Genomic DNA, 243,793 nt, shown 5'->3' with positions numbered 1-243,793 from the left:
TTCTCCCCTTAGTCCCTCGATGCAGTGAGCCTGTTGCCAGCAGGTCTCACTGTAAAATAAAAAAACCTAAAATACACTTTCTTTCTAGGAGCTCAGGAGAGCCCCTAGTGTGCATCCAGCTCGGCCGGGCACAAAAATCTGAGGTCTGGAGGAGGGTCATAGTGGGAGGAGCCAGTGCACACCAGATAGTACCTAATCTTTCTTTTAGAGTGCCCAGTCTCCTGCGGAGCCCGTCTATTCCCCATGGTCCTTACGGAGTTCCCAGCATCCACTAGGACGTCAGAGAAAATGTGTTTGTCATCCTTAGGGTCAGTTATGTGGTGAGGTATGTCCCCATATTTTATGATTGGCAGCCACAAGCACTGGTTTTCTCTTTTACACTCACCATAGGTAATTTAAATTGGTCCTGGACCACCAACCCAAGGCACCCCTGCAAGTGCCCCGAGGCACCCCAGGGTGTCAAGGCACACAGTTTGAGAACCACTGGTCTAGTGTATTGATTAAGGACAATGATATAATACGCACATATATAAAGATTAAAAAAGCTATAATAAAGATCACACGTTTTTGTCTAAAGAAGGATACAACTCACTTTTACAGTTACTGTACATTACAAAGTCTCATTAACTAGCATGCAGATTGCCAAAGGTTGTCTATGGACAGCACTCCCAGTGACTCTAAATGATATTACATATGAATTGGGAAAACCATACACAGGGTATAAAAAATCCAATGTTTCAGCTGCAGGAATACCTAATTCCTTTTATTTGAATAATGTAGCAAGGACCAACCACCATATCTTAAAGGAAGCTGCCAGAATAGGTACAAAAAGGACTGTAAAACAGGAAGAGCGGAATGTGTATAAAAGTACTGTATTGACCATTGTAGGTCAGGACCTAGTTACTACTGGATGCAGAGACCCAAAAATCTGAACAGCAGCCTTACAGGGCCATGGTGGTTTACTAAAGATGGCACCCCAAATGACACTACTGCCCAATTGCAATAGGAAAGATGTATTCTGGACAATAGTTCACAGTTCAGAAGTAGCAGGAATAACCATACATTTCTTATGTGTAACACCCCTTTACCCAAACCTTCTGGGTATGGAGTGTATTTAAAGCTCTCTCTGTCCCAATGCTTCTGACCTTTCAACTCTTTATCTCTGCCTCCACCTGAATATTGGCATGATGTGCTCTTCTTGGGGAGTTTTCGGGAACACAAGAGGGAGATTGGGGGACCCTCTGCCCAACACAAGCTTAGACCACAAACACCACAGGAATGTATCACACAGATTTGTTGAAAAAGCCACCCTGGTACATTTATTAAAAGGGTCCTGGATAGCTACTGCTTTTACACATTTTATATAAAAGTAACAGTGAGATAAATAAAAGAAAACATATGCAAGATACAGTAGGCACAGGGAGATAACTCATACACTCTGTAATTTGCATAAACATGTAATGGTCATATAATGCAGTAATCAGCCACTTGTCAGAGCAGTACAAGTAAACCCAACAACAAGATATCCATACAAAACAAACTTCTGTATGGTAGAAGGAGTCTCCCCCTTTTCCATCCTATCGAACCAAGGGATACCTCTGGCTCACTTACCACAATTTTCATCACCTACACACTGGTTGTTACTACAAAACCAGACAGTACTCTAATTACATAGACAGTGTTCTATTACCATAAGCTGCTAACACACTCAAACGTGCTTGCACACTGCAATATAACGGTAAGGCAGTCACAAATGTCCAAATCTTTGATATTCTGTAATATCCAAGATGCAAGTCCTTATTATATGCAATTCAGATGGGTAATGATCACATATCAAACATTTCTTCTCCCGTGACACTTCACAAAATGGGGGTAGGGCTGTTCACACCAATTATTTTTACCGATGAAACTTCACTGCTTAACTTCTTTAGCATTCGTTACCCTTTCCACTGCAGGCTTCTTTTGTGCATTTAACACATTAGTCCCAAAAACTGAAACTAAACACAGTCCTGCAAAAGGGTTGTAAAGCAAATATATTCAGGTCTACCCACAAATTCCCTATCTAACTGTAGCCACAAATCTTAGTCTATCAGCAAATATCACAGCAAACGGTTGCAACACAGGTACTTAGGCCCTCATTCAGCATCAGTAGCAGTTTTTGCTAAATCGCAAAAACTGCTACTGAAAAAATCTCATGCTGGTTACTGTCCAGCATGAGAAGCGCAGCCCAGTGCTGTGATCGCATTTAAAAATGAGATTACAATGCAGGCAGCATTAGCCACCCTGTATGCAGACGCACCGGTGCTGTTTTTCCCTGCACTGGCCACGTGATGTCACATGGCTGCTTCTAAAACGGTCTGGGCACGCCTGTGTTGTCCGGACTACCGCGCTGCCCCCGACAACCATCCCTGTCAATCAAATGCACGCACAAGCTGTGCAACCACAGCACATGCGCCCCCAAACCGCCCATTTGCTATTTTTGTCCGTCTGCGTTTGACACTGAACGAGGGCCTTATCTCACGTGTAACCCGAGCATGTGTCCCTCTTCAGACTCTCCTCTCAGTGGGTCAAAAATAAAGTGTAGAAAAGCTTTATCCCTTCAGCAGAGTTCTTTTCCACATGGATCCAGAAATTCTGTTCCCAATACTATCCATCCAGCACATGACTGCTTCTTCTTTCTCCACCCATTGCTGCAGCTTATCCCACTCCCTTCCCCTTGCTCTGGACAAAAACATTCCATCCTCTGCTCCCCCCACTCCACGCCAGTGTCGCTGCCCCTGACAGCCTATGCATGACATTGTGGATAATCACACCCCAAAGCTCTCACCCCAAAGCTCTCTCAACCTTGCGTTTCATTTCACATGTGCTGTCTGTCACAGCGCCTGCTGTATTTAATTTTATTCAGCATAAGCTGCTTGTGCGTCCTATTTGCACTGTTTTACGAATAAGATGCATTTTAATGGAAAAAGTTGCACATAAAGATGCTCACTGCTACAGAGTCATGTCACAGCATGGCGTGACTAGGGGGGCTCTTTAACGTGCAAGGAGGCTGGATGTAAGTGGACACAACTGTGTTCATGCTCTCTTGCCTCTAGGCACTTCAAATACACTTGAAGAAATGCCACAAAGTGCAACTGGGATGTATAGGAAGAGGCCTAATCTATACCATCTTAAAACTGGAGCAAAATCTAATTGTTTTTGTATAAAGCAAGGACTGTTCACCACCTTTTCATCTCATTTTTAATACGCTCAATGCAGAAGGATCATGCTTCACATCCAATTTCTACCACTGGACACTACAAACTCCAGCTCCCCCACCAACCAATGCAATGTGGCATCTGACATCACCAAACAGGAAAGGTCACTACACCTCAACCATTTTGTGCTTCTCATATGAGACCTATTGTGCTACTCAACATTTGTCTGCAGACACTTAATGTGGGTACACACTAGATGATTTGCTCCATGAGCATTATCGTCTAGACCCTTGACTCAAGGCCAGCCGATATAGAGCATACACACTGGACGATATTGCTACCCATATCGTTCGGTGACGTCACGCCGCGGCCACCCCGAACATGCAGTTTTGGTCAGTATAGTCCAACTTCAGCTGCATGCAGAGGCGACGCCTGTATCATTAATGACCCGCGGGAGCGCGCATCGTTAACGATATTGTGCATACACACTGCCCAATATTACAAATGATATCGCTCAGAAGGGTGAAAATAAGCGTTATTGTCTAAAATATCACCTAGTGTGTATGCACCTTTGAATCCGTAGTGATTTTTTCTCTAGATTTAGCTAATGTATAATTTTCGAACAATGAATGACTGTTAGGGGAGGGGGGTGGGGGGGGACATTTAATATATTTGCAGTTAATTAAATATTTGTATATAAAAAGATAAAATACACCTATATATGCAAGCCAGTCCATTTAGTAAGACGTATATTTCTCCCAATGAAATAGGACAATGCAGTTCTGATAAGGGGGCATACGTAATAGGGACAGATTTTGCCGGAGGTGCAGAATGCAGGCCGATCTCGGACGTTTTTTTTGAAAAGTGGCAATCATTTACAAGGCATGGTTTTGCCATGTAAATGATTGCCGCTTTAAAAAAAAAACCTCCAAGATCCCGCACCTCCGGCAAACTCGGATCCTATTACATATGCCCAAGATATCATAGCAAATATAAATCTCTTAATAGGGCAGTAATTGTCAAGAACTGAACTTTCATATATCTGTAATAGTCTACAAAGTTCTACATGTGGAATTTACATGGATTGTAGTCTTTATCTGTATTTTGAAAATACTGAAATACTGTCCATTGAATCTACTGTAAACATTTATGGAACCTCAACCTTGAAAATGTATAGAATACTGACATTTCCTTTCCTGTGTATTTATTTTTGTATTGCCCATTATAATATTGAATAATCTGAAATAAAATACCTATAACAAAGTTGCTTGTAAAAATAAACTTTCTAAAAGAAACTCTTTTCTATAAAAAAACACACACTAAATTTTTTTATATTTTATTTGGCTTTTTTACGGAAATTATTTATTACAGTATATGTTCCAAAGACAATATCCACTTATATAAAAGACTAAAGGGAGAATTAAGTTACCACAGGTGAAAACGGGAGGTAGCCTTGGGCTTTAATGCCTAGGACCATTCAAGTGCACTACCAATTTCTGCCAATATCATTGTTAACACCTGTTAACTTAACTTGTTAATGGCCGTAAACACACAAGATCTGTAAAAAGCTCACAAATGTGTGTGTTAACAGGATTGTGGCACCTGTTAATCCCCGAGATTGAGGACTTTTTTGTTCGACCTGCTGATAACTCCTGGCTTTAAGGCTAATTGTATAGAACCAGGGAATTAATTAGCCCGTGGTAATCTACCATTGCTAATTGAATTCCGCTGACAAGCCTAACTAAAAACAATTATCTTTTTATAGCTAGTATTGCATCTAGTAAATTTCCTGTTTTCTTGATTTCCACACTATTAAATCCATGACTTCCTAGAAGTTTCTTGTATTCTGTTCCACTTCTCTGCTTCCCGTCACTCATGCTGAGGGCTTGTAACAGTGCTCGTGGTTCCTTTTTGTCTTCATCGAGAACAATTTCTGCAATAAGCAAGGCTTTCCTGCCTACAAGAAGTAATAGCATATTTATCATAATAATAATAAAAAATATAAATAATTATATGAAGATGTAACCGCTATGTTGTATATTTGTTACCTATGTATTTTTACCTGGACAACAAGCTACCGATAACTTCTTCAAAATGTGGTTTAATTTTGCATCTGGCAAATCATGCAAGACCCTTGATAGGATGTACAGATCAGCCTCAGGAAGAGCATCTTCTAAGAAGTTACCTATTACAACAGGCAAAACAGCAGCCGATAGGGTTAAAATAGGAATTTAATACCTACAGGTAATTCCTTTTCTCGTAGTCCATAGGGGATACTGGGATGGTATTAGTACCATGGGGTATAGATTGGATCCATTGGAGCTTGGCACTTTAAGAAATCTTCAGTGTGTGCTGGTTCCTCCCCTCTCTGGAGTCCTGCAGACTCAGTCTAGGAAAACTGTGCCAGAGGAGACGGACATACTTTGAGAGAAGGAAAATAGTCAAGAATAGCGGTTAGGCAACGAACCAACACACAACAATAACCAAGGATAGCAAAGCTACCCAGAACAGGAACAGCAAACAGCAGACCCAACCAAGAAACTTACAACTATGTAAGCAGGAACACGAAGCACTGAGTCGGGCGCAGAGCCAGCCCTAGGCATAGGTAAACTAAGTAAATGCCTAGGACATTTGGTATGGGCATCAGCAGCTTCTGCTGATTAAAATGATATGCGGCATGCCTATATTCTGCCTATATATGCGGCATGCCTATATTTCATATGCAGATACAGCCACAGTCTCACACAGTTTATAGACATGCTGCATATCATTTTAATCAGCAGAAGCTGCTTGTGTATCCTAGCCACATAGCAATGCAAATAAGATGCATTTTCTTTAAAAAAAAAAAAAAAAAGGCTCCCAACATTAGTATTGAGGCAAGATTTATGAGGACACATCTGTATCCAAGTAGAAGAAGATGTCACAGTGTTAGCGGCCGTGTGAATGCAGTGTGTGAGTGGGTTGATTATGCAGTAGTGTTTGGCATACTGTATGTGTAAGGAGCATTATGTGTGTCGTGTAAAAATGCATTAATAATGTACAGCAAATGTGTAAGGGGCACTATGTCTCATTACGTGTATAAGGGCATTAATAATGTCCCTTACACATATGACGCACATTATATGTGTCTTTATGTGTATAAGGGCCTTAATAATGTGCAGCATATGTGTAGGGGACATTATGTGTATAAGGCATTAATAAAGGTTGTCATAATGTGTAATGTTTATAAGGACATTAATAACGTGTGTCATATGTGCAAGGGGCATTACTGTGTGGTATTATGCGTATAAAGGCATTGCAAGGTGCTCTGAGTGGTGTAATTTATAGAAAGGGCACTACTGTGTGGTATAATGTGAGTACGGGGCAATTTAGTGTGATGTAATGTGAATAAGGGGCACTACTGTGAGAAGTAATGTATATAAGGTATAGTGGTACTACTGTGTGATATAACGTGAATTAGGGACACTATCGCATGATATAATGTGAATAAAGTTGCAGTACTGTGTGGTGCAATTTGAATTGGGGGTACTATTGTGTGGCCATGCCCCTTGCCAGTAAAAACACGCCCCTTTTTGGGCTGTGCGCTGAATGTCCACACTGTTACGATTTAAAATATAGGGGGTAGGAAATCTTAACATAAGGACTGCTATGAGTGAGGGGTGATGGTTCTGGGAAAGGGGTGCACTGTCAGAGACGGAACTAGCGGTGGTGCTAGGAGGCACCAGCCAAAATCTTGCCTAGGGCATCATATACGTTAGGGCCGGCTCTGGCCCAGTATTCCCTACGGACTACGAGAAAAGGAATTACCAGTAGGTATTAAATTCCTATTTTCTCTAACGTCTTAGGGGATACTGGGATGGTCTTAGTACCATGGGGAACTTCAGACCGGGTGGGAGAGTGCTGAGAACCCTGCAAAACCGATTGACCAAACTGAAGGTCGTCACAGACCAAGGTATCGAACTTCACAAACGTTTTCGAACCAGACCAAATAGCTGATCGGCACAACTGAAAGGCTGAGACACCACGGGCAGCCGCCCAGGAAGAATCCACCGACCTAGGGGAGTGGGCCTGAATAGAACTCGGCAGTGGCAACGCTGCCGAAGAATAAGCCTGTTGGATAGTCATCCTGATCCAATGAGCAATGGACTGCTTGGAAGCAGGACATCCAATCTTGGTAGCGTCGTAAAAGGACAAAGAGTGAGTCAGTCTTTCTGTGGCGAGCTGTCCTCTTGATGTAAATCCTCAAAGCCCGAACCTTGTCCAGGGACTTTGGAGCAACCAACGTGTCAGATATCACCGGACCCACTAACGGTTGATTTATGTGAAAAGCTGACACCACTTTCGGGCAAAAAGTGCGGGTGAGTCCTAAGCTCCACCCTATCCTCATGGAATAGCAAATTAGGGCTCTTACAGGATAAAACCCCAAATTCCAACACACGCCTCACAGAGGCCAATGCCAGCAACATGGCAGTCATCCAAGTAAGATATTTCAAGTCCATCCTGTGTAAAAGTGCAAACCAGTACGACTGGATAAAAGTCAGGACCACGTTGAGATCCCATGGAGCTGTGGGAGGGACAAAGGGTGGTTGAATGCGAATGACACCTTTTAAGAACATCTGTACCTCCGGAATCACAGGCAACTGTTTCTGGAAGAATATGGACAAGGCAGATATCTGAACTTTGATGGAGCCTAACCGTAGGCCCATATCCATGCCTGCCTGCAAGAACAGCAGGAAACGGCCAAGTTGAAATTCCAAAGTAGAATATTTTCTACCCTCACACCAAGAAAAATATTTCCTCCAAATTCGGTGGTAATGCTTTGACGTGACCACCTTTTGGGCCTGAACCATAGTCAAGACCACCCTGGAGGGAAGTCCTTTTCTAGCAAGAATCCCCCTCTCAACTACCATGCCGTTAAACGTAGCCGCAGTAAGTCTGGATAGACGAACGGCCCTAGCTGGAGAAGATCTTTTCGAAGCGGCAGAAGCTAGGGCTCGTTGAGGGACAAGGTTAGGAGGTCAGCATACCAGGCTCGACGAGGCCAATCCGGGGCAATCAGAATTGCTTGAATGCATTCCTTTTTGAGTCTTTTCAGAACCCAGGGAATGAGAGGAATTGGGAGGGAGGAGATATATGAACTGGTGAGTCCACGGTGCCGTCAGGGCATCCACGCTGCAGCTTGCGGATCCCTCGTTCGGGAACTGTAGCGACAGCTTCTTGTTGAGCAGAGAAGCAATCATGTCTATCAGCGGGCAACCCCACCGATGAACCAGCTGTTGTAAAACCCGAGGGTGAAGGCCACATTCCCCTGGGTGGAGATCGTGTCTGCTGAGGAAGTCTGCTTCCCCGTTGTCCACTCCCGAAATTAACACGGTTGACATGGCCCATGCGTTGGTTTCTGCCCAAAGGAGTATCCTGAACACCTCTCGCATTGCGGCTCTGCTTTTTGTTCCTCTCTGTTGATTTATGTACACCATCGCCATGGTGTTGTCCAACTGGCCTGATATTGGAGCAGAGAGGCGGCCTGTAGAAGGTCATCGTAAATCGCCCTGAGTTCAAGAATGTTTATCGGAAGGGAGGACTCCTGACGCGACCATCTTCCTTGGAACTGAGCCCCTTGGGTTACAGCACCCCACCCGCAGAGGCTCGCATCGGTTGTCAACAGAATACAAGACTGGATCCCGGACCATCAACCTTCCACCAGGTGAGAGACCTGCAACCACCATAACAGGGAAATCCTAGCTTTTGCTGAGAGGGAAATCCTCTGGTGCATATGAAGATGCGATCCAGACCATTTGTCCAGCAGATCTAGTTGAAATGGATGGGCATAAAACTTTCTGTACTGGATTGCCTCGTAGGAGGCCACCATCTTGCCTAGAAGGTGGATGCAAAGGTGCATTGAAATCCTGTGGGGCTTGAGTACGGAGCGGACCATAGTTTGAATTGTCAAGGCTTTGTCCATAGGGAGGAAAACTTTCTGAGACACCGTGTCCAGTATAATTCCCAGGAACTGAAGTCTTTTGTGATGGTTCCAGGTGTGACCTCTGTAGATTCAGGATCCACACGTGGTCTGTAAGAAGTCACGTAGTCAGGTTGATGCCTTGCAACAGTCGCTCTCTGGACACCGCCTTTATGAGGAGATCGTCCAAGTAAGGGACGATGTTCACTCCCATCACGTGGAGCTGCAGCATAATTTCCGCCATAACCTTTGTGAACGCCCTCGGTGCCGTGGATAGGCCAAAGGGCAAGGCCCGAAACTGGAAGTGGCGGTCCTGCAACGCAAACCTGAGATAAGCCTGATGAGGGAGCCATATCGGGATATGTAAGTATGCATCCTTGATATCCAGGCATACCAGGAATTCCCCTTCCTCCAGGCCGGAGACCACCGCCCTTAGAGACTCCATCTTGAACTTGAATACACGTAGGTACGGGTTCAGAGATTTGAGGTTCATGATCGGCCGTACCGAACCGTCAGGTTTCGGTACCACGAATAGGCTTGAATAAAATCCCGTTTTGGAACAGAGGAGGGACTGGAACAATAACCTGTGTTTGTAGCAGTTTTTGAATTGCGTCCTGCAAGGTAACTCTTGCTACAGGTGAAGCTGGTAAGCCCGACCTGAAGAATCTGCGAGATGGGGGTGCTTGAAATTCCAACCAGTAACCCTGGGATATTAGGTCTATTACCCAAGGGTCCCAGTAGGATTCTGCCCAAACCGAGGCAAAATATTGTAGTCGAGCACCCACCTGATAGCTGGGGCCAACCATCACACGGGCTTAGTGGAGGAGGAACCGGATGCCTGGTCCAGGGATCCAGCGGCCTCTGGTCTACGAGATTTTCCACGTGTTCCTCTAGCTGCATTTGAGGCACCGCTGGCCCTACCTCGAAACCTGGCCACACGAAAGGACTGTAAAGAGGGGCCGGGTAAGGTTTTCTAGCCAGAGGAGCTGCAAACAGCATATAGGTGGAATTGCCTGCCGAAATCTGCTTGTTTAGTTCCTCACCAAACAAGGCATCTCCCGTGAAGGAAAGATTCTCAGCGCCTTTTTTGGAATCAGCATCCGCTGTCCATTGTCACAGCCACAGTGCCCTGCGAGCCGATACTGCCATGGCCATGGAGCGGGCTTTAATGAGGCCTATCTCCTCGATTGCCTCACTCATGAAGAATTAGGATCTCATCCTGAGGCACAGTGTTAAACCATTCAATTATATTGCCAGACCATTTGACCATGGTCCTAGTGATCCAACCACAAGCAATGGTGGGTCTCTATGCTACTCCCACCCCAGTTTAAATGGATTTAAGCGTAGTTTCAATTTTACGATCCGCAGGATCTTTCAGGCAGATAGCCCCAGGTACAGGCAGTACAAACTTTCGTGACAGCCTGGAGACTGAAGTATCCACAGTAGGTGGATTTTCCCACACTTTTCTATCCTTAGGAGGAAAAGGGAAAGAGGTTAGTAACTGCTTAGGGGTTTTAAACTTTTTGTCAGGTTGAACCCATGTCTCCTTAAAAAGAGTGTTTAATTCCTTTGAGACAGGAATTGTGGCAGTAGATTTAGGCTTCACAATATAAAACGACTCTTCATCAGGTTTTGCCTCTTTATCTAGGATATTGAAGACCTCCCTGATAGAATATATTAGGGCTTCTACACCCTGAGACAGAGTAATGTCACCTTTGTCCCCATCTACTTCTCCATCTTCCAAATCTGGCATGTCAGTTTCCGAGTCAGATTGGAGGACCTGTGGGAGTGTGCATTTCTGTGAAACCAAAAGGGGAACACAGAAGACGGTCTGTGGTCAGAAGTATGAACTAAAAAAATCATCCACAGATTTTTTTAAGCCGTTGTCTTTCCTGCCTCGCAGTAGCCAATTCAGCATTAATATTAGATATCATTCCTTTAAAAGAATCCAGCCATGCGGGTTCCTGGGTGCTACTCCCCTGAGAGGGTGGAGGGCACTGAGTACACAGCAGAGATCCATCAGGAGAAGTGGAAAACGTTGTGCTATATGAGGGACATACAGCCTTTTTGCATGACATTTATACAGCAGAACACATACACAATAGCAGTGAAATAACACGGTACCAGTGATATAACACAAAACCCCAAACAGCCTGTATGGAGTGACACAGAGAGGGATAGAACCAGCACACTATGCCTCAACAGCTAAAGCAATGCTTTGCCGGGCATAAACTAGAGCCTTAGATAAGGAAACTAGTTTCACTTTCAATATATATTGCTCCCCCCTTTCTACAACCCTTTTGGTACCAGTACAAGGTGTTTTCAGAGTGTCCTTGGAGCAGTGCTTCCCTGCATGCAGCCTGGAGTCTGATGCAGCTAGAAATGGTGCCTTCTAAACTGCTGGTCCCGCTCTCCTGAAAGCCCCGCCCCCTCAATGGCGCATGGTCCCTGCAAGATATTAATACTGGCTTTCATTATTCATGCATCGAAAACGGGATTAAAACCCCTTTACTGCACCTGTGCGTCTGTGGATATGCAGCAGGCACCACAGCCTGCAGCGCCGCGTGACCGCCGCACCCTTATGCCGCCATAATAACTGGGACCTGCTATCCGCGACCCCGGTTTCTGTACTCATCGTACCAGTGTCTTCAGCACTGTTAGGGGTGTCCGGCATTCTGTTGGGAGTGCGCGCACACCCTGGGGGTAATGCGAAACAACACCTCAGGATCTTAACCCTGTAAGAGGTTGGTTTGGTCCCCCCCTAAGTCCCACGACGCAGGCAGACTGGTGCCAGCCAGTGCTGCTTGAAAATAACAAACTAAAGTTTTGAAGAAAACTCTCTGGAGCTCCAGAGAATGCACCTGGCTCCTTGGGCACATTTTTCTAAACAGAGTCTGCAGGAGGAGCATAGAGGGGAGGAACCAGCACACATTTTTTAAAGTGCTAGGCTCCAATGGATCCAATCTATACACCCCATGGTACTAATACCATCCCAGTATCCCCTAGGATGTTAGAGAAATAATGATTACCTGAAAGCATGTGAAATACATAAATTATGATAGCCATTGCCATTATTTTATTAGGAAATTGAGAAGCCAAACAAATGTACAGACTTATGCAACTTCCTTTTTCTGAATAATTGATAATTCCTCATTTTTTTTCTCTGGAACATAAAACACAGATGCAACATCAATTCACTTCTTCCCATTCACACCCAGAGAAACCGATACTCTGTACGCAACATGGTAAACTTTTATAAAGGAAGTGGCAGGTGAAGAGAGAACCTTTTACACCTTTAGAAGTTACATTTGTTCTGATGTAGAATTTGAATACAAACTGTCTCATGACAGTCGCATAAGAAAAAAAGGACAGTTAGTCATTTTAACTTGAGCTTAGTGCTGATATGCTGTGTAACCCTGCCTGGCCGGCTTTAAGTTCTAATTCAGCATGGAATGCTGCTGTGACAGCGTTCGCATGCTGAAGCCCAGTGCAGTGTGTGCATGCGCAGAAGCCACACTGTACATGCGCACACTGTGTGATGCAACGAGATCTCACATCTGCAAACGTCTCTGCCTGATTGACAGGCAGAGGCATACGCGGGGTGGGAGGGGAGGCGCGGTTCGGACAACACAGGAGTGTCTGGACCGTTTGTGGGGCGGGTCGCGGTGGCTGCGTGATGTCACACACAGCTGGTGCGACCCGAAACATGGCGGGTAGCTGCCTGCCTTTGCAGCTAGGCTGCATAGGCAGAGGGTTATCCTAAACATGTGAAAGCATTGCCACCGTGCAATGCTTTTGCATGTTTGCGGGGGGTGGGGGGTCAGGACCCAGAATGCGGGGCGGACTTGCCCTGTGCTGGGCGGGCGTCCCTCCGCATGTCAGTGAGATGGTTCATAGATTTGTGATTTTTCGCACAACTACGATCCATGCTGAATGGCCCTTTGTGCGCATGGGCAAGATCTCACATGCAACCCAGAGCCGGCAGCCGCCACAGCCAGGTACAGCGATGTCTCTGCTGTGGAGATAGGGCAACGACACCTACAGCTGTCGAAAAAGATAGCTGCAGGTATCTGTGCCACCGACAGTTCTTACATTGCCCTGCACATCGGCATGCTATCTTTTAGATAGTAGCGTCGATAAGGACAAGGGTGCCCCTTTCATGTACTGCACACATTCGCTGTAATACATGGGGGAGGGGAGGGGGGGGGGGGGAAGTGGTATCAGCGCGCCTCTCCCTCCCCCAAATACCGACCCTTCATACATTTACGCCAATATGTGGCTGTGCACATCACAGATAATGACAGTATCCCAGTATCTGTGTGCACACCTATATGGGGTGAAAGGAAAAATGTGCAATTTAGGTGGTCCGAGGTGCCGGATAGCTGGTCAGTACAAACAGATTTATGGCAGATCTTAAGTATTTATAGCAGGATTGGGTTTGTTTAAATCAAATCATTTATTTACATACAGTAGGAACCACACAACACCTGGTCACCAAAACAAGGCATTTCAAATAAAACATTTAATAACATTTTTACATAGCTGTTAAATATTATGCAGTGTTTTATAGATAATGGCCCTCATTCCGACTTGTTCGCTCGCTAGCTGCTTTTAGCAGCATTGCAAACGCTAGGCCGCCGCCCTCTGGGAGTGTATCTTAGCTTAGCAGAATAGCGAACGAAAGAGTAGCAGAACTGTTACTAAATAATTCCTTGCAGTTTCTGAGTAGCTCCAAACTTACTCCTAGATTGCGATCACCTAAGTCCGTTTAGTTCCTGGTTTGAAGTCACAAACACGCCCTGCGTTCGGCCAGCCACTCCCCCATTTCTCCAGCCACTCCTGCGTTTTTACCTGGCACGCCAGCGTTTTTTTAGCACACTCCCTGAAAACGTCCAGTTTCCGCCCAGAAACTTCCTGTCAATCACACTACGATCACTCGAGCGATCAAAAAACGTTGCTCGAGCTTGTGTAAATCTCCAAAGTTTTGTGTTAAATTACTTAGCGCATGCGCGCTGCGTACCATGCGCATGCACATTTTCCACCTAATCGCTGCATTGCGAAAAATGGCAACGAGCGAACAACTCGGAATGACCACCAATATTCAAGTATCCGCATCAGTCTCAGCCCCAACATAGCTTACAACCTACATACCTATACATCTTAGGATAAGCAACAGTGTTGGACATGTATACTGATTGTCTGTATTCCAAAAAAAACAGCCTTACCTGAAGTAAATGTCACATGACTGGACAATTTTGCAGGCTGGAAAGGAGAAATATTTTTAATAACTTCAGGTAGATCAAATACATTGACTCTCATTTCTGGGTATATCTGAACCAATTCATGAGCAAGGGCACCGGTGCAGCCTATAAAAAAATGAACAGTTCAAATAGTTATCCAATTTATTTTTAAATATATTAGTTTCTTCTTAAGAGAGGTGTACAATGAATTAGCAAAGTGAGCTTATAGTTACTAAAGGCAGTATTTTTTCTCTCTTACAACCAGCGAATGTACTTCATTTACTTGTACCATCCATAATTTATTAGCATTTAAAAACTACTACCTCTGTTTTTTTTTTACAGCCCTTGCTAATAAGGCCCACATTCTCCTATGTACCCTTTTCAGCATGGGTGCCCACCTTGCAACCTTCTACTGTTGGCAGATTGCAGCTGCTTACAGCTGATAAAGCGGTCAACAAGAATGATGTGGGAAATTCAAAGTCCTGCTCAATATTTAAACAGTACACAGGTATCCTGCAGCCTAGATAACAGTCTTCTGTCCAAGGGGCAATTTAATTGAATGTTATGTTGAATAGCGCCGCAAACCAGGGACTAGATGATTTCTGCTTGCACCCTCCTGAGGTGCAAGAATAAATCCGATGAAACTAGTTGCAGGCTTACCGCATGTGCCAACAGCATCGTACCCAGGACTTAAGCTGTGAAATGCTGTTTACTGCTACTAAAAGCCGGGCATTAAATGCGGTAAACTGACAAGAGCTGCGTGCTATGCAGACAAATGAATAGCTCTGGGCACTCATTACCCGGTGGTATTTCGCATAGCATTCAACTAAATTTCATTACTTGTGTTAGAGCTGCAGGGCCTGTAGCCTCATCCCAGAAGAGATTTGGAGGAGGGGACTCCGCTAAAGGTGTACATTGTGTGTGATGGATATTTTTACATTTATTTACAGTTTCTTATATACAGTAGCGCAGCATATTCCACTGCAATAATTTCCAAAGACTGTGCAAAACTGAACATTTCATTCACAAAATATCTCATCATACTCTTTCTTGGCCTTTGGTTTGTGACTATGGAGGTCATTCCGAGTTGATCGTAGCTGTGCTAAATTTAGCACAGCTACGATCAGGCACAGACATGCGGGGGGACGCCCAGCACAGGGTTAGTCCGCCCCGCATGTCAGTGCCACCCCCACCCCCTGCAGAAATGCAAAAGCATCGCACAGCGGCGATGCTTTTGCATCTCAGGAGTTACTCCCAGCCAGCGCAGCTCCTGCGGCTGGCCGGGAGAACATCTTCGCTGCCCCGGGTCGCAGCGGCTGCATGTGATGTCATGCAGCCGCCGCAGCCAGCCCCCCCAACGGTCCGTCCACGATTGCGTTGGCCGGACCGCGCCCCCTAAACGGCAGCTTGACGCCGCCGCCCAGCCCCCTCCCGCGTAGCCCCCTCCCGCCCGGCGACCGCTTCTGCCTTAGAGGCGAATGCTAGGCAACGACGGCTGGCATGCGCCGGTGCACTTCAGCGCCGGCGCATGCGCAGTTCCGACCAGATCGCTGCTCTGCTATAAACTGCAGCGAGCGATTGGGTCGGAATGACCCCCTGTATACATTATTATGCAAAAGTTTTAGGTAGGCATGGAAAAAATCCTCCAATGTATGAATGTTTTCAAAAAAAGAAGTCTTAATAGTTTATTTTTTTATCAATTAACAAAGTGCAAAGTAAATGAACAGAAAAGAAATCTAAATCAAATAAATATTTAGTGTGACCACCCTTTGCCTTCAAACCAGTACCAGTTTCTCTAGGTACACTTGCACGCTGTTTTTGAAGGAACTCGGCAGGGAGGTTGTTCCAAAAATCTTTAAGAACTAACCACAGATCTTCTGTGGATGTAGGCTCGCTCAAATGCTTCTGTCTCTTCATGTAATCCCAGACAGACTTGAAGATGGTGAGATCAGGGCACTGTGGGGGCCATATCATCACTTCCATGACTCCTTGTTCTATTGACGATACAGTAGTTCTTAATGACATTGGCTGTATGTTTGGGATCGTTGTCCTGCAGCAGACTAAATTTGGAGCCAGATGACTCCCTGATAGTATTGCATGATGAATAAGTACCTGCCTGTACTTCTCATTGAAGCACAAAGAAACAGGTACCGCTGAGGACTGTAGACACGGCGGTTGGCCATAGAAACTTAATGCAACAGATAAAAGACACATCACTCTTACTTTCCTTCAAAATCAAAAGATGTCCAGCAGTGCCATCCACTCAGAACTGGTAAAAACCAGTAGGACCCAGGTACACCCATCTACTGCAAAGTCTGGCCAGAAGTGGTCTTCATGGAAGAATTATGGCCAAAAAACAATACCTTTAACGTGGAAACAAGGCCAAATGACTCAACTATGCATGAAAATAAAGGACCTGAAGTGCAGAAAAATGATAGCAGGTGCTCTGGACAGATAAGTCAAAATCTGAAATGTGTGGATGTAACAGAAGGCAGTTTGTTTGCCGAAGGGCTAGAGAGCGGTACAATAATGAGTGTCTGCAGGCAACAGTGAAGCATGGTGGAAGTTCCTTGCAAGTTTGGTGCTGCATTTTAGCAAATGGAGTTAAGGATTTTGTCATGATGGTGTCCTCAATGCTAAGAAATACAAGCAGGTACTTATCCATCATGCAATACCATCAGGGAGGCATCTGATTGGCTCCAAATGTATTCTGCAGCAGGGCAACATCCCCAAATATACAGCCAACATCATTAAGAAATATTTTCAGCATAAAGAAGAACAAGGAGTCCTGGACGTGATGATATGGACCCCACAGAACCCTGATCTCAACATCAACAAGTCTGTCTGGTGTTACATGAAGAGACAGAATGATTTGAGCAAGCCTACATCCTTAGAAGATCTGTGGTTAGTTCTCCAAGAGAACAACCTCCCTGCCGAGTTCCTTCAAAAACCGTGTGCAAGTGTACCTAGAAGAATTGATGCTGTTTTGAAGGGAAAGGGTGGTCACACCAAATATTGATTTGGTTTAATTTCTCTTTTCATTCACTTTGCATTTTGTTAATTGATAAAAATAAATTATTTACACTTATATTTTTAAAAGCATTGTTACTTAGTAGCATGTTTTCCACATCTGTCTAAAATATTTGCACAGTACTGTATGTCCCGCACAAAACACAAGAACATAAACCATACCTCCTAGGTCGCACACGGAAGGGTACTTGGAAAGGTCAAATGCTGTTGCTATATCTCTTGCGGTGATTTTAAGCATGCAGTGCATCGCCCTCATGAAGCGCTCCTTGACTTCAGATCCCTTGTAATAAACAAATAAAATATTGGCTTTTTTCATAAAAACACTAATGGCAGAGTAAAAATAAATCAAGCAACAAGTAAAAAAAGGCTACGTACTCTTTTAGGTCTTTATACATTTGCCTCATGAAAGTGTTTCTCAAGGATGACTGCACCAAAGCCAGGCTGTAAATAGTGCTTATTATAACATTTGTTTTTCGCAAACATGGTATAGTTATAAACAAATAAGTAAACCAAGAATGGCTATTTCACTTTAAATGGAATTATGTTTATTTTTTTTATTTGGGGGGGGGGGACACAAAACTTTACTATGGCAGGTCAGCATTAAAACAAAAGGGTCGACTAGAAAAGTTATAGGTCCAAAACTTACACTGACAGAGGCAGATTTATAGTAATGTGTTACTGCATTATTCTGGCACATTTTTGGAACAGTTCGATACTAGGGCCTAAATCAGACCGGATCGTAGATGTGCAAGAAAACACATCTATGATCAATTTCTCTGACATGCGGGGGGACGTCCAGCACAGGGCAAGTCCGCCCCGCATGCTGGATCCTGCCTCCCCCGCACACATGCAAAAGCATTGCGCTTTTGCGCGTTTCGAGTAGCCCTCTGTCTGTGCAGCCTAGCTGTGAAGGCAGATGGCTACCCACCATTTTAAGAGTCGCAGCGGCTGCATGTAAGGTCACGCAGCCGCCATGTCCCGCCCCACAAATGGTCCAGGCATGACTGCGTTGTCCGGACTGCGCACCCAAAATGGAACATTTAAGGCCACAAAACACGGCGTTGATACCCCATTCCCGCCCCCTTCCAGGTCTTAAATTGCGTTCTGAAGAGAACGCAGTTTAGGACCTTGCACATGCGCGTACCGGAATATGCGCAGAAATCGCGTCATAGCGATTTTAGCACATCTGCGACAGGGTCTGACTCGGCCCCCAAGTCTAGAAGGCTATAATAGATACTGGCCTCCCAGTATTTACTATTTGTTACCCATGTGACTGCTTCAAGATGTTATCTGTTCAAATATCTCCTTATGTACTGTTATAAATCCACAATGACATAATCTATGTAGTTTTTTTTTTCCATTTATGCCCCATTAGAAAAAATAAAAAACACAACAATTAACTGCTCTAACCATAACTAATCAACTACAAAAATCTCAAAAAGAATCTCTAGCGATCTCTAGTGGCACAAATCATGCTATGACAGAAACAAATACTGTGCATAGAGCTGTGATGGGGAACCTCTGGCACTCCAACTACACATCCCAGCATGCCCTGCTACAGTTTTAGCATGGCCAAATAGCAAAACTGTAGCAGGGCATGCTGGTATGTGTAGTTCAACAATAGGTGGAGTGCCAAAGGTTCCCCATCACTGGCATAGAGCAAGAAAAATCTGAAAAACTGTAAAACAAACAAAATCTGTCTGACAGTCAAACTGCTCATTATAAAATAGCAAAGAGGTGTGCGAATACACACCAAAACGTGTAAAGGCTAATGGGTATATGCAATTGCGGTCGAATTCCCGAAATTGTCGAATTTCGGGAATTTTTCGCCAAAAAAAAAAATTCGACAGTGCAATTCAGTACTTTCCGACAAAAAAACGGACTTTCAAAATTCGACTTTTTGAAATTCGACTTTTTGCAAATTCGATTTTTCTGCAATGATACAAGTGCTGCAATTCGACCAAAGTGTATTCAATTCAAGTTTGGAAATTCGACAACAGTGCTTTTAGACAGCAAATTCGTCATTTTCAATCCGCCACACTTTGGAGGGTGAAACCAATAAAAAAAAATTAAAACATGTTTTTTTTGTGTTTTTTTTTCTTGGTAATATCAGATCTATTTATATTAGAAGGGATTAGGTACTTGGTTTGTCTTTTTTGGAGGCACAAGTATTATTTATATATCTTTAAAAATAATATAATTTTTTTTTTTTTTTAATAGATGGAATGGTAAAATCCCGGGAAAAAATGGCGTGGGGTCCCCCCTCCAAAGCATAACCAGCCTCGGGCTCTTCGAGCTGGTCCTGGTTCTAAAAATGCGGGGGGAAATTTGACAGAGGATCCCCCGTATTTTTAAAACCAGCACCGGGCTCTGCGCCTGGTGCTGGTGCAAAAAATACGGGGGACAAAACGAGTAGGGGTCCCCCGTATTTTTCACACCAGCATCAGGCTCCACTAGCTGGACAGATAATGCCACAGCCGGGGGTCACTTTTATACAGTGCCCTGTGGCCGTGGCATTAAATATCCAACTAGTCACCCCTGGCCGGGGTACCCTGGGGGAGTGGGGACCCCTTCAATCAAGGGGTCGTCGTCCCCCCCAGCCACCCAAGGGCCAGGGGTGAAGCCCGAGGCTGTCCCCCCCATCCAATGGCTGCGGATGGGAGGCTGATAGCCTTGAGAAAAATGACAAGAATATTGTTTTTTCCAGTAGTACTACAAGTCCCAGCAAGCCTCCCCCGCAAGCTGGTACTTGGAGAACCACAAGTACCAGCATGCGGGAGAAAAACGGGCCCGCTGGTACCTGTAGTACTACTGAAAAAAAAATACCCAAATAAAAAAACAGGACACACACACCGTGACTTGTACAACTTTATTACATACTGCCGACACACACAAACTTACCTATGTTGACACGAAGCAGTCGGTCCTCTTCTCCAAGTAGAATCCACGGATACCTGAAAATAAAAGATAATTATACTCACCTTCCAGCGTCCAGAGATACATCCACGTCCAGAAAATAATCCAGGTACTTGGCTAAAAAACAAAACGCAAATACCCGTGCCAGCGGACTGAAAGGGGTCCCATATTCACACATGAGACCCCTTTCCCCGAATGCAGAGACCTATATGTGACAGCTGTCACAGAAAGGTCTCTTCAGCCAATCAGCGAGTGCAACGTCCTTGCACTCTGCTGATTGGCTCTGTGCGCGTCTGAGCTGACAGCGCATCGCAAAGCCTCTCCATTACTTCCAATGGTGGGAACTTTGCGGCTAGCGGTGGGGTCACCCGCCGGTCAGCGGCTGACCGCGGGTAACCCCCCCGCTGACGGCAAAGTTCCCACCATTGAATATAATGGAGAGGCTTTGCGATGCGCTGTCACAGCACAGACAGCGCACAGCCAACCAGGTGAGCGCCACGTAGTAGCGCTTCCTGATTGGCTGAAGGGACCTCAGTGACAGGAGTCACGTGGTGTCCCGGCACATTCGGGGAAAGGGGTCTCATGTGTGAATATGTGACCCCTTTCAGTCCGCAGGATCGGGTCATTGCGTTTTGTTTTTTTGCCAAGTACCTGGATTATTTTCTGGACGTGGATGTATCTCTGGACGCTGGAAGGTGAGTATAATTATCTTTTATTTTCAGGTATCCGTGGATTCTACTTGGAGAAGAGGACTGACTGCTTCGTGTCAACATAGGTAAGTATGTGTGTGTCGGCAGTATGTAATAAAGTTGTACAAGTCACGGTGTGTGTGTCCTGTTTTTATTTGGGTATTTTTTTCCCAGTAGTACTACTACAGGTACCAGCGACCAGCGGCCCGTTTTTCTCCCGCATGCTGGTACTTGTGGTTCTCCAAGTACCAGCTTGCGGGGGAGGCTTGCTGGGACTTGTAGTACTACTGGAAAAAAACAATATTCTTGTCATTTTTCTCAAGGCTATCAGCCTCCCATCCGCAGCCATTGGATGGGGGGGGGACAGCCTCGGGCTTCACCCCTGGCCCTTGGGTGGCTGGGGGGGGGGACCCCTTGATTGAAGGGGTCCCCACTCCCCCAGGGTACCCCGGCCAGGGGTGACTAGTTGGATATTTAATGCCACGGCCGCAGGGCACTGTATAAAAGTGACCCCCGGCTGTGGCATTATCTGTCCAGCTAGTGGAGCCCGATGCTGGTGTGAAAAATACGGGGGACCCCTACTCTTTTTGTCCCCCGTATTTTTTGCACCAGCACCAGGCGCAGAGCCCGGTGCTGGTTTTAAAAATACGGGGGATCATCTGTCAAATTTTTCCCCACATTTTTAGAACCAGGACCAGCTCGAAGAGCCCGAGGCTGGTTATGCTTTGGAGGGGGGACCCCACGCCATTTTTTCCCGTTTTTTAAAATCGCGGCAAAATCCGGCAAATCTGCCTTTTTTCGCCCGCGGGAATGTCGAATCCGTTTTTCATTGAATATGGTGAATTCCGGCAGCCACCTGCCGGAATTCACCTGTCGAATTGTGTCGAATTAAAAAAACGGCGATAATTTGCCGCGATTCGCCGTGAATTGCATATACCCCTAAAGGTTTTTTGTAGAAATAGAAATGCAAATCACTAATACACGTTTATATCATGCTTTTCTGAAGAGATATAAAAATAAGAATTTACTCACCGGTAATTCTATTTCTCGTAGTCCGTAGTGGATGCTGGGGACTCTGTCAGGACCATGGGGAATAGCGGCTCCGCAGGAGACAGGGCACAAAATTTAAAAGTTTGACCACTAGGTGGTGTGTACTGGCTCCTCCCCCTATGACCCTTCTCCAAGCCTCAGTTAGGATACTGTGCCCGGACGAGCGTACACAATAAGGAAGGATTTTGAATCCCGGGTAAGACTCATACCAGCCACACCAATCACACCGTACAACTTGTGATCTGAACCCAGTTAACAGTATGATAACGTAGGAGCCTCTGAAAAGATGGCTCACAACAATAAACAACCCGATTTTTTTGTAACAATAACTATGTACAAGTATTGCAGACAATCCGCACTTGGGATGGGCGCCCAGCATCCACTACGGACTACGAGAAATAGAATTACCGGTGAGTAAATTCTTTTCTCTGACGTCCTAGTGGATGCTGGGGACTCTGTCAGGACCATGGGGATTATACCAAAGCTCCCAAACGGGCGGGAGAGTGCGGATGACTCTGCAGCACCGAATGAGAGAACTCCAGGTCCTCCTTAGCCAGGGTATCAAATTTGTAGAATTTTACAAACGTGTTCTCCCCTGACCACGTAGCTGCTCGGCAGAGTTGTAATGCCGAGACCCCTCGGGCAGCCGCCCAAGATGAGCCCACCTTCCTTGTGGAGTGGGCATTGACAGATTTAGGCTGTGGCAGGCCTGCCACAGAATGTGCCAGTTGAATTGTGCTACAAATCCAACGAGCAATCGTCTGCTTAGAAGCAGGAGCACCCAGCTTGTTGGGTGCATACAGTATAAACAGCGAGTCAGATTTTCTGACTCCAGCCGTCCTTGAAATATATATTTTCAATGCTCTGACAACGTCCAGCAACTTGGAATCCTCCAAATCGCTAGTAGCCGCAGGCACCACAATAGGCTGGTTCAGGTGAAACGCTGATACCACCTTAGGCAGAAAATGAGGACGCGTCCTCAATTCTGCCCTGTCCGAATGGAAAATCAGATATGGGCCTTTCTACGATAAAGCCGCCAATTCCGACACTCTCCTGGCTGAAGCCAGGGCCAGTAGCATGGTTACTTTCCATGTAAGATATTTCAAATCTACCGATTTGAGTGGCTCAAACCAATGGGATTTGAGAAAATCCAAAACTACATTGAGATCCCACGGTGCCACTGGGGGCACAACCGGGGGCTGTATATGTAGTACTCTGTCGGGGCCTTCCTGGCCTCACACCATGCAACATATTTTCTCCAAATGAGGTGATAATGTTGTGCAGTCACCTCCTTCCTGGCTTTGACCAGGGTAGGGATGACCTCTTCCGGAATGCCTTTTTCCCTTAGGATCCGGCGTTCAACCGCCATGCCGTCAAACGCAGCCGCGGTAAGTCTTGGAATAGCCACGGTCCCTGCTGAAGCAGATCCCTTCTTAGAGGTAGAGGCCACAGATCTTCCGTGAGCATCTCCTGAAGTTCCGGGTACCAAGTCCTTCTTGGCCAGTCCGGAGCCACTAGTATCGTTCTTACTCCCCTTTGCCGTATAATTCTCAGTACCTTGGGTATGAGAGGCAGAGGAGGGAACACATACACTGACTGGTACACCCATGGTGTTACCAGAGCGTCCACAGCTATTGCCTGAGGGTCTCTTGACCTGGCGCAATACCTGTCCAGTTTTTTGTTGAGGCGGGACGCCATCATGTCCACCATTGGTCTTTCCAATGGACTACAATCATGTGGAAGACTTCTGGATGAAGTCCCCACTCTCCCGGGTGAAGATCGTGTCTGCTGAGGAAGTCTGCTTCCCAGTTGTCCACTCCCGGGATGAACACTGCTGACAGTGCTATCACATGATTTTCCGCCCAGCGAAGAATCCTTGCAGCTTCTGCCATTGCCCTCCTGCTTCTTGTGCCGCCCTGTCTGTTTACGTGGGCGACTGTCGTGATGTTGTCCGACTGGATCAACACCGGCTGACCCTGAAGCAGAGGTTTTGCCAGGCTTAGAGCATTGTAGATTGCTCTTAGTTCCAGTATATTTATGTGAAGAGACGTTTCCAGGCTTGACCACACGCCCTGGAAGTTTCTTCCTTGTGTGACCGCTCCCCAGCCTCTCAGGCTGGCATCCGTGGTCACTAGGACCCAGTTCTGTATGCCGAATCTGCGGCCCTCTAACAGATGAGCACTCTGCAACCACCATAGCAGCGAGGCCCTTGTCCTTGTCGACAATTTTATCCGCTGATGCATCTGCAGATGCGATCCGGACCATTTGTCTAGCAGATCCCACTGAAAAATTCGTGCATGGAATCTGCCGAATGGAATCGCTTCGTAAGAAGCCACCATTTTTCCCAGGACTCTTGTGCATTGATGCACAGACACTGTCCCTGGTTTTAGGAGGTTCCTGACGAGTTCGGATAACTCCCTGGCTTTCTCCTCCGGAAGAAATACCTTTTTCTGAACAGTGTCCAGAATCATCCCTAGGAACAGCAGACGTGTCGTCGGGATCAGTTGGGATTTTGGAAAATTCAGAATCCACCCGTGCTGTTGGAGCACTACTTGAGTTAGTGCTACTCCGACCTCCAGCTGTTCTCTGGATCTTGCCCTTATCAGGAGATCGTCCAAGTAAGGGATAATTAATACGCCTTCACTTCGAAGAAGGATCATCATTTCGGCCATTACCTTGGTAAAGACCCTGGGTGCCGTGGACAATCCAAACGGCAGCGTCTGAAACTGATAATGACAGTTTTGTACCACGAACCTGAGGTACCCTTGGTGTGAAGGGCAAATTGGGACATGAAGGTAAGCATCCTTGATGTCCAAGGACACCATAAAATCCCCTTCTTCCAGATTCGCTATCACTGCTCTGAGTGACTCCATCTTGAACTTGAATTTTTGTATGTACAGGTTCAGAGATTTCAGATTTAGAATAGGTCTTACCGAGCCGTCCGGCTTCGGTACCACCAATAGCGTGGAGTAATACCCCTTTCCCTGTTGTAGAAGGGGTACCTTGATTATCACCTGCTGAGAATACAGCTTGTGAATGGCTTCCAATACCGTCGCCCTGTCTGAGGGAGACGTTGGCAAAGCAGATTTTAGGAACCGGCGAGGGGGAGACTTTCACGAATTCCAACCTGTAACCCTGAGATACTACCTGCAGGATCCAGGGGTCTACCTGCGAGTGAGCCCACTGTGCGCTGAAATTCTTGAGGCGACCCCCCACCGCCCCTGAGTCCGCTTGTAAGGTCCCAGCGTCATGCTGAGGCCTTTGCAGAAGCCGGGGAGGACTTCTGCTCCTGGGAAGGGGCTGCTTGCTGCAGTCTCTTACCCTTTCCTTTGCCTCGGGGCAAATATGAATGTCCTTTTGCTCGCTTGTTCTTATAGGAACGAAAAGGACTGCGGCTGAAAAGACTGCGTCTTTTTCTGCTGGGAGGGGACTTGAGGTAAAAAGGTGGACTTCCCGGCTGTTGCCGTGGCTACCAAATCCGATAGACCGACCCCAAATAATTCCTCCCCTTTATACGGCAATACTTCCATATGCCGTTTGGAATCCGCATCGCCTGACCACTGTCGTGTCCATAGACTTCTTCTGGCAGATATGGACATCGCACTTACTCTTGATGCCAGAGTGCAGATATCCCTCTGTGCATCTCGCATATAAAGGAATGCATCCTTTAATTGCTCTATAGTCAATAAAATACTGTCCCTATCCAGGGTATCAATATTTTCAGTCAGGGAATCCGACCAAGCCACCCCAGCACTGCACATCCAGGCTGAGGCGATTGCTGGTCGCAGTATAACACCAGTATGTGTGTATATACTTTTTAGAGTATTTTCCAGCCTCCTATCAGCTGGATCCTTGAGGGCGGCCGTATCAGGAGACGGTAACGCCACTTGTTTGGATAAACGTGTGAGCGCCTTGTCCACCCTAGGGGGTGTTTCCCAGCGCGCCCTAACCTCTGGCGGGAAAGGGTATAACGCCAATAACTTCTTTGAAATTAGCAGTTTTTTATCAGGGGTAACCCACGCTTCATCACACACGTCATTCAATTCCTCTGATTCAGGAAAAACTACAGGTAGTTTTTTCAGACCCCACATAATACCCCTTTTTGTGGTACTTGCAGTATCAGAGATATGCAAAGCCTCTTTCATTGCCGTGATCATATAACGTGTGGCCCTACTGGAAAATACGTTCGTTTCTTCACCGTCGACACTAGATTCGGTGTCCGTGTCTGGGTCTGTGTCGACCGACTGAGGCAAAGGGCGTTTTACAGCCCCTGACGGTGTTTGAGACGCCTGTACAGGTACTAACTGGTTTGCCGGTCGTCTCATGTCGTCAACCGACTTTTGCAGCGTGCTGACATTATCACGTAATTCCATAAACAAAGCCATCCATTCCGGTGTCGACTCCCTAGGGGGTGACATCACCATTACCGGCAATTGCTCCGCCTCCACACCAACATCGTCCTCATACATGTCGACACACACGTACCGACACACAGCAGACACACAGGGAATGCTCTGATAGAAGACAGGACCCCACTAGCCCTTTGGGGAGACAGAGGGAGAGTTTGCCAGCACACACCAAAGCGCTATAATTATATAGGAACAACCTTATATAAGTGTTGTTTCCTTATAGCTGCTTAAATATATATAATATCGCCAAAAAATGCCCCCCCTCTCTGTTTTTTACCCTGTTTCTGTAGTGCAGTGCAGGGGAGAGCCTGGGAGCCTTCCTAGCAGCGGAGCTGTGTAGGAAAATGGCGCTGTGTGCTGAGGAGATAGGCCCCGCCCCCTATTCCGGCGGGCTCTTCTCCCGGTTTTTCTGAGACCTGGCAGGGGTGAAATACATCCATATAGCCTCATGGACTATATGTGATGTATTCTTTTTAGCCAGAAAGGTATTAACATTGCTGCCCAGGGCGCCCCCCCCAGCGCCCTGCACCCTCAGTGACCGCCGGTGTGAAGTGTGCCTGAGCGCAATGGCGCACAGCTGCAGTGCTGTGCGCTACCTCATGAAGACTGAAAAGCCTTCAGCCGCCGGTTTCTGGACCTCTTCTTACTTCGGCATCTGCAAGGGGGTCGGCGGCGCGGCTCCGGTGACCCATCCAGGCTGTACCTGTGATCGTCCCTCTGGAGCTAGTGTCCAGTAGTCTAAGAAGCAAATCCATCCTGCACGCAGGTGAGTTCACTTCTTCTCCCCTAGGTCCCTCGTTGCAGTGAGCCTGTTGCCAGCAGGACTCACTGAAAATAATAAAACTATCAAAACTTTTACTCTAAGCAGCTCTTTATGAGAGCCACCTAGATTGCACCCTGCTCGGACGGGCAAAAAAACCTAACTGCGGCTTGGAGGAGGGTCATAGGAGGAGGAGCCAGTACACACCACCTAGTGGTCAAACTTTTAAATTTTGTGCCCTGTCTCCTGCGGAGCCGCTATTCCCCATGGTCCTGACGGAGTCCCCAGCATCCACTAGGACGTCAGAGAAAAGGGATGATCCTACTCATAGGCGACAAGATGACTGGCCTGCTAGGAAAACCCTGCAGCCTTCACCATGTAGTCAAAATGAAGCCAAACAACCCATTTACTGATCTGGCTTCACTCACCCCTATAACTGAATCTGATTTTGTACAAATAGCAGCTGAAGCAGTTTCAATATGGAACCCCTGTGGCTTCATATGTATTGTCTCTCTCCACTATTAAGGCATCGCCAATCTATCTAATCAGGAGAACATCAAAGACTATCAAAAGACAGGGAAGGAAAGGTTTGATAGGCATAGGCTGTACATGGTGGCCAAGATAAAATGGTGTGTCAGGTATGGTGGGCAATATTATGATAGTCACATGCATATAGTGGGTATTCGACTATTATACTGGGTGAAGTGATCTATATGATGAGTATTACTTTATGCCATCGTTCACAACATTTATGTCGTACCTTTTTTGCCATACAAAGCAAATCAAGTATTTACATCCTTGCTATCCACACTGCATTACTTATAGTCACACGTGTCATACAGCGCAAATTATTTAACATTGCATTCCTCACAGTAACAGACCCTCCATCTTGTTTGCTTCCTTTAGCTGAACAGCAATGTCCTCTTGCTATTCTTACGCTACAGGTCATAAAATAAAAAGTTTTACTCCATTTATAATTGAAGAGATGATGCTGTGCTTTTAGGTCTTTACGTTTTTTTTTTAATTAGATATATTTATCTGCACATAACTCAACTAAATTAACTATTTAGCAATAATTGCAATTAGAGATGAGATACTACAGTATTGTCTAAAGTAACCACTTTTTTGTCTCGACGCTTATATGTAAGCTAACTATGAAGTACAGGTTGAGTATCCCTTATCCAAAATGCTTGGGACCAGACGTATTTTGGATATCGGATTTTTCTGTATTTCTGAATAATTGCATACCATAATGAGATATCATGGTGATGGGACCTAAATCTAAGCACAGAATGCATTTATAATTCATTTACACCTTATACACACAGCCTGAAGGTAATTTTAGCCAACAATTTTTCTAACTTTGTGCATTAAACAAAGTGTGTGTACATTCACACAATTTATTTATGTTTCATATACACCTTATACACACAGCCTGAAGGTCATTTAATACAATATTTTCTCTGACGTCCTAAGTGGATGCTGGGGACTCCGTCAGGACCATGGGGATTAGCGGCTCCGCAGGAGACAGGGCACAAAAGTAAAAGCTTTAGGATCAGGTGGTGTGCACTGGCTCCTCCCCCTATGACCCTCCTCCAAGCCTCAGTTAGATTTTTGTGCCCGGCCGAGAAGGGTGCAATCTAGGTGGCTCTCCTAAAGAGCTGCTTAGAGTAAAAGTTTGTTAGTTTTTTTATTTTCAGTGAGTCCTGCTGGCAACAGGCTCACTGCTACGAGGGACTTAGGGGAGAGAAGTGAACTCACCTGCGTGCAGGATGGATTGGCTTCTTAGGCTACTGGACACCATTAGCTCCAGAGGGAGTCGGAACACAGGTCTCACCCTGGGGTTCGTCCCGGAGCCTCGCCGCCGACCCCCCTTGCAGATGCCGAAAAGTGAAGGTCCAGAAACGGCGGCAGAAGACTCTTCAGTCTTCATAAGGTAGCGCACAGCACTGCAGCTGTGCGCCATTGTTGTCAGCACACTTCATAGCAGCGGTCACTGAGGGTGCAGGGCGCTGGGGGGGGGCGCCCTGGGCAGCAATGATAGTACCTTATTCTGGCTAAAAATACATCACATATAGCCCCTGGGGGCTATATGGATGTATTTAACCCCTGCCAGGTCTCAGAAAAACGGGAGAAGAAGCCCGCCGAAAAGGGGGCGGGGCCTATTCTCCTCAGCACACAGCGCCATTTTCCCTCACAGAAATGCTGGTGGGAAGGCTCCCAGGCTCTCCCCTGCACTGCACTACAGAAACAGGGTTAAAACAGAGAGGGGGGGCACTTATTTGGCGATATGTATATATATATATTAAAATGCTATAAGGGAAAAACACTTATATAAAGGTTGTCCCTGTATAATTATAGCGTTTTTGGTGTGTGCTGGCAAACTCTCCCTCTGTCTCCCCAAAGGGCTAGTGGGGTCCTGTCCTCTATCAGAGCATTCCCTGTGTGTGTGCTGTGTGTCGGTACGTGTGTGTCGACATGTATGAGGACGATGTTGGTGAGGAGGCGGAGCAATTGCCTGAAATGGTGATGTCACTCTCTAGGGAGTCGACACCGGAATGGATGGCTTATTTAAGGAATTACGTGATAATGTCAACACGCTGCAAGGTCGGTTGACGACATGAGACGGCCGGCAAACAAATTAGTACCTGTCCAGGCGTCTCAAACACCGTCAGGGGCTGTAAAACGCTCATTTACCTCAGTCGGTCGACACAGACACAGACACTGACACTGACTCCAGTGTCGACGGTGAAGAAACAAACGTATTTTCCTTTAGGGCCACACGTTACATGTTAAGGGCAATGAAGGAGGTGTTACATATTTCTGATACTACAAGTACCACAAGGGTATTATGTGGGGTGTGAAAAAACTACCTGTAGTTTTTCCTGAATCAGATAAATTAAATGAAGTGTGTGATGATGCGTGGGTTTCCTCCGATAGAAAATTATTGGCGGTATACCCTTTCCCGCCAGAAGTTAGGGCGCGTTGGGAAACACCCTTTAGGGTGGATAAGGCGCTCACACGCTTATCAAAACAAGTGGCGGTACCGTCTCCAGATAGGGCCGCCCTCAAGGAGCTAGCTGAGAGGCTGGAAAATATCCTAAAAAGGTATATACACACATACTGGTGTTATACTGCGACCAGCGATCGCCTCAGCCTGGATGTGCAGCGCTGGGGTGGCTTGGTCGGATTCCCTGACTGAAAATATTGATACCCTTGACAAGGACAGTATTTTATTGACTATAGAGCATTTAAAGGATGCATTTCTATATATGCGAGATGCACAGAGGGATATTTGCACTCTGGCATCAAGAGTAAGTGCGATGTCCATATCTGCCAGAAGATGTTTATGGACACGACAGTGGTCAGGTGATGCAGATTCCAAACGGCACATGGAAGTATTGCCGTATAAAGGGGAGGAGTTATTTGGGGTCGGTCCATCGGACCTGGTGGCCTCGGCAACAGCTGGAAAATCCACCTTTTTTACCCCAAATCACATCTCAGCAGAAAAAGACACCGTCTTTTCAGCCTCAGTCCTTTCGTCCCCATAAGGGCAAGCGGGCAAAAGGCCAGTCATATCTGCCCAGGGATAGAGGAAAGGGAAGAAGACTGCAGCAGGCAGCCCATTACCAGGAACAGAAGCCCTCCACAGCTTCTGCCAAGTCCTCAGCATGACGCTGGGGCCGTACAAGCGGACTCAAGTGCGGTGGGGGGTCGTCTCAAGAGTTCAGCGCGTAGTGGGCTCACTCGCAAGTGGACCCCTGGATCCTACAAGTAGTATCCCAGGGGTACAGACTGGAGATTCGAGACGTCTCCCCCTCGCAGGCTCCTGATGTCTGCTTTACCAACGTCTTCCTCCGACAGGGAGGCAGTATTGGAAACAATTCACAAGCTGTATTCCCAGCAGGTGATAATCAAAGTACCCCTCCTACAACAAGGAAAGGGGTATTATTCCACACTATATTGTGGTACTGAAGCCAGACGGCTCGGTGAGACCTAGTCTAAATGGGAAATCTTTGAACACTTACATACAAAGGTTCAAATCAAGATGGAGTCACTCAGAGCAGTGATAGCGAACCAGGAAGAAGGGGACTATATGGTGTCCCTGGACATCAAGGATGCTTACCTCCATGTCCCAAATTGCCCTTCTCACCAAGGGTACCTCAGGTTCGTGGTACGGAACTGTCACTATCAGTTTCAGACGCTGCCGTTTGGATTGTCCACGGCACCCCGGGTCTTTACCAAAGTAATGGCCGAAATGATGATTCTTCTTCAAAGAAAAGGCGTCTTAATTATCCCTTACTTGGACGATCTCCTGATAAGGGCAAGGTCCAGAGAACAGTTGGAAGTCGGAGTAGCACTATCTCAAGTAGTTCTACGACAGCACGGGTGGATTCTAAATATCCAAAATCGCAGCCGTTTCCGACGACACGTCTGCTGTTCCTAGGGATGGTTCTGGACACAGTCCAGAAAAAGGTGTTTCTCCCGGAGGAGAAAGCAAGGGAGTTATCCGAGCTAGTCAGGAACCTCCTAAAACCAGGAAAAGTGTCAGTGCATCATTGCACAAGAGTCCTGGGAAAAATGGTGGCTTATTACGAAGCGATTCCATTCGGCAGATTCCACGCAAGAACTTTTCAGTGGGATCTGCTGGACAAATGGTCCGGATCGCATTTTCAGATGCATCAGCGGATAACCCTATCTCCCAGGACAAGGGTGTCTCTCCTGTGGTGGTTACAGAGTGCTCATCTTCTAGAGGGCCGCAGATTCGGCATTCAGGATTGGATGCTGGTGACCACGAAGGCCAGCCTGAGAGGCTGGGGAGCAGTCACACAGGGAAAAAATTTCCAGGGAGTGTGATTAAGTCTGGAGATTTTTCTCCACATAAATATACTGGAGCTAAGGGCAATTTACAATGCTCTAAGCTTAGCAAGACCTCTGCTTCAAGGTCAGCCGGTATTGATCCAGTGGGACAACATCACGGCAGTCGCCCACGTAAACAGACAGGGCGGCACAAGAAGCAGGAGGGAAATGGCAGAAACTGCAAGGATTTTTCGCTGGGCGGAAAATCATGTGATAGCACTGTCAGCAGTGTTCATTCCGGGAGTGGACAACTGGGAAGCAGACTTCCTCAGCAGGCACAACCTCCACCCGGGAGAGTGGGGACTTCATCGGGAAGTCTTCCACATGATTGTGAACCGTTGGAAACCAAAGGTGGACATGATGGCGTCCCGCCTGAACAAAAAACTGGACAAGTATTGCGCCAGGTCAAAAGACCCTCAGGCAATAGCTGTGGACGTTCTGGTAACACCGTGGGTGTACCAGTCGGTGTATGTCTTCCCTCCTCTGCTTCTCATACCCAAGGTATTGAGAATTATAAGACGTAGAGGAGTAAGAACTATACTCGTGGCTCCGGATTGGCCAAGAAGGACTTGGTACCCGGAACTTCAAGAGATGCTCACAGAGGACTCATGGCCTCTGCCGCTAAGAAGGGACTTGCTTCAGCAAGTACCATGTCTGTTCCAAGACTTACCGCGGCTGCGTTTGACGGCATGGCGGTTGAACGCCGGATCCTAAAGGAAAAAGGCATTCCGGAAGAGGTCATTCCTACCCTGGTCAAAGCCAGGAAGGAGGTGACCGCACAACATTATCACCACAGGTGGCGAAAATATGTTGCGTGGTGTGAGACCAGGAAGGCCCCATGAAGAAATTTCAACTCGGTCGTTTCCTGCATTTCCTGCAAACAGGAGTGTCTATGGGCCTCAAATTGGGGTCCATTAAGGTTCAAATTTCGGCCCTGTCGATTTTCTTCCAGAAAGAATTGGCTTCAGTTCCTGAAGTTTGTCAAGGTAGTACTGCATATACAACCCCCTTTTGTGCCTCCAGTGGCACTGTGGGATCTCAACGTAGTTCTGGGATTCCTAAAATCACATTGGTTTAAACCGCTCAAATCTGTGGATTTGAAATATCTCACAGGGAAAGTGACCATGCTGTTGGCCCTGGTCTCGGCCAGACGAGTGTCAGAATTGGCGGCGTTTGTCAAAAAAGCCCATATCTGATTGTCCATTCGGACAGGGCAGAGCTGCGGACTCGTCCCCAGTTTCTCCCTAAGGTGGTGTCAGTGTTTCACCCGAACCAGCTTATTGTGGTACCTGCGGCTACTAGGGACTTGGAGGACTCCAAGTTGCTAGATGTTGTCAGGGCCCTGAAAATATAGTTTCCAGGACGGCTGGAGTCAGGAAAACTGACTTGCTGTTATCCTGTATGCACCCAAAAAACTGGGTGCTCTTGCTTCTAAGCAGACGATTGCTAGTTGGATGTGTAGTACAATTCAGCTTGCACATTCTGTGGCAGGCCTGCCACAGCCAAAATATGTAAATGCCCATTCCACAAGGAAGGTGGGCTCATCTTGGGCGGCTGCCCGAGGGGTCTCGGCTTTACAACTTTGCCGAGCTGATACTTGGTCAGGGGCACACCCTGACTAAGGAGGACCTGGAGTTCTCTCATTCGGTGCTGCAGAGTCATCCGCACTCTCCCGCCCGTTTGGGAGCTTTGGTATAATCCCCATGGTCCTGACGGAGTCCCCAGCATCCACTTAGGACGTCAGAGAAAATAAGAATTTACTTACCGATAATTCTATTTCTCGTAGTCCGTAGTGGATGCTGGGCGCCCATCCCAAGTGCGGATTGTCTGCAATACTTGTACATAGTTATTGTTACAAAAATCGGGTTATTATTGTTGTGAGCCATCTTTTCAGATGCTCCGCTGTTATCATGCTGTTAACTGGGTTCAGATCACAGGTTGTACAGTGTGATTGGTGTGGCTGGTATGAGTCTTACCCGGGATTCAAAATCCTTCCTTACTGTGTACGCTCGTCCGGGCACAGTATCCTAACTGAGGCTTGGAGGAGGGTCATAGGGGGAGGAGCCAGTGCACACCACCTGATCCTAAAGCTTTTACTTTTGTGCCCTGTCTCCTGCGGAGCCGCTAATCCCCATGGTCCTGACGGAGTCCCCAGCATCCACTACGGACTACGAGAAATAGAATTATCGGTAAGTAAATTCTTATTTTTAATAACTTTGTGTATTAAACAAAGTTTGTGTACATTGAGTCATCAAAAAACAAAGGTTTCACTATCTCACTCTCATTTAAAAAGGTCCGTATTTCGGAATATTCCGTATTTCGGAATATTTGGATATGGGATACTCAACCTGTACCCATTAAACAAATACATTATTGTTAAATATGTTTGTCCAATTTGAGATGAATGAATCCCATTAGGTTCTTACATGCAAGTTCTCAGACATCTTCTCGCAGGTGTTTTTTGGATGGCTTTTTCCTTCTACCACTGCAGACTCCAGATGTGTAAAGTGTGACCATAAATGGTCATTTAAGTGAAGAATATATGCATGGATTGAAAGCTCTGAATCTGTAACCAGATACGTGTCGGCTAGCTCGGTGTTACTATACACTAGGAAGAGAAAAGGACAAGATTAAAAATACACATAGTTTTACCTAGAGATAAGATTTTACTTTGTCGAAGATTTTATACAGCAAGCAAGTGAAACAAAAGGTTGGTGTAAAACAAAGATCAACTGGCCCTTTCTAAATCTACACATGATGTACCAATGCAACACACTGAACAATATATTTTCTTCTATGTATTCTATATGACGGACGGAGCGCTGGAATGTTTTTAGGCTGGGGGGGGGGGTAGGGGGGGCGCAGAAAAAAAAAATATTTTGGCGCCCCCATGGTGCGGATGAGCACTTACCTGCAGATCCACGCGGGCGGCATCTCCTTTAAAAACAGCCTGCTACCGCAGGGTGCTGTGTCCTCCTATCTTCGTTGTGTCCTAGCCGCTGCCGTCTGTCTCTCCTTCACAGACGCAGTACTGGGAGGAGGTGTGGCCAGGCTGGGACATCCCGGGACCATAGCCACGCCTCCTCCCAGTAATGCAACTGTGAAGGAGAGACAGCCGGCGGCGGCTAGGACACAATGAACGAAGATAGGAGGACACAGCACCCTGCGGTGGCAGGCTGTTTTTAAAGGAGAGCCGGTGCTAGAGTGTTTGGCGTCCCCCTGCAAATTATAAATTTGCGCCTTCCCATCCATAAAAAAGGGACTGCCCGCACTCCAAAAAGGGGTGTGCTCACACAAGGAAGGGGAGTGACCACAATGGTACCCACAATTCAAATTATGCCACACAGTATTACAATCTTATTCGCATTACCCCAAACGTAGTGCCCCTGACTTAAATTATGCCACAAAATAGTGCCCATTATTCACATTACGTCACACAGTAGTGCCCCTTATACACGTTACGGCACACAATACTATTCCTTATACACAATGCCCACAGTAGTGCCCCTTATCAGAGGTGTAGCTAGGTGCCATGGTGCCCTGAGCAAAGGTATGTTTTTCAGCGCCACCTCCTCTGTATTGAATTGGTGACATCTTACATTTGAACAGAAAAAATAAGAATTTACTCACCGGTAATTCTATTTCGTAGTCCGTAGTGGATGCTGGGGACTCCGTAAGGACCATGGGGAATAGACGGCTCCGCAGGAGACTGGGCACATCTAAAGAAAGATTTAGGTCTATCTGGTGTGCACTGGCTCCTCCCCCTATGACCCTCCTCCAAGCCTCAGTTAGGACACTGTGCCCGGAAGAGCTGACACAATAAGGAAGGATTTTGAATCCCGGTAAGACTCATACCAGCCACACCAATCACACTGTATAACTCGTGATAGGAACCCCGGTTAACAGTATGAAAACAACGGAGCCTCTGAACAGATGGCTCGCAATAACAACCCGATTTGTGTAACAATAACTATTTACAAGTATTGCAGACAATCCGCACTTGGGAAGAGCGCCCAGCATCCACTACGGACTACGAGAAATAGAATTACCGGTGAGTAAATTCTTATTTTCTCTGACGTCCTAGTGGATGCTGGGGACTCCGTAAGGACCATGGGGATTATACCAAAGCTCCCAAACGGGCGGGAGAGTGCGGACGACTCTGCAACACTGAATGAGAGAACTCCAGGTCCTCCTCAGCCAGGGTATCAAATTTGTAGAATTTTGCAAACGTGTTTGCCCCTGACCAAGTAGCAGCTCGGCAAAGTTGTAAAGCCGAGACCCCTCGGGCAGCCGCCCAAGATGAGCCCACCTTCCTTGTGGAATGGGCTTTTACAGATTTAGGCTGCGGTAGTCCCACCGCAGAATGCGCCAGCTGAATAGTGCTACAAATCCAGCGCGCAATAGTCTGCTTAGAAGCAGGAGCACCCAGTTTGTTGGGGGCATACAGGATAAACAGCGAGTCAGTTTTCCTGACTCCAGCCGTCCTGGAACATAAATTTTCAGGGCCCTGACTACGTCCAGTAACTTGGAATCCTCCAAGTTCCCAGTAGCCGCAGGCACCACAATAGGCTGGTTCAAGTGAAACGCTGATACCACCTTCGGGAGAAACTGAGGACGAGTACTCAATTCTGCCCTATCCATATGGAAAATCAGATAAGGGCTTTTATAGGACAAAGCCGCCAATTCTGACACATGCCTGGCCGAAGCCAGGGCCAACAGCATGACCACTTTCCACGTGAGATATTTCAAATCCACAGTCTTAAGTGGTTCAAACCAATGAGATTTCAGGAACTCCAAAACCACATTGAGATCCCAAGGTGCCACTGGGGGCACAAAAGGAGGCTGAATACGCAGAACTCCTTTGACAAAAGTCTGAACTTCAGGCAGTGAAGCCAGTTCCTTCTGGAAGAAAATCGACAGGGCCGAAATCTGGACCTTAATGGACCCCAATTTGAGGCCCAATGTCCCCCCTGCTTGCAGGAAATGCAAGAATCGACCCAGTTGAAATTCCTCCGTTGGGGCCTTCCTGGCCTCACACCAAGCAACATATTTCCGCCAAATGCGGTGATAATGTGTTGCGGTGACATCCTTCCTGGCTTTGATCAGGGTAGGGATGACTTCCTCCGGAATGCCCTTTTCCTTCAGGATCCGGTGTTCAACCGCCATGCTGTCAAACGTAGCCGCGGTAAGTCTTGGAACAGACAGGGCCCCTGCTGCAGCAGGTCCTGTCTGAGCGGCAGAGGCCAAGGGTCCTCTGAAAGCATCTCTTGAAGTTCCGGGTACCAAGCTCTTCTTGGCCAATCCGGAACCACGAGTATAGTTTTCACTCCTCGCCTTCGTATTATTCTCAGTACCTTGAGAGGCAGAGGAGGAAACACATAAACCGACTGGTACACCCACGGTGTTACTAGAGCGTCCACAGCGATCGTCTGAGGGTCCCTTGACCTGGCGCAATATCTTTTTAGCTTTTTGTTGAGGCGGGACGCCATCATGTCCACCTGTGGTCTTTCCCACCGGTTTACCAGCATTTGGAAGACTTCTGGATGAAGTCCCCATTCTCCCGGGTGGAGGTCGTGCCTGCTGAGGAAGTCTGCTTCCCAGTTGTCCACTCCCGAAATGAACACTGCTGTCAGTGCTAACACATGATTTTCCGCCCATCGGAGAATCCTTGTGGCTTCTGCCATTGCCCTCCTGCTTCTTGTGCCGCCCTGTCTGTTTACATGGGCAACCGCCGTGATGTTGTCTGATTGGATCAGTACCGGCTGGTTCCGAAGCAGGGGCCTTGCTTGGCTTAGGGCATTGTAAATGGCCCTTAGCTCTAGAATATTTATGTGAAGCGAAATCTCCTGATTTGACCACAGTCCTTGGAAATTTCTTCCCTGTGTGACTGCGGCCCAGCCCCGAAGGCTGGCATCCGTGGTCACCAGGACCCAGTCCTGTATTCCGAATCTGCGGCCCTCTAGTAGATGAGCCCTCTGCAGCCACCACAGCAGCGACACCCTGGTCCTTGCTGACAGGGTTATCCGCTGTTGCATCTGGAGATGGTACCCGGTGTGTGTCCAGAATCATTCCCAGGAACAGAAGATGTGTCGTCGGGACCAGCTGTGACTTTGGAATTAAGAATCCAGTCCTGCTGTTGCAGCACTTCCCGAGAAAGTGCTACCCCCTTACCAACTGTTCCTTGGACCTCGCCTTTATCAGGAGATCGTCCAAATACGGGATAATTAAAACTCCCTTCTTGCGAAGGAGTATCATCATTTCGGTCATTACCCATGGTAAAGACCCTCGGTGCCGTGGATAATCCAAACGGCAGCGTCTGGAACTAATAGTGACAGTCCGGTACCACAATCTTGAGGTACTCCTGGTGAGGAGGGTAAATGGGGACATGCAGGTAAGTATCCTTGATGTCCAGAGAGACCCTGTAATCCCCCTCGTCCAGGATCGCAATAATCGCCCTGAGCGATTCCATCTTGAACTTGAATCTTTTGTTATATGTGTTCAAGTTTCGGTACCACAAACATTGTGGAAAAGTAACCCTTTTCCTGTTGAAGGAAGGGTACCTTGACAATCACTTGCTGTGAATACAGTTTTTGGATAGCCACCAACACTGCCTCCCTGGCAGAGGGAGTTGCTGGTAAGGCAGATTTTAGAAAACGGCGGGGGGGGGGGGGGGGGGGGAAACGTCTCGAATTCCAGCCTGTACCTCTGAGATACTGTTTGAAGAACCCAGGGATCCACCTGTGAGAGAGCCCACTGTGCGCTGAAATTTCTGAGACGGGCCCCCACCGTACCCGGGTCCGCCTGAGCAGCCCCAGCGTCATGCTGTGGACTTACCGGACGCAGGGGAGGACTTCTGCTCCCGGGAACTAGCTGTGTGCTGCAGCTTTTTCCCTCTACCTTTTCCTCTTGGCAGAAAAGATGAGCCTCTAGCCGTCTTCTTTTCTGGGGCCGAAGGGACTGTACCTGATAATACAGTGCTTACTTTTGCTGTGGGGTAGCTTGTGGCAAAAGTTTTGATTTCCCAGCCGTAGCTGTGGAAACGAGGTCTGAAAGACCATCCCCAAACAGTTCCACCCCCTTCTAGGGCAAACTTCCATGTACCGTTTTGAATCGGCATCACCCGACCATTGCAGAGTCCATAACCCCCGTCTGGCGGCAATGCTTTTACATAGCGCTTATTAGTGATGCCAGTCGGCAAATATCCCTCTGTGCATCACGCATGTATAAGACAGCGTCTTTTATATGCTCTATTTTCAGCAAAATATTGTCCCTATCTATAGTATGAATATTATCAGACAGGGAATCTGACCACGCAGCTGCCGCACTGCACATCCATGCCGAGGCAATAGCAGGTCTCAATATAATGCCCGTGTGTGTGTATATAGCTTTAAGGGTAGTTTTCTGCTTTCTATCAGCAGGTCCTTCAGGGCGGCCGTATCCGTGACGGTAGTGCCACCTTTTTTAATAAGCGTGTAACCGCTTTATCTACCCTAGGGGTTATTTCCCAACGTGACCTATCCTCTGGCGGAAAAGGGTACGCTGCTTAGAAATTATCAATTTCTTATCGGGGGAAGTCCACGCTTCCTCACACACCTCATATCAATTCCTCAGATGCAGGAAAACTACTGGTAGTTTTGTCACCAAACATAATACCCTTTTTTGTGGTATCTGGGGTATTATCAGAAATGTGTAATACATTTTTCATTGCCTCAATCATGTAACGGGTGGCCCTATTGGAAGGTACACTAGTCTCATCGTCGTCGACACTGGAGTCGGTATCCGTGTCAACATCTGTGTCTGCCATCTGAGGTAGCGGGCGTTTTAGAGCCCCTGATGACATGTGAGACGCTTGGACAGGCACAAGCTGAGCAGCCGGCTGTCCTATGTCGTCAAACCTTTTATGTAAGGAGTTGACACTGTCACGTAATTCCTTCCATAAGTCCATCCACACCGGTGTCGACCCCGCAGGGGGTGACTTCCCATTCACAGGCATTTGCTCCGCCTCCACATCATTATCCTCATCATACATGTCGACACAGCAGTACCGACACACAGCACACACACAGGGAATGCTCTGACAGAGGACAGGACCCCACAAAGCCCTTTGGGGAGACAGAGGGAGAGTATGCCAGCACACACCAGAGCGCTATATATCACAGGGATATCACCTATAGAGAGTGTTTTCCCTTATAGCTGCATAATATATATATATATATATATATATATATATACTGCGCCTAATTTGTGCCCCTCCTCTCTTTTTAACCCTTTTCTGTAGTGCAGGACTGCAGGGGAGAGCCAGGGAGCGATCCCTCCTGCAGAGCTGTGAGGGAAAATGGCGCCAGTGTGCTGAGGGAGATGGCTCCGCCCCTTTTTCGGCGGGCTCTCTCCCGCTATTGTAAAAGTTCTGGCAGGGGTTAATAAACACCTATATAGCCCCTGGGGCTATATATGGTGTCAGTTCGCCAGCCAAGGTGTTAATATTGCTGCTCAGGGCGCCCCCCCCCAGCGCCCTGCACCCATCAGTGACCGCAGTCTGTGGTGTGCATGAGGAGCAATGGCGCACAGCTGCAGTGCTGTGCGCTACCTTGGAGAAGACAGAAGTCTTCAGCCGCCGATTTTCCGGACCACCTTCTTGCTTCTGGCTCTGTAAGGAGGACGGCGGCGCGGCTCCGGGAACGGACGACGAGGTCGGGTCCTGTGTTCGATCCCTCTGGAGCTAATGGTGTCCAGTAGCCTAAGAAGCCCAAGCTACCACCACTTAGGTAGGTTCGCTTCTTCTCCCCTTAGTCCCTCGGTGCAGTGAGCCTGTTGCCAGCAGGTCTCACTGAAAATAAAAAACCTAACATATACTTTCTTCCTAGGAGCTCAGGACAGCCCCTAGTGTGCATCCAGCTCAGCCGGGCACAGAAATCTAACTAACCATCATAGGGGGAGGAGCCAGTGCACACCAGATAGTCCTAAAGCTTTCTTTAGATGTGCCCAGTTTCCTGCGGAGCCGTCTATTCCCCATGGTCCTTACGGAGTCCCCAGCATCCACTAGGACGTCAGAGAAATATATATACTACAGCGCTACTGGGTAAACATTCTGCGTTTTTCTCCTGGGTCATATAGCGCTGGGGTGTGTGCTGGCATACTCTCTCTCTGTCTCTCCAAAGGGCCTAAGGGGGATCCTGTCTTCCGAAAAGAGATTCCGTGGGAGTGCGTGTGGGAGTGCGTGTGGGAGTGCGTGTGGGAGTGCCGGTACGCGCGTGTCGACATGTTTGACGATGAAGGCTCGCCTAAGAAGTGCATGAATGTCGGGTCGCAGTCGGCACCGCCTACACCGGACTGGGTGGATATGTGGAATGTCTTGAATGCTACTGTAAATTTATTGCATAAGAGATTAGACAAGTCTGAGGCTAGGGATCAGTCAGGTTGTCAGATCCCAGTGGCACCGGGACCTTCTGGGTCTCAGAAACGCACATTATCCCAGATCACTGACACAGATACAGAGACACAGATTCAGATTCTAGTGTCGACTATGAGGATGCAAAATTACAGGCAAAAGTGGCTAAAGGTATTCGTTGCATGATTGTTGCGATTAAAGAGGTTTTGCATATCACTGAGGAACCCCCTGTCCCAGACACGAGGGTGCACATGTATAAAGAGAAAAAACCTGAGGTCACTTTTCCGTCCTCATTTGAGCTAAGCGAATTGTGTGAAAAGGCTTGGGAATCTCCAGACAGGAGATTACAAGTTCCCAAAAGGATTCTTATGGCGTATCCCTTCCCACAAAAGGATAGGATACAATGGGAATCTTCGCCTAAAGTAGACAAGATGTTGACACGCTTATCCAAGAAGGTGGCACTGCCTTCCCAGGATACGGCTACCCTCAAAGATCCTGCTGATCGTAAGCAGGAAGTTAACATGAAGTACATTTACACACATTCCAGTACTATTGTTAGACCGGCGATGGCATCGGCCTGGGTTTGTAGTGCTGTCGCAGCATGGACCGATTCTTATCTAATGAGATTGATGCCCTAGATAAGGATACCATTCTAATGACCCTAGCGCATATCAAGGATGCGGCATTATATATGAGGGATGCACAAAGAGACATTTGTTTACTGAGCTCCAGAATAAATGCTATGTCTGTTTCTGCTAGGCGACTCTTGTGGACCCGACAGTGGACGGGGGATGCCGACTCAAAGCGGCATATGGAGTCGTTGCCGTACAAGGGGGAGGAGTTGTTTGGAGAAGGCCTCTCGGACCTGGTCTCTACTGCTACAGCTGGTAAATCAAATTTTTTACCTTATGTTCCCCCGCAACATACTAAGAAGGCGCCTCATTATCAAATGCAGTCCTTTCGTTCAAATAAAAGCAAGAAGGTACGGGGATCGTCCTTTCTTACCAGAGGTAAAGGCAAGGGAAAAAAGCTGAACACAGCTAGTTCCCAGGACCAGAAGTCCTCCCCTCCGTCTGCAAAATCCACCGCATGACGCTGGGGCTCCCCTGGGGGAGTCGGCTCAGGTGGGGGCACGTCTTCAAATTTTCAGCCACGTCTGGGATCGCTCACAGGTGGATCCCTGGGCAATAGAGATTGTTTCTCAGGGATACAGGCTGGAATTCGAAGAGATGCCTCCTCGCCGGTTTTTCAAATCGGCTCTGCCGGCTTCTCCGTCAGAGAGGGAGTTGGTGTTATCTGCAATTCAAAAATTGTATCTTCAGCAGGTGATCGTCAAGGTTCCTCTTCTCCAGCAAGGAAAGGGGTATTACTCAACCCTGTTTGTGGTCCCGAAACCGGACAGTTCGGTCAGACCCATTTTGAATCTAAAATCCCTGAACCTGTACTTAAAAAAGTTCATGCGAGGACTTTTCAATGGGACCTACTGGACAAGTGGTTCGGGTCTCATCTACAGATGTATCAAAAGATCACCTTGTCTCCCAGAGCCAGGGTCTCTCTCCTGTGGTGGCTACACAGTGCTCACCTCTTAGAGGGTCGCAGATTCGGCATTCAGGATTGGATCCTGGTGACCATGGACGCACGCCTCCGAGGTTGGGGTGCAGTCACTCTGGGCTGAAATTTTCAAGGTCTCTGGTCAAGTCTAGAGACTTGTCTCCACATCAATGTCCTGGAGTTGAGGGCCATACACAACACCTTAAGTCAAGCGGAGGCATTACTTCGGGACAAACCTGTTCTGATTCAGTCGGACAATGTCACGGCAGTGGCTCATGTAAACCGCCAAGGCGGCACAAGGAGCAGAGTGGCCATGACAGAGGCCACCAGGATTCTTCACTGGGCGGAAGGTCATGTAAGCGCACTGTCAGCAGTGTTCATCCCGGGGGTGGACAACTGGGAAGCGGACTTCCTCAGCAGACACGACCTGCATCCGGGAGAGTGGGGACTTCATCAGGAAGTCTTCGCACAGATCGCGGGTCGGTGGGAACTGCCTCAGAAAGACATGATGGCGTCCCGGCTCAACAAGAAGCTAAAGAGGTATTGTGCCAGGTCAAGAGACCCTCAGGCGGTAGCGGTAGACGCTTTGGTGACACCATGGGTGTTCAGATCGGTCTATGTGTTCCCTCCTCTGCCTCTCATACCCAAGGTGTTGAGAATAATAAGACAAAGAAGGGTGAAAACAATCCTCATTGTTCCAGATTGTCCACGAAGGACTTGGTATCCGGATCTGCAAGAATTGCTCACAGAAGATCCGTGGCCTCTTCCTCTAAGGCAGGACCTGCTGCAGCAGGGGCCCTGTCTGTTCCAAGACTTACCGCGGCTGCGTTTGACAGCATGGCGGTTGAAAGCCGGATCCTAGCAGAAAAAGGTATTCCGGAGGAAGTCATTCCTACCCTGATCAATTCCTACCTAAAGTGGTTTCATCCTTTCATATGAATCAACCTATTGTTGTGCCTCAAAACTCACATTGGTTTGAACCACTCAATACGGTGGAGTTAAAATATCTCACTTGGAAGGTGGTCATGTTGTTAGCCTTGGCTTCGGCTAGGCGAGTTTCGGAATTGGCGGCTTTATCACATAAAAGCCCCTATCTGGTTTTCCATATGGATAGAGCGGAGTTGTGGACCCGTCCTCAATTCCTACCTAAGGTGGTCTCATCCTTTCATATGAACCAACCTATTGTCGTGCCTGTGGCTACTCGTGACTTGGAGGATTCCGAGTCCCTTGATGTGGTCAGGGCTTTGAAAATTTACGTGGCCAGAACGGCTAGGATCAGAAAAACAGAAGCACTATTTGTCCTGTATGCAGCCAACAAGGTTGGCGCTCCTGCTTCAAAGCAGACTATTGCTCGCTGGATCTGTAACACGATTCAGCGGGCACATTCTACGGCAGGATTGCCATTGCCTAAATCAGTTAAGGCCCATTCTACTAGGAAGGTGGGCTCTTCTTGGGCGGCTGCCCGAGGGGACTCGGCATTACAGTTGTGCCGAGCAGCTACTTGGTCGGGGTCAAACACCTTTGCAAAGTTCTATAAGTTTGATACCCTGGCTGAGGAGGACCTCCTGTTTGCTCAATCGGTGCTGCAGAGTCATCCGCACTCTCCCGCCCGTTTGGGAGCTTTGGTATAATCCCCATGGTCCTTACGGAGTCCCCAGCATCCTCTAGGACGATAAGCTTTTACACTTACCGGTAAATCTATTTCTCGTAGTCCGTAGAGGATGCTGGGCGCCTGTCCTAAGTGCGGACTACTTCTGCAAGACTTGTATATAGTTATTGCTGACATAAGGGTTATGTGTTGGTTAATCGGTTGAACTGAGGCTATGTTGTTGCTCATACTGTTAACTGGGTAGTTCATCACAAGTTATACGGTGTGATTGGTGTGGCTGGTATGAATCTTGCCCTTGGATTAACAAAATCCTTTCCTCGTACTGTCCATCTCCTCTGGGCACAGTTTCCCTAACTGAGGTCTGGAGGAGGGGCATAGAGGGAGGAGCCAGTGCACACCCAGAATCCAAAGTCTTTCTTAAAGTGCCCATGTCTCCTGCGGAGCCCGTCTATTCCCCATGGTCCTTACGGAGTCCCCAGCATCCTCTACGACTATGAGAAATAGATTTACCGGTAAGTGTAAAATCTTATTTATTCTCAACACCTTGGGTAAACACATAGACCGACCGAAACACCCACGGTGTCACCAGGGCGTCCACAGCTATCGCCTGAGGATCTCTTGACCTGGCGCAATACCTTTTTAACTTTGTGTTGAGACGGGACGCCATCATGTCCATCTGGGGCAGGTCCCACCGACCTGCGATCTGCGCGAAGACTTCCTGATGAAGTCCCCATTCTCCCGGATGCAGGTCGTGTCTGCTGAGGAAGTCTGCTTTCCAGTTGTCCACTCCCGGAATGAACACTGCTGACATTGAGCTGATATGATTTTCCACCCAGCGAAGAATCCTGGTGGCTTCCGCCATTGCCACCCTGCTCCTTGTGCCGCCTTGGCGGTTTACATGAGCTACTGCGGTGACATTGTCTGACTGAATCAGAACTGGTTTGTCGCGAAGTAATGCCTCCGCTTGACGTAGGGCGTAATATATGGCCCTCAACTCCAGGATGTTGATGTGGAGACAAGTCTCTAGACCCGACCAAAAGACCTTGGAAATTTCTTCCCTGTGTGACTGCTCCCCAACCTCGGAGACTTTGGTCACCAGGATCCAGTCCTGAATGCCGAACCTGCGACCCTCTAGGAGGTGAGCACTCTGCAGCCACCACAGGAGAGACACCCTTGCTCTGGGGGACAGGGTGCTCCTCTGATGCATTTGTAGATGTGACCCGGACCACTTGTCCAGTAGGTCCCATTGGAAGGTCCTCGCATGGAACCTGCCGAAGGGAATGGCTTCGTACGATGCCACCATTTTCCCCAGGACTCGAGTGCAGTGATGCACTGACACCTGTTTTGGCTTCAATAGGTTCCTGACCAGAGTCATGAGTTCCTGATCTTTTTCCATTGGAAGAAAAACCTCCTTCTGGTCTGTGTCCAGAATCAAGCCCAAGAAGGTCAGACGCGTTGTAGGAACCAACTGTGACTTCGGGATATTGAGAATCCAGCCGTGTTGCTGTAACACCTTCAAAGACAGAGACACGCTGTCCAGCAACTTCTCCCGAGATCTCGCTTTTATGAGGAGATCGTCCAAGTATGGGATAATTGTGACCCCTCGCTTGCGCAGGAGCACCATCATTTCCTCCATTACCTTGGTGAAAATCCTCGGGTCCGTTGAAAGCCCAAACGGCAACGTCTGAAATTGGTAATGACAATCTTGTACAGCAAATCTCAGGAACGCCTGATGAGGAGGAAATATTGGAACATGAAGGTATGCATCCTTTATGTCCAGGGAAACCATAAAATCCCCCCCTTCCAGGCTGGCGATGACCGCCCTGAGCGATTCCATCTTGAATTTGAACCTTTTCAAGTATAGGTTCAGGGATTTTAAATTCAAAATGGGTCTGACCGAACCGTCCGGTTTCGAAACCACAAACAGGGTTGAGTAATAACCCTTTCCTTGCTGCAGTAGAGGAACCTTGACCACTACCTGTTGAAGATACAATTTTTGTATTGCATTCAACACTAACTCTCTCTCTGAGGGAGCCGAAGGTAGAGCCGATTTGAAAAACCGGCGAGGAGGCACCTCTTCGAATTCCAGCTTGTATCCCTGAGAAACAATTTCCATTGCCCAGGGATCCACCTGTGAATGATCCCAGATGTGGCTGAAAAGTCGAAGACGTGCCCCCACTTGAGCGGACTCCCCCAGGGAAGCCCCAGCGTCATGCGGTGTATTTTGCAGAGGCAGGGGAGGACTTCTGTTCCTGGGAACTAGCTGTGTGCAGCTTTTTTCCTCTGCCCTTACCTCTGGCAAGAAAGGACGATCCTCGTACTCTTTTGCTTTTATTCGAACGAAAGGACTGCATTTGATAATGAGGCGCTTTCTTAGGCTGTGAGGGAACATAAGGCAAAAAATTCGATTTACCTGCCGTAGCTGTGGAGACGAGGTCCGAGAGGCCTTCTCCAAATAACTCCTCACCTTTGTAAGGCAAAGACTCCATATGCCTCTTTGAGTCGGCATCACCCATCCACTGTCGGGTCCATAAGACTAGCAGAAACAGACATAGCGTTTATTCTGGAACTTAGCAAACAAATGTCTCTTTGAGCATCCCTCATATAAAATGCAGCATCTTTTATATGCCCTAGGGTCATTAAAATGGTATCCTTATCTAGGGTCTCAATTTCCATAGATAGGGAGTCTGTCCATGCTGCGACAGCACTACAAACCCAGGCCGACGCCATTGCCGGTCTAAGAATTGTACCTGAATGTGTGTAAATGGACTTCATGGTAAACTCCTGTCTGCAATCAGCAGCATCCTTGAGGGTAGCCGTGTTAAAGCCTTGTCCACGTTAGGAGAAGACTCCCATCGTATCCTATCCGTTTGCGGGAAAGGATACGCCATAAGAATCCTTTTGGGAATCTGCAGCCTCTTGTCTGGAGATTCCCAAGCCTTTTCGCACAGCTCGCTCAGCTCAAACGAGGATGGAAAAGTGACCTCAGGCTTTTTCTCTTTATACATGTGTACCCTCTTGTCAGGGACAGGGGGTTCCTCTGTGATATGCAAAACATCTTTTATTGCAATAATCATATATCGAATGCCCTTAACCACTTTTGGCTATAATTTTGCCTCCTCATAGTCGACACTGGAGTCTGAATCCATGTCGGTATCTGTGTCCATTATTTGGGACAATGTGCGCTTCTGAGACCCGGAAGGTCCGGTGACACAGGGACAGGCATGGTCTGACTACCTGACTGTTCCCTAGCCTCAGGCTTGTCTAATCTCTTGTGTAATAAATTTACACTAGCACTTAAGACATTCCACATCTCCATCCAGTCCGGTGTCGGCGCTGCCGACGGAGATCTGACATTCATACACTCCCCCTCCTCCTTAGGTGAGCCTTCCACTTCATACATGTCGACACACGGGTACCGACACACCCCACACACACAGGGAAGCTCTTATCTGAAGACATTTCCCCACCAGGCCCTTTGGAGAGACAGAGAGAGAGTATGCCAGCACACACCCCAGCGCTATATAACCCAGGCAAACACAGAATGTTTCCCCAGTAGCGCTGAAATAACACGTTTTTCGCCAATTACGTGCCCTCCTCTCTTGAAAAACCCACTGTCACCTCAGTAAGCAGGGGAGAGTCCGGGGAGCTTCCTCTCAGCGCTATGCTGTGGAGAACAATGGCGCTGGTGAGTGCTGAGGGAGAAGCCCCGCCCCCTCGGCGGCGGGCTTCTGTCCCGCTCAAATTATTCAAAAACATGCTGTACATGTATATATGTGTTTATGCTATAATAGAAGTTTATATTGTTGCCCAGGGCGCCCCCCCCTGCGCCCTGCACCCTTACAGTGACCGGAGTGTGTGAGGTGTATGGGAGCAATGGCGCACAGCTGCAGTGCTGTGCGTTACCTCTGTGAAGATCACGAAGTCTTCTGCCGCCTTTGAAGCCTTCTTACTTCTCATACTCACCCGGCTTCTATCTTCTGGCTCTGCGAGGAGGACGGCGGCGCGGCTCTGGGACGAACTCCAGGGTGAGACCTGTGTTCCGACTCCCTCTGGAGCTAATGGTGTCCAGTAGCCTAAGAAACAGGACCTTGAAACTCAGAAAGTAGGGCTGTTTCTCTCTCCTCAGTCCCACGATGCAGGGAGTCTGTTGCCAACAGTGCTCCCTGAAAATAAAAAACCTAATTAAAATACTTTCTTAGCAGGAAACTCAGGAGAGCTCCCTGCAGTGCACCCATCTCCTCTGGGCACAGTATCAAACTGAGGTCTGGAGGAGGGGCATAGAGGGAGGAGCCAGTGCACACCCAGAGTCAAAGTCTTTCTTAAAGTGCCCATGTCTCCTGCGGAGCCCATCTATCCCCATGGTCCTTACGGAGTCCTAGAATCCTCTAGGACGTTAGAGAAATATTGAAGAAAAAATTCACAGTGAGAATGTATTCGAGTTTAAGTAATACACAACAGCATGTTCCAGCATAAATAAATAACCTAAGTGACAATATTAATCTCACACCACAGACTGTTAAGATATATTAACTGGGGTATGGGTAGGATAACTCTCACAGAAGCTAGCAAGAACCACAAGTGGAAATCTTTCAGTGATCCTGTACCCAAAATACGAGTGAGCAGACAGGGTCAAAGTTGCTGAAGTGAGAAAAAGACATGGGACTGGAAAACTGGTGACATATCTGTACAGAGACAGGCACAAGGGACACAAAAGCATGGCTGATGGGCAGTGTTTACTCCGATCAGCCGCTGATTGTATGTGTGTACCCTCATTAACTGTGCACCAGGCATTAGGAATACATTGTATGCTTGGCTGGGTATAAAAACGTTACATGAACAATTCTGTGCGCAGCGAGAAGTTTAGTAACAGTTGTTTTGCTTGTGAGAAAAACATTGCATACTGCAATACTACCGTATGCTGACAGATTTCTTGCCTTCATTTTGAAGTCTTCAAGACTTTAACATTATAGAGAAATAAATTACTACTAAGATTCACCTTGATGAGTTTTCTCCAGCAGGCCAAGGGCAACACAGGCATCAAGAAGCCTTTCAGTTCCATGTACAGAAGCATTAATCTTTTCCGCAATTTCCATGGCCTTCAGCGCACCTTTATCTTTCAACTTATCAAAGACCTTCAGTTTAGATGCTGCAAACAATGTCTGAAAAAAAAATAAATAGAAGAATACAGGCAGAGGACAGAGAGTGCTCACATTTATCTACATTGTGCAGCTGGACAAGGTTAGGACAGATGGAGTGTACATAGATTAGGCTTTAAAAGACACAATTTTCTATAAATATGTCTAACTATATATAAATCAAGAGTGTGTGTGTGTGTGTGTGTGTGTGTGTGTGTGTGTGTGTGTGTGTGTGTGTGTGTGTGTGTGTGTGTGTGTGTATGGGTGTAGTACTGCTGACCGGCGACCGCCGGTCAGCTTACCGAAGTCGGGATCCCGGCGGGGAGGGGCGAGTGCAGCAAGCCCCTTGCGGGCACGCTGCGGTCGCCACGGGTTCTATTCCCACTCTATGGGTGTCGTGGACACCCACGAGTGGAAATAGTCCCTGTTGGTCGGCATGCCAACCATCGGGATAGTGAGCCGTCGGGCTGGTGGAGGAGGTCATGTGACTGTCTGTCAGCTGACCGGCGGTCACATGAATACCACATACATACATACATACATACACACATATATATATATATATATATATATATATATAATAGGATTTTGGTACTCACCGTTAAATCCTTTTCTCCTAGTCCGTAGAGGATGCTGGGGACTCCAAAAGGACCATGGGGTATAGACGGGATCCGCAGGAGCTTGGGCACACTAAAAAGACTTAAGACTGGGTGTGAACTGGCTCCTCCCTCTATGCCCCTCCTCCAGACCTCAGTTATAGGAACTGTGCCCAGGAGAGACGGACATTACAAGGAAAGATTTTTGTCTTAACTAAGGGCTACCAAATCACCAGCCCACACCATAAACATACCGTACAACCGGAATAACGCCAAACCAGATAACAGTATGCATAAAACTCCAGCAACCAGCTGCAACAAACCAATACACAAGTCGTGTATAACCGAACTTAACCAGTAAGAAAATATATAATGCAAGTAATAGTCCGCACTAGGACGGGCGCCCAGCATCCTCTACGGACTAGGAGAAAAGGATTTAACGGTGAGTACCAAAATCCTACTTTCTCTTACGTCCTAGAGGATGCTGGGGACTCCAAAAGGACCATGGGGATTATACCAAAGCTCCAGAACGGGCGGGAGAGTGCGGACGACTCTGCAGCACCGACTGAGCAAACGCCAGGTCCTCATCGCCCAGGGTATCGAACTTATAGAATTTAGCAAAAGTGTTCGAACCCGACCAAGTAGCCGCTCGGCAAAGCTGTAGTGCCGAAACACCTCGGGCAGCCGCCCAAGATGAGCCCACCTTTCTGGTAGAATGGGCTTTAACCGACTTCGGCACCGGCAACCCCACCAAAGAATGAGCTTGCTGGATCGTACTACAAATCCAGCGTGCAATAGTCTGTTTTGACGCAGGATGACCAACCTTGTTGGCCGTATACAAAACAAACAACGCTTCAGTTTTCCTAGTAACAGCTGTCCTAGAAACGTAAACTTTTAACGCTCTTACAACATCCAGAGATTTTGGAATCGCCACTTCTTCCGTAGCTACCGGAACCACAATAGGTTGGTTAATGTGAAATGACGAAACCACCTTCGGTAGAAATTGTTGACGAGTCCTCAATTCCGCCCTATCCGCATGAAAAATCAAGTACGGACTCTTATGAGATAAAGCTGCCAATTCCGATACTCGCCTGGCAGATACCAGCGCCAAAAGCATAACAACCTTCCAAGTGAGAAATTTTAATTCCACCGTCCGCAAAGGTTCAAACCAGGAAGACATGAGGAACCGTAAGACGACATCAAGGTCCCATGGCGCTACAGGCGGTACAAACGGTGGATTGATATGCATTACACCCTTCACAAAAGTATGAACCTCTGGGAGGGCAGCCAACTCTTTTTGAAAGAAAATAGACAAAGCCGAAATTTGCACTTTGATGGAACCCAATTTCAGGCCTGCATCTACACCCACCTGTAAAAGTGGAGAAAACGACCCAAGTGAAACTCCTCCGCAGGAGCCTTTTTAACCTCACACCAGGAAACATATTTCCTCCAGATACGGTGATAGTGATTCGCTGTAACCTCTTTCCTAGCCTTAATGAGAGTTGGAATGACCTCCCTGGGAATACCCTTACGAGCTAAGATCTGGCGCTCAACCTCCATGCCGTCAACCGCAGCCGCGGTAAGTCCAGAAACACGCATGGACCCTGTAACAACAGATCCTCTCTTAGAGGAAGCGGCCAAGGATCTTCCACCAGTAAGTCCTGAAATCCGGGTACCAGGCCCTTCTTGGCCAGTCTGGGACGACGAGAATCGCCTGAACCCTTGCTCGACGAATGATCCCCAGCACCTTTGGAATGAGAGGAAGAGGAGGGAACACATACACCGACTGGAAGACCCACGGAGACACCAGGGCGTCCACCGCCGTGGCTTGTGGGTCCCTTGACATGGAACAATACCTCGGGAGCTTCTTGTTGAGCCGAGACGCCATCATGTCTATCAACGGAATTCCCCAGCATCTTGTCACTTCTGCAAATACCTCTTGGTGCAGAGCCCACTCTCCCGGATGGAGGTCGTGTCTGCTGAGGAAATCCACTTTCCAGTTGTCCACCCCCGGTAGGAAAACTGCTGACAGTGCGCTGACGTGTTCCGCCCAGCGAAGTATCTTTGTGGCCTCCGCCATTGCTGCTCTGCTCCTCGTTCCGCCTTGCCGGTTTATATGGGCCACCGATGTGATGTTGTCTGACTGTACCAGGACCGGTTGACCCTGAAGAAGACTTCTTGCTTGAAACAGGCCGTTGTAAATGGCTCTTAACTCTAGAACATTTATGTGGAGACAGGCTTCCTGGAGCGACCATTTTCCATGGAAATTTCTTCCTTGGGTGACTGCGCCCCAGCGACTTGCATCTTTTGTCAGAAGTACCCAATTCTGGATACCGAATCGGCGTCCCCCCAGGAGGTGATGAGCTTGTAGCCACCACAGGCCAGAAATTCTGGCTCTGGGAGATAGACTTATCTTCCGGTGAATGTGTAGGTGAGACCCGGACCATTTGCTCAGCAAGTCCCACTGAAACACGCGGGCGTGAAATCTGCCGTATGGAATGGCTTCGTACGCCACAACCATCTTCCCCAGAACCCGAGTACAATGATGGTTTAACACACTCGTCGGCTTCAGAAGTTCTCTGACCATCGTCTGCAATTCCAGAGCCTTTTCTTCTGGAAGGAATACCTTCTGTAACTCCGTATCCAGAATCATGCCCAGAAAAGGAAGCCGAGTGGTCGGAATCAACTGGGATTTCGGCAAATTGAGGACCCATCCGTGTTGTTGCAGAACAGATAGAGACAACTCTACACTTGTCAGCCATCGTTCCTTGGACCTCGCCTTTATCAGGAGATCGTCCAAGTACGGGATAATTGAAACCCCTTGTTTGCGAAGAAGGACCATCATTTCCGCCATGACCTTGGTGAAAATCCTCGGAGCCGTGGAAAGCCCAAGCGGCAACGTTTGAAATTCGTAATGAGAATCCTGTATCGCAAACCTGAGGAAAGCCTGATGCGGAGGATATATCGGCACATGTAAGTAGGCATCCTTTATGTCGACTGACGCCATAAAATCCCCCCCCCCCCTCCAGGCTGGCAATCACCGCTCAAAGGGATTTCATCTTGAACTTGAAGACTTTCAAGTATGGATTGAGGGATTTTAGATTTAGAATTGGTCTGACCGAACCGTCCGGTTTCGGTACCACAAAGAGGCTCGAGTAGAACCCCTCCCCCCGCTGGGACGGAGGGACGGGAACAATGACCCTCTGTAGACACAGTTTTAGAATGGCTGCCCGGACCACCTCCCTGTCTGGAAGAACCACTGGTAATGCCGAAATGAAGAACCGGTGAGGGGGCATCTCCTGAAACTCCAGTTTGTATCCTTGAGACACTATTTCTAACACCCAAGGATCCAGGTCTGATTGAATCCAGACCTGGCTGAATACCTGAAGACGGCCCCCCACCGGTCCGGACTCCCCCAGGGAAGCCCCAGCGTCATGCGGTGGACTTGGTAGCAGCCGGGTAGGACTTCTGGTCCTGTGCACCTGAGGTTGCAGGAATTTTTCTTCCCCGTCCCCGACGACCCCTTTCCACGCCTGTATTTATTGTGACGAAAGGACTGCATTTGCTGATGTGGTGCCTTCTTCTGTTGTGTGGGAACATAAGGAAGAAAAGAGGACTTACCCGCAGTCGCGGTCGAGACTAGGTCCGCCAGGCCGTCCCCAAACAAGACCGTACCTTTAAAGGGTAGAGCTTCCATAGACCTCTTGGAGTCGGCATCAGCATTCCATTGATGGATCCACAAGGCCCTCCTGGCAGATATCGACATGGCATTGGTCCTTGATCCCAAGAGACAGACGTCCCTTGCCGCGTCCTTCAGGTAATCTGCAGCGTCCTTAATATAACCAAGAGTTAGAAGGACATTACCTTTATCAAGAGTATCCATGTCACTAGCTAAATTCTCCGCCCATTTAGCAATAGCACAACTCACCCATAAAGACGTCACAGCAGGTCTGAGCAATGCACCCGTAATAGCGAAAATGGACTTCAGACACGTCTCCAACTTGCGATCCGCCGGGTCCTTGAGAGCTGCCGTGTCAGGAGACGGAAGCGTCACCTTCTTAGACAAACGGGATAGAGCTTTATCAACGGTTGGAGATGTCTCCCATTTTTCCCTGTCATCAGAGGGAAAAGGATACGCCATAAAAATCCTCTTGGGAATCTGCCAGTTCTTATCCGGCGATTCCCAAGCCTTTTCACAAAGAGTATTCATTTCATGAGAGGGGGGAAACTTTACCTCAGGTTTCTTCCCCTTGAATAAGCAAATCCTTGTTTCCTGCACCGCAGGTTCATCAGAAATCTGCAACACATCCTTTACAGCCACAATCATGTACTGAATACTCTTAACCAAACGTGGATGTAACGCCGCCTCAGTGAAATCGACATCGGAATCAGAGTCCGTGTCGGTATCCGTATCCCCCACCTGAGTAAAAGGCCTCTTATGGGACCCGGATGGGGTCTTTACCTGAGATTAAGCCTCCTCCATAGGATTTCTTCCACACCTGGGTCTGTGACTCAGACTTATCTAACCTCTTAGATAAAGAAGCTACATTGGAATTTATTGTAGTAAGGAGTGCTAGTAAATCAGGAGTCGGCTGCGTCGACAGTGCTAGCTCTAGCCCCGCATCCCCACCTCCTATAACCTCCTCTGGTGAATAACATTCAGGTTCCGACATGTCGACACGCAGTACCGACACCCACAACACCCAGAACCGTCCCAGCAAGGTGACAGGCCCACAATTCAGCCCAGAAGAGGAGACAGAGGGAGTATGCCAGCTCACACCCCAGCGCCTGTATTGGGACACAGAAGATTAAGTGTACCCAGCGCTGCCTTATAATTCACAACTGGTAACCCACAGCGGCTCCCCACTGGAGATACCCCCTATACTTGCAAAAAACGTGGAGGTCCCGGCAGCGTCTCTCCCTCGGTGCTGTGTAGGGAGAAAATGGCGCGCGAGTAAGCCGCGGACCGAAGCTCCGCCCCCTTCCCGGCGGCTTCGGACCGCCAAATTTAAACAAACAAAAAATGCCCGGCGGGGGTCTGTAATAAAGTGCCTCGGCACCTACAATCTTTTGCCAGCTTTGTAACCTCAGTAACATGCCTCCCAGCGCCCTGCACCCAGTGACTACCGTTGGTGATGTGTGTGGGAGCATGGAGCACAGCGTTACCGCTGTGCTTTACCTTCCATCACTGAAGTCTTCTGCCGTCCTGAATTCTTCTGTTCTTCTCATACTCACCCGACTTCTGACTTCTGTGAGGGGGTGACGGCGTGGCTCCGGGAACAAGCAGCTAGGCGCACCAAGTGATCGAACCCTCTGGAGCTAATGGTGTCCAGTAGCCGAGAAGCAGAGCCTTGAAACTCACAGAACTAGGTCTACTTCTCCCCCCTCACTCCCACGCTGCAGGGAGCCTGTAACCAGCAGGGCTCCCTGAAAATAAAAAAACCTAACAAAAAGTCTTTTCCTAGAGAAACTCAGGAGAGCTCCCCTAGTGTGCATCCAGTCACTCCTGGGCACAAAGTCTAACTGAGGTCTGGAGGAGGGGCATAGAGGGAGGAGCCAGTTCACACCCAGTCTTAATTTTTTTTAGTGTGCCTAAGCTCCTGCGGATCCCGTCTATACCCCATGGTCCTTTTGGAGTCCCCAGCATCCTCTAGGATGTAAGAGAAAATAAAAAAAAATAAAAAATAATATATATATATATATATATATATATATATATATATATATATATATATATATATTTCACACATACACTGCAGTCATCATCTCTAATGTGCATTTTGTAAGTTTTGTTTGAAAGTGTCAACTGGGTCAAAACTTATTTAAAACATAAACATTTCCACTTTATATATTAGTGGTAAAAGTAAAAAAAAAGGAAATGGTTTCACATCTAGTGTCTACTTTCTCTAGCACACTATTTTGCTTACAGTTAGTAATCAGAAAAAGGCTTGGTATTTCATTTTAGGACCCTCTGGGAACACAAGTATTTTTGTACACCCCACAAATAGGTTTACAATAATGTGTAAAAGAACATGACAAAGTAAATAAATAAGTAAAAATAAATGTTGCAAACAGAAAATGCATATACCCACCAACACAGAAGATTAAACCAGTCCTTTTCAAATATGAACCACTTTTAATGTGGACCATGGATTTGTTACATTCATTGCATAATATTCATTATTTTTATTGGAAGGCAGTTACGTGACCGACGGTCAGGAGATCGGCGGTTACAATACCGATGGCGGAATCCCGCCCCCTTACTGTCCCGACAGCATGCCGACTAACAGGGACTATTCCCACTCATGGGTGTCCACGGCACCCATAGAGTGGGAATATAACACCTGTGACAGCCGGGATCCCGACAGCCGGCATATCAAGTGCCACCCTAAGTATGATATATTTACCATTTTAGACATACATGTGGAAGCACTATATATTTTCACTATGTGCCTTGGATATTTTTAGGTCTTGAAACACTACAAAGTGGCCCTGTAAAATTTTGTAGAAGTGTCCTGACATGGGCAGCACAACAGGTATAACATACCGTGTAGCCATGGCAGCATCCCCGGATGGCAGAGTTGCTGTACTGCAGAGATGGAATAACAGAATGAATGGGGACAATGCAGTGTACTGAGTGCAGTGGACTGCCTGTAATGTGGGGGGGTGGGGCCACATGACAACACGCAAAACAGGCCCCACAGACACGTCAGCCTGTCAGGAATCTTCCGGGTGAGCCCTATGGCCAACCCACCTCTGGTCACATGTGAGTTTTTTGAAGATTTTAAATAGATTCAAAGTTATGTTTTAATACTTTAATAATGCACCAACTAAGCAGAGTTTCCCTTTTTTCTTTCTGGTTCTTGGTATGCTTCATAGGGGTGAATAACAAAGAAAAGATGTGGGAAAGTAGAAGATACTTCTAGCATATTCAGCAAACATGCATACAAAGTAAATATTAGCATTTCCTAAAGCATCACCATTTACTATGGTAACAAAATGAAAAAGAAAAAGAAAAACTAAACGCCTACTGCTGTTGAATCCCTGTCATTATCAGTAGGCCCCTGATTTTTAGGATCTAAAAAAGAAAACCCTAAAACTTAGGTTTTTGTTCAGTTGATGTTTTACGATTTTATATGTTTAAAAGTTTCAGTTTAGGAATTTATACGTTGTATGAAAATAAAACAAAACCACACAATATATGATTATGTTTGAAACACTGTGGACGGGATGTAATGACGCCCGAGATTGCCGGAGGTGAGAGATGCCGGATGGTCAGTTTTTTTAAAGGGGCAATAACTTACAAGTCAGATATCGGCCGGCATCTCACAACTCCGGCGTTCTCGGCCGTCGTTAAATCTGGCTCCGTGCATTTATTACAGAAGTGTCCTGCTGCTTCCACTCGCAGCCGTGGCTTAACCATAAATGCAAATGGATCGCGGATGAGAGTGTACGCGCACACCAGGGAATCTCGGGGTCAGTCAATCTCACTGGGTACGCTACGTAGCAAGGCTGTAGCAGGACACATCTGTATATATGAACTGCATATGAAAACTACTCATTCCACACATTTCCACAGTACATGTATATAGTTTCGACTTAAGTAACAGAATTAGGTTTTTTTAGGTTCCAACAGTCAAAATAGGTCATAGGTACTAACACCCAGATTAGGTCATTTTAAGTATGTTGTTCCCTGGTACATATTGGGAAAGGATTAGAATAGGTTAGAACCTAAGAATCCTGGCTTAAATGATCAGATTAGGCTTTGGTAGCCTTTCCTCTAAATCATGCCTGGTAAATAGCACCATATGGTTTATACATCTTTAATGTTAGAAATCTTTGATGCAAAAATCAGTACCTTAGATTCTTTAAAGCCATCCAGAAGTTCATTTATTTTTAAGGGTAGCTGCTTTTGTCTGGGACTTTCTTTAATGCCATTTTGAAGAGCTGTAGTATAGGGTAAAGAGGATGCAGAACTAGATGAGCTACAAACAAACTTCTTAAGCCCTTTCTTCCCCTCAAGAGTTTTGCTGGGAGAAGAGCAGTCTTTTTCCACATCACTGAGGTTCTCAAAGCTCTCCACATAAGGAATAGAGTCATGCTTTACCCTCTGTATGGCTTGTTTAGGTGGTGGGTAGTAGAGCTCCACAAGTTTTTTGCAGAAGTGATTCAGGGGAAAACCGACTACATTTAGGAAGTCTCCATGTACACTCTCTACTAACATTCCTCCAAGAGACTGGATCCCATAGCCACCTGCTTTGTCCCTACAAAAACATCATTTTAGTAAGACTGTAATGTCATTAAACAAAATACAAAGTTTTCATAAAAATAATCAAAACATTTTCGTTGACTTCAATGTGAATACTGTAGATTATAGAAAGAATATCCAAAAATATAGTTTATAGATTAAGGGGGGAATTCAATTAGCCGCGGTAAATTACTGCGGGTAAATTGCTGCCCTGGGGCTATTCAATTCACCCCTAATGTAGACCGCCGGCAGCAAATATCGGTGATTTTGTTTGCGAGACCTCAACAGCCTCACAGCGGTCAGTGACTGTGTGCTCACACAGAAAACCGATAACTTAACAGGAGCAATAAGTGTGAAAAAGCTTGAGGCTACCCCAATACATTTTAGGGGCTAATTGAATTATCCACAAAATCTGTTAAAGTGGACCTGTCATCAGGTTCTATTATGTCCTTTATTGTTTATTACAGAGTACCTTACATATGAAGACCCTAGACGCACAAGGAACAATATTTTATTCAAAGCGCTACAGTTGTGTCCTCAGCCCTCAATATGTTGTGAGATACTTAGCGCTAGTGAGCAGCACCGATCGATGTAGCATCTGTTTTGCCCGAATTTGCATCTTAAATGTGATGTGAAAAAATTGCTTTGAGAGACTGCACTGCGTAATTTGATAAGTAACACTGTGAGCAATAGAATCTAAATCTGTATATGAAGCACAGCTGAATTTGACATTAAAAAGCCATGGGTGTTGCACTTTGTTTACAGACTCAGACGCACACATATATGTTAATGTTGCATATCAAATTAATCAGTGCAGTCTCATGAAGTGGTTGTCACACATTTGGGTGAAAAAGACACTCATTGCAAGATGTACTGTACAGAACTTGGGCTCTCATGCAGAGTTGATCGCTCGCTAGCTACTTTTAGCAACCGTGCAAACACACAGTCGCCGCCCACAGGGGGAGTGTATTTTAGCATAGCAGGAGTGCGAACGCCTGTGCAGCCGCGTGGCAGCAAACACATTTTGTGCAGAACAAGACCAGCCCTGTAGTTACTTATCCTGTGCGATGATTACTGCAACGAATGACACGGTAATGACGTCAGATACCCGCCCAGCAAACGCCCGGCCACGCCTGCGTTTTTCCAAACACACCCAGAAAATGGTCAGCCTCTTGAAGGGTTAATGGTCCCGTTCCCCGCTGACAAGACCCTGAGCTCCTGAGGGAACTATTCGCAAGCCCCACCACGGAGAGCGTACATTCCCGCAGCACGCCGCCACCCCTAACAGAGCCAGAAGAATGAAGAGTGGTGGGTACTGAGCTGGCATCCCGGTTAGTGGGGCGCTGGCCACTGTGGCGGCACGAGGGTATGGAGACGCACGGCTTCTCAACGGGGCAGCTTGCGCCTCCGGGACACAGTACACAACTGCGTCTCTGTACACTGTACACAGAACCCAGACTGGCAAAATAGTCTTAAAATGGTTCTGCTCCATTTTAAGCACAAAAATTACCTCAGACAGAATAAAACAAGCGGGAAGACGGCGTACTATTGAAGGGGCGGGGCTTCACTATGAGAGGATCCAGCAGCTCACCAGTGCCATTTTCCCTCTGCAGTGGACACAGACGCTGACTGACAGGGACGCACAGCTCCTCCGGTGTGACTCCAAATTACCTCAGCGGTACCAGGGAGTCATAGCAGGGGGGGAGCGTCTATTAGTGTACTAAGTCCCCTATCAGGATACTTGGTCTGCAACCCAGCTAAGCTTGGCATTAGCAGTGAGGGCGTGGTGGGGGCTGGCTCCAACAACTCTGTGTCTCCCTGAAGGGTTCTTTGTGGGTTAATTGTGCTTAACCTTTTCGTGTGTGTGTGTGTGTGTGTGTGTGTGTGTGTGTGTGTGTGTGTGTGTGTGTGTGTGTGCTCTGTCACATTTACATTATGTCAGGCAAAGAGTGTGTATCATATACAGCGGAGTGTATTTCATCACCATGGGGCTCACTACTGAGTACTCAGAGCAGTGCACCTCCCCAGAATAGCGGGGCTGAACGGAGTGGGTTAATTCTCTTAAAGAAATGTTCTCCACTTTCTACAAAATTGTCCCGCAATGAGAAAGAGACGCAATACTTAAAACAGACTGTGGATGAGTTTATGAACAGAGACGTAGTCCCCAAAACAGCGTCTCAATCCCCTCCCATTTGTCCGCAAAAGCGATCTCTGGCCCATATACTGCAGTCTGACGCTGACAGGTCAGACATGGAGGAGGGTGAGGTGGATTTGGAGGGGGATGATGCAGCTGTCACAGGGAATAGAGGCTCTTATAGAGGCTATCAGAGATGTTCTGCATATGTGTGAGGAATCTTATTTAAATGTAAAAAAGAAGTCCTTTTCCTGCGTCAAAGGAATTGAATACCCTGTTTGAAGAACCATGGGTTAATCCCGATAAGAAATTTCAAATTCCTAAAAGGTTGCTCTCATCTTTTCCTTTGGACGACAGGAAAAAAGGTGAAAATCCGCCCATAATGGAGGAATCAGTCTCTAGGTAGTCAAGAAAGATTGTATTGCCTGTCCCTGGTGCAGTCTCCCTAAAAGACACGGCTGATCGTAAAACTGAGACTACAAACAAATCATTGTAAACAGCTGCTGGGGTGGCCCAAAAACCCACTATTGCATGTGCGTGGATCACAAAAGCCATTGCTAAATGGTCAGGTAATTCCTTGCCTAGGGGGGGATGTTGTTTTACTCCTGCAGCATATACAGGACTCTGCAAACTTTATGGTAGAGGCCATAAAGAGATGGCCTTGCTTAACGCACGCACCACCGCTATGGCAGTGTCGGAATGAGGAGGCTTGTGGCTACGCCAGTGGACTGCTGACGCGGACTCCAGGAAAGGCGTAGAAGGCCTACCATTCACGGGAGAAGCCTTGTTTGGAGATGAACTAGACAAATGGATCTCCAAAGCTACTGCGGATAAATCTACGTATCTTCCTTCCGCAGCCCCCCCAACCAAGAAGACTTATTCAGCTTCTAAGTTGCAGTCCTTTTGGATGGCCAAGTTCCAGGGCAAATCCAGAGGTGCTTCTACGTCCTCCAGCGTCGCAAGAGGTAAATCACGCAAACTAGCAACTACAGGCGCTCAGGAACAGAGCTCAGGCTCTGCTTCCTCAAAGCCTTCAGCATGACGGTGGACCGCAATGCGTGGAAGGCTGTCAGGTGGGAGCCCAACTACGATTCTTCAGTCAGATCTGGTCAAGTTCGTGCCAGGATCCATGGGTCATGGATCTTATTTCCCAGGGCTACAGACTGTAGTTCCAAGAGCTCCCACCTCACAGATTCTTCAGATCAGGCTTACCAGTTTCACAAGAGGCAAGTATAACTTTACAGCATGCCATCCAAAAACTGGAACAGACATTGGGGTATATTTACTAACATTCGTAATTTTCGGAAAAAGGTCAAAGTTCGATCACGAATGACATCGAAAGTGTAAAACTGCAACTTTTTAAATTTATTACGCCTAATTTACTAAGCTGTCGTATTCGGATTTTTCATTTGTTCCGATGTCGATGTCATTCGTGTTTTTTCCCGTTTTTTACGGCAGTGATTAGCAAAACACTGCCGACTTTATCACAATGAATCTCGGCCGGATCTGTGTGATCCGTGCTGGGGTTAATTTTTTTTTTTTTTTTAAATAAACACTGTAAAACGGAGAAAAAAAATGCGTGGGGTCCCCCCTCCTAAGCATAACCAGCCTCGGGCTCTTTGAGCCGACCCTGGTTGCAGAAATATGGGGGAAAAAAATGACAGGGGTTCCCCCATATTTAAGCAACCAGCATCGGGCTCTGCGCCTGGTCCTGGTTCCAAAAATACGGGGGACCAAAAGAGTAGGGGTCCCCCGTATTTCTAAAACCAGCACCGGGCTCCACTACCTGGACAGATAATGCCACAGCCGGGGGTCACTTTTATATAGTGCCCTGCGGCCGTGGCATCAAAAATCCATCTAGTCACCCCTGGCCGGGGTACCCTGGGGGAGTGGGGACCCCTTCAATCAAGGGGTCCCCCCCCCCCCCAGCCACCCAAGGGCCAGGGGTGAAGCCCGAGGCTGTCCCCCCCATCCAATTGGCTGCGGATGGGGGGCTGATAGCCTTTTGTGAAAATGAAAAGATATTGTTTTTAGTAGCAGTACTTCAAGGCCCAGCAAGCCTCCCCCGCATGCTGGTACTTGGAGAACCACAAGTACCAGCATGCGGCGGAAAAACGGGCCCGCTGGTACCTGTAGTACTACTACTACAAAAATACCCAAAAAAAGACAATACACACACACCTTGAAAGTAAAGTTTTATTACATGCATCCACACAAACATACATACATACTTACCTTATGTTCACACGAGGGTCGGTCCTCTTCTCCAGTAGAATCCATGGGGTACCTGTTGAATAAATTCTACTCACCAGATCCAGGGTACCAGGCTCCTCGGATAATCCTTTTGTAATCCACGTACTTGATTAAAAAAAAAAAAAAACGGAGAGCCGAGCCACGCACTGAAAGGGGACCCATGTTTTCACATGGGTCCCCTTTCCCCGAATGCCAGAAACCCACTCTGACTGATGTCTAAGTGGGTTTCTTCAGCCAATCACGGAGCGCCACGTTGTAGCACCCTCCTGATCGGCTGTGTGCTCCTGTACTGTCTGACAGGCGGCACACGGCAGTGTTACAATGTAGCGCCTATGCGCTCCATTGTAACCAATGGTGGGAACTTTGTAGTCAGCGGTTGACCGAAAGTGACCTCACCGCTGACCACAAAGTTCCCACCATTGGTTACAATGGAGCGCATAGGCCCTGCCATTTGGTCTCTCCACAGCACCGAGGGTGTTTACCAAGGTGATAGCAGAGATGATGTTTCTACTCCGCAAACAGGGAGTGAACATAATTCCGTACCTGGTTGGACAGCATTGGTCTCTCAACTGAACTCCTCCAGGATAACGGGTGAATTCTGAACCTTCCATAATCTCACCTGGAGCCAACACTGAGGCTTCCACTCCTGGGAATAATACTGGATACAGAGTTGCAGAAAGTGTTCCTTCCGTTGGGAAAAGAATTGGTAATCCAGTCGATGGTTCGGGATGTCCTGAAGCCAACCCGGATATCGGTGCATCTATGCAGTCGCCTTCTGGGGAAAAGGGTGGCCGCTTACGAGGCGCTTCATTACGGAAGGTTTCACGCAAGACCCTTCCAGCTCAATATGTTGGACAAATGGTCCGGATCGCATCTTCACATGCACCAGAGGATCCGTCTGTCACCAAAAGCCAGGATCTCCCTTCTGTGGTGGCTACATACTTCTCACCTCGTCGAGGGTCGCAGGTTCGGAATTCGGAACTGGATTCTGTTAACCAAAGACGCAAGCCTCAGAGGTTGGGGAGCAGTCACTAAGGGGGTGCAGATTCAAGTCAGGAAGTCATCCTTCCAATCAACATTCTGGAACTCAGGGCCCTATACAACGCCCTTCTGCAGACCTCACCTCTTCCTCAAGATCAGGCCATTCAGGTCCAGTCGGACAACGTGACGGTGGTGACATACATAAACCGACAGGGCGGAACGAAAAGCAGAGCAGCAATGTCAGGTGTCAAGAATTCTCCTCTGGGCAGAAATAAATGCTGTGGCGTTGTCAGCGGTCTTCATTCCGGGAGTAGACAACTGGGAAGCAGACTTCCTCAGCAGACACGACCTGCACTCGGGTGAGTGGGGGTGCTTGACACGTCGATGGGGATATCCACAAATTGGCATGATGGCCTCTCGTCTCAACAAGAAGCTCAGGCGGTATTGTTCCAGGTCAAGAGACCCACAGGCAGTGGCGGTAGACACCCTGACGATTCCATGGGTCTATCAGATGGTGTATGTGTTTCCTCCACTTCCTCTGATCCTAAGAAATCTATAGCGAATAAAAAGGGAAAAGGTTCAAGCACCGAACTGGCCAAGAAGGGCCTGGTATGCGGACCTTCTGAAGATGCTCCTCGAAGATCCGTGGCCTCTACTTCTTCGCGAGGATCTTCTGCAACAGGGCCTGTTCGTCTATCAGGACTTACCGCAGCTACATTTGACAGCATGGAAGTTGAATGGCTGGTTCTAGCAAGGAAAGGGATCCCTAACAAGGTTATCCCAACTATGATCCAAACCAGGAAGAGGGTAATGTCTAAGCATTACCATCGTATTTGGAAGAAATACATCTCTTGGTGTGAGAGCAGAAATTTTTCTGCGGTGGAATTTCATCTGGGACGTTTCCTGCTTTTTCTGACAATTGGCTTCTTTCCCTGAGGTCCAGACTTTCTTGAAAGGTGTTCTGCACATCCAACCTCCCTTTGTTCCTCCCACGGCACCTTGGGATCTCAATGTGGTGCTGCAGTTCCTCCAATCGGACTGGTCTGAACAGTTATAGGAGGTGGACTGGTTTGAACCATTACAGGAGGTATATGTAAAGTACCTTACGTGGAAGGCCATCACACTGTTGGCCTTGGCTTCAGCAAGACGTGTGTCAGAGCTAGGGGCGTCGTCTCACAAGAGCCCCTACTTAATTTTCCATGAGGACAGAGCTGAACTCAGAACTCGTCAGCAATTTCTTCCTAAAGTGGTGTCTGCTTTTCACATCAACCAACCTATTGTGGTTCCAGTTGTTACCGACACCTCTGCTACTTCAAAGTCTTTGGATGTTGTGACGGCTGTGAAGGTGTATGTAAAGCGAACTGCTTGTCACAGAAAATTGGAATCGCTGTTTATGATCCCAATAAAATTGGGTGTCATGCTTCAAAGTAGACAATTGCACGCTGGATCAGGCTTACTATCCAGCATGCTTATTCCACGGCAGGTTTGCCATGTCCAAAATCTGTACATGCCCATTCTACTAGGTCAGTGGGTTCTTCCTGGGCGGATGCCCGGGGTGTCTCGGCTTTACAGCTCTGCCGAGCAGCTACCTGGTCAGGTTCGAACACGTTTGCTAAATTCTACAAGTTCGATACTTTGGCCTCTGAGGACCTTCAGTTTGGTCAATCAAGTTCTGCAGGAACCTCAGCACTCTACCACCCGGTTTGGGAGCTTTGGTACATCCCCCATGGTACTAAATGGAACCCCAGTATTCTCTAGGACATAAGAGAAAAATAAGAATTTACTTACCGATAATTCTATTTCTCGTAGTCCGTAGTGGATGCTGGGGACTCCGTCAGGACCATGGGGAACAGCGGCTCCGCAGGAGACAGGGCACAAAAATAAAGCTTTAGGATTAGGTGGTGTGTACTGGCTCCTCCCCCTATGACCCTCCTCCAAGCCTCAGTTAGGATACTGTGCCCGGACGAGCGTACACAATAAGGAAGGATATTGAATCCCGGGTAAGACTCATACCAGCCACACCAATCACACCGTATAACTTGTGATCTGAACCCAGTTAACAGTATGACAAACGTAGGAGCCTCCAAACAGACGGCTCACAACAATAACAACCCGAATTTGTTTGTAACAATAACTATGTACAAGTATTGCAGACAATCCGCACTTGGGATGGGCGCCCAGCATCCACTACGGACTACGAGAAATAGAATTATCGGTAAGTAAATTCTTATTTTCTCTAACGTCCTAAGTGGATGCTGGGGACTCCGTCAGGACCATGGGGATTATACCAAAGCTCCCAAACGGGCGGGAGAGTGCGGATGACTCTGCAGCACCGAATGAGAGAACTCAAGGTCCTCCTCAGCCAGGGTATCAAATTTGTAGAATTTTGCAAACGTGTTTGCCCCTGACCAAGTAGCAGCTCGGCAGAGTTGTAATGCCGAGACCCCCCGGGCAGCCGCCCAGGATGAGCCCACTTTCCTTGTGGAATGGGCCTTGACAGATTTAGGTTGTGGCAAGCCTGCCACAGAATGTGCAAGTTGAATTGTGCTACAAATCCAACGAGCAATCGTCTGCTTAGAAGCAGGAGCACCCATCTTGTTGGGTGCATACAATATAAACAGTGAGTCAGACTTTCTGACTCCCGCCGTTCTTGAAATATATATTTTCAATGCCCGGACCACGTCCAACAACTTGGAATCCTCCAAATCGTTAGTAGCCGCAGGCACCACAATAGGCTGGTTCAGGTGAAACGCTGATACCACCTTAGGCAGAAAATGAGGACGCGTCCGCAGTTCTGCCCTGTCCGTATGGAAAATCAGATATGGGCTCTTATATGATAAAGCCGCCAATTCTGATACTCTCCTGGCTGAAGCCAGGGCCAGTAGCATGGTTACTTTCCATGTAAGATACTTCAACTCCACCGATTTGAGCGGCTCAAACCAATGGGATTTGAGAAAATCCAAGACTACATTAAGATCCCACGGTGCCACTGGGGGCACAACCGGGGGCTGTATATGTAGTACTCCTTTTACAAAAGTCTGGACTTCAGGAACTGAAGCCAATTCTTTCTGGAAGAAAATCGACAGGGCCGAAATTTGAACCTTAATGGACCCCAATTTGAGGCCCATAGACAATCCTGTTTGCAGGAAATGTAGGAATCGACCCAGTTGAAATTCCTCCGTGGGGGCCTTCCTGGCCTCACACCACGCAACATATTTTCTCCAAATGCGGTGATAATGTGGTGCAGTCACCTCCTTCCTGGCTTTTACCAGTGTAGGAATGACCTCTTCCGGAATGCCTTTTTCCCTTAGAATTCGGCGTTCAACCGCCATGCCGTCAAACGCAGCCGCGGTAAGTCTTGGAATAGACACGGTCCCTGCTGAAGCAGGTCCCGTCTTAGAGGTAGAGGCCACGGATCCTCCGTGAGCATCTCTTGAAGTTCCGGGTACCAAGTTCTTCTTGGCCAATCCGGAGCCACTAGTATCGTTCTTACTCCCTTTTGCCGTATAATTCTCAGTACTTTTGGTATGAGAGGCAGAGGAGGGAACACATACACTGACTGGAACACCCACGGTGTTACCAGAGCGTCCACAGCTATTGCCTGAGGGTCTCTTGACCTGGCGCAATACCTGTCCAGTTTTTTGTTGAGGCGGGACGCCATCATATCCACCATTGGTTTTTCCCAACGGTTCACAATCATGTGGAAGACTTCTGGATGAAGTCCCCACTCTCCCGGGTGTAGATCGTGTCTGCTGAGGAAGTCTGCTTCCCAGTTGTCAACTCCCGGAATGAATACTGCTGACAGTGCTATCACATGATCTTCCGCCCAGCGAAGAATCCTTGCAGCTTCTGCCATTGCTGTCCTGCTTCTTGTGCCGCCCTGTCTGTTTACGTGGGCGACTGCCGTGATGTTGTCCGACTGGATCAACACCGGCTGACCCTGAAGCAGGGGTTTTGCCAGACTTAGAGCATTGTAAATCGCTCTTAGCTCCAGTATATTTATGTGAAGAGACATCTCCAGGCTTGACCATACTCCCTGGAAGTTTCTTCCCTGTGTGACCGCTCCCCAGCCTCTCAGACTGGCATCCGTGGTCACCAGGACCCAGTCCTGTATGCCGAATCTGCGGCCCTCTAACAGATGAGCACTCTGCAACCACCACAGAAGAGACACCCTTGTCCGTGGCGATAAGGTTATCCGCTGATGCATCTGCAGATGCGATCCGGACCATTTGTCCAGCAGATCCCACTGAAAAGTTCGTGCGTGGAATCTGCCGAATGGAATCGCTTCGTAAGAAGCCACCATCTTTCCCAGGACTCTTGTGCATTGATGCACAGACACTGTCCCTGGTTTTAGGAGGTTCCTGACAAGTTCGGATAACTCCCTGGCTTTCTCCTCCGGAAGAAACACCTTTTTCTGAACCGTGTCCAGAATCATTCCCAGGAACAGCAGACGTGTCGTCGGGGTCAACTGAGATTTTGGAAAATTCAGAATCCACCCGTGTTGTTGCAGCACTAGTTGGGTTAGTGCTACTCCGTCTTCCAGCTGTTCTCTGGACCTTGCCCTTATCAGGAGATCGTCCAAGTAAGGGATAATTAATACGCCTCTTCTTCGTAGAAGGATCATCATTTCGGCCATTACCTTGGTAAAGACCCGAGGTGCCGTGGACAATCCAAACGGCAGCGTCTGAAACTGATAATGACAGTTTTGCACCACGAACCTGAGGTACCCTTGATGTGAAGGGCAAATTGGGACATGCAGGTAAGCATCCTTTATGTCCAGGGACACCATAAAGTCCCCTTCTTCCAGATTCGCTATCACTGCTCTGAGTGACTCCATCTTGAACTTGAATTTTTGTATGTACAGGTTCAAAGATTTCAGATTTAGAATAGGTCTTACAGAGCCGTCCGGCTTCGGTACCACAAATAGCGTGGAGTAATACCCCTTTCCCTGTTGTAGGAGGGGTACCTTGACTATCACCTGCTGAGAAAACAGCTTGTGAATGGCTTCCAATACCGTCGCCCTGTCTGAGGGAGACGTTGGCAAAGCAGACTTTAGGAACCGGCGAGGGGGAGACTTCTCGAATTCCAACCTGTAACCCTGAGATACTACCTGCAGAATCCAGGGGTCCACCTGTGAGCAAGCCCACTGTGCGCTGAAATTCTTGAGTCGACCCCCCACCGCTCCTGAGTCCGCTTGTAAGGCCCCAGCGTCATGCTGAGGGCTTTGCAGAACCCTGGGAGGGCTTCTGTTCCTGGGCAGGGGCTGCTTGCTGCCCTCTCTTACCCCTTCCTCTGCCCCGAGGCAGATATGACTGTCCTTTTGTCCGCTTGTTCTTATAGGACCGAAAGGACTGCGGCTGAAAAGACGGTGTCTTTTTCTGTTGGGAGGGGGTCTGAGGTAAAAAAGTGGATTTTCCGGCAGTTGCCGTGGCCACCAGATCCGATAGACCGACGCCAAATAATTCCTCCCCTTTATACGGCAATACTTCCATATGTCGTTTGGAATCCGCATCACCTGACCACTGTCGCGTCCATAAACTCCTTCTGGCAGATATGGACATCGGATTTACTCTCGATGCCAGAGTGCAAATATCTCTCTGCGCATCTCGCATATAAAGGAAAGCATCCTTTAATTGCTCTATAGTCAATAAAATACTGTCCCTATCCAGGGTATCAATATTTTCAGTCAGGGAATCCAACCAGACGACCCCAGCACTGCACATCCAGGCTGAGGCGATGGCTGGTCGCAGTATAACACCAGTATGTGTGTATATACTTTTTAGGGTAGTTTCCAGTCTCCTATCCGCTGGATCCCTGAGGGCGGCCGTATCAGGAGACGGTAACGCCACTTGTTTTGATAAGCGTGTGAGCGCCTTATCCACCCTAGGGGGTGTTTCCCAGCGCGCCCTAACCTCTGGCGGGAAAGGGTATAATGCTAATAACTTTTTTGAAATTAGCATTTTTCTATCTGGGTTAACCCACGCTTCATCACATACATCATTTAATTCCTCTGATTCAGGAAAAACTACAGGTAGTTTTTTCACCCCCCACATAATACCCCTTTTTGTGGTACTTGCAGTATCAGAGATATGCAAAGCCTCCTTCATTGCCGTGATCATATAACGTGTGGCCCTACTTGAAAATACGTTTGTTTCATCACCGTCGACACTAGATTCAGTGTCTGTGTCTGGGTCTGTGTCGACCGACTGAGGTAAAGGGCGCTTTACAGCCCCTGACGGTGTCTGAGACGCCTGGGCAGGTACTAACTGGTTTGCCGGCCGTCTCATGTCGTCAACTGATTTTTGTAATGTGCTGACATTATCACGTAATTCCATAAATAAAGCCATCCATTCCGGTGTCGACTCCCTGGGGGGTGACATCACCATTATCGGCAATTGCTCTGCCTCCACGCCAACATCGTCCTCATACATGTCGACACACACGTACCGACACACAGCAGACACACAGGGAATGCTCTTATCGAAGACAGGACCCCACTAGCCCTTTGGGGAGACAGAGGGAGAGTTTGCCAGCACACACCCAAGCGCTATAATATATATGGGAACAACCTTATATAAGTGTTGTTCCTTATAGCAGCTTAAATATATCCAATATATCGCCAAAAAATGCCCCCCCTCTCTGTTTTACCCTGTTTCTGTAGTGCAGTGCAGGGGAGAGTCCTGGGAGCCTTCCTCACAGCGGAGCTGAGCAGGAAAATGGCGCTGTGTGCTGAGGAGAATAAGCCCCGCCCCCTATTTCGGCGGGCTTTCCTCCCGTAGTTTTAGATAACTGGCATGGGTTAAATACATACATATAGCCTCAATGGCTATATGTGATGTATTCTTTTGCCATAAGGTATTAAAATATTGCTGCCCAGGGCGCCCCCAGCAGCGCCCTGCACCCTCCGTGACCGCTTGGTGTGAAGTGTGTGACAACAATGGCGCACAGCTGCAGTGCTGTGCGCTACCTTCATGAAGACTGAAGAGCCTTCTGCCGCCTGTTTCCGGACCTTCAATCTTCAGCATCTGTAAGGGGGGTCGGCGGCGCGGCTCCGGGACGAACCCCAGGGTGAGACCTGTGTTCCGACTCCCTCTGGAGCTAATGGTGTCCAGTAGCCTAAGAATCCAATCCATCCTGCACGCAGGTGAGTTGAAATTCTCTCCCCTAAGTCCCTCGATGCAGTGAGCCTGTTGCCAGCAGGACTCACTGAAAATAAAAAACCTAAAAAACTTTTCTAAGCAGCTCTTTAGGAGAGCCACCTAGATTGCACCCTGCTCGGACGGGCACAAAAACCTAACTGGGGCTTGGAGGAGGGTCATAGGGGGAGGAGCCAGTACACACCACCTAATCCTAAAGCTTTATTTTTGTGCCCTGTCTCCTGCGGAGCCGCTGTTCCCCATGGTCCTGACGGAGTCCCCAGCATCCACTTAGGACGTTAGAGAAATAGGATTTTAATTACCTACCGGAAAATCCTTTTTTCGTAGTCCGCAGAGGATACTTGGCACCCGCCCGGTGCTTCGTTTTTCCTGCACTGTTACTTAGTTAAGTAATGTTGGTTCAGCCGTTGCTGTTCCTGTTTCAAGTTTGGTTAGCTTGGCTTTCCTCTTGTTGTGTGTGCTGGTTCGGAATCTCACCACTAGCCTTATCTATCCTTCTTTCAAAGTATGTCCGTCTCCTCGGGCAAAGTTTCCTAGACTGAGTCTGGTAGAGGGGCATAGAGGGAGGAGCCAGCCCACACTATCAAATTATTAAAGTGCCCATGGCTAAGAGTGGACCCGTCTATACCCCATGGTACTATATGACACCCCAGTATCCTCTACGGACTATGAGAAAAGGATTTACCGGTTGGTAATTAAAATACTATTTTTTCTTACTACACAGTACCCAAGTCTAACAGTATTTAAATACAGTACGAGTCTTCTAACCACCTTAACACAAGCTCTTGAAAGTATTAATACTATGCTACCTGCTGTCACCAGGAGACATTAGTGACAGCCCTAAATTTGGCAAAGAATAAAATAAGTGTTAAGAACTGTTAAAAAAGATTGAGATGTGATGGTCTAAATTGATTTGTCATTACCCTCTATAGGGCCGTACTCACGGGAGAGATGTGGGGGGAGATGTGTGCCGAGTGGTTCGCTCAGCACACATCTCTCCCCCCGCTCAGCACAGCGCGATGTGTGCTGAGCAGGAGGGGGGGAGCCGCTCAGTGAAATGAGCGATGTGCTTGATTGAGCCTGCATGCAAACCAATCTAGCACCAGCGATAGCAATGCGCGGGGCCACGCATCGCTATCGCGGGTACACATGGAGAGATCAGTGCTTAACTTCTAAGCAATTTAGCCAGATTGCTTAGATTTTAAGCATGGATATCTCCGTGAGTACCCCCCTTTAGCTTTGTTTGTTGTCCACATCACTTTGTTGTTTGTTAACTCTCTAGGTACATCTTGATTTATTGTGGGAATTCCAACTTTAACAGAATTAATACATTCTTATGATGTGGTCTTTTCTCAGATTCTCACACTGTGCATCATAAAGAGAATATGACCTCAAATACAGAATGTATAAATGATCAGATCACTAATATGAGGACTGTTTTGTAACCATTTGCTAAATTTCTGGTGTAAAAATCTTTATTTGCTGCTCATAGCTGAAAAATTACTTTTTTTTTTTACAACAAAAAGAAACAAAAAGGCAACCTTACACACTTGATAATGGCCATGTGCTTTAAACTCTGCTGAGTATGGTTTTAATAAGTCACAATAATTTTGAAAAGATAATGGACAAATATTAAACACAATATCATCTTGCGTTTTGAAATGCACTATTGCAACTCCCCTGGAAAATAAGGCCCTAAATAATATTATATATGGAGGTAATTCTACAACAAATACATTATACTTCTGATATAAAAGCACACAAAGCCTAAGTCAACACAGAACATCTACACAGCACATAAACAAGGACTTACATTGGCTCTCCACTGTCAATATACTCCCAAAGAAGATCCTCCGATAAATTTGCAAACTTAACTTTGGTTTCCTCATAAAAATCAATAATGTCAGTCTCCAGTTTATTATCTGAAACACGAAAAAATATTGAATATTTTATTAACTGTCAATATGGCGTGAACAGGGAGATTACAAATGTGTTGAGGAGGATACATTTCCACTGCTCATCATTTGTATGGTTACATAAACTTGCCCAAGCAGATCCTGTCGTGATTTATGTATTGGGCAGATGTTTAGTAAAATAAATGCTGACATAATGACCTACGGTGAAAAATGTAAAACCCTTATCCTTCTGTTGATCTTAAGAGAAGACAGGCGGGATGCATGATGCATCGCATTTTGAATGTGAGGTCACCAACATGGGATTACTCTAATGAAAAAATTCTTAAATAACTTGCCAATATCAAGTCTAGCTTGTGGCGATGTGCTTTAAACTCTGCCGAGTATGTTCTAATAAGTCACAATAATTTTAAAAGATAATAGACCAAAATTAAATAAACATACTACCATCTTGACTTCTGCAATGCACTATTGCAACTCCCGTAAAGACACTATGTTCTTTGCCACTCAACCTACAACATATTGCAGAAAGAACGGTTTGTGTTATCTTTCTTATATCATTTAGAAAACAGACAAATCATTAGCAGTTATCAGATTATACATTCCTATATTAGCTTTCAAGTTGACATGTGAGAAATCACACATTCGAATACAGAAATGTAAAAATAAACTCAGTCATTTACTAGAAGAGTTGCCGACCTTGACAGCATATTATATGCATCTTGTTTGTCTAATGGCTTCTCAAGGATTGCGTCTTCCAGGGTCTGTTTAAAAAAATAATAATAATAAGGGAGCAGAAAGACATAATAAATACAAATATGCATAAAAGAGAACATTTTAGAAACTAAGATTATATACTATGAATGCTCTTTCTATAATCTAATTAGCATGTTAGGCACGTTTTTGTATGTATGTTGGATTAGAGTTATATCACAAACATGGATTATACTGGAGAAACTGCTCACTGAGGGCCAATACTGTATATGTGGCCCTACCTCAGTCACATGATTCTGACCCTCACGCACACCATAAGTGCAGCAAGTTGTCAAACAGCTATTTGATCACTTTGAAAATTATTTGAAACACAGAGTAGTGGGATCAGTGCCTGCTGCAGACAGATATCTGTTGTGCTGGTTGCATTAACTTGGGTTCCATATTCGACCTTATTTTATTTGAGATATTCTGTTAATTTTAAGTCTGTTAGGAAAATGTGGGGTAAAGAAATAGACTGGAAGATGAAAGGGAAGGGAGGTCCTCTATCCTTTGTGGACTCTCCTTTGATCTTATTTTGGAAAACAGTGTTCTTAAATCTGTGTTTCTGTAATCTATTTTTTATGCTATGTTTACCGGAATTCTAGTGGTTCCGTGTGGTATTAGAGGTGCCCCTTGGAGATTTATTGTTTGTTAGTATTGCATTGTCAAACAGCGGCTGTATGACTTAATCCAACTATTAAGGTAATTATAATTAAATGACACATATATTACATAGGATACAGTACATTTATCTTCCACAACACTATTTCACCCCACAATGTCTCCAAGATCTGCAAATTTCAAGTTACTAACCCACTTAAAAGCATGGAAGGGGTGGGGTATGCGTGACCGGCTGTCAGGAGCAGGAGGACGCCGGTCACCATACCTCCGTCGGAATCCTGGCAACGGAATGCCGGCGTGGGGGGGTGTAGAGCGCAACAAGCGCCGGCATTCCGCTGCGCTTGTTGCGCAGCGGGATTATGACGGTGTGGGATGTAGGGGGAAGTATTGTGCTCGCCAGTCTCCAGACCACCGGTCACATAACTACATCCCCTTTGAAAGGCTAGCCCTTGAGGTTTTAACGACACACTAGACAAGCCCTGCCCTGACGCGAGATATACATTAATTCTGAAGCAGTGGCTCCTACCCCTTTACCATTCCTCCATCAACCTGCAAACAATCCAATTACTCTTCTACTAACCTCTTCTTGTCACGAATTTAACTTTAGCTGGCTATTTAGAATTTTACAGAATTTCATTTGACCCCAGTAGTAACAAAAATCTAAGCAGAAAGATTGGTTATCTCAGGCATTGGAAATAGATGCACAAGGGTTGTCAGAGTCCAGAATCCTCAAATTCTTCAATAAACTGAGTTCTGATAATGTGTATATATTTCCTAGTCATATGTGTGGACTTGAGGTCCAATGTAATGGAGGAAAAAATAGGATTTTAAATATCTACAGGTCAATCCTTTTCCTGTGGCCAATAAGGGGTATTGGGGGAATCTAGTACGATGGGGTATAGACGGGGTCCAAAGGAGCCAGTGCACTTTACATTTCTTCAACTGGGTGTGCTGCCTCCTCCCCTCTATGCCCCCTCCCACAGGCAGTTATAGGTAAAAACGTGCCCGAAGGAGAAAAAACATATGAGAGAAGGAAATATCACAAAGAGTGGTGAGATTTACAGACCAGCACACCACGAACATAAAACGACCAGCAACAGCTGTTAACAACAACAGCAACAGCTGAACAGGTAACCACAAAAGGAGAACCTGCAGAAACGTCACACACTGGGGCGGGCGCCCAATATCTCTTATGGACTACGAGAAAAAGATTTACAAGTAGGTATTTAAAATCCTATTTTCTCTAGCATCCATAAGGGATATTGGGGGAATCTAGAATGATGGGGACATCCCAAAGCTTCCAGAATGGGCGGGAACGTGCAGAGACTGCTGCAGCACCGCCTGCCCAAACTGGGTATCATCAGTGGCCAGGTATCAAACTTGTAGAACTTCACAAAAGTGTTCTTCCCCGACCAGGTAGCAGCTCAGCAAAGTTGTAAGGCCGAGACACCACGGGCAGCCACCCAGGAAGAACCCACATACCGTGTAGAGTGGGCCTTCAGAGACTTTGGAACAGGTAAGGCTGCCAACACATAAGCCTGTTGAATAGTAAACCTAATCCAATGAGCAATGGACTGCTTAGAAGCAGGACAACCCTTTTTCTGCACATCATGGAGCATGAACAAAGAATCAGTCTTTCTGATCCGAGCCGTTCTCTTGATGTAGATCTTCAAGGCTCGCACAGCATCCAATGCCTCCGGTGAAGCAGAAACGCCAGAACTGGAAGGAATCACACTTCGCAGATTCAAGTGAAATGCAGAGACAACCTTGTGCCGTACGCGGCACAAACGGAGGTTGTATGTGGAGAGGTCTGAACTTCTGGCAACACTGCCAATTTCTTCTGGGAGAAAATGGACAGAGCTGAAATCTGGACCTTAATGGAACCCAGGCGTAAGCCCTTATCCACACCAGCCTGCAGGAAACATAAGAAACATTCCAAGTGGAACTCTGCAGGTGGATACGTGCGTTCCTCGCACCAAGAGACATATCTCCTCCAGATATGATGATAGTGTTTTGACGTCACAGGCTTCCAGGCCTGAACCATGGTAGCAATAACCTTTTTGGAAAGGCCCTTGTGAGTTAGGATGTTCTGCTCAACCTCCATGCCGTCAAACACAGATGCCGTAAGTCCGGGTAGATGAACGGTCCTTGTTGAAGAAGGTTGCTTCGCAGTGGTAGAGGCAAGGGTCTTCGACGGACATATCCAGAAGATCCTCGTACCACGCCCTCCGAGGCCAATCCGGGGCAATTAGAATTGTCTGGATTCCCTGATGTCTGATGCGTTTGAGCACTCTTGGGCGCAACGGAATCGGAGGAAACAGGTATAGCAGCCGGTAAGGCCAAGGCGATGTCAGTGCATCCACTGCCCTCGCCTGAGGGTCCCTGGTTCGTGAGCAATACCAGTGAACCTTCTTGTAGAGACGAGAAGCCATCATGTCTATCTGTGGGCAGCCCCACCGGTGGACGATCTGTTGGAACACCTGCTGGTGGAGACCCCACTCCCCCGGGTGAAGATTGTGACAACTCAGGAAGTCCGCTTCCCAGTTGTCCACTCCCGGAATGAATATTGCTGACAGTGCTCTTGCATTTCTTTCTGCCCAGAGGAGTATTCTTGACACTTCTCGCATGCAGGCTCTGCTTCTTGTCCCTCCTTTCCAATTTATGTACGCCACTGCTGTGGCGTTGTCCGACTGTACCTGGATCGCATGATCCCTGAGTAAGGGAGAGGCCTGAAGCAGAGCATTGTAGATTGCCCGAAGTTCCAGAATGTTGATTGGAAGGAGGCTTTCGTGGGCTGACCACCTGCCCTGGAACTGCGTCCCTTGGGTGACCGCTCCCCATCCTCGGAGACTTGCATCTGTCGTGAGCAGGGTCCAATCCTGAATCCCGAAACTCCGACCCTCCAGGAGATTGGAGGACTGCAGCCACCACAGGAGGGAAATCCTGGCCTGAGGCGACAGCCGTATCATCCGGTGCATCTGTAGATGTGATCCAGACCACTTGTTCAGGAGATCCAACTGAAACGTCCTGGCATGGAACCTGCCGCATTGGATCGCCTCGTATGAGGCGACCATCTTGCCCAATAATCTTATGCAAAGATGGATGGACACTCGAGCAGGCCGAAGCACCATGCGGACCATTTCCTGAAGTGTTCTGACTTTGTCTTCTGGTAGGAAGACCCTCTGGGCCACCGTATCCAATGACATCCCAGGAACAGGAGCCGTTGAGTCGGCTCCAGGTGGGAATTCTGCAAGTTGAGGATCCACCCATGGTGTGACAGAAGTTGGACAGTGCGGTCGATATGGAGCAACAAGAGCTCCCTGGATCTCACTTTTATCTGAAGATAGTCCAGATAAGGGACAATTTTGACCCCCTGGACCCGGGAGCTGTAACATCATACCCTCTGAGCTGTGGACAGGCCGAAGGGCAGTGCCTGTAATTGGTAGGGATTGTCCCGCAGGGCAAACCTCAGGCACGCCTGATGAGGCGGCCAAATCGGAATATGGAGGTAGGCATCCTTGATGACCAAGGAAACCATGAATTCCGGTACTTCCAGACCCGCAATCACTGCTCTCAAGGATTCCATTTTGAACTTGAACACCTTCAGGTAAGGATTCAAGGACTTGAGATTCAAAATGGGCCTTGCCGAACCGTCCGGCTCCGGCTCCACAAACAGGTTGGAGTAATAACCCCTGCCTTGTTGTGGTATTGGTACTGGAACAATGACGCGGGACTGGACCAACTTTAGGATGGCCTGCTGCAGCGTAACCCGCATATCCTCCAAAGCTGGCAAGATTGATTTGAAAAATCGTAGGGGAGGAGCACTGTCTAACTCCAGCTTGTAGCTGTGAGAAACGAGATCCCTGGCCCAGGTATCCTGGCAGGAAGTCTCCCAGACATGGCTGAAGTGACGCAGTCGAGCTCCCACCTCGAGATCCCCTCGGTGTGGGTGGGCACCGTCATGCTGAGGCCTTAGCGTAAGCAGAACCGGTGGCCTGTTCCTGAGAGCTGGTGCTGGCAGGTTTTCTTGACTTATCTCTGGTGCCTCTAGCCGCATTGGAGGCACCCCTGGCCTTAGAGCGAAAATAAGAATTTACTTACCGATAATTCTATTTCTCATAGTCCGTAGTGGATGCTGGGACTCCGTCAGGACCATGGGGAATAGCGGGCTCCGCAGGAGACAGGGCACATCTAAAAAAGCTTTTAGGTCACATGGTGCGTACTGGCTCCTCCCCCTATGACCCTCCTCCAAGCCTCAGTTAGGTACTGTGCCCGGACGAGCGTACACAATAAGGAAGGATCTTGAATCCCGGGTAAGACTCATACCAGCCACACCAATCACACCGTACAACTTGTGATCTGAACCCAGTTAACAGTATGATAACACAAACGAAGTAGCCTCTGAACAGATGGCTCACAACAACAGTAATAACCCGATTTTTGTAACAATAACTATGTACAAGCATTGCAGACAATCCGCACTTGGGATGGGCGCCCAGCATCCACTACGGACTATGAGAAATAGAATTATCGGTAAGTAAATTCTTATTTTCTCTAACGTCCTAGTGGATGCTGGGACTCCGTCAGGACCATGGGGATTATACCAAAGCTCCCAAACGGGCGGGAGAGTGCGGATGACTCTGCAGCACCGAATGAGAGAACTCCAGGTCCTCTTTAGCCAGAGTATCAAATTTGTAAAATTTTACAAACGTGTTCTCCCCTGACCACGTAGCTGCTCGGCAAAGTTGTAATGCCGAGACTCCTCGGGCAGCCGCCTAGGATGAGCCCACTTTCCTTGTGGAATGGGCCTTTACAGATTTAGGCTGTGGCAGGCCTGCCACAGAATGTGCAAGTTGGATTGTACTACATATCCAACGTGCAATCGTCTGTTTAGACGCAGGAGCACCCAACTTGTTGGGTGCATACAATGTAAACAACGAGTCAGATTTTCTGACTCCAGCTGTCCTTGAAATATATATTTTTAATGCTCTGACAACGTCCAGTAACTTGGAGTCCTCCAAGTCGCTAGTAGCCGCAGGCACCACAATAGGCTGGTTCAAGTGAAATGCCGAAACCACCTTAGGGAGAAATTGAGGACGTGTCCTCAATTCTGCCCTCTCCGAATGGAATATCAGATATGGGCTTTTGTATGACAAAGCTGCCAACTCCGAAACTCTCCTGGCTGAAGCCAGGGCCAACAGCATGGTTACCTTCCATGTAAGGTATTTTAAATCTACCGATTTTAAAGGCTCAAACCAATGAGATTTGAGAAAATTTAGAACCACGTTCAAATCCCACGGTGCCACTGGAGGCACTATTGGGGGTTGTATATGTAGTACACCTTTGACAAAAGTTTGTACTTCAGGCACTGACGCCAATTCCTTCTGGAAGAAAATTGATAAGGCCGAAATTTGAACTTTAATGGACCCCAATTTGAGGCCCATAGACAATCCTGCTTGCAGGAAATGTAAGAATCGACCCAATTGAAATTCTTCCGTTGGAGCCTTCTTGGCCTCACACCACGCAACATATTTTCTCCAAATGCGGTGATAATGTTGTGCGGTCACTTCTTTCCTGGCTTTAATTAAAGTAGGAATAACTTCCTCAGGAATGCCCTTCTCTTTTAGAATCCGGCGTTCAACCGCCATGCCGTCAAACGCAGCCGCGGTAAGTCTTGGAACATACAAGGTCCCTGCTGAAGCAGATCCCTTCTTAGAGGTAGAGGCCACGGATCCTCCGTGAGCATCTCTTGAAGTTCCGGATACCAAGTTCTTCTTGGCCAGTCCGGAGCTACCAGTATTGTTCTTACTCCTCTTTTCCGTATAATTCTCAGTACCTTTGGTATGAGAGGCAGAGGAGGGAACACATACACTGACTGGTACACCCACGGTGTTACCAGAGCGTCCACAGCTATTGCCTGAGGGTCTCTTGACCTGGCGCAATACCTGTCCAATTTTTTGTTGAGGCGAGACGCCATCATGTCCACCTTTGGTTGTTCCCAACAGTTCACAATCATGTGGAAAACTTCTGGATGAAGTCCCCACTCTCCCGGGTGAAGGTCGTGTCTGCTGAGGAAATCTGCTTCCCATTTGTCCACTCCCGGGATGAACACTGCTGACAGTGCTACGACATGATTCTCCGCCCAGCGCAGAATCCTTGCAGCTTCTGCCATTGCACTCCTGCTTCTCGTGCCGCCTTGTCGGTTTACGTGGGCGACTGCCGTGATGTTGTCGGACTGGATCAACACCGGCTGACCCTGAAGCAGCGATTTTGCCAGGCTTAGAGCATTGTAGATCGCTCTTAGCTCCAGTATATTTATGTGAAGAGACGTCTCCAGGTTTGACCACACGCCCTGGAAGTTTCTTCCCTTTGTGACTGCTCCCCAACCTCGTAGGCTGGCATCCGTAGTCACCAGGACCCAGTCCTGTATGCCGAATCTGCGGCCCACTAACAGATGGGCAGTCTGCAACCACCACAGGAGAGACAACCTTGTTCTCGGTGACAGTGTTATCCGCTGATGCATGTGCAGATGCGATCCGGACCATTTGTCCAGCAGATCCCACTGAAATGTTCGTGCATGGAATCTGCCGAATGGAATCGCTTCGTACGAAGCCACCATCTTTCCCAGGACTCTTGTGCATTGATGTACTGACACAGTTCCTGGTTTTAGGAGGTTCTTGACAAGTTCGGATAACTCCCTTGCTTTCTCTTCCGGGAGAAATACCTTTTTCTGAACCGTGTCCAGAATCATGCCCAGGAACAGCAGATGTGTTGTCGGGGTCAATTGAGATTTTGGAAGATTTAGAATCCACCCGTGTTGCTGAAGCACTACTTGTGTTAGCGCTACACCGACTTCCAGCTGTTCTCTGGACTTTGCCCTTATCAGGAGATCGTCCAAGTAAGGGATAATTAATACGCCTTTTCTTCGTAGAAGAACCATCATTTCGGTCATTACCTTGGTAAAGACCCGAGGGGCCGTGGACAACCCAAACAGCAGCGTTTGAAACTGATAATGACAGTCTGGTATCACGAACCTGAGATACCCTTGGTGTGAGGGGTAAATCGGGACATGTAGATAAGCATCTTTTATGTCCAAGGACACCATGAAGTCTCCTTCTTCCAGATTCGCTATCACTGCTCTGAGTGACTCCATCTTGAACTTGAATTTCTTTATGTACAGGTTCAAGGATTTCAGATTTAGAATAGGCCTTACCAAACCGTCCGGTTTCGGTACCACAAATAGTGTGGAATAATACCCCTTTCCCTGTTGTAGGAGGGGTACCTTGACTATCACCTGCTGAGAATACAGCTTGTGAATGGCTTCCAAAACCGACGTCCTTTCTGAGGGAGACGTTGGTAAAGCAGACTTTAGGAACCGGCGAGGGGGAGACCTTTCGAACTCCAGCATGTAACCCTGAGATACTATCTGCAGGACCCACAGGTCCACTTGTGAGTGAACCCATTGATTGCTGAAAATCTTGAGTCGACCCCCCACCGTTCCTGAGTCCGCTTGTAAAGCCCCAGCGTCATGCTGATGGCTTTGTAGAAGCCGGGGCGGGCTTCTGTTCCTGGGCAGGGGTTGCTTGCTGCCCTTTCTTACCCTTTCCTCTGCCTCGCGGCAGATAAGACTGTCCTTTTGGTCGCTTTTTATAGGAGCGAAAGGACTGCGGCTGAAAAGACGGTGTCTTTTTCTGTTGGGAGGGGGTCTGAGGTAAAAAAGTGGATTTGCCGGCAGTTGCCGTGGCCACCAGGTCCGAAAGACCGACCCCAAACAATTCCTCTCCTTTATATGGCAATACTTCCATATGCCTCTTGGAATCCGCATCACCTGACCACTGTCGCGTCCATAAACTTCTTCTGGCAGATATGGACATCGCGCTTACTCTTGATGCTAGAGTACAAACATCCCTCTGAGCATCTCGCATATAAAGGAAAGCATCCTTTAATTGCTCTAGAGTCAATAAAATACTGTCCCTATCCAGGGTATCAATATTTTCAGTCAGAGAATCCAACCACACTACCCCAGCACTGCACATCCAGGCTGAGGCTATTGCCGGTCGCAGTATAACACCAGTATGTGTGTATATACTCTTCAGTGTAGTTTCCAGCCTCCTATCTGCTGGATCCTTGAGGGCGGCCGTATCAGGAGACGGCAACGCCACTTGCTTTGATAAACGTGTGAGCGCCTTATCCACCCTAGGGGGTGTTTCCCAGCGCGCCCTAACCTCTGGTGGGAAAGGGTATAATGCCAATAACTTCTTGGAAATTAGCAGTTTTCTATCGGGGTTAACCCACGCTTCATCACACACGTCATTCAATTCCTCTGATTCTGGAAAAAATACAGGTAGTTTTTTCACCCCCCACATAATACCCCTTTTTGAGGTACCAGCAGTATCAGAGATCTGCAAAGCCTCCTTCATTGCCGTGATCATATAACGTGTGGCCCTATTGGAAAATACGTTTGTTTCTTCACCGTCGACACTAGATTCATCTGTGTCGGTACCCGTGTCGACTGACTGAGGTAAAGGACGTTTTACAGCCCCTGACGGTGTCTGAGACGCCTGAACCGGTACTAACTGGTTTGCCGGGCGTCTTATTTCGTCAACTGACTTTTGTAATGTGCTGACATTATCACGTAATTCCATAACTAAAGCCATCCATTCCGGTGTCGACTCCCTAGGGGGTGACATTACCATCATCGGCAATTGCTCTGCCTCCACACCAACATCGTCCTCATACATGTCGACACACACGTACCGACACACAGCAGCCACACAGGGAATGCTCTAATCGAAGACAGGACCCCCTAGCCCTTTGGGGAGACAGAGGGAGAGTTTGCCAGCACACACCAAAAGCGCTATAAATGTATATAAACAACCCTAGAAGGTGTTGTTTACTATATATGCGCTCTTAATATATAAATATCGCCAATTTATGCCCCCCTTCTCTTTGTTACCCTGTTTCTGTAGTGCAGTGCAGGGGAGAGACCTGGGAGCCTTCCTCACCAGCGGAGCTGAGCAGGAAAATGGCGCTGAGTGCTGAGGAGAATAAGCTCCGCCCCTTTTTCGGCGGGCTTTTCCCCGGTTTTTAAGAAACTGGCCTGGGTTAAAATACATACATATAGCCTTAATGGCTATATGTGATGTATTTATTTTGCCACTAAAAGGTAATTATATTGCTGCCCAGGGCGCCCCCAGCAGCGCCCTGCACCCTCCGTGACTGAGTCAGTGAGCCGTGTGACAACAATGGCGCACAGCTGCCGTGCTGTGCGCTACCTTCAAGAAGACTGAGGAGTCTTCTGCCGCCTGCTTTCCGGACCTCCGTTCTGCCGTCTCTTCAGCGTCTGTAAGGGGGATCGGCGGCGCGGCTCCGGGACGAACCCCAGGCTGACCTGTGTTCCGACTCCCTCTGGAGCTAAGTGTCCAGTAGCCTAAGACTCCAATCCATCCTGCACGCAGGTGAGTTGGAAATCTCTCCCCTAAGTCCCTCGATGCAGTGATCCTGTTGCCAGCAGGAATCACTGAGATTGAAACCTAAAAAAAAACTTTTCTAAACAGCTCTTTAGGAGAGCCACCTAGATTGCACCCTCTCGGACGGGCACAAAAACCTAACTGAGGCTTGGAGGAGGGTCATAGGGGGAGGAGCCAGTACGCACCATGTGACCTAAAAGCTTTTTTAGATGTGCCCTGTCTCCTGCGGAGCCCGCTATTCCCCATGGTCCTGACGGAGTCCCAGCATCCACTAGGACGTTAGAGAAATCTGTGAGAACAAAATGACTGGACAGACGGCCCCGGGTGGGAGCGTCTCACCGGCGGGTCCCCAGAGAGGAGAAATGTGGATTTCCCAGCCGTAACCTTGGAAATCCAGGTATCCAATTCAACCCCAAAGTGCTATTCCCCAGAAAAGGGAAGCGACTCCAAACTACGTTTGGATTCTGCGTCCGCAATCCACTGACGTAACCACAAGACCCTGCGCACCGACATTGCCATGGCAGAAGTCCTAGCATTAATGTTCCCCATTTCCTTGAGCGAATCACAAAGGACACGTGTAGTGTCCTGAATGTATTTTATTAGGGTTACCATAGTAACCAAAGGCATATCCTCCGAGAGGCCTCCCTGAATTTGATAGGCCCAGGAATGAATAACATGGGTCATCCAGCAACCCGCAATGACCAGTCTTTGCGATAGACCAGCTGCTGTGTAAATAGACTTTAGTGTAGTCTCTATCTTTCTATCCCCAGGGTCCTTCATAGTAAATGAGCCCGGGGCGGGCAGTACCGCCTTTTTAGACAGGCGAGAGACCGATACATCCACCCCAGGGGGCTCTTTGCAAAATTTTCTGCCTTCAGAAGCAAATGGGAAAGTGCGCAAAAACTTCCTGGACGTTTGGAATTTTTTGTCTGGATGTTTCCAGGCCTGCTTAATTAGGTCATCTAACTATGGAGAATCAGGGAAAGGGACATTAGGCTTGTTTTGTACAAAGAAAAACGACTGCTGAGATGCAGCGTCCTCTAGAGGGAGCTTCAGCACATCCCTTATAGCCAAAATGAGAGGTTCAATACCCTGAGCAGCATCTGGAACCCCACTAACGGGATCCAGGTCATCCCCATCATCATCTGTATCATATAGTACAGCAGGTAAACCCGGCTTCTGAGGACCTGCATGAGAAAGGGGGGGCTGTGCATCTGCCCTAGCAGTTAAATCTGCAACAGTTTGAAGCTGAGTTTTCTGCACATTTGTAGTGAGCTGGGATGACACCTCTGACATCATAGTTTTAAGATTCCCTAACCAGTGGGGCTCTGAATCCTCTCCCACAGGCACTTCACTGGCTTCTGAGTAGGGAGGCCAATCCCGGGATTGGCGGGATCCCGGGATTTGGGCCCAAAAATGCCGGGATTTGAATCCCGGGATTGGAGCCTCCAATCCCGGGATTCACGGGATTACATTGCGCATGTGCGGGAGGGTGGGTGTAAGTAATACTACTTACTACTATTAGGCGGGCGGAAGCCATGGGTACACTGAACGTGCCGCATTTCAAATGAAGCGCCGGCCGCCAGCCAACCAGAGCTGGCGGACCGGCAGCCAATCAGGGAAGTTGCCGCAGAAGGAGCGACTGCTGCGGCCGCTTCCCTGATTGGCTGCCGGTCCGCCAGCTCTGGTTGGCTGTTGGCCGGCGCTTCATTTGAAATGCCGCCGCGTTCAGTGTGTCCATGGCTGCCGCCCACCTAATAGTAAGTAGCATTACTTACACCCACTCTCCCTCCGTGCAGTGCTCTCTTACAGCCTTCCTCCCTCCCGTGCCCCTACCAACACTCCCCCCCGCACCGCTACCTACACCCTCCCTCCTGCACCGCAACCTACACCCTCCCTCCATGCAGTGCTGTCTAACAGCCTCCCTCCCACGCTGCTACCTACACCCTCCCTCCCGAGTCCCACACCGCTACCTACACCCTCCCTCCTGAGTCCCGCACCGCTACCTACACCCTCCCTCCCTCCCGCACCGCTACCTACACCATCCCTCCAGCGTTGCTCCCTACACCCTTCACTGATCCCTACTGCAATCCCGGGATCCCGGGAATCCCGGGATTGAGCGTTTTTCAAACCAGAATCCCGGGATTGAAAAAACGTCCCGGGATTGGCCTCCCTACTTGTGAGATTGACTGCATTTATCACAGGAAACCGAGTCAGTAGACAATGTAGAAAATCTGGTGTGACAAACACTGCACCGTTTGTGTTTTCCCATGTTCACAGTAAGCACAAACAACATACACATACACATACACACAGACAGTGGATAATGCAAGCCTGCCCTACTGTATGTGAGAGGAGACACAGAGGTAGAGAGGAACACCAGCACACCGTGAGCTGCTCTGCCCCAGTGAGGCTGTCAGCTCTCCTAAAACACAGTAAACACTAATTTGTGTCCTAAATAGGATCAGGATCGTGTACACAAGCGGCTCTCCCCCTTTGCTACACCCTGTACCAGATATCCAGCGTGGCTGAGGAGTCAGGAAGCGCTGTGTGTGCTGTGTATGGCTGCAGTAAGCAGAGGAAGACGCCAAAACGCCTGCATGTCCTGCCCTGAGGTAGCGCCGCCCCCTCCAATGGCGCCGGAGTTACATATATATATTATACTGGCAAAGTCTCCAAATTAGCTTAAAACATCACACAAGTACTAGTCAAGCCCAGTTGTGCCAGTTCTACACGGGGGATCTTAGCAGGAACCCTGTGGTCAGACGCACTTTGAACTGGGGTCCCCCGGTTTGTACCTTCAGGCAGCGTTAGGGGTGTGGCAAAATATGGCACACGGCTGTATGCAAGTCTGGCCCCTTTCTTTTTGCCCCTCCACCAGCTTTATGTGGCTTGTCGGCAATTCAGACTTGTCGGAACACACGTGGATCAGCGGATTAGCCGCGGATCCACGTGTTTTGTCGGATTTGCAGCCAAATCAGACAGGTTTTAGTCCCGTTTTCGACAATGTCAATTTGACTTTAAAAAAAGTCGGATTGACATTGGTCGGAAACAGCCAAAACCTGTCGGATTTGGCCTCAAATTGAATACTGAACTGTCGGATCCTTTCCGTCGGAAAGGATCCGACATCAATTGAATACTGCCCTAAGGGGTAAATTTACTAAGGCTTCTGAAACAGAGAATAAGATGCTGTCTATCATTTTCTAAAAGGCAGTAGAGAAATGATAGACAGCTTCTGATTGGTTGCTATGGGCAACATCACCAATTCCCTGATTTAGAAGCTTTAGTAAATTTACTCCTAATAATAAAGACCAAAGCTCCCCCAAATAGCAATATATGAAACATTGTGTCACATGGAAACTGTGTGCTTATTTTGCTCAGTATTTATTAAGCGCTCTTGGTCTATTACAGTAGACAATTTGCAGCATATTAGTATCAATAGTCATAATACTGCTCCAGGCATGGTTTACGTATTAGAAAGACAGAAAGCTCTAAGACTGCAATGCTTGCTGCAAACAAATTAATCTAGTGTAAATACAGGGTGCAGAGGACTACAATTTAAGGTGCTTGATGTATATGGCAATGCTATTTATACTTATTGTGGGTGTAGTACGGTATGCCGGCGCTCGGGCTCCCGGTGACAGCATACTGGCGCCGGGAGCCCGACCGCCGGCATACCGACAGCGGGGCGAGCGCAAAGGAGCCCCTTGCGGGCTCGCTGCGCTCGCCACGCTGCGGGCACGGTGGCTCGCTACGTGCGCCACACTGTTTTATTCTCCCTCCAGGGGGGTCGTGGACCCCCACGAGGGAGAATAGCTGTCGGTATGCCGGGTGTCGGGATTCCGGCGCCGGTATACTGTGCGCCGGGATCCCGATATTCGGCATACTGAAGACCACCCCTTATTGTATACTAATTTAACTACCTCTTAATTGGGAGAGAGGAGGCAAGGAAATGGGGAGCATTTTAATAGCAAACTGACTGATTTTAGTCCAACTTACCACTATAGTGTCTGCACCAATGACAATATCTGGAGTTTTAAGGTGTTTCTAAGAAAAAAAATTAAAACATTTGAACACAGTGAGTAATATAGAGTGAAACAGTGTACAAAGAATTTATAGGCATTTCCGCATTTACTTCTAAAGAAACTATCTGCCAAATGAAATTATATAGAGATAAACTGTTCTATGTACAGAATGGATTCTGATCATATTCTGCTTAACGGGTTGTTGTTGTTTTTTTTTTTTTTTTTTTTTTTTTTAAATAAACCAAATGTAACCCCTTACTTAGAAATAAGCTTCACTTTATAAAAAATAAAATAAAATAAATGCCTAAAAAGGAGATATCATCCCTTTTGCTTTAAATGTTTGCTTTATAATCATAGTTGCATATGTTAAGGTGCCCATACACTAGTGCAATTTTGCCAGATTTCATCCAATTCTGACATTTTGGGCAGATAAATCGAATGAAAACTGTCAACTCTGATGTCATTTACCGCCATCCTATGCGCCGTCCTGTGAGCATCAGATTGGAGACCCTAGTTCGGAAGTACTGCACTATAGATATATCTTACTGGCAGTCTTGGCTTTGGGTCGCATACGATACATCGTATGCAGGACGACTGCATACGATGTATCATATGCGATCCGGCCGCCGGGAAGCTGCCGGGCGGTTCCAGGGCGATCGTATGCGACTTCTCCCCTCCAAGAAGTCCTAAGTGTATGACCAGCTTTAGCCCTATTAAAGAGTATCGGACAGAATATGCTACTTAAAAATAGGATTTTTGTTACCTACTGGTAAATCCTTTTCTCGTAATCCGCAGAGGATGCTGGGGTCCACATTAGTAACATGGGGTATAGACAGGTCCACCAGGAGCAATGGGCACTTCAAGAGTGTGCGAGTGTGGGCCGCTCCTCCCTCTATGCCCCTCCTACCAGACTCAGTCTAGAAACTGTGCCCGAGGAGACAGACATCTTCGAGAGAAGGATTTAACACAGATAGAGGCGAGATTCATACCAGCTCACACATACAAGGCACATCAAGCTAACTTAGCTTGAAAACTCAGCAACCGCTGAAAACATTACTTACCAAGTAACAATGCAGTACTTAACTAAAAACAAAGTTGTACTGAACCAAACAACAATTGCAGGAAAACAAAGCGCTGGGTGGGCGCACAGCATCCTCTACAGACTACGAGAAAAGGATTTACCGGTAGGTAACCAAAATCCTATTTTCTCTTACGTCCTAGAGGATGCTGGGGTCCACATTAGTACTATGGGGATGTACCAAAGCTCCCAGAACGAGGGGGAAAGCGTGGAGGCTCCTGCAGAACCGATTGACTGAACTTCAGATCAGAGGCCAAAGTATCGGACTTGTAGAACTTTGCAAACGTGTTCGACCCAGACCAAGTTGCAGCCCGGCAAAGTTGTAACGCCGAGACACCCCGGGCAGCCACCCAGGAAGAACCCACCTTACGAGTAGAGTGCGTCTTGACAGACGTAAAACATGGCAATCCTGCCGTAGAATACGCATGCTGGATAGTGAACCTGATCCAGCGAGAGATCGTCTGCTTAGAAGCAGGACACCCAGTTTTCTTGGGATCATACAGGACAAACAGAGTCCGATTTTCTGTGACGAGCAGTCCTCCTCACATAGAGTTTCAGAGCCCTTACAACATCCAAGGACTTGAAATTGAGGAGTCAGTAGCCACTGGCACCACAATAGATTGGTTGATATGAAATGCCGATACAACCTTCGGAAGAAACTGCTGACGTGTCCGAAGCTCAGCTCTGTCTTTATGGAAGACCAAGTATGGGCTCTTACATGACAAAGCCCCCAACTCCGACACACGTCTAGCAGAAGCTAAGGCCAACAAAGTGACAGCCTTCCACGTGAGAAACTTGACCTCAAGCTCCTGTAGAGGCTCAAACCAGTCCAACTGGAGGAACTGCAACACCACGTTAAGATCCCAAAGCGCCGTAGGCGGTACAAAGGGAGGTTGGATGTGCATAACTCCCGTCAAAAAAAGGGTGAACCTCAGGGAGGGCAGCCAACTGTGTCAGGAAGAAAATGGATAGGTCCGAAATCTGGACTTTTATGGATCCTAACCTCAGGCCCATATCCACACCTGTTTTCAGGGATAGGAGAAAACGTCACAGCTGAAACTCCACCGCAGGAAACTTCTTGGACTCACACCAGATACATATTTTTTCCAAATACGATAGTAATGTTTTGACGCTATTCCTTTCCTAGCCTGTATCAAGGTAGGAATGATATTGTTCGGAATGTCCTTCCGAGCTAGTATCTGGCGTTCAACCTCCATGCCGTCAAACGTAGCCATGGTAAGTCTTGATAGGCGAACGGTCCCTGCTGCAGCAGGTCCTCCCGAAGAGCAAGTGGCCTCGGCTCTTCTAGCAGTAGATCCAGAAGATCCGCATACCAAGTCCTTCTTGGACAGTCCGGAGCAATGATGATTACCTGAACTCCTGTTCTTCTAATGAGTTTGAGAACTCCTGGAATGAGTGGAAGTGGAGGAAACACGTACACCGACTGGAACACCCACAGTCGCTTGAGGGTCCCTCGACCTGGAACAATATCGCCGAAGCTTCTTGTTGAGACGAGAGGCCATCATGTCTATTTGAGGTAGACCCCAAAGATCTGTTACCTCCTTGAACACTTACGGATGGAGGCCCCACTCTCCCCGATGGAGATCGTGTCTGCTGAGGAAGTCCGCTTCCCAGTTGTCTACTCCCGGAATGAAGCTTGCTGACAGCGCCAACGCGTGTTTTTCTGCCCAGAGGATGATTCTTGTTACCTCTGACATTGCAGATCTGCTCTACGTTCTGCCCTGTCGGTTTATGTAAGCCACTGTCGTTACGTTGTCCGACTGCACTTGAATGGCCCGATTTCTCAGAAGATGGGCCGCTTGGAGAAGACCGTTGTAGACGGCTCTTAGTTCCAGAATGTTTATCGGCAGGCCGGCTTCCAGACTTGACCACCGTCCTTGGAAGGTTTCCCCTTGAGTGACTGCGCCCCAGGCCGAGACTTGCATCCATGGTTAGAAGGATCCCGTCCTGAATCCCGAACCTGCGGCCCTCCAGAAGGTGAGGTTATTGCAGCCACCAGAGGAGTGAAATCTTGGCCTTTGGCGAAAGACGTATTCTCTGGTGCATGTGTAGATGAGATCCCGACCACTTGTCCAGGAGATTCAGTTGGAAGGACAGAGCGTGAAACCTTCCGTACTGTAGAGCCTCGTAAGAGACCACCATCTTCCCCATAAGGCGAATGCACGGATGAACCGACACCCGGGCTGGCTTCAGGACATCCCGGACCATTGTTTGTATCACCAACGCTTTTTCCTCCAGAAGAAATACCCTCTGCACTTCCATGTCGAGGATCATTCCCAGAAAGGACAACCTCCTGGTTGGTTCCAAATGTGATTTTGGAAGATTCAGGATCCAACCATGTTCCATGAGAAGCTGGGTCGTCAGAGCTATGGACCGTAACAGCTTCTCCTTGGACGATGCCTTTATCAGCAGATCGTCCAGATATGGAATTATGTTCACCCCCTGTTTGCGGAGGAGAACCATAATTTCCACCATCACCTTCGTGAATACCCTCGGTGCTGTGGAAAGGCCGAATGGCAGGGCCTGGAACTGAAAGTGACAGTCCAACGGAGCAAATCGTAGATAAGCCTGATGCGCCAGCCAAATCGGAATGTGGATGTACGCATCCTTGATATCTAGGGATACCAGGAATTCCCCCTCCTCCAGACCTGATATCACTGCCCTTAGAGACTCCATTTTGAACTTGAATTCCCTCAGAAAGGGATTTAGTGATTTTAAGTTCAGAATGGGCCTGACCGAACCATCCGGTTTTGGTACCACAAAAAGGTTCGAATGGTAACTTTTGTTTTGCATATGAGGTGGTACTGGCACAATGACCTGTGCCTCCACCAACTTCTGTAAAGCTTCTTGCAGGACAGTCCTGTCTGCTAGCAGAGCTGGCAAGCCTGATCTGAAAAATCGGTGAGGAGGGAGATTTTGAAATTCCAGCCTGTACCCCTGGGACACGATATCTTGCACCCAGGGGTCCAGGCCGAAGGACACCCAGACTGAAATGTCCGAGTCTCGCTCCCACCGGCCCCACCTCCGGGGCGTGCAGTCCACTGCCATGCGGAGTACTTCGGTGTACCTGAAGCAGGTTTCTGTTCCTGGGAACCTGCAGCGGCAGGTTTCTTGGACTTGGGCCGACCTCCACGAAGGAAGGTGTTGGACGGTTTGACCTTTCTGGGCTTGATAGACCGAAAGGACTGTGATGCAACTGAAGAAAAGGGTTTCTTCGGAACAGGTGTAGCTGAGGGAAGAAAGGGTGGCTTACCAGCCGTAGCTGTGGAGATCCACGCATCTAACGATTTCCCAATGAGAGCCTGACCTGTGTAGGGTAGGGTCTCCACACTTCTCCTGGATTCCGCGTCAGCAGACGTTTGGCGCAACCACAGTCCTCGACGAACTGATACTGACATGGAAGAAATTCCCACAGCCAAGGAACCCAGGTCTTTCATGTATTCTACCAGAAATCCTGGTACGTAAAAACAATTCAACATCACGTTTCTCCATAGTATCCAAGTCCTCAAGTAACGTGCCTGACCACTTTACTATAGCTTTGGCAATCCAAGCACTGTGGGGCGTAGTATTGCCCCAGAAGCCGTATACATGGATTTGAGCATATCATCAATTTTACGATCAGCCGGCTCTTTTAAGGCGGTAGATCCTGGGACAGGTAAAACCACCTTTTTTGAGAGTCTGCATACTGACGCGTCAACAATGGGCGGGTTTTCCCAATTTTTTCCTATCATCTACCGGAAAAGGAAACGCTACCAGGACCCTTTTAGGTATCTGGAATTTTTTTATCCGGGTTTTCCCAAGCCTTTTCAAAAATAGCATTTAATTCCTTTGACGCAGGGAAGGTTAGCGAGGCTTTCTTATTTTCAGTGAAGTAAGCCTCCTCAACCTGCTCAGGTGTTGTATCAGCAATATTCAACACATCCCTAATAGCCTAAAAAAAGGAAATAGATCACAAACTGTGCGCCACAACAAAGCAGCCCAAGAAAATAGGTGGTAGAGAAAGTGTCACCTACACTTTAGAATGAACAAAGTAAAAATAGTTACCACCCTGATTCGCAGGCGCTTTCAAAAAAGCCCATTGGTACTCAATCTCTCTAAATCTTTGGAAATGATTCAACCTTTTAAGATAAAAGAGACACTAACATAGCATAATACTGTTATAACAATAAATTTGTTTGTATATGGGGGGAGATCCAGACTCGTATCCAAAATGGTGGTCTACCGTGGTAGACAAATGCGCATTAGGTAAAGAGCGGATCAGCATCCGTACTTGCTGTAGTTCTTATGGATATCCTCCTTATTTCATCAACCGTGATGACATGTAAATGAAATGGATCTCAAATAGTGTTATACCATTTAAAATTTATTGCCACATAAAAACATGTAAAATATAAAATAAACCCCTTTGACAGATGGGTTCTCACCAGACAAGATGGTCTACCGAAATAAGTAGACAACAGCGTTTGTTATATAAAAAAACAGCCAGGCGTCCCCAGGAGTCGTCATAAACAGCCAAGTGAGAGCTCCACTTGTCCCCTGCTACCTCCACCAATAAATTTTAAATGGTATAACGCTATTTGAGATCCATTTCATTTACATGTCATCACGGTTGATGAAATAAGGAGGATATCCATAAGAACTACAGCAAGTATGGATTCGTGATCCGCTCTTTACCTAATGCGCATTTGTCTACCACGGTAGACCACCATTTTGGGTACGAGTCTGGATCTCCCCCCATATACATCCCTAATAGCCTCTATCATCAACTGCACCCCTTTTGCAAGAGATGCTGCCCCCCGCAACACATCCCCGTCACCGTCTGCAGTATCAGAATCGGTATCTTCCTGCATGATCTGTGCAAGAGCACGTTTATGTGAATATACAGCGGGGAGCTCTGATGTACCAGAACTGGGCCAGACTACCATAGAGTTCTGTAAAGCCTGAGTTGCAGATTCATGTTGCGCAACCCTATTTGAAATCTGAGAAATCATAGATTTGATAGAGGATAACCACTCAGGCTCCCTTGCTGGAATCTGTGCTAAACCAGTGCAATCCTGATTACATAGAATGGGATAATCCTGAGAGGACATATGCTCTGCAGCATGTGACACAGAGTCCCTTGACATTGCTTAATGGAGACCACAGACACTCCACACACACACACACACACACACACACACACACACACACACACACGAGGACAGACAGAGTTTCACCCCAAGAATGGCAAAAGAGACACAGAGATTGGAGCCAGCCCACACACAGCGCTTTTAATATAAAGGGAGACCCCATATCAGCGCTGACTGTGCACCTTAATAGGTTACACAGTCGTTTTGCAGCCTCCCCCCCCCCTATCTACAACCCCCTGGTACCGTGAGAGATAGCTGGAGTTGCTGTGGAGGGACTTGCTCTTCCTGTACAGCGCTGTGCAGGCAGGAAAATGGCACTGAACGCTGCTGGGTCCGCTCTGAGGAGAAGCTCCGCCCCCAAAATGGCGCTCTCTTCCCCTTTCTTTCTAGGATTATACTGGCCTGAGGATTTATGCTGGCTGAGATCCCGGGACCCCGACAGGCTGTGTGTAGGGCATAGGCGCTGGCTCAGGGCGCCCATCACAGCGCCACACTATGTACCGCTGAGCCTCCAGAGCGAAGTTAATACTGCTCTCCTACCCTGATTTCGCCATCTTCACACTGGCCCCCCGCTTGCTAGGGGGTGTCGGTGACTCACTCGCCACTGATCTTCAGCTCTGTAAGGGGGTGGCGGCATGCTGCTGGGGTGAGCGATTCCCTGTGGCGGAGAACGATCTATCCCCTCAGGAGCTCAGTGTCCTGTCAGCGGAGATAGTGGCTCAGACCCCGCAGGGCGGACACTACTCCCCCCCTTAGTCCCCATGAAGCAGGGAGGCTGTTGCCAGCAGCCCCCATGTAAAATAATAAACTCTAAAATAAACTTTTCTAGAGAAACTCTGGAGAGCTCCCCTAGCTATGACCGGCTCCTCCGGGCACATTTTCTAAACTGAGTCTGGTAGGAGGGGCATAGAGGGAGGAGCCAGCCCACACTCTCAAACTCTTGAAGTGCCAATAGCTCCTGGTGGACCCGTCTATACCCCATGGTACTAATGTGGACCCCTGCATCTTCTAGGACGTAAGAGAAAATGGTTTCGTCTAAATGGGATGAAGTTCTTATCCGTCACAAATGACATTTTCTTTCATTCTACTCCATAAGAAGCTTCTAGGTGAATACCAATGCTCTCCCACTCAGCTGTGTCAAGACGTACAGTACTTTACTATGATGCTCAAGTAAGACCTTATGGGGGTATATTCAATCGTCTTTACGACAGACGGCAGTTTTCGACTTCGTCAGTTTTCGACTTTTTAAGGTCGAATCCTGATTCGACCAATTCAATATTTTGCTAAAGTTTTCGACAAGTCGATAAATTCGACTTGTCGAAAAGCACGTTGATCGGCGGAATAGCTGACGATCCACGTGTTTATGTCGAAAACGGGGCCAAATCAGACAGGTTTTGGACACCTTTTCGACCATCTCAGTCCGACATCAAAATTATGTCGGACTGAGATGTGGACCCAGAGGAGGCGGGAAGGGGGGGAGCCAAAGGGCGACGGGGGGACAGCCGGCGGGCATACAGGGAGATCGCGGTGAGGTCAGGCGGCTGAGTGACATCCTGCTGCATCCTGACATCCTGCTGCAGCGCTACTCCGTAGCGCTGCTCTCCCTGTATGCCCGCCGGCTGTCCCCCCGCGGCTCGCCCCCCTTCTCCTCCTCTGCGTCCCATCTAAATTCGACTTGAAAAGTCGAATTAAGATGGGATTGAATAGGGGTTGTCGGATCCATTCCGACAAATACATGTCGGAATGGATCAGACTTTAATTGAATATACCCCTATGTGCGGTAAAAAAAAAGGCCCTTGGACTGAAACAGGAATAAAGATTCTACTAACATACATGGCCTCTTTCTTGGAAAGATTGGTAAGAAACGGACTCTAATTATTCAGATGAGTTGCCAGTTTTCCCCAAGCTACCTAAAAGGAGAGTGGATGTATCGCTCAAAGAAACCAATAAGATTTTAGCTATCATCTGTCTTAAAGTGGAAATACCTACACTTTTCATTTATAGAAGTTTTAGTAAAATCGACTCACTGATGTTTTTCTCTATCCAACACTAAAAATGTTTGGGCCGGTAGGCAATCTTGGGATGTTCCAAAAAATTTGGATAAGACATAAGAAATTATGAAACTATAATATAATACATATTTCAGTGCGCCCAAATATAATCCACAAACTCACTCACTGGATGGTCTCTGTTTGCTGCAAGTATGTCTTCCTTTGGAAACTGTAAGAGGCTTGAATCAAAGCCATGCCTCTGTAGGCTGTCTCCGTGTCCACACCAACAGCAACAAAACACAGTCTTTGGCGTACGTGCATTTATGAACTCACTCTCTGGAATATACTTTTTATTGTTAATTTACAGGTTGAGTATCCCTTACCCAAAATGCTTGGGACCAGAAGTATTTTGGATATCGGATTTTTCCGTATTTTGGTATAATTGCATACTATAATGAGATATCATGGCGATGGGACTCAAGTCTAAGCACAGAATGCATTTATGTTTCATATACACACAGCATGAAGGTAATTTTAGCCAATATTTTGAATAACTGTGCATTAAATAAAGTGTGTGTACATTCACACAATTCATTTATGTTCCATATACACATAGCCTGAAGGTCATTTAATACAATATTTTTAATAACTTTGTGTATTAAACAAAGTTTGTGCATATTGAGCCATCAGAAAACAAAGGTTTCACTATCTCACTTTCACTCAAAAAATTCCGTATTTCGGAATATTTGGATATGGGCTACTCAACCTGTACTGTTTTGTCTGTATTTAGGCATACGAAAAGGAACACTCATTGACAAAGGTTACACCCACTTCTTTCATGTTAATCAGTACTAAAGGTTTCCATGACACATTGTACAACAATCAGTGAAGACCAAGCAGGTATGTTGTTTAAATAATCCTCTGGACCTGTAAATTTTATTTTTGTTCTAGGTGACTAACAGAATTGAATAAGCTCAAGTAAATATTATACCCCTTTTATACCTAAGTCCTGGGTCTGATATGGGATTTGGAACACTGTTCCAAGCTGGGACAGACCCTTTCTCACAGCGGCGCCAATCCAGGTTAATCCTTGATCAGCGACGTTCACACTGCACGTGCTTGGGGATTACATCATCTCCTTGCGGTAGAATGTGGCTATCCCCATACTGTAAACGAAAACTGGGTCAATACGACCTGTGTTACCCGTTTACACTGCATCTTACACGGGTCCTTGCTGTGTAAAACACTGTGGCTTCAAGGTTGGATTCCTGGATCACTGGACCTGGGTGTAGCCTTTTCCACTGGGCAAAAACCCAGGCCATTGCGTGTTCATGTGCAAAAACCCGGGTTTTTGAAGGCAATGGATAAAGGGGTATTAGTCACAAAATATATAGGGGTATATGCAATTGCGGTCGAATTCCCGAAATTGTCGAATTTCGGGAATTTTTCGCCAAAAAAAAAAATCGACAATGCAATTCAGTACTTTCCGACAAAAAAACGGACTTTCAAAATTCGACTTTTGACAAATTCGACTTTTTTGCAATGATACACATGCTGCAATTCGACCAAAGTCTATTCAATTCAAGTTTGGAAATTCGACAACAGTGCTTTTAGACAGTAAATTCGTCATTTTCAATCCGCCACACTTTGGAGGGTGAAACCAATAAAAAAAATTTAAAACATGTTTTTTTTGGTGTTTTTTTTTTTGGGGAATAGCATATCTATTTATATTAGAAGGGATTAGGTACTTGGTTTGTCTTTTTTGGAGGCACAAGTATTATTTATATATTTTTTAAAATTTTTTTTTTTTTTTTTTATAGCTGGAACGGTAAAATCAAGGAAAAAAATGGCGTGGGGCCCCCCTCCAAAGCATAACCAGCCTCGGGCTCTTCGAGCTGGTCCTGGTTCTAAAAATGCGGGGAAAAATTTGACAGGGGATCCCCCGTATTTTTAAAACCAGCACCGGGCTCTGCACCTGATGCTGGTGCAAAAAATACGGGGGACAAAAAGAGTAGGGGTCTCCCGTATTTTATACACCAGCATCGGGCTCCACTAGCTGGACAGATAATGCCACAGCCGGGGGTCACTTTTATACAGCGCCCTGCGGCCGTGGCATTAAATATCCAACTAGTCACCCCTGGCCGGGGTACCCTGGGGGAGTGGGGACCCCTTCAATCAAGGGGTCCCCCCCCCAGCCACCCAAGGGCCAGGGATGAAGCCCGAGGCTGTCCCCCCCATCCAAGGGCTGCGGATGGGAGGCTGATAGCCTTGAGAAAAATGTCAGAATATTGTTTTTTCCAGTAGTACTACAAGTCCCAGCAAGCCTCCCCCGCAAGCTGGTACTTGGAGAACCACAAGTACCAGCATGCGGGAGAAAAACGGGCCCGCTGGTACCTGTAGTACTACTGGAAAAAAAATACCCAAATAAAAACAGGACACACACACCGTGACAAGTACAACTTTATTACATACTGCCGACACACACATACTTACCTATGTTGACACGCCGACTGCCACAGTCTCCGACGATCCGAGGGTACCTGTTAAAAAATTATACTCACCTTCCAGCGTCCAGAGATAAATCCACGTCCAGAGTATAATCCAGGTACTTGGCAAAATAACAAAACGCAAAAACCCGTGCCAGCGGACTGAAAGGGGTCCCATGTTGACACATGAGACCCCTTTCCCCGAATGCAGAGACCTCTACGTGACAGCTGTCACTGAAAGGTCTCTTCAGCCAATCAGCGAGTGCAACGTCCTTGCACTCTGCTGATTGGCTCTGCGCGTCTGAGCTCAGACAGCACATCGCAAAGCCTCTCCATTATATTCAATGGTGGGAACTTTGCGTCAGCGGTGGGGTCACCCGCCGGTCAGCGGCTGACCGCGGGTAACCCCCCCGCTGACGGCAAAGTTCCCACCATTGAATATAATGGAGAGGCTTTGCGATGCGCTGTCACAGCACAGACAGCGCACAGCCAATCAGGTGAGGGCCACGTAGTAGCGCTTCCTGATTGGCTGAAGGGACCTCAGTGACAGGAGTCACGTGGTGTCCCGGCACATTCGGGGAAAGGGGTCTCATGTGTCAATATGGGACCCCTTTCAGTCCGCAGGATCGGGTCATTGCGGTTTTTTTTTTTGCCAAGTACCTGGATTATTTTCTGGACGTGGATGTATCTCTGGACGCTGGAAGGCGAGTATAATTATCTTTTATTTTCAGGTATCCGTGGATTCTACTTGGAGAAGAGGACCGACTGCTTCGTGTCAACATAGGTAAGTATGTGTGTGTCGGCAGTATGTAATAAAGTTGTACTTGTCACGGTGTGTGTGTCCTGTTTTTATTTGGGTTTTTTCTTTCAGTAGTACTACAGGTACCAGCGGGCCCGTTTTTCTCCCGCATGCTGGTACTTGTGGTTCTCCAAGTACCAGCTTGCGGGGGAGGCTTGCTGGGACTTGTAGTGCTACTGGAAAAAACAATATTCTGTCATTTTTCTCAAGGCTATCAGCCTCCCATCCGCAGCTCTTGGATGGGGGGGGGACAGCCTCGGGCTTCACCCCTGGCCCTTGGGTGGCTGGGGGGGGGGGGGGGGGACCCCTTGATTGAAGGGGTCCCCACTCCCCCAGGGTACCCCGGCCAGGGGTGACTAGTTGGATATTTAATGCCACGGCCGCAGGGCACTGTATAAAAGTGACCCCCGGCTGTGGCATTATCTGTCCAGCTAGTGGAGCCCGATGCTGGTGTAAAAAATACGGGGGACCCCTACTCGTTTTGTACCCCGTATTTTTTGCACCAGCATCAGGCGCAGAGCCCAGTGCTGGTTTTAAAAATACGGGGGATCCGCTGTCAATTTTGAACCCGGATTTTTAAAACCAGGACCAGCTCGAAGAGCCCGAGGCTGGTTATGCTTTGGAGGGGGGACCCCACGCCATTTTTTTCCGGGTTTTTCCCATTTTTTCCCGTTTCTTTAATTCGCGGCAAAATCCGGCAAATCGTCCGTTTTTCGCCCGCGGGACTGTCGAATCCGTTTTTCATTGAATATGGTGAATTCCGGCAGCCACCTGCCGGAATTCACCTGTCGAATTGTGTCGAATTAAAAAACGGCGATAATTTGCCGCGATTCGCCGTGAATTGCATATACCCCATAGGGAGTTAATGCTGTTATTAACAGCTCATCATGCTTAAAGATGAGATGTACAGTAGGAAAGGACCAGCTTGCCAACTGTTTGTCTACCATAGCTAGAAAAAAAAAAAAAAAAACATAAAAAGGAGGAATGTCAAAATACAGAGATGAAGCTTTGTGGCATTGAAGTCTGAGGGAAGGACATCATTCTGGGGTAGTTAGTTAGTCCATTTTAAACCATCAACTGGTGGTGAAACAACTCTGCACATTAAAAACACTTGCAGAACCTATGCAGTGGTACATTAAAGTTGTTTGACCTTATAGAATATGTTATTTGTGTTGCTGTGTGTGTGTGTATATATATATATATATATATATATATATATATATATATATATATATATATATATATATATATATATATATATATATATATATATATATATATATATATATATATATATATATAAAATAAGAATTTACTTACCGATAATTCTATTTCTCGTAGTCCGTAGTGGATGCTGGGAACTCCGTAAGGACCATGGGGGGGGATAGCGGCTCCGCAGGAGACAGGGCACATCTAAAGAAAGCTTTAGGATCACCTGGTGTGCACTGGCTCCTCCCCCTATGACCCTCCTCCAAGCCTCAGTTAGGATACTGTGCCCGGACGAGCGTACACAATAAGGAAGGATTTTGAATCCCGGGTAAGACTCATACCAGCCACACCAATCACACTGTACAACTTGTGATCTGAACCCAGTTAACAGCATGATAATAGAGAAGCCTCTATAAAAGATGGCTCACTACAACAATAACCCGAATTTTTTGGTAACAATAATTATGTACCAGTATTGCAGACAATCCGCACTTGGGATGGGCGCCCAGCATCCACTACGGACTACGAGAAATAGAATTATCGGTAAGTAAATTCTTATTTTCTCTGACGTCCTAGTGGATGCTGGGAACTCCGTAAGGACCATGGGGATTATACCAAAGCTCCCAAACGGGCGGGAGAGTGCGGATGACTCTGCAGCACCGAATGAGAGAACTCCAGGTCCTCCTCAGCCAGGGTATCAAATTTGTAGAATTTTACAAACGTATTTGCTCCTGACCAAGTAACTGCTCGGCAAAGTTGTAAAGCCGAGACCCCTCGGGCAGCTGCCCAAGATGAGCCCACCTTCCTTGTGGAGTGGGCATTTTAAGATTTTTGGCTGTGGCAGGCCTGCCACAGAATGTGCAAGCTGAATTGTACTACAAATCCAACGAGCAATCGTCTGCTTAGAAGCAGGAGCACCCAGTTTGTTGGGTGCATACAGGATAAACAGCGAGTCAGATTTTCTGACTCCAGCCGTCCTGGAAACATATATTTACAGGGCCCTGACCACGTCAAGCAACTTGGAATCCTCCAAGTCCTTAGTAGCCGCAGGTACCACAATAGGTTGCTTCATGTGAAATGCAGAAAACACCTTAGGTAGAAATTGAGGACAAGTCCTCAATTCTGCCCTGTCAGAATGAAATATTAAATAAGGGCTTTTATATGATAAAGCCGCCAATTCTGACACACGCCTGGCTGAAGCCAGGGCTAACAGCATCGTCACCTTCCATGTGAGATATTTTAAGTCCACAGTGGTGAGTGGTTCAAACCAATGTGACTTTAGGAAACTCAACACAACATTGAGATCCCAAGGTGCCACTGGAGGCACAAAAGGAGGCTGTATATGCAGTACCCCTTTTACAAATGTCTGAACTTCAGGCACTGAAGCCAGTTCCTTTTGGAAGAAAATCGACAGGGCCGAAAATTGAACCTTAATGGACCCTAATTTTAGGCCCATAGACAGTCCTGTTTGCAGAAAATGGAGGAAACGACCCAGTTGAAATTTCTCTGTAGGGGCCTTCTTGGCCTCCCACCACGCAACATATTTTCGCCAAATGTGGTGATAATGTTTTGCGGTTACGTCCTTCCTGGCCTTGACCAGGGTAGGGATGACTTCATCTGGAATGCCTTTTTCCTTCAGGATCCGGCGTTCAACCACCAAGCCGTCAAACGCAGCCGCGGTAAGTCTTGGAACAAACAAGGCCCCTGCTGGAGCAGGTCCTTTCTTAGAGGTAGAGGCCACGGTTCGTCCGTGAGCATCTCTTGAAGTTCCGGATACCAAGTTCTTCTTGGCCAATCCGGAGCCACGAGTATCGTTCTTACTCCCCTTTGCCGTATAATTCTCAGTACTTTTGGTATGAGAGGCAGAGGAGGGAACACATACACTGACTGGAACACCCACGGTGTTACCAGAGCGTCCACAGCTATTGCCTGAGGGTCTCTTGACCTGGCGCAATACCTGTCCAGTTTTTTATTGAGGCGGGACGCCATCATATCCACCTTTGGTTTTTCCCAACGGTTCACAATCATGTGGAAGACTTCTGGATGAAGTCCCCACTCTCCCGGGTGTAGATCGTGTCTGCTGAGGAAGTCTGCTTCCCAGTTGTCCACTCCCGGAATGAACACTGCTGACAGTGCTATCACATGATCTTCCGCCCAGCGAAGAATCCTTGCAGCTTCTGCCATTGCCCCCCTGCTTCCCGTGCCGCCCTGTCTGTTTACGTGGGCGACTGACGTGATGTTGTCCGATTGGATCAATACCGCCTGACCCTGAAGCAGGGGTTTCGCTTGACTTAGGGCATTGTAAATGGCCCTTAGTTCCAGAATGTTTATATGAAGAGATGTCTCCATAAGCCCTGGAAATTCCTTCCCTGTGTGACTGCTCCCCAGCCTCGCAGGCTGGCATCCGTGGCCACCAGGACCCAGTCCCGAATGCCGAATCTGCGGCCCTCTAGAAGATGAGCACTCTGCAACCACCACAGGAGGGATACCCTTGTCCCCGGTGACAGGGTTATCCGCTGAAGCATCTGAAGATGCGACCCGGACCATTTGTCCAGTAGGTTCCACTGGAAAGTCTTGCGTGGAATCTGCCGAATGGGATTGCTTCGTAGGAAGCCACCATTTTTACCCAGAACCCTTGTGCATTGATGCACTGAGACTTGGTTCGGTTTTAGGAGGTTCCTGACTAGCTCGGATAACTCCCTGGCTTTCTCCTCCGGGAGAAACACCTTCTTTCTGGACTGTGTCCAGGATCATCCCTAGGAACAGAAGACAAGTCGTCGGAACCAGCTGCGATTTTGGAATATTGAGAATCCAATCGTGCTGCCGCAACACTACCTGAGATAGTGCTACACCGACTTCCAAGTGTTCCCTGGATCTTACCCTTATCAGGGAATCGTCCAAGTAAGGGATAACTAAAATTTCCTTCCTTCGAAGGGATATCATTTCGGCCATTACCTTGGTAAAGACCCGGGGTGCCGTGGACCATCCCTACGGCAGCGTCCGAACTGATAGTGACAGTTCTGTACCATAACCTGAAATACCCTTGGTGAGAAGGGTAAATTTTGACATGAAGGTAAGCATCCTTGATGTCCCGAGACATCATGTAGTCCCCTTCTTCCAGGTTTGCAATCACTGCTCTGAGTGACTCAATTTTGAATTTGAACCTCTGTATGCAAGTGTTCAAAGATTTTAGATTTTAAAATCGGTCTCACCGAGCCGTCTGGCTTCGGTACCACAATAGTGTGGAATAATACCCCGTTCCCTGTTGCAGGAGGGGTATCTTGATTATCACCTGCTGGGAATACAGCTTGTGAATGGTTTCCAAAACTGCCTCCCTGTCAGCGGGAGACGTCGGTAAAACAGACCTTTGGAAACGGCGAGGGGGATACGTCTCGAATTCCAAATTGTACCCCTGAAATATTACCTGAAGGATCCAGGGGTCTACTTGCGAGTGAGCCCACTGCGCACTGAAATTCATTGAGAACGGGACCCCACCGTGCCTGAACTTGTAAAGCCCTAGCGTCATACTGAGGGCTTGGCAGAGGCGGAAAAGAGTTTCTGTTCCTTGGAACTGGCTGATCTCTGCAGCCATTTTCCTCTCCCTCTGTCACGAGCAGAAAAGAGGAACCCTTTTGTCCGCTTGCCAACCAGGACTGCGCCTGATATACGGCGTCTTATTTTGAGAGGCGACCTGGGGTACATCCCCTTTTTTGTTAAGGCAATACTTCCAAATGCCGTTTGGAATCCGCATCACCTGACCACTTTACTGGTATAATTGGACAACGCACTTATACTTGATGCCAGTCGGCAAATATTCATCATGCATATATAGAAATGCATCTTTTAATTGCTCTATAGGCAATAATATACTGTCCTTATCTAGGATATCAAATTTCCAGTCAGGGAATCCGACCACGCCAACCCAGCACTGCACATCCAGGCTGAGGCGATTGCTGGTCGCAGTATAACACCAGTATGTGTGTAAATACATTTTAGGATACCCTCCTGCTTTCTATCAGCAGGATCCCTAAGGCGGCCATCTCCAGAGAGGGTAGAGCCCTTGTTCTTACAAGCGTGTGAGCGCCTTATCCCCCCTAGGGGGTGTTTCCCAACGCACCCTAACCTCTGGCGGGAAAAGGTATACTGCCAATAACTTTTTAGAAATTATCAATTGTTATCGGGGGGAAACCCACGCATCATCACACACCTCATTTTATTTCTCAGATTCAGGAAAACTACAGGAAGTTTTTCCTCACCAAACATAATACCCCTTTTTTTGGTGGTATTTATATTATCAGAAGAGTGTAAACTTTTTCCATTGCCTCAATCATGCAATGTGTGGCCCTATTGGAAATCACGGTTGTCTCTTCACCGTCGACACAGGAGTCAGTATCCGTGTCGGCGTCTGTATCTGAGGTAACGGGCGCTTTAGAGCCCCTGTATGAGACGTCTGGACATGCACAAGCTGAGTAGCCGGCTGTCTCATGTCAACCACTGTCTTTTATACAAAGCTGACACTGTCACGCAATTTCAACAGTACATCCACTCAGGTGTCGACCCCCCAGGGGGTGACAACACTATTACAGACACTCTACTCCGTCTCCTCATCATTTTTCTCCTCATACATGTCGACACAAACGTACCGACACACAGCACACACACAGGGAATGCTCTGATAGAGGACAGGACCCCACTAGCCCTTTGGGGAGACAGAGGGAGAGTTTGCCAGCACACACCAGAGCGCTATATATATACAGGGATAACCTTATATAAGTGTTTTTCCCTTTATAGCTGCTGTATTGTTTATACTGCGCCTAATTTGTGCCCCCCTCTCTTTTTTAACCCCTTTCTGTAGTGTAGTGACTGCAGGGGAGAGCCAGGGAGCTTCCCTCCAACTGAGCTGTGAGGGAAAATGGCGCCAGTGTGCTGAGGAGATAAGGACGCCGAGAAAGGGGCGGAGCCTATCATCCGTTTTCTTGTATGTTTTGGCAGGGGTTAAATGCATCCATATAGCCCAGGAGTTATATGTGATGCATTTATTTTAGCCATAAAAGGTTTTCTATCGATTTATTGCGTCTCAGGGCGCTGCCCCCCCAGCGCCCTGCACCCTCAGTGACCGGAGTGTGAAGTGTGCTGAGAGCAATGGCGCACAGCTGCGGTGCTGTGCGCCTACCTTTATCTGAAGACAGGAAAGTCTTCTGCCGACGATTTTTCCGGACCTCTTCGCTCTTCTGGCTCTGTAAGGGGGCCGGCGGCGCGGGTCCGGTGACCCATCCAGGCTGAACCTGTGATCGTCCCTCTGGAGCTAATGTCCAGTAGCCTAAGAAGCCCAATCCACTCTGCACGCAGGTGAGTTCGCTTCTTCTCCCCTTAGTCCCTCGATGCAGTGAGCCTGTTGCCAGCAGGTCTCACTGAAAATAATAAACCTAAACTAAAACTTTCACAAAGAGCTCAGGAGAGCCCCTAGTGTGCACCCTTCTCGTCGGGCACAGAAAATCTAACTGAGGCTTGGAGGAGGGTCATAGGGGGAGGAGCCAGTGCACACCAGGTGATCCTAAAGCTTTCTTTAGATGTGCCCTGTCTCCTGCGGAGCCGCTATCCCCCCCCCATGGTCCTTACGGAGTTCCCAGCATCCACTAGGACGTCAGAGAAATAGGATTTTAATAACTACCGGTAAATCCTTTTCTCTTAGTCCGTAGAGGATGCTGGGGTCACCATTAGAACCATGGGGTATAGATGGGATCCGCAGGAGACATGGGCACTTTAAGACTTTGAATGGGTGTGAACTGGCTCCTCCCTCTATGCCCCTCCTCCAGACTCCAGTTACAGAACTGTGCCCAGGGAGACGGACATTTAGAAAAAAGGATTTATTGTTAAACTAAGGTGAGATTCATACCAGCTCACACCTGAAGCATGCCGTACAACATGGCATTCAACTGAACACATGTCAACGGACAAGAACAATTTCAGCAACATGCTCACAATAAGGTAACACAACAAGAGTGAAACCACAACTTATAACTGCAGATACAGTACGCACTGGGACGGGCACCCAGCATCCTCTACGGACTAAGAGAAAAGGATTTACCGGTAGGTATTAAAATCCTATTTTCTCATACGTCCTAGAGGATGCTGGGGTCATCATTAGAACCATGGGGTTATACCAAAGCTCTAGAATGGGCGGGAGAGTGCGGACGACTCTGCAGCATCGATTGACCAAACTTGAGGTCATCATCGGCCAGGGTATCAAACATGTAAAACTTAGCAAAAAAGTGTTTTAACCCGACCAAGTAGCTGCTCGGTAAAGCTGTAACGCCGAGACCCCCCCCCCGGGCAATCGCCTAGGATGAGCCCACCTTCCTAGTGGAATGGGCCTTCACCGACTTCGGTAACGGCAATCCTGCCGTGGAATGCGCCTGCTGAATCGTACCACAGATCCAGCGCGCCATGGTCTGCTTGGAAGCAGGACACCCAATCTTGTTGGGAGCATACAGGACAAACAGAGCCTCTGTTTTCCTAATCTGAGCCGTTCCGGCGAAATAGATTGTCAAAGCTCTGGCCACATCCAGATACTCCGACTCAACGAAGACGTCAGTAGCCACATGTACCACAATAGGTTGGTTCATGTGAAAAGAGGAAACCACCTTCGGAAGGAATTGTTGACGTGTCTTCAACTCTGCCCTATCTTCATGGAAGATCAAATAAGGGCTCTTGTGTGACAAGGCCGCCAACGCAGACACCCGCCTCGCAGATGCCAAGGCCAACAGAATGACCACTTTCCAAGTGAGGAATTTTAACTCTACCTTCTGCAAAGGTTCCAACCAATGTGACTGAAGGAAATGCAACACCACATTAAGATCCCATGGTGCCACTGGAGGCACAAATGGAGGTTGGATGTGCAACACGCCTTTCACGAAAGTCTGACTTCTGGAAGGGAGGCCAATTGTTTCTGAAAGAACACCCATAAGGCTGAAAACTGCACCTTAATTGAACCCAATCTTAGGCCCGCATCCACACCTGCTCGCAGAAAATGGAGAAAACGTCCTAGCTGAAACTCCTCCGTAGGAGCCTTTTTAGATTCACACGAAGAAACAGATTTTCTCCAAATATGGTGGTAATGTTTAAACGTTACCCCTTTCCTGGCCTGAATAAGTGTGGGAATGACTTCACTGGGAATACCTTTACTGGCTAGGATTTGGCGCTCAACCGCCATGCCGTCAAACGCAGCCGCAGTAAGTCTTGATACACGCATGGCCCCTGCTGTAATAGGTCCTCGCGCAGAGGAAGAGGCCAGGGATCTCCTATGAGTAATTCCTGAAGATCTGGATACCAAGCTCTCTCTCCTTGGCCAGTCTGGGACATTGAGGATCGCTCGAACCCTCGTTCTTCTTATGATCTTTAGAACTTTTGGAATGAGAGGAAGTAGAGGGAATACATACACCGACTGAAACACCCACAGTGTCACCAGTGCAACCACTGCTATTGCTTGAAGGTCTCTCGACCTGGAACAATATCTCTGAAGCTTCTTGTTGAGACGAGATGCCATCATATCGACCTGAGGAACTCCCCAACGACTTGTCACTTCTGCGAAGACTTCTAGGTGGAGGCCCCACTATCCTGGATGGAGATCGTGCCTGCTGAAGACTTGATCAGTACGGGCAGATCTCGAAGAAGATGTTCCTCTTGTAGAAGGCCGTTGTAAATGGCCCTTAACTCCAGAACGTTTATGTGAAGACAAGTTTCCTGATTTGACCATCTTCCTTGGAAGTCCCCCCCACCCCCAACCCCCGTGTGACTGCTTCCCAGCCTCGGAGGCTTGCATCCGTGGTTACTAGGATTCAGTCCTGGATTCCGAACCTGCGCCCCTCTAGGAGGTGAGAGCTGTTAAGCCACCACAGGAGTGAGATTCTGGCCTTGGAAGACAGGATTAACCTCCGGTGCACGTGTAGGTGGGATCCGGACCACTTGTCCAACAGGTCCCACTGGAACACTCTGGCATGGAACCTGCCAAACTGAATGGCCTCGTAGGCCGCAACCATTTTCCCCAGCAACCGAATGCAAGATGTATTGACACTCTTGCTGGTTTCAGAATTTGCTTGACCAGACTCTGAATTTCCAGAGCCTTTTCCACTGGAAGAAAGACTCTCTGTAACTCTGTGTCCAGAATCTTCCCCAAGAACGACAATCTCGTCGTTGGAAGCAACTGTGAGTTTGGCAAGTTTAGGAGCCAATCATGTTGTTAAAGAACAGTCAGGGAGAGTGCAATGTTCTGCACCAACTGGTCCCTGGATCTCGCCTTTATCAGGAGATCGTCCAAGTACGTGATAATAGTGACTCCTTGCTTGCGAAGGAGAACCATCATTTCCGCCATCACCTTGGTGAAAATCCTCGGAGTCGTGGATAGACCAAACGGCTACGTCTGAAATTGGTAAAGACAATCCTGGATTGCAAATCCCAGGTAAGCTTGATGCGGAGGAAAAATGGGAACATGTAATTAGGCATCCTTTATGTCTACTGAAACCATGAAATCTTCTTCCTCCAGACTGGAGTTCACCGCCCTGAGAGATTCCATCTTAAATTTGAATTTCTTCAGGTAGAAATTTAGGGATTTCAGGTTTAGGATTGGTCTGACCGAGCCGTCCGGCTTCGGGACCACGAAAAGGCTGGAATAACAGCCTTCTTCCTGTTGTGACGGGGGAACCAGGATAATGACTTGATTCTGACACAACTTTTGTATAGCCTCGCATACTACCTCCCTTTCCGTAGGAGAAACTGGTACGGCCGATTTGAAAAATCGGTGAGGAGGAACGTCTTGAAACTCCAGTTTGTACCCTTGGGACACTATTTGTAAAACCCACGGGTCTAGGCCCGAACGAACCCAGAACAGACTGAAGAGTTTGAGACGCGCCCCCACCGGTGCGGACTCTCGCACGAGAGCCCCAGCGTCATGCGGTGGATTCGGCAGAAGCCGGGGAAGACTTCTGCTCCTGTGAACCAGACAAGGCTGGTGATATTTTACCTCTTCCCCTTCCTCTACTAGCAAAGAAGGTAGAGCCTCGCCCTCTTTTGTATTTATTGGGCCGAAAGGACTGTATCTGATAGTGGTGCGTTTTCTTTTGTTGCTGAGGGACATAAGGCAAAAAAAGGATGACTTACCCGCGGTAGCCGTAGGCACCAAATCATCGAGGCCATCCCCAAACAAGACACCACCTTTGTATGGGAGAGACTCCCTATTCTTCTTGGAGACTGCATCAGCATTCCATTGGTGAATCCACAATGCTCGCCTAGCCGAGACCACCATGGCCTTGGCCTTTGATCCCAAAAGGCGAACATCTCTTGCAGATTCCCTGAGGTACGCCGCAGCGTCCTTGATATAACCCAGCGTCAAGAGTATGCTATCCTTATCCAGTGTATCTATATCAGATGACAATTTCTTGTTTACTATCTGCTGGGTCCTTAAGGGCCGCCATGCCCGGTGCCGGCAGAGCCACCTTTTTAGATAACTGGGACAGGGCCTTGTCCAAAATGGGGGGTGACTCCCACTTTTTCCTGTCCTCAGTGGGAAAGGATAAGCAACCGGAAATTCTTTTGGGAATTTGAAATTTTCTGTCAGGGCTTTCTCAGACTTTTTCAAATAGAGCGTTCAGTTCATGAGAGGGAGGAACGTTACCTCCGGTTTCTTTCCTTTATACATACAGACCCGTTTATCAGGAACAACTGGGTCCTCAGTGATATGCAATACATCTTTTATAGCCACAATCATGTACTGAATGCTCTTTGCCAATTTCGGATCTAATCTGGAATCACTATAGTTGACACTGGAATCAGTGTCCGTGTCGGTATCAGTGTTAACCAACTGGGCAAACTAACGTTTTTGTGACCCCGAGGGGTTCTGGACCTGCAATAAAACATCCTCCACAGATTTTTTCCATGCCTGGGTCTGAGACTCAGACTTATCTAACCTCTTACTGATACAAGCCATATTCGCATCAATATATGGGTACACTATGAGGACCGAACCCAGGTCCCTGTGTATATTATACCAGTGCTTCAGCCCACTAGGCTATTAAGCCTCTTTCAAGACATTCACCCAGTCAGGAGTCGGCGGTGCCGACAGGGTCTCACCCACATTTATCTGTGTCCCCAATACAGCCTCCTCCTGGGAAGAGCACTCAGCCTCAGACATGTCGACACACGTGTACCAAACACTCACAGACACACTGGCCTTAGAAGGGGACAGACCCACAGTAAAGTCTATTAGAGGGACACAGAGAGGATTTGCCAGCTCACAACCCAGCGCCAAACAACCCTGAAAACACTAAATAATGCCTCAGAAGTTGTAGCGCTTTTCTGCCAATATATTGCACCAAAAATGTACTGTGCCCCCCCCCGTTTGCACCCTGATACTTGTCAGTCAGTGGAAGGGAGGACCAGCGTCTCTGCAGCCTTGTGAGAGGAAATGGCGCCGAGCAGTGAGCTGAGGAAGTGAAGAAGCCCGTAATGGCGCGCTTCTGCCCGCTCCTAAATAAATAAATAATTATACTGGCGGGGGTTCGGACAGTGCCTAGGCACTAATGTCCTCTCTTGCCAGGTCAAATTGAGGATTTTATGCTGCCCCCGCGCCCTGCACCCTGCAGTGCCTGTGATTTGTGTGGGACCTCATAAAGCCGTCACTGAAGAGAAGTCTTCTTTCTTCTGCTACTCACCCGTCTTCTGACTTCTGGCTCTGTAAGGGGGTGACGGCAGGCTGTGGGAGTGAGCATCTAGGAGTACCCAGCGATCATCACCCTCATGAGCTAATGGTGTCCTGTCAGCCAGAAGCAGAGCCTTTGAACTCACTAGAAGTAGGTCATACCTCTCTCCCCTAAGTCCCACGAAGCAGGGAGACTGTTGCCAGCAGTCTCCCTGAAAATAAAAAACCTAACAAAAGTCTTTTTCAGAGAAACTCGGTAGAGCTCCCCTGTAGTGCATCCAGTCTGCCTGGGCACAATTCTAAAACTGGAGTCTGGAGGAGGGGCATAGAGGGAGGGGCCAGTTCACAGCCAAAGTCTTAAAGTGCCCATGTCTCCTGCGGATCCCGTCTATACCCCATGGTTCTAATGGTGACCCCAGCATCCTCTAGGACGTATGAGAAATCACAGCTTGCGTCAATTTAAAAGTCTCACATTTTCATACTAGAAAAGAAAGTTAATAATAGAAAGTTCAAACTAACCACATGCATTCTCCTGGCCACTTCCAATGCCTTCTGTTTAGCGGTTTCGACAGCATATTCATGGGGTGCACCAAACAAAGACTTATCAAGGGTCTCTTTGAACCAAGAAGGCACTACTTCAAAGCGAAGGCCCTGCGTATGTAAAGAAGATATACTGTAACGTGCAGTCTTAAATGCTCTTTCCTTAAGATTTCATAGTACACAAAAGATGTAGAACTATAAGAAGTAAACCTCCTGGGATGAGGTACTGTGTATACAATAATATATATTATATACCCGGCACTCCTGTGTACCTTTTAGTAATGCCCAGGTGCCATCCGTAATGAAGCTGGTATAGAAAAAGCAGGCAGCAGTACTCAGGGTCTTATACGTGTAGAAAAATTTGTATACAAACAGATCACATCAAGTTACCAACGTTTCGGGGCTCGTAGCCCCTTTTGCACACACCTTGACAAAGGGGCTACGAGCCCCGAAACGTTGGTAAGTTGATGTGATCTGTTTGAATACAACTTTTTCTTATATAGCTATCCAAAAAGCAGTGTGTACAGGTGCGCTGGTAGTTAAAAGGTAATAGTTCTCAGTCCACAGGTAATCCACTCTGGGCTGTAGCACAGGTGTACATCAACACTGCAGCAACTCTCCTTAGAAGGCTCAGGACTCTTATGAGCATTAAATAGCTAGAATGGAGAATGAAGAGAGTGCGCTCATAGTGCAGATCAATTTTTATTTAAAAACACAAATTAAATAAAAACATCAGGTAATTCTACAGGACTCGTACCGTGAATAACCCACACCGTGGGCAGGTTAGCAGATGGTATAATACATTCCACAGTGGCAAAACTGCATACCGCTGACACATGGACCCGGGACCTTACACCGCGCTTCCAGACCGTACCCGTCAGGACACCGCGTCACGAACTCAGGGAGCCTGTGCAGTGCAAGTGGACAAGATCAAACGTCTGGCAAGCACAGCATCAACATGTTTCGTAGATTACTTCATCAGGATGCTCCCGGTGTGGGTTATTCAGGGTACGAGTCCTGTAGAATTACCTGATGTTTTTATTTCATTTGTGTTTTTAAATAAAAATTGATCTGCACTATGAGCGCACTCTTCATTTATATATATATATATATATATATATATATATATATATACACATACATACATACATACATACATACACACATATATATATATATATATATATATATATATATATATGTATATATATATATATATATATATATACATACACATACACACTCTCCCTGCTGTCACTGCCGCCACCCTCCCCGTCGTCACACACATATCCCATATCCAAATATTCCGAAATACGGAATTTTTTGAGTGAGACTGAGATAGTGAAACCTTTGTTTTCTGATGGCTCAATGTACTCAAACCTTGTTTAATACACAAAATAATTAAAAATATTGTATTAAATGACCTTCAGGCTGTGTGTATAAGGTGTATATGAAACATAAATGAATTCTGTGCTTAGACTTGGGTCCCATCACCATGATATCCCATTATGGTATGCAATTATTCCAAAATACGGAAAAATCCCATATCCAAAATACCTCTGGTCCCAAGCATTTTGGATAAGATATATATTATATATATATATTATAATAAGAATTTACTTACCGATAATTCTATTTCTCGGAGTCCGTAGTGGATGCTGGGGTTCCTGAAAGGACCATGGGGAATAGCGGCTCCGCAGGAGACAGGGCACAAAAGTAAAGCTTTTACAGGTCAGGTGGTGTGTACTGGCTCCTCCCCCTATGACCCTCCTCCAGACTCCAGTTAGGTACTGTGCCCGGACGAGCGTACACAATAAGGGAGGATTTTGAATCCCGGGTAAGACTCATACCAGCCACACCAATCACACCGTACAACTTGTGATCTAAACCCAGTTAACAGTATGATAACAGAGGAGCCTCTGAAAGATGGCTTCCTAAACAATAACCCGAATTAGTTAACAATAACTATGTACAAGTATTGCAGATAATCCGCACTTGGGATGGGCGCCCAGCATCCACTACGGACTCCGAGAAATAGAATTATCGGTAAGTAAATTCTTATTTTCTCTATCGTCCTAAGTGGATGCTGGGGTTCCTGAAAGGACCATGGGGATTATACCAAAGCTCCCAAACGGGCGGGAGAGTGCGGATGACTCTGCAGCACCGAATGAGAGAACTCCAGGTCCTCCTTTGCCAGGGTATCAAATTTGTAAAAATTTACAAACGTGTTCTCCCCTGACCACGTAGCTGCTCGGCAGAGTTGTAATGCCGAGACCCCTCGGGCAGCCGCCCAAGATGAGCCCACCTTCCTTGCGGAATGGGCCTTAACAGATTTAGGCTGTGGCAGGCCTGCCACAGAATGTACAAGTTGAATTTTGTTACAAATCCAACGAGCAATCGACTGCTTAGAAGCAGGTGCACCCAACTTGTTGGGTGCATACAGTATAAACAGCGAGTCAGATTTTCTGACTCCAGCCGTCCTTTAAATGTATATTTTTAAGGCTCTGACAACGTCCAACAACTTGGAGTCCTTCAAGTCGTCTGTAGCCGCAGGCACTACAATAGGCTGGTTCAGGTGAAACGCTGATACCACCTTAGGGAGAAAATGCGGACGCGTCCGCAGCTCTGCCCTATGTCGAATGGAAAATTAAATAAGGGCTTTTATAAAACAAAGCCGCCAGTTCAGATACTCTCCCGGCCGAAGCCAGGGCCAGTAACATAGTCACTTTCCATGTGAGATATTTCAAATCCACATTCTTTAGTGGTTCAAACCAATTGGATTTGAGGAAATCTAAAACTACATTTAGATCCCACGGTGCCACCTTAGGCACCACAGGAGGCTGTATATGCAGTACTCCTTAGATAAAAATCTGGACCTCAGGGACTGAGGCCAATTCTTTTTGGAAGAATATTGATAGGGCCGAAATTTGAACCTTAATAGATCCCAATTTGAGACCCATAGACAATCCTGATTGCAGGAAATGTAGGAAAACGACCCAGTTGAAATTCCTCCATCGGAGCACTCCGCTGCTCGCACCACGCAACATATTTTCGCCAAATACGGCGATAATGCTTCGCGGTGACTTCCTTCCTTGCCTTTATCAAGGTAGGAATGACTTCTTCTGGAATGCCTTTTCCTTTTATGATCTGGCATTCAAACGCCATGCCGTCAAACGCAGCCGCGGTAAGTCTTGAAAAAGACAAGGACCCTGCTGAAGCAGGTCCCTTCTCAGAAGTAGAGGCCACGGATCGTCCGTGACCATCTCTTGAAGTTCCGGGTACCAAGTCCTTCTTGGCCAATCCGGAGCCACTAGTCTTACTCCTCTTTGCCGTATAATCCTCAATACCTTTGGTATGAGAGGCAGAGGAGGAAACACATATACCGACTGGTACACCCAAGGTGTTACCAGCGCGTCCACAGCTATTGCCTGCGGATCTCTTGACCTGGCGCAATACCTGTCCAGTGTTTTGTTGAGGCGAGACGCCATCATGTCCACCATTGGTTTTACCCAACGGTTTAATAGCATGTGGAAAACTTCTGGATGAAGTCCCCACTCTCCCGGGTGAAGGTCGTGTCTGCTGAGGAAGTCTGCTTCCCAGTTGTCCACGCCCGGGATGAATACTGCTGACAGTGCTATCACGTGATTCTCCGCCCAGCGAAGGATCCTGGCAGCTTCTGCCATTGCCCTCCTGCTTCTTGTGCCGCCCTGTCTGTTTACATGGGCGACTGCCGTGATGTTGTCCGACTGGATCAACACCGGTCTTCCTTGAAGCAGAGGTTCCGCCTGGCTTAGAGCATTGTAGATTGCTCTTAGTTCCAGAATGCTTATGTGAAGAGACTTTTTCAGGCTCGACCACACTCCCTGGAAATTTCTTCCCTGTGTGACTGCTCCCCAGCCTCTCAGGCTGGCATCCGTGGTCACCAGGATCCAATCCTGCATGCCGAATCTGCGGCCCTCCAATAGATGAGCCTCCTGCAACCACCACAGAAGGGATACCCTTGTCCTCGGCGACAGGGTTATCCGCAGGTGCATCTGAAGATGCGACCCTGACCATTTGTCCAACAGATCCCTTTGCATGGAATCTGCCGAAAGGGATTGCTTCGTAAGAAGCTACCATTTTTTCCCAGGACTCTTGTGCATTGATGTACAGACACCTTTCCTGGTTTTAGGAGGTTCCTGACCAGGTCAGATAACTCCTTGGCTTTTTCTTCGGGAAGAAAAACCTTTTTCTGAACTGTGTCCAGAATCATCCCCAGGAACAGCAGACGAGTTGTCGGCATTAATTGGGATTTTGGAATATTCAGAATCCATCCGTGCTGCTTTAGCACCTCTTGAGATAGTGCTAAACCCATCTCTAGCTGTTCTCTGGACCTTGCCCTTATTAGGAGATCGTCCAAGTATGGGATAATTAATACGCCTTTTCTTCGAAGAAGAAATATTATCTCGGCCATTACCTTTGTAAAGACCCGAGGTGCCGTGGACAAACCAAACGGCAGCGTCTGAAACTGATAGTGACAGTTTTGTACAACGAACCTGAGGTACCCCTGGTGTGAGGGGTAATTGGAACGTGGAGATACGCATCCTTGATGTCCAAGGATACCATAAAGTCCCCTTCTTCCAGGTTCGCTATCACTGCTCTGAGTGACTCCATCTTGAACTTGAACTTCTTTATGTACAGGTTCAAGGACTTCAGATTTAGAATAGGCCTTACCGAGCCATCCGGCTTCGGTACCACAAAAAGAGTGGAATAATACCCCTTCCCTTGTTGTAGAAGAGGTACCTTGACTATCACCTGCTGAGAATACAGCTTGTGAATGGCTTCCAAAACCGTCTCCCTTTCTGAGGGGGACGTTGGTAAAGCAGACTTCAGGAAACGGCGAGGTGGCTCTGTCTCTAATTTCAACCTGTACCCCTGAGATATTATCTGCAGGATCCAGGGATTTACCTGCGAGTGAGCCCACTGCGCGCTGTAATTCTTGAGACGACCGCCTACCGCCCCCGAGTCCGCTTGCGAAGCCCCAGCGTCATGCTGAGGCTTTTGTAGAAGCCGGGGAGGGCTTCGGTTCCTGGGAAGGAGCTGCCTGTTGCTGTCTCTTCCCTCGTCCTCTGCCTCGTGGCAGATATGAATAGCCCTTTGCTCTCTTATTTTTAAAGGAACGAAAGGGCTGCGGTTGAAAGGTCGGTGCCTTTTTCTGTTGGGGAGTGACTTGAGGTAGAAAGGTGGATTTCCCGGCCGTAGCCGTGGCCACCAAATCCGATAGACCGACCCCAAATAACTCCTCTACGCATCGCCTGTCCACTGTCGTGTCCATAAAGCTCTTCTGGCCGAAATGGACATAGCACTTACCCGTGATGCCAGTGTGCAGATATCTCTCTGTGCATCACGCATATAAAGAAATGCATCCTTTATTTGTTCTAACGACAGTAAAATATTGTCCCTGTCCAGGGTATCAATATTTTCGATCAGGGACTCTGACCAAACTACCCCAGCACTGCACATCCAGGCAGTCGCAATAGCTGGTCGTAGTATAACACCTGCATGTGTGTATATACCTTTTTGGATATTTTCCATCCTCCTATCTGATGGATCTTTAAGTGCGGCCGTCTCAGGAGAGGGTAACGCCACTTGTTTTGATAAGCGTGTTAGCGCTTTGTCCACCCTAGGAGGTGTTTCCCAGCGCTCCCTAACCTCTGGCGGGAAAGGGTATAAAGCCAATAACTTCTTTGAAATTAGCAGTTTTTTATCGGGGCACCCCACGCTTCATCACACACGTCATTTAATTCTTCTGATTCGGTAAAAACTACTGGTAGTTTTTTCACACCCCACATAATACCCTGTTTAGTGGTACCTGTAGTATCAGCTAAATGTAACATCTCCTTTATTGCCAAAATCATATAACGTGTGGCCCTACTGGAAAATACGGTTGATTCGTCACCTTCACCACCGGAATCAGTGCCTGTGTCTGGGTCTGTGTCGACCGACTGAGGCAAGGGGCGTTTTACAGCCCCTGACGGTGTTTGAGGCGCCTGGACAGGCACTAATTGAGTGTCCGGCCGCCTCATGTCGGCAAACGACTGCTTAAGCGAGTTGACGCTATCCCGTAATTCCACAAATAAAGGCATCCATTCTGGTGTCGACCCCCTAGGAGGTGACATCCTCATATTTGGCAATTGCTCCGCCTCCACACCAATAACGTCCTCATACATGTCGACACACACGTACCGACACACAGCAGACACACAGGGAATGCTCTATACGAAGACAGGACCCACTAGCCCTTTGGGGAGACAGAGGGAGAGTCTGCCAGCACACACCAAAAAGCGCTATATATGACAGGGATAGCCTTATGATTAAGTGCTCCCTTATAGCTGCTTTTATATTAATATATTGCCATTTATTTTGCCCCCCCTCTCTGTTATACCCTGTTTCTGTAGTGCAGTGCAGGGGAGAGACCTGGGAGCCTTCCTGACCAGCGGAGCTGTGACAGAAAATGGCGCCGTGTGCTGAGGAGATAGGCCCCGCCCCTTTTTCGGCGGGCTCGTCTCCCGCTATTTAGTACATTTAGGCAGGGGTAAATATCTCCATATAGCCTCTGGGGCTATATGTGAGGTATTTTTAGCCTTTTTAAAGGTTTTCATTTGCCTCCCAGGGCGCCCCCCCCCCAGCGCCCTGCACCCTCAGTGACTGCCGTGTGAAGTGTGCTGAGAGGAAAATGGCGCACAGCTGCAGTGCTGTGCGCTACCTTAAGAAGACTGCAGGAGTCTTCAGCCGCCGATTCTGGACCTCTTCTTGCTTCAGCATCTGTGAGGGGGCCGGCGGCGTGGCTCCGGTGACCATCCAGGCTGTACCTGTGATCGTCCCTCTGGAGCTTCATGTCCAGTAGCCAAGAAGCCAATCCATCCTGCACGCAGGTGAGTTCACTTCTTCTCCCCTCTGTCCCTCGTTGCAGTGATCCTGTTGCCAGCAGGAATCACTGTAAAATAAAAAACCTAAGCTAAACTCTCTAAGCAGCTCTTTATGAGAGCCACCTAGAATTGCACCCTTCTCGGCCGGGCACAAAAATCTAACTGGAGTCTGGAGGAGGGTCATAGGGGGAGGAGCCAGTACACACCACCTGACCTGTAAAAGCTTTACTTTTGTGCCCTGTCTCCTGCGGAGCCGCTATTCCCCATGGTCCTTTCAGGAACCCCAGCATCCACTTAGGACGATAGAGAAATATATATATATATATATATATATATATATATATATATATATCCAAAAGCGGAAATAAACGGCACTCACAGGGTATATAGTTTCAAAAAAGACTGGTATATTGGTGTAACGTTTCGGAGCACCAGCCCCTTCTTCCAGACAACACTGGAAGAAGGGGCTGGTGCTCCGAAACGTTACAGCAATATACCAGTCTTTTTTAAACTATATACCCTGTGAGTGCAGTTAATTTCCGCTTTTGGACATTTATGTGATTGAGGATTCAGGCACCAGGGGAAGCTGGACATTGAGACAGTGGGGCGGTATACGGCGGTATGGTATACCGCCACTTCTTCCACGAGCCACTAGCCGGCAGCCACTAGCCGCCCGACGTCGCCAGCAGCCCACCGATCACTGCTGCCAGCAACAAATTAGGTAATGTTCCCCTGCCGTCACCTCTCTCCCTGCTGTCACTGCCGCCACCCTCCCCGTCGTCACTCTCCCTGTCGTCACTCTTGCCACTCTCCCTGTCGCCACTCTCGCCACTCTCCCTGTCGCCACTCTCCCTGTCGTCACTCTCCCTGCCCCTGTCGTCCCTGTCGTCACTCTCCCTGTCGTCACTTTCTCTCTCCCTGTCGTCACTCTCCCTGTCGTCACTCTCTCTCTCTCCCTGTCGTCACTCTCTCTCTCTGTCGTCACACTATCGTCACACCCCTCTCTCTCCCTGTCGTCACACCCTCTCTCTCTGTCGTCACACTCTCTCTCTCCCTCCCTGTCGTCACACTCTCTCTCTCTCCCTGTCGTCACACTCTCTCTCTCTCCCTGTCGTCACTGTCTCTCCCTCTCCCTGTTGTCACTGTCTCTCTCCCTGTCGTCACTCTGGCTGTCCCTGCTGTCACAATTTCAGCTCCTTCAGTGTGCTACAAGGTGAAAGTCGGCTCCTTCAGTGTGCTACAAGGTGAATGTCGGCTCCTTCAGTGTGCTACAAGGCGAATGTCGGCTCCTTCAGTGTGCTACAAGGCGAATGTCGGCTCCTTCAGTGTGCTACAAGGTGAATGTCGGCTCTTTCAGTGTGCTACAAGGTGAATGTCGGCTCCTTCAGTGTGCTACAAGGTGAATGTCGGCTCCTTCAGTGTGCTACAAGGTGATGTCGGCTCCTTCAGTGTGCTACAAGGTGAATGTCGGCTCCTTCAGTGTGCTACAATGTGAATGTCGGCTCCTTCAGTGTGCTACAATGTGAATGTCGGCTCCTTCAGTGTGCTACAAGGTGAATTTCGGCTCCTTCAGTGTGCTACAAGGTGAATTTCGGCTCCTTCAGTGTGCTACAAGGTGAATTTAGGATCATTCAGTGTGCTACAATGTGAATTTCGGATCATTCAGTGTGCTACAATGTGAATTTCGGCTCATTCAGTGTGCTATAAAGTGAAAGGGGCATCAGTACTACATAGTATAAGTGGTTCTACTACACAGGGCACGCCCCCTTTTGGGTGACCACGCGCATAATTACATCCTTGACTTTTGCATACCCCCACTTCAAAATTTCCACACACACACACATACTGTACATGCAGCCCAACTCTCAGGCATAATTGGGACATTAGGGTAGGGCCACACGTAGCGGCCAAGCGGGTCTCGGCTTGGCTAGGAGGAGGGGGGGAGGGGGGGGTTTGTGTGCACACGGATCCTGTTCTGCGGGATCCTGCAGAACAGGATCCGGCCAGTGACACCCAGGATTTCAATGGAACACTGTGCCGCACTGTATGAACAAATACATTGAAATGTATGTGTTCACATTGAAATCTCACCGTCCTGTCATCCGGCCTGACAGCAGCATGCTGCGGTCGGATCCGGCAGCGGCGGGACTGCCGTACATGTGTGGGTGCCTGGATAGGCGCCCATGTTCTGTCTCCTTCCAGCCAAGCGGGTCCCACTGAACGGGACCCGCATGGCCGCTATGTGTGGCCCTACCATTAGAACACAATGGATACTGGGATTTTTTAAAAACAATCCGCAAGATAAACAAACAATGCTATTACCAAGTCACATACAGAAAAAGAAAATATTGATCACCACATGGATAAATAATACAAGTAGTAGATTTACTAAAGCTTCTAAAACAGAGAAGTGGTGGAGTGGCCCATAGCAACCAAATCAGATTCTACCTATTATTTCTCTACTGCATTCTAGAAAATATAGCTGGAATCGAATTTGTTGCGATGGGCAACACCGCCACTTCTCTGTTTTAGAAGCTTTAGTAAATATACCCCTTAGTATGGACTGTCAGTGCTTTTACATAAGTCTATCCCACAATGAATGAACGTAAATACAAGAAAGTTACAAAAACATACATAATGTGATTTAAAAAAACGTCTAACAAGCATTAATAATGTTCTTGAATATACCCTGAATATGATACACTATAAGGTCCGATAAGAGTTATTTTAAGATGTTGCCGTGTGCATATTCCTGTCCAAGCACAGCCTAGCAAGACCAGGTACCTACCACATTGGAAAGTATGTCTTGCCTCCGTGGAGATGCACTGGCCAGTACCACCCTCTTCCCTGCCAGCTTTGAAATGACTGGGTTTAGCAACATTTGTCTTTTGTAAAAGCAGGACTTCAATCTCCTAAACAGATAGAACATAAAACAGAACATTTTTGAATTCCAATGAAAAAGTGCTTAATGAATATCCATTGCGGTCAATTATATACAGATAATTTAAAATTAAATATCAATCCTGCTGTGTGAATTCAGACCTTAGCCAATGGCAGACAAACACAGCAGAGACCATTAGTGTTCCTGATCATGTCTGTGCAGAGATCAAGTGCTTTGTGGGTAAATGTCAGTGGATGGACATTCCTGCCTTGAAAAAGGCATGTGAAAGACCTGTAGGAAACTGAACAGGAAGCAGCAGTTAGGCGTCACTAGCAATTGTACCCAGGTAGTCAAGGTGGCCCCACCAAACACATGGGATTAAATACAATTAGCCGCAGGTTCCGCTTCCACTGGTAAAATAAATTTTTCCTATTCAATTACAAATCCGACTTAAGCTAATGTGAGTGGGACAAGTATGTGAGACTGTTATTTAGAGGCGACAAGAGATTTTGAATTTGCAGGTGGAAGTTACATGAGGTTTTTTTTAACCAGGCAGACAACCATACTATCGCTTCGATAAGCATTTTCTAATTGAATAGCATGGGTCACAGGAGCTGGTATGCTGAAACAACAGTGCGCAGTGTTTGGTAATGTGACCTGCTGTAAAATATCCGCATAACATGGATAACTGAATTCGGCCCATGAAGTCTCTATGAGCCTGATACGGCCATCTGCTAGCTGGAAGGTAGTGGCTACAAACCCCAGGACATTTGCGAACCTGTGGCAGCACTAGACTGCTATTTATACAAAAGACTGCTATTTTATAAGCTTTGTGGCTTTATACAGCAGAAGGAGCAAATAGTCAGATACTACTTTTCTGATGTTTTTTTTTCCACTTGTACGTTAATATGCACTTTCAGGGGTAGATTTATTAAAGCTCTAAAACAGCAACCAATCAGATGCTGTCTATAATTTTCTAAAAAGGCAATAGAGAAATGAAAGACTGCATCTGATAGGTTGCTATGGGCAACATCACCAATTATCTGTTTTAGAAGCTATAGTAAATTTACCCCTTAGTATTTAGTAAACTTATTGGCTAATTTCTACTCAGCACCTGGTGGAAGTTAAAATACACTTACTTTATATTTCTAATTTCGGTGTTAGCTAAGCTTCCTAAAATGTGTCAGTGTCAATGTGTTCTCTAGTCCCTAAATAAGGGTCCTGCAATTATAGAGTAATATTATATATGTTGTGCCTGCTCCTTTGACATCCTAGAAAGGGGGTAAACCGGTGAATGCAGGTGAAACGGAACAGACCAGACTTTGATCAGTATGTTTTTTTATTTTTTTATTTGTTGCATGTCCAGAAACAAAAGGTTCGTTTCTGGACATGAAGCATTAACTAACTACAATTCAAACATTTACATTACTGCAATATGTGGACATAATTGTACAATCGCTGCACTTTCAGCTGACACTTCAGTTACTTGTCAAACAGATCCTAAACACAATTTGCTGGACAATGCAGACAACAAATTTGCAACTCAACCTATTCTAGAGCCACGAAGAGTGAAATATTCCATAAAAACACATAAATATATACACACAAACATTAAATGACAATACTAAAGTGATAGGAAATGACAATGCATACACTACTGTGTTTTAGTTGGTGTAAACATGACTGCTAATGCAAATATTCCCCAATATTGGCAGGAAGGAGTATTTTGCAAGACAACTGGTGTCTCTGAAAAACTTGGCAGTGCAAAATCACTGTGGACTCATATGGCTGGGATAGCACAACAGACCTCAGAGCTATGTGAGGTCAGAGATGCACCAGGTATTGGTTTGTAATCCGTATATTATAATAAGCATTTACCAGGAATAATAGTAGCCCTTGTGATAAAGTGTTTTTCAAGGATTAAACACATTTCCACTTCTCATTTTAAGTATATCTTCACAACAAATATTTGAAGGCATGCTACATACCACAACGGATACTTGAATTTGATATTTCGTGTAAGATATTCAGAACGTTATCACTGAGCTTGGAATAACAATGACATGCAGAAAAGGGCAAAATTCACATACATTTGGTTTAATCATTTAACAATCAGGACTAGAACAAGAAATGACCATCAAAGGATTAATCATGGATGGTCTCCATCGATAGTGTCATTAGTGTTCAGCATCGATGGCATGAACCCATTGATGGTTTCACCTATCGATGGACAGTCCTCTGCTCTGTCATAAGTCTTACAGCAGGCCAATCAAGAGAGGGGGTGGGGGACTTAGTGGCACATTCAGGGGGAAAATTCAGACCTGATTGTAGCAGCAAATTTGTTAGCAGTTGGGCAAATGCATGGGGGTCATTCCGAGTTGATCGCTCGCAACTTTTTGCAGCGCTGCGATCAGATTAAAACTCGGCAAAACTGCGCATGCGTATGCACCGCAATGAGCAGGCGCATCGTATGGGTACAAAGAGGATCGGTGCTGGGCGATGGATTTAACGAAGAATCCATTCGCACAGTCAATCGCAAGGTGATTGACAGAAGGAGGGCGTTTATGGGTGTCAACTGACCGTTTTCTGGGAGTGTTTGGGAAAACGCAGGCGTGTCCAAGTGTTTGCAGGGCGGGTGTCTGACGTCAATTCCGGGACCAAAAAGACTGGAGTGATCGCAGCGGCTGAGTAAGTCCAGAGCTACTCAGAAACTGCACAAACTGTTTTTGTACCGCTCGGCTGCAAAGGCGTTCGCACACTTGCAAAGCGAAAATACACTCCCCCATAGGTGGCAATTATCTGATCGCAGCACTGCAAAAAGTTGCTAGTGAGCGATCAACTCGGAATGACCCCCCATGTGCACTGCAGGGGGGGGGCAGATATAACATTTGCAGATTTAGATTTGGGTGGGTTATTTTGTTTCTGTGCAGGGTAAATACTGCCCGCTTTATGTTTACACTGCAATTTAGATTTCAGTCTGAACACACCTCAGCCAAATCTAACTCTCTCTGCACATTACATCTGCCCACCCTGCAGTGCACATGGGCCCTCATTCCGAGTTATTCGCTCGCTAGCTGCTTTTAGCAGCATTGCACATGCTAAGCCGCCGCCCTCTGGGAGTGTATCTTAGCATAGCAGAATTGCGAACGAAAGATTAGCTGAATTGCGATTAGAAATTTCTTAGCAGTTTCTGAGTAGCTCGAGACTTACTCAGCCATTGCGATCAGTTCAGTCAGTTTCGTTCCTGGTTTGACGTCACAAACACACCCAGCGTTCGCCCAGACACTCCCCCGTTTCTTCAGACACTCCCGCGTTTTTCCCAGAAACGCCAGCGTTGTTTCGCACACTCCCAGAAAACGGCCAGTTTCCACCCAGAAACACCCACTTCCTGTCAATCACAGTACGATCACCAGAACGATGTAAAATCCTCGTTATGCCGTGAGTAAAATACCTAACTTTTGTGTAAAATAACTAAGCGCATGCGCTCTGCGAACCTTGCGCATGCGCAGTAAGCGACTAATCACAATATAGCGAAAACCGGCAACGAGCGAACAACTCGGAATGAGGGCCATGGTTTTGCCCAACTGCTAACAAATTTGCTGCTACGATCAGGTCTGAATTACCCCCCATGTGTTGGGCTAAACTCTGTTTCCCCTGCAATGGGCTGAGAAAAAAAAAAAAACTATGCACGTTCCATTGGTGCTGGAGAACAGGCAGATCTCCACCAACTATGGAAAAACCACTGACCAACGATGGCAGACCATTGGTGATTGATCAGAAACCAGAGATGTTCAAAGCGTCAATTGCGATCAACCAGCTGATTGCAGGACGTTGTTCAGTAGATCATTCCTGCATTCAACAGCATTTTAATACACAAGTAACGTGAAGTAGTTTGCACCGTCAATGACTACCACCCAGCCAATCCACAGCCAGTAGGAGAATACAGAGGACGCAGCAAACCAACCAGGGCATTAAGCAGTACTCAAGCCCCACCTATCATATTCTGGGAAATGAGTGGCATTATTATGTATTATAGGTGCATGTTAATTTAAAACATGTTCGATCTTTTTTGTAACAACTAAACATGTATTTTAACAAATGCTCAGTTGAACACTTTGATTAAAATTGGAACTTGCGGTGGGAAGGTATGGTAGGTTGACACATGAAAATAGATCACAAGCTTATAATATTTTACCCTACATCATTTTATATACACACATTGTTCAGACACCTGTTACCAAAAACTTTCCGACGTATATAAAACATTTTAGAAATGGATTATTTGTTTTTTAGTTGTTGTCCTTCAGAAGCAAAACTTTTTATTCCCATAATAATCAAAGTGGACAACAAAATGAATGCGTGTGTGTCTGAGCATGTCTTGGTTTTCAACTGCAGTGCCAACCAATGTATCACACTATCCTTCATATTGTATAACAATACCTGTACATGGGTTTATTCTCCAACGGAATGAATTACACATACCTGCTGTATCTGGCTGAAGAACTGTCAGCTGCAACTATCCTAGAGGATGCGGAAATACAACAGGACAGTGATGTCACTATAAACTACTTGCTTTTAATACCACATTCATTTTTTAAGTAATTGATAAGGACATAGAGGATAATTGGAATCACAGGTGTTAAAACCAGGACCCTGGTCAGAAGTTATATTCCAGGCTTCAGCTTTCAGTGCCAGTTGGCTGTCATCTCCTCTGCCCTGTACTGGCCAACAACATATAACACAGAGGAGGAAGCACATATAAGTTCAGTATTCCCAATGCTCTATCCTGTGCATCAGTTACGTTATGTACCTGCAGCAGCCACACTACTTACTATGCCTCAGTCTCTCCGGCTTCTCATACATCTGCGCCGGCCACGTACGGACACCTGACGGTTGAGGCTAGATCCAAGTGGCCTAAGGGACCTTTTCCGTCAGGGGGAGGAGCCACGACACAAGGGGGAGGAGCTACGCCAGCGGGACAGTTGCTCTAGTATCCAGACCACCAACTATTACCTTTAGTAATTAGGTGGCGAGCGAAGCGAGCCACCGTGCCCGAAGCGTGGCGAGCGTACTTTTTGGGTACCTTGTTCGGCCGTAGCTCCTCCCCCTGGTGACGGGTCTCCTCCCCTAGGTACGTCAGAAGGTCCCTTCTCCCACTCCGATATAGAATCACTGTCTCTATCCCTGTCAAAATGTGAAAACTAGAGTAAACTCTACGTTGCCAAATAGCAGTAACATTCTGTGAGCTTTCGTTTGACGCATCGTCCATCTTGTTGAGGATCGACGTTCTCTGATTCCGAGGCAATCATCTACCACAAAATGTCTCCTCTGGCTACTACTCTATAGCTCCTCTGTTACAGCATGCAGCATGGTACATAGAGGCAGAGCTGTGCTGCTGTGGTCCCCAGTGCTGGAGGCTCGGCGTCATATTGTTGGCTATAAAGTCGGTAGCTCGCAGCTGCTACTAGTACACACCCACGCCTCCTGCTCCTTCTCTGTGTGCTAGCTGCAGGGAGATCGCATTCGGAATTATGTGTATATTTTGTATTCTCTCGTTAATACACACACAAGGTTCTCAAACGTCAGTATATTTAAAGATCTTAAAAAATATATAGAGTGTAATTATCAGTAGTTAATTAATACCACGAAAAATGTAAGTTGGGAAATATACCTTATATCAACTATTGTTCACTCATTTTAAGTGACAGCCTGTATCTTCTATATATTAACGTTACTGAAGACAATGGCCCTCATTCCGAGTTGTTCGCTCGCAAGCTGCTTTTAGCAGCTTTACACACGCTAAGCCGCCGCCTACTGGGAGTGAATCTTAGCTTCTTAAAATTGCGAACGAAAGATTCTCAAAATTGCGATTACACACCTCTTAGCAGTTTCTGAGTAGCTTCAAACTTACTCGGTATCTGCGATCAGTTCAGTGCTTGTCGTTCCTGGTTTGACGTCACAAACACACCCAGCGTTCGCCCAGACACTCCTCCGTTTCTCCAGCCACTCCCGCGTTTTCCCCAGAAACGGTAGCGTTTTTTCGCACACACCCATAAAACGGCCTGTTTCCGCCCAGAAACACCCACTTCCTGTCAATCACATTACGATCACCAGAACGAAGAAAAAAACGTGAGTAAAATTCCTAACTGCATAGCAAATTTACTTGGCGCAGTCGCACTGCGGACATTGCGCTTGCGCACTAAGCGGAAAATCGCTGCGATGCGAAAAAATTTACCGAGCGAACAACTCGGAATGAGGGCCCATGGACAGTGGGCATCTGCTCATGTGTGCCATGAGTTAAAATGCTAAGTTGCCAACACCATTTTTCTCTTACGTCCTAGTAGAGGATTCTGGGGTCCACATTAGTACCATGGGGTATAGACAGGTCCACCAGGAGCCATTAGTGTGGGCTCCTTCCTCTATGCCCCTCCTACCAGACTCAGTTTAGAAAATGTGCCTGGAGGAGCCGGGCACAGCTAGGGGAGCTCTACAGAGCTTTCCTAGTAAAGTTTATTTTTGGAGTTTATTTTTTTATAGGGAGGCTGCTGGCAACAGCTTCCCTGCAGCGAGGAACTAAGGGGGGGAGCAGTGTCCGCCCTGCGGGGTCTGAGCCACTGTCTCCGCTGACTGGACACTGAGCTCCAGAGGGGATAGATCGCTCCCCGCCGCAGGGGACCGCTCGCCCCAGCAGCATCCCGCCAACACTTTATAGAGCTGAAGATGTGGTGGAGACACCGACGCCCCCTAGCAAGCGGGGGGTCGGTGTGAAGATAGCGGCAGCGGGGAGGGAGCGCAGTATTAACTACGCACCGGGGAAGGCTCAGCGGTACATGGTACCTGTGAGGGGTGCCCTGGGCCAGCACTTACCCCCTACACTGGTCCAGAAGCCTGTCTGGGTCTGCAGATCTCAGCCAGCACATTTTCCTCAGGCCAGTATTATCTATGAAGAGCGGGAAGACAGCGCCATTAAGGGGGCGGAACTTCTCCTCAGAGCGGACCCAGCAGCGTTTCAGCGCCATTTTCCTGCCTGCACAGCGCTGAGAGGAAGAACAGGTCCCTCCACAGCAACTCCAGCTATCTGTACACGGTACCAGGGGGTTGTAGAAGGGAGGGGAGGCTGTAATAAGACTGTGGGGTATATTTACTAAACTCCCGATTTTGACCGATTTGTTGTTTTTTCTTCAAAGTGTCATCTCGGGAATTTACGAAACTCAAATCTCGGGCGTGATGCGGGCATTCGTATTTTTTGTACGGCCCAAGTTCAGAAATATGAATGAATACACCATCGGTCAAACACGGCTGTTTAGGTATAGAACTCGGTCATTTACTATTCATTCGTATTTGAAATTTCCACCGTGAAAGAGCATTTGCGGTCGTAAAAAAAATAAAATTCGTAAAAAAACACGGTAAAAAAGTAGACCTGCTTTTGAGAAGCGTGTTTACATGTGTTCCGACTTCATCATTAATCACACCTGCATTTTTGGCCCTTTAAAAGGTGGGCCAGCACATTTGGCAAACCAATCACTCTGAAATGGCTGCTGCCGTGTGTAGCAGTGAATTTGGGTTTGCTGTGGGATTCCTGAGACTGCTCCATGAGGCTACAAGAAACCAGGGCCAGGAAACTGAACATGGTCAGCAGGATGTACAGGTGCCGCGGAGGCTGCTCAGGCCTCGGTTTTTTAGGGGGCGTTTGAACTTAAACGCATTGGCCGATGACCAGGTCATACAGATGTTCAGGCTAAATAGGACCAACATTTTCCGTCTGTATGACCTAGTCAAACTGGACCTAGACCCTGAGACAGCACGCTCTCGCTCTGTCTCAGGCCTGCACAAACTCCTGGCTGTGTTGCACTTTATGGCTACTGGCAGCTTTCAGGCTGTGACAGGCGATGTAATAGGAATCTCACAGCCCACCTTTTCAAAATATTTAAATCAGGTGAGGCAAACCATACATACTCCTCTATGCCCCATTTCTGTATTGTGTAATGTGAATTTATAACAGTATATTTGAACAAAGTGCTTAAGACACTCACCTTATATTTTTGACTGTACACTCAGGTTTTGGATGCATTTGAACCCCACATAGATGCCTCTATCTGCTTCCCTACCCAGGAGTCTCAGTGGCATGCAGTCAAGGTAGCTTTCTATGAGCTTGCTGGCATGCCAAATGTGCTGGATGCCATAGATTGCACACACGTTGAGCTGAGACCACCTAGGGGCAGGCAATATATTTATATAAATAGACATTTTGGGCAATCAACTAATGTCCAGGTGGCTTGTGATGCAAATCTCAAAATTATGAGTGTTGTTGCGGGTTACCCTGGCGGCTGCCATGACTCCTTCATCCTCAGTCAGTCATCCCTCTTTGATAAATTTGAGGCTGGAGAAATGCCGGATGGCTGGCTGCTGGGTATGTACCAAGTATTTGTGTTTAATTTTGTGCTTACCTCAACCTGCACATTATGTTAGCACTGTTTTTGTGCATCAATATTTTACAATGCTGCTAATCTCTGTTTTTCAGGTGATGGGGGTTATGGCTGCTACTCTTGGCTTCTGACTCCATTGTCCGCCCCTGATTCCCCTGCTGAACACAATTACAATCATGCACATAAGTCTACGCAGAATTTGATAGAACGATGTTTTGGTGTACTGAAATCAAGGTTTCGGTGTCTGGATAAGTCTGCCGGGCTTTTGTTGTATAGTCCCTTAAAGGTGACTAGGATTGTGTTCTGCTGCTGTTTTCTTCATAACATGTGTTTGCAGCAACATCTGCCACATGATGATGATGAAGAAAACAGACAGCAAGCAGAGGAGTTAGAAACATCTGGTGACACTGTGAGTACAGATATAGGGAGGCAGGTAAGGCAAGACCTGATTTTGGCACATTTTAGCGGTAAGTAAATTTGCCTGTGTGCTTTGTATATGAACAATTAAGGCACACCAATGTATTTTCTGTAGTAATGTGGCTCTTGCTCCCTCTTGAGCTAGTCAGCTGAGTGTTGTTTATTTGCTTGATATGTGTTTATGTCTAACTGTTGGGTATCAGTTACTTAGCTATTTGTATAGCGTTTTTGGTTAGTAATTATGTGTTTATAATGTTAAAAGTTTATTTTTCACATGCAAAGGTAATGTTTGCCACAATACTACATAATAATTTAGTATGCACTAACAACCATTATTGTTTAGCCTATTGTTTGTGTTTGTTGTGTGTCGACTTTCTTCTAAAGCGGTGTTTGAAATATGTTACCTCATTATCACAACATAATGGACATTGAGTAATGTGTGCCAATTAGCCAAACATACATTGACTAACACCAACCTTGCAAAATTGTTTACTCATAATTATGGCTGTGATGTGGTAAACGTTCATGTTAGTAATGATGCTAGAATATTCCCAACACATGTGAGTGTTAACTCTAAGAATTTTCCTCTTACACTGACAGTTTTTTGCACATAACACATTGCACATCAATCAGTTTTCACATTTATTACTGTACAACATGTGTTTTCATTACAAATAACTGCTATTGTGTAGACCTAGTATTGTCAACAATGTGTCTCCAGCTGCAGGGTGGCCTATTTCTTAGGCTGTTCTTTGGTGGCTGACGTGGGTTTGGTTTGGGCAGTGGAGCGGGTTCGGCTTGATCTTCGAACTGGTGATGAAATTGGGGTCTGTGTAGGTGTGTTGGTCCCTGAGCTGGAACCTTGTTGGTGTTGTGCCAACAAATTAATATTTTGACTGAGGTTAGCCAGGGTTGCCGTAAGTTGTGTTGTGGCTGTTGTGTTGTTGTCTATGATGCGAGACATGGTTTCTGATATAATTTGATTACTTTGAATTAACTGAATGAGGGCCTGTTGATGGCGGTGTTGCTCATCCATTATGCGCTGAAAGGTAACAATAAGTTGGCTGTTATCTGCTCTCATCTGCTCCATACTGTTTGCGACTCTGCATAGCTGGACATTGGGGTATATTTACTAAAATTCGTATTTGTACCGATTTGGAGTGAGATTCATCACGAATGACATCGAATGTGTAAATGTGCAACTTTTTGAATTGGTTACGCCTCATTTACTAAGCTGTCATATTTTTTTTTTTCGTGTTTTCCGATGTCGATGTCATTTGTGGTTTTGTAAGGTAGAATGCGGCCGATTTAGTGGTTTTGCGGTCGTGTTATGAGGTTTTCTTACGACTGCGTCACATTTCGGTTACGGCAGTGTTTGTCCGTTCACGGACGCGTTTTTTTCCTAAGTTTCGTTTTTGTCACTCGTCCGTGATTGGTTTGATTCGTGATGGAGGAGTGTCTGTGCACATTACTATAAAAATGCCCCAAACCGTCCGAACCTCTTGGGTTTAGCTAGTGGAGAGGTGAGAGGAAGGTGTGTTAGGAGTTGGTGAGTAGTTTGGAGTTTTTGGTGGTTTTGAGGAGGTTCTTTGTGATTGTTGAGTGCTGTACTGTGTGTGTAAGTAGTCTTGTCATACTTGTGTAGTTATTTAAAAGTCTGTCTAGTTTTTTGTCATTTTTTTTTTTTCCACGTCTATTGTCATTGTTTGAGTGAGTGAGTGAGTGAGTGAGTGAGTGTGTGTGTGTGTTTGGTGTGTGGTGTGTAGTGGTAGTGGAGGAGTGTTTTTTCTGTATTTTTTTTTCTCAGTGTTATTTGTTGTTTGTCCTGATTATGTCCCAGTCAGAGGTGAGTGTGGTGGAGGAGGTGAGTGAGAGGGAGGTGAGTGAGGTGGAGGAGGTGAGTGAGAGGAAGGAGGTGAGTGAGGTGGAGGAGGTGAGTGAGAGGGAGGAGGTTAGTGAAGTGGAGGAGGTTAGTGAGGATGAGGGGCAGGTTGTTGCTGCGGCCTCCAGTGATAGTGATGGTGTTGTGGCTCCGCAGCCACGCACCACTACAAAGACTGGCCGCAATGTCAAATTTAGCTACGCAGAAAATATGGCTTTGGTGCGGGAGCTGATGAGGCATCATCGGCAGTTGTTTGGCCATGATGCTGCAAAGGTGTCGTCACGCAGGAAGAGTGTTCTGTGGGGGAAGGTCATAGCGGCTGTGAATAGTGAGGGTGTGGTGAGGCGGACCGGGGACACGTGTCGTAAGCGTTTCTACGACATAAAGCGCCGTGTCAAGGCGAAGATGGCCAAGGAGGCTAAATCGGCCGGCCAAACCGGGGGTGGACACCCCTTCCGTGCATCTTATCGTGATTGGGAGGAGCCTGTGCGTGCACTCATTCCGCCAGAAGTGGTTGGTGCCACTCATGTCTGGGATTCGGATCGGCCAAGGCAGGATGGTGAGTTATTTGTGTTATTTTTTAACAATTTAAACATCTGTGCTTTGTCCTTAGTTGTCTGAAATGTCTTCTAGCTAATTGTGTTTGTCAGTTTGTTCATTCTTCTAATGTGTTGGTGATGTTGTGCAGGCCTGGCCAACCTGTGGCTCTCCAGCTGTTGTCAAACTACAAGTCCCATCATGCCTTGCCACAGTTTTGCTATTAGGGAATGCTAAACCTGTGGCAGGGCATGCTGGGATGTGTAGTTTCACTACATCTGGAGAGCCACAGGTTGGCCAGGCCTGATGTACTGTTATTCTAATTTTCTCTGACGTCCTAGTGGATGCTGGGGACTCCGTAAGGACCATGGGGGAATAGCGGGCTCCGCAGGAGACTGGGCACTCTATAAGAAAGATTTGGTACTATCTGGTGTGCACTGGCTCCTCCCTCTATGCCCCTCCTCCAGACCTCAGTTAGATTTCTGTGCCCGGCCCGAGCTGGTTGCACACTAGGAGCTCTCCTGAGCTTCTAGAAAGAAAGTTTAAATTAGGTTTTTTATTTTACAGTGAGACCTGCTGGCAACAGGCTCACTGCATCGAGGGACTAAGGGGAGAAGAAGCGAACCTACCTGCTTGCAGCTAGCTTGGGCTTCTTAGGCTACTGGACACCATTAGCTCCAGAGGGATCGACCGCATGACTCGTCCTTGGTGTTCGTTCCCGGAGCCGCGCCGCCGTCCCCCTTACAGAGCCAGAAGCATGAAGATGGTCCGGAAAATCGGCGGCAGAAGACTTCAGTCTTCACCAAGGTAGCGCACAGCACTGCAGCTTGTGAGCCATTGCTCCTCATACACACTTCACACTCCGGTCACTGAGGGTGCAGGGCGCTGGGGGGGGGGCGCCCTGAGCAGCAATAATATCACCTTGGCTGGCAAAATAACCACAATATATAGCCCCAGAGGCTATATATGTGGTAATTACCCCTGCCAGAATACAGAAAAAAGCGGGAGAAAAGGCCGCCGAAAAAGGGGCGGAGCCATCTCCCTCAGCACACTGGCGTCATTATTACCTCACAGTTCCGCTGGAAGGAAGCTCCCTGACTCTCCCCTGCAGTCTACACTACAGAAAGGGTAAAAAAGAGAGGGGGGCACTAAATTTGGGCGCAGTTTAATACAATAAGCAGCTATAAAGGGTCATAATTCAGTTAGTCCCTGTATTATTATAGCGCTCTGGTGTGTGCTGGCATACTCTCTCTCTGTCTCCCCAAAGGGCTTTTGTGGGGTCCTGTCTCCTTTAAGAGCATTCCCTGTGTGTGTGTGCGGTGTGTCGGTACGGCTGTGTCGACATGTTTGATGAGGAGACTTATGTGGAGGCGGAGCAGATGCCTATAAATGTGATGTCACCCCCTGCGGGGCAGACACCTGAGTGGATGGATTTATGGAAGGAATTACGTGCAAGTGTCGACTCCTTACATAAAAAATTTGACGACATGCCAAATGCGGGACAGCCGGCTTCTCAGCTCGTGCCTGCCCAGACGATTCAAAGGCCGTCAGGGGCCCTGAAACGACCACTACCTCAGATGGCAGACACAGATGTCGACACGGATACTGATGCAAGTGTCGACGACGATGAGTCAAATTTAATGTCCACTAGGGCCATTTGTGGCATGATTGAGGCAATGAAAGAGGTGTTACACCTTGCTGATATAAACCCAGGTACCTCAAAAAAGGGTATTATGTTGGGGAGAAAAAACTACCAATAGTTTTTCCCCCATCTGAGGAATTGAATGAGGTGTGTGAAGAAGCGTGGGCTTTCCCCGATAAAAAATTGGTGATTTAAAAAAAATTACTAATGGCGTTCCCTTTCTCGCCAGAGGATAGGTCACGTTGGGAAACTCCCCCTAGGGTGGATAAAGCGCTCACACGTTTGTCTAAAAAGGTGGCACTACCGTCTCCGGATACGGCTGCCCTAAAGGAACCTGCTGATAGAAAGCAGGAGGCTATCCTAAAATCTATATACACACACACTGGTGTTATACTGAGACCAGCTATTGCTTCAGCCTGGATGTGCAGTGCTGCTGCTGCTTGGTCAGATTCCCTGTCGGAAAATATTGACACCCTAGACAGAGACACTATATTGCTAACCATAGAGCATATAAAAGACTCAGTCTTATACATGAGAGATGCACAGAGGGAGATCTGCCGGCTGGCATCTAGAATAAGTGCTTTGTCCATTTCTGCTAGGAGAGGCTTATGGACTCGGCAGTGGACAGGAGATGCAGATTCTAAAAGGCACATGGAAGTTTTGCCTTATAAGGGTGAGGAGTTATTCGGGGACGGTCTCTCAGACCTTGTTTCCACAGCAACAGCTGGGAAGTCTGCATTTTTGCCCCATGTCCCCTCACAGCCTAAGAAAGCACCGTATTACCAAGTACAGTCCTTTCGACCCCAGAAAAACAGGCGGGGAAAAGGCGGGTCCTTTCTGTCTAGAGGCAGAGGAAGGGGGAAAAAGCTGTAACACACAGCAGGTTCCCAGGACCAAAAGTCCTCCCCCGCTTCTTCCAAATCCGCCGCATGACGGTGGGGCTCCACAGGCGGAGCCAGGTACGGTGGGGGGCCGCCTCAAGAATTTCAGCGATCAGTGGGCTCGCTCACGGGTGGATCCCTGGATCCTTCAAGTAGTATCTCAGGGGTACAAGCTGGAATTCGAGGCGCCTCCCCCCCGCCGTTTCCTCAAATCAGCCTTACCGACGACTCCATCGGGCAGGGAGGCTGTGCTAGAGGCCATTCACAAGCTGTATTCCCAGCAGGTGATAGTCAAGGTACCCCTACTTCAACAAGGCCGGGGCTACTATTCCACACTGTTTGTGGTACCGAAACCAGACGGTTCGGTGAGACACATTTTAAATTTGAAATCCTTGAACACTTACATAACAAAATTCAAGTTCAAGATGAAATCGCTCAGGGCGGTTATTGCAAGCCTGGACGAGGGGGATTACATGGTATCCCTGGACATCAAGGATGCTTACCTGCATGTCCCTATTTACCTTCCTCACCAGGAGTACCTCAGATTTGTGGTACAGGATTGCCATTACCAATTCCAGACACTACCGTTTGGACTGTCCACGGCACCGAGGGTGTTTACCAAAGTAATGGCAGAAATGATGATACTCCTTCGAAAAAAGGTAGTTTTAATTATCCCGTACTTGGACGATCTCCTTATAAAGGCGAGGTCCAGGGAGCAGTTACTGGTCGGAGTAGCACTATCTCGGGAAGTGCTACAACAGCATGGCTGGATTCTAAACATTCCAAAGTCACAACTGGATCCTTCCACTCGCTTACTGTTCCTGGGGATGATTTTGGACACAGAACTGAAAAAAGTGTTTCTCCGGCAGGAGAAAGCCAAGGAGCTGTCATCTCTAGTCAGAGACCTCCTAAAACCAAAACGGGTATCGGTGCATCACTGCACACGAGTCCTGGGAAAAATGGTGGCTTCATACGAAGCAATTCCATTCGGCAGGTTCCATGCGAGGACTTTCCAGTGGGACCTCTTGGACAAGTGGTCGGGATCGCATCTTCAGATACATCAACTGATAACCCTGTCTCCAAGGACCAGGGTGTCTCTACTGTGGTGGCTGCAGAGTGCTCATCTTCTAGAGGGCCGCAGATTCGGCATACAGGACTGGGTCCTGGTGACCACGGATGCCAGCCTTCGAGGCTGGGGAGCAGTCACACAGGGAAGAAACTTCCAAGGACTATGGTCAAGTCAGGAGACTTCCCTACACATAAATATTCTGGAACTGAGGGCCATTTACAATGCCCTAAGTCAGGCAAGACCCCTGCTTCAAAACCAGCCGGTACTGATCCAGTCAGACAACATCACGGCAGTCGCCCATGTGAACCGACAGGGCGGCACAAGAAGCAGGATGGCAATGGCAGAAGCCACAAGGATTCTCCGATGGGCGGAAAATCACGTACTAGCACTGTCAGCAGTGTTCATTCCGGGAGTGGACACCTGGGAAGCAGACTTCCTCAGCAGACACGACCTACACCCGGGAGAGTGGGGACTTCATCCAGAAGTCTTCCTACTGTTGGTAAACCGTTGGGAAAGGCCACAGGTGGACATGATGGCGTCCCGCCTCAACAAAAAGCTAAAGAGATATTGCGCCAGGTCAAGGGACCCTCAGGCGATAGCTGTGGACGCTCTAGTGACACCGTGGGTGTACCAGTCGGTTTATGTGTTCCCTCCTCTGCCTCTCATACCAAAGGTACTGAGAATAATAAGAAGGCGAGGAGTAAGAACGATACTCGTGGTTCCGGATTGGGCAAGAAGGGCTTGGTACCCAGAACTTCAAGAAATGATATCAGAGGACCCATGGCCTCTACCGCTCAGACAGGATCTGCTGCAGCAGGGGCCCTGTCTGTTCCAAGACTTACCGCGGCTGCGTTTGACGGCATGGCGGTTGAATTCCGGATCCTAAAGGAAAAGGGCATTCCGGAGGAAGTCATTCCTACGCTGATAAAAGCCAGGAAAGAAATAACCGCGAACCATTATCACCGTATTTGGCGAAAATATGTTGCGTGGTGTGAGGCCAGGAAGGCCCCAACAGAGGAATTTCAGCTGGGTCGCTTTCTACACTTCCTACAGTCGGGAGTGACTATGGGCCTAAAATTGGGTTCCATTAAGGTCCAGATTTCGGCCCTGTCGATTTTCTTCCAGAAAGAACTGGCTTCACTGCCTGAAGTTCAGACTTTTGTAAAGGGAGTGCTTCATATTCAGCCCCCTTTTGTGCCTCCCATGGCACCTTGGGATCTCAATGTGGTGTTGAGTTTCCTAAAATCACATTGGTTTGAACCACTTAAAACTGTGGATCTGAAATATCTCACGTGGAAAGTGGTCATGTTATTGGCCTTGGCTTCGGCCAGGCGTGTGTCAGAATTGGCGGCTTTGTCTTGTAAAAGCCCTTATCTGATTTTTCATATGGATAGGGCAGAATTGAGGACTCGTCCCCAGTTTCTCCCTAAGGTGGTATCTGCTTTTCACTTGAACCAACCTATTGTGGTGCCTGCGGCTACTAGGGACTTGGAGGATTCCAAGTTACTGGATGTAGTCAGGGCCTTGAAACTTTATGTTTCCAGGACGGCTGGAGTCAGGAAGACTGACTCGCTTTTTGTACTGTATGCACCCAACAAGATAGGTGCTCCTGCTTCTAAGCAGACTATTGCTCGCTGGATTTGTAGCACAATTCAGCTGGCGCATTCTGCGGCTGGATTGCCGCATCCTAAATCAGTGAAAGCCCATTCCACGAGGAAAGTGGGCTCATCTTGGGCGGCTGCCCGAGGGGTCTCGGCTTTACAACTTTGCCGAGCTGCAACTTGGTCAGGGGCAAACACGTTTGCTAAATTCTACAAATTTGATACCCTGGCTGAGGAGGACCTTGAGTTCTCTCATTCGGTGCTGCAGAGTCATCCGCACTCTCCCGCCCGTTTGGGAGCTTTGGTATAATCCCCATGGTCCTTACGGAGTCCCCAGCATCCACTAGGACGTCAGAGAAAATAAGATTTTACTCACCGGTAAATCTATTTCTCGTAGTCCGTAGTGGATGCTGGGCGCCCATCCCAAGTGCGGATTGTCTGCAATACTTGTATATAGTTATTGCCTAACTAAAGGGTTATTGTTGAGCCATCTGTTGAGAGGCTCAGTTATATTTCATACTGTTAACTGGGTATAGTATCACGAGTTATACGGTGTGATTGGTGTGGCTGGTATGAGTCTTACCCGGGATTCAAAATCCTTCCTTATTGTGTCAGCTCTTCCGGGCACAGTATCCTAACTGAGGTCTGGAGGAGGGGCATAGAGGGAGGAGCCAGTGCACACCAGATAGTACCAAATCTTTCTTATAGAGTGCCCAGTCTCCTGCGGAGCCCGTCTATTCCCCCATGGTCCTTACGGAGTCCCCAGCATCCACTACGGACTACGAGAAATAGATTTACCGGTGAGTAAAATCTTATTTATTTATTTTTTTATTGTTTTTTTTTTTTTTTTCTGGTTGCCTTGGATTATTTCTGGTGTTTTATGTCAAAAGTAAATGTTTGTAGGTGTATAAGTGTTTTGTTTTTTTTTCAACGGTTTTTTTTAAATACATTTCATAGCATTTATGTTTATTGTGTGTTGTTCTGGGTTTCCCTTTGTGTGCTTGATGTGTTTTTTAATGCATATGTGGTTGTGATGTTTCCAAGTTTTTTCATATATTTTTGTCTAGTGTTTTATTCTTAGTATAAAAAATTGGGACCTTAGCGTGCAATATTGTGATTGTGTTAAGCTACGACGTTTTGGTTTGAAGTAGTATAATTGTTAGCATTATGCGCCTTTGTGTATGTTTTTTTTGGCGAATTTTTTGCAAATTTAAAGTATACACACCCAATGAAGTCAGACAGAAAAGCATAAGCATCGTTTAGTTTAATTCTCATCAGGTACCACATATGTTTACATCACAATAATGAATTTGCATAAACATATCACCAAAATAGTATGTTCATAAGGACATTCTTCATATTTCTACAGTACGCCAGAGAAGCAGCACAGCCAGGCCACATCCAACACTGCCAAGAGATGCAGATGGTGGCAATGCAGGTAAGATTTAACTGTAAACACATATTCTGCAAACACATAGAAACACAAAATGTTAATGATTATCTTATCACATAGGTTTTTCTTCGGCAAATCCCCCTACACTAAGGCGCCCATCACAGGGCTCGGTTACTGTGGCTACGAGGCCACCCAATAGACGCCGTCTTGAGGCTCCAGCTCCAGCATCACCACCCCAACGGCGCATCTCCGCAGTGTCGGCCGTGCCACCACTAGCACTTTTGGCCAGCCCCCAAAGTGAGGATCCACAATCCCCTCAGTTGTCTGGTGAGTAAACATCACAATTACGTGTAAATAAGTAAACAAACAGTGGTGTTGATTTATTAACCTGGATAAGGCATAAGGAAGTGAAAAAACACTGATATGTGCAAGGTGCTAAAGGCAGCAGTACAAAATAAACACAACTGTTAATGTACATATTGGTTCTGTATGCCTTGTGCCTTTATCACCTTGCACATATCACTGGTTTTTCACTTCCTTATGCCTTCTCCAGGTTTATACATCTGCCCCACTGTTAGTACATAGAAAAATAAAAACACTAATGACCAGTCATCCTTGCAATAATCAACAACAACAAGCAGATGGTGTTAAGGTATTTTTAGATGGTTAATTGTCAGATGTGATGTTGGCCATATCAACACATTTTTGGAACATAATTTTTGGAGTAAAAAACCAACATAAATGTTAAGTCTCATCCAATTGTTTTGCATGGCCAACAACACCACTTCTAAACATAGGGCACCTTAAAACTTTTTCACCCATTGTTAATGTGTACATTTTCGGCCACTATATTTGTTAACGTTTTTTCCAGACCACTGACTGCCTTGAACAATGTATGAGTGTATTGGTCAACACATTTATTGTATTGTGTGTGTTGTTCCAAAGGAACCTTCATACCCAATATATAAATGTAGTACTTTGTATTTGTTAGAGTTCTTCGTGTTTAAACAGTAATTATGGCTCTGAATCCTACTATTCCCAAAAATTATAAACAACTGAGTAGTGAACCTTAGAAGCCACATATTTTAAAAAAAAGGTGAGCAACATAGTTAAGTTTAGCCCACAATCTATATAGCAATTACAACGTTAATATTAAGAAGTAAGGCATGTTGACTTAAAGCTATAGTAAGACCAATGCTACATATTTACTAAATAGTGGCTGTCTTCAACACCATACAGACCCAGCCATCATCATCGAGGATGACCAGCAGGAGCGTGACCAGGAGACCTCCACACTCCACCTGCAGCCCATCGATCCGACTCAGCCAACCACGCCGCAGGACATACCCCAACCACCCCAAACATCCCACAGCCCCCAATTGAGCACAACACAAGGCGACACACAAATGGGCCCTGAGTTTTGGAGCCGTTGGTCGTCACAACAGGCGCAACAATACGCGTGCCTCACCACCCACAGCCAATGCCTGTCAAGTCTGCCCCATCATTTGCCTAGACTGAGTCGCAACTCAGGCAGACTTAAAGTGCAGGTGGGCCGAATCGCTAACTCCATGGAGCAGATGAGGGCAGACAACACCCAAATGCAGTCAAACCTCCAACGCATCTTGGATGAACTGCAGCGGCAGCAACAAACACTCATACAGATCATCCAACATAATCAAATGATAAATGATAACCTATCAAGAATTATCTCAAACAACACTGCCGCTAATACGCAGCTCACAGCAAGCTTGAACAATCTTAGTCAAAGCCTAAGTGTGTTGGCATCACACCATGTGACATCGAGCTCGGGGACAACTACACCAAGCAACACCCCAGTTCAATCCCCAGTTCGACGCTTAAGTCGAACCCGCACCAACGAGCCTGCACAATCCTCGGCACCCAGCACACAAAGAAAAAAAAAAAAATAATGCATGCACAGAATATGGTGACCATTAATTTTTTTTCTGTTTTTTGGGTCATAAATTGGTGTGTTAAAAAAAAAAAAAGTTAACACGGAATATGTGTATTGCTTAATTCGCTACACAAACAACCTCCACATTAGTGTCTAGGGCCAGATGTGTATTGCTATAAATATATTGCCTACCCCTAGGTGTCCTCAGCTCAACATGTGTCTAATCTATGGCACCCAGCACATTGGCCATGGCCGCAAGATCACATAAAGCTACCCTGACTGCATGCTACTGCGACTTCTGGGTAGGGAAGCAGAGAGAGGCATCTATGTAGCCATCCAAGACATCCAAAACCTGAGTGGCCATTCAAAAATTAAAGGTGAGTGTCATGACCTGTAATTAATATAATACTGTGTTCTATTACATTACAGAAGCACCACTTACACATAGACGTGTATGAATGTTTTAACTCACCAGAATTACATATTTTTAAAAGGTGGCCTGTGAGATACTAATTACATCGCCAGTCACAGGCTGGAAGCTGCCAGTAGCCATAAAGTGCAACACAGGCAGGAGTTTGTGCAGGCCTGAGACAGAGCGAGAGCGTACTGTCTCAGGGTCTAGGTTCAGTTTGACACAGAGGGAAAATATTATTTACATTTAGTCTGAGCATCTGTACAACATGGTCATCAGCAAATTTGTTATCGTTTAAACGCCCACTAAAAAAACAAGCCATGGCCAGCCTACGCGGAACATGTACAACCTGCTGACCCTGTTGATTTTCATGGCCTGGGTTTATTGTAGCCTCATGGAGCAGTGTCAGGTATCCCCCAGCAAACAAGACAGCAGTACTACACACAGTAGCAGCCATTTCAGATTGAGAGTGGTGAAAAATGTGTTTGGGCCCCTTTTAAAGGTCCAAAAAGTCAGGTGTGACTAATGTAGAATTGACAACACATGTAAACACGCTTCTCAAAAGCAGGTCTACTTTTTTTTAGGCTTTTTGTACGATTAGTAATTTTGTGCGACCGCAATTCCATTTTCACGGTAGAAATTTCAAATACGAATGCTTAGTAAATGACCGAGTTCTATATCTAAACAGCCACGTTTGACCGATGGTGTATTCATTCGTATTTTTACTACACAGCCGTAATAAAAATACGAATGCCCTCATCACTGCCGAGATTTGTGCTTAGTAAATTCCCGAGATGACACTTTGAAGAAAAAATACCAAATCGGTCAAAATCGGGAGTTTAGTAAATATACCCCCTTGAGCCTGCTTGTGTTTCTACACAGTCTCGGGAGATGATGGGGCAGACAGGCTAGGTATTGGGTGTGTGTGCGTAGGCAATCAATATTCTGTGCCTGTTGTTGGTTCCATGTTACCCAAAATGATGGTTCAGGTTGTTGCGGGGGGGGTTGTTTGGCTCAATTGTGGGTGTGGTGACATTTGAGGTGGCGGGGTACTTTCCTGTGGGCGTGCTTGGTTGGTTAACGTCTATTGCTTGCAGATGGAGGGTGTATGTTTCCTGTTCAGATTCCTGCTGGGCTTCCGGGGGCATGATGTCTAGCTCTGTATGGGGTTTAAGGGGACAACATTTGAGTGTATTCGAAAATTATGCTGGTTTTCATATTTAGTTTAACTTTCTAGACTTGTTTGTCAAACATTTTTCTAAAGCAAATTAGGATGTTCACCAAGACTCGTATACACAATCAAAAAGACCAATTATGTTGGTTTTTATGATGAAAAAAATGACATCAAAACAAAAGTGGACACATGTTTGACAAATACCACACTTACGAAACAAACACACAGAGGTACAAAGTTTACACCATGAAAAAAAGTGATTTGTCACCCGCCATATCGTACTTGCATTAAAATATCAAACAGTAAATGACAATATGAATTCTATCACCATTTTGAAAGGGTGTGAATCTACCTGAAGCTCAGTATTTTACTATTCAAATAAATAATGACAACACAATACTACTGTAAGGCGCAAGAGAACACTCTAAATTTGCAAAACTTTTTTAGTGTTTTTTTGTTTTTAACAATTTGCAAGCCATGTGCTTGCTGCTGTGGATAAGTACTAGGATTATTTCATTTTTTGGCTGATGTGTAATTTGTGTTTCTCTAACGTCCTAAGTGGATGCTGGGGACTCCGTAAGGACCATGGGGAATAGCGGCTCCGCAGGAGACTGGGCACATCTAAAAAAGCTTTAGGACTAACTGGTGTGCACTGGCTCCTCCCCCTATGACCCTCCTCCAAGCCTCAGTTAGATTTCTGTGCCCGACGAGAAGGGTGCACACTAGGGGCTCTGCTGAGCTTCTTAGTGAAAGTTTTAGTTTAGGTTTGTTATTTTCAGTGAGACCTGCTGGCAACAGGCTCACTGCATCGAGGGACTAAGGGGAGAAGAAGCGAACTCACCTGCGTGCAGAGTGGATTGGGCTTCTTGGCTACTGGACATTAGCTCCAGAGGGACGATCACAGGCCCAGCCTGGATGGGTCCCGGAGCCGCGCCGCCGGCCCCCTTACAGAGCCAGAAGAGCGAAGAGGTCCGGAAAAATCGGCGGCAGAAGACGTTCCTGTCTTCAATAAGGTAGCGCACAGCACTGCAGCTGTGCGCCATTGCTCTCAGCACATTTCATACTCCGGTCACTGAGGGTGCAGGGCGCTGGGGGGGGCGCCCTGAGACGCAATAAAACATGATAAAAATACCTTACATGGCAAAAAATACATCACATATAGCTCCTGGGCTATATGGATGCATTTAACCCCTGCCAGAATATACAGAAAAACGGGAGATAAGGCCGCCGAAAAGGGGGCGGAGCCTATCTCCTCAGCACACTGGCGCCATTTTCCCTCACAGCTCAGTTGGAGGGAAGCTCCCTGGCTCTTCCCTGCAGTCACTACACTACAGAAAGGGTTAAAAAAAAGAGAGGGGGGCACTAATTAGGCGCAGTATTAAAACATACAGCAGCTATAAGGGGAAAAACACTTATATAAGGTTATCCCTGTATATTTATATAGCGCTCTGGTGTGTGCTGGCATACTCTCCCTCTGTCTCCCCAAAGGGCTAGTGGGGTCCTGTCCTCTATCAGAGCATTCCCTGTGTGTGTGCTGTGTGTCGGTACGTTTGTGTCGACATGTATGAGGAGAAAAATGATGTGGAGACGGAGCAGAGTGTCTGTAACAGTGATGTCACCACCTAGGGGGTCGACACCTGAGTGGATGTACTGTTGAAAATTACGTGACAGTGTCAGCTCTGTATAAAAAAACAGTGGTTGACATGAGACAGCCGGCTACTCAGCTTGTGCCTGTCCAGACGTCTCATAGGCCGTCAGGGGCTCTAAAGCGCCCGTTACCTCAGATGGCAGATACAGACACCGACACGGATACTGACTCCTGTGTCGACGGTGAAGAGACAACCGTGATTTCCAGTAGGGCCACACGTTACATGATTGAGACAATGGAAAATGTTTTATACATTTCTGATAATACGAGTACCACCAAAAAGGGGTATTATGTTCGGTGAGGGAAAAACTACCTGTAGTTTTCCTGAATCTGAGAAATAAAATGAGGTGTGTGATGATGCGTGGGTTTCCCCCCGATAACAATTGATAATTTCTTAAAAAGTATTGGCTGTATACCCTTTCCCGCCAGAGGTTAGGGTGCGTTGGGAAACACCCCCTAGGGGGGATAAGGCGCTCACACGCTTGTAAGAACAAGGGCTCTACCCTCTCATGAGATGGCCGCCCTTAAGGATCCTGCTGATAGAAAGCAGGAGGGTATCCAAAAATGTATTCACACACATACTGGTGTTATACTGCGACCAGCAATCGCCTCAGCCTGGAGGTGCAGTGCTGGGTTGGCATGGTCGGATTCCCTGACTGGAAATATTGATATCCTAGATAAGGATAGTATATTATTGCCTATAGAGCATTTAAAAGATGCATTTCTATATATGCATGATGCACAGCGGAATATTTGCCGACTGGCATCAAGTATAAGTGCGTTGTCCAATTCTACCAGTAAAATGGTGAGGTGATGCGGATTCCAAACGGCATTTGGAAGTATTGCCTTTGAAAGGGGACATTTGGGGTCGGTCTTTTAGACCTGGTGGCCACGGCAACAACTGGGATTTCCACGTTTGTACCCCAGGTCGCCTCTCAAAATAAGACGCCGTATTATCAGGCGCAGTCCTTTGTTGGCAAGCGGACAAAAGGTTCCTCTTTTCTGCTCGTGACAGAGGGAGAGGAAAAAGGCTGAAGAGATTAGCCAGTTCCCAGGAACAGAAACCCTTTCCCGCCTCTGCCAAGCCCTCAGTATGACGCTAGGGCCTTACAAGCTCAGGCACGGTGGGGGCCCGTTCTCAATGAATTTCAGTGCGCAGTGGGCTCACTCGCAAGTAGACCCCTGGATCCTTCAGGTAATATCTCAAGGGTACATATTGGAATTCGAGACGTCTCCCCCTCACCGTTTCCAAAAGTCGGCTTTACCGACGTCTCCCTCTGACAGGGAGGCAGTTTTGGAAGCCATTCACAAGCTGTATTCCCAGCAGGTGATAATCAAGGTACCCCTCCTGCAACAGGGAACGGGGTATTATTCCACACTATTGTGGTACCGAAGCCAGACGGCTCGGTGAGACCGATTCTAAATCTAAAATCTAAAATCTTTGAACACTTACATACAGAGGTTCAAATTCAAGATTGAGTCACTCAGAGCAGTGATTGCGAACCTGGAAGAAGGGGACTACATGATGTCTCGGGACATCAAGGATGCTTACCTTCATGTCAAAATGTACCCTTCTCACCAAGGGTACCTCAGGTTATGGTACAGAACTGTCACTATCAGTTCAGACGCTGCCGTAGGGATGGTCCACGGCACCCCGGGTCTTTACCAAGGTAATGGCCGAAATGATATCCCTTCGAAGGAAGGAAATTTTAGTTATCCCTTACTTGGACGATTCCCTGATAAGGGTAAGATCCAGGGAACAGTTGGAAGTCGGTGTAGCACTATCTCAGGTAGTGTTGCGGCAGCACGATTGGATTCTCAATATTCCAAAATCGCAGCTGGTTCCCACGACTTGTCTTCTGTTTCCTAGGGATGTTCCTGGACACAGTCCAGAAAAAAGGTGTTTCTCCCGGAAGAGAAAGCCAGGGAGTTATCCGAGCTAGTCAGGAACCTCCTAAAACCGAACCAAGTCTCAGTGCATCAATGCACAAGGGTTCTGGGTAAAAATGGTGGCTTCCTACGAAGCAATCCCATTTGTTAGATTCCACGCAAGAACTTTCCAGTGGAACCTACTGGACAAATGGTCCGGGTCGCATTTTCAGATGCATCAGCGGATAACCCTGTCACCAAGGACAAGGGTATCCATCCTGTGGTGGTTGCAGAGTGCTCATCTTCTAGAGGGCCGCAGATTCGGCATTCAGGACTGGGTCCTGGTGACCACGGATGCCAGCCTGCGAGGCTGGGGAGCAGTCACACAGGGAAGGAATATCCAGGGCTTAGGGTCAAGCCTGGATACATCACTTCACATAAATATCCTAAGCTAAGGGCCATTTACAATGCTCTAAGCTTAGCAAGACCTCTGCTTCAAGGTCAGCCGGTGTTGATCCAGTCGGACAACATCATGGCAGTCACCCACATAAACAGACAGGGTGGCACAAGAAGCAGGAGGGCAATGGCAGAAGCTGCAGGGATTCTTCGCTGGGCGGATAATCATGTGATAGCACTGTCAACAGTATTCATTCCGGGAGTGGACAACTGGGAAGCAGACTTCCTCAGCACGACCTCCACCCGGGAGAGTGGGGACTTCACCCAGAAGTCGTCCACATGATTAAAAAACTCGACAGGTATTGCGCCAGGTCAAGAGACCCTCAGGCAATAGTTGTAGACGCTCTGGTAACACCGTGGGTGTACCAGTCAGTGTATGTGTTCCCTCCTCTGCCTCTCATACCCAAGGTACTGAGATTGATAAGATGGAGAGGAGAAAGCACTATATTCGTGGCTCCGGATTGGCCAAGAAGGACTTGGTAACCGGAACTTCAAGAGATGCTCACGGAGGATCCGTGGCCTCTACCTCTAAGAAGGGACCTGCTCCAGCAAGGACCCTGTCTGTTCCAAGACTTACCGCGGCTGCGTTTGACGGCATGCCGGTTGAACACCGGATCCTGAAGGAAAAAAGGCATTCCGGATGAAGTCATCCATATCCTGATCTAAAGCCAGGAAGGATGTAACCGCAAAAACATTATCACCGCAATTGGCGAAAATATGTTGCGTAGTGCGAGGCCAGTAAGGCCCGACGGAGGAAATTCAACTGGGTCGATTCCTACATTTCCTGCAAACAGGAGTGTCTATGGGCCTGAAATTGGGGTCCATTAAGGTTCAGATTTCGGCCCTGTCAATTTTCTTCCAAAAAAGAACTAGCTTCAGTCCCTGAAGTTTAGACGTTTGTAAAAGGGGTACTGCATATACAGCCTCCTTTTGTGCCTCCAGTGGCAATTTGGGATCTCAATGTAGTTTGGGTTCCAAAAGTCACATTGGTTTGAACCACTTAAATCTGTGGAGTTAAAATATCTCACATGGAAAGTGGTCATGCTGTTGGCCCTGGCCTGGGCCAGGTGCGTGTCAGAATTGGCGGCTTTATCCTGTAAAAGCCCTTATCTGATTTTCCATTCGGACAGGGCGGAATTGAGGACTCGTCCTCAGTTTCTCCCTAAGGTGGTTCCAGCGTTTTCACCTGAACCAACCTATTGTGGTGCCTGCGGCTACTAGGGACTTGGAGGAATCCAAGTTGCTGGATGTTGTCAGGGCCCTGAAAATATGTTTCCAGGACGGCTGGAGTCAGGAAATCTGACTCGCTGTTTATCCTGTATGCACCCAACAAGCTGGGTGCTCCTGCTTCTAAGCAGACTATTGCTCGTTGGATTTGTAGTACAATTCAGCTTGCACATTCTGTGGCAGGCCTGCCACAGCTAAAATCTGTAAAAGCCCGTTCCACAAGGAAAGTGGGCTCATCTTGGGCGGCTGCCCGAGGGGTCTCGGCTTTACAACTTTGCCGAGCAGCTACTTGGTCAGGGGCAAACACGTTTGCTAAATTCTACAAATTTGATACCCTGGCTGAGGAGGACCTGGAGTTCTCTCATTCGGTGCTGCAGAGTCATCCGCACTCTCCCGCCCGTTTGGGAGCTTTGGTATAATCCCCATGGTCCTTACGGAGTCCCCAGCATCCACTTAGGACGTTAGAGAAAATAAGAATTTACTTACCGATAATTCTATTTCTCATAGTCCGTAGTGGATGCTGTGCGCCCATCCCAAGTGCGGATTGTCTGCAATACTTGTACATAGTTATTGTTACAAAAATCGGGTTATTATTGTTGGGAGCCATCTTTTCAGAGGCTCCTCTGTTATCATACTGTTAACTGGGTTCAGATCACAAGTTATACGGTGTGATTGGTGTGGCTGGTATGAGTCTTACCCAGGATTCAAAATCCTTCCTTATTGTGTACGCTCGTCCGGGCACAGTATCCTAACTGAGGCTTGGAGGAGGGTCATAGGGGGAGGAGCCAGTGCACACCAGTTAGTCCTAAAGCTTTCTTTAGATGTGCCCAGTCTCCTGCGGAGCCGCTATTCCCCATGGTCCTTACGGAGTCCCCAGCATCCACTACGGACTATGAGAAATAGAATTATCGGTAAGTAAATTCTTATTTTTGTGTTTACTACCCAGACAGCTGAGGCGAATGTGGTCCCGGTGATTGAGTACTCTCCAAAATGTGTTCTGGTGGCTAAGGCAACACAGTTGAAATACGACGTGGGGGTGTGCTTATTGCTGGTGTTGGTGCGACATCAGGATGACGTCTCTTGCTAGGCCTGCTCGTGTGGCTGCCAGACCCCTGTGAAGGACGTCTTTGTGGACTGTGATGCGATGTTGAAGTTCCTATGGATTAATGCAAGCATTAGATTATTTTGAATTTTTGTGGTGGCCACATTAACAGGTGTCATTTTTGCGTTACCTGTATCGCCAGCATCCACAGCTCTTGACAGTGTTGCTTGTGTTCTGGAAGTGGTGGCTTGCTTTCGTACTGTAAAAATGATACATTGGTGTTTATGACCTTTACTTACAGTGTGTACTTTTGTAAGCAGCAACATTTAGTGATGTGGACATATGATTACCATTATGGGTACAGTTTCTAACAATACATTTTGAAACAATGGGTTGCTTAATTTTTTGTAAACAGGCTAATGAGGTTCCATTTCCAAAGACAAAAACATAGCCAAGTAGTCTAATTTTCCATGGCCAACAGCTGAATATACACACATGTATTACCATATATTTTAAATTATTACATTAATGAGTAAATTTGAAAATTACATTTTAAAAAATGAAAAATTAGAAAATTGAAAAAAAAAGAAAACATACAATACTTAGCCATCTACACTAACATATTGGCCACAAAGACAAGTAAAATACAGCAGACATTAAACAAAAAAACAAAAAAAAAACATTACTACCTGACACCTCACTATACAAACACAAAATATTTTAAAAACAAACACAAATAGATAATCAATTTAGAACATAAAAATATATTAACAATACAATATCATTTTAAAAATACTAATTAGACATAAACACATATGCAGATATAACAGATTGGTAAAAAAAAACCTCACCATCAGGCCAAGGACAATCCGAATCCCGCACATTAGTCGCACCAACAACTTCATGCGGAATAAGGGTCCGCACAGGTCCCTCCCACTCCCGATAAGACACTATAAAGGGATGGCCACCCCCTGTTTGCCTGGCTGACTTAGCCTCCTTTGCCATCTTGGCCTTGACACTGCGCTTGATGTCGTAGAATCTCTTCCGACACGTGTCCTCGGTCCTCTTTACCACACCCTCACTGTTTACTGTCGCTACTACCTTCCCCCACAGAACAGTTTTCCTGCGCGAAGGCACCTTGGCCACATCACGCCCAAACAGCTGGCGATGATGGCGCATCAACTCATGCACCAAAGCCATATTTTCTGCAAAGCTAAATTTAACATTTCTGCCTGTCTTGGTAGTGGTGCGTGGCTGCGGTGCAACACCACCATCACTGTCACTATCACTCGAGGCCACAGCAGCAACCTCACCCTACTCCACCTCACTCACCTCCTCCCTCTCACTCACCTCCTCCCTCTCACTCACCTCTGACTGGGACATAATAATGACAAACAACAAATAACACTAATAAAAAAAAACACAAAACACACTCCTCCACTACCACTGCACACCAACCACACACACACACACACACACACACTCACAAACAAACAATGACAATAGACTGAAAGTAAAATGCACAAACACTAAAAATGACACAAACTTTAAAGAGACTACACAGCAATTACCACAAGACTACTTACACACACAATACAGCACTCAACAATCGCAAGAAACCTCCAAAACCGACCAACAAATCACCAACTCCAAAACGCCAACTTCCTCTCACCTCTCCACTAGCTAAACCCACGAGGTGCGGGTGGTTGGGGGCGTTTTTATACTAGTGAGCACAGACACTCCTCCATGACAAACACAACCAATCACGGACGAGTGACGAAAACGAAAGTAAGAAAATAACGCGGCCAGGAAGGGTCAAAAACACTGCCGTGGAAATTAAAGATACGAATTCGTAAAAAGCCCAACAAAATACGTCCGCAAAAACAAGAGTCGGCCGCGATCACATAAAATATATTACGAATGACATCGACATCAGAAAATACAAAAACACAAATTACGAACGCTTAGTAAATGAGTCGTAAAAAAAATAAAAAAGTTGCAAATTCACACTACCGATGTCAGTCGTGTTTCAACTTCAAACAAATTCTGAACATTACGAATCTTAGTAAATATACCCCTGTGTGTCCTATTAAGGTGCACAGTCAGCGCTGACAAGGGGTCTCCCTTTGCTAAAAGCTCTGTGTGTGGGTTGGCTCCAATCTCTGTGTCTCTCTTGCCATTCTTGGGGGGGGGAAACTCTGTATGCCCTCACGTGTGTGTGTGTGTGTGTGTGTGTGTGTGTGTGTGTGTGTGTGTGTGTGTGTGTGTGTAGTGTTTGGTGGTCTCCTTTAGCTATGTCCAGGGACACTGTGTCAGATGCTGCAGAGGATTTATCCTCCCAGGATGATCCCATTCCATGTAATCAGGATAGCACTGGTTTAGCACAGATACCAGCAAGGGAACCGGAGTGGTTTTCCTCTATCAAATCTTGGATTTCTCAGATTTCTGACAGGGTTGCAAGTAATGAATCTGCAACCCAGGTATTACAGACCTGTATGGCAGTATGGCCTGTTTCTGGTACCTCGGGAAACCCGCTATATACCCCCCAGTGGCGTCACAAGGCGGGTGCGGGGGGTGCGGCCCGCACCCGGGTGTGACACCTGGAGGGGGTGACACCAAATGTCAGCTCCTCCGTAGTGACAGGAGCCAGGTGCTGCAGTGTGAAATTCCGCTACAGCACCCGGCTCCTGTCATAGCAGAGGAGCCGACAGCACACTGAGACCGTCTCTGGGGGAAGCCCAGCATCTCCGGAGATGCTGGGCACGCCCCCAGAGTGACGATACCAGTATCCCCGTGAAGCCACGCCCCCTAGCTGGTAAGGCCACGCCCCCTTTTTGCCGCGATCGCGGCAGTACATCAGGGGTGCGCACCGGGTGTCACCACACCTGGTGACGCCTCTGATACCCCCACAAACGTGCGCTTGTACACGTCACACAAGACGACACGGATACTGATTCTGACACCACAGACGGTGATGGGGATGTGTTGCGGAGGTCCGCATCTCTTGCAAAGGGGGTGTAATTGTTGATATAGGCTATCAGGGATGTGTTGAATGTTAATGATACCACACCTGAGCAGGTTGAGGAGGCCTTTTTCACTGAAAATAAAAAAGCCTCGCTAACCTTCCCTGCGTCAAAGGAATTGAATGCTATATTTGAAAAAGCATGGGTAAACCCTGAGAAAAAATTCCAGGTCCCTAAAAGGGTCCAGGTGGCGTTTCCTTTCCCTGAGGAGGATAGGAAAGAATGGGAAAACCCGCCGATTGTTGACGCATCTGTGTCCAGACTCTCAAAGAAGGTGGTTTTGCCTGTTCCAGGATCTACCGCCTTAAAGGAGCCAGCTGATAGAAAAATTGATAACACGCTTAAAATCAATGTACCCTGCTTCAGGGGCCATATTACATCCTACTATTGCTACCGCATGGATTGCAAATGCAATACAGGTTGAGTATCCCATATCCAAATATTCCGAAATATGGAATATTCTGAAATACGGAATTTTTTTGAGTGAGATAGTGAAATCTTTGTTTTCTGATGGCTCAATGTACACCAACTTTGTTTAATACACAAAGTTATTAAAAATATTGTATTAAATGACCTTCAGGCTGTGTGTATAAGGTGTATATGAAACATAAATGCATTCTGTGCTTAGACTTAGGTATCATCGCCATGATGTCTCATTAAGGTATGCAATTATTCCAAAATGCGGAAAAATCCGTTATCCAAAATACTTCTGGTCCCAAGCATTTTGGATAAGGGATACTCAACCTGTAGTAAAGTGGTCGGCTACCTTACTTGAGGATTTGGATACGATGGATAGGGATGATGTTGCATTATATTTATGCAATATACATGATTCAGCAGGTTTTATGGTAGAATCCATGAAAGACCTGGGTTCCATGGCTGCGGGAATATCGTCCATGTATGTTTCAGCTCGTCGGGGACTGTGGCTGCGCCATTGGTCGGCCGACGCGGAATCCAGGAAAATTGTGGAGGTCCTACCCTATACAGGTCAGGCTCACTTTGGGGAAGCTCTAGATGCGTGGATATCCACGGCTACAGCGGGTAAGTCTCCGTTTCTTCCCGCAGCTGCTCCGAAGAATTTCTACTCTTCATCTGCCAAGCAGTTCTTTTGGCCTAACAGGCCTAGAAAGACCAGAGCGTCCAATACCTTCTTTAGGGGAGGTCGAGTTAAGTCCAAGAAACCTGCAGCTGCAGGTTCCCAGGAGCAAAAGCCTACTTCAGGTACGCCAAAGTCCTCCACATGACGGTGGACCACGCGGCCTGGAGATTGGGCCAGTGGGAGCCAGACTCAGACACTTCAGTCACGTCTGGGTATCGTCCGGCCTGGATCCCTGGGTGATAGATATTGTATCCCAGGGATACAGGCTGGAACTTCAAAGTCTCCCTCCTCATCGTTTTTTCAAATCAGGCTTACCAACTCTGTTGGCAGACAGCACTGTACTTCAGGACGCTGTCCAAAAACTGGTGGAGGCACAGGTCATAGTGCCAGTACCACCTCAAATGCAGAACAAAGGTTACTATTCGAACCTTTTCGTGGTACCGAAACCGGATGGTTCGGTCAGGCCCATTCTGAACCTAAAATCATTGAACCCCTTTCTAAAGGAGTTCAAGTTCAAGATGAAGTCTCTCAGGGTGGTGATTTCAGGTCTGGAAGAGGGGGAATTCCTGGTATCACTGGATATCAAGGATGCGCACTTCCACATTCCGATCTGGCTGCCGCATCAGGCTTATCTCCGTTTCGCATTGCTGGACTGTCATTTCCAGTTCCAGGCCCTGCCATTCGGCCTTTCCACAACACCAAGGATGTTTACCAAGGTGATGGCAGAAATTATGGTTCTCCTCCGCAAACAGGGTGTGAACATCATTCCATATCTGGACGATCTACTGATAAAAGCATCGTCCAAGGAGAAGCTGCTGCAATCCATTGTTCTCACAACATGCCTCCTCAAGAGTCACGGTTGGATTCTGAACCTTCCAAAGTCACATTTGGAACCAACCCAGGGGTTGTCCTTTCTGGGAATGATCCTGGACACGGAATTGAAAAGGGTGTTTCTTCCGCAGGAAAAGACATTAGTGATACAAGCTATGGTCCGGGATGTCCTGAAGCCAGCCAGGGTGTCGGTTCATCAATGCATTCGCCTATAGGGAATGATGGTGGCCTCTTACGAGGCTTTCCAGTACGGGAGGTTCCACACTCGGACCTTCCAACTTGATCTCCTGGACAAGTGGTCAGGATCTCATATTCAAATGCACCAGAGATTTCATCTGTTACCAAAGGCGAGGATTTCACTCCTCTTGTGGCTCCAATTGCCTCACCTTCTTGAGGGCCACAGGTTCGTGATTCAGGACTGGATCCTTCGAACCATGGATGTGAGCCTTCGGGGCTGGGGAACAGTCACTCAAGGAGTAACCTTCCAAGGAAGGTGGTCAAGCCTGGAAGCCGGCCTGCCCATCAACATCCTGGAACTGAGAGCCGTCTACAACGGTCTTCTTCAGGCGGCCCCTCTTCTAAGAAATCGGGCCATTCAAGTGCAGTCGGACAATGTAACAACAGTGGCTTACATAAACCGACAAGGCGGAATGAAGAGCAGAGCGGCAATGTCAGAGGTCACAAGAATACTCCTCTGGACAGAAAAGCACACGTTGGCGCTGTCAGCCATCTTCATTCCGGGAGTAGACAACTGGGAAGCAGACTTCCTCAGCAGACACGATCTCCATCCAGGGGAGTGGGGTCTCCATCCGGAGGTGTTCAAGGAAATAACAGTCCTTTGGGGATTACCCCATATAGACATGATGGCCTCTATTCTCAACAAGAAGCTTTGGCGTTATTGTTCCAGGTTGAGGGACCCACAGGCAGTGGCAGTGGACGCCCTGGTGTCTCCTTGGGTGTTCCAGTCAGTGTACGTGTTTCTACCACTCCCACTCATCCCAAGAATCCTAAAGCTCATAAGGAGAACAAGGGTTCAAGCGATCCTCATTGCCCCAGACTGGCCAAGAAAGGCTTGGCACGTGGACCTTCTGAATCTACTACAAGAAGATCCGATGCCTCTTCCTCTTTGGGAGGACCTGCTGCAGCAAGGGCCATTCACCTATCAAGACTTACCGCGGCTACGATTGACGGCACGGAAGTTGAGCGCCTGATACTTGCTCAGAAGGGTATTCCGAAGAAGGTCATTCCTACCCTGATACAGGCTAGGAAAGGGGTAACGTCTAAGCATTACCATCATATTTGGAAGAAATATGTCTCTTGGTGTGAATCCAAGAAGTTTCCTACGGTGGAGTTTCAACTGGGAGGTTTTCTCCTCTTTCTGCAAGCAGGAGTGAGGTTGGGATCTGTGAAGGTCCAGATTTTGGCCCTATCCATTTTCTTTCAGAAACAATTGGCTGCCCTCCCTGAGGTTCAGACATTTTGAATGGAGTTCTGCACATCCAGCCTCCCTTTGTACCACCTACGGCGCCTTGGGATCTTAACGTGGAGTTGCAGTTCCTCCAGTCGGATTGGTTTGAGCCTTTACAGGAGGTTGAGGTCAAGTTTCTTACATGGAATGCGGTCACGTTGGTGGCCTTAGCTCCTGCTAGACGCGTGTCGGAAATTGGGGGCTTTATCCTGTAAAAGCCCTTACTTGATCTTCCATGAAGATAGAGCTGAGCTCAGGACACGTCAGCAGTTTCTTCCGAAGGTTGTGTCGGCATTTCATATCAACCAACCTATTGTGGTGCCAGTGGCTACTGACTCCTCAATTACATCAAAGTCCTTGGATGTTGCAAGGGCTCTGAAGATATATGTGAAGAGAACTTCTCGTCACAGAAAGTCAGACTCTCTGTTTGTCCTATATGACAGAAAATTGGGTATCCTGCTTCTAAGCAGACTATTTCTCACTGGATTAGGTTCACTATCCAGCACGCTTATTCTACGTCAGGACTGCCGTGTCCAAAATCTGTTAAGGCCTACTCTACTCGTAAGTTGGGGTCTTCCTGGGCAGCTGCCCGGGGTGTCTCGGCAGTGCAACTTTGTCGAGCTGCAACTTGGTCTGGGTTGAACACGTTTGCAAAGTTTTACAAGTTCGATACTTTGGCCTCTGATGATCTGAAGTTCAGTCAATCAGTTCTACTGGAGCCTCCGCGCTCTCCCTCCCATACTGGGAGCTTTGGTACATCCCCATGGTACTAATGTGGACCCCAGCATCCTCTAGGACCTAAGAGAAAATAGGATTTTGGTACCTACCGGTAAATCCTTTTCTCGTAGTCCATAGAGGATGCTGGGCGCCCGCCCAGTGCTTCGTTTTCCTGCAAATGTTATTTAGTTCAGCACAAATTTGTTTAGTTGAGTACTGCATTGTTACTTGGTAAGTAATGTTTCAGCCGTTGCTGAGTGTTCAAGCTTCGGTTGCTTGACGTGCCTTGTATGTGTGAGCTGGTACGAATCTCACCACTATCTGTGTATAATCCTTCTCTCGAAGATGTCCGTCTCCTCGGGCACAGTTTCTAGACTGAGTCTGGTAGGAGGGGCATAGAGGGAGGAGCGGCCCACACTCGCAAACTTTTGAAGTGCCAATTACTCCTGGTGGACCCGTCTATACCCCATGGTACTAATGTGGACCCCAGCATCCTCTGCGGATTACGAGAAAAGGATTATTCCAGTAGGTAACAAAAATCCTATTTTTAAGTAGCATATTCTGTCCGATACTCTTTAATAGGGCTAAAGCTGGTCATACACTTAGGACTTCTTGGAGGGGAGAAGTCACATACGATCGCCCTGGAACCGCCCGGCAGCTTCCCGGCGGCCGGATCGCATATGATACATCGTATGCAGTCGTCCTGCATACGATGTATCGTATGCGACCCAAAGCCAAGACTGCCAGTAAGATATATCTATAGTGCAGTTTCTAGACTGAGTCTGGTAGGAGGGGCATAGAGGAAGGAGCCAGCCCACACTCTCAAACTCTTAAAGTGCCAATGGTTCCTAGTGGACCCGTCTATACCCCATGGTACTAATGTGGAACCAGCATCCTCTACGGACTACAAGAAAAGGATTTACCGGTAGGTACCAAAATCCTATTTTTGGATGGCTGTCAAGTGGTTTACCATCGACGCCACCATCCGTAAATTCCATCCATGGCAGGAAACAATCAATGGAAAATTATGGTAAGTGTGGACAATTGACAGCAGAAACAGGGCAGTGCTAAGGAAGTGACTATAGTATGGGACGGTTGGGCTAAAGGGAAAAAAAAGACCACGTTTTTATGAGCTCTCCATCGGCAATGGCAGTGAACCATCGGACCCCCACCTTTGTTGGTAAAACATTGTCAATCAGTATAAGAAATAATGATGTTAGCTAATCATCTGTGATCGAAGGGGAGCAATCAAGTGGCCTACTGCCGGCATCATGGCAGTCAGGATACAGACATCGGAATCCCAACACCCGGTGAAATACCTCCACCACTAACTGAGTTGGATATATGGAGTATAAATGTTATTATAGGTAGGCTTACCATACTATTCCTTTAAACCTGGACATTCAGGAAAGGTTTTGTAGCTGCTTAAAACCAGGAAAAATGCAGACTGAAGTCAGCTAGTGTAATTCATGGGTGTCCCGGTTTAAAAGGGATAGTAAGGCAAGCCTAATTATGGGCTATATCAATAGATTAATCCACAGGTTCTCAAACTCGGGCCTACGGACCCCACACAGTGCATGATTTGCAAATAACCCAGCAGGTGCACAGGTGTATTATTTCTCACACATTTTAAAAGGTCCACATGTGGAGCTAATTATTTCACTTGCGATTCTGTGAGAAGACCTGCAAAACGTGCACTGTGTTGGGTCCTGAGGACATTTTAGATCTGCCCTTTGCTCTATTTTGGTTTACTTCCACCTCAGAATCAGGACCTGTCTCTTCTGTCCCTTCCTGCGGACTCTTGCACATTCTTCACCTATTTCTTTCCTCGATGTGCTGTGGCAATTTAAAACTAGGAAATTAACCCAGAGGGTATGAAATATACAGTATAGAGAAAAATATTCTTTAAAAAAAAAAAAAAGCCTATTCCATAGACAATGTGCTGGCGCATGAAGAAAATAGGAACCTATGGTAGTATTCATGTTATGTTCTCTGTACTCGGAACCCAAGAGACAGGGTGGCAATAGATGAGCTCAGAGTACAGGAACGTGATGCAGCAGTTTGAGCTGAGTTCAGCAGCAACCCCTAAGGAAACCCTGACTCCGTTGTCTCCCCCAAGTGGTCGGTCAACGCCTGCGAGACTATTGTTTCTTGGGCTCACGGCAGCCGCGTTTGATGGGCGGATTAGGTCTGCCCGACTCCGATGCCCCCCGGTCTTAGTAGGTTACAAGGCATTAACGAAGACAGAGAGAGAACAAGGGGAAACCTAACTAAAATAACTGAAACACAAAAGAAAAGGGGAAACTACTGAAAACTATACCAAATTTATGTGCGGCACGACACCAAGAAAAATCGTAACAAAAGCAACGCTGCCCAAATGCCAAACACGACACCGTCATATCTCGGCGAGGACAGCAATGGCGGAAACCTCAGCAGAAAACACAAAAGCAAGAAAGTAAGAAATAATACGGCTATGGGCATAAAATGCGGCAGAGCCGCTACTCACGACACCGGTAAAGGTGCACGCAGATGGAACAGTAACCCCAAGGCTGCAGATACAGGATCGCAGGACTGGAAGGCTGTATCAGATTCTAAATGACCAGGCTCCGGACACCAGGACTCAGGATACATGGTCACAGGACTGGAAGGCTGAAAAGTTTCCCAAAGATCAGGCTCCAGACACCAGGACTCAGGATACAGGATCACAGGACTGGAACGCTGAAAAGTTTCCCAAAGATCAGGCTCCGGACACCAGGACTCAGGATACAGGCTCACAGGACTAGAAGGCTGCACAGGAACTCTCCAGGGGCAGGAAACAGCTCCACAGGAAGCTATCACCGGCGAGGTTGCCTGATCCTGGCTCCCATAAAAAGGTCCTGCTGACCTATCATGGGAGAGCCAGCAGACCAGCCCCCCAGACCTCATTGTCCAGCTGTGCAGTGTCCTGGCTGCTTGTAAAAGCTGGGACTGGAGTGCGGAGCGGCCGGAGATGGACGCTCAGCGGCGGAAGTGATGCGCCGGCCTCGTCGCCTGGCAATGGCCGGGAGCCGGCGCGTCTTACACCCGCCGCCGCTGACAGTAACCCCCCCCCCCCCCCCGGGTTTATGAGGAAATTCTCGGCATAAAGCTTTTTTCAGCTTAGGGGCATGCAAATCCTTGTCCCGAACCCAAGATCTCTCTTCTGGGCCATACCCTTTCCAATGGACCAGAAAATACAGCAGACCACGAGAAAATAGAGTCCAACACCTTTTCTACAAGGAATTCCTGTTGGCCCTGAACATCCACAGGAGGTCTACCCTGGATAATTTTAAGAGGAAATTTCCTGGAAAGGACATATGGCTTGAGCAGAGAATAATGGAAGGTGTTGGAAACTTTTAGTGATTTCGGCAACTGCAGCCGAAAAGCAACCGGATTGACCTTTTTGATTATAAGGAATGGCCCGATGAATCTGGGTCCCAATTTAGCTGAAGGTTGTTGGAGTTTGTTATGGGTTGACAACCACACCTTGTCTCCTGCCTTAAAGGTGCATGGACGTCGGAACCTATCCGAAAAAATTTCTCCCGTAAGGCAGCTTTCTTCAGAGCAAGGTGTACTTTCTCCCAAATAACTCTGAGGCGGGAAGTTAAGGCCAAGGAAGAAGATGGACTATTAGGAGACAAGGAACTAGCTATAGGGTGAAAACCAAGGACCGAAAAGAACAGAGACACCTTGGTGGATGAATGACGAGCGCATCCTTAGACAGATTAGGCCACGACACAGAGCGAGAGAGTAACTCCAACATTTTAGCAACACCAGGATGGCCCGCAACCTTGTTATAGTGAAACTCAGCAAGGATACTGCCTCTCAAGAACTCTGGGTCAAACAGGAGTGTTACTGGGGGCCTGCTGCTGAAGCTGAACCAATTGTGTGTGTAAATCCTGTGTGAGGCCGGTCCGGATAGAGGATGCTGGGATAATGGGATTAGCAGGAGAATGGTTATCGTGAACAGGAAGAAAACAGCGTGACAGGGCATCTGCCTTGGTGTTTTTAGAACCGGGCCTGTAAGTGATGATAAACTTGAACCGGGTAAAGAAGAGTGCCCAGCGAGCCTGCCGGGAATTAAGTCGTTTAGCAGACTCAATGTACTGTAGATTTTTGTGGTCCGTAAACACAGTGACGGTATGTTTTGCTCCCTCAAGCCAGTGCCTCCACTCCTCAAAAGCCCACTTGACCGCTAACAATTCTCTATTACCAACATCATAGTTGGTCTCTGCAGAGGAGAATTTCTTGGACATGTAGGCACAAGGATGTAACACCAAAGACTCGGGGTCTTCTTGAGACAAAATAGCTCCCACTCCAACCTCAGAGGCGTCCACCTCAATGATAAAAGGAAGGTCGGGGTTGGGGTAGCTAAGGACGGGAGCCAAGACAAAGGCCTGTTTCAGAGCCTGGAAGGCATGCTCGGCTTGAGGCGACCACTTAGAAGTAGAGATGAGCGGGTTCGGTTTTATTCGGATTTACTAAACAGCATCTTATTGGCTCACGGATGTCACGTGTTTTGGATAGCCAATAAGATGCCGTTTTGAGAACCGAGTAAAACCGAACCTGCTCATCTCTACTTAGAAGGATCAGCGCCCTTTTTAGTCAATGCCACAATAGGAGCAACCAACTCAGAAAAAGCATGAATAACACGTCTATAGTAATTAGCAAAACCCAAAAACCTCTGAATTGCCTTTAAATTAGTGGGTTGGACCCAATTCAGGACTGCCTGGAGTTTTTTAGGTTCCATAAAAAACCCCTCTGGGGAAATAATATATCCTAAAAAGGACACTTCCGTAATATGAAAATCACATTTCTCCAACTTAGCAAACAAGTTATTCTCCCGCAATTTCTGAAGTACTGTACTTGCCGAACATGGAGATAATGCTGTTCCAGAGACTCAGAATAAATTAGGATATCATCCAAATAGACAAACATGAATTTCCCCAAGAATTTGCACAGGACATCGTTTATGAGATCCTGAAACCCCGCATGAGTGTTAGACAGGCCGAACGGCATCACGAGGTACTCGAAGTGTCCGGACTGAGTACTAAAAGCCGTCTTCCACTCATCCCCGGATCTTATCTGGATGAGGTTGTACGCTCCTCTGAGATCAATTTTAGAAAAAATGACCGCGGTTGGTCGAATAACACAGAAATTAAAGGTAACGGATAAGTGTTTTTTACTGAAATCTTATTCAGGGCCCGGTAGTCTATGCACGGCCTAAGAGACCAGTCTTTTTTTTCAACAACAAAAAAAACCCTGTACTCAAGGGGGATTTCGAGGGCCTAATAAACCCCTTTTTTAAACTTTCCTGCACATAGTCATCCATGGCCTTAGTCTCTGGGCCAGACAGTGCATAGAGTCTCCCTTTAGGCAAAGTAGCACCAGGAACGAGATCAGTGGTGCAATCATAAGAACGGTGGGGTGGAAGGACGTCTGCATTACCATTGTAAAACACATCAGCGTAGTCCTGGTATACCGATGGAAAAAGTTCCGAAACAATGACCGCGACCTGGACCGTTTGGGGGCCGGGCCGCGGCGGGCGCGTGATGTCACGTGCAGCCGCTGCGACCCGGGCAGTGAGGAAGTTATCCCGGCCAGCCGCAGGAGCTGCGCTGGCCGGGAGTTACTCCTGAAATGCAAAAGCATCCCCGCTGTGCGGACAAGCCCTGTGCTGGGCATCCCCCCGCATGTCTGAGTGCCTGATCGTAGCTGTGCTAATTTTAGAACAGCTACGATCAACTCGGAATGACCTCCTCTGTACCTGAGGATCGGGGCATTAAGCGAAAGTAAAGTTTACAGCTTTCCCGAAAATTTTAAAAATCTTTTCGGTTACCCGAAAAGTGATCAGGAAGATTCATCTTAGGTTCAGGGGTCACACTCGGGGAGGCTCGTAAAAAAAAAAAGGTCCTCCTGCGACCTCACCCGAAGGGTAAGGTCCTGCACCATCTGAGTGAGATTCTGAATCTGACTTGCCAATACCTAGCTGGGATTCTGTCCTTGTACTGACGGATTCATGAGGACAGAATTACAGGGCCATCCTGATTCTTTCTTGGGCCGGTGATAATGTTATGTTCTCTGTACTCGGAACCCAAGAGACAGGGTGGCAATAGATGAGCTCTGAGTACAGGAACATGATGCTGCAGTTTGAGCTGAGGTCAGCAGCAACCCCTAATGAAACCCTGACGCCGTTGTCTCCCCCAAGTGGTCGGTCAACGCCTGCGAGACTATTGTTTCTTGGGCCCACAGCAGCCGCGTTTGACGGGCAGATTAGGTCTGCCCGACTCCAATGCCCCCCCGGTCTTAGTAGGTGACAAGGTGTTAACCGAGACAGAGAGAGAACAAGGGGAAACCTAACTAAAAAAACTGACACAAAAGAAAAGGGGAAACTACTGAAAACTAACCAAATTTATGTGCGGCGCAGGCGCCAAGAAAAATCGTAAACAAAAGCAACGCTGCCCAAACGCCAAACACGACACCATAGTATCTCGGCGAGGACAGCAATGACGGAATCCTCCTCAGAAAACACAAAAGCAAGAAAGTAAGAAATAATACGGCATACGGCCGTAAAATGCGGCAGCGTTGCTACTCACGACACCGGTAAAGGTGCACGCAGATGGAACAGGAACCCCAAGGCTGCAGATACAGGATCGCAGGACTGGAAGGCTGGATCAGATTCCAAATGACCAGGCTCCCGGACACCAGGACTCAGGATACAGGGTCACAGGACTGGAAGGCTGAAAAGTTTCCCAAAGATCAGGCTCCAGACACCAGGACTCAGGATACAGGCTCACAGGACTAGAAGGCTGCACAGGAACTCTCCAAGGGCAGGAAACAGCTCCACAGGAAGCTATCACCGGCGAGGTTGCCTGATCCTGGCTCCCATAAAAAGGTCCTGCTGACCTATCATGGGAGAGCCAGCAGACCAGCCCCCCAGACCTTATTGTCCAGCTGTGCAGTGTCCTGGCTGCTTGTAAAAGCTGGGACTGGAGTGCGGAGCGGCCGGAGATGGACGCTCAGCGGCGGAAGTGATGCGCCGGCCCCGTTGCCTGGCAATGGCCGGGAGCCGGCGCGTCTTACACCCGCCGCCGCTGACAGTAAACCCCCCCCCCCCCCCCCCGGGTTTATGAGGAAATTCTCAACATAAAGCTTTTTTCAGCTTAGAGGCATGCAAATCCTTGTCCCGAACCCAAGATCTCTCTTCTGGGCCATACCCTTTCCAATGGACCAGAAAATACAGCAGACCACGGGAAAATAGAGTCCAACACCTTTTCTACAAGGAATTCCTGTTGGCCCTGAACATCCACAGGAGGTCTACCCTGGATAATTATCAGAGGAAATTTCCTGGAAAGGACATATGGCTTGAGCAGAGAATAATGGAAGGTGTTGGAAACTTTAAGTGATTTCGGCAACTGCAGCCGAAAAGCAACCGGATTGACCTTTTTGATTATAAGGAATGACCCGATGAATCTGGGTCCCAATTTAGCTGAAGGTTGTTGGAGTTTGTTATGGGTTGACAACCACACCTTGTCTCCTGCCTTAAAGGTGCATGGATGTCGGAACCTATCCGGAAAAAATTCTCCCGTAAGGCAGCTTTCTTCAGAGCAAGGTGTACTTTCTCCCAAATAACTCTGAGGCGGGAAGTTAAGGCCAAGGAAGAAGATGGACTATTAGGAGACAAGGAACTAGCTCTAGGGTGAAAACCAAGGACCGAAAAGAACAGAGACACAGGACTGGAAGGCTGAAAAGTTTCCCAAAGAACAGGCTCCGGACACCAGGACTCAGGATACAGGGTCACAGAACTGGAAGGCTGCACAGGAACTCTCCAGGGGCAGGAAGCAGCTCCACAGGAAGCTATTACCAGCGAGGCTGCCTGAACCTGGCTCCCATAAAAAGGTCCTGCTGACCTATCATGGGAGAGCCAGCAGACCAGCCCCCCAGACCTAATTGTCCAGCTGTGCAGTGTCCCGGCTGCTGGTAAAAGCCGGCACTGGGGGGGCGTGGCTATGCTGGGCATGGAGTAGCACGTATTGTGCTGAGCTCTCCTGCCTGAACATCCTCAAAAATACCCTGAAGTCTCCCCCCCGGGGTTAAGAGGTGCCCTGGACCTGCCTTACTGTCTGGTGCACCCATAGGAGTGTTTCTGGCCCGCTCCGTTGTCCTGCTCGTGTGCCTGGCCGGCGGGACGGCTCCGGCCTGGCTGCTATCGCGCCACGTGGGACGCGGTGTCCGTGGTGGCGGGGATCGGCGCGCTGTATCTACACTGCCTGTCGGGCTCCCGGAGAGAGATCTGCGGCGGTGAGCGCTCCCTGCTCTCCTCCTTCCTGCTGCCGCCTGTGCCCGCTGCCGTAAGTGCGGTCTCCCCTGCTCCGGCCGCGGCTGGCCCTGCTACTTCCGGTCGGCGGCTGGGAGACGCGCACGGAGTGCACCGCCTAAGTCTGCTGCAGTCCGCTGGGCTGAGCGTGTCCCCCGCTCCTCCTTGCCTGACGCTCTCTGCCTGTCACTGCTCTCCTGCTCCACAGGCTGGGGCACTGTGGGGGAAAATAAAAAAATAAAAATAACAACAAAAAAATAAATAAATAAATAAAACGAGCTCTATCAGAGGCTGCACAGGCACTTCCGGCTGCAGTCTCTGAGAACCCCTGCTGTGGCTAATATATAACCTTCCAGTGTGGGGCTTGGGAGATGAGGAATTAGGCTCCCACCCATTGTCCTAATAACTGCTCAGTGCCCCCGGATCACGGCCCCCTCTGCTGCTTATTCCCTGTCAGAAATATATTACTGTGACTTTTTCTTTTTTCATTATATATATCCAGCTGGAGGCTGCTGGTCTACCACTGTGTGATTCCTGATTTGTTGATATAGCACTGACTGGAGGCTTGCCTGCTTGGTTTACCATAACTCTCTCATATAGTGCTGCAACTCCCTGTAGGGGTGACTATAACGAATACTATGGGGAAGACTTCTCAGGCTGCGGCCAAGCTTGAAAAATACGCTAGAAATCCTCCTGCGCAAAATAAGAGAATGGGGGGGTCGCAGGATGGTTCCTCTCCCCCCTCTCCGGCTACAAGTGCTGGCTCTGGCCCCCCGGAGGCTTCAGAGGATGCTATCCAAAGGGTACTGGACGCAGTTAATGCCAGCGAAGGCAGGCTGGCCGAAAAGATCACTCAGGTGCAATCAGATCTTTCCTTAATTCACCAGGATCTACAACGAGTTAGAGAGAGAGTGGGGGAGGCGGAAACCCGCATTTCTACTGTCGAGGACACTGTGGCCCCGCTTGGCCGACGCACCACTGCCCTTGAATCCCAGATGACGGAGGTGCAGAAAAAATTGACCGATATGGAGGGGCGTCTGAGACGGAATAACATTCGGTTTGTAAGCTTGCCGGAAAAGGAGGAGGGTGATGCTCCTGAGCGGTTTTTGGAGAAGTGGCTTACAGATTTCTTTGGGACGGGTGCTTTTACGTCACACTACGCGGTGGAACGAGCACATAGAATCCCTATGCGGCCATTACCGCCGGGGGCTCCTCCCCGTACATTTATAGCTAAATTCCTCCACTTCAAGGATCGGGACATGGTACTCACCCTGGCACGCACCAAAGGCCCACTTAAATGGAATGGTACCCGGATCTCTGTGTTTCCTGATTTTGCGGTCGACGTCCAGAAGGAGAGAGCCCAGTTCCTTCCAATTAAGAGACGTCTCCGGGAGCTCAATCTCCCTTATGCTATGCTCTTTCCCTCAAAGTTGCGGGTGGTCTCAGGAGGAGAGACTAAATTCTTTTTGACCCCGCGGGAGGCGGCGACGTGGCTTGACCGGCAGTTCCCGGCGGGGCGTGCTCTGGCAAATGACTGAATGTCGCAGCTGCCCGCTGACTGGGCTGTGATTTATGTCATTAAGTATTTGTGTATACAGCTATTGCATTAATGTTTGTTGACTTTTTCCTACTAGGGGTCAATACAGCCTTTATTGGTAGTATACTAAATGTTGCACTTGATATTGGGTCCCTGCATGTTCGGGGGTTGGGTGCTTATTTGGCCCTGGGGGGGTTGGGTTATGGCGGGGGAGCAGTGCCTGCTTTTGACCGCTGTATTTTTTGTCCTCTTTACTAGTTATTTAGTTGTTGGGAGGGTTTTTTTTGGGGATTAGGTATGCCACAGTTCGGGCCGGTATACAGGGTGGGGGGTTGTATGGGGGGGAAAGGAGGATTTAATGGGTGGTTGTTTTATAAGCATTGCTGTTGTGACATGTTTAGAGAAATTTTTCGCAGGCGGTTACTTTTCTGTCTCTTTCAAATACCAATGTTGTGGGCACATTTGGCACTTGGTGCTCTTATGTATTATGGCATCACTTAGTCTAAAAATGTTATCCTGGAATGTGCGGGGCCTTAATGATAAAATTAAAAGGGCCCTGGTGCTTCGGCAGATTAGGCAGTACTCTGCAGATGTTGTTTGTCTTATGGAGACGCACCTGGAGGGAGCCAAAGTTCTATCTCTTAAAAAGCCATGGATTGGGTGGCTATACCACTCCACTCATACCTCCCATTCCAGAGGCGTCTCCATCCTGATCCGTAGATCTGTCCCGTTTGTTTTGGACCAGGCCCAGGTGGATCAATGGGGACGATATATTTTTCTTAAATGTCAGATAAATTCCATGTCTTTATTATTGTTAGCTATTTACATTCCTCCACCGTACTCCCCGGAGGTTCTACGCAAGGCTGCTGATTTTATGTCCCTTTACCCCAATATTCCCACTGTCTGCATTGGGGACTTTAATAATGTCATGGATCTTAGAGTGGATAGATTCAGCACCAATGCTACTGTGCCTCGCCCACGTCCGGGTAACTTTGCTCTGTTGGTGGAGGGTATGGGTTTGGTGGACGTCTGGAGGGCGCGGCATCCAGCTGCTCAACAGTTCTCCTGCTTCTCCCCTACTTACTCCTCCTTTTCTAGGATTGATATGGCCCTGGTCTCCCCCTGTTTAATTCCCAAAATTGTTGATATCCAGTATGCAACTAGAGGTATCTCTGACCACTCACCAGTACTGTTGAATCTGGATACTGGGGGTACCCGGGGACAGTTGTTTTGGAAATTTAACTCATTCTGGCTTTCACAGATGGGCACTGGAGCGGAGCTTGAGCTTGCTTGGCGGGAGTTCTTGGAGCTAAACGGGGGTACTGTTGGACCAGCAATCCTCTGGGACGCATTTAAAGCATTTATACGTGGTTCCCTAATTAGACGGGTTGCTGCCTTAAAAAATGGCTACAAACGCCAAGAAATGGAACTTGAAGCGTCCTGTAGGTCCCTAGAAATCCAATATTTGCAAGATGGATTGGTTGCCTCCAAGGACGCATGGTTGCTTGCGCAGTCCAAATGGAGGAACTGTCTGTCTGATAAAGCTAAATACCGTTTGCTGTATGCCCAACACTCTTATTATGCTACAGGCGATAGACCTGGTACTTATCTAGCACATTTAGCGGCGGCAGATAAATTCTCTAATACTGTCCTGGCGATAGGTTGGGATGACGGTGTAACTTATGTAAAAACTCCAGAAATAGCGGACCAATTTGTTGCTTATTATAAAAGTCTGTATAGTACGAGACTATCGGCTGATTTAACCGAAATAGATGATTATCTTGCTGGTATACCATTGCCCTCGCTCTCTAATGTGGCGGTTGAATTCCTGGACTCCCCTTTGTCATTGACGGAGATTGAAACAGCCATCAAATCATTTCCTGGAGGCAAGGCACCAGGGCTAGATGGAATTCCTATGGAGCTATATAAGAAGCATATTGACTTTTGTCAAAGTCAGAAAAATATCCCTATACACGCTGCCATATTTGCACCTCATGCTGGTCCGTGCTGCGCATGCGTGCGCTTTCCCGTGATAGCGCATACCCGCTGATGCGTGCACCCGCTCGCATTGGTATGCGTATTTACGGTAAAGAGTATGTAGTCGTAGCATGCGACCCAATCGTTACATATTTCCACAATTAATGTAGTTTGTAGATCATGGTCCCTTTGATAGATTCTGAAAGTTTGGTTAATATAGAATGTCCCTGACTGGAGGAATCCCTCTTTGTATTGTGCGAAGGGTCTAACAGGAATCATACAGCAGTGTTTGGTACCCATCGGAAGAGTATTTAATTAGCAATATTCCGGTGTTGGTTTGGAGCGTATTAATCGCTCGTGCGAATAGATATGGACATAAGAAGTTTATGTCCATTACTATTATTTACGCATACTCAGGTATGCGGCGGGAAACCCAGTTTCCCACCCACCTGAGCTGTTTGAAATCGTCACAGCCCACCTGTATGAATCACCCTATGACCTTTTGTTATAGTGCGAAGCCGAATTCCTGTGTCCAATGGACGATCAGATTGTAGGGACCATTAGATTGCATTGTGTGTGGGGCATAAATAGGCAGGCCGACCACATCCAGCTCTCACTCTTCAACGGTTCTCATTGCTGAAAATCGGGTGCTGGATGTCCAGGCGCATGCGATCGTTTCCCCTTGTGCGTAAGTTTCACTCCGTAATCATATTGTCTTACTGTGAGCCAATCTCTCTCTCTCTCTCTCTTTCCCTCTCTCTCTCTCTCTCTCTCTCTCTCTCTCTCTCTCTCTCTCCTTTCTCTTTCTCTCGTATCTCCCATTTACTAGTATTGTATTGTATTAGATCAGCATAGTATTGTATTGTATTTCTTGTATAGTTATTTGGTTAGGAAGTCTCTGTTATATTGTAGTGTATCATTTGTACTGTGATTCTTTTTGCAAGTATAATAGTCATAATACAGATAATAGGCTTTGGACCCTAAACCAGTATCTGTGTATTTCCTATAGTTTTAAGTGTTCACTTGAGCGTCGGTGACGCTCAAGCAGCTTTGTAGTTAGTCAGGTTACACAAAGTTGCACTTACACCCTGTATTCACATTAAGGTATTCTGTGTATAAAAGGTTTAGCCATAAAGGTATAGCGTTGTGAGCGTCTGCGCCGCTGGTGATCTCCTCGTGGTCTCGAGCGTCCGCTACGCCATAGCGAATCATTACTCTAGTCATCACCAATAACGTGCTGTCCTGTGATCACTGGGCCGTGAGCGAACGTGACGCTTGAGCGTCTCGCATACGGCTAAGCGATCGTTACGCAACAAGCGTACCCTTACGGTACTTCTTAAGTAAACAGCGTACTGTGTTCTTAGACTTCATCAAGGGTTGTTTATACGACAAAGGAATTTAACATTGTCAATTGGGGACTCGTCCTGTCCTTCTCATATCTGCACTAGGTAGATCAGCAGACATTATCCCCCAGCAAAGGGTGGGAGGTTGTCTCACAGTGCTGACGGGATAAGCGTCTGCTTCACTTAGATAAAGAGTGCTGAAGGAATCCGGGAACCGGAAGTAAGAACAAAACGCTTGTGTCTTTTAAAACTATTTCTTTTCTGTCTTGCGTATACACGCACGCATACATATATATCTGCATTTCTTTTTCAAAATTTCGTATATCACTATTCCTGTTTGCCAATTTTTATAGTTGAAAGAAAAGTGCTAAAAGAGACTTGCTGTCATTTCATAATTTAAGAATAAAGGTAATAGTTAAAAGTGTAAGACAAACACACAGGTTTGCCTGGGAGATAAGGCAAAGCCAGTAGGGTACGCGGTAGATGATCAGGGATCGTTTACATTGATAAAAGTATATTGTGTTACGGTGGATCTTTGTTTTGCGTACATGTGTCTCTAACAAAGACTAGCGTACGCAATCCAAAGGCCGACGCACGCAGCGTTTATTACGCAACGTAGCGTCCGGTTACGCCCACGTAGCTCAAGTTGTGATGAGGCGATAAGTAGCGCAAAGCGGTAGATAACGCGACGCGGTAAATAACGCAAGTCTATTTTTGGAAAATTTGAAATTTAGTTTAACAGATCCTGCTCCTAATTGGTAACACAGCTGGGCTAAAGAAAATTTCTGCGCAGAAATAGATATAGAAACGAAAGTGTACATGTGTTGAGTGAGTGTGTTTTTATTACATAAGTTTATATAACTTAGAGGTTGAACCAATAGAAATCAGGTAGGACATACGTGTAAGTGACATATACGGTGGCTAAGGAGGCATCCTTGGTTAAATAAAATAAGAGCATTAGAGTATAGCGGACCACAAGGTAACAAGACCAGGAGGTCACAAGGACAAGGCCAGGAGGTCACAAGGTACAAGAAGGTCCGCTATAAAGGTACAAGAAGCACAACCCCGGGGGTTGGTGCTAAAACCCATATAGGCCATTGGAAGCTCTGGCTGAAGGAATTCGCAGCCGCAATTTTCGATTCCACTGATCTCTCAGTACATAACAGGTAGTGCTTATGTACTGAACGATTGTACCGCACGTAATTGTGTGCAGTAGTTAGTAATCTGACCTAATACCATTAGAGTAAAGTGGTCACAAACGCTATCTGTACATTCTGACGTGATTTGTGTAATTTTTTATTTTTAAAGGGAAGTTCGCTGGTCACTCAGGAACTATCTAACAACCCCACCTTTATTGGAAAGAGTAAGTGTCCTGCGGGTAACCCTCATATGTTCCAGTAAACAGAAGGTTTTTTCTGGTAGGGCCCTGTATCGAGTACGCCAGCACCATATCGGTGTGATCAGGTCGTATTGGTCGAGGTGGGCGAGTGAGTGGGGTACTCGGTAAACCGCCACCGCCGGCCTATTTTGAATAATTTGGTTTGCTGTAAGAGTTCGCTGAAGACCGTGATATAAAGATCAAAGGAGTAGTAAGCAACACCTGCAGATTATGGGGGCCAATTGTTCAGGTAGGGGGCGATCAACCTCGGTTCGGGTTGATTCAGTGGTCCGACCAATTGGGTCGGCCAGGTACATCATGTGTGAAAAATACGGAAGTCACACAGAGGTTTTATGTGATGAATGGGAGAGAATGACGGTACAAGACAGGGAGAAATTCCCAAGAATAGGTAGCTTCAGTTCAGAAGTGTTACAAAATTTAAGGAGGAGGATATGTCTCATAAAATCAACAAAGAGACGAATTCAGCATCATGATTATTTACAGTTGTGGCAACAGGAAGGTGAGATACAGAGAGGTTTGGCTCTGGCGGCGGGATCTGGGGCAGTCAGGAAACTGATCGCCACAGCCCCGCCGCCACCATACATAGCAGGAGAGAAGTTGATTACGGAGAGAAACGCACTGGGTTGTAAAACACAAACACTTAGTAACCCTGTAAATGTTAATGATGTTAACCAAGTAACTCATGCAAGTATTAACCCGTGCAAGTTGTACCCTGTTTTGAACTTTCCTCAGGAGTGTGATCAAGAAGACGATCCGGCAACAATTTCAGCTCTCTCTCTCGCAGCCACCATAGCAGAGACCACAGTAGGCACAGCAACACCCACAAGATTAGCAAAGGCCCCTAGCGGAGGGATAGGTGAGGTCGTGTCAACGGGTAAGTACGGCACCATGTATTATACTGAAACAATTTCACCACAAGTTGTAGAATCTACACAGAATGAGGTTGTTAGAGTAAACCCTGTTAGAGTAATAGCAGTTCCCAATGGGAAAACAGATGTATCAGGAGCCACTCCCATAAGGAACATTGCCATGTACACTCCATTTTCCCGAATGGAATTAAGAACAATAGTGTCCGAATTTCCTGACCCCAGGAAAGACTTAGTTGCTAGCCAAAAATACATCAGGGATCTAGGTAACACTGTAGAACCCAACAACAAGGATTGGCAGATACTGCTAAGAGCTTGTTTACCTTCAAATGTCGACTCAGTTCAATTCTTAGCTGATTGTGGACTAGATAAAGATGTACCTCTTACAGATGTGTACAACCAAGATAATGTGAAAAGAATAAACTTGCAGCTAAAAGAGTATTTCCCAGCAGTAGCAAAATGGAATAAGATATTCTCCATTAAACAGAAGGAGTCAGAGACAGCTGCAGAGTATTTTCACAGAGCATTATTAGAAATGGCAAAATACACAGGTATAGAGGACATTAAAACAGACACAAACCATCGGGAAGTAGCAGTATCGGTACTGATGGATGGTTTAAAAGAGTCATTGAAGACTAGGGTACAGACCACGCAACCTTGTTGGCGAGGTCTGTCTGTGGCTACTTTGAGAGAGGCTGCTATTGATCACGACAGGAACATCACTAGACACAGGGAGTCGCAAAGTGATAAATTGATATCAGTAAGTATACAGGCGCTGACCACAAGGCAGCCTGCGTATGTACCACCGAATCCTGTGGGTAAGTCAAGTGTAATAACATGTTTTTCTTGTAACAAACAGGGACACTATGCACGAGACTGTAGAACAAAGAGTGTACAAAGATCTTTTCAACCCCCTAGACAACGACACGACACACGACATTGGGAGCAGGGTCCACAGAGGCGGAGTTTTGAGCCACATACAGGGGAAACAAAAAGATACCCCCCGAACAGAGATTGGCATGCCTCTGGTAGTTCCCAGCTAACTCCCTCACAAGTAGTCGCTGCCAGCGGGATTCAGGGAGGTCAGCATACCCAATAGGGGTGTGGCCATACCTGTAATCTGCAGCCAGTTAAATTGATTGCCAGTCTTGGAAGTGAACCAGAGATTGCAATCAATGTAGCTGGTAAAACCTTAAACTTTCTTGTAGACACAGGGGCGGCCAAGTCAGTGATAAATTCGACAGTGGGCATGAGAACCACTGGTAGGACAGTTCCAGCCATGGGAGTAACAGGAGTAGTCCAGCACTACCCTGTTAGCAAACCAGCCGAGATTACAATAGGGCCTTTGCATACCAAGCATTCGTTTTTGCTAGCTGCATCGGCACCAACCAATCTCCTGGGAAGAGACTTACTATGTAAAATGGGTTGCGTCATTTATTGTACTCCTGAAGGTGTATTCTTGGACATTCCTGAGAATCACGCTCAGGAAGTACGAGACATGTTAGACTCTCCATCAAAATTAATGTCACATCCCATTATGACAAATAGGAATCCATCCCAAATAGAAGAGATGACATCTCAGATACCAGAGTCACTTTGGACAAAAGATGGACAGGACACTGGATTAATGGCAAACGTAGCTCCAGTAGTTGTACAAGTAAAAGATGGTAGGATAGCTCCAAAAATCCCACAGTATCCTCTGAAGCCAGAGGTGGAGTTAGGAGTTTTCCCAGTAATAGAGCGCTTGCTACAACAGGGCATTCTAGTAAGAACGTCCAGCACAGCAAATAGTCCCATCTTCCCTGTTAAAAAGAGTGGGGGGAGGGGTTACAGGCTAGTGCAGGATCTAAGGGGGATTAACAAAATAGTTGAGAGTCAGTTCCCCGTAGTGCCTAATCCAGCTGTCATCCTAATGCAAATTCCTCCCACTGCCAAATTTTTCACTGTTATTGACCTCTGCTCCGCATTCTTTTCGGTACCTCTGCACCCTGACAGCCAATATTTGTTTGCATTCACATACAGAGGAGTCCAATACACGTGGACTCGGTTACCCCAAGGTTTCATAGATAGTCCAAGTATATTTTCTCAGGCTTTGCATGATTGTTTACAGTCTTTCCAACCAGACAGTGGATCAGTATTGATACAGTATGTGGACGATTTATTACTGTGTTCAGATTCACTGGAAGCATCTCTGAAGGATACGAAACAGCTCCTGTTTCATCTTTCAGACACCGGACACAAGGTGTCCAAAGACAAGTTGCAATTATGCCAAGCTAAGGTAAAATATTTGGGACACTGTCTAACACAAGGACTGAGACACCTGACCGCTGATAGAATCCAAGCAATTAGAGACATGACACTGCCACAAACCCAGCAACAGATCAGGACGTTTTTAGGAATGTGTGGGTATTGCCGTAATTGGATCCCAGGGTTTTCCATATTGGCGCTACCTTTGCAGGAAATGGTCTCCTCAAACAAACCTGATAGGATCTCGCATACAGACGAATCCGAAACAGCATTTGAGAGACTCAAACAGTGCCTAACGCAGGCGCCAGCACTAGGTATGCCAGACTATGGGAAACCCTTTGAACTATACGGAACAGAAAGTGCTGGTTGCGCAGCAGGTGTACTAACCCAAAAACACGGTGATGCCAGCAGGCCAGTTGCATACTACAGCGCTCAGCTAGACACGGTAGCACGATCCCTCCCCACATGCTTGCGTAGCGTTGCGGCGATAGCATTGCTAGTGACAAAAAGCGAAGATGTCGTGCTAGGCCACAACCTCACAATCCATACACCACATGCGGTATCTGCCCTATTAAATTCTGCCCAAACCAGACACGTCTCATCAGCGAGGTTTACAAGATGGGAATTGGCACTAATGGCCCCAGTAAACATCACCATAAGGAGATGCAGCGCATTAAATCCTGCAACATTTCTCCCAGGTGTGCCTGGTCAGACACAAAGGGTGGAAGGTGAGAGTGATGGGGAAGGAGGATTTAATACAAAGGAAGATACACATGATTGTATGGAATATTTGACCCAAAATTTTACCGCAAGGCCTGACATCAGTGACAATCCACTGGAAGATGCAGAACTCACGTTCTACACGGACGGTAGTTGTCATAGACAGTCAGACTCGGGAGATTTGTGTACTGGATACGCAGTCGTAGATGACCAAGACACCATAGAAGCGGAACCGCTAGGTCCACCTCACTCAGCCCAGGTTGCTGAACTGGTCGCCCTAACCAGAGCATGTGAATTGGCTAAGGGTAAGTCAGCCAATATCTACACCGATTCTAGATACGCCTTCGGGGTAGTACATGATTTCGGAGCCCTATGGCGCCTCAGAAATTTCATGACGGCAGCTGGTACACCGATAGCGCATGCAGCTTATATAAAAAGGCTTCTAACAGCGATACAGGAACCCGACAGAGTGGCTGTTATCAAATGTAAAGCACATACATATAGTCAAGACCCGGTATCCCTTGGTAACAGCCGAGCAGACGAAGCCGCAAAGCTTGCAGCTGCTACCCCCATACAGACAGACACCACACAATTGATGGTATTTAATACCATCAACACACAGAAGTTGTGTGAGATGCAGAATTTGTGTTCCACACAGGAAAAGGCAGTCTGGAAGGCAAAGGGATATGGCCAGGAGTCCTCAGGGCTCTGGACGGATGGACATGGTAAACCAGTGGCCCCCAGGACATACCTTCCATGTCTGGCTGAAGCAGCTCACGGGCTGACTCATCTAGGCAAGGAGGGGATGTGCAAATTGGTAAGAGCATACTGGTGCGCCCCAGGATTCTCCTCTCATGCGGGTAAAAGAGCAATGTCATGCCTTACCTGTCTGAGAAAGAATATTGGAAAAGCAATACCTACAGAACCATCCCATGTCCCACCTGCCGGCGGCCCTTTCCAGGTAATACAAATTGACTTCATTCAATTACCCCCATGTCGAAATTTGAAATATGTACTTGTTTGTATAGATGTTTTCTCAAATTGGGTCGAAGCATTTCCAGCAGCTACAAATACCGCTATGTTTACAGCTAAGAAAATTGTGCAGGAATTTGTATGTAGATATGGTATCCCTAGAATCATTGAAAGTGATAGGGGTACCCATTTTACCGGTGATGTCTTTCAAGGAATGTGTAAATTAATGGGTATTGATAGCAAGCTGCACACTCCGTACCGTCCACAGGCGAGTGCGAAGGTCGAAAGAGTGAACAGCACTATTAAAAATAAATTGAGTAAAGTAATGGCAGAGACAGGATTGACGTGGCCAGAAGCTTTACCCATTGTTTTGTATAGCATCAGAACCACTCCCAGGTCCCCTCTTAACCTGTCCCCTTTTGAAATTCTGTTTGGTCGACAACCGCATGTCATGATTAACCCTCAGGATGATTTGAAATGTAACAATGAAGTGACTGTAAAATACTTGATTAACATGAGTAAGCAGTTGAGGAATCAAAATGATAATCTGAAGTTGGTGATTCCTGATTTACCAGATAGTAATTGTCATGACATTGAACCTGGGGATTATGTAATGATACGAAATTTTCTACGCTCAGGTTGTCTTATTGATAGATGGGAAGGACCATACCAGGTCTTATTGACTAGCACCACAGCATTGAAGGTTGCTGAGAGAGAGACTTGGGTCCATTCATCCCACTGCAAAAAGGTTGCTGATCCAGAGAAGTCCCGTGATAAGGAACAGACGGTAGAGGTTGTATCACTGGAGTGTCTGTTCCAGGAGGACTGAGGCGGCACCTGAGCCTTGAAGACCGAAAGCAGTTGTTGACCCCCTTCTCCCTTTTATTGTTTTCTCCACTTCCCATCCCCTCTCCCTTAAAAATTTCTTTTTCCCCCTTCTCATTCTTCTCTATTTCCTCCTCAAAGATGGACTTGCCCCAAGAGACTGTGATCCGGATTTTGATGTTAACCATGATGTTGACCAGAGCAGTCTGTTCCGGCGAGAGTACCATAGAGGTCGAGAGAGGTTCTGGAATGGGTTCCGATTATGATGATGGAGGCGCAGTTTTCCAAGATCAACCAAACCAACAAGCAAAGGCGAGTATCAGAAAACGATCCGATAGAAGAAATTGTGATGGATTGTTAGCTGAAGAAAACTGTATCTGTAGGCTCTGTGACAATCTGATTGAGGATGGGTGCATAAAGAAATGCCAATCCAGTTTTAATATCCATATGGACCGGCATCCATTGAGTGACTATCACTCCTTAGTGGGTAACGTATTAAACCAAACAGATTGTTGGGTATGCTCTCAAGTACCGCAGGGTCATAGCAAATCAGGGCTAGTACCATTTCCTTTAACGTTAGGGGAGGTACTTGAGTTAAATGGTGGGAGACCGGTGGACCGGAGGTTTAACATCTCCAGCCCTCCTAGTTTGAAGCTCCACCAATACCATGTGGATAGGTCCCTCTTATGTTTTAATATCTCCAATCCCCGTAAGCCGGGAAATTGGGAAGTGTCATGGAGCAACCTTACCATGACCTTTTCACACAGAGCAGATAGAATGCCTACAGATACAGAGCTTGTACGCCACATAGCCAGTAGAGGAAAATCTTTCCGGTATCGATATACCTTAGGAAATAGGATTACTAGAGTTGGAGAAGTATCACCAGGATACTGTGCACATATCGTACAAACCGATACGTGCATTAAGCAGATGGAAGAATTAGGGTCAGGAGAGTTCACCTGGAAGGTGTGTAATATGGTAATGTCCTTCTCTGTCCCATATGTTCTCCCCGATGATGCATATTTCATATGCGGGAGAAAGGCGTACAAGTGGCTTGCCCCAAACTCTGAAGGATTGTGTTATATTGGAAAAGTATTGCCTGAAGTGATGACTGTAACACATGACAAAATGAAAGACATACACCGTGGTGCCCAAGCTCCTTATACTCACACTCATTACGAGCACCGAGTTAAAAGACAACTGTCAGAAAGGTTAGAGCATCCGGCCTCTGATCTTATCCATGAATCCACCGGGATTCAGGTTCTGGTAGCGTTAGATTTCACTCGCACCGCTCGAGGAGTGATGAATTATAGATACATTTCCGCACTCGCCAATTTGTTAGATAATATCACTGAAATGTATGATGACACGTTCAGATACACTGGAAGAGAACTTCAAGCTTATAAAACAGAACTAGTTCAGCATAGGATGGTTCTTAATTATCTTACAGCAGTAACAGGCGGATATTGTGTTACATTGGCAACACAGTACGGCATAAAGTGTTGCACGTATATCACAAATAGCACCGAGGATCCGGTAGAGGTCATAGACCAAAAGATGGACGATATTCTCCAATTGAAGTGGGAATTTCGTCAAAAACACAATCTCACCCTTGCTGCTGTAGGTAATGAGCTGACTGGTTGGGTGTCATGGTTGAACCCGCGAAATTGGTTCTCCGGTTTAGGAGACTGGGCTCAAGGAGTCATAATGGATGTTGGAAAGTTCCTCCTATGTATCTTAGGTGTTGTTATATCTATTGGATTGATATTTAGATGCGGGCAGGCTTTAATGAGGTGCAAACAAAGTACAAAAGTGATGAGCTTGAGGAGTGAGGAAACTGTAATTAACCTGGATTTTCATTTATGACCCAATGATAGAAACCAGGATGTGATGAAAAATGCGATTATACGGTCCGTTTCTTTCACCTGTTTTTCTGCTTTTCTCCAAGATACAAAGACCCCCTTGGACGAGGAAGTGACGAGACGCTATACAGACAACAGACAAGCACCAAAGATGAAGTTTTGACCACTTGAGAAATGGACATTTGATGAACTTTGCCATGGATCCCCAGTTTCCCTAGTATTTTTAAACTCACGCTAGCCCAACATTTTTTGTAAATCTGATGGCACTGACAAAGCTATTTGCTCATGCCCAAGGAGCAATACAGCGCAAAGAAGACGACTCTCAACAGATACCGAACAAAACTTCAACGACAGATGTACATTTACCTGACATAGAATATCATTGCATTCCCCATAAGTGTTCTTTATCTTCATCTCTACAACCCTCAGGTAATAACACACATAGTAAAGGGAATACAGGCACAGATATCAGCAATCACATATTCCCCCATTCATGTATCATCAACTAAAATGTGCTCCCCATTTTGTTCAAAATCCGAAAAGAGCTCGGTAAAGTTTGACAGCCCATCCACAGACCCGTACCACGGGATAAGAAGGAATTCAAATGTATACTTCGCAATACCTCGAAGCTGGATTTACAACACGTACGGCACGATGATACATGACCCTCCAAACATGGACTCATACACACATGCTTCTGCTATCACACTAGGTCATACCCTCTTCACACCTACTCCTCTCTCCTCCCTCACCCAACCATGGAAATGAATTAACCCCTGACATATATTTTTCTCCTTTTGAAATGTTTTAGAAGGTGGCAGTTATTATTGACTGCCAAAGGGTGGACTGTCAAAGTCAGAAAAATATCCCTATACACGCTGCCATATTTGCACCTCATGCTGGTCCGTGCTGCGCATGCGTGCGCTTTCCCGTGATAGCGCATACCCGCTGATGCGTGCACCCGCTCGCATTGGTATGCGTATTTACGGTAAAGAGTATGTAGTCGTAGCATGCGACCCAATCGTTACATATTTCCACAATTAATGTAGTTTGTAGATCATGGTCCCTTTGATAGATTCTGAAAGTTTGGTTAATATAGAATGTCCCTGACTGGAGGAATCCCTCTTTGTATTGTGCGAAGGGTCTAACAGGAATCATACAGCAGTGTTTGGTACCCATCGGAAGAGTATTTAATTAGCAATATTCCGGTGTTGGTTTGGAGCGTATTAATCGCTCGTGCGAATAGATATGGACATAAGAAGTTTATGTCCATTACTATTATTTACGCATACTCAGGTATGCGGCGGGAAACCCAGTTTCCCACCCACCTGAGCTGTTTGAAATCGTCACAGCCCACCTGTATGAATCACCCTATGACCTTTTGTTATAGTGCGAAGCCGAATTCCTGTGTCCAATGGACGATCAGATTGTAGGGACCATTAGATTGCATTGTGTGTGGGGCATAAATAGGCAGGCCGACCACATCCAGCTCTCACTCTTCAACGGTTCTCATTGCTGAAAATCGGGTGCTGGATGTCCAGGCGCATGCGATCGTTTCCCCTTGTGCGTAAGTTTCACTCCGTAATCATATTGTCTTACTGTGAGCCAATCTCTCTCTCTCTCTCTCTTTCCCTCTCTCTCTCTCTCTCTCTCTCTCCTTTCTCTTTCTCTCGTATCTCCCATTTACTAGTATTGTATTGTATTAGATCAGCATAGTATTGTATTGTATTTCTTGTATAGTTATTTGGTTAGGAAGTCTCTGTTATATTGTAGTGTATCATTTGTACTGTGATTCTTTTTGCAAGTATAATAGTCATAATACAGATAATAGGCTTTGGACCCTAAACCAGTATCTGTGTATTTCCTATAGTTTTAAGTGTTCACTTGAGCGTCGGTGACGCTCAAGCAGCTTTGTAGTTAGTCAGGTTACACAAAGTTGCACTTACACCCTGTATTCACATTAAGGTATTCTGTGTATAAAAGGTTTAGCCATAAAGGTATAGCGTTGTGAGCGTCTGCGCCGCTGGTGATCTCCTCGTGGTCTCGAGCGTCCGCTACGCCATAGCGAATCATTACTCTAGTCATCACCAATAACGTGCTGTCCTGTGATCACTGGGCCGTGAGCGAACGTGACGCTTGAGCGTCTCGCATACGGCTAAGCGATCGTTACGCAACAAGCGTACCCTTACGGTACTTCTTAAGTAAACAGCGTACTGTGTTCTTAGACTTCATCAAGGGTTGTTTATACGACAAAGGAATTTAACATTGTCACTTTTATGGCCCTAGATTACTTACTCTGTTCAATGACTTGTTGGAGTTGGGGTCGCTGCCAGATTCCATGACTGAGGCTTTGATAATAGTGCTATTGAAACCGGATAAGAACCCAGAGCGGGTAGATTCATATAGACCTATCTCGCTACTTACAACTGATGTCAAGGTGTTAGCAAAGATCCTGGCACTTAGACTCAACTCCGTTATTACCCAAATTATACACACAGATCAGACTGGTTTCGTACCGGGGCGGTCCACTCTAACTAACCTTAGGCGCTTGTTCACGCACTTACAGGGCCCTCGCGGGGACGCCGACACTTCTGTTGTAGTGTCTCTCGACGCTGCTAAAGCTTTTGATTCAGTGGAGTGGGCGTTCTTGTGGGGGTCTATGGCCCGCTTCGGTATTGGACCACGCTTTATACGGTGGGTCAAGTTACTTTACTCCGCCCCATCAGCCAGGGTCTCGATAAATGGATTTATTTCCTCTGCATTCCCTCTGGCCAGGGGTACAAGACAGGGCTGCCCGCTATCCCCTATCCTTTTTGCTCTAGCAGTGGAGCCCTTGGCGTGCTTGGTGCGTTCTGACCTGCGGGTGGGGGGGTTCCGGGTGGGCCCCACCACGGACAAGATTGCTCTATACGCGGATGATATTCTGCTGTTTATATCAGACTACTGCAACACCATGCCGCACGTGTTGCGTATTATTGACACCTATGGCGGGTATTCTGGCTTGTCCATAAATTGGGATAAGTCCTGCATATTGCCCTTTCGGGGTGCTTGTCCTGGGGTCCCGCCCGTGGCCCTCCCTCTTCGCTGGGTGGACTCATTCAAGTACTTAGGAATCTGGGTCACAAATAATCCTTCTCAATACTTTTCCCTAAACATAAAACCTCACATGGATTATTTGCACTCCCGTATTGCGGTGTGGGGGACTCTACCTCTAACTATAACGGGTAGAATTAATTTAGTGAAAATGGTGGCCCTGCCTAAGTTGCTGTATGCGCTACAGCACTCCCCTGTTTATCTCCCATTAAAAACCTTTCGGAGAATAGATAGTCTTCTGTCCTCTGTCGTATGGTCTAAACGCCGGGTCAGAATAAAATTAGACACCCTCACGCGCCCACGTGACTCTGGGGGCCTGGGCCTCCCTAAATTCAGATTATATTATCTAGCGGCACAAATGGTACATATTAGTAAGTGGTTACATGATCCTGGTAGAGATGAATTGATTTCCCGAATTCTCTATATAACCGATCGGAATTGCACCCCATTACAACTACTGTTGAGTGACAATGTATCGCTACTTAACCTTCCCATTGTCAAACAAGCAATTATGGTATGGAGACAGACGCATAGATTGCTCCAGGGAGAGGGTTGGGATCCGGAAACGCCTCTAGCCTACGCACATTCTTTTAATGAGCTTACATCGTTGCAGATGAGGGAGGTCTGGAGCAGCCGGGGAGTGCAGTCTCTTGGGCAATTGTATCATATGGGTGTATTTAAGTCTTTCCAACAATTGCAGGAGGATTATAATGTTCCTACCTTCTATTTCTATCGATATCTACAACTCCGCCATGCTTGTCAAACTCAATTTGCAAACGCTCCCCTGATGCTCCGGGACACACCAGTTAGGGAACTATTTGTTAAGCTTCAAAATTGTACTATTTCCATATTTTATTCGGCTCTACTACGTGCTTATCATTGTGAGACCCTTCTTTCTCTTAAATCTAGATGGGAAAGTGATCTGGGGCCCATATCTAATGATACCTGGGAGGATGCACTGGGTGCCTCTAGACTGGCGACCACAGCGGTCCGTTACCAACAGGTGCATCTTTTTGTTTTACATAGAGTCTATATTACTCCTGAGAGGTTGATGAGATTCGGAGGAAGAATGGATTCTAAATGTCCCAAGTGTACTCTAGATGGGGGCACCTTTTGGCACATGATTTGGTCCTGTAGGATAGTTAATGCCTTCTGGCAGGATGTACTCAAGATTATGGTTTCCACTGGTATACCTGCTGATGTGCTGACCCCCCCTGTGTGTATGCTGGCGGTGGTGGATGAGGAGTTGCTGGATGCCCCCTCCAGGCGTTACGTTATCAACCTGTGTGCTCTTGCACAGGTTTCTATAGCCCGGTCGTGGATGGCACCTGATGGCCCAGATATTGACTCATGGATTGCTTTAGTGAATACTACAGTGGCGCATGAAAGATTTGTCTATGTATCCAGGAAAGCCATTAATAAATATTATGCGATATGGGATAGATGGTTGTCATCACCATATGTTGGGGGTGCCTGCACTACAATATCTGCGGATGCAAGTTTAGCTTCAACATAATCACCCCGAAGCTACCCGATGAGGCTAGGAAATTGTACTGCTTGCACAATAGTGTTATTCACTATATAGCTCACCCGAGGCACTACTTCCTGTATTTGATATGGTTGTATTCAGCGGTTCTGGAAAGCTGTATTTTTTAATTTTTTTTGTGTATGTATTTGTAGGTATGTGTATATATGTGTATATATATGTACATAGGTGTATGTGTGCATATAGATATATATATGGGTGAAGTGACGTGTCGGCCGGGTTCAATAACAGATGTCAACCGATTATAACTATATGTCTGTGCAAGATATGCTATATGTTGCCTGATACTATTGTCGACAGCAATGCTTTAGGTTTATGTTGTATTTTTGTTTTGTAATCTGTACAAAAAAGGAAACAAATCTCAATAAAAATTGTTGAATTAAAAAAAAAAAAAAAAAAAAAAGCCGGCACTGGAGTGCGGAGCGGCCGCGGAGTGTTCCCGGTTGCTAGGCAACCAGCCGGAGACGGACGCTCAGCGGCGAAAGTGATGCGCCGGCCCCGTTGCCTGGCAACGGCCGGGAGCCGGCGCGTCTTACACCCACCACCGCTGACAGTTCATATACTGTAAAATGTACCTGTCCATCAAATTGTGCTTTTCTCTTACGTCCAGGAGGATACTGGGGATCCAGTTAGTACCATGGGGTATAGACGGGTCCACTAGGAGCCATGGACACTTTAAGAATTTTATAGTGTGTGCTGGCTCCTCTCTCTATGCCCCTCCTACCAGACTCAGTTTAGAAAATGTGCCCAGAGGAGCCGGTCACGCTTATGGAAGTCCTGAAGAGCTTTCTGCATTTATTATAGCCCCACCATGGCGAGCGTACATTCCCTCAGCACGCCATCACCCCTTACAGAGCCTGAAGAGTGGTGAGTACTAAGCCGGCGTCCCAGTTAGCGGGTCGCCGGCCATTATGGTGGTATGAGCGTACGAAGACACGCGGCTTCTAAACTGGGCGGACTGCGTCTCCAGACTCAGTACACAGTGCAGATGCACCGCTTCTGAGGGGGCGAACTGAGTCTTAGTACACTGTACACAGTACCCACACTGGCAAACACAGACTTAATACGGATCTGACTCAATTTTAAGCACTAAATTGCCTCAGCCAGTATAATAAAAGTGGGAAGCCTGCGCCCCATGGAGGGGGCAGGGCTTCACTATGAGCGGATCCAGCAGCTCCCCAGCACTATTTTCCCTCTGCAGTGGACACAGATGCTGCCTGCCAGGATCGCGCAGCTCCTCCGGAGTGACTCCAGATTACCTCAGTGGTACCACAGGGTCATAGCAGGGGGGGACCGATTATTAGTGTACTGAGTCCCCAATCTGGGTACTCAGTCTGCGACCCGGCTAAGCTTGGCATTAGCGATAAGGGCGCTGTGTGCTTGCTCCACACTATCTCACTATCTCTGTCTTCCTGGAAGGGCTCTTTGTGGTTTAATTGTGCTTTTGAACTTTTCCTGTGTGTGTGTGCTGTCACATTTACAATATGTCAGGCAAAGAGTGTGTTTCATGTACGGCAGATTGTTCTGCTTCCCGAGGGAGCTCACTACTGTGTACTCAGTGTAGTGCACCTCCCCAGGCTAGTGACGCTGAACCAGCGTGGCTGGATTCAATTAAAGGAATGATTTCCAATATTTCTACTAAATTGTCCCGCAATGAGAAAGAGATGCAATACTTAACGACAGTCTGTGGAAGAGTTTATGAACAGACAAAGACCCAGTCCCCAAACCAGCATCTCAGACCCCTACCATTTGTCTGCAAAAATGTACTCTGGCCCATATTCTGCAGTTTGACTCTGATGTGTTACGATCCTGATGCTCAGAACTAGAAGGATGTTGCGAAGTGAGTCCAGAGCACCTGGACGTGACGCTGAAATAGGGAGGGAACGGGAATAGCCCCTAGCACCCTACCTCCGTTGTTTTACCCGTGTGGTCAGTTCCCGCCTGAGTGACTATGGTTTCTTGGGCCCACGGCAGCCGCGTTTGAAGGGCGGATTAGGTCTGCCCAACTCCGATGCCCCCAGGTCTTAGAGTGAGACAAAGCGTGAACCGAGACAGGATAATAACAAGGGGACCTCTAACTAAAGCAAACAGAAGCTAGGGGCTACTAACTACCCTAAAACTAAATATATGAGCGGCACGCCGCCAAAGGAAAAGAACAACAAAAGATATCACTGTCCACTCCCCCACACGGCACCGCTGAGTTCCGGTGAGGACAGTGAAAAGCGGAAACCTCCGCAAAAACCACCAATACAAAAAGTACCAAAAGGACTAAGCGGCCTAGGCCGCAACACGCGGCAGAAGCCGCTACTCACGAAACCGGGAGAGAACCTCAACAAACGAGAACCCCCAGATGACTGCAACAGGTTCACTTGAACAGGAAGGATTCTCAGGACCGGCTTCAGAACTCCAGGACTCAGGAGCACAGGGAGCAGGATCGACCAGATACATCTGACCAGGAACAGACGTTACAAGGCAGGAACAGCATACAGGAAGCTATCACCGGCGTCTGTGCCAGGCAGTGAGGGAGAACATAACAGGGAGCCCTCCAATAGCTGCAGCGAAGCTTAATTAGTAATGTCGTGCAGCTGCCCTGCTGCACGACCAGAGCTAACAGGTGTATTGATTGATAGGAAGCAACGGGGAACGCGGTTCACCTGTGGCGTCCCCGTTGCTAAGGGTCCGGCGGCTATGCGCGCACGGCGTCCCAGCGTTGCCAGGGACCCGGCGGCTCAGCGCGCATGGCGTCCTGGCGTTGCCAGGGACCCGGCGACTCAGCGCGCACGGCGTCCTGGCGTTGCTAGGTGCCAGGCGGGCAGGAACGGAGATGCGGCGGCCGTGAGCGTCGCTCGGAAGCAGACCGAGCGGCGCCGCGGACCGCGGCACCTAACAGTACCCCCCCCTTGAGGAGGGGTTAAAGAACCCCTAAAGCCGGGTTTCTGAGGAAATTCCTGAAAGAATAATCTCTTAAGTTTAGGGGCATGTAGATCCTTATCCAGGACCCAAGACCTTTCTTCCGGGCCATAGCCTTTCCAGTGAACCAAAAAATAAAGCCGGCCCTGAGAAACTTTGGAATCTAAAACTCTTGTTGCCCCTGAACATCCACCGGAGGTCTACCCTGGGAAGTCTTCCGAGGGAATCTCCTGGAAGAAAAATACTGCTTCAGAAGGGAACAGTGAAAAGTATTGCCAATTTTGAGTGATTTAGGCAAGCGTAGCCGAAAAGCAACTGGGTTGACCTTCTTAATGATAAGGAACGGTCCAATAAATTTGGGTCCCAATCTAGCCGAGGGTTGTCGGAGCTTGATGTTGCGGGTTGACAACCACACCTTATCTCCCACCTTAAAAGTGCATGGGCGTCGGAACCTATCAGAAATTTTTTTTTCTCGGAACGCAGCCTTCTTAAGGGCAAGGTGCACCTTTTACCAAATCATTCTGAGACGGGAAGTTAAGGTCAACGAGGAGACTGGAAAATGAGGGTCAAAAGAATTGGCTCTAGGATGAAAGCCCAAGACCGAAAAGAATGGGGACTCCTTGGTGGAAGAATGACAAGAGTTATTATAGGCAAACTCGGCCAAAGGAAGAAATTCAGACCAATCATTCTGAAGTTTGGCCGAATATAGCCGTAAATACTGTTTTAACGACTGATTAACACGTTCAGTTTGTCCGTTAGACTGTGGATGGTACCCAGATGTTAAAGAGAGTTTCATATTTAATGAGGCACAAAAACGTTTCCAGAAACGGGCGATAAATTGCGGTCCCCGATCAGAGACAATATCCCTGGGTAAACCATGGAACCTGAACACATGGCGGAGAAATAAAACTGCCAACCCTTGAGCAGAGGGTAATCGGGGGAGTGCAATGAAGTGTACCATCTTACTAAAACGGTCTACTACCACCCAAATGACTCGAAATCCAGCTGAAAGAGGAAGGTCCACCACGAAATCCATGGATATATGTGACCATGGCCTGAGAGGAATGGCTAAAGGTATGAGTTGCCCGACCGGCAACGATCGAGATACCTTGTACTGAGCACAAACCTGACAGGAACGGACAAATTCCCTTACATCTTTAGAAAGATTAGGCCACCACACTGAGCGAGAGATTAACTCCAAGGTCTTAGTGATACCCGGATGACCAGAAACCTTATTATCATGAAACTCAGCTAGAACACTGCCTCTCAGAAATTCAGGGACGAAGAGACGATCTGCAGGAGTGACTTTGGGAGCCTGCTGCTGAAGCTGGACTAGCTGTGTAAATAAATCCTGTGTGAGGCCAGCCCGGATGACAGACGATGGAACTATGGGGGTAGTAGCCGGGTGGTTGTTGTGAACCGGAAGAAAACAACGTGACAGGGCATCGGCTTTTGTATTCTTGGAACCGGGCCTGAAGGTGATAATAAACCTGAAACGAGTAAAGAACAACGCCCAACGTGCCTGTCGAGCATTAAGCCGTTTAGCTGACTCAATATACTGCAGGTTCTTGTTGTCAGTAAACACCGTAATGGTATGCCTAGCTCCTTCCAGCCAATGCCTCCACTCCTCGAAAGCCCATTTAACTGCCAACAATTCTCGATTACCAACATCATAGTTGGATTTCGGAGGAGAATTTCCTGGACATGAAGGCACATGGGTGTAATTCCTGAGACTCCGGGTCTTCCTGAGAAAGGATAGCCCCACTCCAACCTCTGAGGCATCTACCTCGACAATAAAGGGGAGCTCCGGGTTAGGGTGTCTGAGCACTGGAGCTGAGACAAAGGCCTGCTTTAAGGCCAGAAAGGCAGACTTGGCTTCAGGCGACCAATTGGAAGGGTCCGCTCCTTTTTTAGTCAATGCTACTATAGGAGCAACCCAATCAGAGAAGGTATGAATAAAACGCCTATAGTAATTTGCAAACCCTAAAAAGCACTGAATTGCTTTTAAGTTCGTGGGTTGTGCCCAATTTAGGATGGCCTGGAGTTTTTTTGTTCCATGAAAAACCCCTTAGGAGAAATAATATACCCCAGGAAGGACACTTCTGTGATGTGGAAATCACATTTCTCCAGTTTGGCATATCAATGATTTTCCCGTAACTTCTGAAGGACCAGTCGCACATGGGTAATATGTTGTTCTAAAGACTCGGAGTAAATCAAAATGTCGTCTAAATAAACGACCACGAACTTTCCTAGAAAGTCGCGAAGGACGTCGTTAATGAGATCTTGAAATACAGCAGGAGCATTTGACAGCCCAAACGGCATCACCAGGTATTCATAATGTCCCGACTGTGTGCTGAAAGCCGTCTTCCACTCATCCCCAGATTTAATTCGGATGAGATTGTAAGCCCCTCTAAGATCGATCTTGGAAAAGATAACGGCAGTCCGGAGCTGATCAAATAGTACTGAAATCAGTGGCGAGGGGTAGGTGTTTTTAACAGAGATTTTATTCAAAGCCCGAAAATCAATACATGGTCTGAGCGACCCATCTTTTTTCTCAACAAAAAAGAACCCTGCACTCAATGGAGATTTCGAGGGCCTAATGAAGCCTTTTTTTAGGCTCTCCTGTACATAATCATTCATTGCCGTAGTTTCTGGCCCAGACAGGGCATATAGTCTCCCCTTAGGTAAAGAGGCACCGGGTACTAAGTCAATAGCGCAGTCATAGGACCGATGAGGAGGCAGAATATCCGCATTACCCTTGGAGAAAACGTCGGCAAAGTCCTGATATTCCAAAGGAATAAGTTCTGGGGTGACTGCCGCAACCCGGACTGGACGGGAAATACATTCCTTAACACAAAGGGACCCCATCGGGAAATCTCCCCAGACTGCCAATCTATGGTGGGATTATGAAAGGCAAGCCAGGGGTGACCCAGAACTACGGGGACAGCCGGACAATGGGTAAGGTAAAATTCGATTTTCTCTGAATGTAGGGCCCCCACTGTCAGTTGTACTGGAGGTGTGCGGTGAGTGATTACCCCGTTAGAAAGCGGACCACCATGCAAGCCGTGCACGTTTATCCATAGGTATCTGTGGAACGCCCAAAGCCTGAGCCCAACCAAGATCCATGAAATTTCCCGCAGCTCCACTGTCGACGACGGCCGACACCAACGAACTGAGGCTACCAAAGGAAATTTTTACAGGAACTAATAAGGAATCATTAGAGGAGATTAACTGCAGACCCAAGTGAGCCCCCTCACTATTCACTTGGTCAGAGCGTTTCCCTGCTTATTCGGGCAATTACCTGCGATATGTCCCTTGCCACCACAATACAAGCAAAGACCAGAACTTAGCCTTCTGGTTCTTTCCTCTGGGGACAGCCGGGAGAGACCCATTTGCATGGGCTCCTCGACGTCCTCAGGGAAAGTATACACACATGGACTAGGCCTGAAACTAGCTCCTCTTTCAGCCCTCCGCTCCCGGAGACGACGATCAATTTTAATAGCAAGCTCCATGAGTTTGTCTAGAGTCTCTGGAGCGGGGTACTGAAGGAGACTGTCTTTAATAACTTCAGACAAACCGAGGCGAAACTGACTGCGCAGGGCCGGGTCATTCCAGCCACAGTCGTTCGACCAACGGCGAAACTCGGTACAATACGCCTCTGCTGGATTTTTCCCTTGCTTAAGTGCACGCAGGTGGCTCTTAGCCGACGCTTCTCTATCAGAGTCATCATACAAAAGGCCTAAGGACTTAAAAAAGGCATCTACAGATAGCAAGGCAACATCATCGGCTTTTAGCCCAAAAGCCCAGGTTTGTGGATCGCCTTGTAGTAATGACATCACAATCCCGACCCGTTGAGACTCATGTCAAAGTCAGAAAAATATCATGCTACACGTTGCCATATATCCACCCCATGCGCGTGCCTGCTGCACGTGCACATTCTCTCCCGTGCGTGCGGATACTCGCAGTTGCGTGACGGCGCCCCTACGGGCGTGCGCTTGAGCGCATGGTATGTGCATTTACGGTAGAGTTTGTGTGCGTCTAGCGGGCGACTCAATCGTTAAATAATAAAACCAAATAGTATGTTTTATAGATAATGTTCCCCTTAGTGATAACTGTAAGTTTGTTTAATGTGACTTGTTTATGGACATAGGAATCCCTCTTTTCATGATACAAGGGGTCTGTCTAAGGTTGAACAGTGGTGTCTGGTACCTAACCGAAGAGTATTTTAATAGCAACAATCCGGTGTTGGTTAGGTAAAGATTAATCGCTCCTGCGTATAGTTATGGCCATTAGTAGATTCTGGACATTTCATATATTTGCAGTTCATTATCCATGCGGCGGGAATCCGGCGATTCCCTCCCACCTGAGCTGTTTGTAATAGTCACAGCCCACCTGTTCAAACTAACCTATGACCTTTTGTTATGATGCGAGGAGACATTTCTGTGTCCAATGAACAATGAGATTATAGGTCCCTTTGTAGTATACTGTATGCAGTGTATATAAGATCAGCCAGCCTGGACAGCTCACTCTCTCACTCCACAAACGGTTTTCATATTGACTAACTTGGAGCTGGTACCAGGAATAGCGCAGCGATCGTTCCCAGTGTGTGTAAGTAATTCTCTGTAAATTAACTTGTTCTCTGTTTGTATTGGCCATTCACTCTCTCTCTCTCTCTCTCTGTTATAGTGTAAGATTGTAACGTTATTGTATATTTCTGTCTAGATATTCTGTTAGAATTATATGTTAGCTTGTAGTGTATGACTTTAAACTGTTTACCCCTTTTCGATATAACTAAAAGCTTGTTAGTAAAGGTGTTGGAACCTTAGCACGGTATCGTGTGTTCATTACATTGCAGAGGGTAATAGGAGCGTCTCGATCGCTCAAACAGCTTTAGGATTAACAAGGTTAAGCAGCGTTATATCGCTGCAGTATTTCAGTACAAGGTTTACAGCATAAGAGTATCCTTTCTGTGTGTTACATTCAAGGTTTACTGATTGTCATCCTGTGAGCGTCTGCGCCGCTCGTGATCTCCTCGTGGTCTCGAGCGTCCGCTACGCTGGTAGCGTAGCATTACGGTAGTCGACCACCTATAGCGTGCTCGACACCACGCATTAAGCTGTGAGTGAGCGTGCCGCATGTGCGTCTCGATCACGGCCGAGCGTATGCTACGCTAAGCGCGTACCCTTACGGTACCCCATACGCCAATTGCGTACTGAGTCTCTTACCCATATAGTGAAGGTTATAAGGTAATCAAAATCAGCATTATCACTCAATACCAGAGGATCGGGGCCTTAAACGAAAATAAAGCTTACAGGCTTCCTTGAAATTAAAAAAATCCTTTTGGTTACCCGAAAAACGGTCAGGTAGATGCATCTTTGGTTCTGGAATCATACTCGGGGAGGCTCGCAAAAGATCTTCCTGCGATCTCACCGGAAGAGTAAGATCCTGAACCATCTGAGTTAGTTCCTGAATCTGGTTGGCCAAAAGCTGGCTGGGATTCGGTCCTAATACTGCCGGATTCATGAGGCCGAATTTCAAAGCCCACCAAATACAAATAACTTCTTTTTTTTTGTGTGTGTGTTTTTTGGGCCGGTGATAATGTTACGATCCTGATGCTCAGAACTAGAAGGATGTTGCGAAGTGAGTCCAGAGCCCCAGGACGTGACGCTGAAATAGGGAGGGAACGGGAATAGCCCCTAGCACCCTACCTCCGTTGTTTTACCCGTGTGGTCAGTTAACGCCTGAGTGACTATAGTTTCTTGGGCCCACGGCAGCCGTGTTTGAAGGGCGGATTAGGTCTGCCCAACTCCGATGCCCCCAGGTCTTAGAGTGAGACAAAGCGTGAACCGAGACAGAATAACAAGGGGACCTCTAACTAAAGCAAACAGAAGCTAGGGGCTACTAACTACCCTAAAACTAAATATATGTGCGGCACGCCGCCAAAGGAAAAGAACAACAAAAGATATCACTGTCCACTCCCCCACACGGCACCGCCGAGTTCCGGGGAGGACAGTGAAAAGCGGAAACCTCCGCAAAAACCACCAATACAAAAAGTACCAAAAGGACTAAGCGGCCTAGGCCACAACACGCAGAAGCCGCTACTCACGAAACCGGGAGAGAACCCCAACAAACGAGAACCCCCAGATGACTGCAACAGGTTCACTTGAACAGGAAGGATTCTCAGGACCGGCTTCAGAACTCCAGGACTCAGGAGCACAGGGAGCAGGATCGACCAGATACAGCTGACCAGGAACAGACGTTACAAGGCAGGAACAGCATACAGGAAGCTATCACCGGCGTCTGTGCCAGGCAGTGAGGGAGAACATAACAGGAAGCCCTCCAATAGCTGCAGCGAAGCTTAATTAGTAATGTCATGCAGCTGCCCTGCTGCACGACCAGAGCTAACAGGTGTATTGATTGATAGGAAGCAACAGAGAACGCGGTTCACCTGTGGCGTCCCCGTTGCTAAGGGTCCGGCGACTACGCGCGCACGGCATCCCAGCGATGCCAGGGACCCGGCGGCTCAGCGCGCACGACGTCCTGGCGTTGCTAGGCGCCGGGCGGGCAGGAAGGGAGGTGCGGCGGCCGTGAGCGTCGCTCGGAAGCAGACCAAGCGGCGCCGCGGACCGCGGCACCTAACATGATGATGAAGGGTCAGACATGGATGAGGGGGGAGGTGGACTCAGAGGGGGAGGATGCTCTACTGTCACAGGGAATAGAGGAGTGTGAAGACTCTTATTTTAATGTAAAAAAGAAATCCTCAGTCAGTTTTCCTTTGTCAAAGGAACTGAATACCCTGTTTGAAGAACCCTGGGTTATTCCTGATAGGAAGTTTCAAATCCCTAAGAGGTTACTCTAATCCTTTCCTTTTCCTCTTGAGGATAGGAAAAAATGGGAAAATCCACCGAAAGTGGATGCATCAGTATCCAGGCTGTCACGGAAAATAGCATTGCCTGTCCCTGGTGCAGCCTCCCTGAAATACATGGCTGATTGTAGAATAGAGACCACCCTCAAATCTTTGTACACAGCTGCTGGGATGGCCCAGAGACCCACTATAGCATGTGCGTGGATCACTAAAGCCATTGCTAAATGGTCAGGTAACCAATTGAGGGGTTAGATTCCTTATCTAGGGGGGAGATTGTTTTACTCCTGCAACATATACAGGACTCTGCGAACTTTATGGTGGAAGCCATAAAAGAAATAAGCTTGCTTAATGCACACACCACTGCTATGGCAGTGTCAGCATGCAGGGGCTTATGACTACGCCAGTGGACCGCTGATGCGGACACCAGGAAAGGCATGGAAGGCCTACCATTTACAGGAGAGGCCTTATTTGGAGATGAGCTGGATAAATGGATCTCCAAAGCTACTGCGGGCAAGTCCACATATCTTCTTTCCGCAACTCCACCAGCCAGGAAGACCTACTCAGCTTCCAAATTGCAGTGCTTTCGGACAGCCAAGTTTAAGGGCAAAACCAGAGGTTCTACTACAGCCACCAGAGGCGCTAGAGGTAAACCACGCAAAACAGCAATTGCCGGTTCTCAGGAACAGAGCTCAAGCTCTGCTTCCTCAAAGCCTTCAGCATGACGGTGGACCGCCATGCCTGGAAGATTGGCAGGTGGCAGCCTGGCTAAAATTCTTCAGTCACATCTGGACAAGTTCGTCCCTGGGTCATAGATCTTATATGCCAGGGCTACAGACTGGAGTTCCAGGAGCTCCCACCTCACAGATTCTTCAAATCAGGCTTACCAGTTTCACAAGAGGCACTTATAACTTTATAGGACGCCATCACAAAAACTGGTACAGACTCAGGTCATTGTTCCAGTTCCACCTCATCTGCAAAACAAGGGGTACTATTCCAACTTGTTTGTAGTACCGAAACCGGACGGTTCGGTAAGACCGATTCTGAACCTCAAGTCGTTGAACCCGTACTCACGAGTGTTCAAATTCAAGATGGAGTCTCTGAGAGCAGTGATCTCAGGTCTGGAGGAGGGGTAGTTCCTAGTGTCTCTGGATATCAAGGATGTGTACTCTCACTTTCCGATCTGGACGCCTCATCAGGCTTATCTACGGTTTGCACTGCAGGACAGTCACTACCAGTTCCAGGCCCTGCCATTTGGTCTCTCCATGGCATCGAGGGTGTTCACCAAGGTGATGGCAGAGATGATGTTTCTCATCCGCAAACAGGGAGTGAACATAATTCCGTACCTGGACGATCTTCTGATAAAGGCAACGTCCAGGGAGAGGTTGTTGGACAGCATTGGTCTCTCAACCAAACTCATCCAGGATCATGGGTGGGTTCTGAACCTTCCAAAATCTCACCTAGAGCCAAAATGGAGGCTTCCATTCCTGGGAATGATACAGGACACAGAGTCGCAGAAAGTGTTCCTTCTGTTGGAAAAGGCATTAGTAATCCAGTCAATTGTTCGGGATGTCCTGAAGCTAACCCGGATATTGGTACATCTATGCATTTGCCTTCTGGGGAAAATGGTAGCCTCTTACGAGGCACTTCAGTATCGAAGGTTTCACACAAGACCCTTCCATCTCGATCTGTTGGACAAATGGTCCGGATCACATCTTCACATGCACCAGAGGATCCGTCTGTCGCCAAAAGAGCCAGGATTTCTCTTCTATGGTGGCTCCAGACTTGTCACCTAATTGAGGGTCGACGGTTCGGGATTCAGAATTGGATTCTGCTAACCACAGACGCTAGCATCAGAGGTTGGGGAGAAGTCACTCAGGGGGTGCAGTTTCAGGGAAGATGGTCAAGTCAGGAAGTCCTGCACCCAGGTGAGTGGGGCCTTCACCCAGAGGTGTTCAGGTGCTTGACACTTCGGTGGGGATATCCACAAATTGACATGATGGCCTCTTGTCTCAACAAGAAGCTCAAGCGGTATTGTTCCAGGTTGAGAGACCCACAGGCAGTGGCGGTAGATGCTCTGACAACTCCATGGGTTTATCAGATGGTATACATCCGGAAAAAAGTTTAAAAAAAGATAACCCAGCGCAAGCTGATAATATTTTGATATCTGCAGCCTCTAAAAGTGGGTGTGCTCGTCCCACTACGAAACAAAAAAGAACTAAAAAGTTTTTTCCCACGAATGGAAAAAAGGGTAGAGGCGCTGATATGAAAATATAGTAAACAAATACACAATATAACAATGTATATAATTGATAATTTATTTAAGCTATAAAAGTATTTGTATATATAGTACAGGCCGGTAGATATAATAAGATTTGTACAATCCTTAAAACAGAACAATTTAAAACAAATGCATTCCTGTATCTAGAAAGCTACACTCCAAAGTATCCTTTATAATGAACACGTATCCAAATGCTCGTAATGAGTATGTGTGTCCAACTTCGTGATTAAAGTCACTCTTCCCGTCCGCTGGTAGCAGTTCCTTTACATGCGGACATGTCTGGAAGTCCAGTGAATATGTTTAATCCAAAGTTGGTTTGTATGATACTCAGAATGGGGTATTAATTTGCTCAATAACTTTCACTGTGAAGCAGTCTCTTTAGTTGTTATAACCCAGGGTAGGCACACTGTAAGCAGTCTTTTGATCACTATGCAACAAGAGGGACACACTTATCTTTCGTGCAAGTGCTTGTTTAAATGGGAAAACTAGACGGCAAAGATTTCTATTGGCAGGAGGTGTATGATAATGTGCTCACCTCGTCCTCCACACTGGTCAAGATGCCGCTTCCAAATCAGGCTGCCAGCTTTGTTTCAAACGCTCGTCTTTCCCACCTCTGTTTCACAAGCTACTCCCTCTGTGCCGTAACGCTGGGCTCTATGCTGCACCCGGGCTGACCGGCAATTGATGCTCCTAGTGCCGCCCGCACATCCTATCACTCCCACTTTTTATTATTTACCCAAAATTCACAAATCCCTCACCACACCCCCGGGTCGTCCTATTATTTCTGGAATGGGGTCCCTCACTAGTAATTTATCACTTTTTGTTGATCACTATCTACAGGACCATGTAAAAGGCTTGCGGTCCTATATTAAAGACACTACTCATTTTTTGAACTTAGTGAACACTGTTCCTTGGAAACAAAATTATTTGTTGATGACATGTGACGTTGAGGCTTTATATTCAAACATTTCTCATACATTGGGAACAAAAGCAGTAGAACACTATCTTCTACAAGATCCTAACATGTCATCACAGCTACGGAATGTTATTTTACAATCTATACAATTTATTTTAGGTCACAATTGTTTCACATTCAATTCACAGGTTTTTTTGCAGACACGGGGTGCTGCGATGGGGGCGGGGTTTGCTCCGAGTCTAGCAAACTTATTCATGGGAAGATTTGAAGAACACCATATATGGGGGGGGGGGGGGGCGTACGGAGCGAACCTCGCCCTATATGGCAGATTTATAGATGATTGCTTCTAATTTAAACAATAATGAGTTTGGTTTGCACTTCACATTTAATATACATGAATCTTCTATCAATTTTTTGGACATCTCATTACATGTTACTGAGGGTAAATTAATCACACAAACATACATTAAGCCGGTTGATCAAAACCGTTATTTGAATTTTAATAGTTCACACAAAAAATCATGGAAAAGAAATTGCGGAGCAGACAGTAGTTTTAAGGAACAGGCGGCTAAACTATACCAATCATTCTTAGAACAGGGATATCCGGATAATATATTACAGAAGGCTCTAACAGAGGTCAATCAAATAGACCGAGCAAAACTTCTGCAGACCTCTAAAAAACCTAATGGCAAAGGCAATACAGATAGGACTGCTCTGTTTACCACGCAATATAATAACTGTGCATTTAACATTAGGTCTATTATAAAAAAGAATTCAGCTCTACTTAAATTAGATAATATATTACGCGAAAATATATTATCTAATCTTTGCCGTCTAGTTTTCCCATTTAAACAAGCACTTGCACGAAAGATAAGTGTGTCCCTCTTGTTGCATAGTGATCAAAAGACTGCTTACAGTGTGCCTACCCTGGGTTATAACAACTAAAGAGACTGCTTCACAGTGAAAGTTATTGAGCGAATTAATACCCCATTCTGAGTATCATACACAGAGCCGGTCATAGGCATAGGCAAACTAGGTAATTGCCTAGGGCATTTGATATGCCTAGGGGCATCAGCAGCTTCTGCTGATTAAAATGATATGCGGCATGCCTATATTCTGTATGTAGCATTTCATATGCAGATACAGCCACAGTCTCACACAGTATATTGGAATGCTGCATATCAGTTTAATCAGCAGAAGCTGCTTGTGCATCCTAGCCATATAGCAATGCAAATAAGATGCATTTTCATTAAAAAAAAAAGTGCCAGACGTTAGCATTGATGCAAGATTTGTGAGGACACATCTGTATCCAAGCAGAGACAGAGGTCACAGTGTTAGTGGAAGTGTAAGTGCTGTGTGCATGTGAGTGGGTTGGTTGTGCAGTAGTGTTCAGAATATGTGTAAGGAGCATTATGTGTGTCATGTAAAAATGCATTAATAATGGGAAACATATGTGTAAAGGGCCACTATGTGTGTCATTATGTGTATAAGGGCATTAATAATGTGCGGCATATGTGTAACAGGGTACTACTGTATGTGTGTAATTATGTGTATAGGGGCACTAATAATGTGCAGCAAATGTGTAGGGGGCACTATGTGTGTCATTATGTGTATAAGGGCATTAATAATGTGCGGCATATGTGAAAGGGACATTATGTGTAAAAGGGCATTAATAAAGGTTGTCATAATGTGTAAGGTGCATTATGTTTATAAGGACATTAATGTGTCTCATATGTGTAAGGGGCATTACTGTGTGGAATTGTGTATAAATGCATTACTAATGTGTGGCATTATGTGTATAAGGTGCTCTACTATGTGGCATTGCAAATAGAAAGGGCACTACTGTGTCATCTAATGTGAATAAAGAGCAATAAGGTGTGGTTTAATGTGAATAAGGAGCAATTCAGTGTGATGTAATGTGAATAAGGGGCTCTACTGTGAGGAGTAACATTTATAAGGTAAAGTGATACTACTGTGGGATGTAATATGAATTATGGACACTATCGCAAGATAAAATATGAAGTTGCAGTACTGTGTGGCGTAATTGGAATTGGGGTTACTATTGTGTGGCCATGCCCCTTCCCAGCAAGAAGATGCCCCTTTTTGGGCTGTGCGTCAAATGTGCGAACTGTTCCTATTTAAAATATAGGGGGTACAAGGACTGCTATGGGTGAGGGGTGATGGTGCTGGGAAATAGGTGCAAGGTCAGAGGCAGAACCAGCGGTGGTGCTAGGGGGCATCAGCCAAAATCTTGCCTAGGGCATCATATTGGTTAGGGCCGGCTCTGATCATACAAACCAACTTTGGATTAAACATATTCACTGGACTTCCAGACATGTCCGCATGTAAAGGAACTGCTACCAGCGGACGGGAAGAGTGACTTTAATCACGAAGTTGGACACACATACTCATTACAAGCATTTGGATACGTGTTCATTATAAAGGATATTTTGGAGTGTAGCTTTCTAGATACAGGAATGCATTTGTTTTAAATTGTTCTATTTTAAGGATTGTACAAATCTTATTATATCTACCGGACGGTACTATATATACAAATACTTTTATAGCTTAAATAAATTATTAATTATATACATTGTTATATTGTGTGTTTGTTTACTATATTTTCATATCAGCGCCTCTACCCTTTTTTCCATTCGTGGGAAAAAAACTTTTTAGATGGTGTACATGTTTCCTCCACTTCCTCTGATCCCAAGGATTCTCAAAAGAATAAAAAAGGAAAAGGTTTAAGCAATACTTATTGCTCCGGACTGGCCAAGAAGGGCCTGGTATGTTTATCTTCTAGAGGTGCTGATCGAAGATCCATGGCCTCTACCACTTCGAGAGGATCTTCTACAACAGGGCCCGTTTGTCTATCAAGACTTACCACGGCTACGTTTAACGGCATGGAAGTTGAATGGCTGATTCTAACCAGGAGATGGATTCATGACAAGGTCATCCCGACTATGATCCAGGCCAGAAAGGGGGTAACGTCTAAACATTACCACCGTATTTGGAAGAAATACGTCTCTTGGTGTGAGAGCAGAACATTTTCTGCAGTGAAATTTCACCTGGGACGTTTACCTCTTTTTCTGCAGTCAGGTGTGGATGTGGGCCTACGTCTGGGCTCCATAAAAGTCCAGATTTCGGCTTTGTCTATTTTCTTTCAGAAACAATCGGCTTCTCTCCCTGAGGTCCAGACGTTCTTGAAAGGTGTTCTGCATATCCAACCTCCCTTTATGCCTCCCACGGCAACTTGGATCTCATTTTGGTGCTGCAGTTCCTCCAATCAGACTGGTTTGAACTATTACAGGAGGTATATGTAAAGTACCTTACGTGGAAGACCGTCACACTGTTGGCCTTGGCTTCAGCAAGACGTGTGTCAGAGCTAGGGGCGTTGTCTCACAAGAGCCCCTACTTAATTTTCCATGAGGACAGAGCTGAACTCAGAACTCGTCAGCAATTTCTTCCTAAGGTGGTGTCCGCTTTTCACATCAACCAACCTATTGTGGTTCCGGACACCTCTGCTACTTCAAAGTCTTTGGATGTTGTGTTCGTTCTCTATGATCCCAATAAAATTGGGTGTCCTGCTTCAAAGCAGTCTATTGCACGCTAGATCAAGCTCACTATCCAGCATGCATATTCCACAGCAGGATTGCCGGTTCATGCATATGTACAGGCCCAATCCACTGGGTCGGTGGGTTCTTCCTGGGCGGTTGCCCGGGGTGTCTCGGCTTTACAGCTCTGCCAAGCAGCTACTTGGTCAGGTTCGAACACGTTTGCTAAGTTCTACAAGTTCGATACTTTGGCCTCTGAGGACCTCCAGTTTGGTCAATCAGTTCTGCAGGAACCACAGCACTCTCCCACCCGGTTTGGGAGCTTTGGTACATCCCCATGGTACTAAATGGATTCCCAGTATCCTCTAGGACGTAAGAGAAAATAGGATTTTAATTGCCTACAGGTAAATCCTTTTTTTCGTAGTCCATAGAGGATACTGGGCGCCCGCCCAGTGCTTCATATTGCCTGCACTGTTACTTGGTTAAGAATTGTTGTTTGGTTCAGGTGTTGCTGTTCCTGGTTTCAAGTTTGGTTAGCATGGCTTTCTTCTTGTTTCATGTGTGCTGGTTTGGAATATCACCACTATCCTTTTATATCCTTCTCTCAAAGTATGCCCGTCTCCTCGGGCACAGTTTCCTAGACTGAGTCTTATAGGCCTAGACTGAGTCTGGTAGGAGGGACATAGGCACATTATCAAATACTTAAAGTGCCCAAGGCTCCTAGTGGACCAGTCTATACTAGTGATGTGCATCGGAAATTTTTCGGGTTTTGTGTTTTGGTTTTGGATTCGGTTCCGCGGCCATGTTTTGGATTCGGACACGTTTTGGCAAAACCTCCCTGAAAATTTTTTGTCGGATTCGGGTGTGTTTTGGATTCGGGTGGGTTTTTTTTTCAAAAACCCCTCAAAAACAGCTTAAATCATAGAATTTGGGGGTCATTTTGATCCCATAGTATTATTAACCTCAATAACCATAATTTCCACTCATTTCCAGTCTATTCTGAACACCTCACAATATTATTTTTAGTCCTAAAATTTGCACCGAGGTCGCTGGATGACTAAGCTAAGCGACCCAAGTGGGTGACACAAACACCTGGCCCATCTAGGAGTGGCACTGCAGTGTCAGACAGGATGGCACTTCAAAAAATAGTCCCCAAACAGCACATGATGCAAAGAAAAAAAGAGGTGCACCAAGGTCGCTGAATGGCTAAGCTAAGCGACCCAAGTGGCCGACACAAACACCTGCCCCATCTAGGAGTGGCACTGCAGTGTCAGACAGGATGGCACTTCAAAAAATAGTCCCCAAACAGCACATGATGCAAAGAAAAAAAGAGGTGCACCAAGGTCGCTGGATGGCTAAGCTAAGCGACCGAAGCTGCCGACACAAACACCTGGCCCATCTAGGAGTGGCACTGCAGTGTCAGACAGAATGGCACTTCAAAAAATAGTCCCCAAACAGCACATGATGCAAAAGAAAAAAAGAGGTACACCAAGGTCGCTGGATGGCTAAGCTAAGTGACCCAAGTGGCCGACACAAACACCTGGCCCATCTAGGAGTGGCACTGCAGTGTCAGACAGGATGGCACTTTAAAAAAGAGTCCCCAAACATCACATGATGCAAAGATAAATTAAAGAAAAAAGGTGCAAGATGGAATTGTCCTTGGGCACTCCATCATGTGGCACTTGTCCACTCACCCTTATGTTGTATAAACAGGACATGCACACTTTAACAAACCCATCATTTCAGCGACAGGGTCTGCCACATGACTGTGACTGAAATGACTGGTTGATTTGGGCCCCCACCAAAAAAGAAGCAATGAATCTCTCCTTGCACAGACTGGCTCTACAGAGGCAAGATGTCCACCTCATCCTCTGATTCCTCACCCCTTTCACTGTGTACATTCCCCTCCTCACAGATTATGAATTCATCCCCACTGGAATCCACCATCTCAGGTCCCTGTGTACTTTCTGGAGGCAATTGCTGGTGAATGTCTCCACGGAGGAATTGATTATAATTCATTTTGATGAACATCATCTTCTCCACATTTTCTGGAAGTAACCTCGCACGCCGATTGCTGACAAGGTGAGCGGCGGCACTAAACACTCTTTCAGAGTACACACTGGAGGGGGGGCAACTTGGGTAAAATAAAGCCAGTTTGTGCAAGGGCCTCCAAATTGCCTCTTTTTCCTGCCAGTATACGTACGGACTGTCTGACATGCCTACTTGGATGCGGTCACTCATATAATCCTCCACCATTCTTTCAATGGTGACAGAATCATATGCAGTGACAGTAGACGACATGTCAGTAATTGTTGGCAGGTCCTTCAGTCCGGACCAGATGTCAGCACTCGCTCCAGACTGCCCTGCATCACCGCCAGTGGGTGGGCTCGGAATTCTTAGCCTTTTCCTCGCAGCCCCAGTTGCGGGAGAATGTGAAGGAGGAGCTGTTGACGGGTCACGTTCCGCTTGACTTGACAAGTGTCTCACCAGCAGGTCTTTGCACCTCTGCAGACTTGTGTCTGCCGGAAAGAGAGATACAACGTAGGCTTTAAACCTAGGATCGAGCACGGTGGCCAAAATGTAGTGCTCTGATTTCAACAGATTGACCACCCGTGAATCCTGGTTAAGCGAATTAAGGGCTCCATCCACAAGTCCCAGATGCCTAGTGGAATCGCTCCGTTTTAGCTCCTACTTCAATCTCTCCAGCTGCTTCTGCAAAAGCCTGATGAGGGGAATGACCTGACTCAGGCTGGCAGTGTCTGAACTGACTTCACGTGTGGCAAGTTCAAAGGGTTACAGAACCTTGCACAACGTTGAAATCATTCTCCACTGCGCTTGAGTCAGGTGCATTCCCCTTCCTTTGCCTATATCGTAGGCAGATGTATAGGCTTGAATGGCCTTTTGCTGCTCCTCCATCCTCTGAAGCATATTGAGGGTTGAATTCCACCTCGTTACCACCTCTTGCTTCAGATGATGGCGGGGCAGGTTCAGGAGTGTTTGCTGGTGCTCCAGTCTTCGGCACGTGGTTGCTGAATGCCGAAAAGTGGCCCGCAATTCTTCGGGCCACCGACAGCATCTCTTACACGCCCCTAACGTTTTTAAAAAAAATTCTGCACCACCAAATTCAATGTATGTGCAAAACATGGGACGTGCTGGAATTTGCCCACATGTAATGCACGCACAATATTGGTGGCGTTGTCCGATGTCACAAATCCCCAGGAGAGTCCAATTGGGGTAAGCCATTCTGCGATGATGTTCCTCAGTTTCCGTAAGAGGTTGTCAGCTGTGTGCCTCTTATGGAAAGCGGTGATACAAAGCGTAGCCTGCCTAGGAACGAGTTGGCTTTTGCGATATGCTGCTACTGGTGCCGCCGCTGCTGTTCTTGCTGCGGGAGGCAATACATCTACCCAGTGGGCTGTCACAGTCATATAGTCCTTAGTCTGCCCTGCTCCACTTGTCCACATGTCCGTGGTTAAGTGGACATTGGGTACAACTGCATTTTTTAGGACACTGGTGACTCTTTTTCTGTGGTCTGTGTACATTCTCGGTATCGCCTGCCTAGAGAAATGGAACCTAGATGGTATTTGGTACCGGGGACACAGTACCTCAATCAGTTGTCTAATTCCCTGTGAATTAACGGTGGATACCGGACACACGTTTAACACCACCGCAGCTGCCAAGGCCTGAGTTATCCGCTTTGCAGCAGGATGACTGCTGTGATATTTCATCTTCCTCGCAAAGGACTGTTGGACAGTCAATTGCTTACTGGAAGTAGTACAAGTGGTCTTCCGACTTCCCCTCTGGGATGACGATCGACTCCCAGCAGCAACAACAGCAGCGCCAGCAGCAGTAGGCGTTACACTCAAGGATGCATCGGACGAATCCCAGTCAGGAGAGGACTCATCAGACTTGCCAGTGACATGGCCTGCAGGACTATTGGCTTTCCTGTCTAAGGAGGAAATTGACACTGAGGGAGTTGGTGGTGTGGTTTGCAGGAGCTTGGTTACAAGAGGAAGGGATTTAGTTGTCAGTGGACTGCTTCCGCTGTCACCCAAAGTTTTTGAACTTGTCAATTACTTCTGATGAATGCACTCCAGGTGACGTATAAGGGAGGATGTTCCTAGGTGGTTAACGTCCTTACCCCTACTTATTACAGATTGACAAAGGCAACACACGGCTTGACACCTGTTGTCAGCATTTCTGTTAAAATAATTCCACACCGAAGAGGTGATTTTTTATTGTAATTTGACCAGGCATGTCAATGGCCATATTCGTCCCACGGACAACGAGTGTCTCCCGGGTGCCTGACTTAAACAAACCACCTCACCATCAGAATCCTCCTTGTCAATTTCCTCCTCAGCGCCAGCAACACCCATATCCTCATCCTGGTGTACTTCAACAATGACATCTTCAATTTGACTATTAGGAACTGGACTGCGGGTGCTCCTTCCAGCACTTGCAGGGGGCATGCAAATGGTGGAAGGCGCCACCTCTTCCCGTCCAGTGTTGGGATGGTCAGGCATCGCAACCGACACAATTGGACTCTCCTTGGGGATTTGTGATTTAGAAGAACGCACAGTTTTATGCTGTGCTTTTGCCAGCTTAAGTCTTTTCATTTTTCTAGCGAGAGGATGAGTGCTTCCATCCTCATGTGAAGCTGAACCACTAGCCATGAACATAGGCCAGGGCCTCAGCCGTTCCTTGCCACTCCGTGTCGTAAATGGCATATTGGCAAGTTTACGCTTCTCATCAGACGTTTTTAATTTTGATTTTTGGGTCATTTTACTGAACTTTTGTTTTTTGGATTTTACATGCTCTCTACTATGACATTGGGCATCGGCCTTGGCAGACAACGTTGATGGCATTTCATCGTCTCGGCCATGACTAGTGGCAGCAGCTTCAGCACGAGGTGGAAGTGGATCTTGATTTTTCCCTATTTTACCCTCCACATTTTTGTTCTCCGTTTTTTAATGTGTGGAATTATATGCCAGTAATCTATCAATAGCAATGGCCTACTGTACCGTACTGCTATATATATACTGGTGGTCATCAAAATTCTGCACTGTCCTCCTACTATATACTGCGCACAACTAAAATGCAGCACAGGTATTGATGGATAGTATACTTGACGACACAGAGGTAGAGCAATGGACTACTGTACCATACTGCTATATATATACTGGTGGTCAGCAAAATTCTGCACTGTCCCCCTACTATATACTGCACACAACTACAATGCAGCACAGGTATGGATGGATAGTATACTTGACGACTGTCACAATCCTGACTGTAGGTTTTATATTTGGTGACTTACCCCTGCCATCTGTCCTGGATCCTGTGTCTTTTCACTCACGGAGTTAAACAGCTTGTCAGTTTTCCTGAGTTCTCTGCCTGAGAGGTAATAGTTAATTAGCTCCACCTGTGGTGATCTCCTGTGTGAGGCTGAATTCAGTAATCTGAAGTTCAGGCTTCAGTGTTCTCTCGGCCTGCTAGGCCTCGCTGCACTTCACAGCCTCCTCTAGAGTAGTCACATGACAGTGACTTCACCTGACCCAGAGTTGTCCAATCCTCTGCCAGCCTGAGACTCTCTACATCACCTAATCCTGCCCACCAATCATCAGGGACCAGGAAGTATAAATCAGGAGGCTGAGTTGGAATCTGGGCCAGTTCCTCATGTCACATACAGCCTTGTGTGAGTCTTATGCTGAGCTCCCTTAAGGTAACCTTTGTACCTAAGTTCCTGTGGGAACTCTGTTCCCTTGTTACCGTTTGGTTTACTCGTGTGTTGCCATTCGATTTCATCATTTTCCCTGAGTCTCAATGTAAAGGCACAGCTGCAATGTTTCGTCTTAAAGGCACAGTACTGAATTCCGTGTTCTCCACTGAAAACCACAGAAGTCGTGTTTCAGTTTTACTACTGTTGTAGTTGGGATCTCCAGAGCTCAGTACCTCGTGCCTCAGCATCTCCGTGCTTCCAGCACCTCCGTGCCTCAGTACCTCCGTGCTTCCAGCACCTCCGTGACTCAGTACCTCCGTGCCTCAGTACCTCCGTGCCTCAGTACCTCCATGCTTCCAGCACCTCCGTGCCTCAGTACCTCCGTGCCTCAGTACCTCCGTGCCTCAGTACCTCCGTTCTTCCAGCACCTCCGTGCCTCAGTACCTCCGTGCTTCCAGCACCTCCGTGCCTCAGTACCTCCGTGCCTCAGTACCTCCGTGCCTCAGTACCTCCATGCTTCCAGCACCTCCATGCCTCAGTACCTTCGTGCCTCAGCATCTCCGTGCCTCAGTACCTCCGTTCTTCCAGCACCTCCGTGCCTCAGTACCTCCGTGCTTCCAGTACCTCCGTGCTTCCAGCACCTCCGTGCCTCAGTACCTCCGTGCTTCCAGCACCTCCGTGCCTCAGTACCTCCGTGCTTCCAGCACCTCCGTGCCTCAGTACCTCCGTGCCTCAGCACCTCCGTGCCTTAGTACCTCCGTGCCTCCACGCATCCCAGTGCCTCTACGCACCTCAGTGTCCCCAAGCACCTCAGTGTCCCCAAGCACCTCAGTGTCCTCAAGCACCTCAGTATCCTCAAGCACCTCAGTATCCTCAAGCACCTCAGTGTCCTCAAGCACCTCAGTGTCCTCAAGCACCTCAGTGTCCTCAAGCACCTCAGCATCCTCAAGCACCTCAGCGTCCTCAAGCACCTCAGTGTCTCCAAGCACCTCAGTGTCTCCAAGCACCCCGTGCCCTTTAGCACAGTTGAACCTGGTATTCTTCACTGATTCATCAGCGCCTTTCCAGTTCTGTCTTTCAGGAGACCTTCAGCGCCCCCACGTGCTTCCTGTCTGCCGACCTAATCCTGTATGAGGAGAGCCTAGATTCGGCCATCTCTGCCGCGGTTCCTCTTCCCAGTCATCGGAAGAATACTCGAGTCCACAACATTTCCAAACCAGGTGAGTGGTAGTATTCACATAATCCTCCAGTCGCCCGCACAGACTTCACTACACCGGGTTCACAAAAACCTCAGTCATGACAGTAGGAACTGGCCACATGGACCCGGCCGAAAGTGTTTGTCTGACGCATGACCTCCTAAGCAATATTGCAGGACGCTTGGGAGGTCTGGAGTCGACTCAGCATCGATTGGCACAGTGTCTGCAGCGGAATTCGTCCTCCAGAGATTCTATGACCTTCTGCTCTAAGACTCCTGACCAACTGCAGATTTTCTACCAGATGTTACTACAGTTACAAGAACTTTTGCCTAGTATTCTCTCTGTGATGCCTGATCTCCTCAGGAATACTACCAACGTTGTTGATCCTGTTTTGTCCCATTCAGTTAATAGAGTCTCTTCCTCTGCGCAAGGGAAAGTTTTTCATCAGAGCTATCCACGGCCCAAGCTCTCTGAAGCTGAACGTCAGCGGCGTAAGGAGCTACATCTCTGTCTTTACTGTGGAAATTCTGGTCATTTTGTTAAAGACTGTATTCTTCGCAAGCCAGGTAATAGTGACAAATCTCAGTATCATAGTGCTCATGTCTACAAGTCATCCACAGTATCCGATCCATCTGCTGCTGACGGGGGTATCAAGAAGGCTACTCTTCTGAGAGAGACTCAAATTTATGACTGGGGTCCGGTGGTTAAAAGACCTTATCCCAAGTTGGGTGTCCAGGGAAGAATGTTCAAGCCATTTACAGTCACGGAGGAGTCCGTGTCCACAGCCCCAGGAGGGGCGTCTTCAGAGCGTCCAGCCCCAGGAGGGGCGTCTTCAGAGCGTCCAGCCCCAGGAGAGGCGTCTTCAGAGCGTCCAGCCCCAGGAGGGGCGTCTTCAGAGCGTCCAGCCCCAGGAGGGGCGTCTTCAGAGCGTCCAGCCCCAGTGAGGGGTTCAGAGCGCCCAGCCCCAGAGAGTCTACAGGGTGCTGCCCAGCCAGAGATTCTACAGAGTGCTGCCCAGCCAGAGATTCTACAGAGTGCTGCCCAGCCAGAGATTCTACAGAGTGCTGCCCAGCCAGAGATTCTACAGAGTGCTGCCCAGCCAGAGAGTCTACAGAGTGCTGCCCAGCCAGAGAGTCTACAGAGTGCTGCCCAGCCAGAGAGTCTACAGAGTGCTGCCCAGCCAGAGAGTCTACAGAGTGCTGCCCAGCCAGAGAGTCTACAGAGTGCTGCCCAGCCCCGTGAAGAGGGGGCTCTTGCCTCAGCCCAGCCCCGTGAAGAGGGGGCTCTTGCCTCAGCCCAGCCCCGTGAAGAGGGGGCTCTTGCCTCAGCCCAGCCCCGTGAAGAGGGGGCTCTTGCCTCAGCCCAGCCCCGTGAAGTGGGGGCTCTTGCCTCAGCCCAGCCCCGTGAAGTGGGGGCTCTTGCCTCAGCCCAGCCCTGTGAAGAAAGGGCTCAGCCCGTCCCGGTTCCAGCCGGTCCAGCAATACTCCAGGCCCTGCCTGGTCAGTCCCTCCCGGTTCCAGCCGGTCCAGCGATACTCCAGGCCCAGCCTGGTCAGTCCGTCCCGGTTCCAGCCGGTCCAGCAATACTCCAGGCTCCGCCTGGTCAGTCCGTCCCGGTTCCAGCCGGTCCATCAATACTCCAGGCTCCGCCTGGTCAGTCCGTTCCGGTTCCAGCCGGTCCAGCAATACTCCAGGCCCAGCTTGGCCAGTCCGTTCCGGTTCCAGCCGGTCCATCAATACTCCAGGCTCCGCCTGGTCAGTCCGTCCCGGTTCCAGCCGGTCCAGCAATACTCCAGGACAAGCCTGGTCCGTCTCCTTTGGCTCCAGCCAATCCAAGTATCCTCGGATCCAATCCAGTCCTACTCGTCCAGCCAAAGCTTTCTTCAGTTTCATCCTCTAAGCTTTCGTCTGATGGTTTTCCACCTATTTACTTTGATGGAAATTTATTGCAATATGCCGCTCTGGTTGAACAATTTCTCTCTCGGATGGAGTCTGATCCTTCAGGTGCAGTAACTCTTTCCAACGTTACTCGATATCTGTTCCTGGCATTCAGAGGAAGAGCTTTGGAGTGGGCCAACATGCTCTTTGAGAGTAATGATCCTGTGTTCCATGACTTACAGACTTTCAGTAACGCTGTAGTTAAAGAATTTAGTCCTAAACCTTTGGAATCTGCATCAACGAAGGTCCTAAATTCTTCTGTATGAATTTCTCAAGTTCCTCTAAGATTCAAGATGGGTGTCCGGAGTCCACCCTTGAAGAGGGGGATACTGTCACAATCCTGACTGTAGGTTTTATATTTGGTGACTTACCCCTGCCATCTGTCCTGGATCCTGTGTCTTTTCACTCACGGAGTTAAACAGCTTGTCAGTTTTCCTGAGTTCTCTGCCTGAGAGGTAATAGTTAATTAGCTCCACCTGTGGTGATCTCCTGTGTGAGGCTGAATTCAGTAATCTGAAGTTCAGGCTTCAGTGTTCTCTCGGCCTGCTAGGCCTCGCTGCACTTCACAGCCTCCTCTAGAGTAGTCACATGACAGTGACTTCACCTGACCCAGAGTTGTCCAATCCTCTGCCAGCCTGAGACTCTCTACATCACCTAATCCTGCCCACCAATCATCAGGGACCAGGAAGTATAAATCAGGAGGCTGAGTTGGAATCTGGGCCAGTTCCTCATGTCACATACAGCCTTGTGTGAGTCTTATGCTGAGCTCCCTTAAGGTAACCTTTGTACCTAAGTTCCTGTGGGAACTCTGTTCCCTTGTTACCGTTTGGTTTACTTGTGTGTTGCCATTCGATTTCATCATTTTCCCTGAGTCTCAATGTAAAGGCACAGCTGCAATGTTTCGTCTTAAAGGCACAGTACTGAATTCCGTGTTCTCCACTGAAAACCACAGAAGTCGTGTTTCAGTTTTACTACTGTTGTAGTTGGGATCTCCAGAGCTCAGTACCTCGTGCCTCAGCATCTCCGTGCTTCCAGCACCTCCGTGCCTCAGTACCTCCGTGCTTCCAGCACCTCCGTGACTCAGTACCTCCGTGCCTCAGTACCTCCGTGCCTCAGTACCTCCATGCTTCCAGCACCTCCGTGCCTCAGTACCTCCGTGCCTCAGTTCCTCCGTTCTTCCAGCACCTCCGTGCCTCAGTACCTCCGTGCTTCCAGCACCTCCATGCCTCAGTACCTCCGTGCCTCAGTACCTCCATGCTTCCAGCACCTCCGTGCCTCAGCACCTCCGTGCCTCAGCATCTCCGTGCCTCAGTACCTCTGTTCTTCCAGCACCTCCGTGCCTCAGTACCTCCGTGCTTCCAGCACCTCCGTGCCTCAGTACCACCGTGCTTCCAGCACCTCCGTGCCTCAGTACCTCCGTGCTTCCAGCACCTCCGTGCCTCAGTACCTCCGTGCTTCCAGCACCTCCGTGCCTCAGTACCTCCGTGCCTCAGCACCTCCGTGCCTTAGTACCTCCGTGCCTCCACGCATCCCAGTGCCTCTACGCACCTCAGTGTCCCCAAGCACCTCAGTGTCCCCAAGCACCTCAGTGTCCTCAAGCACCTCAGTATCCTCAAGCACCTCAGTATCCTCAAGCACCTCAGTGTCCTCAAGCACCTCAGTGTCCTCAAGCACCTCAGTGTCCTCAAGCACCTCAGTGTCTCCAAGCACCTCAGTGTCTCCAAGCACCCCGTGCCCTTTAGCACAGTTGAACCTGGTATTCTTCACTGATTCATCAGCGCCTTTCCAGTTCTGTCTTTCAGGAGACCTTCAGCGCCCCCACGTGCTTCCTGTCTGCCGACCTAATCCTGTATGAGGAGAGCCTAGATTCGGCCATCTCTGCCGCGGTTCCTCTTCCCAGTCATCGGAAGAATACTCGAGTCCACAACATTTCCAAACCAGGTGAGTGGTAGTATTCACATAATCCTCCAGTCGCCCGCACAGACTTCACTACACCGGGTTCACAAAAACCTCAGTCATGACAACGACACAGAGGTAGAGCAATGGACTACTGTACCGTACTGCTATATATATACTGGTGGTCAGCAAAATTCTGCACTGTCCTCCTACTATATACTGCACACAACTAAAATGCAGCACAGGTATGGATGGATAGTATACTTGATGACACAGAGGTAGAGCAATGGACTACTGTACCGTACTGCTATATATATACTGGTGGTCAGCAAAATTCTGCACTGTCCTCCTACTATATACTGTGCACAACTACAATGCAGCACAGGTATGGATCGATAGTATACTTGACGACACAGAGGTAGAGCAATGGACTACTGTACCGTACTGCTATGTATATACTGGTGGTCAGCAAAATTCTGCACAGTCCTCCTACTATATACTACGCACAACTACAATGCAGCACAGGTAAGGATTGATAGTATACTTGACGACACAGAGGTAGAGCAATGGACTACTGTACCGTACTGCTATATATATACTGGTGGTCAGCAAAATTCTGCACTGTCCTACTATATACTGCACACAACTAAAATGCAGCACAGGTATGGATGGATAGTATACTTGACAACACAGGTAGAGCAATGGACTACTGTACCGTACTGCTATATATATACTGGTGGTCAGCAAAATTCTGCACTGTCCTCCTACTATATACTGCGCACAACTACAATGCAGCACAGGTATGGATGGCTAGTATACTTGATGACACAGAAGTAGAGCAATTGACTACTGTACCGTACTGCTATATATATACTGGTATTCAGCAATATTCTGCACTGTCCTCCTACTATATACTGCGCACAACTAAAATGCAGCACAGGTATGGATGGATAGTATACTTGACGACACAGAGGTAGAGCAATGGACTACTGTACCGTACTGCTATATATATACTGGTGGTCAGCAAAATTCTGCACTGTCCTCCTACTATATACTGCGCACAACTAAAATGCAGCACAGGTATGGATGGATAGTATACTTGACGACACAGAGGTAGAGCAATGGACTACTGTACCGTACTGCTATATATATACTGGTGGTCAGCAAAATTCTGCACATAGAGAGGAGTGTCACTTCCTGGTTACGAGAACAACTTCCGGCTGGTGGAACGCACCGTCCGTGAATGGAACGCAAAGCAGATCCGGAAAGTGACGCTCACAGACTTCGCCGGCGCGGTGACTGGAGAGCCGGTTAGCGGCGATTTAGTGCAGGTGAATGTATGTATTAGTGCAGGGTATAAATAGGGAGCCTGGAGAGCAAGCATATACGCCTCTGACGAAGGACAAAGGTGTCTGAAACGCGTTAAGCGTGCTGCTCTCCCGTTTACTACCATTCCATCTCAAGGCTACTTCTGTGGACATCCTGCTGCTATCTGGTTCCGGAGCTCGGTATAGCCTTCCCTAATTAACATCATGGGACAAAGAGGATTCTCCACCTAAGGCCCTCATTCCGAGTTGTTTGCTCGCAAGCTGCTGTTAGCAGCATTGCACACACTAAGCCGCCGCCTACTATGAGTGAATCTTAGCTTAGCAGAATTGCGAACAAAAGATTCTCAAAATTGCGAATAGAAATTTCTTATCAGTTTCTGAGTAGCTCCAGACTTACTCTGCCTCTGCGATCAGTTCAGTCAGTATCGTTCCTGGTTTGACGTCACAAACACACCCAGCGTGCGCCCAGACACTCCCCCGTTTCTCCAGCCACTCCCGCGTTTTTCCCAGAAACGGCAGCGTTTTTTCACACACACCCATAAAACGGTCAGTTTCCGCCCAGAAACACCCACTTCCTGTCAATCACACTCCGATCACCAGAACGAAGAAAAATCCTTGTAATGCCGTGAGTAAAATACCAAACTTCTTAGCAAATTTACTTGACGCAGCCGCAGTGCGAACATTGCGCATGCGCAGTTAGCGGAAAATCGCACCGATGCGAAGAAAAATAACGAGCGAACAACTCGGAATGAGAGCCTAAGTTGCTGCTTATGCCTGAGTGGAATTTCTGACATGCGCTTTTCTCTGTCATGTTTGTAAGTTTGTCTTGTTATTAAATCTTTTCATTTTAAAAAAACGATAATTTGCACTATTATCTTTTTATTTGTGTTTCCCTTTATGAGCAACAATCAGCTCTTGTGCATACAAAAGGGACACAGAGGTAGAGCAATGGACTACTGTACCATACTGTTATATATATACTGGTGGTCAGCAAAATACTGCACTTTCCTCCTACTATATATTGCGCACAACTTAAATGCAGCACAGGTATGGATGGATAGTATACTTGACGACACAGAGGTAGAGCAATGGACTACTGTACCGTACTGCTATATATATACTGGTGGTCAGCAAAATTCTGCACTGTCCTCCTACTATATACTAGAGATGAGCGGGTTCGGTTTCTCTGAATCCGAACCCGCCCGAACTTCATGGTTTTTTTCACGGGTCCGAGCAGACTCGGATCCTCCCGCCTTGCTCGGTTAACCCGAGCGCGCCCGAACGTCATCATGACGCTGTCGGATTCTCGCGAGACTCGGATTCTATATAAGGAGCCGCGCGTCGCCGCCATTTTCACACGTGCATTGAGATTGATAGTGAGAGGACGTGGCTGGCGTCCTCTCCATTTAGATTATAAGAGAGAGAGATTTACTGGAGCTTAGGACTAGGAGGAGTACTGTAGAAGTGTAGAGAGTGCAGAGAGTTTACTAGTGAGTGACCACCAGACAGTGCAGTTTATTTAATATATCCGTTCTCTGCCTGAAAAAAGCGATACACACAGTGACTCAGTCACATACCATATCTGTGTGCACTGCTCAGGCTCAGCCCAGTGTGCTGCATCATCTATATATATTATATATCTGTCTGACTGCTCAGCTCACACAGCTTATAATTGTGGGGGAGACTGGGGAGCACTGCAGTGCCAGTTATAGGTTATAGCAGGAGCCAGGAGTACATAATATTATATAGTGAGTGACCACCAGACAGTGCAGTTTATTTAATATATCCGTTCTCTGCCTGAAAAAAGCGATACACACAGTGACTCAGTCACATACCATATCTGTGTGCACTGCTCAGGCTCAGCCCAGTGTGCTGCATCATCTATATATATTATATATCTGTCTGACTGCTCAGCTCACACAGCTTATAATTGTGGGGGAGACTGGGGAGCACTGCAGTGCCAGTTATAGGTTATAGCAGGAGCCAGGAGTACATAATATTATATTAAAATTAAACAGTGCACACTTTTGCTGCAGGAGTGCCACTGCCAGTGTGACTGACCAGTGACCTGACCACACTGACCACCAGTATAGTTAGTAGTATACTTATATTGTGATTGCCTGAAAAAGTTAAACACTCGTCGTGTGACTTCACTTGTGTGGTGTTGTTTTTTTTATTCTATAAAAATAAAACTCATTCTGCTGACAGACAGTGTCCAGCAGGTCCGTCATTATATAATATATAATATATACCTGTCCGGCTGCAGTAGTGATATATATATATTTTTTATATCATTTATCATCCAGTCGCAGCAGACACAGTACGGTAGTTCACGGCTGTGGCTACCTCTGTGTCTGCACTCGGCAGGCAGTCCGTCCATAATTGTATACCACCTAACCGTGGTTTTTTTTTCTTCTTTATACATACATACTACTACGACATCTCTTTATCAACCAGTCTATATTAGCAGCAGACACAGTACAGTACGGTAGTTCACGGCTGTGGCTACCTCTGTGTCTGCACTCGGCAGGCAGTCCGTCCATAATTGTATACCACCTAACCGTGGTTTTTTTTTCTTTCTTCTTTATACATACATAGTTACATAGACATCTCTTTATCAACCAGTCTATATTAGCAGCAGACACAGTACAGTACGGTAGTTCACGGCTGTGGCTACCTCTGTGTCTGCACTCGGCAGGCAGTCCGTCCATAATTGTATACCACCTAACCGTGGTTTTTTTTTCTTTCTTCTTTATACATACATAGTTACATAGACATCTCTTTATCAACCAGTCTATATTAGCAGCAGACACAGTACAGTACGGTAGTTCACGGCTGTGGCTACCTCTGTGTCTGCACTCGGCAGGCAGTCCGTCCATAATTGTATACCACCTAACCGTGGTTTTTTTTTCTTTCTTCTTTATACATACATAGTTACATAGACATCTCTTTATCAACCAGTCTATATTAGCAGCAGACACAGTACAGTACGGTAGTTCACGGCTGTGGCTACCTCTGTGTCTGCACTCGGCAGGCAGTCCGTCCATAATTGTATACCACCTAACCGTGGTTTTTTTTTCTTTCTTCTTTATACATACATAGTTACATAGACATCTCTTTATCAACCAGTCTATATTAGCAGCAGACACAGTACAGTACGGTAGTTCACGGCTGTGGCTACCTCTGTGTCTGCACTCGGCAGGCAGTCCGTCCATAATTGTATACCACCTAACCGTGGTTTTTTTTTCTTTCTTCTTTATACATACATACTACTACGACATCTCTTTATCAACCAGTCTATATTATTAGCAGCAGACACAGTACAGTACGGTAGTTCACGGCTGTGGCTACCTCTGTGTCTGCACTCGGCAGGCAGTCCGTCCATAATTGTATACCACCTAACCGTGGTTTTTTTTTCTTTCTTCTTTATACATACATAGTTACATAGACATCTCTTTATCAACCAGTCTATATTAGCAGCAGACACAGTACAGTACGGTAGTTCACGGCTGTGGCTACCTCTGTGTCTGCACTCGGCAGGCAGTCCATAATTGTATACTAGTATCCATCTCCATTGTTTACCTGAGGTGCCTTTTAGTTGTGCCTATTAAAATATGGAGAACAAAAATGTTGAGGTTCCAAAATTAGGGAAAGATCAAGATCCACTTCCACCTCGTGCTGAAGCTGCTGCCACTAGTCATGGCCGAGACGATGAAATGCCAGCAACGTCGTCTGCCAAGGCCGATGCCCAATGTCATAGTACAGAGCATGTCAAATCCAAAACACCAAATATCAGAAAAAAAAGGACTCCAAAACCTAAAATAAAATTGTCGGAGGAGAAGCGTAAACTTGCCAATATGCCATTTACGACACGGAGTGGCAAGGAACGGCTGAGGCCCTGGCCTATGTTCATGGCTAGTGGTTCAGCTTCACATGAGGATGGAAGCACTCAGCCTCTCGCTAGAAAAATGAAAAGACTCAAGCTGGCAAAAGCAGCACAGCAAAGAACTGTGCATTCTTCGAAATCCCAAATCCACAAGGAGAGTCCAATTGTGTCGGTTGCGATGCCTGACCTTCCCAACACTGGACGTGAAGAGCATGCGCCTTCCACCATTTGCACGCCCCCTGCAAGTGCTGGAAGGAGCACCCGCAGTCCAGTTCCTGATAGTCAGATTGAAGATGTCAGTGTTGAAGTACACCAGGATGAGGAGGATATGGGTGTTGCTGGCGCTGGGGAGGAAATTGACCAGGAGGATTCTGATGGTGAGGTGGTTTGTTTAAGTCAGGCACCCGGGGAGACACCTGTTGTCCGTGGGAGGAATATGGCCGTTGACATGCCAGGTGAAAATACCCAAAAAATCAGCTCTTCGGTGTGGAGGTATTTCACCAGAAATGCGGACAACAGGTGTCAAGCCGTGTGTTCCCTTTGTCAAGCTGTAATAAGTAGGGGTAAGGACGTTAACCACCTCGGAACATCCTCCCTTATACGTCACCTGCAGCGCATTCATAATAAGTCAGTGACAAGTTCAAAAACTTTGGGTGACAGCGGAAGCAGTCCACTGACCAGTAAATCCCTTCCTCTTGTAACCAAGCTCACGCAAACCACCCCACCAACTCCCTCAGTGTCAATTTCCTCCTTCCCCAGGAATGCCAATAGTCCTGCAGGCCATGTCACTGGCAATTCTGACGATTTCTCTCCTGCCTGGGATTCCTCCGATGCATCCTTGCGTGTAACGCCTACTGCTGCTGGCGCTGCTGTTGTTGCTGCTGGGAGTCGATGGTCATCCCAGAGGGGAAGTCGTAAGCCCACTTGTACTACTTCCAGTAAGCAATTGACTGTTCAACAGTCCTTTGCGAGGAAGATGAAATATCACAGCAGTCATCCTGCTGCAAAGCGGATAACTGAGGCCTTGACAACTATGTTGGTGTTAGACGTGCGTCCGGTATCCGCCGTTAGTTCACAGGGAACTAGACAATTTATTGAGGCAGTGTGCCCCCGTTACCAAATACCATCTAGGTTCCACTTCTCTAGGCAGGCGATACCGAGAATGTACACGGACGTCAGAAAAAGACTCACCAGTGTCCTAAAAAATGCAGTTGTACCCAATGTCCACTTAACCACGGACATGTGGACAAGTGGAGCAGGGCAGGGTCAGGACTATATGACTGTGACAGCCCACTGGGTAGATGTATGGACTCCCGCCGCAAGAACGGCAGCGGCGGCACCAGTAGCAGCATCTCGCAAACGCCAACTCTTTCCTAGGCAGGCTTCGCTTTGTATCACCGCTTTCCAGAATACGCACACAGCTGAAAACCTCTTACGGCAACTGAGGAAGATCATCGCGGAATGGCTTACCCCAATTGGACTCTCCTGTGGATTTGTGGCATCGGACAACGCCAGCAATATTGTGTGTGCATTAAATATGGGCAAATTCCAGCACGTCCCATGTTTTGCACATACCTTGAATTTGGTGGTGCAGAATTTTTAAAAAAACGACAGGGGCGTGCAAGAGATGCTGTCGGTGGCCAGAAGAATTGCGGGACACTTTCGGCGTACAGGCACCACGTACAGAAGACTGGAGCACCACCAAAAACTACTGAACCTGCCCTGCCATCATCTGAAGCAAGAAGTGGTAACGAGGTGGAATTCAACCCTCTATATGCTTCAGAGGTTGGAGGAGCAGCAAAAGGCCATTCAAGCCTATACAATTGAGCACGATATAGTAGGTGGAATGCACCTGTCTCAAGCGCAGTGGAGAATGATTTCAATGTTGTGCAAGGTTCTGATGCCCTTTGAACTTGCCACACGTGAAGTCAGTTCAGACACTGCCAGCCTGAGTCAGGTCATTCCCCTCATCAGGCTTTTGCAGAAGAAGCTGGAGACATTGAAGGAGGAGCTAACACGGAGCGATTCCGCTAGGCATGTGGGACTTGTGGATGGAGCCCTTAATTCGCTTAACAAGGATTCACGGGTGGTCAATCTGTTGAAATCAGAGCACTACATTTTGGCCACCGTGCTCGATCCTAGATTTAAAGCCTACCTTGGATCTCTCTTTCCGGCAGACACAAGTCTGCTGGGGTTGAAAGACCTGCTGGTGACAAAATTGTCAAGTCAAGCGGAACGCGACCTGTCAACATCTCCTCCTTCACATTCTCCCGCAACTGGGGGTGCGAGGAAAAGGCTCAGAATTCCGAGCCCACCCGCTGGCGGTGATGCAGGGCAGTCTGGAGCGACTGCTGATGCTGACATCTGGTCCGGACTGAAGGACCTGACAACGATTACGGACATGTCGTCTACTGTCACTGCATATGATTCTCTCAACATTGATAGAATGGTGGAGGATTATATGAGTGACCGCATCCAAGTAGGCACGTCACACAGTCCGTACTTATACTGGCAGGAAAAAGAGGCAATTTGGAGGCCCTTGCACAAACTGGCTTTATTCTACCTAAGTTGCCCTCCCACAAGTGTGTACTCCGAAAGAGTGTTTAGTGCCGCCGCTCACCTTGTCAGCAATCGGCGTACGAGGTTACATCCAGAAAATGTGGAGAAGATGATGTTCATTAAAATGAATTATAATCAATTCCTCCGCGGAGACATTGACCAGCAGCAATTGCCTCCACAAAGTACACAGGGAGCTGAGATGGTGGATTCCAGTGGGGACGAATTGATAATCTGTGAGGAGGGGGATGTACACGGTGATATATCGGAGGGTGATGATGAGGTGGACATCTTGCCTCTGTAGAGCCAGTTTGTGCAAGGAGAGATTAATTGCTTCTTTTTTGGGGGGGGTCCAAACCAACCCGTCATATCAGTCACAGTCGTGTGGCAGACCCTGTCACTGAAATGATGGGTTGGTTAAAGTGTGCATGTCCTGTTTTGTTTATACAACATAAGGGTGGGTGGGAGGGCCCAAGGACAATTCCATCTTGCACCTCTTTTTTCTTTTCTTTTTCTTTGCATCATGTGCTGATTGGGGAGGGTTTTTTGGAAGGGACATCCTGCGTGACACTGCAGTGCCACTCCTAAATGGGCCCGGTGTTTGTGTCGGCCACTAGGGTCGCTAATCTTACTCACACAGTCAGCTACCTCATTGCGCCTCTTTTTTTCTTTGCGTCATGTGCTGTTTGGGGAGGGTTTTTTGGAAGGGACATCCTGCGTGACACTGCAGTGCCACTCCTAGATGGGCCCGGTGTTTGTGTCGGCCACTAGGGTCGCTAATCTTACTCACACAGCTACCTCATTGCGCCTCTTTTTTTCTTTGCGTCATGTGCTGTTTGGGGAGGGTTTTTTGGAAGGGACATCCTGCGTGACACTGCAGTGCCACTCCTAGATGGGCCCGGTGTTTGTGTCGGCCACTAGGGTCGCTAATCTTACTCACACAGCTACCTCATTGCGCCTCTTTTTTTCTTTGCGTCATGTGCTGTTTGGGGAGGGTTTTTTGGAAGGGCCATCCTGCGTGACACTGCAGTGACACTCCTAGATGGGCCCGGTGTTTGTGTCGGCCACTAGGGTCGCTAATCTTACTCACACAGCTACCTCATTGCGCCTCTTTTTTTCTTTGCGTCATGTGCTGTTTGGGGAGGGTTTTTTGGAAGGGACATCCTGCGTGACACTGCAGTACCACTCCTAGATGGGCCCGGTGTTTGTGTCGGCCACTAGGGTCGCTTATCTTACTCACACAGCGACCTCGGTGCAAATTTTAGGACTAAAAATAATATTGTGAGGTGTGAGGTATTCAGAATAGACTGAAAATGAGTGTAAATTATGGTTTTTGAGGTTAATAATACTTTGGGATCAAAATGACCCCCAAATTCTATGATTTAAGCTGTTTTTTAGTGTTTTTTGAAAAAAACACCCGAATCCAAAACACACCCGAATCCGACAAAAAAAATTCGGTGAGGTTTTGCCAAAACGCGTTCGAACCCAAAACACGGCCGCGGAACCGAACCCAAAACCAAAACACAAAACCCGAAAAATTTCAGGCGCTCATCTCTACTATATACTACAATGCAGCACAGATATGAAGCGTTTTTCAGGCAGATAACATAGATATTTGCAGCACACTGAGCACAGATATTTGCAGCACACTGAGCACAGATATTTGCAGCACACTGAGCACAGAAATTTGCAGCACACTGAACACAGAAACTGAGAGAACGCAGCCACGTCCTCTCGCTATCATCTTCAATGCACGAGTGAAAATGGCGGCGACGCGCAGCTCCTTATATAGAATACGAATCTCACGAGAATCCGACAGCGGGATGATGACGTTCGGGCGCACTCGGGTTAACCGAGCAAGGCGGGAAGATCCGAGACTGCCTCGGAACCGTGTAAAATGGGTGAAGTTCAGGGGGGTTCGGATCTCGAGGAACCGAACCCGCTCATCTCTAGTCTATACCCCATGGTACTAAATGGATTTCCAGTATCCTCTACGGACTACGACAAAAGGATTTACCGGTAGGTAATTAAAATCCTATTTTTGTTTTTGTTTTTTTCACTTCTCCACAAAGTTTGATGCACCTGCTCTGTACCTAGGAAGGAATGCCTTCACTCTTCACATTTCCTCTTATCAGCCCCTGCAAGCTTGTGCACTTCTGCAAATGCTGGCATTCTGCTCCACAAACAAGTGCTATGGCAGTAATTTAGTCGCACCCGCACAGATGTAGCTGAAAATGGTTTGCTGATCATGTTGTCCAACTTGTCTGTAACTATGCATATTGCCATATTTATTTCAGAAATAAAAGTTTCTAAGCTAAAGACAACTTCATGTGCATACTGCAATTACATTGGCAAAGCTAAAAGGTTATTCATAGCAAGCAGAGGCGTCGGAACTGGGGGGGCAAGGGGGCAGCACGCCCCCCCCCCCCAACAAACATAGAGAGGCGCCGATCACGATACAGGAGGAGCAGAGGAGCGATGTGCGGTCACGTGAAAGACCGCACATTACATCCTCCGCTCCGTGCAGTGAGCGTCCCAGGTCCGGTGCGGCCCCTCCCCCGTAATTTTCATTCACTCCAACATGACCCGCCCCACTAGGTACAAAATGCTCTGTTTCTGGACTTCCCTCTTAATTTATTATTGCAATCACCTGTGAAGAAACAGCTTTGTTATCATTTAACTAGTTCAACACAGGTGATGGAAATCATAAATTAAGAGGGAAGTCCAGGAACAGAGCATTTTGTACCTAGTGGGGCGGGTCATGTTGGAGGGTCTGCATTTTTAGGCATTTTTTAAAATTGTTATTGCTGCCGCTGCGCTGCTAGTCACACAGCAGCAGTGGCAGCAGCATGATTGCAGCCAGAGGAGCTCCGCCTCCTTGAGCTCTGCTCTGTGTGAGGTGCGAGCTATCCGGCCATCAGCATGAGGGAGGAGAATCTCTCCCCGCGCGATTAATGCAGGCGGCGGATCTACAGAGCCCGGAGCCAGAAAGGTGAGCGAGACTGTGCTGCTGGCTGTGGACTGTGCGGCTGAAGGCATCCCCGGGGACAGCGTGGAGGAGAGAGGGAAGAGGCGGCTGGAGGCATCATCCTCTGTGACAGCGGGGGAGGGGGAGGAAGCTGCCTGTGACACTGTAATCATCCCCTGTGATGGGGGGATAAAGGGGGGAGGAGGCTGTCTATGCTGCTGGGAGGCATCCTCTGCTCCTGTCATTGTGCAGTGGGAGGGGGGGGGGGGGGGTTAGGAGGTTGACTGTGCCCTATCATCCACTATACCCCTGTCACCCTCACCATGTCACCCGCTATCCCCCTGTCACCCTCACCATGTCACCCGCTGTCCCCCCGTCACCCTCACCATGTCACCCGCTATCCCCCGTCACCCTCACCATGTCACCCGCTATCCCCCCTTCACCCTCACCCTGTAACCCGCTATCCCCCCGTCACCCTCACCATGTCACCCGCTATCCACCTGTCACCCTCACCATGTCACTCGCTATCCCCCTGTCACCCTCACCATGTCACCCGCTATCCCCTGTCACCCTCACCATGTCACCCACTATCCCCCCGTCACCCTCACCATGTCACCTACTATCCACCTGTCACCCTTACCATGTCACCTGCTATCCCCCTGCCACCCTCACCATGTCACCCGCTATCCACCCGTCACCCTCACTATGTCACCCGCTATCCCCCTGTCACCCTCACCATGTCACACACTATCCATCCGTCACCCTCACCATGTCACCTACTATCCACCCGTCGCCCTCACCATGTCACCCGCTATCCCCCCGTCACCCTCACCCTGTAACCCGCTATCCCCCGTCACCCTCACCATGTCACCCGCTATCCCCCCGTCACCCTCACCATGTCACCCGCTATCCCCCCGTCACACTCACCATGTCACCCGCTATCCCCCTGTCACCCTCACCATGTCAACCGCTATCCCCTGTCACCCTCACCATGTCACCCACTATCCCCCGTCACCCTCACCATGTCACCTACTATCCACCTGTCACCCTTACCATGTCACCCGCTATCCCCCTGTCACCCTCACCATGTCACCCGCTATCCCCCTGTCACCCTCACCATGTCACCCGCTATCCCCTGTCACCCTCACCATGTCACCCACTATCCCCCCCGTCACCTTCACCATGTCACCCACTATCCACCTGTCACCCTTACCATGTCACCTGCTATCCCCCTGTCACCCTTACCATGTGACCAGCTGTCCCCCTCACCATGTCACCCGCTATCCACCTGTCACCCTCACTATGTCTCACGCTATCCCCCTGTCACACTCACCATGTCACACACTATCCCCTGTCACCCTCACCATGTCACCCACTATCCCCCCGTCACCCTCACCATGTCACCTACTATCCACCTGTCACCCTTACCATGTCACCCGCTATCCCCCTGTCACCCTCACCATGTCACCCGCTATCCACCTGTCACCATCACTATGTCACCCGCTATCCCCCTGTCACCCTCACCATGTCACACACTATCCATCCGTCACCCTCACCATGTCACCTACTATCCACCCGTCGCCCTCACCATGTCACCCACTATCCCCCCGTCACCCTCACCATGTCACCCGCTATCCCCCTGTCACCCTCACCATGTCACCCGCTATCCCCCCGTCACCCTCACCCTGTAACCCGCTATCCCCCGTCACCCTCACCATGTCACCCGCTATCCCCCCGTCACCCTCACCATGTCACCCGCTATCCACCCATCACCCTCACCATGTCACCCGCTATCCCCCTGTCACCCGCTATCCCCTGTCACCCTCACCATGTCACCCACTATCCCCCCGTCACCCTGACCATGTCACCTACTATCCACCTGTCACCCTTACCATGTCACCCGCTATCCCCCTGTCACCCTCACCATGTCTCCAGCTATCCCCCTGTCACCCTCACCATGTCACCCGCTATCCCCCTGTCACCCTCACCATGTCACCCGCTAACCTCTGTCACCCACACCATGTCACCCACTATCCCCCCCGTCACCCTCACCATTTTGCCCACTATCCACCTGTCACCCTTACCATGTCACCCGCTATCCCCCTGTCACCCTTACCATGTCACCAGCTATCCCCCTGTCACCCTCACCATGTCACCTGCTATCCACCTGTCACCCTCACTATGTCACACGCTATCCCCCTGTCACCCTCACCATGTCACACACTATCCATCCGTCACCCTCACCATGTCACCCGCTATCCACCAGTCACCCTCACCATGTCACCCGCTATCCCCTGTCACCCTCACCATGTCACCCGCTATCTATCCGTCACCCTCACCATGTCACCCACTATCCCCCTGTCACCCTCACCATGTCACCCGCTATCCCCTGTCACCCTCACCATGTCACCCACTATCCCCCCCGTCACCCTCACCATGTCACCCACTATCCACCTGTCACCCTTACCATGTCACCCGCTATCCCCCTGTCACTCTCACCATGTCACCAGCTATCCCCCTGTCACCCTCACTATGTCACCCGCTATCCCCGTCACCCTCACCATGTCACCCGCTATCCCCCTGTCACCCTCACCATATCACACACTATCCATCTGTCACCCTCACCATATCACCTGCTATCCACCCGTCACCCTCACCATGTCACCCGCTATCCCCCGTCACCCTCACCATGTCACCCGCTATCCACCCGTCACCCTCAACATGTCACCCACTATCCCCCTGTCACCCTCACCATGTCACCCGCTATCCACCTGTCACTCTCACCATGTCACCCTCTATCTCCCTGTCACTTTCTCTCCCTGTCACCCACTATCTCCATCACCTAGTACTTCCGTCTCCCTCACCATGTCACCCACTATTTTTATGTCACCCAATGTCTTTCTGTCACCCACTATTTCCCTGACACTTTCTGTCTCCCTGTCACACCTCCTTGCTGAGAAGTGCTGCTGTTGCTGCCGGCTGCAAGCGCTTGTCACTGAGACAGGCAGCAGCTGCTCCGGCAGCATGAAAAGCAGCTCCCCCCTCTCTGCCTCCTTACTGAAGGAGCCGCACTGTCCTGCCTGTTGCTGTCGCTGCTGCCAGAGCCTGTTTCACTTACCACAGGCAGCTCAGCAGCGGCACCGGCGGCATGAAGAGATGTTGCGCCCACCCGCCCAGGTCTCCGAGTCCCGAGCTCCGCCTCCCCAGTGGGCTGCTCTAAATCAAAGGGATCTCCGCAGCACACAGACAGAAACCCACGTGTGACAGGCTGCTGCCTTTCCCTCTAACTCCACCCTCAGTGCTCCTCACACTCCTTCTAACTCCCTGTCAGCATCCCTGCCCTCAGCCTCCCTGTAACTCTTCCCTCAGCATCCCTTCCCTCACCCTCCCTGTAACTCCCCCTCAGCATCCCTGCCCTCACCCTCCCTGTAACTCCCCCTCAGCATCCCTGCCCTCACCCTCCCTGTAACTCCCCCTCAGCATCCCTGCCCTCACCCTCCCTGTAACTCCCTCTCAGCATCCCTGCCCTCACCCTCCCTGTAACTCCCTCTCAGCATCCCTGCCCTCACCCTCCCTGTAACTCCCCCTCAGCATCCCTTCCCTCACCCTCCCTGTAACTCCCCCTCAGCATCCCTGCCCTTACCCTACCTGTAACTCCCCCTCAGCATCCCTGCCCTCACCCTCCCTGTAACTCCCCCTCAGCATCCCTGCCCTCACCCTCCCTGTAACTCCCCCTCAGCATCCCTGCCCTCACCCTCCCTGTAACTCCCTCTCAGCATCCCTGCCCTCACCCTCCCTGTAACTCCCTCTCAGCATCCCTGCCCTCACCCTCCCTGTAACTCCCCCTCAGCATCCCTGCCCTCACCCTCCCTGTAACTCCCCCTCAGCATCCCTGCCCTCACCCTACCTGTAACTCCCTCTCAGCATCCCTGCCCTCACCCTCCCTGTAACTCCCCCTCAGCATCCCTGCCCTCACCCTCCCTGTAACTCCCCCTCAGCATCCCTGCCCTCACCCTACCTGTAACTCCCTCTCAGCATCCCTACCCTCACCCTCCGTGTAACTCCCTGTCAGCATCCCTTCCCTCACCCTCCCTGTAACTCCCTCTCAGCATCCCTGCCCTCACCCTCCCTGTAACTCCCCCTCAGCATCCCTGCCCTCACCCTACCTGTAACTCCCCCTCAGCATCCCTGCCCTCACCCTCCCTGTAACTCCCCCTCAGCATCCCATCCTCACCCTCCCTGTAACTCCCCCTCAGCATCCCTGCCCTCACCCTCCCTGTAACTCCCCCTCAGCATCCCTGCCCTCACCCTGCCTGTAACTCCCTCTCAGCATCCCTGCCCTCACCCTCCCTGTAACTCCCCCTCAGCATCCCTGCCCTCACCCTGCCTGTAACTCCCCCTCAGCATCCCTGCCCTCACCCTGCCTGTAACTCCCTCTCAGCATCCCTGCCCTCACCCTCCCTGTAACTCCCCCTCAGCATCCCTGCCCTCACCCTCCCTGTAACTCCCCCTCAGCATCCCTGCCCTCACCCTCCCTGTAACTCCCTCTCAGCATCCCTGCCCTCACCCTCCCTGTAACTCCCTCTCAGCATCCCTGCCCTCACCCTCCCTGTAACTCCCCCTCAGCATCCCTGCCCTCACCCTCCCTGTAACTCCCCCTCAGCATCCCTGCCCTCACCCTACCTGTAACTCCCTCTCAGCATCCCTGCCCTCACCCTCCCTGTAACTCCCTGTCAGCATCCCTTCCCTCACCCTCCCTGTAACTCCCTCTCAGCATCCCTGCCCTCACCCTCCCTGTAACTCCCCCTCAGCATCCCTGCCCTCACCCTCCCTGTAACTCCCCCTCAGCATCCCTGCCCTCACCCTCCCTGTAACTCCCCCTCAGCATCCCTGCCCTCACCCTACCTGTAACTCCCCCTCAGCATCCCTGCCCTCACCCTCCCTGTAACTCCCCCTCAGCATCCCTTCCCTCACCCTCCCTGTAACTCCCCCTCAGCATCCCTGCCCTCACCCTGCCTGTAACTCCCTCTCAGCATCCCTGCCCTCACCCTCCCTGTAACTCCCCCTCAGCATCCCTGCCCTCACCCTGCCTGTAACTCCCTCTCAGCATCCCTGCCCTCACCCTGCCTGTAACTCCCTCTCAGCATCCCTGCCCTCACCCTCCCTGTAACTCCCTCTCAGCATCCCTGCCCTCACCCTTCCTGTAACTCCCTCTCAGCATCCCTGCCCTCACCCTCCCTGTAACTCCCCCTCAGCATCATTTCCCTCGCCCTCCCTGTAACTCCCCCTCAGCATCCCTGCCCTCACCCTACCTGTAACTCCCCCTCAGTATCCCTGCCCTCACCCTCCACGTAACTCCCCCTCAGCATCCCTGCCCTCACCCTACCTGTAACTCCCCCTCAGCATCCCTGCCCTCACCCTCCCTGTAACTCCCTGTCAGCATCCCTTCCCTCACCCTCCCTGTAACTCCCTCTCAGCATCCCTGCCCTCACCCTCCCTGTAACTCCCCCTCAGCATCCCTGCCCTCACCCTCCCTGTAACTCCCCCTCAGCATCCCTGCCCTCACCCTGCCTGTAACTCCCTCTCAGCATCCCTGCCCTCACCCTGCCTGTAACTCCCTCTCAGCATCCCTGCCCTCACCCTCCCTGTAACTCCCTCTCAGCATCCCTGCCCTCACCCTTCCTGTAACTCCCTCTCAGCATCCCTGCCCTCACCCTCCCTGTAACTCCCCCTCAGCATCATTTCCCTCGCCCTCCCTGTAACTCCCCCTCAGCATCCCTGCCCTCACCCTCCCTCTAACTCCCCCTCAGCATCCCTGCCCTCACCCTACCTGTAACTCCCCCTCAGTATCCCTGCCCTCACCCTCCATGTAACTCCCGCTCAGCATCCCTGCCCTCACCCTACCTGTAACTCCCCCTCAGCATCCCTGTAACTCCCTGTCAGCATCCCTTCCCTCACCCTCCCTGTAACTCCCTCTCAGCATCCCTGCCCTCACCCTCCCTGTAACTCCCTCTCAGCATACCTGCCCTCACCCTCCCTGTAACTCCCTCTCAGCATCCCTGCCCTCACCCTCCCTTTAACTCCCCTTCAACATCCCTTCCCTCACCCTCCCTGTAACTCCCCCTCAGCATCCCTGCCCTCACCCTCCCTCTAACTCCCATGGCCACTACTAAAAGTCACCTTGACGCCAGCACTGCTAGTGCTTGACCTACTCTCCCTGAAACATGGGGCACATGGTGGGAAACTAGAGTGACATGGAAGAGCTGAAGTGCTAATTTTGCTGTTCTGTGTTCAAATAATCGCCACCTCCAAGGGGAGTGTATATTTGCTGCTAAAATCCACTAAAATCCACTGTGTGCTGTCTGTGCGCAGCCCAGGACTTACTCATACAGTGCGATCACATCAGGCTGATTGGGGCCGGAGCTAACGTCAGACACCCTCCCTAAAAACGCTTGGGGACAACTGCGATTTTCCGGACACTCCCAGTAAACGATCAGTTACCACCCACAAACGGCCTCTTTCTGTCAATCACCTTGCGAACACCTGTGCCAATGGATTTTTCGCATCATCCCCTCCCTGGCCATAAATGCCCTTTGTTGCTGTCCAATGCGCAGTTAATACCTGATTGCCCGCTGTGTGAAAACATACAGCAGCGATCAGATCTGAATGACCCCCTTAGTGTGGATCTGGCCTTCTCAATGTATTTCAGGTGGATCTGGCCTTTAGCGATTCAGCAATTTAGGGGCGCCAAAATGAGATTATATCTTGCCCCCCCAACCTAAAAACGTTCTGACACCCCTGACAGCAAGTGATACATTTACAGCAGTACTAATAAATCAAGGCAGCACAGTGACACTATGGTTAGTATTGCTTTCTGACAGCACTGTGGTCAAGGGTTAAATTCACAGCAGGGTCCTATTTGTATGGAGTTTGTATGTATCCCCCCCCCCCCCATATTTTTGTTGGTTTCCTCCTGGTGCTATAGTCAGATGTGTAGCTAGGTGCCACAGTGCCCGGAGCAAGGGTATGTTTTGATGCCCCCTCACCTACAGGGGCGTATCTACCCACTCATACCTCCCAACATGACCTTCTCCAGGAGGGACAGAATGCTCTGCTGCTGGACGTCCCTCTTAATGTGTGATTGCCAGCACCGGTTTTGCACAGGTTAATGAATAAAGCTGGGCATACACTATACCAGAGGTTCTCAAACGCAGTCCTCAAGGCACCCCAATGGTCCAGGTTTTGGGAATATCCATGGCCCAGCACCAATGGCTAAATCAAATTGACTAAGGTGCTAATTAAGTCACCTGTGGCCAAGCATGGATAAACTTAAAACCTGGGCCGTTGGGGTGCCTTGAGGACCGCGTTTGAGAATCTCTGCACTATAAAATTATATGTAAGATCATCTGGCTGGTTGGAAAGAAAATCTGGTAATTAATGAAAACAAATGTCAATCGAACAGTTGTTCCCAAACACTGAAAAAGTGGAAAAATCTGTTGCTCATGCAAATTGGTTAAAGCAGTGATTTATCCAATTTGTGTAAGCGACAGGTTTTGTCCATTGTCCAGTGTTTGGGAGCAAATGGTCGATTGTCATTTGCTCTCATCCATTACCAGATTTTCATTCCAACAAGCCAGATCTGACAGATGATCTGCCAGATAATTGTATAGTCTATGTCCATCTTAAGAAAGGTGTTTCACCACAGGTGAGGGCAATCATAAATTGAGAGGGAAGTCCAGGAGCAGAGCAATCTGTCCCTCCTGGAGAGGATCATGATGGGAGCAGGGGCGTTTCTAGAGAGGAGGAGGCCCGTGTACAGTCTACAGCTGGGCCCCCTCTTCTCTAGCCGGCAGCGCTGTGTAGACTCTGGGCACTAGGGCGCTAGGGGACTCTAGCACTGTCCCAGAGTCTACAATACATGCGCAGATCTCCGGGAAAATGGCGCTGTGGCCATTTTCCCAGTGATTTTCCTACTGCGCATGCGTGAATCACCGGGGAAAATGGCACCGCCCCATTTTCCCAGTGATTTCGGCAGCACTGCGGCTGCACCGCTGGACTCCAGAGGGTAAGTATTTCAATTAATGGGTGTAGGGTGTGCGATGTGGGCCCCCCTGAACCTCCGGGGGCCCGTGTATGCCGCACACACTGCACCTATTATAAATACGCCATTGGATGAGAGGTATGCCTATTGGCCAGGATGGCACTCACCAGGGGTGCCTCCCGAGGAGGGCTGAGAATGGCAAAGTAGAACAGTAGTCACTGTACTTGATATAAATACTTCTGGTCTTACTCCCATTACCATAGGGTGGATGGTGAAATTCCACTTCAGTGCTGGCTGAGCAGCGAGAGCAAGGCTGTGACTAGGGTGGTGCAGCCTATGATGCCACACAGAGTGCAGGTGCCATATGGGCTTTGCCTGCACAGTCAATTTTTTTTTTATATGCGATATTGACCACACGGGAGCACGCATCGGTATCACAAGCTGTGTACACACGGTGCGATATGTGCTAACTTTTCTTATGATTTTGACTATATAGTCAAAATCGTAAGCAAATATTGCACCATGGGGGTCATTCCGAGTTGATCGCTAGCTGCCGTTGTTCACAAAAAAAAGCTGCACTTCTGCGCATGCGTATGGGATGCAATGCGCATGCGCGACGTACTTTCACAAAAGCAGATTCAGTTTTACACAAGGTCTAGCGACGCTTTTCAGTCACACTGCTGATCGCTGAATGATTGACAGGAATGGGGTGTTTCTGGGAGGTAACTGACCGTTTCCAGGGAGTGTGCTGAAAACCTAAGCGTGGTTTACATATACAAACGCAGGCGTGCCTGGGGAAACGCGGGCGTGGCTAGCCGAACGCAGGGCGTGTTCATGACGTCAAAACAGGAACTAAATAGTCTGAAGTGATCGCAAGCTAGGAGTAGGTCTGGAGCTACTCAGAAACTGCTCGAAAATATTTTGCAGCTGTTCTGCGATCCTTTCGTTCGCACTTTTGCTAAGCTAAGATACACTCCCAGAGGGCGGCGGCCTAGCGTTTGCACGGCTGCTAAAAGCAGCCAGCGAGCGAACAACTCGGAATGAGGGCCCATGTGTATGCACCTTACTTTGCCAGGGTTGTTCAGAGCCCTAGATGCACCCCTGCTCACCTGTACTGAATTGGGGGCCTGGTCAACATGTGGCAGCATGTTACATTTGAAAAGAAAATGCCTAGATTTATCAAGCCTTGGAGATAGATAAATTGCACTGTGATGTAGTACCAACCAGTCAGCTACTAATTGTCATTTTTCCAACACAACCTGTAACATGGCAGTTAGCAGCTGGTTGGTACGTACTTTATCACTGTGCAATTTATCACTCTCCAAGTCTAGGTAAATTTGGGAAAAATATTTAAAATTCCTACGTTGGTGACAGGACCCGTTCTAGACCTTGTGGAACTCATGGCAAAAGTTTCCTTTGGGCTCCACCCATGTTTAAAATAGGAACAGTACGCAACAAAAATATGGTGGTGTGGCTTTATGGGGAAGGGGCATGGCCACAGAATAGTATTAATTCACATTACACCACACAATAGTGCAGTAGTGTCCGTAAATCACATTGCACCACACAGTAGTGTCCGCTATTCACATGACATCACAGTAGAGCCTCTTATACACGTTACTCCACAGTAGAGTTGCTTATATACATTACACCACAGTAGAGGCGCTTATACATTTTGCACCACAGTAGAGCCATTTTTTTATACATGTTATGCTACAGTAGAGCCCCCTTTTACATGTTACACCATGGTAGAGCCGCTATAGAAGTAGGTATATTTACCTATTTACTTGTTTTAATTCAATTACATTTAAAACACCACTGTATATATGCCCTGACTGACCTGACCGTACAACCCCCCAATCCCTCCATGAAAATAATGCCCCAAATGTGACCCCCCCACCCCACAGACCTGCTAAAAAAAAACAATCCTTCAATGAAAGTAAAGCCACACACACACACACACACACACACACACACACACACACACACACATCTGAAACCCACCCCGCAACGCTCATTGAAGATACTGCAACAAAACTCTCTAACTTTTTCGGCACCTGGAGTTTGTGCTCCACCAGAGCCACCCTCGCTACACTCCTGGCTATATTTTTTTCCCACACTCCGAAAACATGCTGGTAGGTTTATTGACTTCTAATAAAATTAATCCTAGTGCAGTTGGTTGTATGTTGGTGGTCAAAACTGATTGAAATTTCTAGATTCTCGGTAAAGCACTGTGTAATATGTAGGCTGTATATAAAGATGGGAGCAGACTAAAGACTTTATTTTTTTTTTATTTCATAGAGCCAGGAAGAATATTAAATTATAAAGAATTGCATCTAATATGCAGAAAATTGGTTTTATTGTGTAGTTGGTTAATATTGAGAAGCCGGTACATTTCCAGGGATATATCTTTAAAATATGGGGCAGTCCTTATAAATAAGAACTTTGATGTAACAAAAGAAAAGATGAGGATGTATGTGATGATACGGGATGTAGTCACGTTACCAATGGTCAGGATCCCGGCGGTCAGGATACAGACGCCGGAATCATGACCGCTTGAAATGCCGACATAAGGGACTATTCCCACTCGAATAGAACCTGCGCTCACCACCGAGTCTGCAGCATGACAAGTGCAGCGAGCCCACAAGGGGCTTCATTGCGCTTGCCCCCCTGCCGGCATTCTAGCGGCCGGGATCCTGGCGTTGGTATGCTGACCTCTGGGATCCCGACTGCCGGTCACCCGAACCCAACCTGATGATACAATGCAACAGTATGCTTAGTAGTGGGATACACGGATGGTATCATGGTTAGCATTACTGCTTCACAGCACTGAGGTCATGGGTTCGAGTCCCACCATGGCCCTAACTGTGCAGAGTTTGTATATTCTCCAAGTGCTTATGTGTATTTCCTCCGGGTACTCCGGTTTCCTCCCACATTCCAAAAATATACTGGTAGGTTAATTGGCTACCAACAAAATTAACCGTAGTGTGAATGTGGTATGTGAGCGTGTACAGTATATGTGGTAGGGAATATAGATTGTAAGCTCCACGGGGGAAGGGACTGATGTGAATTGTCAAATATTCTTTGGAAAGTGTTGCGGAATATGCGTGTACTATATAAATAACTAATAATAAATAGATAAATAAATAATAATAGTCTATGGCAGTAAATGTTGTAATATGTATAAGTGGTAGTGTCAAATCTTGTATATTAAGCATAGATGAAGCATTAAGGATAACATGTTAAAGCAAAATGGAGTATATGCAATAAAAAAAATGAATCTATTAGTAAAGATCACAGTGAGCCATACTTGCCTACGCTCCCGAATGTTGTGGGAGACTCAGACTTTTCGGGTAGTCCCCTCCACCTCCGGAAGAGTAGCTGGATCCCCTGGATCCCATCTGCTTCCTTGTGAAGCTGGCAGAATTGGGAAATAACACAGGAATTGAATTGCTGCATGGAGGGATGGGGGGGGGTAAATGTTTTTTTGGGGGCTAAATTTTGACATTTAGCCTCACCCCTTTCTTGAGGATCCAAAAATAATGGCCTGTTACCACCACAAGAGCAGGGCCTTATTACGTGGAGAGAAGAGTCCAAAAGTATTTAAGTACAGATGTAGCCATTATGATCCTGGGATTTAGGGCCAAAAACGGCTGGGATTCAATTCCATTGAATTCCATTCAATTCAATTGAGGGATCAGCGTTGAGCGTCCACAGGATTCTTCCTAGCTCTCCAGCTTAAAGTGAGAGGTCACGCTGCGCCATCACACGCCGCTGGGAGCCATTAGGAGAGAGTGGAGGATGTTCCCCACCCGCCTGCCCCCGGTATATGGTGAGTTATGTGTGCAGGGCGGGGCGAGGGGGCGGCCACATACAGTACTTAAAAGCCAATCCCGGGTATCCTGGGAATCCTGGGATTGGCCATTTCTCTTACATCCTAGAGGATGCTGAGTTCCAATTTTGTACCATGGGTAAAGACGGTTCCACTAGGAGACACTGGCACTTTAAGAGTTTAATAGTGTGGGCTGGCCCCTCCCTCTATGCCCCTCCTACCAGACTCAGTTTAGAAAATGTGCCCGGAGGAGTCGGTCACAGCTAGGGGAGCTCCTAGGAGTTTTCTTAGTTTTATTTTTTTCTTAAAAGTTTAGAGTCTTGTCTTACAGGGAGGCTGCTGGCAACAGCCTCCCTACTTTGTGGGACTTAGGGGGGGGGGGGGGGGGGGGGAGTAGGAACCAACTTAATAGAGAGTTAATGGTTCTCTATCTCCGCTGACAGGACACTGAGCTCGATCCCGTAGCACGGCCACCACCCGTAACAGAGCCAGAAGATAGAAGAGTGGTGAGTACGGTGCCGGCATCACGGTTAGCAGGTCACCGGCGGGTATGGCATCACAAGGGTTGGAGCGCAGCTCTGAGGGGCAACGCTCCGGTATGGCTCAGTAACATCTCTGCATGTAGACGTTGGAGGGGCGTCCTGAGTCAGCAGGTTAACCCTACACTGGTCATGGCGTTAACGGGCTAATCCCGCTGTTAACATATAAGATCCTCAGGCCAGTTTAAATAATAAGTGCGGGAAGCCGCGTGCCAGGTCAGGGGGCAGGGCTTCCTCTCAGAGCGGATCCAGCATTCACCAGCGCCATTTTCTCCCTGCAGATTACACAGAGCGCTGACAGGGAGCGCTGCCCTCCATACAACTCCAATGCCTCACGGTAGTAGGGTGTTATAGACAAGGGGGGATGGGGGAGTGTGATAACAGTACTAACTGCTCTATTAAGGGTAGTTAGTTAGCGCCGGGCTTTTATCATAATAACTGCCTACTGGGGCGTTGTGTGGCTGGCTCCTTATACTCTGTGACTCTCTGAAGGAGCTCTGGGGGAAACTGTATCTGACATTTTCCTGTGTGTGTGTGTGTGTGTGTGTGTGTAAGTGTGTATATCTCAGGTTACCATGTCTAAGGACTCTGTGTTCTGCGCTTCAGAGTGTTTATCTTCTCCAGAGGAGTCTATTCCATGTACTCAGGACTGCAATATCCTTTGTCAGCCTTCCGTATCCGAACCCACATGGGTGGATTCTTTAAGGGGAATGATATCCCAGATCTCAACGAGGATGTCACATACTGAGAACGAGACTCAGTTTCTGAAGAAGACTGTGGAGGGGTTGCAATATCCAGCCTGCACTACTTCGTCAAAAACCCCACCTACATACCCGCAAAAACGTACACTTGCCCATATAATGCAAGCTGACACGGATACCGACTCTGATACAGGAGACAATGATGGGGATATGCAGGGGGGGGGGGGGGGGAGGGAATGCATCCCTTGTTAAAGGGGTGCAATTAATGATTGAAGCCAATAGGGATTTGTTACACATTACTGAGAAGTTACCTGAGCAGGAAGAAGAGACTTATTTTACTGTAAATAAGGCATCCTCGCTTACCTTCCCTGCTTCTAATGAGTTAAACTCCTTGTTTGAAAAATCTTGGGAAAACCCAGAGAAAAAAATCCAAATTCCTTACAGAATTCTCATTGCCTTTCCTTTCCTTTCCTTTCCTTTCCTTTCCTTTCCGTGAAGAGGACAGGAAGAAGTGGAAAAACCCACCTATAGTAGACGCTACTGTATCTAGATTGTATAAAAAGCTGGTTTTACCTGTCCCCGGTTCAACCACCTTAAAGGAGGCGGCTGACCGTAAGATTGAGACTACGCTCAAATCACTATATACTGTTACAGGCGTGGCTTTAAGGCCCACCACTGCTTGTGCGTGGATTTCTAAAGCTATAGTAAAGTGGTCAGGCACATTACTAGAGGAATTAGATTCTATAGATAGGAGTGACATTGACTTGTTTTTACGTCACATACAGGATTCGGCAGGTTTCATAGTGGAAACCATGAAGGACATTGGCCTGCTTAATGCAAGGGCTACTTCCATGGCGGTCTCGGCACGCAGGGGATCTGGCTACGCCAATGGACTGCGGATGCGGAAACCAAGAAGAGCGTGGGGAAACTACCCTTCACAGGTCAGGCCCTGTTTGGGGAAGCACTGAATGAGTGGATATCCATGGCAAACTGCGGGTAAGTCAACCTTTCTTCCCTCCCCAGCTGCACCGGCTCTGAAAGCCTACTCTACGCCTGCACTGCATTCCTTTCGGACCGCAAAATTTAAAAATCCAAGGGTCCCCCCACCTTCTTTAGAGGAGGTTGGAGAAAATCCAGAAAACCTGCACCAGCAGGTCCCCAGGAACAGAAACCAGGTTCTGCTTCCTCCAAATCTGTGGCATGACGGTGGACCTCACAGCCTGGGGATTGGTCAGGTGGGAGCGAGACTAAAAGATTTCTGTCACGTCTGGGCGGCGGCGTGCCTAGACCCCTGGGTGAAAGATATTGTTGCCCATGGGTACAGACTGGAATTTCAGGTACTCCCACCTCACAGATTCTTCAAATCAGGCTTACCAGCTTCGCTGACAGAAAGTACAATTCTGCAGGAAGCCATTCAAAAATTGATACACACGAATGTCATTGTTCCAGTTCCACCTCACCTAAGAAACAGGGATTATTACTCAAACCTGTTTGTGGTACCGAAGCCGGACGGTTCGGTAAGGCCAATATTGAATCTAAAGTCCTTGAACCCATACTTACAGATGTTTACGTTGAAGATGGTGCCTCTGAGAGCGGTGATCTCAGGTCTGGAGGAGGGAAAATTCCTGGTATCCCTGGATATCAAGGATGCGTACCTTCACATTCCGATCTGGCCGCCTCACCAGGACTATCTAAGGTTTGCAATACAGGACTGTCACTACCAGTTCCAGGCTCTGCCCTTTGGCCTCTCCACAGCACCGAGGGTGTTCACCAAGGTCATGGCAGAGATGATGCTCCTCCTCCGCAAGCAGGGAGTGAACATTATTCCATACCTTGACGATCTACTGATAAAGGCATCTTCCAGGGAAGGGCTGTTGCAGAGTATTGCTCTCTTAATTCAGCTACTCCAGGATCATGAGTGGATCCACAATCTTCCAAAGTCACATTTGTAACCGACAGGAGACTACCCTTCCTGGGGATGATACTCGACACGGAGGTGCAGAGGGTGTTTCTACCAGTGGAGAAAGCATTGGTAATCCAATCAATGGTCCGGGATGTCTTGAATCCCGCCGGGTATCGGTTCATCAGTGCATTCGCCTTCTGGGAAAGATGGTAGCCTCCTATGAGGCTCTACAGTATGGAAGATTCCATGCACGGTCCTTTCAGCTGGATCTCCTGGACAAGTGGTCGGGATCGCATCTTCACATGCACCAGTGGATACGCCTGTCGCCGAAAGCCAGAATTTCACTCCTCTGGTGGCTCCAAGCTTCTCACCAGCTCGAGGGCCGCAGGTTTGGGATTCAGGACTGGATCCTTGTTACCACAGATGCAAGTATCAGAGGTTGGGGAGCATTCACTCAGGGGTAAAACTTCCAATGAAGGTGGTCCTGTCAGGAGTCTCTCCTTCTGGAGCTGAGGGCCATTTACAATGGCCTTCTACAAGCAGTACATCTTCTGCATGCCGAAGCCTTTCAGGTTCAGTCGGCCAACGTCACAGCGGTGTCCTACATAAACAGGCAGGGTGGAACGAAGAGAAGATCTGCAATGTTAGAGGTAACAAAAATCCTCATCTGGGCAGAAAGACACGTGGTGGCGTTGTCAGCGATCTTCATTCCGGGAGTGGACAACTGGGAGGCAGACTTCCTCAGCAGACACGATCTCCATCTAGGAGAATGGGGCCTCCACCCGGAGGTATTTGCAGAGGTAACAAGCTGATGGTGCATACCTCAAGTAGACATGATGGCCTCTCGCCTCAACAAGAAGCTTTGGAGGTACTGTTCCAGGTCACGAGACCCACAAGCAGTGGCGGTGGATGCTGTGGTAACTCCGTGGGTGTTCCGGTCGGTGTATGTGTTCCCTCCGCTTCCACTCATCCCAAGGATTCTCAAATTAATAAAAAGAACACGAGTTCAGGCAATCCTCATTGCTCCAGACTGGCAAAGACGAGCTTGGTACATGGATCTTCTGGAATTATTGCTGGAGGATCTGAGGCCACCTTCTACAACAGGGTCCGTTCGCCTGTCAAGACTTACCATCGCTACTTTTGACGGCATGAAGGTTGAACTCCAGATCCTAGCTCAGAAGGGCATTCCGAACAGGGTTATTCCTACTCTTATCCAAGCTAGGAAGGGAATAACTTCTAAGCATTACCATTGGATTTGGAAGAAGTATGTGTCTTGGTGTGAATCCAGGAAGTTTCCTATGGTGGCGTTTCACTTGGACGTTTTCTCCTCTTTCTGCAAACAGGTGTGGATGTGGGCCTATGCTTGGGCTCCTTAAAGGTCCAGATTTCGGCCTTGTCCATTTTCTTCCAGAAACAATTGGCTACTCTACCTGAGGTTAAGACATTCTTGAAAGGAGTTCTGCATATCCAACCCCCCTTTGTGCCTCCTATGTCACCTTGGAATCTTAATGTGGTGCTGCAGTTCCTGCAATCGGATTGGTTTGAACCTTTGCAGGAAGTGGACATAAAGTTTCTTACTTGGAAGGTGGTCACACTGTTGGCATTGGCATCTGCAAGACGAGTGTCTGAAGTGGGGGCATTGTCACACAAGAGCCCCTACTTGATTTTACATGAGATTAGGGCTGAGCTCTGAACGCATCAGCAGTTTCTTCCAAAGGTTGTTTCAGCTTTTCATATCAACCAACCTATTGTAGTGCCAGTGGCTACTGACTCCTCAATTATCTCAAAGTCCTTTGATGTTGTGCGGGCTTTGAAAATATATGTGAAGCAAACTGCTCGTCACAGAAAGACGGACGCATTATCTGTCCTTTATGATCCCAACAAGATTTGGTGTCCTGCTTCTAAGCAGACGATTTCTCGCTGGATCAGGCTTACTATACAGCATGCTTATTCTACGGCAGGATTGCCGCTTCCAAAATCGGTTCAGGACCACGCTGCCCTTAAAGTGGGTTCTTCCTGGGCGGCTGCCCGGGGTGTCTTGGCTCTTCAGCTTTGCTGAGCAGCTACTTGATCAGGGTCGAACACGTTTGCTAAGTTCTACAAGTTCGATACTTTGGCCTCTGAGGACCTAAAGTTTGATCCATCTGTCCTGCAGGAACCTCAGCACTCTCCCTCCCAGACTGGGAGCTTTGGTACATCCACATGGTACTAAATTGGACCCCAGCAACCTCTAGGACGTAAGAGAAAAATAGGATTTTATATACCTACAGGTAAATCCTTTTCTCGTAGTCCGTAGAGGATGCTGGGTGCCCGCCCAGTGCTTCAATTTCCTGCATTGTTACTTGGTTAAGTATTGTTGGTTCAGACGTTGCTGAATCATTTCAAGTTGGTTAGCTTGGCTTTCCTTTTGTTATCTGTGAGCTGGTGTGAATCTCATCACTATCTATTTCCTTCTCTCGAAGTATGTCCGTCTCCTCGGGCACCATTTCTAGACTGAGTCTGGTAGGAGGGGCATAGAGGGAGGAGCCAGCCCACACTATTAAACTCTAATAGTGCCAGTGGCTCCTATTGGACCCAGCTATACCCATGGTACTAAATTGGACCCCAGCATCCTCTACGGACTACGAGATAAGGATTTTCTGGTAGGTATATAAAATCCTATTTTTTCAATTCCGATTCCCGGGATTGAAAAACTGGCCTGGGATTGGCTTCCCTAGTAGCCATGCTCATCTTTGCATCGATGCTGCATGCTGCAAAATGGCAAGCCATGTTACAGCGGGTGGTCTTCTGTTAGCCGGCGGTCGGGCTCCCGGCGCTCAGTATACCGGCGCCGGGAGCCCGACAGCCGGAATACCGACAATTATTTTCCCTCGTGGGGGTCCACGACCCCCATAGAGGGAGAATAAAATAGTGTGGCGCGCGTAGCGCGCCACCGTGCCCGTAGCGTGGCGAGCGCAGCGAGCCCGCAAGGGGCTCATTTGCGCTCGCCAAGCTGTCGGTAAGCCGGCGGTCGGGCTCCCGGCGCCGGGATGCTGGTCGCCGGGAGCCCGACCGCCGGCCAGCCGTAGTGAACCCGTTACAGCATGCTGCATCACAGTAAAATGAGCATGGCTACACCTGTATGTAGTGTGCACAGGAACTTTTTGTTAAATACTGATTGAGCCTTATGCCAAGTAAGGAGAACAATTGTCAGATGTGTTCATCTTTAGCATATAAATCACATCTAATGTAGCATGTAAACTTGCCTCTTGTGCAAAGAAATGAGGGGGTTATTCAGACCTGGACGCAGCCGCACATTCGCTGCAGCTGCGCACGAGCACCGCCCATTGTGCACGTGTGCGACCTACACATTGTGGCAGCATTGAGAACCGTTTTCACGCAGCTGCCCTGAAAAAAAAAATTGCGTCAGACCACCTGACAGTGCAGCCAGGCTGCTCTGCGAGGGGTCAACTTTAGTTCTGATGCTTGCAGATGCATCGGGAGGCAGCATCACACATGCTGGGGCCCTGCCCTTTGCTGGGCGGCCCCCAGCATGTGAGGAGATGAATGCAGATCTGTCTGCGTATGCAGCAATCTGCGTTAATCTCTGAATAAGGTCTTTAGCCTTCATTGTTATAATCGTCATTGATTTGTAAGGCAGTGCTGGACAATAGGAAATGCAAGACCTGCCTAAAATAGTGACATATAGCATTGTATACAGGTGAAACTCAGAAAATTAGAATATCGTGCAAAAGTTCATTTATTTCCGTAATTCAACTTAAAAGGTGAAATTAATATATTATATAGACTCACTACACGAAAAGTGAGATATTTCAAGCCTTTATTTGTTATAATTTTGATGTTTGTGGCTTGCAGCTTAAGAAAACCCCAAATCTGAAATCTCAGAAAATTAGAATATTGTGAAAAGGTTCAATATTGTAGGCTCAAAATGTCACACCCTAATCAGCTAATTAATCCAAACCACCTGCAAAGGGTTCCCAAGCCTTTAAATGGTCTCTCAGTCTGGTTCAGTACAATTCACAATCATGGGAAGACTGCTGACCTGACAGTTGTGCAGAAAACCATCATTGACGCCTTCCACAAGGAGGGAAATCCTCAAAAGGAAATTGCAAAAGAAGTTGGGTTTTCTTAAAGTGCTGTATCAAAGCACATTAATAGAAAGTTAAGTGGAAGGGAAAAGTGTTGAAGAAAAAGGTGCACAAGCAGCAGGGATGACCGCAGCCTGGAGAGGATTGTCAGGAAAAGGCCATTCAAAAGTGTGGGGGAGCTTCACAAGGAGTGGACTGAGGCTGGAGTTAGTGTATCAAGAGCCACCACCCACAGACAGATCTTGGACCTGGGTTAAAGAAAAAAAAAGATCTGGTCTGTTGCTCAGTGGTCCAAAGTCCTCTTTTCTGATGAGAGCAAATTTTGCATCTCATTTGGAAACCAAGGTCCCAGAGTATGGAGGAAGAATGGAGAGGCACACAATCCAAGATGCTTGAAGTCCAGTGTGAAGTTTCCACAGTCTGTTGATTTGGGGAGCCATGTCATCTGCTTGTGTTGATCCACTGTGCTTTATTAAGTCATAGTTAGTGAGGTTGAAAAAAGGCAAAATGCCCATCGAGTTCAACCTGTATCCGTATTAAGCAATGCACATTATAATGCACCAACCAAAATAATGGTTCGTACCTATTGACAACTACATTTCGTATCACTCCCATATACATAATGTCAATATATTAAATGCTATAGCCTTGGATGCCTTTTTCAACTAGAAAACTGTCCAATCCGTTTTTAAATGCATTTACAGAGTCTGCCATTATTACCTTCTCCGGCAGGGTGTTCCAAATCCATATTGCCCTTACGGTGAAGAACCCTTTCTTACCTTGTGTACAGAATTTTCTCTCCTCTAGCCTCAGTGAGTGCCCACGTGTCCTATACAGAGTTTTAGTAATAAACAAATTCCCTGCTAACTCCTTGTAATGACCCTTTACATATTTGAAGATATTAATAATGGGGGTAATTCCAAGTTGATCGCAGCAGGAAATTTTTTAGCAGTTGGGCAAAACCATGTGCACTGTAGGGGGGGCAGATATAACATCTGCAGAGAGAGTTAGATTTGGGTGAGTTATTTTGTTTCTGTGCAGGGTAAATACTGGCTGCTTTATTTTTACACTGCAATTTAGATTGCAGATTGAACTCACCACTCCCAAATCTATCTCTCTCTGCACATGTTATATCTGCCCCCCCTGCAGTGCATATGGTTTTGCCCAACTGCTAAAAAATTTCCTGCTGCGATCAACTTGGAATTACCCCCAATGTCTCCTCTTAGTCTCCTCTTTTCAAGGGAATACAGATTTAACCCAGTAAGCGTTTCCTCATACTCCAGTGTCTTGAACCCCTTAATCAGTTTAGTAGCACGCCTATGAACTCTTTCGAGCTCCCCGATATCTTTTTTATAATATGGTGCCCAAAATTGAACACAATATTCCAGATGTGGGCGTACCAATGATTTATACAGAGGCAGGATTACATCCGCGTCCCTTGACTCAATACCCCATTTTATGCACGCAAGGACTTTACTTGCCTTCTTTGCTGCATTTTGACATTGTGTACTGTTATTAAGCCTATTATCTATGAGCACCCCCCAAATCTTTTTCCACCAAAGTTACCCCTATCTTTTCACCATTTAGAGTGTAGGATGCAAGTTTATTTCTAATCCCAAAGTGCATAACTTTGCATTTATCAATACTGAATCTCATTCCCCATTTAGACTCCCAAGTTTCAAGTTTAAATAATTCATTTTGTAAAGACTCCACATTGATTTCTGAATGAATTACTTTACACAGTTTAGTATCATCTGTAAAGATTGACACTGTGCTTTCCAGGCCTATTCCTAGATCATTAATAAATATATTAAACAGTAGCGGGCCAATTACGGACCCTTGTGGTATTCCGCTGACTACTGGTGCCCAGCTGGAGAACATCCCATTAACCACTACTCGTTGTACCTTGTTATCCAGCCAATTTCCTATCCATGTACAAATAGTATTTCCCAGTCCAAGTTCCCTTAATTTGATGATCAGTCTCTTGTGAGGCACTGTATCGAAGGCTTTTGCAAAATCTAAAAAGATTACATCCACTGCTTTACCCTGGTCGAGATTATCGCTCACTTCCTTGTAGAAGCTAATTAAGTTAGTTTGACATGATCAGTCCCTCACACACCCATGCTGACTATTGCTAATACACTTAGAATTCCGTAGATAATCCTCTATGCCAGGGGTGGCCAGACTTTTGGAGTCGACGATCTACTTTGAAAGCTGAAAAGCTTCTGTGATCTACCTAGGTGGGATAATAGCGTGCGCCGCAGGTGCGTGGCCAAAAAGGGGGCATGGCATAACAAAAAGTGGGCGTGGAATAACAAAAATGTGGGCGTGATATAACAAAAAAAGGGACGTAGCCTTGCTGCACAGAGTGTAATGACTGTCTCACACGAAATAACACATTGGCCCCCACAGGTAAAAACCTCAAACACATATGCCCCCACAGTGCCATGTGCCCACAGTGCCAGACATGCCCCCACAGTGCCAGATATGACCCCACAGTGCTAGATATGACCCCACAGTGCCAGACACAGATATGACCCCACAGTGCCAGATACAGATATGCCCCCACGGTGTCATGTGCCCACAGTGCCAGATATGCCCCCACAGTGCCAGATATGACCCCACAGTGCCAGATACACATATGCCCCCACAGTGCCAGATACAGATATGCCCCCACAGTGCCATGTGCCCACAGTGCCAGATATGCCCCCACAGTTCCAGATATGACCCCACAGTGCCAGATACAGATATGCCCCCACAGTGCCAGATATGCCCCCACAGTGCCACATATGCCCACACAGTGCCACATATGACCCCACAGGGCCATGTGCCCACAGTGCCAGATTTGCCCCCACTGTGCCAGATACATATATGACCCCACAGTGCCAGATATGCCCCCACAGTGCCATGTGCCCACAGTGCTAGATATGCCCCCACAGTGCCAGATACAGATATGCCCCCACAGTGCCATGTGCCCACAGTGCTAGATTTGCCCCCACAGTGCCAGATATGCCCCCACAGTGCCAGATACAGATATGCCCCCACAGTGCCATGCCCCCACAGTGCCACATATGACCCCACAGTGCCACATATGCCCCCACAGTGCCAGATATGCCCCCACAGTGCCAGATATGACCCCACAGTGCCAGATACAGATATGCCCCCACAGTGCCAGATACAGATATGCCCCCACAGTGCCATGTGCCCACAGTGCCAGATATGCCCCCACAGTTCCAGATATGACCCCACAGCGCCAGATACAGATATGACCTCACAGTGCCATGTGCCCACAGTGCTAGATTTGCCCCCACAGTGCCAGATATACCCGCACAGTACCAGATACAGATATGACCCCACAGTGCCAGATATGCCCCCACAGTGCCACATATGCCCCGACAGTGCTGCTCACCGCTGTGTACAGAGCGCAGCGCGTGCTTCTCCTGCCTGCCGCCCTGCCTCCTAGTCTGGTCTCCGGCGGTGATGGCAGCGTGTATATCTCAAATCAGGCGCCGGTCCGCGAGCTCTCATTGGCTAACGAACCGGCGCCTGATTT

At 47.6% G+C, this 243,793-nt stretch overlaps 1 protein-coding gene across 3 annotated transcripts; it reads right to left on the bottom strand.

Annotated features, from left to right (window-relative positions):
• Positions 1–4,517: 4,517 nt before the first annotated feature.
• On the bottom strand, positions 4,518–126,979 carry ASMTL (acetylserotonin O-methyltransferase like). 3 transcript variants are annotated; one of them, XM_063955690.1, is made up of 15 exons: positions 126,515–126,974; positions 126,165–126,203; positions 121,590–121,713; positions 111,873–112,004; positions 87,922–87,969; positions 73,778–73,842; positions 73,523–73,590; positions 72,979–73,087; positions 58,251–58,656; positions 49,658–49,820; positions 34,537–34,718; positions 17,589–17,706; positions 14,382–14,522; positions 5,260–5,382; positions 4,518–5,154 (listed from the first exon to the last, which is right to left on the bottom strand). In XM_063955690.1, exons 3-15 carry the CDS (start codon positions 121,680–121,682, stop codon positions 4,949–4,951), a joined length of 1,854 nt encoding a protein of 617 aa, XP_063811760.1. In that variant the 5' UTR covers positions 121,683–121,713; positions 126,165–126,203; positions 126,515–126,974; the 3' UTR covers positions 4,518–4,948. The 3 variants fall into 3 exon arrangements, with proteins under 3 accessions (XP_063811760.1, XP_063811761.1, XP_063811762.1); XM_063955691.1 differs by having other exon boundaries at positions 73,526–73,590; positions 126,515–126,973; XM_063955692.1 differs by lacking the exon at positions 111,873–112,004 and having other exon boundaries at positions 126,515–126,979.
• Positions 126,980–243,793: the final 116,814 nt, after the last annotated feature.

Source organism: Pseudophryne corroboree, chromosome 2 (genome assembly GCF_028390025.1).
Source record: "Pseudophryne corroboree isolate aPseCor3 chromosome 2, aPseCor3.hap2, whole genome shotgun sequence".
NCBI classification, from domain to species: Eukaryota; Metazoa; Chordata; class Amphibia; order Anura; family Myobatrachidae; genus Pseudophryne; species Pseudophryne corroboree.
This window is presented reverse-complemented; position numbering and strand designations above follow the sequence as displayed.

Coding starts and splice junctions, on each gene's coding strand:
- ASMTL (XM_063955690.1), bottom strand. CDS start 121,682: ATGTTGCTAAACCCAGTCATTTCAAAGCTGGCAGGGAAGAGGGTGGTA. Junction 73,591..73,777: donor GCATATAATATGCTGTCAAG/GTCGGCAACTCT, acceptor AATATGTTGTAG/GTTGAGTGGCAAAGAACATA. Junction 14,523..17,588: donor TTCCGTGTGCGACCTAGGAG/GTATGGTTTATG, acceptor ATTTTTTTATAG/GCTGCACCGGTGCCCTTGCT.